Here is a 270244-nt window from a genome sequence, read left to right as displayed (position 1 = left end):
TGGCAATTCTCCATTGACCTCTCTCATCAACAAAGCATTTCCTCCCGCAGAATCGCCACTCACTGGATGTTTTTGGCACCATTCTGAGTCAACTCTAGAGACTGTTGTGCGTGAAAATCCCTGGAGATCAGCAGTTACAGAAATACTCAAGCCAGCCCATCTTACACAAACAAAAATGCCACGGTCGAAATCACTGAGATCACATTTTATCCACATTCTGATGCTTAATGTAAACATTAACTGACGCTCCTGACCTGTATCTGCATGGTTTTATGCTTTGCACTGCTGCCACATGACTGGCTGATTAGATAATCACATTGATAAGTAGGTATACAGGAGTGCCTAATAAAGTGGGCATGTACGTATGTATGTATGCATGCATGAAAGTATGTTTTAATTACCTACTTGGGACCACAGTCAAAAAAGAATGCAAAAATATGAAGTAAAAAAGGACAACATGGTAATATATAATACATTATGTGACTCTAGGCCCACATAGAATCTGTGCCCTCTCTCTGAAAAGCTCTGCAGAATTTGAATCTGTCAGTCGTTTCTATGGACCTATTCCATGCACCTTGTATGTTCATTGACTATGCTTGGCTAATTTGAAAAAGTGTGTACCTTTTTGGTATCATAAACCAAGGCGTCAATATTTGGCTGGTTAGCATGGCCCATTAGCCCCTGCTTGTAGATTTCATCTTTCAACATTCTACAAAAAAATATTCTTGTGGAATAAAAGAAAGCAACATATGAATTGCAAATATTTAATTATATTATAGATGTTTTGCCATTTTCAGTGAACACTTGAAAGCTTGAAATAGACTTACTGTATGTTTTGCCTGTCTGCTGCCTTTGATTAACAGCTAAGGATAGTCACTATTGAAGGGCTTGGGACTGTGTGCTAACTTTCTGGTGCCTTTAACCAATCAAAGTTGTTAGGATGTCAATTTCCGGTGGCTCCAGAGTGATTAGTATAAAAAAAATGACAAGTTAATCATGCCCCCGGACCACAATAAGGAATTTTCCAACTATCCGAGCATTTCAAGCTTGAAGAACCACCTACATGTTTTTACGACTCCCAGTCAGCAGGGGGCAGAAAGCGGAACTGCAATTGTACAACAATTGAACAAGCTCTAAAAAGGCAACAAAACACACTTACTGACAGATGAGTTCTTGCATTCAAACACAGCTGGAAGTAACACAATTCCGAATGCAGAGATTTCAAACAACATTTAAAACTGTGTTTATGATGTGACACAACCAAAGTAAGACACTCTAAATGCATCCTTAGAAAACCCTTATAAAAAGTTTACAGATTGACGAAGTAATTTGCCAAATGGATCGCTGTGGACTTTAGGTCAAAGATCAATTTATGTTAGGAAAATAAAAAAATGAATTGCCTTCTAAAGCCACTTTTAGCATTGCCTAATCATTGCTTTACTCGTCTGCCTAAAAATGCAAAGTATTATTTGAATATTTATTATATACATATTTAATATATATAATTATCCATCCATCCATCCATCGTCAACCGCTTATCCTGTGTACAGGGTCGCGGGGGGCTGGAGCCTATCCCAGCTAACATTGGGCGAAAGGCGGGGGACACCCTGGACAGGTCGCCAGTCCATCGCAGGGCCACACATAGACAGACATACACTCACACTCACCTCCACATCCACACCTAGGGCAAAATGTTTTTTTGGAGACACCAATTAACCTAGCCTGCATGTCTTTTGGATGGTGGGAGGAAGCTGTAGTACCCGGAGAGAACCCACGCAGACACAGGGAGAACATGCAAACTCCACGCAGAAAGGCCGGGGCAACCAGGGTTTGAACCCACGACCTTCTTGCTGTGAGGCGACAGTGCTAACCACTGCACCACCGAACTACATAATTTTGTTGTTCTTTAGATTCATGTGTCGACACGTACCCGGACCTTTACATATCAAGTGCTACGCTCTATCAATTGAGCTACTACAAAGCTTCTAAATGTAGTTTGTTTTGTAGGTCAAACGTTAAATTTAGGCATTGGCATTAAAATGGGGGGAGGGGGGTGCTTTGAAGGGGGTGAATTGTCCCACCTAATAATGAGTCTGACCTTGTTATATATTTTTAATCACATTGAAAATAATTGAGTATGAGGTACCGGCCAATAAGACAATGGCGTGACCATGAGTCTGTCATTTTCAGACAAAAGCTGAAGTCCCCCCTCCTTTGTACAAGTTTGTAACTCCCAACTAGTGTAGTGCAATCTCCTCCAAAAACATGCATCATTACTGCTTTTTCACTTACTGGGTAAGCAGAGTGACGACCAGATGAAGAGAAGCGCTGCACTCAAAAAGTTGCTCTGATTGATTCAATCGTGAACAGTGGTTCTACGTGTTTTAAATGTATTTTCTTAACTTAAAATAACTATATTATCTCAACACAAACACTTTGTGTAGAAAAAAACCTTGAATTGGGTAAACCGAACAAAATTAGACGTGTCAATGTAACTCAAATAAATCTATTATATGTCTTGCATATACTAGCTATTGAAAGTAAAAGTTAGCAAGCTAAATAAATGCTAGTTTGAAGCCCTTTAGAGTGCAGTTTAGTAACTTTTCTATGGTTAGCATAACACAAATTGAACAATCACTTTCACATCCTCATCGTTAGCTCAAGCTCCACTTCATAATGATAACCCCCAAAACTTCAACATAACAGAATTTCTTCTAAATCTTTATAAAACATTAAACATAAACAAATATCCCCTTTTGCACAAAAACACATAAAATGACACTTCATTTTAGTCTCCCTATCAAGTCCCATGCAAAGCATGCTGGGAAATGGCAATCTCCTGCCCAGTTTCATCAATGCTACATTAACGCCACAAAAAGCATTGATGTAGTCCCAACTCAAACGGATTAACTAAACTTAAATTTTTCAAATGTAAACGCATAGAACGCAATGAATTCTAATAACTAATAACACTCCAGCTATACTATAACTATTTAGCTACTGCAATGCAATTCAAGTTAGCAAACGTTTTACTAGCTCCTATTCTAATCAACAAGGTTGTTCACACTGGAAGGATCCTTTGCATCACATCACATCAAACCTTCAGTTGACGGACGCCCTGATTCTACTTCAGATATCCACTGTACTGTTGTTGATGTCTGGCATGTGGTTTCTGAACGTTCTGAGGTGTTGTGAAGCTTTCAATGTGAACATCCTCAGTCTATGCAATGTTGTATAGTATGCTTCCATTTCTTTTCCACTTTTACTGAAAGTGTACATCTTAAGCGAATATGCATTTGACGTGTTCTTTTTGTATCAGATATGAGGTGAATGAAGCCGCAGGTTAGACCAGACAGAAGAAGAGGAGGAACAGTTGATCAGGTAAAGATGCCATTCAAGAAATAATGTACTGAGGCAAACAAACACTATTGAAAATATCAGTGATCCAGTCGGTTCATTTTTATTTGTAGTGCCTTTGTAGTGCCTAGCAACTTTACAGAAAGTTATGCATAATGTCTTAAAGAGTTATAAAGCCCCCATGTACATATACCAATATAATTATGCTATATAGCATGTGTTATATAGCATAATTATATTGGTATATGTACATGTATATGTACGTTATTTTCTAGATTATGTTGATATAGGAGTGTGATGGACAGGGTGAGGACAGCAGCCAGGCAGGAATTTTAGATTAGCAGGTAAGAATTAAAATTTCCTGAAATGGAAGATTTTTTATATGTTTCACAGTAAACAACTATTTAAGATACTGCTATGAATATGAATTTCTGTTTATCTGGGCATTCATTTTTACTGTTATTCTGCACTGTGTAATGTATTTTAATGTGAATCTTTTGATCTTAAATGCTTCGGGACTCTTAATAAAGTACAAGGATGTGTTGATGGCTGACAGGCTATTGGCCTATAAATGTTAACCCTAATAGCACACGTACATCACCCAGACATCTATTTGATTTGTGTGTTTACATTTGTATGTTGTAATTGTACGTTGTTTGCTCATCTGCAATATGTCAATATGTCTCGGATGTCAATAAGACATTCAGCAGATGTCTTTGAGACATTTATGATTGACCCTTTTCACACTTCCGCAGAGTCGAAGAGACGTTTACTCATCATAGTTGAGTAAACGCAAATATGGCCGCTGCCAAGGTGTATGTGTTTTCACAGTCCTTCAAAGTTTTGATACGTTGACCGCGTCGTCGAATGGGCACATATTTATGTATTAAAGGAACGATCTACAAATCTGTTGCCATAAATTGCAAACAAAAGTTGGCTCAGTTAACAAATCTGTGAGTTGTACTTGATGAAACTAATACCTGATGGGGGACGACGCAGGATGTGAAAGAGTAGAGAGACCCACATCCTGCTCCATCTTACTTCTAAACCTGTCAAACACACACTCTCGTGTCGATTGTGATGTGTAATCCTTCCATTGGAACCATGACAGCACAGCTCAGATTTGACAGCGTTTCACAATTCAAAATATGAGCGACTGCTGTAAGTCCTCATCTTGAAAATCCTTAGAGAATAGACGAAAGTGCTTCCTTATTTAATAACAAAGTTATCTTATTCATGTTTAATTGCCTGAACCCGCAGGCTCGTACAAATTTCATCATCTTTTGGAAATTCATGGAAACACAAATCCAGATGATTTCTTTTAGAATTTTTGCAAATAGGAACACTATTGTGTTGCATTAGTTATTACTGTTCTTCCCAATTGCCACCATAGTTTACCCAACTATGACAACTTCTGCTTCACAAATGCAGAAGTGTGAAAAGGTCTATTTAAAATACTTGCAAATCTGATCTTTTTAAGATGTTTAGCAGATGTTAATTAAAGTGTCATGCTTTCCAGATTAAACGATTTATAACAGACATCTTGGACATGCACATGTGCTGTCCAGGAATAATGTGTTCGGACGGACGGACGGACGGACGGACAGACACACAGACAGACAGATAGATAGATAGATAGACAGGGAAGCAGAAGGAAATTAAGCAGTGACACTTCAGATGTTACAAAGTTATTAAAAAAAGAATCACATGGAAGCATGTTTTCCTTTAACTTAAAGTGCACTTTTCTCCCTATAATCATACATGCTCCGCTTCTTTTGCGAGAAAGCTTGTGTACTCTAAGACTGAATCTGTATAACATTGGTATTAATATGTGAATTATTTATATATATTTTTTTAGTTAATAAAATCTTTGGCTAAACTTAAAACTATCATCTAAGCTCAACTTAAATACTTACAGTAAAGTTGAGATAACCTAACTAGCTAGAAGTAGCTTGTACAGTGAATGCTAGCACACTGAATGCATGCTAATTGGAAATACTCTGCTCTGATTAACATAGCAATCACTCAATAAGTAAAGCAATTTACTGTAGAACAATCTTAACTTGTACCTGTCCTCAACCTAAGCTCAAGCAATATTCACCTAAATTGATCACATTTTTCCCTACTCAAAACAAATATTTTGAGCATTAGGGTCTACAGTGTAGCATCTCTAGTGTTAATTTCACCAGGAACTGCCGCAATACAAACAAAGAGCCCCATAAAAATCATTGATTTTATGAGACCAGGTTGGAACATTTGGTTACATTCTTGCAAAAACCCAATACCTAAGAAGTGCATATGATTGCTATTGAGTTAATAGCATGTATGTGTGTTTGTGTGTCTATTAAAATGGTAGGGTGTGTATCTCAGGGCTGAATATCTGCGTCTGAGTGTTGGAGAGAGTTTGTGGTGTGTGTAGAGTTAAGCGAGAGTGGGTGTGCACGTCTGGGTCTGGTTTGGTCTTTTCTGAAGCGATTTGTAATGATATGCTGCTCTGTCTGTACAACGTGTATTTGTGCCCCAGTGAGACATACAGAACATACTCTCATTAAGTTAAAAGGACGGCGTCCAACCACAACGACTTTAGGGCACACACACACAAATGCCTGTGCACTGGCCAGCACTTAGAAACACACATTCAAATGGGATTGCCGGCAGAGACACACAAACACACATATTGCCAGTGCCATAAAAAGCAGAGAATTTAGACAAATAACATTTCTACCATCATATTAGGTTTACTTAAAAGAGACTGTAGAACTCAAGAACCAAATGCCAAAAGGAAAGCAAGCCGAGGGTTCATTTCAGAAAGTCGCTTTTCAGATGATTGTTAAGACAGACAGACAGACAGACAGACAGACAGACAGACAGACAGACAGACAGACAGACAGACAGACAGACAGACAGACAGACAGACAGATAGATAGATAGATAGATAGATAGATAGATAGATAGATAGATAGATAGATAGACAGATATTTCTACAGTAATAAACAAATTCTTCAACATTTTGGTGAGATTTATTGTGAGATTTTATCCATATTTTAATGATTTGAATTCAATCCATTAATAAATAAAATGTATCTTAATGTACCATAGACCTTAACCATGTTTGAATCATATTTATTAAAATTAATATTTATTTATCTTTATGGATGTGGTGTTGTGGTGGCACTGTCTTTGTCAATTGCAGGTAATATTCATACTAATATTGATTGTTTTGATAATGTGTGTGTGCTTGTATGTGCATGTGAGATTTTTGCACGTCATATGGTGTGACATACGTCCTGCAGTCCACGGCTATCAGGAGATCAAATTGACCAATCAGAGGGACTCTGATATATAAACAGTGCAATCTGTCTGTCATCCCACTGCGGCAAAAGCAATAATGATGCTCCTCCCCCATAGCCGTGATGTTAAAGCGGTTAAATAATTGTGTGCCCACACAATCACACGCACACACAGACCTCCTTTCACACTTTCATATACAGGTTTTCTTTCCTTTACCAGAATGCATCTTATAACACTGGCATATGTTGCAACAATACATCCATCGTAATTTGCATAGGAATTGTTGTAGTTATAACAAAATCTGAATAAGAAGAGATGGCAAATAGATTTGAAGATTTGTATAGTTTGACCTGATATCTTCATACACAAATCCACTAGTAAAACCTGTACACCTACTTATTCATTTGATTATCTAATCAGCCAATAATGTGACAGCATTGCAATGCATAAAATCATGCACATATGGGTCAGGAGCTTCAGTTAATGTTCACATCAACCATCACAATGGGGGGAAAAATATATTTCAGTGATTTTCACCATGGCATTTCTGCAGACTGAAATGCATTGTTGATGATTGAGGTCAATGGAGAATGGCCAGACTAGTTTGAGCTGACAGAAAACCAACGGTAACTCAGATAAACACTGATATAGATGTAGTGAGCAGAATAGCATCTCAGAATGCACAACACGTCGAACGTTGAGCAACTACATCAGGCACTTTATTAGGACCATAGTGTTCCTAATAAAGTGCTCAATGAGTGTACGCATATGCAGAAGATAATGTGTAATTTGTCATGTTTACATTCTACATTTATGGCGCTAAAACTACTTTGCTATATGTGGCAATGATATGCACCGGTTACGATCTGTCAGTGTATTTTAATGGCCGTGACGAATTCGGCGGCAAACGCTTCATCCCCGCCAGTGAGACGCACCTATAGCTAACAGCTTGGGGACGGCGGCAAAACGAAGCCGTGCGGACATTTTTTGCTATCTGGGTTATGATCAATTTTGTTTAAAGAATCCAGGTGGAGCAGTGGGTCACACCCACCAATGACACGGATCAATGGCAGGAAGGTGTTTAAGTTTTTCTGAAAGTTCGGGCTGGCAAGCTGTTTGGAACCACTGCAATGAACTAAAAAACATCTTCTTTTTGTCCAGATATTTGTCTCCTCATTAGCGCAATCCTAGCCTTAGGCACCCTAGGCAATCGCCTAGTTTGACTATGCCAGAAACGGCCCTGGTGGGGTCTTTAAATTTCAGATGTAATAAAAATCGGCCCCATAGCATCTGTATGTATACACCTTTTTATAATATTGAATTAATAATGTGTATTACACTGTAATAACATATAGAATGTGTCACTGGAAAAGTGTGGTTGGGTTGAATGTCATGTGTCTCGTGAATGGGCAGCAATGCTGATGCAATTTCCCTCCACTGGTTGCATGCCTGTACAAAATTAATTGAGAAAGTATAGCACCCAAAGAGTTAACCTGTTTATACGACCCCCTTTTTGAGCACAAACTACAAAAATGACATACCTGAAATTAAATGGTTGTATTTACTGGACCCTTTGGAGTATGGACACAGTTGTAGTATCTTTTAGTATCCCAAGTTTCCCAGAATTAATATATGTTGTTATTTTATGTTATAAGGTAGAGAAGAAGAAATTTATAGTAATGGAATTATTTTGTGCTGAACATGTTTTTACAATCTAAAAAACAACAATAATAAAAGTGCCAAGGCAACCCATAAATACAATGTTCTCAAAGCCACAAGTCTAAAGAAGTTACGTTTCAAATATGAAGATAATCTAACAAAAAATTAGGTTCTTGCAAGCTTTTTTCTCTGTAAAATCACTGGAAGCATACGGAGTAAAATGTAGAAGACACAAAATCTGAATGCACTGCTTGGCTATTATGAATAAAACTATGCCTTATTTTTAAAAATAGACTTTGGAGTCAGGCTCATTTTGTTTATGAGACTCTAATATATAAGATAATATACAGTTTTACCACATGAATGCTGCTCAGATTGCATTGTTTGTTGAAGAACGATGACGAAAGTTAAATCTTTCAGGCTTTCAGATCTCATGTAAACAATGGAGAATATCAATATTTCTCAGAGTTATCTCTTTTATGGACAAAAAGTGCTATTGCATGTTTTTCAATAAACGCTTGCCATGGACAATTGACCCAAGTGTGGCGAACTGGATTCATCAAAACAAAGGTATGAAGTCCAGTTTTGATATTGCATGTTTTCATTTGTACTACTGGCACAAATAACTCAAATGCTGTTTCTGGAGCATTGCTATCATGAAACAGAGATCGGATATCAACGTTGAACACTTAGACCTTTGAAAAGATGTATAATTTGTTTACATTAATTACATATATAGACAGTAAATTATATATTAAACGTAAGCAGAGTGACGTCACCACCGCATGTGGGGAATTGCGTATCAACAGGTTAATGTAAAAAACATGTCCGTTATGAAAATGCATGCATACACATGAAACAAGCATATGCACTCTATGCCTTTTTACAAGACATTTGTGGAAGGAATTTACTCCACATTAACCGTTTGAAGCTGACATGTTGAAGTCATATCACAGCACAACCAGTGAATATCACAGACGTCAAACAAGAGATTAAACTCTCAAATGAGGATTTCCATCTACAATACTACTTTATAAGAGGATTTGCCTACAAACACACATCTGTAGGACCTGACGAATAAACATCTAATGTAATATGAGACCCCCCACTCAATCTACTGTATATGGTGTGTGTATGTTTGTTAGGTCATGAATGTTTGTGTGCTCTCTACATAATTTCCTGGACTGGGCGATGAAAGCTTTACAACTCACCCATGACTTTTGAACTCTGGACACATTCTCCCTCTGACCTCTTTCCCCATTTCTCTGACACACAAAAACACACACACGCACGCACGCACACATGCACACACGCACACACACACACACACAGGCCTAACCTTGACTTTTGCAAATGCTGACTCCAATATACTACAGATATCTGGCTACCAGACAGCAGAGCCGTCACATACTGCAGATGGCTGTTTAAAACAGCAAAATGTCACACAGACCGACTTTGTGTCATGGGACAAACTTTTATAGCATCTCAGATTACTGTCACTGTATCCAAATCCTTTAAACTGAGTGATGATATGATGATGATGATCAGCATTAGGTCCACATTATGTCATCTCACTTGCTAATTTTTGACATGTTGCATGCAACAAATGCAAATTTTAACCTAATTTTATTCACTTTTACACAACTTACCAGTGACGTGCGGTGATGTCTTAAAGAGGCTAGGCACTGAGTTATGAAAGCCAGATTACCTGATTTATTGTTTAAGCTAATAATATAACAGTGAACGTTACGCACAAGCGCGGCATATCAAGAAATGTAAAAATCAGGATGAATTATTTGTCAATAAAAAAAAATAAAAAAAATCAGGATGTATATCGTATACTCTCTCTCTCTCTATCACAGACACACACACACACACACACACACACACACACACACACACACACACACACACACACACACACACACACACACAGTGAATGTTATGCACAAGCGCGGCATATCAAGAAATGTATGTATTTTATATATGTGTTATAATATATACGATTTTGTTAATATATCTTCATTAGATATTATTATACAAAATTCAGTAGTCAAAACACAGAACATATAACAGAACATAAGTTGTTTATTTTTTACAACATTATGTGCTTATTTTTTATGTGCAATCTTCATCTTTATAACAGAAGATACAATACAACAGTCCTTTACCTTTTCATTGTGGTAGGTTATATACAGCTTCCTTTGCTCGTCAAGTGCAAGGTCGATCCGAGATTTTCCAAAGGTTTTCAGTGTAATTTGACACTGGATGTGAGCTGACGACTTTTCATGCTTGGTTAAAGCTGCGGGCAGGTTGTTCAAATCACAATATCCCGCTGAAGTCCAAACAGTCTGACTGGTTGAAAAAAGCAGGCAGGGATAGCAGTACAGCCGCTGATTGTTAGCACAGCCACATAGCCAATCTTTTCTTACATACCAATCAGTTTGAAATGATCGGATAATTTTTGTGCCCTTTTGCTGTACTAGTCAATCTAAGGCTGGCGTAGACCTCCCTCTTGCAATTAACTCATATTTGGAATTAAAATCGAGCTTGGAAAAAATTCTTAATTCCGTGATTACGGCCGGTGCTGTCATTTTGATTTTGAATTTGGCGGGATTAGGCATGTACGCTAGCTGTGGTGTAATGACGTTAGCTACGCAAATGTCCAGGAATATCTCGATTTTAATTGGTCCATGTCTGATACGTAACGGAGATGATTACGGGCATAACATATTTACGTCAAAAGGCACAGCAGATTTGTGCTTTTTGCCGTACATGTTAAAGAATACAGGATCGAAGTGCGCATGCGCAACATGGGTTTTCCGCGTGTCGTCTGCAATGAATGGACCGTAAAAGCACTGCTTATTCTACAATTTGTTTTTAGTTGATTATGCGTAACTGCTACATTTGTCATCATAACATCTAAACAATTGGAATAACACACATATTGCATATATAAATCACAAGAATATAAAGTACAAATACAAATACAAGTTTTATTATTTAATAAACATTTTATTTTTGAATTTTGGCAGGGTAGGCAGTGCCTAGTTTGCCTACCCAGACCGCACGTCAGTGCAACTTACTAATAAAAGTCCTGAAGCGCTTGCGAGTTAATACGTGAGCCGTAAGTGTCATAGAAGCACAATATGGTGGGATAGCTTCAGTAATTTATTTTTTTTATTTCACATTTGCTTTTATGACATTATCTGTTAGGCTGTGACAACAGTGAGGTAATTTGACAACAATGTTGCATACTACCATTTGAATACATACCACTCTTATTATTGCATAATGCTTTCTGTTTCAAATACTGTTTTTAAAACAGTTAATAGTATACAGTGTAAGTAGTGTGTATGTATTTGTGTTTGAGTAGGCCTACTTAGGCAAGGAAAAGCAACTTGTTTTTTGGCATCCTCATCATAACACACATGCACACACATCAGAAACAGTCAGGAGGAAGTGAGGCGATGAGCATGTCAGGAATCTAAATACTGTGCCAGTTATACACACACACAGAGCTCACACAGGCGCGCACACACACACACTGGTTTTAAGTTAGGCTTCTGAGAAATGTTGCTTAGGACTTCAGGGCCTACATTTCCCTCATAAACACATGGAAAATGTGACACCCAACTCAAATCAGGGGATGTGCAATCATTGTGCTAGAGATTTGAAAAAAAAAAAAATCAGTATTACACACAGTATTACATAAATAAATATATTTATTTTTTTATTATTTTTTTCTGTGTAATTTTTCAACTCCTGCTCAGTGATTAGAGCTGGACAGGCCAACCAGGGGCGTTTCTAGGACTTGAGGAGGTTTGGGACTAAGCCCGGCCCCATTAAAGTGGGTCTGGCTTTAGGTGACCCCCCCAGCCCCCCATCTATTTTAAATAAACACGCTGTACCTTTATTTAATTTTTTCTGCACTCTGGCACCTTACAATGAAATTACAGTGATTCCCATAGGATTTTGTGAGATTATGGGACGGACCTCCTATCCTCTAGGCGGGTTGGGGGGCATGCTCCCCCGAAAAAAAATGTTTTACATTTTAAAGTTAATACTTCCATTTGGTGCACTTTGAGAGCAAAATTAAGAGGCTAGTGTTGTGCTCTTGTAAACAACTCTGTGCTCTTAAAGCTGCAGTAGGCAACTTTGAAATAAATTGAATTGTGAGAAACAGCACCCCCAATTCTTTCCCATATACATGATGCTCTTCACCCCCAGCCAGGTTTTAATTAACAGAGCGGCAAAAGCGATTGGCTAAAATTAACTGGATTGACACTACCCGACCCACAATTCTCACTCAGAGCTAGAGTCTGTGGTGCTAACTAATCTCTTACAGGGCCTCATTTAACTTTGACATCATGTCTCTTCCTCATCTGGGGTTTGACATCTGACATCTATTTTTGTATGCTCATTCTGAAAAGCAGGGTAAAAAATAGGAATGCCAGTTTCAGCTTTTTATCTTTTAATGTTACCTCAGACTACTAACGATAGCTAGCTAGTGAAGCCATAAGTAGTTTAACATTATGCCAGTTAACCTAGTAACACTCATGATTGTAACTTAATAACGGCAATAATATTATCTGTTTGCTCTTGTACACTGATACATTGTGTGTGGAGTAGTGTATAAATGCAGTGGATACATTTAATTTTAGTTAACATTAATTACCTCAAAGATTACCTCCTCAACCAAATAACGTTAGATGGATCCAGGAATACTCCACTGCAGATATCAGCAGGTGAGGAGCGGGTGAGGAGCGGACTGGTGCTCGAGAGAGAGCGCAAAACACAACCTTTTTATTTTATGTTATTATGAGATTGAGAAGGGCAAAAATATTTTAGATGACAAGTGTAAAAATGTTTTTGGTTCATTATGAGACTGTGGCGGGGCAAATGAGACTGTGGTGGGCCGCCAGGGTCTAGTCAATTAATGGGAAACACTAAAGTACATTTGTTCATTGGTAATTTCAATGTGTACCTCAAAAATGGCTAATTTCCTGATTTATCATTGAACAGTAAAACAATTTATTTTGGTGTAACATTAGTTTACTCTAATATGAACAACAAGTCAGTCAGTCACTAGCTTAAGTGGACTGGCACACCCCATACAAACAGTGCTACTATGAATGCAAATTTTAATAAAGTGAAAAAGACACTCTATTAGCATAAAATAAATATATATGTCCAACATTCTTTTGAATGTCCATGTACTAAATTAAAATATTTGATGACATTTGTGTACCTTCATTTACTATTACTATTTTTTTGAATGGCCATGTAAAATGAAGCAATGTGATAACAATTTCACCTGGTCACAAAAAGTAGTCCGTTAATTTACCTGATGAAATTTCACCTTTTGTGCTGACCCTTTGTGCTTCGCAGAGCTAATGTGTGCTTCTAAATAACTAGCACATTTATAAGCAACTGACACATAAGTGCCAGCTTTACATGTCATACATTCTGCTTCCCATGGATCTCGACGTGGACGAAAGCATGGAAATGATTTGTACAAATCTTCTGTAAATTTGCACCTTCGTTTGGGCATTGTTTCCACTCTCAGCTGTCATTTGCTGCTACTGTCAGTGTCAAGCAACTGTTTGATACTGAACACAACAGCTCTTCGTGGAGAGATTGACAGGCAGGAATTTGGCCAATAATTGCTGCAAGCCTCTTATTATCGACCAATTGTTGTGCGAGAAGGCGGGACTTACAAAGAGAGGTTAAAGCTTGTCTAAAACACATTTGACAAAAAAGTATGTTTTTCCATTCAACAAATTCAAAATAGCATCTGCTTACATGCCTTTCAGCTGTCACAGAAATTATAAATGGTTTAATTGTAACCAAGCAATGTACTTAAAGTAACTAATTAATTGAAAGTCAGTAACTGTTATATTACACACCAACTCAGGAGCTGAGATGAGCCCAGATGCAGGAGTTTATTGCACTGAATGCAAGAAAGCAGAGAAGCAATGTGAAGTGAGTATTCAGGTAAGGTACAAAGTCTTTGAACACAGTCTTTGGTCATACAGTGAACGAAGGCAGTAGGCACAGATCCACCAATGGTTAATTCCAAACCAACATGTGCCCAAACAGGTAACTTAAACTTCAGACAGGGTCAAAAGGTGAGTCACATTCATAAACTGAGGAGCAGGTTTGTATAACAAGACAAAAGTACATTCAGAGTTCTCAAAGTCACATTTCCAGCACATTCAGAGAAGTTTGTTGTAGAACAGTGAGTTTCAAAAAAGTGAGTAGATATGCAGTAAACTCAGGTTTCACAAAGTCACTTATCTTCCATATCCAGAACAGATCGTTGACAATCAGGGAATTAATGAACAGAAAAACAGTATTCCACTGCGACAGAGTGAAAGGGAAGTCCAAAGCGCCTACAACAATGCCAGTGACTGACTGAGTGCGAGTGTGGGGTTTAAGTGCAGGTCCAAACGAGATGATAATGAGCTGCAGGTGTGCGTGATTAACACTCAGGTGAGTGAGAGTGGGTGACTGACAGTGAGTAAGAACCCATTGAGCTCGTGACAGAAACCCCTCTCCCCCTTTTAAAGGGTGACTCCTTGCACCCAAATATGGGGGAGGGCAGGAGGACAAACCAATGACTGGGGAGGATCCAGGAGGGATTGGCAGACATTCAGAGAATGTGGCAAGGGAGGTGTCTGTGGATGATCGGGAGACCAGGGAGGTGACCATTGGGCAGGGGCTTGTTCAGGAGGCCTGGGAGGCAGCCACAGAGCAGCGACAGGGTCAGGACGCCTGGGAGGCAGCCACAGAGCAGAGATGGGGTCAGGCAGAGACAGTGGAACTTCAGAAGGTGAGGGCGGAGCCATGGAAGGTGGAGCCATGAGAGGCTCGAGGGGCAAAGCCACTGAAGGCGGAGCTGTGAGAGGCTCAAGGGTGAGGCCATGGAAGGAGTTGTGGGAATTGGAGTCGTGGGAGTTGGAGCCAGGGAAGGTGGAGCCGGTGGCGGCTCAAGGGAGGCCCGGGCTAAGAGCGACTGGGGAATGACCTCTGTGGCCATGAGCACCGGTAGCAACAAGGAAATTGCCTTCATGGTCATGAGCATGGGCAGAGACTGGGGAACAGCCTCTGTGGTCGTGAACACGGACAGGGACTCCGGAATGACCTCAGTGGTTGTGAGCATTGGCAGAGACTGGGAAACAACCTATAAGGTTGTGAACACGGGCAGAGACTCTGGAATGACCTCAGTGGTCGTAAACATGGACAGAGACTTGGGAGTAGGAGACCTTCTCTTCTTCTGGAGGACTGGGAGCATTGTTACAGGAAAGGTTGAGGCTACTGGCACTGGGAACGTCGAGGCTACTGGCACTGGCAACCCTTGCAGGCTTGGGCTCTGGCTCGTTAATCGCGGCAGGCATAGGCACTGGCTCGTAAACCATGGCAGGCATGGGCACTGGCTCGTTAACTGTGGCAGGAATGGGCACCGGCTCGTTAACCGTGGCAGGCATGGGCACCAGCTCGGGATCAGGAAGCCTGGGAGGCAGCCACAGAGCAGGGTCAGGCCGTTAGGCTGCAGAAGTGGAACTTCAGAGGGTGAGGGCAGAGCCGTGGAAGGCAGAGTCATGAGAGGCTCGAGGAATGAAGCCATGGAAGGTGAAGCCGTAATAGGCTCAAGGGGCAAAGCCATGGAAGGCGGAGACGTGAGACGCTCGAGGGGCGAGGCCATGGAAGGCGGAGTCATGAGAAGCGGAGGCGTGGGAGGTGGAACCAGGGAAGGCAGATCCGGGGGAGGCTCGAGGGACAAGGCCGTAGGAGGCCCGGGGCTCGGGACGGAGGGACGGAGGTTGTTTCCCAGTTGCCGCCAGTGCTCACGACCATGGAGGTCATGGGCACTGGCTCGTTAACCGTGGCGGGTATGGGCACTGGCTCCTAATCTGCAGCAGGCATGGGCACTGAGCATTGGTGAGGAAGGGTCTTCATGTCCCTATGAAATATATGGAGAGGAGTTACCTTGGAGTCAGGGGCCGGGGAAGGCTTGGAGACAGGGGAAGGTTTGGAGACAGGGGCCGGGGAAGGCTTGGGTGCAGGTTTTGGCCTGGAATTATCTTCATATCCCACAGTGAACTGCAAAATTCTAGAGCCATCTCCTCATATTCACAGAGCATCCAGTGAAGACCAGCCAGAGACATTAGTTCCTTTAGTTCATGATTCAGACCAGCTCTGAAGAAACTCGGTCATCATAGTGCACTAAATTCGCCAGATGGAGAAACTCACGGACATGATCTTCAACTGGACAATCCCCTTGCTCCAGGAGGAGAATCCTGATGGACACTAGATCCATTCTTGTCGGACAGTTCTTCTGGAATGAGTTGGGTAGATGAGGTGAGAGTGCGGGATCAAAGTGCAACTGGTGCGAGAGGTGTGGCTTGCTGTGCGAGGTCGGGAGCACAGCTTTTCTTAGTTGTTGCACACCCTCTGGGAATGGATCATCATCCGTAAAGGTGCTAACTCCTGCTGGGGTCTTTTCCTTTTCAGCCTGGCCTTTCTATAATGACACCAACTCGGGAGCCAGATGTGAGAGTTTATTGCACTGAACACAGGTAAAGCAGATAAGCAATATTAGGTGAGAATTCAGGTAAGGTACAATGTCTTTGAACACAGTCTTTGGTCATACAGTGAACGAAGACAGTAGGCACAGATCCACCAATGGTTAATTCCAAAACAACATGTGCCCAAACAGGTAACTTTAAATTCAGATAGGGTCAAAAGTTGTCACTTTTATGAACTGAGGAGCAGGTTTGTATAGCAAAACATAAAAGTACATTCAGAGTTCTCAAAGTCACGATTCCAGCACATTCAGAGAAGTTTGTTGTATAACAGCATGTGCGAATGGGAAATCCAAGGTACCTGCAACAAGGCCAGGCACTGAGCGTAGGGTTTAAGTGCAGGTCCATACTAGAAGATAATGAGCTGCAGGTGTGCGTGATTAACACTCAGGCAAGTGAGAGCAGGTGATTGATGGTGAGGAAGAGCAGAGTTAGTTACAATATTTATAAAAAATAAAGTTACATTACTTTTTGACTGAAAGAGTAATTAAGAAATTGTGTACAATGAGAAATTGTGCAAAATTAATAAAATAGTCCGATAGCAGTATTGTCCATTGAATAAATGAGTTATATTAACAAATAATAATAATAATACTAATAATAAGAAGAAATTAAAATATGAAATAATGTAAAAGGGAAATGGGATATAGAGGTCAAAGAGTAGTGCAGATGGATATTATTAACAATTATTTAATAACATTTTATATTAAATAATACAAAATTAAATATTAATAGGGCAAAATGCTATGTTTTATATCAAAAACTTCATGTTCACAAACTTGGTATCAAATTAAAGCTTAAAAGCTCAACATTCATCTTCTGCAGTCTATATTGCAATTAAATTAATTACAGTGAAAACATATTTTAAAATGTTAGATGAGTGCATTTTTAAAACGTGACATGTGATTGACAGTACTTATGTTTCATGTTCTCTGCATATTATCTGATCCAAAGACTGAAGAAAAAACAGCATACCTTTCATTGTGAGGGTCAACTGATGAAAATGCAACAACCATATCAAATTGGTTAGGTAAAATTATTAGCTTCTAGTTGAAGTTCTGTTAATATTTTTGCATCTGTGATTTTTTGGCAGCTTTAATCACCTGAAATGTCTGCTAACATTATGCCAAATGATTTTAATGGAAGTGTATTATACAGGATAAGCTTTTATGTATGTTAATATGTTTGATGCTATTTGTTGAAATACATTTATTCATAATATAATATCAATGTGAATCTATCTATCTATCTATCTATCTATCTATCTATCTATCTATCTATCTATCTATCTATCTATCTATCTATCTATCTATCTATCTATCTATATTGTGGTGAGCAGGGCATGGCCGAGCAGCATCGGGCACAGCGAGGCTGGAGAGATAAATGGTAAACGAGTTCCACCTGTGTGCCACACTGCTCTCACGGTCCAGGGAGGAGTGGCAGGAATATTTAAGGTGTGAAGGCAGTGGCAGACAGGGAGAGAGAAAGGCAGATGTCTGCCACATTTGGTGCCGAAACCCGGGATGTGGAGGAGGAAGATGCTGTCATGGAGTCCCTGCCATTGGCTGAAGATCTCAATGCAAAGGATAATCCAAATCCGGTGGTGCTGGAGCAGTACGTCAGCTGGTGACCGAAAGAGATGGCTGAAGGTGGTCCACTGGCATCGCCCAGCATTGCTGACGGAGGCTTTGCAGCTGGCTGAGGACTGTTTGGCAGCGTGTTTAGGGGCCAGTGTGCCCATACCTCTGTCGTCTTTCTCCTCTATCTTTTTCCCTCTACTCCATCCCCCTCTCCTTCCCCTGTCCTGCACCTATTTCCAGAAACCATTCTGATTGGTGGTAGCTGAGGCACCGCACCAATTCTCCCTCTCATGAAATGTTGGGGGGTGGGGGGTGGGTAAGACACAGGTCCGGTGACTCCTTGGCCTGAGTTTGGGGATGGGGGTATGTGACGAGCAGGGTGTGTCATGATGGAATGGCACAATACCAAATTTACATTGTGGCTATGAATCCAGGAGTGTCCCTTTTCCGGTTGTTACAACGTGATCAGTTACATTGCCAAGATGAAAGTTTGGTCATCAAACTACAGTGCAGTTAGGTAATGTAAAAAAACATACAATAAATCTGTAAACTAAAAACACAAATGAGGATTCAATAATTAGGCCTGTTGCAATTATTACATTGTCTGATATTTAAACCTTTTATATGGCCATAAATGAACAAATATAATTAGTTCATATATTTAAGCATTTATGTACATTTGAAGTCAACACTAGGTTGAAGTCATTAAAACTTTAACATTAAGCACTCCACAGATTTAATGTTAGAAACTATAGTTTTGGCAAGTCGTTTATGACATCTACTTTGTGCATGACACAAGTAATTTTTCCAACAATTGTTTACAGACAGATTGTTTCACTTTTAATTGACTATATCACAACTCCAGTGGGTCAGAAGTTTACACTAAGTTAACTGGGCTTTTTAAAATTCCAGAAAATTATGTCAAGCCTTTAGACAATTAGCCAATTACCATCTGATAGGAGGTATTCTGAATTGGAGGTGTACATCTGGATGTATGTTAAGGCCTACCTTCAAACTCAGTGCCTCTTTGCTTGACACCATAGGAAAATCAAAAGAAATCAGCCATGACCTCAGAAAAAACTTGTGGACCTCCACAAGTCTGGTTTATCCTTGGGAGCAAATTTCCAAATGCCTGAAGGTACCACGTTCATCTATACAAACAATAGTATGCAAGAATAAACACCATGGCCATCATACCACTCAGGAAAGAGACACATTCTGTCTCCAAGAGATGAACGTAGTTTGGTGCGTAAAGTGCAAATCAATTCCAGAACAACAGGAGAGGACCTTGTGAAGATGCTGGAGGAAACAGGTAAATAATTATCTATATCCACAGTAAAACAAGTCCTATATCGATATAACCTGAAAGGCTGTTCAGCACGTAAGAAGCCACAAGAAAACCGGCATAAAAAAGCCTACAGTTTACAAGTGCACATGGGGACAAAAATCTTTTTGGAGAAATGTCCTCTGGTCCAATGAAACAAAAATGTAACTGTTTGACTATATTGACTACCGTTATGTTTGGAGGAAAAAGGGTGAGGCTTGAAAGCAGAAGAACATCATCCCAACTATGAAGCATGGGGTGGCAGCATCATGTTGTGGGGGTGCTTTGCTGCAGGAGGGACTGGTGCACTTCACAAAATAGATGGCATCATGAGGTAGGAAAATTATGTGGATATATTAAAGCAACATCTAAAGACATCAGCCAGGAAGATAAAACTCTGTTGCTAATGGGTCTTCCAAATGTACAATAACCCCAAGCATTCCTCCAAATTTGTGGCAAAATGGCTTAAGAACAACAAAATCAAGGTATTGGAGTTGCCATCATGAAGCTTTGGCCTCAGTTCAATAGAACAGTTTTTGGGCAGAACTGAAAAAGCACGCATGAGCAAGGAGGACTACAAGGAGTTGGTCTGTCTGGAGGAATGGGCCAAAATTCCAGCAACATATTGTGAGAAGCTTGTGGAAGGCTACCTATTGTTTGATGCAAGTTAAACCATTTAAAGGCAATGTTACCAAATACCAACAAAGGACATATAAACATCTGACCCACTGGGAATGTGATGAAAGAAATAAAAACTGAAACGAATTATTCTCTCTACTACTATTCTGACATTTCACATTCTTAAAATAAAGTAGTGATCCAAACTGACCTAAGACAGGGAATGATTTCTACTATTAAATGTCAGGAATTGTGAAAAACTGAGTTTAAATGTATTTGACTAAGGTGTATGCAAACTTCTGACTTCAACTGTACACATTTAAATTCCACAAATGTTTAAGAAAACATGTTAATTTTACTGATATAAAAAGTGACATTTTTTATATCAGTAAAAACATTTACTTTCAGCATACAAGTGTTCAGCATATATTGCCATTTTCAGATTCGTAGTCTACTGTATTACTAGCACTTCAAATTCTAATCACATTTGATTTCACAACCAATGGGGATTTTAAATGCATGTTAGGGATTCTTTGTATAAACACAGGTTTTTGTGTCTCATTCACAGCAAGCAGGGCGAAGATTAAATGCAAGCTGTAATGTAAGTGTGCTGTCTGCGGTCCTGTGAAAGTTTAGAAGGATTTTGATAGTGAACACACAACGTGGAGGATACGCTTACACTGTTACTATGGAAATTATACAATAACTGCTGTGCCTTTGGATATGTTGCGACTACTTCAGGCTTTTCAAGCATTTGTTTTTCCACTGTCAAACATGAAGGAAAGCGACCTCAGATTTGTGGGTTTTTTTTGAGGAACATTTTATAATTCACATGAATCCCCTAGGAGTAATATTAAAAAGTTTAGGACTGGCAATTTTAAAGAAAATGCACATTCAATTCAAAATGGCTGACTTCCTGCTGAGTGAAGCTAATAACTGTAATTTTGAAAGTTGTCCGGCTTGATGAGACCGTAGAATAAACTGACCTCACCACTTTTGTCAAAAGGTGGCATTACAGAGCTCCCTAGCCATGCCCATGTGTTAACTTTTGCCCAGACCCTGACAACTCTGATAGGTGCAAAATATCATGAAACTTCATGCCAAGTACCTCAAAAACATGTGTATTTACATAAAAAGGAATAATGACATTTAATGCATTGCCATGGAAACACTATTTAAGATATCAAGAATCACTTAAAAAAAATTTACCTTTGCACTGTCTTGACATTACACAATTTTTTAAGCAATTCTGGTAAACATAAGAGGGATGTTTCAAAGTCTGTTAAAAGTGCCACACTTCAGTTGGTGGCACTACGACCGTGACCCACAATAGCCACATCAATGTAATCAGCCTGCAGTGTAAATCACACAATGCACGCAGAAGATATGAGACACTTCCTTTTCCCAATTCTTTTTTTTTTATTTTTTTTTATTAACTTTAACAAATTTCAAAATTTTAACAAACACAAATTGCTTGACACACAACAATGGGGATACATAAACAAAAGTACATAAGAAGACAACAACATAGCATTGTACCGCAAATCGAAATGTACAGTTGGACCAACTTAAGCCAAGGAGAATACATATTCAATCTAGACACTTCTGGGACAGTATATCATACCATACCACAGAATATCACTAGCAACGGCATTTATGCTGTCAAGATATGGCGTACATATGTGGTTAAATGTGTCAGTTGTAGAATGAATAATGCATGTCAAGAGCTCCAAAGGAATAGTCTCTCTAACAATTGAATGCCAGCCTTTAATGGAGGGACGCTTATCACTGATCCATGACATCAGTAGATTCTTCCTGGCAGCAAAGGTCAATAAGCTAAAAAGCCATCTTTTACATTTGTTAGAAATGAGTTTACAGGGAAAACCCAGAAGGAGTGAAAGGATCCAGCCCCATAGCCAGACCAAATATGTTATTTAACTGAACCACAACCCAAAACCAATAAAACAGGATTACATGACAACACCATATACAATGAATATAATCTCCTATATCAGACTTGCATTTAGGGCAGAGTGGTGAAAGAGTTGAATTGGCCTGGGACCAAACCGTCTCCCACTCCTCTTCCAAGATACCCGCCGAGCTCTCGTTCCCAAGTCAATCTGAGGTGCGAGGTACTAACTGTACCATAGGAGCATAGAGCTTTATAAAAAAGGGAAATCAATTTGTGTGGAGGAGGGTTCAGAAGGATTTTCTCAATAACTGAGAATGAATATTTAGAAGTGAGTGTAGTATTTTTGAAGATATAGTCTAATTTGCAAAAATCTGAAGAAATGTTTCCTGTACATTATATATTGAGACTATGTAATCAAAGGACAGTAGACATCCCTCCTCAAACATGTCCCTCATCCTACAAATGCCAAGAGCATGCCATATGCTAAAACCAGGGTCTGTAGTACTTGGCAAGAACTCAGGATTATCGGTTGTTTCGATCCTGCCTTCCAGCCTTCGTATAACACACCAGGCCTTGAGAGTATTACGCACTAAGGGACTATTAAACAGAGCTCTGCTCAACTTTGAGTTATGAACATATAAAAGGTTTTGTAAAGGGCAGTTGGACTGTGAGGATTCAAGATCAAGCCAGACTGATTTAGGGTCTTCACAGAGCCATTCGACAACAAATCGAAGTTGGCAAGCCAATTGATGCAGTCTAATGTTTGGAAAATCCAAGCCTCCCTTTGTGCTAGTGAGTTGAAGTTTTAATAATTTCATGACCTTATTAGACAGTAAAACAGGAATCATTTGCATTGGATACAATAAGCGGGGCAGGACATACATTTTTATCAAAGTGACCCTCCGCAGCCAAGACAGACGGAAAGCCATTCACCTGTCTAAATCATCAAAAAAATAAAATAAAATAAAAATTCATCAAGTCATCCTTGGAGCATTTAAAAGGAAACGAGGAAGGTTGACTTGCGGGCTTTGTATTCCCTATAAATAGAGCAACCGATTTAGAAAAATAAATTTTGTACACAGAGAATTGCCCAAATTCCTGAATGAGGTTTACAAACCTTGGCACAGACACCTCGGGATATGAGAGAAAGAGCAGCATATCATCAGCATATAAGGAGAATTTGTGCGGTCTACCACCCAGAGACACCCCCGACAGCACCACATCCTCTCTTATCATCTGAGCAAGTGGCTCTATTGCTATTGTGAAAAGCAATGGAGAGAAAGGGCAGCCCTGTCTGGTACCCCGGAATAGAGGAAAATTGTCAGATCTGTGACCACTGGTAATGACTGCTGCAAGTATAGAGTATGCACACCCACTTAATGAAGCATTCTCCAAGGCCAAATTTTTCTAAGGTATAAAATATATGAGGCCATTCCTCAGAGTAAAAAGCTTTTTCCGCATCAAGGGACAGAATGAGAGAACTAGAACTAAGATTATGAGAGAGCTCAATAATATTTAAAAGTCGTCTAACATTGTGAGTAGAGCTTCTGCCTTTAATAAACCCTGTCTGGTCTTCATTAATAATAGATGGTAGAACCTTTTCCAATCTCAGTGCTAAGATTTTAGATAACAATTTTAAATCTGAGTTTAATAAGGCAATGGGCCTATAGGACCCACAATTTTCTGGGTCCTTACCTTTTTTAAGGATAAGATAAATATTTGCCTCGCAAAGCAAGGGGGGCAAACAATCGGTCAAGAATGAGTGGTTAAACATGGCTAAAAGAGGGTCTAGTAGTATATGCTCAAATTCTTTATAGAATTTGCATACAAGGTCATCTGCCCCAGGGGATTTGCCAGATTTTAAGCTATGGAGTGTGGTTGCAGCTTCCTCTCTTGAGATGGGAGCATTAAGAAATTCCCTCTGTTCTTCAGCGATAACAGGAATAGTCAGGCGATCAAAGAATGATACCATGTAATCATGTCTTTGAGAAGAATAAATGGATTGATATAATGCAGAGTAAAATTGTTTAAAAGTGTAATTTATAATATAAGAATCGAAAGATTTTACTCCCTTATCGTCAACTATAGAAGTGATAAATTGCGAGTCCAATTTTGTCTTCGTCAAGTGGGCTAGATATTTATTAGGTTTATTACCCCATTCGTATAACTTCTGCTTCGAGAATAGAATATTTGAATGAGATTGTTGAATTAGCAGCAAGTTTAAAGAGGCCTGCACAGTACCTAATTTTTCTAAAGACGTTGGAGAAGGGTCATTCAGGCAATATTTAACTCTGACTCTAGGCGTCTCTGTTTTTCTAATTGTTTCCTTTTTTTGTCGGTGAGATATGAAATAATGAAGCCTCTAATATATGCTTTACTGGTCTCCCATAGGAGTGAGGGATTGTCTGTGGATTCTGAATCAATAGATAAAAATATCTTAATCTCTGACTTAAAAGTATGAGAGAAATGTATCATATTTGAGCAATACAGTATTAAATCTCCATCATCTAGCTGGTCTAAGAAACCCCTTTACACAGACATCTAGTACAACAATAGCATGATCAGAAACCACAATATTTCCTATCTTACAGAGAGAGATTTTTGCATCAGTGTCTTAGGAGCAAAGAAGTAATTGATCCTAGAGTGACAATTATGAGGATGCAAGAAAAACGTGAATTTCTTCTGGTTTAAGAGTGCGCCAAACATCAATGTATCCTAATTCATCACACAGAGCAGAGAGAGTTTTAGATTGTTTGGTGAAGAGAGAGTTCCTGGGGGGGAATCTGTCCAGTAACAAATTTAGTAAACAGTTAAAGTCCCCTCCAATAATAGCCAATCCAGATGCATATTCTTTAAAATCGAAAAAGGCTTTTGTAAGAAATTCCGAAGAATAATTCGGGGGGCAATATATATTTAGAAGTGAAATCTCCTCTCCATTCAAAGTCCCCTTAATAATAATATATCTGCCATGTTTGTCCTTAACACTCTCTGTGATCATCAGAGGTATCCTTTTATTAATTAAGATACTCCTCTGCTACTTTTTGTGAATGATGAGAAGTAAATCTGACCAATCCATTTGGGTTTTAGATTCGAATGTTCGCTGTCATTCAAATGAGTTTCCTGCATCAAAGCTACATCTATATTCTCCTTACAGAGTCGCGTGAAAACTTTCCTTATTTTTATTCGTCCATGTAAGCCCCTTACATTCCATGTACAAAGTCTGGTAAAGTAAAGTTACTGATAGCTGTTACTTAAACCAAATAAAGAATGGATCAGGTGGTGCTCTCTCCCTGTCAAAAGTCTCCATGATCATTACCCCGTTGTTGCGTCCAGAAAACAAATGTGCGTGTCTCAAGCATATGAGCATATTACAACAAGCAATAAAACATATTGGAACAAGCCAATCTGGAAATAAAAAACCAGGGAAGAAATACAAAAATAAAAGGGGGGGCCTTTCCCCATATCTCTTAGGGGACAGAACGTCATCTCACTAAACCTCCAGAAACAAAGTCTCAGAAAAAACACACACCCATAAACCTCCTGCCAACCACCCACCCGAGATATAAACATACATTATAAGACCAGCCTTCATCACTCAGAAAGAAAAAATAAAATAAAAACTCAGAAAATAAAAAAATATGCAAGATTTCACTTGTATTGCTAAATACTTATAAGAGAATAGACCGAATATGAAAACAATTCAGTTCGCCACCCGCCTGTCACAGCAGCAGGGCGATCAGGTGTTGGACTTCATGCCGTTTTTGTCCAGGTACTGCGAAACTGCATCTGTCATCTCAAAAACTTTAGAAGTGCTTCCAATAATCACTCGTAGCTTGTCCGGATACAGCATCGCGTAGCGGGCACCCATCTCTCGAAGTCGCTGTTTGATTGTATTGAACTCTTTATGCCTCCATATCACTGAAGCAGAAAAATCCTGGTAAATGACACCTTGCTGTCCTCGTACCGCAAATCTCCATCCACCGACAACCTCCGGCAGGCATCTAGAACTCTCTGCTTATCTCCGTAGTTGTGGAACCAGACAATTAGCGGCCGTAAAAAAGATGGGCATGTTCGGGGGTGCTGCAAACCCCCCCGAACATGCCCATCTTCTAGGTGGCACTACAGAGCCCCCCACCCCCCCCGACAACAACAACAACAACAACAACCGCCATTCGCCGGCGGTGGTGACGTCACCCCGACGCATGTGCCAGGCTATGTGCACGTTAAGGCTATGTGAAATGTCGAACGCCCGCTGGCAGGAGGTCACGGGACAGATCCAACAGGTGACATGGGTCGAATGACTGAGATGACTGGCTGATGCACCACCTGTGACCCCTACTGTGCCAACTTGCTGTGCTTTAGCCACCCTGCGCTCTGCTCGTTGTTGTGAGCGTCGCTCCTTTGCCCTCCGTTGTTGTTGGAGGGCGACTGCCTCCAACTGGCCAGCAGCGTCCTTTACAAGCCTCCTCCAAAGAGGCTGATCTTGACACTGCTGGTACCAGTCATCGGCAAGTCCACTCAGCTCCACATCACTCCATCTCTTCTCCAGCCCGTGCCGTGCCCGCTTAGCCCCCTCTATCTGGCCGAACAGAACCTGTTTAGGCATGCGGTGGCCAGGCATGCGGGCTACATGACCCAGCCAACGCAACCTTGCCTGCCATAGGAGCTCACCGATGGGACTTTGTCCATATCTTTCAAAGATTTGTGAGCTCCTCACACAATCCAGCCTGGTTAAACCCAGGATGGATCTTAGGCAGGCCACCCTAAATGTTTCTAACCGGCGATGATGTTCCATTAGGGGGGTCCACGTTTCGCAAGCATAGAGAAGGGAGGGAATGACCCTGGCCGAGAATACCTGAAGCTTCATGCGGAGCGACAAACCGGGTAGCTTCCACACAGCATTACGCAACCGATGAAAAGATAATGCCGCTCGACTGATTCAGAGTGAGACCTCTGCTGTCAAACCGGAGCTGGTCATAAGCACACTTCCCAGGTATGGGAAACACTCCACTCTCTCCACAACTGCCCCATCACCAATTGGGAGCTGTGGGGGTGGAGTGTCTGATGGTACATAATACCCAGGAAAGTGCTTAGTTTTGGTTGGGCTGATGGTAAGGCCCCATCTGTTGGTGGCAAGCTCCATGTTCATCAGCAGTGCCCCCAACTCCTCCTCTGAGTGAGCAGCAATCACCAGATCATCAGCATACATAATGTGGTTGACCAATAGGGAGCCATCCCTTGACCACACCCGGGCATCGATCAACCTCCCATTATATCTGTACCAGATGGAAATTCCTCCAGTAAAGCCATCGAAGGCTTCACAAACCACGTGGTCAAAATAGATATTAAATAATGTGGGAGCCAGAAGACATCCCTGTCACACTCCAAAGTGAACAGGGAATGGCTCCGACTCCTGACCACGTAGTTTTACCCGGGCCAGCTCGCCATCATGAAGGTCCTTAATGATCGCGAGCAGTGGGTCTGGGACTCCGAAAGCATGAAGAACAACCCAGAGCCCAGGCCTACTGATGGTATCATAGGCTTTGACCAGGTCAATAAAGCAGAGATGTAGGTCTTGCTGGAATTCCCTACACCTCTGCTGTAGCCGAAGGACAGAGAATATGGCATCTGTGCAAGACCGCCCCTTCCTGAAACCACACTGGGGCTCCGCAAGTCTCTCCTCAGTGTGCCTGGCAAGGCGATGTTGAATAATCCTTGCCAGGACCTTTCCCGGCACACTGAGGAGTGAGATGCCCCTATAGTTATTACAATCTGAGCGGTCCCCCTTTTTAAAGAGAGGGACCACCAGGGCATCCTTCCAATCCTGCAGAACCCACCCAGTGGTCCAGACTGTTGTTATGATGTCATGTAGGGCAGTATGTGCACAAACACCACTCTCCCTCAGCATTTCACTGTGGAGATCATCTCTGCCCGGTGCCTTTCCTGGTCTCAGGCTCTGGATCGCCCTCAGTACTTCCTCCAAACATGGCAGCTCAGCCAGCCACCCACAGGGAGCGACTTCTTCCTCCAATATTTGTGGCACCGCAGCCCCAGAAGGGTCATCCCCACTTTGTCCCACAATGTTTTCCAGGCTCAGGGACTTCCCCTCCCCCAGGACCTCACAGAAATGCTCAGCAAATCTGCAAACCTGTTTCTGGGGGTCGGAGATTGGATCACCATTTTTTCCCCTAAGGATGGTAATAGGTGTGGCGTTGCAAGTAACTTTTTTGATGGAATTAAAGAGCGATTTGTGATCGTGGGCCACTGAGGCAGACTCCATCTCCTCAGCAACCCGCGACCACCAACCCTTCTTGCAGCGCCTCACGGCTCTCCGAACCTCCGAGCGAAGGCTGCGGTAAGCTGTAGATGATGAGAGTGGGCCTGTCGCTTTTTCTCAGCCAGCCTGAACACCTCCTCCGTCAGCCAGGGTTTCTGAGGAGGTCTGGACCTTGTGCCCAAAACTGCCATTGCAGTTAAATGAGCCACAGTCCTAAACCTCGCCCATTTCCCCTCAACATCCAGAGGAGTGGGGGATGATGCCAACCCCAGCTGCAAGCGATGCTGAAATTCTCACTTGCAACTTTCATCAGCTAGCCTAGACCAGGCCACTATGGGTTTGAAAGGGGTCCTGGGTTTACACCCACCACCGGAGTGGAAGAATGGCAGGACCATCTTGACAGGAGGTCATAGAAGGCATCTGACTCATCTGTCTTTCCCGCATCCCTCCACGGATGTTCGTCTTCGGTGGGGGCATAAATAACCACGACCACCACTTCTCGCCTCTGGTTGATGGGAAGGCGAACCCAAAGTAACCTGGGGCTTACAGCTTCCCACACATCACAGCCACACTACCACGCTGCCTTCATTCTTTTGTTCAGAAGAAGAGCCACTCCCTGTTGTTTGGCAGTCACCTGCCCCGAGTAGAGGACAGTCCACCCCTCATAGTGGCAAGAGCCAGAGCCGGTCCACCGGACCTCCTGAACACCACAAAGATCCAGGCTGTACCGGTCCAGCTCCTGACAGAGGAGTGGCAGCCTCTCCTCCGCTGTGAGTGTTCGAACATTCCACGTGGCCATCCATAGTGGCTTTTTGATGTTTCTGGAGGAGACCCAAGGGTGAGGATTCAGTCTCCTGGCTCTGCCTGATGGAGTTTGGCCAGGAGACGTCATAGACGCCTGTCCCCCCAGGGCCTCCGGCACTAGCTTAATCGCATATTATTCCGTGGTTTAGTGGTAATCAGTTGAAGGTAGAGGGGTTACCAGCCCCTCGCACCCGTCCAGAGCCCCCATTTGGCCACTGTAAAGCACCATGACAGAAAGGGGAGGGAACAGTCTATTAATAATCCTTAGAAGAACAATAGGGCCTCTGCACTTCCAGTGCTTGGGCCCTAAAAATAAATCTGGGGGAGAGGGGAATGAGAAATTGTTAAAAATACGTCAAATAAAATAAGAGTAGTGAGAATGGATATTATTAACAATTATTAAATAATATTTAATACAAAGACAAAATAAAATAATAAATCTTTCTCCCTCTCTTTCATAGTGAATGTGATGGTAATTTTTCTGCTTGCCCTTAATTTCCAGCACAGCTCCCCATGTCCACTTAACTGTTTTTCTCACCTCTCTCTCTCTCTCTCTCTCTCTCTCTCTCGCACTCCTTGGCAAATGATAAGGCATCAGCTGATTTCTGCAGAGGAAGGGATTTGGTGTTCCATGAAGTCTATTTAAAAGTGCCAATGCATTGCTCTCTCTCTCTCTCTCTCTCTCTCTCTCTCTCTCTCTCTCTCTCCCATCTCTCTACATTTCTACCCTATCATCTCTCTCTCTTTTCTGCTATATTTATAATATTGTGTATTTTTGCAGACTTTCTTACCGGGGCCATGTTTTTACAGTCCATTTAATCAGTTTTATCTCTTTGCCCTGCTGCATATGGAAAAAGACTTCACAAACTCCAACTCACCAGCTATTTGAATCCCAATGTGTGTTTCCCGTACAACTATGTAACTCACTGCTCACTTGGAGAAATTAACTAGCTTGTCACAACTGCTTTTCAAAACCATAGTAACTATGTCTCACATCCATCGTTTGAACCACGCAGGTTGAACAATAAATAGCTGTCATTACGTTACATGGGGAGTAGTAATAATTTCTGTGGATATTAAATTATAAATTATAATTATAAGCTCATTTACATTTACTTCAGAAAGCTGTTTAATGAGAGAAAGCTTCTGAAGACACAAAAGCAGTGTGCACAGTGTAATGCAACAGATGATTGCACTGCAATAGTGGGGTTCCCTTTACCTAAGACTTAGGGTTCCTCCAATGCACTTGAGCACTTACAAACACATAAGCTGTGCTCTCCAACAGAAACTGTCTGTATTATAAGCACTTTCTCTTAACAGCCTTTTATTTCTTAAATGGTGGTATTTGTGTTTACACTGCGATTCAGACTGCCACTTTCCGCAAAACCCTGAGGTAAGCAGCTTTTTAAGCGCATGTAAATGTTGTCAAGGTCTTAAAATAATTAATTATATATATGGAATAAAAGATATAGAAGCCTCAGTAAAGTAAAATACGTCCGGGAAACATCAAATCGTTGAGCTATGTTGGTAACGATGGAACTTCCAACCATAGTTGGCTAACGATACCTTTGGGAAATGCACCCCAGACCAGTCAATGTATTCTGTATTATTACAAAGCTCTCTGGAATACTCGATGCTGATTGGTCAGTTGTTGAATTCTACAGTCAGATATTTTTGTGTAATGACTTCTAAACTGTTTATTTTGACCAATGTCCAATATTGATCTAGTTTCAAGTTTGTTGTAGCACTCTGTGGTCTCTTTTTTTGTCACATAATAAAATAAATTATTTATGACTCAAACCAATATTTCATGTGCATTTCTTTACTTATTTGGTAAGCAGGACCACTCTAACGCACATGCTTCCCAGGGCTTAAGCCCCAGGACCCTTGGCTGCGGGGGGCTGACCCTTGGCTGAACTCCCACTGTAAATCATCTCTTACATATTTCTCTAAAGACTTACTTAATATGCAAGGAAAATAATTCATATTTGTAAAATTGTGCCATGTATCTCAGCAAGCCCATGCTAGAAACCTCAGTTATGATTCTGTAAATCTAAAAGACATACTTACAATACCAATCATGACATTAGATGTTGTACAACTTTACAAACACTGATGCATTAAGCAGGACTGATCTTCTGTCTAAAATGCTTTAAATCCAAACTGCAGATTTAATCACACTTTTTTGGCTTCTTTTTAATAATTTTCTTGGTTTCTAAACATTAGAACATCATAGGTTTACACTGTGGTTCAGTAAGGCTTTTCTTTTGACAAACCATGTGTGAGTGATGATTACAAAATAGTCAAAATACCATAGAGTGGATCCCTCTTCTAATTCTTTTCTCTGATGCTAAAAGGAAAATGTATATGAAAGTACAAACATAATTCACTGAAACATAAACCGACCTTCTCGCTGTTAGTAGGCTTTCTGATCAGCTCTGAAAACCAGGGATTGGATGCCACCAGCACAATTTCTCACATTTTCTTTTACACACAAGCCCCTCTGGAGATTGAGGTCACTTGTTGGTCTAGAACTATTTCCTCTTTCAGTGTCAACTTCATCCATAGGAGAGCTCCTCGCCGTGAGATAGAAAAGTAGGCCAGTGTTAAAGAGGATATCTGGCATGGCCATAAAAAGATGGACCGGCAGTGAGAGAGAGAGGAAAAGACAGATAGACAGAATGCCAGAGACTTCTAAATAGAGAAAGACAGAAAAAGACAGAGGAAAATAGTATATCTAAATTATAATTTGCAGATTTTCTTGTCATATATCATAAATTCCACATCATGGCATGAAATGAAATATTATCTGATGGTTTTTGCCAGTATGTGCATCTTAATTGTACCTGTGACACAGATTTGAAAATGTTGGCCAATGTTTGGACTCTTGGATAATCTAAAAGAACAGCACATAGTTTGATATAAGTGCCATTTGAATTAATATCTGTGAGTTTACAATAAGGCTGTCTACCATAACACAATAGTTAACATGGATTAACAACAATCAATATATTTGTAGAATTTATTAATATTAGTTAATGATCATATCTATATATACTGTTGTCTAATAAAATGTAACTTTGAAAGTTTTATATAAAAATTATTTAATTTTACATTTATTTTAATTACAACTTTACTAAAAGTAAAATATTTTTAAATTAACTGTAGGACGAAACGAGACATTGTGTCGAATGAAGTGACACAAGGGGGTCTTCCTTGGGAGCCTCGCATACCTCTGAACTTGAGAAAAGGCCAATGAGAAATTGGTAGACAGAATTTGCATGTCCCGCCCCCAGACATACGGGTTTAAAGGGAAGCGGGCGTGTGTCTGTCAGTCAGGTTTTTGCACTGAGGAGCCGAGAATAAGATATGGCCGTTTACACTGGTAGTTCTAGTGTAATGCAGAAGGGACACAACGTCTCATTCCCTCCCTCAGGGAATGGAGGTTACGACAGTAACCGTGCCGTTCCCCTTCAGTCACTCACTCGACATTATGTCGAATGAAGTGACATAAGGGGTCCGTTCAAAAGCGCCATGCACTAGACCGTGTTACATGAACTGCTGACACAGGTGCAAGCAGGCTGCTGCATGCTAGAAGCAACTGTTTCGGCCGCAAATTACCCTCCCCATGTGTCATATACAGACCTTAGGTTCCTGGCACCCCTAAGGGGGAACAGGCGCTACATGACCAGCATGGGAGCAAGCTAGCCGGCCGCGGCCTTTTCTCTCTCTATGTCTCTCGCATAGAGTGTAAAGCAACTGGGGCTTAACACTATGAAATGCATCGGGGAAGGCGGTCTTCCCCGATCCTATTCTTTCAGGGGGAAAAGACCCTGTGGAGACCACATCCCGCCCAGACTAAGGGGAGGTGATATGTGGCCAATACACCACATGGGTTGTCAAGCCACATGTGGGAGCGGCACAGTGGTTGGTCCTACCTGATGAGGGAGGAACTCTACAAACACAGTGACCGGGGGCAGTGGGACTGCACAAGAGAGTTGCCTGAAGAGGGAATTAAGCCTGTGGAGCCCTACCCCAGTACAGAGCACTTGCAGCTCGTAGTGGGTCTGGTCGCAAATTCCTCTGCTGAATTCGCAGGCCAGAAGGCTAGGGAGGAAGAACATCCAGGAAGCGAAAGCTTAGTGGCTAACCTGGGAGAGAAAGCACACTGGATCAACTTGGTGAAGGGCAATAGGTGCAAGCGGAAAACACCAGGTCGGCTGTTCCGTATTACCGAGTTCTATAGGCTCGGACCTGAAAAAACACGGGATGAGACCGACTCAACCAGGAGATTGTATAATCTCGCAAATGTGTAAGGTGTTGCCCAGCCCGCTGCTCTGCAGATGTCTGCTTAGGGAGGTGCCGTTGGCCAATGCCCACGAGGATGCCACACTTCTCGTCGAGTGTGCTCGAACCCGCAAGGGGGCGGGCACAGCCTGAGTCTGGAAGGCCAAGGAAATGGCATCGACAACCCAGTGGGCAGGCTCAGTTTGGAGACAGCGTTCCCTTTCCGCCGCCCACTGAACAGACAAAGAGCTGCTCAGAACATCTAAAGCTCTGCGTGCAGTCCAAATAGAAATGCAAAGTATGTACCGGACACAGCAACAAAGGCTGGTACTGTTGGGCACCTCTAAGGAACCTGATAATCAAGACCTGCTTACCCAAGGATTTGCCTTCCACTGCATCGTGGTGGGCCTTGATAGTGGCTACATACACCTTCAAGGTGGAGGGGGACAGCCTCCCCTCCAACCTCTCTTGCAGGAATGAAAGCACTGACCAAACTGCGCATCTCTGCGGGTCTTCAGACCAGGAAGAAACCCAATTTGCGAACAAGCGCCACTTTAGTGCGTAAAGATGCCTGGTAGAGGGAGCTCTGGCTTGGTTGATTGTGTCTACGACTGTAGGTGGAAGTTCACTCAGATCTTCCGCGTCCCGTCCAGGGGCCAGACATGGAGGTTCCAGAGGTATGGGCGCGGATGCCAGAGGGTGCCCCGTCCCTGGGAAAGAAGTTCCTTCCTCAGGGGAATTTTCCAGTGAGCTGCTGTCGCGAGGAGCGTGAGATCTGAGACCCAAGTCCGAGTGGGCCAGTAAGGAGCCACAAAGGAGACTTGTTCCTCATCCTCCCTGACCTTGCACAGCATCAGTGCAAGAAGGCTCACTTGGGGAAATGCGTACTATCGCAGCCCCCGGGGCAAGCTGTGTGCCAGCACATCTGTCCCAAGAGGGGTCTCTGTTAGGAATAGCAGTGCGGGCAGTGGGAATTGTTTTGAGAGGCAAAGAGATCTTCCTGTGCCATGCCGAACTGGCCTCAAATCACCTGGACCACCAGGTGGTGGAGCCTCCCCTCTCTGCTGAGTGAGACCTGTCACAACAGCACATCCTCTGTCGTGTTGAGGTTGCCCAGGATGTGAATAGCATGCAGCGACCTGAGTCATGATGGTGGGCAAGTTGTGACATATGACGAGAGCGCACGACGCCTTGGCGATTTATGTACGCTTCCATTGCGGTGCTGTGACTGTAGTCGAGGATTTCATATGCCCCAGGAGCCTCTAGAACTGTTTTAGAGGAACCACTGTGCCGGGCTCGAAGATAGCGAGGCACCTTAGCACCAACTGTGTGCTCTCATTTGTGAGGCACACTGTCATTGAGACTGAGTCTAACTCCATGCCGAAAAAAGAGATGCTCTGAACCAGGGAGAGCTTGCTCTTCTCCCAGTTGACATGAAGCCCTAGACAGCTGAGGTGCCTGAGCTCTTGGTCCCTGTGAGCGCATAGTATCTCTCGAGAATGAGCTAGAATGAGCCAGTCGTTGAGGTAATTGAGTATGCGGATGCCCACTTCCCATAGAGGGGCAAGTTCTGCCTCTGCGACCTTGGTGAAGATGCGAGGGGACAGGGACAGGCCGAAGGGGAGGACCTTGTACTGAAATAATGCCCCCTTGTACTGCTGGACGAAGTCTTCGATGGTGTTGCCGAAGAGGCCAAGCTGGGAGACGGGGCGTTGAGAAAGCGAGCCTTGTCGACGTTGCGCATCTCGAACATGTTCAGATGATGTTCCTGGACCACGAGGGTGGCCATGGCCATCGCCAGCACTGTGACCTTCGTGATTCTGAGAGCGTGGTCGGTGGCTGAGCGCAGTTCCTGCGGCACATCGGGGTCAGGACTACCAAACTGCAGATCTTTAAGTGCCTTGGCTTGGTGGACTTGCAGGAAAGCCATGGCATGCAGGGCGGAGCGGCCTGTCCAGTAGCGCTGTAGTCTTTCGAAGTCAGTGACGACGGCGAGTTCAAATCGTTCCTGTGTAAGTAAAAAAAACATCTTGAGATTTGCATGCGGACAAATTAATGAAGGACTCTGCTTTTACGCAGAAAGCACCCTCCTGATGAGGACTTTGAATTTGAATGACTGTAACAGGTAAAAGGTGCATGGTGGTGCAAGATGTTTAGATGCTTGTATAACTGTGCAGAGAACTGATTGTCACCCTAAATTAAGAATATTAGTGGTGGTCAGTAAGACTGTATATAATGTAAGATATATAACCTATATAGAATATATTCGGGAAATTTCACAAATTAACTTGTGGCATGATTTTAATACATACATTTATACAGTTTTTAAAGCTGCAGAGAGCATAAAATACTAGGCACACTTCTGTGTGTGTGTTCCTATTAGATCGCCCTCCAGCTTGTTTTCGATTTCTCATATTGCGTGACGGTCAAATATGTACTCCTGCAGTAGTTTTTCTATCACAGAAAAAATTGCCTTGACCTATTGTACTCTTAAATTTGTTCTATAAACTAAGCCACCTTTAACTCTTAACGTACACTTAAGGTGAAGTTTTCCAACCTTAAAGTTTACTTAAAAAAATTGCACTTAAGGGCCTTTATGCAACACTTAACATGTTTTAAGGGCATTCTTTATGAAAACAATTAAGTACTTATGGGAAACCGAAAGGGATTATGACATTTTACTTATAAAAAAAAAACCCTTAAAGGCCACATAACGGTTATTTTCTGCAACTCCCTTAAATTTAAGGGAAACTTTACATTTATATATATATATATATATATATATATATACACATATACATAGGGTTGTGGAGTAACGGAATACATTTAACGGGAATACATATTTAAAATACAAAATATAAGTAACTGTATTCCACTATAGTTACAATTTATATAGTTGGTAATCAGAAACAACAAGTTTTTTGTAACTCAAAAGTTAAAATTACAAAGCCTTCGTCACCATTAACATTCACTGTATGAAAAAAGGATGCAATGAAAATGCATGGTGTCTGAGACGATTTATTGATTTGGACTAACATAAAGTTGAGTAAATGAGTAAAAACTTATTTTTGGTTGACTATTTCTTTAAATAATAACATAAAAAAAACTTATTGTGATGTGTTACCCAGCCATAGCAGTTTATTGCCAATAGTGTATTTAAGAGTGCTTCTACATGTGTGTGAGTGTGTGTGTATTTGTGATGAGGTAATGGCAAGTTCTTATCAGCTGGAGAGAGGGGTGACCAGGTGCATTTTCTCCTGGATTCTGATGCCACAAAAGCTTCTTTGTCCAAGCTTGTTCCCTGACTTTGCACTAAAGCGGTGATTCAGCTGGGCTTCTTCCCCTCTCCAACCCGGTCCTTCTTTTCTCTCTTGCTGCTCCAGAGAGACCAATTAGAGACAATGTAAGTAGGTTAGACTGCCCATTAACTGAGGGTATTGTTAAGCACAATGCCAAAAGGATTGTACGCTAACAATAAAACCCATAAGCCGGTACTAGAGTGTCACTGACATTGTTGGGCTAAACCAAGAGTGCCATTTTGTTGCTATGTAGTGTGTGAGTGCATGTGTGCTGGATCACAGTCTGCATAGACAAGTTTCTTGTCACTTAAATAGAATCTCTGTGTTCCACTTTTCTATCCTATCTCTTTATCCCTTTCTGTTCCTGGACATCTCCATCTCTCACCCACTGACCTACACACATACAAACACACAGAGTCAGTCCTGATAATGATGGGAAAAGGATGATGTAACGCCCCCAGCCGAGGGATTTAGAGTGAGATGAGGTCACTTTTAAAAGGCAAACTCTTGTGGGCCCATCTGGGAGTCTTGACCTGTGACCTTGGGGGGGTCATTGGGTTCGCGCACTATTGCGGGAAATCAATTTTGATAACCACTTGCTTTTGCTTTTACAGCACATTTACACAATTATGCAAACATACAGTCCACTGAATAACATTTTAGTTCTTTTTTTAATGCATTTTGTGTTTTACATAGTTGTCTGTTTTGTAAATGGGAAATTATTTTTACTGGGTTTGCCATGGTGTTTTAATTACTGACAGTATAAAATGTGCCTAAAATGGGTAATTTTTACTGGCAACATCACAGATTTTCAGATATGTTCATTAATGATAATGTATAATGATAAAAAAAGCATACTACACTAAAAAGTGTAGCATGTACCAAGATTAAAAAGTCCATCAGAAATGTAAATAAGAATGTTAACTTGGAATCCAACATCTCACTTATCTTATTTCTGTTTATAATGCAGGTCATGTTTTATTTCACATGTCTATTTTGTACATACCACATTATTTGTAATAATGCCGTTTACAACAGCACTTTACAATAAAGTTCCATTTGTTAACATTACTTAACTTCATTTGTTAAAAAGAATGTACAAGGAAAAATATTGTAACAACATTTATCAATCTAGTTAATGTTAATTTCAACATATACTAATACATTATTAAAATTAAAAGTTGTATAAGTAAGGAATAATCGACGATGGACTGTTGAATTATTGAAAAATAATGCACACCCGCAGTGAGGTTTTCAATCATTTAACGGGCCGGAGTCAATTATTCCACTTATACCACGGTTACCACACCTTAAGACAGCGTTCAGGGTTATATCTCAAGACATTTTGTTGTTCTCAACCCTAAAACGCTCTTGTGAGTGAAACTTTTTTCTTCCAATGCAGATTCAACATTTCGTTTTGATGCAGACCAAGCCTTCGGTGCTAGTTCGTAAATGTCACTTTGGAACTAGCAACAGAGGCTTGCACTGCTTGTGAGTGTGTGTGTGTGTGTGTGTGTGTGTGTGTGTGTGTGTGTGTGTGTGTGTGTGTGTGTGCGTGCATGCCTGCGTGTCGTGCGTATGTGTCTAAGTGTTGGTGAGGTGAGAGCGAGAAAGAGGCAGCACAAGAGCGTTTTTTAATACATTAATACATTTAAGATATTATAGACATTGAGCACGTTTACATGCACACCAATATGCTGATTACTCCCAAAATCAGCAGATTTTAAAAAATCTGACAAATCAAGAAAACGAATCGGTTACCTTACGTAACCTCGGTTCTCTCTTGAAGAGGGAACGAGTATTGCGTAAGCTAGCTTACGCTACGGGAAAGATTCATCTTTTCTGAGATATTGAAGCCAAAAATTATCCTTAATTTTGTATCCATTGTCAACGCAGTGCAGCAACTGCATACCTTGAGCGGGCTAGCTAGCGAGCTCATAGGTTGCTCTGCGGCAACTGCTGCAGCCTATAGACGAACTTGAGTGAACTTGCGTCCAATGACAGGCGCCCGTGCCGTCACTGCATCAAAGCCCGCCAAAATGGGCGTGGCTAGAGTGCATATAAGCGTAAGTTCGTAGGCTGGAACCCTGGTTTTCATTGAATGAAGCGAAAATCGCTCGTGGCGCGAGCACGGCCGGCTACGCAATACTCGTTCCCTCTTCTAGAGAGAACCGAGGTTACGTAAGGTAACCGATTCGTTCTCTTACGAGAGGTTCTCTCGTATTGCGTAAGCTAGCTTACGCTCACGGAACCCATTGTCAACGCCGTGCGCGCCAAGCATCCACTGCATGAGCCCCGGGGGTGGGGGGACCCGGGGGAGCCCTTGTGAGTGGGGGAATAATATTTGGCCGGCAAGAGTGCGGGCCAGTGTGTGTGTAATACATAAGCACATAGTCGGAAGGAAAAGACAGAGCGGCGGTGTGGAATGTGTCCCATCAGTGCAGCTCACCAGGGGAGCTGTAGCGTATTAAACCACTAGTAGTTTCGCCTGCAGGGCGGGCACTTCCAGATTGTAAAATCGGACAAAGGTGGAGGGGGAAGCCCAGCCCGCTGCCACACATATGTCGTGAATGGAAATCTCGCTGGACCATGCCCACGAGGAGGCCATGCCTCTAGTGGAGTGAGCCCTAATGCCTAACGGGCATGGTAGGTCTTTTGACGCGTACACGGCAGCAATAGCGTCCACTATCCATCTAGACAGTGTCTGTTTCGAGGCGGCGAAACCCTTGGTGCGCCCTCCGAACGAGGTTAGTTCTTCCTCGACTCCGGCGCGGGTCCTGCTGGATTCCTGGGCCGAGGAGGAGGCTTGGGAGCCTGACCACTCCTCGCTGTCCGAAGCCATGATGGAACAGCAACCCTTATCCTCCGCCTCGTCATCCGAGATGGCAACAGTGCGGCCGCTCGGCGGCAACTGTGCGTCCCGGGAGGGCGGGGAGGGTGAAAGCGAGGCTCGAGGGAGAGGCTCCGGCGAGGTAGTCGCTTTTAACACCTTTGGGAGCGGCGCTTCTTTCTGCGCGGCGAAACGAAAGGCGGCGTGGCGGCTTCGGTTTTGAGTGCTTCGAGTCGAGCCCGCAGGGTCGACATCGGAAGCTCCTCGCAGAGGTCGCATCCGCCGTCAGCGAGGGCGAGCTCTGCATGTTCCAATCCCAGGCAGAGAGCGCAGATGAGGTGGCGGTCTCCGGCGCTGAGAGGGGCGCGGAATGAGGCGCAGGTGGTGCGAGGCATCTTAAAAAAGACGCTCGTTGCTCTTTTTGTGAAGTTCGCTGAGGAACTTGCTTGCTCTAAAAAGGATACGTCGCCGGATGGCATAGCTCGCAGGATGGCTGAAGGTGGCGAAGACGGCCGGCTTCTTCGAGCGCTGTCCAAGCTTGCTAGATGCCCCTCGAACGGCGACGCGGCTTCTGCAGTTCAGAGATGCGAAGAGCTTCGCTGAATAGATGAAAATCAGGGTTCCAGCCTACGAACTTACGCTTATATGCACTCTAGCCACGCCCATTTTGGCGGGCTTTGATGCAGTGACGGTGCGGGCGCCTGCAGTTGCCGCACTGCGTTGACAATGGATACAAAATTAAGGATAATTTTTTGACTTCAATATCTCAGAAAAGATTCATCTTTCCCGTAGTGTAAGCTAGCTTACGCAATACGAGAGAACATCTCGTTTAGAGAACTGTGTTTATATGAGATTGGAAATAATCCCTTTATTCTTTGCTTTTGACATCAAACTGTGAAGAGACATGCGCTCGACACGTGCGCACATTGTATAAACCAGTGAGAACACAGGTAAAGGTGTTTACATGCCACGCAAAATCGGCGTAATGGGCAAAAATCTACCAGTGTCCATCAGTTTATTCTTACGCCGTTTATGACCTACACCGATAAAGGAACTTAATAAGCATAATCAGTGTAAGAACATGCATGTAAAAGTTTGTCATTCTTGTCCAATTACTTAGTCAATGTCCTTATTTTAATTGGTTATCTTGCTGTGGTAGCCTGTACGGCTCTTTGAAATAACTGAAATATTTTGGTGAAGTAATATGAAACTGTTATGCGGTCAAGACCTGGAACTACTCCATAGTTGTGCGTTTTCTGAAACATAGTTGCACACCTCTGAATGTCTGTAAACCAACCAGAATCAAGCATTCAACAGACCTGTGGTATGTGTTCATTCTTTTTAATACATAATGAACTAACAATGAACAATTGTATTAACATTAACCAAGATTAATAAATGCTGTTAAAATATATTATTTATTGTTAGTATGATGCCTAACAATAAATAAGATTCTATGTTTACAAATAGAATCTTATTATAAAGTGTAGCTCTAATCGTATTCATGGAAACTTTAAGGCTATATTATATTTTCAACTATGTTGATTTATACAGTATGTACAATGTATATTGATACATAAAAAAACTGTCTTACACTAAAAAGTGCATCACCAATACCTGTATCACCTGTTTATAGGTTTATAAAGTACATCAGGAATTTAAAAAGAATGTTAACTTGAAATCCAATATATAACTTAATTCTTAATCCAAAGCTCTGTGACGGATTCTCCTGCTGACTGCTAAGAGTCTTCACTCTGTCCTCTGGACAGTTCTAACCCTACTTAAGTGTGTGGGAATGTGTGGTTGCCCTTGACGACAGTCCTTTCGGCCTGTGACAATGCTGTTATCCCAAACGAACTTAAGGCTATTTATAAACTCACCTCATCTGTCTCTCATGCACCTCCTCTTTCTCTCTCTGTCACTTGTGCTCTTCCTGTCTTTCTCTCAATCTCTATCTTCTCTCTTTCACCGGCTGATTAGCTAGTTTCTGTCTTTTCCTCCTAACATCCATTGGAATCTGGGTCAGAACTCACAGCTGCTCTGTATCGGCATTGGACCAGCGTTGGGACCAATATTCGATTTTAATCAACTATACAGTAAATCAGTAGTGACAAAACAATAATTGCAGTCATTAAGCCATAAATCCATTAACAAGATAACCACAAAGCAATCCAATAACGCAATTACAAATCTCCACTATAGACAGGCTAACCATAATGTAATGTAATGTAATGTAAATCAAACTTCCAGCTTATAGTTACTGAACAGCCATAATTGGTCAAATATGTTCATATCTCATGTCCATGTGAAAATGTTTGCTATTCTTTGCAAAGCTGCATTGGAACAATATCATTTTAGTTCCAAAATCTAGTGAGCTGCCTTTTTGCCTACATAGGCAGCATCCTAAGAGTCATGGATTCCCAAAAGTGACCAATTTATATGCTCTAAATGACCGGAACACTGTACATCACTCAAATAGTGCAAGGGAAACTCAATTCATTATGAATTTCAATAGAGTCTGGCGTTAACATTAGGGATGGGCACGAGTACACGGATGTGGCAGCAATGATCGATCATGAAAACAATGATTGGTGGTGATCATGCATGTTGTGACTTTTCACTTGATTCTAAATTCAGTTACATCTGACAACTAAACACAAAGTGTCAAAGAGGGAGCTTTTTTAATTTTTAGATTAATTACGTTGTGATTTTGAGGGGCACATTGATTATCAGAGACTTCTCATGACAAACAAACTGATACAATGCTGTAATGCTATAGTTACGATAATTGAGTGCGTAATTCACAGTGTTTTGAACACCTGTCTCTGCAAAACATTTGCTAAACATGTTTTATCATCATTTAATATAAGAACTTTCACTTTTATTAAATAATATCCATAAACAAGTCAATGTTTGTCAGTGACTGTAAACCTTCCTGTCCGGGGCGCCGACATGTTTGCGTGATGTCACACCTGCATCAATATAAACTGGTAGTTGAAGATTACCATTTCATAGTGAAATGGTAATCCGAGTTGAATGGAACTCATCACAGCAACAACAATTCAGAGCATTGCGACATTCCCCATAGGAGTGAACACTTGGGGATAGGGGTGGATCTACCAGGGTGGCAAATATCACCTAAAGAATAAGCAGTGCCACCCTGTCTGCCACCCCAGCATAAGTATCCAAATGTATTAAATATAAATGTAAGTATATTATGGTTGATTTTGACATTGTGTAGGGGTTTATTCATGTCAAATGGCCAAAACTCTCACTGAACACACAAATGACTAAAGACCCATTGATTGATTACAGCAGCAACCAATCACAGCATCGACCAAAAGCATTTAATTGTTATACATGTATTTCTGCTTAATTTATAGGTTTCAACTTGTTATTTTTTTTTGTTAAAATGTGTAGATGATATTAAATGAAACATTGGCAGCTAATATTAGACATACAAGTTGAACATTAAAGAAAATGACATTTGTACTTTTTAAAATGTATTTGTCACCCTACATTTTTAGAAGCTTAAATTTGATTAAAATGGTTGCAAACGGAGTATAACATAAAACATACACTTTCACATGTATAAAAATAGTGTCACCCCACCCTCCGTCCCGGTTAAATGCTCAAATCTGCTTCCCTTAACTACAACGCCATGGGTGAATGACATGAGAATATGGCCAGAGGTGTCGTACAGAGATATTTTTAATGACTTTGTGTTGTCTCTTGGATTTTCATGAGGAGAGAAGAATATCAGTATATCCACATTGTGACGGTGTAATTATGAATGAAGTACTCTTGTTTTAAAATCTCCCACTCTGTTTCCAGTTGTTATGACATCCCCTGAATACTTTAAAATACTCTTGATAGCTTTTGACAACTCCATAACCTGTTGTGGCAGGGCGGAGGGTGGGGCCGGGTCATGATCCTACACACCCGGTCCCGTATTAGGCTAATTATGCCTCCGCCCTGCCACACCTGTAAATCAACTTCGCTAGCTAATTACACTTTGACATCAACACCATAGATATCTATATAGAACCGCTAGAACAGAAGTTCCGAGATAAAATTTTTAATATGGCTGCACACTAGTTTCGTTGGCATATAAGGTGAATATTTGAAGCATAGGAACATTGCATTACATTACATACGCCAGCCTGCATACCACACCCTTGCCACCGCATAAAAAAATGTCCAGATCTGCCCCTGCTTGGGGAGATAAACACACCAGGCGATTGGCAATGGACTCAAAGTGCTGAAAAAGCGCATATACAGCAGACAAGTGTTTCAAACAGCTAGACAGAGCGCAGCTAAATGGAACAGAATGCAGTGTCTTCAAAACTGAACTTCAACTTAACATGCATAGTAAAAACGTGATGGATATGGCATCTCCTGTTAAGCCAACCGCGATTTGAAAATAGACGGTTCAGACAATCCCTAAAAAAGCTTTTGCGCACTTACTAAGATTATTACCGTAAACTGAAGGAAGAACACACAGACACACATTGTGCACATTCTTTCATTGAGTTGGGCAGCGAATATTCACATAATGACAAAATATGATGCATAATATATGCCTTATAAGTTAGCTGCCTATATAGACAGTATACCACTGAACCATTCATCTCATTTGACACAGGTCAACCACATACTGTGTATTCACACTTTGTATCTGAATTCTTCCTCACTGACCTGAAAATATTAGAATGAATGCTAAGAGTCTTCAAAATGAATGTTTGCCTGCTACATGTTAATAATAAACAAATACAAACAATACACTCCATGGCAGGGGTATTTATGTTTTGTTTTTGTTTTGTTTTTTTGTGGGTTAAAAGGGAAAAACTTGGCCAACTAATTAACAAAATCCATGTTTTTACCATTTTTAAAGCTAAGATGTATTAAACAAATGTGCCAGTGTAATACTTTTAATACTAAGTAATATACTACTCATGTAACGCATAAAAAACAAAACATCCACTACATCACCAAAATCCACTTCGCAGTGGATTAGATCCACTACATCATCGCGCTACAGTCAGCAGCATGGACCTTCACAATAATTCACTCTCTCAAACATACACACAGGGACTCCCTCATTAAGTTTAGAGTAGAATTGCTGATGTAATAAAAATGAACCTGCTAGCCTCTTTTTGGCACAGAAGTGAGTATGATTATCTTGTCCACCCCTACGTACAGGTTCATTATGTGAGTGCAAATGTGTGTATTTCAATTCACAGACAATACAGAGAGGGAACAAATCACGAAAGTGCTCTGGGCATGTGCTTTACAGCACGTAGGCTACAGCTGAAAGGGAACGTGAGAGTGAGAGACATTCCTGTTTCTGAGTGAGGACAGGAGAAATTGCTGAGTTTATTGTGATGATAGAGAGACAAGGTGCCGCAAAGGGAATGTTCTAAAAAATGAGGCATGTGCTTGTGCAGACTATTCGCTTTAAAGCTGCAGCCTTTGGGCATCTTAGCACACAAAGCCTCATTTCAACATGAGGGCCAAAGCCTCCTTAGACTCACTGAGAAGTAGAAGCTTTCTCAATTGAAGTGCACATATGTGTTTCCTCTGAAGAGCTCTTTAGAGCAGTTTTTTTTTCTTTTTTTAGTTATAATCTAATCCTCAGTGTCACAAGATCATTCTAAGTAAATAAAACCCTAATTTGCGAATGAGCACTGCTTCAGAGCATTGATGTCAAGTTTATGGCATTCTAAAGCTGCCTTTTGACTGCGTCCTACAATTGACAAACAATAAACTGAAAGTCAGTCATTTCCAAGAGTCGCACCGGAGTCTGCCAGTAGTGCCGACACTCTACGATTGCGGGATTTACGGATCCGATTTTATCTTTAGATGAGTGGAATTATGTCACCATGTGCAACTACACAGTACCCAACCATAAAGAAAGCGCATTGGCTGAACTTAATTTAATCGTGGACAGTGGTTTCATTTGTTTGAATTTTGTTTTCTTAACTCAAAATGACTATGTAATCTCAACACAAACAATTTGTGTTAAAAGAAACCTTACAAAATTAAACTGGTCAATGTTACACAAATAAATCTATTTTAATTATTTTTGCACTAACTATTGAAAGTAAACGTTAGCATGCTAAATGCAGGCTGTTTGGAAGTACTACAGAGAGTAGCTTAGTAACTATGCTATGGTTAGCACAGCAATTGCTCAACAAATCAAGCGTTCAATTTCATATATGATAACTTCCTGTCCTCATCGTTAGCTCAAACTCCACCCTTCACCATTAAGGTAACCCTCAAATTTCCAATATAACAGAGACTCTTCTATATCTCAACATAACAAAGTATTAAACACAAACAAGTATCCCCTTTATATTCATCTTGCACAAATCACATAAATTAACACTTAATTTTAACATCGGAGTGAACACTTTTACATATTGAGTCCTATGCAAAGCATGCTGGGAAATGGAAATCCCCTGCCTAGTTTCATCAATACTACTTTAACACCACAAAAAGCATTCATGTAGTCCCAACTCAAATGGATTAACTAAACTTCTATTTTAAGAATTTAAATAGTTTTAACGCAATGAAATTTCTTACAAAATGTTCTAGAATTGTGCTGCATTAATTAATTTGAATTAAGTAAATTTAACAAGTAGTAAAAATATTTTTCAGTGTACACGGGATGTAATGTATTCCAATCAAAACTTTAAGAAGGTGGCTAATGTTATTAACTAACATTTTAGATTAATAGATTAATAAATGCTGTAAAAATAACATTTTTGTTCATGATATAGGTATCATGAACAAAAATGTTATTTTTACAGCATTTATTAACAAAAAATGGAACCTCATTCCTTGGTCCATTTTTTTTTTTCTCAATTTTGATAATATTACAGAGATTTCTGTAACTTTATCAAGAAGTGTGAAATGTTTTTGACGGCGAAAAATCTGCATAATAGTTTGGGTGTTAACTGGCATGTAATATATTGTATTAAGATGCCTATGTGCTTAGAGGTGACTCACAATCACACAATCTCACATTTTTACCCACTGAGCAGCAGATTGGCCCAGTAAACAATCTAGCGGTTTACTAGCATGTTGTGCTTTGGAAGTTGGTCTACATGGGATGCTGGTGTGCAGGTTTGCCTCCACCAGGCTGCTTAACTATCTTAACCAGCAAAGACTTGGTCAACCAGCATCAACATAGACTAAGCTGGTCAAAAAGCAAGATCAGCTTGAAACAAGCACTAACACGTACATTTTGTTAATAAATGTGGCATACTTAAAATACAAATACTCAACCATGTAGGCCTACTCCGTATACGCCTTCACACCTTGTCTGTCACACCTCATTCTCATAAAAGATTTTTGGTGACCCCTTTGGACCCACTTTATAGCAGGTGTCTTTAACTACTATGTACATAAGCACTTAATACCAAGTACTTATTATTTACATGTATGTTGTTGCATTGTACTTACATTTAAATACCTGCATTTAATTACATCCATAGTTACACTGTGAACCTTAGCCCTAACCCTAACCCAACCCCAACTATTACCCTAAACCTGATCCCCAACACTAACCCTACTCCTAAACCTACCCATACAGTACCTCTGCCTCAGTAGCAGCAATTGTGAATCTTGTGAGCATGTTGCAGTACAACATTACACAATAAATACATTTTGTATGTATTTTAGCGTTAGTACATAGTAGTTAAACACACCTAATATAAAGTTGGCCTACCCCTTCTACCCCCTGTCATCTTTGCTCATAAGCCCACAGTTCTGCACACAGTTTTTAAGCCAGTAAACTCAGTCATAAATACTATGTGTCTAATTACTCTGAAGCCGAAGGAAAATGACAATGCTGGTTGGCTGATGGCACCACAATAATTCACACACCAAGCCCTATAGCAACTATGCTAGCAGTGCATGAGCTATGACATCAAAAGCAGCAGACAGGGAAAATATACATTCATGTATTAAAATAAAATCTAAACAATTAATATTGGGCTCTGTTAAAACATATACTATAATATTTGCAATATTAATATTTTCAATATTAATATTTGTGATTTATCTGTTGCTTGCTGAAGATTATATTGACAGAATACACATTTACTTTTGAATGGCCTCTACCAGCAGGGCCTAATTGCTACCCAAGCTAACAAGCCAAACCCTGACACCTTTGGACTGGACCAGCATGGAAATTCATGTAGCACAACAGATGCCAAATGCTAAAAGCTTCATTCAAAAATACTGCGGCATTTCAGGCACCGGACATTCTTTTTAGGATGCAAAGAAGGAACCTAAACAGACTTCACCTTTTGTACCAGTACACCACTATGTTGGACTGTGTTAGAAACATCAGAATCCCTCATCCAAAGTGCCATAGAGCATTTTCATATTTCATATGGTAACATTCACACACTTTTATGGTGTTTCTGCAATCTGCGGCCCATCTGAGAGTAGGTCTAAGAATGTGGCTCATATTGCATGAGAGGTTCATGTTGTGTAAAAACATAAAACCGATTTCCAGGAAAGAAGACATTAAGCCTTCATTTAGCACTCTGCTATCCATACACAAACACTTGACAATGTAATAGCAAAATATTGTTAGGCCTATGTTCTGTCACAGAAGAATAACTTGTACATTTGGACTCTATGTAATTACCCCCCCTGCATGAATTGTCGCTGCTTATTTTAAGACAGAGTGCCTTAGGGACATCGCTGTGTTCTACAATGTCAAGAGTGTTTAAGGAAGACATGTGTCATTTAAAAAGCTGACAGTCATTAAGCAAATATTTGTTTGTGTGATAAACTGATGACCCCCCTCCCCCTAAACGGCTGTTAACATCTTGGCAACAAGACAGGACACAATGGCACTTCAGCATCTTGCCCAGAACTCCTCTTTAATGGAACAAATTTAATGCAAGTAACATCCACTATTTATTCACTGCTAAATATTTGGGCCGAGATGTCTTTTTAGAGTGGCTGTATATTGAGATTAGGCCAGTTTTTTATCCAGTGTGTGTTAAATTTCTTCTCTTTCTCTTTCTCTTTCAGTTCACCTTTTGACAGCAGGCTTTGTGTACAGACTGTGGGAAAGTTTCCTTTCCTGATGAGGTCATCTCTTCAACCCCCCAGATCTGTTTCACTTACACACAAACACACAGGAAGGAGGTATACAACAAGGTCTTGGCTTTTCGTTTGTTTGTGTATGCAGCGTGCACAAATGTAATTGTGATTAACTTTATTGTTGTGTAGGAAATTTAATTTAGTATTAAAATGCAGCATCAATCTGACAGCTACATTGAGTATCTTTGTCTTGAGTTCCGGTCAATGTATATTAAAGTCCTTAAAACAAGATAAATGCACTCAATAAGCAAAATTGCATAAGATTAAGGATGGTTTTCAGATAATAAATCTTGAATAATCTTGGCACTGGTCGATTTTTATCTTTTTTATTTTTTATTTCCCTAAGATTATTCAAAATGTATTTATTTATTTTAAAAACCACTTATATTTAATCTATATTTAAAAACCAAAATAATAATAATAATCATCTAAATATTGCAATATTAAGTTTTATTTCAGAGAATGTATCTTAAATATAAAAACAATATTGTTGTTTTTTTTTTTTGTTTTTTGCAGTATGTATGCAATTTTGCTAACAATGTATGTTTCTTAAAGTTGATTATTAGGAATGAGGTTGTTTTTGCAATGTAAAACTCTTTTATGGTTCAGTTCAGTTTATGGTTCTCAAAAAAAGAAAAAAATGGATGTATAAAATGTAACAGAGTATAAAAATGCAGCCTCAGTCTGACGCCTGCAATAAGTATCTTTTCTTCTTCTTTTTTTTTTTTTTTTACCAAATACAAGACACATTTTAATCCTTAAAACAAGAAAGTTTCACCTGATATGCAAAACTGCAAATGATTCAAGCTTGTTATAATATATCTTGAATAATCTTTTATTTATTTTTTGGGGTGTTGAAATTTTAAAACTCTTTTATGGTTCAGTTCAGTTCAGAAAAAACTTTTACACATGCATTTTGTCAATAAATTTGGCATACTCAAATACAAATACTCAACCACGTACTCCACGTACGCCATCACACACTGTCTATCAAACTTCATTCAAATACAAATTTTAGGTGACCCCCCTCCACCCCTAACACACGAATAATTAAGCTCGGGGTCAAAGTGTTTATACATACAGGCAAGCAAAAACGTGCAAAACTAACACACACATACACAAACAGAGACAAAGGGCTTCACAGAGCTTATACACAAAGCTGATAGTTCATCATTACCATGACTCTGACAAAGAGGAATGCCTGACAGACAGCTCTCCAGACACGCACTCACACACACACACACACAAATATCTCTTGTAAAACAAAGAGCTGTGTGTGTAATACACTCACAAACACTTAATCAAACTCTCCCAATGATGACTCTTTCCCAATGTGTGTTTAATCAAACATGTGGAGACCTGTGGGGTGTTGAGATGAAGTGCGTCTGGAGAGTTGCATGACTGGCATTCTTCTCAATAAGAACGAAGCCTTCAATGAGAAGGTTAAAGGTGCACTCAGTAAAATTTCTGTTTATGTTTGCAGACACCTAGCAGTTTAGATGCAGCATCTTGTAAAAGTCTAATCACACTGTGAATTCGGCCAACTCACTTACCGATCCTCGAAGCATTGCCCCCAGTGGCCGGAGCAGGAAGTGTTGCTGAACGGATGGGCACATGCAAGCTCCAGTTTCCATGTGAAATGCACATAGAAGGGCCCCAAAAGATGTAATACAGTTAAGAGGTATGTGCATATTTTATTAACTCTACATTCAAACCCTAAACTTAACCATCAGTGGAGTAAAATAATAATAATTTTAGAGGGAAAATTGAGCCTCTGAATTATAGTCGTTACTGATTAAGCAAAGGTGATTACTTCCTTGTTTCAGTACTGGACCCCTGTCCAGTGGTGAGACTGGGTCCCTACCCAGTCTCACCACAGGAAAAGGTACACAATACTTGACCTGATACAAAAATGTCTGATGGGAGATGGCGCTTGTCAGTAACTAGGCAAAATAGAACATTCGGTAGCAACATTCAAAGAAATCTAGTGTCTAGTTTATGTCAAACTTCCTGCAAACTTGCTGCAAATTTGCCACTCATTATTTTCATATGCAAATGAGCTTGTAATTCACTGCAAACGTTTGCCAGAAGTTTGCAGCTCTTCACCAGTAGTGGTGAACCTGCAAAAAACCTTTGGCAATAATGTACAATTTTCCGTAAGTTTGGCGCAAAGCTTATTTGCATTTGAAAATAATCTGAGGCGAATTTGCATCAAGTTTTCAGCAAACTTGACATGAACTCTCAATTTTTTAAGGGGTCATCTTCCTGTGTGATCATGTGGCGAAAACAGACATCCTCAGTTACGAATGTCGTTATGTAAAAAAATTGCTATTCACAGTCAGCCATGATTTATTAAAAATGCCCAATCACTGCCAATTATTCAGATAAAGCAAACAATATTTGGCTGGTCATGTAATCTCAACATGGTGATGCTCATGAATGTGTGCTCAGCATCATATGTAGAATAAAGCAGCTTTTACTTTTAGAGTGAAATGACTAGAGTGGCCATCTCTTTTGAGTGTAACTTCATTTTAAACTTAGGCTGTTCATTTTATGTGTTCATTTAGTGTGATTAATTATATATAAAAAATGAATTGTACATAATACAACATATATAAAGCATGTAATTCAGAACGAACACTTTAATGTTTGCACTAAATATCTCTGAAAATGTCTGTTTTCATTTTCATTCATCTGATCTGTTCTCCACTGAAGTTAGGGGAAAACTGTTTGATATAGATAAACACAACTTGCAAGAAACAGAAAAAAAAATCCAGACTTTAAAAAAATAAAATGATTACATGTGTTGGACGTTTGCTTTTTAGGGATGTACTCAGCAACCTAAAAACACTGTTTATGATGCAACAGAACCAAAGTAAGATGCTCTTAAACCATCTGTCTATTGCATGTGTAAATTGATGCATACTTAAAAAGCCCTTAAAATAAATCTAACCCAAACAGACTGACGATGAGAGAGTGTATTAGCAAAGATATTAAAGGCATAGATAGCCTTAAAAGGAAAACTCTCTCATCATTATTAATAATGATGAGAGAGTTTTCCTTTTAAGGCTATCTATGCCTTTAATATCTTTGCTAAGGGTGTATTTGTGAGGGTTTGCCAAAAGGGGGAGCTCTAATGGAGGAATGCAGCATGTAGCTGACTCAAGTTTCTTTTTGTCTCATTCTTTCTTGTTTGATTTCCACCTCCACCTTGCTCCCCCTTGCCCCAAGTCCATATAAATGGGTAACTTTGTATAATCAGTAATCACATCAGAACAAGTGAGACACTATCTCTCTATCCAACAAACCTCTGAATAAGCAAACCATTATACTCTATTCTCTCTCTCACCAGAAAATATGGTAAGCTCATGCAGCAGGCTACCACATTATGTTGAATGAATGTCTTTGGGATTTCTCTGAGGGTTGCATTAACTGCAAACTGTTTTTTATTTTTTTTGGAATGCTATATGGAAAATGTACTTAGATACTTGTCCCTATGACATCTCCAAGGAGGTCTATAATATCTGGAGAGGGTGATCCATTAGCATTCCCATTCATCTCAAAGGCATTTGCTCGACTGGGGCATAAACCCTGGTAAAACATTCACTATAATAATATAATGCTGGTTGATGTTATAATTGTCTCAGCCTCAGACTGCCCACTGTTTGTGTTATGTATTGGATCCTCTGTGTTGGTGCATTATGTCCCTTGTGATGTTCCATCTTTGTTTCCCTTCAGTAGCACGCATGCGCTATAAGTTTACAGTTCTACAATACATGGAAAATAGTAAAGCAAGCAACAGCTAAAGTGTAGCTCTGTGTCTGTGTCATCTTTTATACAGTTTGTGGTCACCATGGCAATATAACAAAGCTGGCGATGAGGGTAAACGTTTCTGTGTTCTTAACTGGTACTTTAGAAGCAAGCGTAATACAGTTTAAATTGCGTGGTACAAGTTTCTAGTGACCATATATGGTTGGCTAACGTTAGCACCATTAAGCTATCTAGCAGGTGCACATGTGGAGCTCGTCACACTCATAGGAGTCTCAGTGAAACGAAGAAACAAGATGGCCTACACATCATGTCATAAGGAATTTGGCTAGTTAACTTGTAAATGGCACACAGTCAGTACTAAATGGCAGGTCTCGTAAGACAAATTGGACCATATGATGAAAATGATGAACATTGGATTTCAAATACGGAGCAGTTTGATTATTTCGTCAAGGTCAATGGGATAAAGGATGAGGTTTTATGAGTGTAATGGGCAGCAAGACATATAATCTACTGCATAGCCTGGTCCAGCTGTCGCTGTACTGAAACAGCTGCCTGAACTTTGTGAGTTTGGAACAATGCTGAATGACACTATAAGAGATAGACTTGTGTGTGAATTGTGCAGCGAGACCATTCAAAAGGGTCTTCTGTGTAAAAGTAACCTGATATTAGAGAGAGCAATCAAAGTCAGTGTATCCATGGAAATGGCTGCAAAAGAGGCAGAAGAATTAAGATTGTCCAGTCAAGTTCACAAAATATACAGCAAAAAACAGAAACATGAGAATAGGAAATCATGTTACTGCTGTGGAAAAAGTGGTCATCAGACACAGGAATGCTAGTTCAAGGACATGGAGTGTAGAACCTGTAAGCTGATGGTGAATGAGAAGGTAAATGTTAACAAATCTGCCAAACCAAACGAAAGCCACTTCAGAAAACCGAAAAAGAAACATATAAATCAAGTGGAGAATACAGAAGAACATGATGATGAATCTGATGAAAATGAATACTTACATGTGATGTCAGTAGCTCTGATGGCTATTGGGTAACACCACTGTTCGAGGGAGAAGCCATTCCCTTGCAAGTGGACACAGGTGCAGCTGTATCGCTAGTGGCAGAGACGACTTGCAGAGAGAAGTTGCCTCACCTCATTCCAAGGGTTGCTAAGTTGACCCTAAAAGCGGGCACGTGTGAGGCTGTGCCTGTAAAAGGAGTTGTGGATGTTACAGTGGAGCTCAACAAACAGAAGGTAAAGATACCCCTATATATTGTGAATGGTAGTCACCACTGGGTCAGTCATGGCTAGAAAAATGTAAGTTAAACTGGAAGGAAGTACATCTGGTCACAAAAGAGACAACAAGTCTACTAAACATTCTAAAAAAGCATGCAGAGATATTTGAAGAGAAACTTGGCAGCGTAAATGGCATTACCATGAAGCTCGCCATTAAGCCAGACAATAAACCAAAATGCCTAAAATCTCGCCCTGTTCCATATGCTATTAAACCAAAAGTGGAAGCTGAACTTAACCGTCTGGTAGAAACACAGTGCTGAAACAGGTGAGTGCTAGCAAATGGGCCACACCAGTTTTTCCAGTAATGAAGACAGAAAGACCAATTAGAATCTGTGGCCATTTTAAGGTTACTGCCAACCCTGTTTTATCTGTGGAACAATATCCTCTGTCTTTAATTGATGATCTAGTCGCAGGATTAGCAGGTAGACAAAAATAGACTTTTGTCAGGCTTACTTGCAGATGCATGCCGACCCTGGATCACAAAAAAATGTGTCTCTATCGGAAAGGGGGGAGAGATGGCAAAATAATTAAAGCCTTATCTTATATGAAGAAATTAGCTGACTGTAAAGTCGGATTGCCGGTTGTTGAAAGAATTCCATTCGGGCCACTGTGGAGTGGTGAGGACGAAGGAGATTGCATGAAGCTATTTCTGTTAGCCTGGCTTAGAAATTGGGGAGAAAGCCAAGGCTTTCCTTGATTGCCAGAACCAGAGGAACATGCCACATGCAGCTCCCTTACATCCATGGGATTTTCCAGAGGAGCCATGGCAGAGAATACATATTGACTTTGTAACTCCATTGAAGAAACACATGTTCCTAGTAATCGTTGATGCTCATAGCAAATGGCTCAAGGTTGCAGTCATGAAGAACACTTCCTCTGAGAACACCATTTAGGAGCTCAGGTCTGTCTTCATCTGCTTTGGACTGCTGGAACAGCTTGTAAGTAATAACGGTCCCCAACTGAAGAGTTCCAATCTTTCTTGAGTACAAATGGAATTTAGCACATCAGATTGGCTCCTTTCACCCATCAACTAATGGTCTTGTGGAAAGATTTTTGCAGACTTTGAAGCAAGCTCTGAAGGCATCTCAGGGTAAGGGCTGTCCTAGCCGACGGTTGAACATTTTCCTATTGACAAATAGAAATGCACATCATGCCATAAAAAAGTTTCACTAGTCACAGCATTGTTGAAATGACAGCTTTGCACTAGACCAGACCTCTCGAGACCCCCAAGAACTAAGCAAGTGGTGCAGTCACAACAGCAAACTCAGTTGGAGAGGAGGTGCAAGATCAAATACAGGAATTTAATAAAAGGTGAGAACATTCTGGCTCGCAACTACTGCAAAGGGGCAAAATGGGTCATACACAGTTCAAATGCAATACAGCATGATATGGAGGAGAAATGTATACCAGCTATTGTCTTCAACGACCATCAGTGATGATCCACGTGATCTGGAGGCACATGGCTAAACATCTCACCCCAACACCAGCCAGGAATAATTTCCTGAAACTCTGCCCATAATACCTTCAAGAGAAGTTTTGGTAAGCTCCCCTTCTTCAGCTCATCACCTGCCCTGGACATCTCTACAGACACTCTAGTAAATACACAAACAGTGCTACACCATAATCGCTATCCGTCTAGAGTGAGACAACCACCACAATGATTCGACCTTTAGACTAGTGGCTAACCCAGAACATTTGGGGCAGAATGGGTCTGGGTAGCTCAGCTCGGTGAATATTGACGCTGACTACCATCCCTGGAGTTGCGAGTTCGAATCCAGGGCATGCTGAGTGACTCCAGCCAGGTATTCTAAGCAACCAAATTGACCTGGTTGCTAGAGAGGGCAGTGTCACATGGGGTAACATCTTCGATGTCACTATAATGTGTGGTTCTCACCCTCAGTGGGGCGAATGGAGAGTTGTGCGTGGATGCTGCAGAGAATAGCGTGGGCCTCCACATTTGCTACATCTCCGCAGTAACATGCTCAATAAGCCATGTGATAAGATACACGGATTGACAGTCTCAGACATGGAGGCAACTGAGAGTCGTCCTCTGCCACCCAGATTGAGGCGAGTACCTACACCACCACAAGGATTTTGAGCGAATTGGGCATTCCAAATTGGGGAGAAAAGAGGCGAAATAAATAATAATAAATAAATAAAACCTGGGAACTGGTGCAGTCTACCCTCTTTCCCTACTGTTAAGGAAATGATATATATATATATATATACACACACACACATACATTTATGCATTTGGCAGATGCTTTTATCCAAAGCGACTTACAGAGCCCTTATTACAGGGACAATCCCACCGGAGCAACCTGGAGTTAAGTGCCTTGCTCAAGGACACAATGGTGGTGGCTGTGGGGATTGAACCAGCAACCTTCTGATTACCAGTTTACCAGTTATGTGGTTTAGACCACTACACCACCATCACTCCACTATATATATAACCTTACTTTCATGCTGCTGGTTATTGCTGCTGGATGTTAATGAAAGAAGAAATTAGACATTACAAGCATAATACCGTGTTTAAATTCAAAGGTGCTATATAAGTTGTTAGTGGACACTGAAAGTAAAAGGGGAGGAATATGTTATGTATTGGATCTTCTGTTTTGGTGCTTTATGTACCTTGTGATGTTCCATCTTTGTTTGCCTTCGGTGGCACTATTAAGTGTACTGTTCTGCCATATATGGAAAATAGTAAAGCAAGCAAGAGCTAAAGCATAGCTCTGTAACTGTGTCATCTTTTATGCAGTGCACGGTCACCATGGTGATATAACATCCGTGCTCTTCGTCTGATGCACATTGCACACAAAACTGGAAAATGCTTTCTTAATCAACTCGGTGAAACTTCCGCGGTCTGTATGGAAGCCGAGTTGTGTTCGCAAAGTTCCACATTGATAGAATGAGAGCATTTGAGGATGAAATAATTACAGAATTTGCCTAAGTTTGCCAGGTTAGTGATATAAAATCTTTTAAATATAATAAGAGTTTCATCTGAGGCACATAGCAGAAAGTGAAGCAGATATCCAAGAGTAAAGCTGCATTTTCTGCTTTGTTTACTTTGCCATGTCTGTGAAATCCTCTATAATGAGGTCTTCTGTGCTGTATTTAGATTCTCAACACATTTTCTGCTATTTTTCTGTGTGTTTTCTGTGCAATCGCTTGCAGAGACTCAGATGCCAATATATAAATTATAAATTTTTTCATGTTGGTCTTTTATTATATGATACATCTCCTATAACCCTGCCCCTAAACTCCTCATAATGACAAAACCAACTGTGATTGGTTGCTTAACTTGTCAGTTAGATGGCTTTTCCTGTCTAAATGGGCAGTTCTAGGCCAATTGAAGCTGCTATGGAGCCCAGACCTATGCCCTCTTAGGTCTGGCTACGTGAGACAAATGTCATAACTACACCATCTAGGCCAAAAATGCATCTTTCTCCATTGATGGCCATTCAAAAGCTTTGTATTCAGACTAAATACACTGCAAGCAAAATATGCATTGCAAATATAACTTAATATTTTAGTAGTTGGCAGTAGACTTTTTTTTCTTTTTTTTTTTTAGAGGGCTCTTAAAAATGCAAAATGCACATCTCTCTGCAGTACTTGTGTGATGTTTCCATCAGCCAGTTAGCATTGTCAGGATTTTCCTGTAGCTCCAGTGATTGTGAGTTGCATGCTCAGCGTTGCCACAAGGGGCACTATAGTGGGCATTAGCTTAACCTTCTTTGGCTGTTTGGTCATTTTTGACTGATTTCAGATTTATAATTTTTTTCAATGGTTTCCTCAGTCTGAGTGGTACAAGACTTTGTGACATTTCCTAGACTTTACATCTGAACATACAAAAAAACAATTTAGACTTGATTAGGTGAGTCGAAGTGGTCTTCGACCCAAGTGGTGAAAAAAAGAGGGAAAAAAGAGAACACTTTTGCTGTTCGCGATCAAATTTGACCAACCATAGTAAATTACTGGGAAAGACCCTTACACAGACCAAGTTTTTTTTTAGATTTGTTGATTAAAATAATAATGATAAAAAAAAAGTGCCACAATGCCGAACACAAACAGAGAAACGAAGAGCTGGGGCTATTAACATCCACAGTGCAAAACACACACACACACACACACACACACACACACACACACACACACTGAACTTGTGGGACTAACACACCCAAAAGACACACACGTGTATGTGCACACAGACACACACACAGAGAGATCGAAGTACAAAGTCTGAGTCTGACCCCAATGATATCCTTAGGTGTGGAAGCCACACCTTCCAGATTAAACGCTGAATTTTTTTGTTATGGAAATAGTAAACTAATTTACATTGAGTTATTTAATTTTTTATATTTACTGTAAAATAAATTATTGGGAACAAAGCCTTTTCTGTTGCTTCACTTTGTATTTCCTTGGTCAGGTGTGACAGTAAACATACCGTAATGTAACATTATTGCAAAAACAGGTATTTCAAAAGAATTTTTAAAAAATGCTCAAATTTGACAAATAATTGTACATTTTTTTATATATATATGTATCCAAATGCATAAATTGTGATAATAAAATCTAATCTAAAATTAGAAAATAAAAAAATTATTTAAAACCACAGTCTCTGCAGCCATCTACTGGTTATTATTGTCATGACATGATTTTCAAGTCATTTAATTGTTATTTTTTTCATCAGATGTCAGCAATCTGCCCCTAATACATGACATATTTCAACATATAGATATAAATATATATAACAGTTAACATAAACACTTATTTGCATATGCAAATGAATTGTGTAATTCATTAATTTACCGGTAAATAAGATCTAAATAGCATAAAATCCCAAAAGAAGTACATAATTTTATTGTTATTACACCAGGTGGAAGACATTTTATAATTTCTTATAAAAAAAAGATACAACTGTACTGTTTCCAGTAAAAAATGACTGCAAACAGCTAAGGTGTCAACCTTTATGGAACTGCAAACTGTTTTCTTGAAAAGAAACTTGCTGAGCAAGATATTTAAAGTTTGTTAAACTGTCAACATTTCTTTAGCTAGTCACCAGAATAACACATCTGGTTTAATGGTGCAGACATTTGAGAGTTACTCTATTGCCTCCTTGAGGACTGAGGTTTGATAACACCCAAGTTTTGCAATACAACACATTAAAGAGGCCATGTCTTGAGGATATCATCATAAATATAATTTCCTTGATATTTTGATTAGAGGTCATTCTACTTCTTACGTCACTTGAGGTACTCATTCATTCAAGATGGCCTCTACAGCAACCACATCAGCACTTATTTTAAAATCATTTCACCCATGGCACAGCCCACTGGTGCTCATTGGCTCATAAACAGAGACAGAGAGAAGGACAAAAGGCCTGCTGTCTGTGGCCTAACTACTCCTGAACAGGACAGGGCAACCATCTGGAATATTTTTTATATTTTTTTCATACAAACATGTACTTCACAGATATCTTTGACTGCTGTCATCTCTCTGGCATGTTTTTAAAAGATGGATGCAGTGTCTCTGAAGAGAAGATGCATTTCATCAGCTGCTGTGGTTCCTGTTGTTTTGTTGTTTAAACTGCTCAACAAACTGTTCTTTCACCTATTTTTAATTGTTGGTGTATGTAAACATGCACTAGATGGATGTCTTTGACCGTTGCTTGGGCTAGTTCTCTTCTCTATATACACAACTTCACTGGGACCCATCATTCAGTCACATGGTTCCTCTTACCACTGCTACACTGATGGCACGCAACTCTACTTGTCTTTCCAGCCCAACAACACCACAGTGACTGCTCAAATCGCTGCCTGCCTGGCAGACATCTGGGCCTGGATGAAGGAACACCAGCTGCAACTTTACCCAGCCAAGCCCGAGCTCCTTGTCTTTCCAGCCAACCCTGCTGTTGAACACAACATCACCGTGCAGCTGGGTCCAACTACAGTACGGTCAGAAATCTAGGGGTAACCATCGATAACAAGCTGAATTTCATAGGCCACATCTCAAAAACTGCAAGATCATGTAGATTTACACTCTACAATATCAGGCAGATAAGACCCTTCCTCTCTGTACATGCCACACAAATTCTTGTTCAGTCACTTGTCATAACTAGACTGGATTGCTGTAACTCTCTCATTGCAGGCCTTCCTGCATGTGCAGTTAGACCTCTGCAAATGATCCAGAATGCAGCAGCACGTCTGGTCTTTAATGAACCAAAGAGAGCACATGTTACACCACTCCTTGACTCTCTTCACTGGCTGCCGGTTGATGCATGCATTAAATTCAAGGCTCTGATGCTGGCATATAAAACAATCACTGGGTCTGCTCCAGTGTACCTCAAATCATTTCTGCAGAACTACACTCCCACCAGAAGTCTGCGGTCGGCTATGGAACGTCACCTTGTCGTACCAACACAAAGAGGCACCAAAACACTTTCCCGGACTTTCGGCTTCATCATATCACATTAGTGGAATGAACTTCCCAACTCCATCCGTGAAGCTGACTCACTCTCTGTCTTCAAAAAACTACTTAAAACACATCTTTTCCATGAGCACTTAACCAGTCACTAAAAAAAATATATATAATAATAAATAAATACATATTTTTGCACTTTAATCTGTTTTGAATACTATTCTGATGCTAGTGAAACTTTGCAGTATGGCACTTTTCGTACCACTGTCTCCTTAAGATGATTCGCTTGTGTTTTCCTCTTTTGTTAGTCGCTTTGGATAAAAGCATCTGCCAAATGAATAAATGTAAAAATGTCAATGTTTCTTTGTGTTGTTGGCAGTAGTAGCACCAGAGCAAAATGGAACAGGACACCGGATTGTTTACTGTTGGAGTGACGCGCCGCAACGGATGCTTCCATGGTATAGAGCATCATTGAGTATAGCGTCCGGTGTAGACAGGGTATGTGTGTTAACAGTTGTGCTTGAGATGAATGGTGTAATATATTCAAATGCAATGTGTTTGATGTGCATTTGTGTAAATTATGATATGTACATTACTAATGTTTTGGTGCTTGTTCATTCTCTTCTTGAGTTTCAAAAATGGCTGAATTTTAGGGGCTGCACGCTGTTAGCCAATCACTACAGTGGGCGTTAACATTGAAGTTAAAATGAGGAGCTGAGGCAAAAATCTAACTTTTCAGAAAGATTGTCAGAGACAGGGTGGAAAATTATCATATATTACAAAATTATGACTGTTTTGGTGAAAAAAAAGAAGAAAAAAAAACTTTACGAACATTACCAGTGGACCTCAGGGATGATAATGAAACCATATATAAAAAAAGAGCATTTTATGACCCCTTTAAGAATGTACAACTTGTACTGGCTGTGCTCTCGCATCTGCATTTGTATACTTACATAGAATATGCTTTTGGCCTCAAAATACTGGCATGTCAATGGCAGCTCATAATAGACATCATATCATGACATACATTTAGTACCATACAATTTCTTTATTGTATTCTGTGCATGTAGGTTACAGTACAGGGGTGGTCTGGCTATAGGAAGAACCAGGACTTTTCCCAGTGGGCCAGCCAAATGGGGCAGAACAAGCCGCGATAAGCTGAAACGGGTTGCCGTGTTATGCTGAAAGGGCCACGATAGGCTGAAGAGGGCCGCAAAACGGCGCCACGATATGCCGTAGGGGGCCGCGATATGCAGAAAATGACAGTGATACCCCTCACACACCCCTCCCCCACTCAACAACTTTTGGCCCAGTTTCTATGTAAAATCCACAGCCAGTTTATTTTCTCAGTCTGCCCCTGTTACTGTAAATTAAACATTAATTAAAAAAAATATACCAAAATATTTTGGCTGGACAAGAAAAGTGATAGAAAACAAACTCCACCACAGAACAGCCTTTCCAGAATGTGGTCCTTGTTACTTAAATAAGACAGGTGCGGTTTACATATTTATGTCTGCTTCAGATGAATCCCATGTGAAACATTTTACGATTACCATTTGAAAAGCATTTATACACTTATTCAGTAAAATAATTTTCAAGTTGTGTTAGGGAATTTATAGGTCTTGCCCATATGATGCCATGTTGCACATCTCACACAAGGCGATTTATCAAATACCAAGAGTGTTATCCATTACAATCTGACAACTGGCATAACTGAACACTCATGCCAATGAGTAAAAGATGAGCAGGCTATACACAGAATATGAGTTATATGATAAATATTTCCAAATATATATAAACAAGGTCAAAGTCAATATGATTTTTTTAAGGTAACCACATATCATTGACTTAAAATATTAGCTCACCCCTCATAAACAAAGAAATACACAGATAAACAAAAAATTTACTAAATATTTTGAACTATAAAATGTTAATAGGGATATCTGATAATGTACACATTTATGTATAAAATCGAAGACATTTAAGTTTTGTTAATTAATATGAAAATGTGAGCAGTTTGCACGACTTCGTGTGGATAGGTGCTGAGACAGAGCAAAGAATCTGATCTTCAGTTACACCTCCATGATTTTTGGACACATCCTCAGTGATTTCTGTGCCACTAGCAATATGAAATAGAATTGGAAAAATAATTGTAAGAGTGGTAGTTAACCAAAGAAATGTGTCTCCCCCTGCTGGACATTCTATGTAATGCATGGGCAAGAATCACAAAAACTCCCTTTGGAATGTATCTTGTCCTTAAATAGGGAGAAAAAGTCACAAAATAAAGTTTCATCCATGACCATACTGATGTTTACTGTCTGATCACAATCAAACGCCATCAGCAAGTAACGCCGCTAACAGAACAGGAATGAAACTGTAACTATGTGCTTTGGGCCTACACATTTGAAGGTAAGAACACGGCAGTCTCCAATGTTTGTTTGCTTGTGCTTTAACGCAATGCCAGCTTCCATGGTTTTTTTATGGCAACAGCAGTCCCCAATGCAGTTCAGCAGGAATCTCTGTGTGTAATATTGTCTATTTCTTCTGATAGCCTATCATCACCTTGGAGACAAAGTTGACAATGGCACTGGCGGGCTGTTCAGGGTCGTGTTCAGCAAACAGGTGACACACATTCTCTGTGCTGCTTCCACTTTTCCTCGCGATGAAGCCAAAAATCCTATTACACACACACATACACAACAATAAATAAATGTCCACACAAATGCCACTAAGTGCCATTTCAAGCATGCCCCCTCGTTTTTGAGCCAAGTAGACACTGAGTGCAACTTACAAGATTTCTATCTTTGATAAGATACACCAAACATATTGGTGATCACTTTGGAGCAATTTTGCTAGATTTATAAAAGAAAATAAACTATATGGAGAGTGAGAATGTGATGTTGGAGACTCACTTTGCTGCTGAGCAGCCGTCTCGCGTCCACCTGGAAAACAGAGTAGTGGAGAGGTCAGAACATCACACAGAAACACAAATATCACAGCACACCACTTATAAAACCTGTCAAACATTTAGACCAGAGGTAAGGTACATCTTAAATTCAGTAGCTACGCGACAAAGCCCGCTCTCACACTAAATATAACAAGCGCTCAACGCGCTGCTGACAGCTGCAAGAGGAGAGAGAGCGGATTTACCCGTGCAGCATCTGTAATTATAGTTTGGTACAAAAACAAGTTTATTGATTTGATTTGTTCATCTGCATCTCTTGGTTTACTAATTTAAGCTGCACTGTAAAGTGAATATAAGTGTGTGGGATTTTCCGCATTATGAACGTGGAATTTGCAGGAATGATTAAAATTGTGTGCAATACCGGCAATCCCGCACCGAATTTCAGGCTCTGCAAACTGTATTATATTAAAATATGAAAGTTTTATTGGTTCCCCTCATTATGATTTCATAATACAAAAAAATTTAAATAAAATGACAGCAATCTGCTAAATTAATTCAATGAAAAGCGGCGTCAGTAGCACTATTCATTCTGAGTCAACTCTAGAAACTGTTGCGTGTGAAAATCCCAGTAGATCAGGTCCAAATCACTGAGATTTTTTCCCCATTCTGATGGTTGATGTGAACATTAACTGAAGCTCCTGACCCATATCTGCATGATTATATTCATTGAATTGCAGATTAGATAAATTGCACGAATTAAGTAGTTGAACAGGTCTTCCTAATAAAGTACTCAGTGGGTGTGTGTATATATATATATATTATTATTTTTATTTTTATAAAATTTGCCCCAAATAGTAAAGGAAAAGCAGCAAGCAACAAGTGTACCAAGTGCAGAGCTGCAATCAAGGCAATGACAACTTTGAAGAAGATATAATATGTTGTAAGATAGTTTTGATTAGTACATAATATGTGTGTTTGTGTAACATACTTCCTGTCCTGAGGATCGAGGGCACAGAATATCACTGTGCTGACGGCATAGTGTCTCCTAAAGAACAACCTGGAAACACATGATAAAACAACATTACAAAATAAGGACAACGTTTTATGTTTACTTACATGTAAAGTTGTTAGTTAGAACTTTATGTACAAAAATATATAAGTATTAGGCAACAAGCAATTAAGTAATTTGCGATGCTTTATGAGAGAGAACTAACCCTAAACTGACTTTACTGAACCTCACTGTTGTATGTTAGAAAGAGAAAAACACTCACTTCCTCTGGTTGTCTGTGAGTGTAATTCCCTGTGAAGACACTTTAAAGTGAACTACAGTGGATATGGGTGGCGGATCCATATTAAAGGTCACAGTCGTGGACTTTTGAATGCCCTGAACTCCAGTCAACGACTCCAGGTCCACACTGCCCAGGAACCACACGTTACACGCTGAACAGTACACAAACATAGATACACATGAACATATGGATTAGAGCCAAAATAATAAGCATTATCAATGTTATATAGGTTATATTAATTTAACAGTTACCTGCTCCCTGTTTTAGTAGCTCTGCTGCGGAGTTTGTTGATGACTGTGTTTGAGATTCATTTATCTCCTCTAGAGGTTCTAAATAAAAAGCGTTCAGATTAAATAAAAAAAAAAATTGAAACAAGAAACTCACACAGACACACACACAAATATTGGTGAGTACCTCTGCTCGGGATGATGAGTCTGCAGGGTAACGCCAAGGGTGTGATTGAATGTTGGCACACTAAAGCTGTGAGACTTCCTGTACATTCAAGGATATAGAAAACATAAATGTATATATTTTTTTAATTAGTTTAATTCCTAAGAACTATAATTAGAAGAAATTGCTGAAGTATATTATGACACAAAAAATATGTGGATTACTGCCACTAGAGGGAGATCGTGACAGTGAAATTAGCATTTCTACATGGTGAGACTTTGAACACTTTAAAGGGATAGTTCAACCAAAAAATACAATTCTCTTATCATTTACTCACCCTCATGCCACCCCATGTGTATAATTTTCTTTCTTTCTCTTCAGTAGTTATATGATAGCTGACATTTTGGTACCAATTCACTTGCATTGTATGGACCTACAGAGCTGAGAAACTCTTCTAAAAATGTACATTTGTGTTCAGCAGAAGGAAAGACATACACATCTGGGATGGCATGAGGGTGAGTAAATGATGAGATAATTTAGATTTTTTGGGGGTGAACTATCCCTTTAACATACATGCAGACATTAACAGATACTTACCAAAATATGGTTCATTAGGGCACCCTTTTAACCGTACACCTTTCGGTGTGCACTCAATCAGGAAGTGTCGCACAAGCTCATTGGACAGGTCCCCCACTGAGACAGGAAATTACATCACAGATAAAACAATCGTTAATTATGAATGGAATAATTACATATATGCATCAATAATTGAGGAATATTGAAAGACCCAGTATACTCTGAAAGATCTACTCTAAAATAAAGTAGAAATCAACTACATACACAAATAAATAAAAATTCCTGCACTTTTTATTTTTCTAAATGTTGAGAAAGTAAGAACTGATTATGCTGTATTTTCTTCTAACCCAAAACCCCACTTATGGAGAACTGTGAAGCAGGTTGTGAGGGACTTTGTGTGTGTGTGTCTCCCTTCCTTCCTCTGATTGAGATGCACACACTGTTTACAGAGGGCCTCTGGATATGAACACTCCAGCTATGCTCACACTCATTCAGCTGTTCATCACACAATAGTGTTGGTCTGCAAAGTCTTAAACTCCACCAAATATTTCACTGAGAAACGATCTCTTAACAATAATTTGTTATAAAATTTAAAAAAAAAACACTGGAGTGAAGCATCAGCAATTTCCCTGCGTCGTGTTCAAGACAATTTGGACGAAGTATCATTACTTTAATCATTACATTAATGAAAGTGCCAACTCAAAGCAAAACAAGTTATTCTCTGCAAGCACTTTTTATGTAGAGTTCAAAGCGGCAAATCATGTAAATGCGGATTCACAATTGCTGTAGCAAAGTGGATAGCAACTATTAATTTTGTGGAGGATGAGGGTTTAAAGGAATAGTTCACGCAAAAATGAAAATTCTCTCTTCATTAACTCATTCTCATGCCATCTCAGATGTGTATGACTTTCTTATGCTGAACACAAACAAGGATTTTAAAGAGGATTTTTAGCTCTATAGATCCATAAAATGCAAGTGAATGGTGGACAGAACTTTGAAGGTCCAAAATTAAGATTAAGATTAATATTCAACTTTATTGTCATTGTGCAGAGTACAGGTACAGAGCCAATGAAATGCAGTTGTTTTCGCATATCCCAACTAAGCTGGGGTCAGAGCGCAGGGTCAGCCATGAAACAGCGCCCCTGGAGCAGATAGGGCTCAAGTCCCAACAGTGGTATCTTGGTGGTGCTGGGGCTTGAACCCCCTAACCTTTCAGTCAGTAACCCAGAGCCTTAACCGCTGAGCCACCACTGGCCACTCAATCACACTCAAATCACATAAAGGCAGCATAAATGTAATCCATACGACTCCAGTAGTTGAATCTATTTCTTCAGAAGTGATATGATAGGTGTGGGTGAGAAACAGATCAATATTTAAGTCCTTTTATACTATAAATTATCCTCCCTGCCCAGTAGGTGGCGATATGCACAAAGAATACGAATCGCCAAAAACAAAAGAAGAATGTGAAAGTGGAGATTTATAGTAAAAAATAAATAAATTCTGGCCACCATTCACTTGCATTGTATGAACCTACACATCATATACATATATATATGCATATATATATATATATATATATATATATATATATATATATATATATATATATATCTATCTTTTCAGAAGTCATGCAAATATGGGATGGCAAGAGGGTGAGTAAATGATGAGATAATAATTTTTTGGTGAACTATCCCTTTAAGAGATTTAATGCCCACTGTGATGAAAAAAGCAAACTACAAGGACAATATACTATATTTTTAATTAGTTAATCTCTAAATGTGAATTTTGGGAAACATTTACATTTACGTTACATAGATTGAAGATATTTTAGTGCATTTCTATCTTTATACTGTATAATGCTGTTAATAAAACATTATATTGTTACATAGTGTTCTTCTCTTTTCTTCAAAATGTCTAGTTTTGAAAGGAAGTGTATATGGAGTGAAATTTCAGCACATTCAAAATCTGCGATTAACTATGAATAATCATGCGATTAATCACAATTAAATATTTTCATTGACTGACAGCAAAAATATGTACAAAGGTGTACAAAAAGAATACAATATGTAGATAATGATAAACAGAGAGTTGTCATGACTGTGCCATTTCCTTACTTTTTCTGCTTTGCTGTAGAATAGAGGGTGGGGGTGTTGCCACCTTCATAGCCAATCCATAAGCTCCTCTGAATGAGTGACTGTCTCTGATGATGAAGGAGCCCGGCTCTTTGTCCTTGAGAATGGCAATTGCTACAGCATTAAAGTGGGAGTAGAAAACAGACACATTCTGCTGTTAGCTTAATCAAAGAATCATTAATGCTCAAAGACCTTAGCCAGACTAAACTATTTAATTTAATGTGACTGAAAGCAAAGCCATGTAAAACAGAAGTACAGTCGTTCCTGTTTGTCATACTGTTGTAAACCTGAATGTTGATCATTCAGCCAATAAAACATTAAGTCTTTAAACAAATGACCAGTAGTAACAGAATATTTGTTGTTTAGAAGATTTTGAAAGAAACAATGGCTTCCTAAGGACCTTTTCATACCAGGCATGAAAATTAGTCCCGTGACAGACTGAAGTTTTTTATAGGAAGAACAGTCTGTTTTTTTTCTTCAAGAGACAAAGAAAATAGACCGCCCAATTAGATACAGTATAACCTTTTGGTCACATTTCTTGAGCCACCGCTGCTGCTCAATCCAGCGAATAAATCTTTTCCCGTGTCAAATGAAACAATCTGCTGACTAAAGCCACATCCACACTAATCAGTTTTCATTTAAAAACACATTTACTGTGCTGTGTTTACGCCTCTAATCCACACTGGAATGGTATTTTCCTCCTCCAAAAAGGAAGACTTTCGAAAAACACTGTCCATAGCTGCATCCTTTTGAAAAAAAGATGAAGTTAGGAAACTGAAACCTGAGGTTACAAACTAAAATAGATTAGTGTGGACGTGGCCTAAGATCTATAGCTAAATCAATATCCTTACTTTGCTCCCTAGAGATGTCCGGCTTGTACCAGAACTTTGTCGTATCCTGAACAAACTTCACATTTTCAGTTTTACTGGCGAGGAAATCTGCAAATAAGAAAAATCATATTAAATGTGAGGTTGCAAAAGTGAATTTGTGTGTGTGCATGCATGCTTACAGATAGACACACCCCTAACCTGGACTCGGAGTAGATCTAGTAGGTGAGGCGTTATGACCGGCAAAAGATGCACTGATTCCACTCCTGTTGAAAGAGCAACTGAGCATCGTCTCTGGCCCGTCTGTTCCTCTCCTCTTCAGGGGCAGAAGGGGCGGTTGAGCCACATCTAGACCCAGGGCCTCCAGACCCTCTACTGCCTCCAGCAGGCTGCTCTCCAATCCCCCGACATCCAGAGAGGAGGACAGGCTCCGGGGAGCCCCACGCGGAGAGCTGTGGGAGTTGGGGGCAGACAGGGTGAGGGGCGGGGAGGGCTGGGGGGTGTAGTGACTCAGGGGGGTGCTGGAGCCACCCTCTAACCAGGAATGAGCTGGAGTGGGGCTACACATATAGAAGGAAACAGTGGAGGGTTATCTGACATATCCTGTCCATAGACGAACACACCCCACTGGTTGTTTATACACTGTTACGTATAGCCAACATTTAGACAATACCAGATGACACATAAAGCCTATTGCTACTGGAATGCTAAACTTCAATAAATTGTATTCTAAATCAGCTTTTTTTGTCTTGTGTTCCAGTAGAGTTATCTAAACATCCTTAAACTGTGTAAGCTCATTGATTGGTTGCTGTTTTTAATTGACACTACCTGTCTGTATTGAACAATGGGCTGCTGGGTGTCGAGATAGAATGCATGGATCCAAACATCCTCTGACAGGAGGCAGGACTTCCTGTGATTTCTGAGTGGAAGATCTCACCATCTGATGACATGGGCGTGTTTGTAATGCTGTCTACGTATCCTCGTGACTCTGAAAGGAGACAAACAACAGAAACTTTGAATCAACAAAACTGCCAGAAGTTGTTTAGACTAACATGTTGTAACAGGTAAAGGTCGGGCAGGGAGGAGGCGGGAACTAGCTGAACAGTAAATATAAAGTTTAATGGACAATATAAACTTAAACCAACATAAAACACAAGGACACACACACACACACACAATGCGGCCACGTGCATCTCTCTCTCTCGAAACGGTGCCTCTGCACCTTATCTCACTCTCCTGCTTATCAGCTGATTCAGTGCTGGCCTTGCTCCAACAAGGCCCGGCCACGCCCTTCTCGTCATCACACATTTGATCCTTAAAATTATGTATAACATTATACATAGTATGACATTCTTTTAAACTTGACACGGCATCTAAAAAACTGGTATCCATCTAGTGCATTTTTACATAGAAAAACTATTGAAAAACAATGCAAACTGATGCAAAAACATGTTTGGTGTAAACAAAGCCTTACTGTGGTATCTTTATAGGAACACAAAGTAACTTTAGACCTGAACACAAACCTTTTTTTCTGTAAGATTCCATTCTGCAATTTATTATTACATCCCCCAAAAATATTTGAATACCTGCTCAAAGTTGCCAAATCAAGGTCATAAATCAAAAAGTATTAACATATAGACCACTGTTGTGGTTGTAAGTTTGGCAGACGCCCATACACTTTCACATACATTCTTCAGATTGTGCACATAACAAACCACAGGGGAGGGACCCTAGAGCAATTTTTCTTTATTTGTCTCCTACTCCCTCCTTTAATGACTGTCTGACAACTAACTATAAACAATGTTGTGGGATATTTAACATGAATTTAGCATACCAAAACCTCTTGAAAATTTGGAAGAACATTCAAACAAAATAATATAAGGGTCTGAATCTCTAAAAAGTCTGAATTTATTGCATTTTTATCAAATAAAATGCATAGACATAGCTTGTGATGCTTCTTCTTCAGCACTGACTGCACCCCTAACCAAACCACATCTTAAGATAGATTTTCAAGGAGATGCTGTCTTTGAAAATGCTACAAAGAATATATAAACATAAACAAGTACACACACAACATCTGGAAGCTGAAAAGTGTCAGAGTTTTAGATTAAACTGATTACCATACAGTATATATAGCACTTGTGACTAGTGACCCACCCAGAAAATCCTGAAAATCATTCTCAAGATGCTGGAATCCCAACTGTTTCTTCCCTGACATTCATCTGGTCTGCCTTTGGGATTCGACTAGGGGGGATGGGGGAGTGTACACAAGTGTTTGGTGTTGTTTTGGTGTTTTTAAAGTGTATTTATGGGTTAGAATGAACCAGATAAAGGTCCCGAGACTCCGCCTTCAGAGCAGGCGATAAGGCAGCCCTAAGAACAGCTAGGGCCAAACTGTCACGGGCAATCAGAGAGGCAAAGCGCGCACACGCCCAGAGAATCCACAGTCACTTCCAGGACAGCGGTGACACGCGGCGCATGTGGCAGGGCATCCAGGCCATCACCAACTACAGGACAACATCAGTTGCCTGTGACAAAGATGCCTCCCTTCCAGATGCGCTGAACGACTTCTACGCTCGGTTTGAAGTGCAGAACGACGTGATGGCAAGGAAGTCCACCCCTCCTCCCAACGACCAGGTGCTCTGTCTTACCACGGCAGATGTGAGGAAAACTCTACGTAGAGTCAACCCACGGAAGGCTGCTGGACCAGACAACATTCCTGGCAGAGTGCTCAGAGGATGTGCAGACCAGCTAGCAGATGTTTTAACCGACATCTTCAACATCTCTCTGAGCAGCGCCGTTGTTCCAACGTGCTTCAAGGCCACCACCATCATCCCCATGCCAAAGAAGTCTTCAGTGTCCTGCCTCAACGACTACCGTCCCGTCGCGACTTACACCCATCATCATGAAGTGCTTCGAGAGGCTCGTCATGAGGCAGATTAAGACCCAGCTGCCCCCTCACTAGACCCACTGCAGTTTGCGTGATCGTTCAAACCGCTCAACGGACGATGCCATCACCACAACCCTCCATCTGGCCCTCACCCACCTAGACAATAAGGACTCATACGTTCGAATGCTGTTCATAGATTTCAGCTCAGCATTCAACACAATCATTCCCCAGCACCTGATTGGAAAGCTGAACCTGCTGGGCCTGGACACCTCCCTCTGCAACTGGATCCTGGACTTCCTGACTGGGAGACCTCAGTCAGTCCGGATCGGGAACAGCATCTCCACCACCACCACACTGAGCACTGGGGCCCCCAGGGCTGTGTGCTCAGTCCACTGCTGTTCACTCTGCTGACTCACGACTGTGCAGCAATGCACAGCTCGAATCACATCATCAAGTTCGCCGATGACACGACCGTGGTGGGTCTCATCAGCAAGAACAACGAGTCAGCATACAGAGAGGAGGTGCAGCGGCTGACGAACTGGTGTAGAGCCAACAACCTGTCCCTGAATGTCGACAAAACAAAAGAGATGGTTGTTGACTTTAGGAGAGCACAAGGTGAACACACTCCGCTGAACATCGACGGCTCCTCTGTGGAGATTGTCAAGAGCACCAAATTTCTTGGTGTTCACCTGGCGGAGAACCTCACCTGGTCCCTCAACACCAGCTCTATCACCAAGAAAGCCCAGCAGCGTCTCTACTTTCTTCGAAGGCTGAGGAAAGCACATCTCCCAACCCCCATCCTCACTACATTCTATAGAGGGACTATTGAGAGCATCCTGAGCAGCTGCATCACTGCCTGGTTTGGGACTTGCACCGTTTCGGACCGCAAAGCCCTGCAGAGGATAGTGAGGACAGCTGAGAAGATCATTGGGGTCTCTCTTCCCTCCATCAAAGACATTTACAAAAAACACTGTATCCATAAAGCAACCAGCATTGTGGACGACCCCACACACCCCTCACACAAACTCTTTACCCTCCTCCCGTCTGGCAAGAGGTACCGAAGCATTCGGGCCCTCACGGCCAGACTGTGTAACAGCTTCTTCCCCAAGCCATCAGACTCCTCAATACTCAGAGACTGGTTTGACACACACGTGTCCTGAGTTGCACTTTAATTACTGTCACTTTATAACTGTCTGCTACCTCAATAACTGCTATGTGCATAGAACATTATCACATAGTATGTTATGTTTACATTTTTAGAAACTGTCATCTTTTTGCACTACTGAGTACTGGTCGGCGCTGCACTGTCTATTGTCCTGTTCATTGTCAGTAATTTGTTGTACTGTCCCGTACTTTTTGCACATGTTTGCACGTGCACTTTATATAGGTAGTTTATATAGGTATTTTATTTCGTTGTGTAGTCTCATGTGGTCCTATGTTGGTCCTTTGTTGTTTTTATGTAGCACCATGGTCCTGGAGGAACGTTGTCTCATTTTGCTGTGTACTGTACTAACTGTATATGGTTGAAACGACAATAAAAACCACTTGACTTGACTTGACTTGAAAAGTAGAAATCTTCCAACCACCCCAACATGATCCTCCCAAAACCAACAGCATCAATATGTATCACATCTGAGGGGTCAGTGATCTGTTGAACTAAAGCAGCTCTTCAAAGAGAAGGAAAAAGCTGGATGACCCCTGGAGCAGATGTGTTCTCCAGACAGAAAAGAGAGGTCAGAGGGCCAAACATCCCTCTGAGTAGGCCAAAAATAAAGCAGCACTGCATTAGTTAAAATGTACTCAAAGTGACAGTTCATCAGTTCATTTACCCAACCGCAAGTGATTCCAAATAAATATGACTTTATTTTTATCAGTGGAACATAGAAGTCACTGTTCACTTTGGAAAAAATATGCAATAAAAGTTCATTGAGACTGGGGCAAACATTCTACTTAACACATTTGAACTTTTTGTGTTCCACAGAATAATGAATGTCAAATGGTTTTGGAACATGAGAGTGAGTAAAGGTTAACAGAATTTTAATTTTGGGTGAACTATCCCTATAAAGACTGTTTAAATGAATTAAATGCAGTCACAAACCAAATGTGCAAGCCTTGCCAATATTGGCATGCAATATATTTATCTTACACAATTTGGAATTTGTATGGCAAATGAGAGAGAAGGATGATAAAAGTGTATGAAAGCGTGTTTGTATGTGTGTCTGCTCAAACTAGGTCTTTCAGGATTAAATCGCCTGCATGCCAGAAGAGACAAAGGATGACTTCAGTTTTACGGACTTAACAATCTCGCCATTCAGAGGAGGAATGCTCACACAAACACACACACACACACATACACACACACGTAGTGAGCCAAGTTGAAAAATGTCCAGCTGTTGTGATTAAAGCTGCAAGGCTGAACTGGAATAATAGTGGTCAGAGAGAAAAAAAGTTAAAGATAGGAGGATTACATACTTTCATTCAAAGCATTACTTCAATAAGAGAAGATATTGTGTACAATTAGTCTGCAATAACTCTTTAATAAGCTTTAGCTCAGTGATCTCTTTGATTCAGATTTATATCTGACACAATGGTTTCCTCTTATACTTCATTTGCAATGGCGGCATCACCCCCGCATTGTAAATACTATAAATAATTTCAAATGAATATCTATTAATACTATAGTACAAGGCAATCTGGCTACAAACATGTTAGCTTTCCTGTATCAGACGACGTCATCGGAAATGATGTAGAATTATAAACCAATCAGATTGTGTTCAGATGGGTACAAAAATATATCCATATTTGCGCAGAGAGACATGTAATTGGTGACTGTTACTACATGAGACCACCAGGAGATGGCGCCAAGTACATGACAGACTCAATGATGACTCAGATGGCACAGAATGAAACTTGTGCTGTGAAATCTCATTACTATAATCATGTCTGCATGCTATGCAAACCTTTAGTCATTGTTGTGTTAGCATGTGTAATTAGAACTTATGTACAATCATTATGTAGTGTTTGTTTGGAGAGGCTAAGTTACTGCTAACTCAAAATGTACAAAATTGCAACAGTGTGGAATACCCATAAGCCCTTGAGCTACAATAAATACTGTATATTTGGTCAAAACAAGAGAACTTATGTAGAAAAATAATAATTGTTATTATATATATATATATATATATATATATATATATATATATATATATATATATATATATATATATATATATATATATATATATTAGTTTATATAGTAAACTGTATAACTGTATAATATGTATATAGTTTTAATTCTTATGACTTTTGTTGTTGTTTTGTTGTGATTTGTGTGAAGTCACCATGAGAGTGGTTAGTGTTACCTCTGATGAACTTGAAGCCTGATAAATTTAAGCCATTCTTCTTTACTCAATTGTACTTTACAAAAGTACAGATTTATGTACTGTTAAGTACAGAGGAAAATACAATGTGCCAAATGGGTAACCGAGAATCCAGTCAGAATTTCCCTTATACTGTATAATACGTGTTATAACTTCGTTAAAATAATTAAATACAAACAATGATACTTTAATCACAGATGAGTTAAGTTTACTTTTAGCTAGTCAATGTTACTTAAAAAAAATTCAGTTCAGTTTACTTGAGCCAAATAAGGTCAACTAATTCGATTTTACAGTGTTGCTATAAGACCTGCCAGCTAGAAGCTACCCATTTGTCAACCAAACATACAGACCAAAAATAACACTTGGCATTGCGTAGGTAATTAGCACACTAAAATGGCTATGGAATATTTAGAATCCGTTTGTTGTCTTTATATGGCAATAGACATATCGAAGAGTTCATCAACACTACATATTCAAACTGCTGGATAAAGCCATTCATGTGTGACTCATGTACATTAATGTATTTGGCAGACACTTTTACTCAAAGCAACTTATAGTACATGGAAGGTACACACTGTATTTGTTCTCTGAAAATCTAACCCATGACCTTGACATGTGTTCTGATCTGTTGAACTAGTCATATGATGTAAATATTAAGTGTACGAGATTATAATAAAATGATATGCATATGAACATATGACAAATAGTATGGACATGGGCCTTTCTTGATCAACATCTAGGTTTTAGATGAACATTTATATGAATCTATAAAGGAAAGTGTGTATTTAGGTGATGTAAAATGCTTTTTTGCAGATAACTTGATTTGTTATGCAATGTGGCTACTAGTATTTTAAAAGTACAAATATATATATATATTTTATATATATATATATATATATATATATATATATATATATATATATATATATATATATACAGTTTATATACAAGACGTCTTTTTTGATGTGAGGTCAACCCTGGTTAAAAAGCGGTAATACACAAACAAACCAAATTGCTTGTTTTTGGATGGCTTTGCTGAGGGCTGTTATCTAATGCAAATCAAATTGTGTTTCAGTTCAAACTGCCCCATGATCCATTCTAGGATTATATAAGTCATTCTTTCCCTCCCCACATTCATGTGGAATCAGATTCACACAAAACTATCTCTTGTCTAGAGACACTGGACATACAGAGAGAATGCTCCCCACTGTCTCCAGGATTCCACCTCCATCAGCCCCTCCACCATCAAAGACCTCACTACTCCACACATAAACACACACTGACACTCACAGCATCACCACGTCCATTTCTTTCTGTTTTAGGACCTACTATGTCTGCTTAATAAATCTGCCTGACCAGAAAAGAAGCCTACAGTCTTAAATAACAAAAGTGAGGTGAATTATGGAACAAGTCAAGTGTAAGAGAGTCATAGAAAAGAGTGAGATATAGAGAAAGAGAGAGGAATCAAGAACATCTATATCCTTTGGTTAAAAAGTGGACTGTTAAGTATGTTTCTGTGCGTATTTGAGTAAAATGTACACAATGAATGCCAAACCATTTAAAGGTGTCATGACACGAGGAATACAATTGTCCTTGATCTTTTAATATATAAGAGGTCATTGTACAATAAAAACCTACTGTAAGTGTCAGAACTGAAAACGTCCTCCTTAATAGAAAACAAAGATCATTTATTTCAACCAAGCTGCAATAACGGCTCATTTGGAATTTGTGGAACTTGTGACATCACAAGGACCAAATACATCTGCATATGCAATGCCTATTTTGGACCTCAGGGAAGATAATAAAACAATAAAAAAAAGAGCATTTCATGACCCCTTTAAAACACTGACAGAACCAGCAAAAGCATAGAAAATATATGTGGGCTAAAACCCAAACATTCAGCAGGACATTCTGAACATCCTCTGTTCAATTAGAAATGGAATTCTTGTTATTATCTTAATTTAATTGTCTGTTTTTGTGTAATATTTACCTATGTCTGTTTGTGCTTAAACGTGTAAGCATAATGTTTGTCTGTCATCTATTTATGTCAGTGCCAAAGGAAAATTGCCATTTTATAGAAAATATAATGGATAATAAAGTTTAAACTAAACTAAAGCCAAAACTGAATTCACATCTTCAAACACACTGTCCACAAGTTTTAGGGGCAGCTAAAACAGGAAACATTCACATATAAACGACTAAAATAGCACTCTAAAACACAAATATACCATGTACAGACATACACAAATGTCCTCAACCCTCTGCAACTTAAAAGAAAACTCTTGACTCTGGCCTTTTATATTGGCATCCCAGATATTTGGTGTGCAAAAATTAGGCAGTGTGAACGGTGATTACATATTACACAGCAAAAATAAAAAAAAAATATCTAAACATCCTTTAAACAAGATAAATTTACCTGATAAGCAAAATTGCAGACATTGCAAAGACATTAAGACATGATCAATTTGCAGATTTTGTCTCAATTGTTTTAAGCCTCAACCTTATACTATTCTATTTTTTATATGCTTAAAAAAAAATTGCACTAATCTGCCAATGGAACAATTCCCAAAACACCTCATTTCAGGATACTCTGTAAAAAATCGGAAAAAAAATTATATGGGGTTTATGCCTTGCCAATGGGGTAAGAAAAATAAACCTGTTTCCCTTTAAATCAAGAGTCTTGTTTTCTAATAAAAATATCATTCTTAAGGGATAGTTCACCCAAAAATGAAAATTCCCTAAATATTTACTCACCCTAATACCATCCCAGATGTGTATGACTTTATATCTTCTGCAGAACACAAAGAATTTAAGAAGAATATTTAAACTCTGTATGTCCATACAATGCAAGTGAATGGTGACCAGACATTTGAAGTTACAAAAATGGGCAGCATAAAAGTAATCCATGTCTTCTGTAATATATGTCTTCTGAAGTGGTGCAATCACTTTGGGTGAGAAACATCAATATTTAAGCCTGTTTTTCCCATAAATTCTCCTCCCTGCCAGTAGGTGGCATATGCACAAAGAATGCGAATCACCAAAAACAAAAGAAGAAGAATGTGAAATTTAAAGTGTAGATATATTGTAAAAAAAAAGGACTTATATACACTGCTATATCTGTTTCTTATCCACAGCTGTCATATCACTTCAGAAGATATAACCACTGGAGGTGTATGGATTACTTTTATGCCGCCTTTATGCCTTTTTGGAGCTTCACAGTTTTGATACCCATTTACTTGCATTGTATGGACCTACAGAACTGAAATATTCTTAAAATCTTAGTTTGTGTTCAGTAGTAGAAATAAAGTCATACACATCTGGGATGGTATTAGGGTGAGTAAATTATTTTTGGGTGAACTATCCCTTTAAGAATGAGATTTTTACTGGAAAACAAGACTTGAAAATATTTTTGCAGTGCAATTCTTATTAAATTTGCATATTGAATAAAGATAAAGATGTTCAGACAATTATTACTCAAAACAAGGCCAAAATACTGCGTCTACAGTAAATATGATTTAAATGAACTAATGATGCAAATGTCCACATACAAGCGAGAAGAGAACAGAAGAGAAGAGAAGAGAAGAGAAGAGAAGAGAAGAGAAGAGAAGAGAAGAGAAGAGAAGAGAAGAGAAGAGAAGAGAGACTATGCTGCATGGTGAGGGGGGGAATTTACATAAACTTCCTGCAGACAAGGAGACAATTCAAATCTGAAGGAGATGGCTGAAGGAGATGGCCAAAGCAAATGGCTGATGTATTAGCATACAAACACAGACAAATGCTCTGTATCACACACAAACACAAGCACAATACGGTCAAAAGTTGGATCAAAATGAGACAAAATACCTTCTTACATACCTAGAGAAGCAGTCATTCTGAAGAATTCCTCATGAAAGACTCATCAACAGAGCCAAGTATGAATTACCACCCACTGCTGAGTCAAAATGCACCAGCACACTCAATTTGTTTTTAAGTGAAACTGAAACTCTTCCTTCTTTTCAAGTGCTCATTCACAGTCTCACTATCTAACGTCCACTTTGTCTCTTACTCCATATCTCCCACTTTCTCTCTCTTCTTGAGTGCTCCCAGCACAAACACTGACCACGGGCGGCAGGTCATACAGTTGCTGTCTGTTTTGTCTAACTCTCCCCCTACCCCTCTCTCTACTCTCTACTCATTTGTGCCCAGCCTGAATGAAGTCATTGAGCTTTTGGAATTCTGTTGGACCCCAGATGGAAAACTATTTCGCTCCATTCTCCCAGCAGGACAGTGCCACTGGTTGACTGACTCCAGCTTTGGAGAGGGAGGAAGGGGGACAGACGGGGGGAGGGCTGAAGGAAAGGAAGAGGGAGGGAGGAACAACTTTCCCCAACTGGTATGAGGGAGAAAGACAGTGCAAGACCCCCATTGCTTAATTAACATGTGAATTCATGAGCACTCTTCTGCCTTTTGATAAACGGTGTTTATCAAATTTGAATTCACCTATCATGTTTCACCAACTGCTGCACCAGGGGTCAGAGGTGAGAATGTCCTTTTATGGGCACACTTATGCAACGCATCATGTGCTGCTGTTCAGAACGGCTACACATGTAAAACACACTCACAACAATATACTGTACATGCCACAGGACCATATCAAAAAGAGGCTAGAAAGCAACCAACCAGAACAGCAACTGTCAAAGCAATGTCCTGCCAATGTATTTCTGACTTTTGCATAGTCAACAGTTATGTTTATTAACTTTTAATGGACATTTTTTTAGTTATAGTCATTTATAAAATAGTTGATCCTGTATGTGACCCTGTAGCATATACAGTGTCAAGAAAAATTATGTGAACCTTTTGGAATTAGCTGGTTTTCTGCATTAATCTTTAAAATAAAATGTGATCTCTTCTTTATCAAAGTCACAAGTATAGACAAACACAATGCCTTAAGCTAACTACACATAAACAATTATAATCTTTCATGTCTTTATCGAACATATCCCATTAAACATTTACACTGCTGTGGAAAAAAGTAAGTGAACCCTTGGATTTAAAAACTTGTCAATTCTCCTTTGGCAGCAATAACCTCAACCAAGCATTTCCAATGGATGTGTGGATTAGACCTGCACAACAATCAGAACGAGTTTTGGACCATTCTTCCTTACAGAACTGCTTCAGCTCAGGAATATTCTTATGATGTCTGGTGTGAACACCTCTCTTAAGGTCATTCCATGGTGTCTCTATTGGGTTAAGGTCTGTGCTCTAACTGGGGCACTTCAAGAGGTGGAGTTTCTTTTTTTGAAGCCATTCTGTAGTGGATTTACTTTGATGTTTAGGGTCACTGTCCCGCTGCATCACCCAACTTCTACTGAACTTCAGTTGAGGCACTGCCAACCTGACATTATCCTGTAGGATATCTTGATAAACTTAGACAAAAAACTTTGCCTCAATGATGAAAAGCGTTCCAGGCCTCAAAGCAGCAGCATCACCGTTGGAATGGTGTTTTCGTGTTGGTATGCATCTGCCTTTACATACCAAACGTAGTGCTGCATGTTCTTCCCAAACAATTCAACCCTAGATTCATCAGTCCACATTTTCAGTCAAAACATTTTCATTGTATCGTTGTGGAGTGTCAACGTGGTCATTGGCAAATTTCAGGCACGCCACCTCTAGAAACAGTAGCCACAGAACTAGTCTCCTTTTATCAACAATTTCTCTAACTGTGAACAGATGAATATCTAAGCCAGTGTTTCCCAACCACACTAAATGCATGAAAAACTGTTTTATAATTTCAGGGATCCAAACTCCTCACCTTTCGGAGAAATTCGCAGTTTTAAAACCATAATCGGTCACTTGTGATTGTGAAGAGCAATGATTATTGTGCAAAAGTGAGTGATATTTATATGTGTTAAGGGTCTTTCACATGACTCGTGTCAGCGCTGCAGAATACATTGAAGTCTATGAAGTGACATCACACCAAAGTGTTTTTCACACACATGTTTTTGCTTCAACAATAATGTCTTTGAGAGTTCTAAGCAACAAGAAATATTTAAAAACTGTCCAAATGCTTGAAGAGACATTGAATGTCTCATTTCTTTTAATTAAATATGACTTTATCATTTACAAATATCAGAGACCCCAGATATTGAACTAATTTAAATTCACCAAGAAAACGCTTAGACCTAAACATAAAGAGTCCTTTTATTACTATCTGCCATCAAAGCAACGGCACGCTGTTTTTCTCTCTTCCAAATACGTTTCAATGTTTATTATGCACACCTCCCACTTTTTTATGTGTAAAAATTTTAAAATCGCCCATCTGTGACGCTTTCTGCAACTCTTGTCATGTGGAGGGCAATGCAGCGCTTGACGCTGGGTTCAGCCTCCAGAACCAAATTGAAACTGTCATGAGTCTGTCTGTCCGAGGCAAAGACACAAAATCTAATGACAATTGCCTCGGCTCCCTTGAAGCGTTAGATTGCGCACAGGCGAGCACCCAGTTTAAGTCGATGCAGACCAGGAGGAAGGTTTGAGTTTATCAATTGAGTTCTGTTCAGTACATTTTTTGTAATACTGCGTTGTTCATATGTCATGTTTTAGTGGCCTCAACTGTCACTGTGGGGAAAAAACAATCTTGTGCTTCGTTTGGTGTCTCTGTTGTTCATCTGTTCTCTTCATAAATAAATAAATGCATAATCTGCTATATGCTTGTCCTGTAAATTGATGATTAAAAATGAAAATAAAAGCTATTAAATGTCTTATTATCACTAAAATATGAAAATTTTAATGATGGGTAATAATAGATAATGACAGAATTTTTACGACCCTGTCAGTCAATATGATGGACAATGAGAAAGTCTAACGCAAGCACTGTATGTGACTTTTTTTTTTATTATTATGTATTTTATTGTATTTGTTTTTCGCGTACCCGAATTTCAAACATTACAAGTAAACATGCTACTAAGATGGACAGAAAACAAGTTATTGAGGATGGTTTGCCTATGTGGGATGGTGTGCTGTAGAATGTTTTAGTCGTAAAAAGTGTGCCGTGGCAGAAAAAAGGTTGGGAAACACTGATCTAAGCTCTTCTAGATAACTTTGTAACCCATTCCAGCTTTATACAAAGCAACAGCTGATAGTAGGTCTCCTAACATCTTTTTTTTTATGAGGCATGGTCGACATCAGCAGATAATTTTGTGAGTAGCAAAATCAAAATATATGAGTGCTTTTTATAAGTCAAATTAGCTCTAACCCACACCTCCAATCTTGTTTCATTAATTGGATGCCAGGTTTGCCAACTCCTGACTCTAATAAGCTTTCGTTGACATCATTCACAATCTTTTTACAACCTAAGCTGTGAATGTTTGAATAACATATTCAATATGTACAAGGACAATACAATAATGTGCATGTTATTAGTTAAAACAGATTGTGTTTGTTCATTATTGTAACTTAGGAGGAAAATCAAACCAGATTATAAGACAAATTTATACAAAAATGCTGTTAATTCCAAAGGTTTCACATACTTTTTCTTTCCACTGTACATCCATTTTTAGGGAATGTTCTTTCCCTTCATTCCCCCTTTTGTGTAAATATTTAGATTTGTCTATCAGTGAGAGTTTGGCTGTAAGAGCTTCTATTTCTCCTGTTTACTTGGGAATTAAAACATAAGTGGAGTGAAATTATGTAACTAGCAAATCTTCCCACATCAGGAAATTAAAATATACAACATATCCTCTAAACATAACCTTCATCCCCTTGACCATCTTTCTGGAGGCTAATTGTGAGAGAAATTGTAAACTGTATATGTTTTTTTTTTCATTATAACATTGTTATTATTATGCAATTAGGCGGAAATGTTTTTTAAGCTAGAAAGTGGTCTACCGGACAGCTAATTTCATTAGTATTTCATTATATTTTTCTGTCTCCCAGTACACTGTTCATGAACAGGATTTATTTTTCTTTTGTTTTCTTCCTCATTTGTAAGTTTCATTTGATAAAATAATCTGTAAGAACGTTTAACGCTACACTATTTTTATTTTATTTCTTAATCAGTATTTTGGCTATTACTTAACAATGTTTTGTTACAAATTGTACCACATATGCATTTGTTATGCATATAACACACTAAAGTCAACTTAAGTCAAGAAATATTATATCTGAATATTATATCTTGACTTATGTCTAGTCTTATTATATTACCAAATTTTGCATCTCAAGCAAATGTATCTTGTCTTAAGAAGGTTTAGATATTTTTACTTGAAAATAAGACCAACAGAAAAAAAAAACTGCAATGCAGCTCCCTCTACAGGACAGGTGATGTTACAAATCCCAGTGTGGCAACTTAGAGATCTGCGAATGCAGAATTTGACCATATGTAGTTTGCACTGACTTTCAGTTTAAATAGATTGTGTGTGTGTGTGTGTGTGTGTGTGTGTGTGTGTGTGTGTGTGTGTGTGTGTGTGTGTGTGTGTGTGTGTGTGTGTGTGAGCGTGTATTTATCACTTTGTGGGGACCAAATGTCCCCATAAGGATAGTAAAACCCGAAATTTTTGACCTTGTGGGGACATTTTGTCAGTCCCCATGAGGAAAACAGCTTATAAATCATACTAAATTATGTTTTTTGAAAATCTAAAAATGCAGAAAGTTTTCTGTGATGGTTAGGTTTAGGGATAGGGTTAGGGTCATGGGATAGAATATAAATTTTGTACAGTATAAAAACCATTATGTCTATGGAAAGTCCCCATAAAACATGGAAACACAACATGTGTGTGTGTGTGTGTGTGTGTGTGTGTGTGTGTGTGTGTGTGTGTGTGTGTGTGTGTGTGTGTGTGTGTGTGTGTGTGTGTGTGTGATATATTATTGGGTTTTTTTATTTTATTTTTTTATTACATGCTAAAATTTTCACTTAAATTAAATTTATTGTATCTTTTAGTCCAAAATAAAACAAGAATCAACTCAAACTAAATAAACTCATCATAGACAATGCTATTGTTTTATATTGCAAAAGAGCAACTAAATTCCCCAGTGGTACCAAGAATTGGCTAAAAGTAAAACATTTTAACCTAAAATTTCAATCGTTAAGGATCAGAAAAATCCATCTTTTGCTATTCAAGTATATCTTTATCCTTCCCCGTTTTCCTGTGTCTCCTTATAAAGATGTAATCAGGCAATAGTATTTCCCTAATTACTAGTAACATAGCTGACAGAATGGCAGAGAAAAAATGCTGTATATGCAATACTTCTACATTTTGTGATTATGTAGGAATGTTTATGAATGTAAAGATAATTTTTTGTATTGTTTTTAAGTATGAATTGACGATTGACTAGTAAAGTCAATAAATGGTCAACAGAGAGCTATAGTACTCTAATGTAAAGTTTTGATGCTAAGTTCCAGTTCCCAAAGTACTGAATGGCCAGGTTACAGGAAGTATGCATCCTGACCCAGAGTGCCACATCCTGTAGCAGAGTTATTTTGAGTAGCACAGATTTTTACAACAGCAAGGGAGACTTTGCTACAGGGGACAATTTTTAAAGGTCATAATCGTGTGAGATAGAGTTAAATGCTTTCCTTGCCTGTATCAACCAAAGACTATCTATCTGCATGCAGAAGATTTTTTTAGGTGAAGTGTTTGCATTTTTCATATGTAAAATACTCCTATCCAAGATTAATATGTTGGCAACTATTAGTTATACTAATATTACTAATAGTAGGTTGTATTTCCTCAAAGAGTGTAACATTGTGGCTCTTTGGTGCATCCAGACATAGCAATATTTGCTCAACCAATGGTGTGAGTACGGGGTGGGACTATCTGTTTTTAGACCAATGGCAGACAGAGGGAGTGAATGGTGTGAGTTTAGGGTGGGACTATCTGTTTTTAGACCACTGGCAGACAGAGGGATTGAATGGTGTGAGTTCAGGGTGAAACTATCTGTTTTTTTAGACTAATGGTAGACAGAGGGAGCGAATCATTATTTTTGCAATTTCATTTGGTGGCACTAGTAGCACAAAAATTGCATATTCAATTATACTTCATCTTTAAGCTGGGACTTTTTTCTGGAACATCCTCTCTAAAGTAGTTGCTACAGTAGATGTACAAGGAACTAGCACAATGATGTTGCAATCAATATTAATCACTAGAATATCATAGCAACTGATTACCTTGCCATGTTGAAAATGTCATGTTGTGTCTATTGGTTTGAGAGCCAGTATTTGAAGGGATGAAGTCATGAACACTCTTCACTGTGAGAAAGATAAACAACATAAATCACAATTCTTTACATCATCTGCTAACCATTAATGAAAAATATTGAGACGATGCAGTGATCACATGGCAATACAAAGGTACTTTGACATATACCATTGTTCTAAATAAGAATCATATTCAACTTAATATGTCAAAGAATAATGTGGTTTAACCATCATGATGACAGAGTCAAAAAACTGAATAACCAAGGTATAACCATGTTATTATGTGCAAATAAAATGGATGTATCAGAGTCATTTTTTAAGTGAACTAAATTTGAATAATTCTGTTAGTAAATCGCTGCTAAAACAATAGACAGCACATGCCAATAAACAATGCTATCAGCAGGTGCCATTCATTCTTGGTTAAGGTGACTGTTAAATGCAAATGTCTACGTCTCACACACTCACAATACAAACACAAACAAAGAATCACTCTTACCATATGGAGTGGGGGGTGACACAGGAAATGCTGGTGTGGGTGGAACTTGGTTAAGGCCCTCCCACAGTGGACCGTCAACCTCTGAAGTGAGGTCACCAAACTCAACTCTGTCAGTGTGAAATGGACTTTGCTGAAACAGACAGAAAACAAATGTGAGGCATTGTTGTTGGAATGTTCCAGGTTCAATGCAAGTTAAGCTTGATCAAGTTAAAATATAACATTGCACAGACTTTAAACTGTATATATACAGTATCTCACAAAAGGGAGTACACCCCTCACATTTTTGTAAATATTTGATTATATCTTTTCATGTGACAACACTGAAGAAATGATACTTTGCTACAATGTAAAGTAGTGAGTGTACAGCTTGTATAACAGGGTAAGTGAAAATGTCCAAATTTTGCCCAATTAGCCATTTTCCCTCCCCGGTATAATGTGACTCGTTAGTGTTACAAGGTCTCAGGTGTGAATGGGGAGCAGGTGTGTTAAATTTGGTGTCATTGCTCCCACACTCCCTCAAACTGATCACTGGAAGTTCAACATGGCCATGGCAAAGAACTCTCTGAGGATCTGAATAAAAGAATTGTTGCTCTACATAAAGATGGCCTAGGCTATAAGAAGATTGCCAAGACCCTGACACTGAGCTGCAGCACGGTGGCGAAGACCATACAGTGGTTTAACAGGACAGGTTCCACTCAGAACAGGTCTCACCATGGTCAACCAATGAAGTTGAGTGCACGTGCTCAGCGTCATATCCAGAGGTTGTCTTTGGGAAATAGACGTATGAGTGCTGCCAGCATTGCTGCAGAGGTTGAAGGGGTGGGGGGGTCAGCCTGTCAGTGCTCAGACCATAAGCTGCACACTGTATCAAATTGGTCTGCATGGCTGTCATCCCAGAAGGAAGCCTCTTCTTAAGATGATGCACAAGAAAGCCTGTAAAAAGTTTGCTGAAGACAAGCAGACTAAGGACATGGATTACTGGAACCATGTCCTGTGGTCTGATGAGACCAAGATAAACTTATTTGGTTCAGATGGTGTCAAGCGTGTGGGGCGGCAACCAGGTGAGGAGTACAGAGTCAAGTGTGTCTTGCCTACACTGCCCTGCAAAAGCAAAATACCTTAACTCACTAGAGTGTGAAACTGAGAAAAATGACTTTAAAGTTTCTGTTTTGTCCAGACAAAAGTATTATAGGTAGGACTCCCAAAATTTCACAACTAGTTGCTATCCTGAAGAAATGTTTGTATGCAAAAAATCTTGAGCTTAAAATTGACCTTTGACCCTTGTTTGGCAGTTACTGTACTCTGCCTTTGTATCATGTGCCAAAAATCAGGAGTCATGCAAAGGCAAAAGGCCGTAACTGACATATAATCAATATTTTCTTGCTGTTCACCATACTTACATCCATTATAAGAACACCTAACCAAGGTCTAGTCATCATGGTATTTGTTTTAAATTATATAGAAGACCTTTGTTTGTTCCTATTTAGTGCTACAATGATCAGGATAGTGCGGCAACACTAACACGGTTAAACAGTATAACAGATAAGTTACTTTGCAGTACAGTATGTACAGTATGAATAAATACAATAAATATTTTCACAATAAAGATAATTTAATTATAATTGAATACAAAGGTATATGTATTTAAATGCAAGATATAGAGTAATAATTAATTAAACATTGGACCAATACATTAGAGATTAGAGACTGCTCATTCCAAGTATTTTACTGCACCCAAATAAAATCTTACTGAAAGCTCATTTTTTGAGATATCAACCTAAAATTTGGAACACAACTTGTCCATAGGTATATATGACAAAGCATTATTGAAATACAACCATTTAAGTTTGGATAGTGATTTGGATAGTAGTCATGTCTATGCGAAAAAATGGGGAGTGGTGACAGTTAAAGGGTTAAGGGCCACCAAACTGCTCAAGATGCTCAGTCAACGAACTCGACTTGGATTACTACTTTTTAATTCTTAGATAATATAGACAGAGTATACCGAAAAAAAAGTTGGAATTACTTTTACTATTTAGGTTAGCCTACTTTGTACGGACGTTAGCGATAACCAGCTGTAAAATCTGACGTGAACACCTGCAAGAAGGAAATATGGCTCAAACACGTATGGATTGTTGTGGATACAGCAGATGACGTGCATTGCTATGGATTATATCTTCAATGGATTATATCGGATTGCATGGAAAGGTAGGATGCCTCTGTATTTAATATTTGGTTTTCAGCATCTGATGTGAGGCGAGTGTCAGCGTCAACGTTAGTGCTAATTTACGTGTTGCAGATTAAATTTAGCAAGCTCCAGGCTGTCACTGACATTGACAGATCTGAACCATCGTCCTATCACATCGCTATCACAGAGTAATAATACAAACAAGCAGTCGGCAGTCTACGCTTTATTTCAAAGATGTGTCGTGTGTATGTTACGCGGTTTGGTGACAATGAAAGAGCGGTAATCTTTGACAGTATGACAAAGCCAGAGTACAGTAACATCACAGCGGCACCGTAACATCTCTCTTGATGCCAGGCGAAACAAAGTCAGAACACCTTAAACTCAACTTCAGCATGCCGGAACAAAGGCTAAGAGCCGTAACAACTGTTACGGCGTTCTGCTGTGGTTTCTCGTATGGTTTTGGATGTTACGGTTGTCATAGCCCTTTAATTTCTCGTTAAAACAATCAAACTGACTCATGATATTTATTCACATGATAAAGGAGGTCTTGAATACCCCAAAAATGACATTAACTCATTTTTGACCAAACATGATGTTACGGCGTTTTGCCTTTGTAGGGCAGTACAGTCAAGCGTGTTGGTCGGAGTGTCATGGTCTGGGGCTGCATGAGTGCTGCCGGCACTGGGGAGCTACAGTTCATTGAGGGAACCATGAATGCCAACATGTACTGTGACATACTGAAGCAGAGCATGATCCCTCCCTTCGGAGACTGGGCCGCAGGGCAGTATTCCAGCATGATAACGACCCCAAACACACCTCCAAGACGACCACTGCCTTGCTAAAGAAGCTGAGGGTGAAGGTGATGGACTGGCCAAGCATGTCTCCAAACCTAAACCCTATTGAGCATCTGTGGGGCATCCTCAAACGGAAGGTGGAGGAGCACAAGGTCTCTAACAGCCACTAGCTCTGTGTATTGAAACTTTGGGCCCAATTTGGACATTTTCACTTGCAAAAAGTAGGTGTACTCACTTTTGTTGCCAGCGGTTTAGACATTAATTTGTGTGTTGAGATATTTTGAGGGGACAGCAAATTTACACGGTTATACAAGCTGTACACTCACTTCTTTACACTGTAGCTAAGTGTCATTTCTTCAGTGTTGTCACATGAAAAGATATAATCAAATATTTACAAAAATGTGAGGGGTGTACTCACTTTTGTGAGATACTGTATATGTACTGTGAACATACACTCACTGACCGCTTTATTAGGTACAATTTACTCCTACTTATTCATGTAATTATCTAATCAGCCAATTGTGTGGCAGCAGTGCAATGCATAAACTCATGCATATACGGGTCAAGAGCTTCAGTTAAAGATCACATAAACCACCAGAATGGGGAAAAATTTGATCTCAGTGATTTCAACCATGGCACAATTTTTGGTGCCAGACAGGCTGGTTTGAGCAGGATTTTCATGCACAACAGTCTCTTGAGTTTACTCAGAATGGTGCCAAAAACAAACAACATCCAGAGAGCAGCAGATCTGCAGACATAAACACTTTATGAGAGAGGTCAGTGGAGAATGGCCAGAGTGGATCAAGCTGACAAAAAGGCTAATGTAAGTCGCTCTGTACAATTGTAGAGCAGAATAGTAATCTCAGAATGCAATCTCAGCTTTCTGTTCTTGGCTGACAAAAGTTGGAACCTGATGTCATGTTCTGCTTTTTTAGCCCATCCGCCTCAAGGTTTAACATAATTTGCATTCTGAGATGCTATTCTGCTCACTATAATTGTACAGAGAGGTTACATGAGTTATCGTAGCCTTTCTGTCAGCTCGAACCAGTCTGGCCCTTCTCCGTTTACCTCTCTCATCAAAAAGGCATTTTTGTCCACAGAACTGCCGCTCAAAGGATGATTTATTTTTTTTGTTTCTGCATAATATATATATATATACACATACAGTTTCAATCAAAATTATTCAACCCCCCTGACCAGCAATACAATTCTGGTGATGTGATTTAAAACACATCAGCTGAACCACAGTAAACAGTCAAAGTAAGTTTTTATTACACATTTGTTTGATTTTGGGAACAAAGAGTTCAGTTTACCCAAATTTTAAAATACAAAATAAATAATTCTCTCTTCAAATGTCATGTAAAATGCATGCAAAGTAAATCATATGTGGAGCATCCTTTATCCTTAATTACAGCAAATAAATATTTCAGGTAAGTGTTCTCAGGCTTTGGACACCTCTCTATTAGAATTATTACACATTGACATTCTTTGCTTGTCATCTTACTCCAGACATACTGCTGACCCATAGGTCTAAAACTCATTTTCAGTTTAGTGCCATACATCTATAAAACCTTCTTCCAGGACTCCTCGGGTCTTTCCTAATTACTTCTTGAATATTCAGTCAACTGGAGTCAACATTTCCCTTGGTGAAGTTTCGCTTTCTTCCACACCCCAAGAAGGTTGCTGTTGTACCATATTTAAAAACATTTATGAATGGTGCTGCCAAATTTGTCTATTGGAAATTGAAGTGCCTTGGAAATGCACTTTTAGCCATAAATAATGTCCTCTATTAGCTTTTGAGACAGCTTATTTTTAATAGCATTTTTGCATAGAAATACATTTTTGCTTACAACGTTAAACTTACATTTTAAAACTTAAATAAGTGTCATTGCAGATTGATGACTTAATTTTGTTTTTAAAAAAATTACTTGTGTAGTCTTACATATTTAAGAAACAGCTACATGCAATAGGGGTTGAATAATTATGACATGGCTGTGAAAAATCCTTCTATTTAGAAATATTAGGTTATATATTCACACAATGACTTTGATTATGTCACTCAAATGATATAGATGTAATCTTTAAAAATTCTGGGTCATCAGAAAAGCTTACCTTTGAAGATCCTTACTCTCTAAAATTATAATTTTGATTGCAACTGTATATATAAAGTTTTGCATTCTTCAAAATATGTTCATCAGTATGTGTGTATGTGCATCTGCATACCTGAGATGGCTTGCTGTTGGCAAAGGTCTGGATGTTCTGGGTTAGATCACTACCTGCACTCTGTAGTACAGAGTATTCAGAGACATCACTGAGTTGTTTTTGCCTCCAACCTTTAAAGAGAATGAAAGGGACACAGGAAGAAGAAAAAAACTGGTGAGTTATTTAATGGACAGTCACAGAATGACTGCTCACATTCCAGTGTCCAGTCATTCAGAATATCCGTTCAGCAATGGGACACTGTCTGTGTGGACATACCATACAAAAACATTATAATTACAGTAAAGGAAAAAATTGAAATATACGACTCTTAGCCATGCTTTTCTAACACTAAAATGACAAGAAGCAAAGTGAAACATAGTTATAAACAGAGAACTAAAATAACATGTTCTCAAACAATGCTTGTTTGGATAAGATCCCTGAGAAGAGGCATATGACTTTACATAAGCAATCATCTGTTCTATCGTACTGTTCAATGCACCCTGCAAAATATCATTTTCTAAAACCAAAAGACCTTTGGCATTTATATAAGAAATACTTTCAGTGATTCATAATGAAAATGAAAACATGGTAAGAATGAACAAACAGTACTGGCTTTGTAAACTAACATTCTACAGACAAACAAAATTCTTTATACAGACACAGCGATGGGGAACGGCATCATGTTATCTGTCAGTAGTGGCTCACTTCAAAGGCATTCCTCAGCTCTTACACTATGTATTCAACACACACACATACACACAGACACACACACTTGCACCATAGGACATATATCAGGTGACACACTACAGTAATAATAACACTCTGCATTCATCTCTGTTCATCAGGATCCACTAACTCTTATAATCAAGACTACTCCATACCAGATGTCTTAGTGCCAGAGCTCATTGACTTGGGGCTTGCAGCTATAGTCTGTTCCAAATAATCTAGGATCATGTGATGTTATTAGTGATTGGACAGGGGACTTATGCAATGCAGGATAAACGTCTAAAGCACACATAGACGGAGGCTTGGACAGACTAGTCGATTAGTTTTGCCACTATTTAGTCTTGTGCTTCGACTAGTCATGGATCACATGACACAAAGGTTTAATTCAAGCAAAAATTCTGCCATCATTTACTCACACTCATCTATAATGTATTGATGCATCAACTTTTTTCCAAACAACAGAATTAAATGGTAACTGAAGCTGTCAGTCTCTAAAATTCTGATAAATATCAAATTTTTGCTTCCAAGACGAAAGAAAGTAAAACAGGTTTGGAACATGAGGTTAAGTAAATTATGGCAGAATTTGTATTTTTGCATGAAGTATCCCTTTAAGTTGCACTTGTTCTATACATGATATATTAGTTTGGTATAATAACCTGTGATGGTTAAATAGATTTGGAATTACATAAAAGTGAAAATAAAATGGCCTGGAGCACTTTGCGTTTACAAAGGACATCAGACATGACCTGATTGTATTTCACCAAAAGTCAAAATTCTTGCAAAGTGCTTTGATACAAATCAAGATGCCCAGAGGCCTACAGAGAATATAAGCAACTAAAGCGAGGCAATCATGACTGTTGCTTGCGCCGTTAATGGCAATGCGAGCTGCATGAATCTGCAGTGGAGATATGCAAGCTTTCGTTTCTCACCCTCATCTTCTCAGCTGTGTAGACATTACAGTATATCCACTCACACATTCTCTGTTGGACTTTTAGTCAGACTGCTAATGCTGCACGGTGTATGTTAACTCATTTACACAAGGTAAACAGTGAGCTGCTAGCTAGAATATAGCAACTAAAATGAGATCTCATGCAAGGCCAAAAATAAACTTCTAAACATCAAAAGAAACAAGAACAATGTGCAGTGGTCATAGGATCCACAGTATTGAGTTTGTGAAGACTGTATGGTTTAAACAGATGTGTTTAGTAAAGACAAACTGACAAAATAACATAATTAGGGTGTCACTAAATAGTTGCCATACTTGTCAAGGGCTGTGTTTTTCCTAACACAGTTAAGAATACGATTGTGTCAATTTTTGAACAAAGAGGCAGTTCAGAGGTTGCATTTACACTATCCACGCATTACATACCAGAACAGGATGTTTACATGCTCAAGCAAAGACACACACTTGTGCATGCGCACACGCGCACACACACACACACACACACACACACACACACACAGCGATCTGAATTATGAGGACACTAGAAATGCCCTCATAAACCATATTTATAGAATAATAACCTTTTAATTACAATTTTGTAATCTAAAAATGGTCCTTGTAAAACACCCAACCCCCCCCCCCCACCCACACACACACATTCACAGAAATGAAAATATGAAATGAAGGCCGGGCTTTATTTTCTTTAGCTATACCTGTCAGGAGCTGCACACAGAGGACTACTGTATATTGTATATGTCTACTTTTGTGCATTCATTACCTTAAATTAAGTCCCTGCCAATATAAATATCAAACATCACATTTAAAAGAGACTGGATTATACAGGTAGCCATGTTGGGCAAGTACAAAACTTGTAGACAAAGTATATAGAGTTTGTGACCCCTTACAAACAGCACAGTAAACAGGGTATGAACAATGGCTGGTGAATGCAAAATTTAACCAGCCACTTTTATTTTTCATATACTGTATAGATTATATGTTTTATGTACTATATACTACATACAGTGCATCCGGAAAGTATTCACAGCGCTTCACGTTTCCACATTGTGTTATGTTACAGCCTTATTCCAAAATGTATTCAATTAATTATTGTCCTCAAAATTTACAAACAATACCCCATAATGACAATGTGAAAGGAGTTTGTTTGAAATCTTAAAAATCTTATTAAAAATAAAAAACGAAAAAAATCACATGTACATAAGTATTCACAGCCTTTGCCATGACACTCAAAATTGAGCTAAGGTGCATCCTGTTTCCAATGATCATCATTGAGATTTTTCTACACATTGATTGGAGTCCACCTGTGGTAAATTCAGTTGACTTGGACATGATTTGGAAAGGCACACACCTGTCTATATAAGGTCCCACAGTTAACAGTGCATGTCAGAGCACAAACCAAACCATGAAGTCCAAGGAATTGTCTGTAGACCGCCGAGACAGGATTGTATCGATCTGGGGAAGGGTACATTAAATGCAGCATTAAAGGTCCCAATGAGCACATTGACCTCCATCATCCATAAATGGAAGAAGTTTGGAACCACCAGGACTCTTCCTAGAGCTGGCCGCCTGGCCAAACTGAGCGATCGATGGAGAAGGGCCTTAGTCAGGGAGGTGACCAAGAACCCAATGATCACTGTGACAGAGCTCCAGCGTTTCTCTGTGGAGAGAGAGAGAGGAGAACCTTCCAGATGAACAACCGTCTTTGCAGCACTCCACCAATCAGGCCTGTATGGTAGAGTGGCCAGACGGAAGCCACTCCTCAGTAAATGGCACATGAAGGAATTGGTGCCAAATGTGCTTCAACGAAGTATTGAGCAAAGGCTGTGAATACTTATGTGTTATTAAAAATTAAAAACAAAAAGAAATCACATGTACATAACAAAATGTGGAAAAAGTTAAGTGCTGTGAATAATTTACGGATGCACTGTATAGTAGAAATGAACACATATAAACCATACTGTATACAGTAGAGCATATATGACACATAATATCATAATATTATTATTATCATAAATGGTAAATTTGCAACATACACAGAGGCTAAAATGTAGACAAGTACAGAAGATAATCTTTTAGTTCAAGCACCATTTCTAAAGCTGTAATGAAATATTATGACTACACATGACAAATCACCTGAAGTTTCGCTGCATGCCCTTTGCTTTGTACGGTAATTAGGGATGTCATAAAATATAGATATATTGATAACTGATCAGCACTATTTTATTCCTACATATCGGAGGCATAAATATATTTACATAAGCCAACATTTGAATTAGAAGCCTAATATGTTTGCTTTCAAGACACTGTTAGTTGCCTTCCATTCAATGTAATCTGACGTAATAGCTTTAGGAGACCACAAGGGGGCATTTATTGAATTACATTTACTGAAGTCGGTCACGGTATGGACAAGATATTACACACACATTACACACATTATGAGCTGATGGCAGTCCAAAGTTACAAACGTTTTTGTACTTCTTTGTGTATGAAACTGGTGTAACTGCAAACTTAACGATTAGAAATGGCAATGTTTATTATGAAATTTTCCTGCATGTACTGTAGCATTGTAAAAGGTCTTTCATTCAAGCTGTCAAACCATAAAAAGACATACTTGTATCAACCAGTATTGACTAGCATAAATAATCAGCACTTTGACAATTATTTGGGTCAAATGTAATGGAAAACTATGCAAGTTGAGCTCCGTGGCACTGGAGAATTTTTAACAGCCTCCGGAGATGGTGAGCTTGTGTTGTGGGCGAACATACCTTCATGGAAAATAATTTGTTGAATTTTAAAACCCACTTTGATTAAATCTGCCGCTCATACGTTACAAAAGTTGTGTTAAGAAATATTAAAGACAAAGACTATTGTGCAATGAGCAGCCCTATTTATATCTGAAAATCCCAGATATATGTCGATAATCATCTGAAAAATCTTCCGTTTATCGATATGTGAAAATGTCATCAATCCCAAGCCTATTGGTAATATATACAGCATCAAATATCTGGATTTATAATGCCAAAATGAAGTAAACCTGCATAGTTGCATGTATCATAAAGCACGAACTGCTCCATTAAAATAAAGCTAAACTCAGAGCAGCTCATGAGGTAGTAGGAGATAATTTGCAGCGTTCACATATATTGACTATACATACACTATTCTTGTGAATTGCTTCCACACGACTGTCAGAGAAGAAAGAGTGAAAACTCTCCACATGCTAGTGTTCCGTGAGAAGCTCTCACGTGTGTGCATGAGCTGGAGAGCGCCACTTAAACTCTGAAAACACAGCAATTCAGGCACGACAGCTTTTTTTCCATCTGTTCATCAAAATATAATCAGGTGTGTTTGTTCAAGCATTAGTCTGTGTGTCTAAAGGCATTTATTTTCATATTTCACTCTGAGATGTCAAAATAACTCGCCACTGCACAAAAAGTACCAGCATTTGTTATGTGGCAGGTGCTAATATCATACCCTGGCAGTAACAAGGGTAGAATGATTGTCTCAGATAGTGATACCATGGGGCTTTGATATATATCATGGTACTGAATGATTACCATATTCAAGTATCACAGTATTTACATGGTACACCAGAGTACTTCAAGGAATCCGCTAGATGGTACTACCATGGTACAAGTCCAAGAAAAAGCCATAAAACTGTAGTACTATGTTTTGTTTTGTTTTTTGGCTACTGTAAAGCGATTAATGGAAAGGAGGCGGCAAGAACCGGCTTGAGAATATAAATAATGTTTAATTATGAACTTAACAAAAAGACACCAACACACACATATGTCGGACAGCTGCCTGTAAACGCTTTCTCTCTCTCTCTCTCTCTCGCACCACCATCCGCAGTCGGCCTTTATCCCTCTCAGAGGCTTGATTAGCCTGATAAGGCCCTGCCCTCCGCCCTTTCACAGCTACTTTGTGAAGTTTGGGGAATGGTTGTCATCATAAAGAGGGTCTATAATACCTCAAAATGGCTATCCATTAGCATTCTCATTCATTGCTTGCAGAAATTGTTTCATCAGAATACTTGGCTACTACTGAATGTCCGTAAATAGAGAAAGAAGCTTTTGCCATTATAATGGTATAGTAACATTTCTACCAGCAGGGGCTAACTGTGAAGCTAACTAGCCAAACACTGACTCCTTGGTTGTGGTCAACAAAGCTGTTTATTCAAGTCTGGTGAATGTGTCAGGATTAGCTCTTACCTGACTGCTTGACTTTGGCCCTTCCACCAGAGTGCATCTTTCCATTGGTGTGCAGGGAGGCTGAACGGGTCATGTGACCCCTTGCCTGTGTGGGGACTGGCTCAAACTCAGGGTCTAGGTCCAGGATAAGCTGATTAAGCTGTTCAATTGATTGATCTATATCCAAAGCAAGTGTCGCAAACTCAGCATTCTTGTCTGCCTCTGACTGCGCCTCTGGAAAGCCATTGCCAGGTAATGAGGGTTTGCTTGCACCCTTGCGGAGCTCCATCTCCTCTCTTCCTTCCAGTCTGTCTAATGGAGTGTGCGTGTAAGAACTGGTTGGTACTGACTGCTGCTGTTTCACCCATATATGTGTCTGATATCCAGTAGATACTGATGTGTGTGTAAGAGTGTTTGAGCAATTCACCCCTCGACCAACATCTGATTGGACAGAGTTCTGACATCTTTGTTCACCTCTAAGCGAAGACAAACCAGACTTTTCCCTTGAAGAAAGTGTCTCTTTAGAGTCTGAAACAGCAGCAATGGCATCATTAGGGGTGGGGATATTGTCATCATCATCTATAATGTCGGTTTCACGCTCTTTAAACAAAGCTTCACCATTTAAGTGTCTAGAGCTATCAAATGCTGCATCTCTACAACTGATAGCTTTAGGGTCAGGCCTTGTGATGCCTGGAGAAGGTCGTTCCTCCTCCATTCTGAGTCCAGGGATAGCTCTCTGGAGTTGGGTCTGCTCCTCAGAGCTGTAGCTGACTTGGAGCCCAGAGACTAGTCCTCCAGTCCACTGGGAGGAGCTAGAGAGTCCAGAGTCACTGCTCAAAGAGTTGGTGCATTCATTTGGCTGGGCTGTGGTATAAACAAGGAAAGAGTCAGTACAAAAGGACCATCAATAAGGCTGAGAAACTAAATTCAAATTTTTCATAAACATTTTACCAAAATTCGAATTATATTTACATTTTAAAGACACTATTTCAGTTAGAGGGAAAATTCTAGAAAACATCAGTGGTCACCATTAAGCCAATTTACATCACTATACACTGATTCCTCCCAAAATTGTGCTTATTTAAAAATCTGACAAAGCAAGTTTACATGAGATTTGAAATAATCGCATTATTCTCTGCTTTTAATGTTAAACCGTGAAGAGACTTGCGCTCAACAAGTGTGCACATTGGATAAACCAGTGATCGACAGCTTTATTCTTACACCATTTATGTCCTTACACTGATAAAGGAACACTGTTTATTGCATTTACATGGCTACAGGCATTATTGGCTTATGAAGCATAATTGGTAATAAATTATATAATTAAGAGATTTAGCCAGTTCATGCTTTCAAATCTTAAGTAAAGAAAAGAATAATTTTCAATAGACCGTTCAATGTATAACAGAGCAACAAAACTACTGCAGTACACAAATTTAAAAATATTCCCAGAGAGTAGTGGTATTCAGTTGAACTTGGTTGTGAAGCAGTATTTGCAGCTCAGACTCAGAAGAATCAGAATGCTACACAGAGCACAATGGAAAGGAACAGAAAGCAGGATCTCGAAAAACATTCCCAAACGGAATTCTTTTCAACTTGATAGCATTTTAAAACAAATGGCTTTGGGGGCCATTCAGACCAAATGCGTTCTTGAACTAAAACAGATAGACGCAGTTCAATGCTTATAACTGAACATAGGTGTCTCATGGAAAAGTAGCCATTTTTTTACCTTACACAGCATCTACAAACACAGCGCTCCTGCACGAGATGCTGAGAAAACAGCTGGACATAGCGCTATGATCAAAGACATCCATATAGCGTATGTTTACATAGAAAAACATCACCATACAATGGAAAAAGAGCGCAAAAACAGCTCTGCATGAATGCGTGTGCTGCAATACTCTAATAAAAGACCAGTGCTTGACATACATCTAAAATGTAATGCACAGTTTTTTTTTCATTTGAAAGTGCATTTTTATTTTAAATTCAACTTTATTTTGACAGCCTTACAGAACAATTGGTTTAAGGCACAATATGTAATTTTTTGTTTATGTTTTACTAGCCTATATTACTTTATATTGACCCATATAGGTGTGGGTGAAGCATTACTCAAAAGCTGATGCTATTGTAGAAATGCCATTGTAGAAAAACCCTATTTCCAGAGATATTTTTTAGACATTATTAATGTATTACACAATGGAAAGTGAACGATAGAAGCAGGGCTTTAAACAAATACATTTCCTGTAAATAAAAAAAAATGATCTATTTTGTCAACATTTCAGCTGTACCACTTCTACTCTTGCTTCTGTGTTACTCTGGTTTACTTAGTAACTCTTTATTAGCGGTACTGCTAATATTGTTGGCTCCAGTATGATACATTTCTTGTGATGTTCCACATATGTAAGCCACTTTGAATAAATTAGTCTTCCAGATTCTGAATTCTCTAATGTAGCATAAAATAGCTGTTTATAGGTCACTGATAAGACTGCAGCATTCATCTCATGTGAATGTACATCACTTAACACATTTGTCAAAAATATTATGCATTTCTTGAGGCGGAAAAAAAATTACTCAGTGTGTCTTTACATTTACCGTGGTGATACAAAGGTGTTGAAAACAAAGTCACACCTATGTCCTCTATCTTCACTAACATCCACCCCCTCCATTAAGAATTAATGTATGTGTCAGAGTCTATGGTCCAGATACAATGTTAACACCCCTCCAATGAGTTGTAGACACCTTTGTCATCATATGCTTACACAATTACACTAGACAGGCACCATAATATGACTTTGTGTGGCCGGTGTGTGTGTTTTCTATGCAAGTCAGTCAGTCGGTGGTAGCTGAACACAGATCACAGAAGATAGCATCATGCCTCATGACACACTCACACACACTCAAGAGTCTTTCAACACTAATCCCCACTGATAAAGGTTTCCCCAATTCAGAATAAAAAATAAATGCAGCATCACACATACAGGCTATTAAAAACACTACTTGAATTTTGCAAATAGATTTTCCTTTGCGCATTTACCTACCATATGCAATGCTGAATTATCCTGTATTTTCCCTATTAATCTCACCAAATCTCGCCGTTACAACTGAGGCCACTGTGGATATGTGTCGGCGATTGTGGTGTGATTTTGATTAATCTCAGTGACTCGATTATTTTTGAATCAGCTCACTAAAACGATTTGTTCAGATGTGTTCATCAACTCATTTATTGACCATTTCAGCAAATTACAACTTTGCAAATGTAGATGGCATCAATGACCATCTTTGACATTTTGAACGAATATTTAAATGTAACTAAAAGCACAGTCATTCATGTAAAAAAATTTTTGTGTGAAGTGTTTAAACGTTAAATGCACTTCTCCACAAACGACAACAAAGTATATCAATAATATTGTGAACTGCTAATTGCAGTACAACCATCTTATGTAACTACACAAAAAAACACAACATTATAAACTTATGATTCATAATTATGATTTTCAATAGAAGAAAACAATAGTTTGTTGAAGTTAGCTTTATTTTAAACCATTCTATGTAACAAAATGTACATTTCAAATACGTATAATACTTGATATTTTTAAATGACATATTAATTTACAAATAATCGATTACTATTTTTTTGTGGGTAAGAGTACTCAACTTCAAAATTGCTCGAAAATGCCCATCAATAGTACAAATGCATCCAACCAGACAGACACTGACAATTAACATCATTCCACACTCCAGAGCCAGCAGAGCTTAAACGAGGCATCCACTCTACACATACTGTAGCCTCCAAGTTATACAGTGGCCCCAAAAAGTAGTTTGACACTTACTTAATGTATGAATATCTTTGCATTAAAAGCAAAATATCAAACGAAGTGGCATTTATTTTAAACAAATATAGCACAAACACCATTTAAGCAAAACATTTCACAAAAAGATATATTTTACATTCACAATAGATATTGTTCTAATCGAGACAAAAAGTATTTGGACAATTCAAACTTTGAAGAACGTTTTCATAGTTAATGATGAAACTGTAGTTACTCTGCTAGGGCAACTGTGTGAACTTAAAGGGACCTGACTTCATTCATTCACAAAAAGAAAAATCACCTTGACACCAACTGGTTAAATGTCATAACAAATATGGCTAAGGCAAGTGAAATTAGTTATCAGAAAAGTTCTAGCATCATGTCTTTGCAGACACCAATTGGTTTGATAAGTTGTATCTAATGCAGGGACTTTCAGACATTGAATTGTGTTTTGTATACCAGATCACACAATGACAAAACTGGTGAAAACATGCAGACTCTCTTAACTAAACCAGTAAAGCTTCCTTAAGTCTCGGGAGGCTGAAATCCAAATACCAGGCATGCATGATAAAATGCCACAGCTGGCAACTTTCACATGCATGCATACACATACATACAAACACCCAACAACTGTGATTTCATTGTCAGTATTTTCAATCTATCCGTGTTTGATCAACAAAATATCAAAACTAAATAGTATAATGCATTCACCAATTAGAACAATAATTGCCATAAACTTGACTTTGACTTTCAATTTGACTTTAACACAATATTATTCTTCCCAAAAGTCCATTATCAGAGCACTATATATTTCATTAGACTGCATTAAACCACCAATGCAAAACTTGTTGCTGTGACCCCTTTTCTTTAAGAATAACTATAAAATGTACTTATGCAACAGCTTTATTTAATAAAAAGAGCACATTATTTTACCATTGGAGCTTTCAACAACATACAAAACAAATCAAATACTCTCAACACATGTTCTTGTTGAAAGTATCCCATAGCGCTTCATAAACACACAAAACATCACATACTTAATGCTTTCCAGAAACATCCTCTCGAGTCAGACCCCAAAGGTATCCGAGAGGACAACAGATGACTTTGAACATGAAAGGTTTGACAAAGATCATGAGAAACACACATTTGACAGATTGAAAACTGAAAAGAGAGTTTGTACAATATAGTAAAAAAAAAAAAACTATATAAAAACAATGAAACTTTAAGTAGCTCTGACCGTGTTATCTTGCAGGCGAATCTACAGATTGTGCTCATTTTCTCCTTCTCTCACTCTCCTTCTGTGTCTTTCTCTCTTCATGCAGTTTTAAACAGACAGGCTGCTTGCATTCTTTCCCATAAGGTGATAACAGCTCCCCCAGGTCTCCTTTTCTTTCCTCTCCTTTTTTCTTTCTCTCACTCAAAGTTTTTCCTTGCTTTCCCCTGTTTTCCCTCCTCCCTTTTCTCTTACACTGCTGCATGCGCTCCCTCCCTCTTTCTCCCTCCCTCTCTTTCTCTCTCTACCTCCACACACAGGTAACCCCTTTTAGGTGCCCCTCCTGGGTGTACGGGAAAATCCTGGCTTGGGAAGCAGTATTCCGCTCAAGCCAGCAAATGCTCCTCAGAATACAGCTGTATTCACCACACACACACACACACATGCTTGTTGTAGAGCACACACGCTCAGAGGACCTTGAGCCCTCCAAAAATGGAGTGGGGAATGTAAACAGAGGGGTGGAGTTATGTGTGGGTGGAGATATGGAGTGCAGAAATTAGACAGAGGGAAAAGAGAAAGATAAGGGAGTATTGATGTAGTAAATAAAAAGAATAAGAACGAAAGAAAGAAAGCAAAAGGGAAGTATTGATATTGTAAATAATAAGAGTAGGATAGATAGAAATAAAAAAAGAAAAAGAAACAAAGAAAGAAAGAAAAATAGAAAGACTTCATGAAAAACTGAATGAATGAAAGATGACAAATTTGTGATGTGCACAAGTAATCGATCTGCTGGGTAGCTCAGCGAATAAAGACAATGACTACCACCCCTGGAGTTCACGAGTTCGAATCCCAGGGCATGCTGAGTGACTCCAGTCAGGTCTCCTAAGCAACCCAATTGGCCCGGTTGCTAGGGAGGGTAAAGTCACATGGGGTAACCTCCTCGTGATGGCTATAATGTGGCGAGATGTGTGTGGATGCCACGGTGGATGGCGTGAACCCTCCATAGGCACTATGTATCTGGCTCAACAAGCCACATGATGAAGTGCAGCCAGCAAAGCTGAGAGTCCCCAACTACATCTGATTGGCAGGCTAAATAGGAAAAAACTGAAGCCAAAGAGCAGGGGCTCGTAACACCACAATTCATAAAACTTCTCTGTAGCATGCTTAGTTTCTGCCACCGGTCTGCATTGCTACTTTGTTTTCCGTAGCAATGCTTCATTTCTGCTATTGTCTAGCATTGCTACTTTTGTTGTTTGTAGCATGCTTCTGTTTCTGGCTTTGGCATGCATTGCTACTTTGTTTCGTAAGATGCTTTGGTTCTGCTGCTGACTTGCATTACTACTTTATAAATTCCCATAGCATGCTTAATTTCTACTATATTTTGATTTTGGACATGTGGCACTTTTGAGTGGTGGCTCTTCGCAACCACCATTTTGCTATCGTTTTGAATTTGCTTTTGTTTGGATTTTGTTTTTGTTTGGCTCATTCACACCACCTCTGTGTCTTGCCTTTTTATTCCTTTGGACCTGTCTGAATTGTGCTTCACTTTTGTTATAGACAGTAGGTATATGGCAGGTATTGTTAGATTTATCTGTGCTTCATTTAATAATTTTTGACTATTTAATATTTTATGGGTGGGGTTGTTATGACCCCTGCTTTTTGGCTTCTGTTTTTTCCTGTGTTAGGAAAATGTAGGTGGAGACTCTAACCTGCTACATCTGGAGTCCTGCTTATATCAAGGGGTGCTGGCAGAACTTCATGACTGCTGCAGCCCCAGGAAACCTACTCAAGTGTTTGAAAGAAAGTAAGAAAGACAGACAGAACTAATGAAAAACTGAATGACACAAAGAAAGAAAAATGAAACACTGAAAGAAAAAACGTGATAGAAAATGATTTCATTTTTTTATTTTGCCAACGTAAATAAGAAATATTGTAGATTAAGCGTAAAAAAGAAAGAAAGAATGAAAGCTGAATGAAAGAAAAAGAAACAATAAAAATAAAGAAAAACTGAAAGACAGAAAGAAAGAAAGAAAATAATTAATGAAAAACTGAATGAAAGAAAACAAATTAAGAATTAATGAAAAACTGAAAGAAAGAAGGAAGAATGATAACTGAATGAAAGAAAGAACGAACATTTAATGAAAAACTGAAAGAAAGAAAGAAAGAAAGAACGAATGAACAATTAATGAAAAACTGAAAGAAAGAAAGAAAGAAAGAAAGAACGAAAGAAAGAACGAACAATTAATGAAAAACTGAAAGAAAGAAAGAACGAACGAACAATTAATGAAAAACTGAAAGAAAAACTGAAAGAAAGAAAAATGAAGAATTAATGAAAAACTGAAAGAGAGAAAGAAAGAATGAAAAACTGAAAGAAAGAACGAACAATTAATTAAAAACTGAAAGAAAGAAAGAAGAATTAATGAAAAACTGAAAGAAATAAAGAAAGAAAGAAAGAAAGAACAATTAATGAAAAACTGAAAGAAAAACTGAAAGATAGAAAAATTAAGAATTAATGAAAAACTGAAAGAGAGAAAAGAATGAAAAACTGAAAGAAAGAAAGAAAGAACAATTAATGAACAATTGAATGAAAAACTGAAAGATAGAAAAATAAGATTAATGAAAACTGAAAGAAAGAAAGAAAGAAAGAAAGAAAGAAAGAAAGAAAGAAAGAAAGAAAAGAAAAGAAATGAATGAATAACTGAATTAAAGAAAGAAGCAAACAGGAGGCATTGATATTGTAGAGAAAGAAAGAAAGAAAGAAAGAAAGAAAGAAAGAAAGAAAGAAAGAAAGAAAGAAAGAAAGAAAGAAAGAAAGAAAGAAAAATAAATAATGAATAACTGAAAGTAGCAGTATTCCTTTAGACTGTTTGTCGCTGCAACTGACAATAATTACAGACATGCAAGTGTGTTTGTGAGTGTGTGCAATGCTATATTTGAGCTTATGTATTGTAAATTGTAAAGGCTGTTTGTGCTCCAACCATGAGGTATCATTAAATTACACGGCTGCTCAGAACTGAATCACACAACCAGATGTGCATCAACCCTCAGTACCGTACGACACATTCACATGCACATTTAGCTGTTTGGATTGATTTTTGTAAAGAGTCACAGACAGAAATTGCCATCCTTTAAATATTCACCCTTGGAATTTCCCATTCTTGAGTACAGTCCCAAACTTTACTATACAAAACACTTTACTCTGTGCAACCAAAAGCAATGGAAAGGTCACCCTAAAAAGTGCACACTAACATTATAGTTGCTATCTGATCACTGAACTTTATCTGGACGAGGAGAACAAAGTTCATTTTGATGAAGTTAAACACTCACCAAATTCAAATCCATTAAGCAAATGTACTTATAACTAAATAATAGCAGAGAGTGGGGTAAAATGTGCCACTGGTAAGTGTTTTGGTATGTGGTCATATGCATAAGAGCCCATCCTTTTCTATCCATCTGTGATTAAGAAGAGCACATGGGAAATGATTTTTACAGGCTAAACCCTGTTTTTGCAAGTCAAAGAAAATGTTCTACATGCTCGGTAAAATGACCGATGATCAATGATTTACATCGAACCAAATTTATGCACATCAAAGAATATGTATTATATCCGTTGGTAACTTGCCAAAAAATCGAAAAGTTTTTCACTGAATTACTAAATGATCCAAGGTACCTTTTTTCCCAAAATGGACATATTAGTTTTACCTCTGTCTCATTTCTCCTTGTTTAGAAGTCAAATCTTAGCACTGAATGTTACCCCACTTCCCTCATGGTGGCACTTGATGATTCATTTTGTCTGTTATGACTCTTCTGTGTTCCCATGGACAAAACACTGAACTCAGTTCTTTGAGCATGCCCTCTCTTACCACAGTATGGTAACTGGCAGGTCTGGTTGGGAGCTCATTATGGTCTGGAGACCTCAACCAAGATTAGATGAGGGTGGAATACAAGAATTGTACTATTATTGAAGGAGATTCAGCTTTTCTGCCCACCCTGAGCAGTCCCGCAAGCCTGAGAAGTCTCATATGTTCCAATTTACCCCAGCTAACAGTGCCCAGATTTAATAAGGGTTCTAAAGGTAAAGCATGTTTCCTGTAGCCTGACAATTACTAGACCATTACCGAGACATTGTGTCTCTGAAAACTGTTCTTTACGTCCCGAAATAAAAATGTTCCTCCATGTGCATTCATGCTTTGTTTTCTCTCTTAAAATAAAGAGCCACAGTGCCATGGTTTTACCACTAAAGTCACACGAGGGGCCTTATGAGGTCCTGCAAGTATTATGAAGACATGTCAGATTTCTGCATTTCTAGTGTGTTAGTAAAGAGGTTGTAAATATATATAGACCAATCTGTTTGAACAAACAAATGAACAAAACTCCAGTAAAGGAAAAATAGTTATAATGTGTTACAAATGTTTTTGGGCTTTTTGAGACTACCTGCATTTAGAGATAACAATGACATAATGGCTGATTATGTTTTTTTCCTGAATTTACTGTTTGAGTGAAACATACAATATTTTTGGTAAATACTGTGTAAAGTTTGATGTCACAATATTATATATAGGGTTGATTGAGGTTATTTGTCACAAGGGCTTTATTTCAGTAACTAAAGGTCTTGAGTTTAAGAAATATATCGGGTTCAATACAAGTTAAGCTCAATCGACAGCATCTGTGGCATAATGTTGATTACCACAAAAAATCATTTCGACTCATCCCTCCTTTTCTTTGTTAGAGACTTACAGTAAATCTTCTGTTAAAACTCATGTGTTATTTGAGCTGTAAAGTTGTTTCAATTGTAATTTTTACAGTCATTTTGGGGTTTTAGGGTTTGTTGACATTACATCATCATTTAACATTGCTGTAAAATTAGCAATAACTTTACACAAAAAAAGGTTAGTAAGTGATTTTATCACACTAAAATCAAATTAACACACTTATTGTTTATGTCTTGTGGCGATACCTTTCAAACAGTGAGTATTTTAATGTTTGGCCCCATTCACTTCCATTGAAAGTGCCTCACTGTAACTTTGATTTTTGCCTTTTTTTTAAAGAAAAGGAGGGACGAGTCGAAATGTATTTTGTGATAATTAATATTATGCCACAAATGCTGTCGATTGAGCTTAACTTGTATTAAACACAGAATGTTCCTTTAAAAGTCAAATTGCATAAATGCTTTTCTTTAGCAGTTGTTTTGTTTATTGTTTCCATGTCTAACTTACATTTAAACTAGATTTTAACCAAAAGGTTCTAAGCTGTCACATGTGCTTTAATACAAATTCTGTTTCCTTTTGCATTATTTTTAATTATATAGTGTATCATAATTGTTGTACTTTTTAAATTTTCCAGAAAAGCCATTAAATAGCCTCAAATACATTTTTAAAAACTAATTTTTTTGAAAAAGATCTGGGTAGCGGAGCACAAATCTCAGTTGCCTCCACATCTGAGACAGTCAAGCTACACATCTTATCACATGGCTTTTTGAGCGCGTTACCGCGGAGACCTAGCATCTATTCTACACGGCATCCATGCACAACTCACCACGCGTCCCACCGAGAGCGAAAACCACATTATAGTGGCCACGAGGAGGTTGCCATGTGACTCTACCATCCCAAGCATCCGAGCCAATTTGGTTGCTTAGAAGACCTGGCTGGAGTCACTCAGCACTCCCTGGATTCAAACTCGTGACTCCAGGGGTGGCAGTCAGCGTCTTTACACAGATTTTAAAAGAATATTCTCTAAAAAGAGCATTTTCTCAAATCAGTGTCAATAAACAGCAGGTTCCCATAATGACAAAATACCACATATTTAAATCGGACATTGTTGAACCTGCTCCATTTATACAGTATTTAATCAGCCATTAAAAACCCCACATTGTTCGACCACTAATCTTGACATTATGAAGAACTTTGTGATCACTCATTTAGGTGTCAGTGGATGTGTTACCTCCTGCTGGAACATTTTCACATGAGTCCCACTGAGCCAGTGAATCTAGATGGTCATTTTCAACACAACCACAACCTTGAAATTGATAAAATAAAAAGAAAAGAAATGTTTTACTTCAAACATTTCTGTACCTCTTTCAGCAGTTGTTCTAACAGTATTTCAAGAACAATCAAACAGAAATGTGAGCATACCTGAAGCAAGGGATGGATCTCCTTCAACGTTATTTGAAAACAGCACCTCCACCACACCGTTCTCTGGAAATCTTGGATCTTGAATGGAGACAAGAACAAATGATGTAGACTTTAGGTAATAGAAAAACTGTACCGCACAGCAATGCGGGAACATCAACACACATGACAGACGTGTTTCATGACAGCTGATGAATCAGTTACTTATAAACACTCTCCACAGCCATGTGACCTTTCTATGCTTCTGTCGATCCAAATGACAGTTATGTTGATTGTGTAAGGTTTCCCATTGCGCAAGGATGGCAGAAGTGGAGTATGTAGCTATAGTTTGGGGGACAAAACTGTTCTTAAAAAGTAAACTGAATCTTGCAGACTTCCTCCCTTTGGGAACATCCAGTGATGCACTACATTGATAAATAATTCATAAATAAATTGGTAACACTTTACAATGAGGCTGCATTCATTAACGTTTGTTAACTACACTACAATATAATTAACATGACCTAACAATAAAAAATACTTTTACAGCATTCATTATTCTTGGTTTATGTTGTTTACTACATATACTGATACATATTTTGCATTAAAAGTTGTATATGTTAACATCAGTTAATGCAACATGTACTAACCTGAACAAACAATGATAAATTAACATTAACCAAGATTAATAAATGCTCCGAAAAATCAATGTTTATTTGTTAGTTCATGATACCTAATCAGTGATGTAATTGGATTACAAAGTAGTTAGTTCAATTAATTTTAGGCACAAAAAGTAGGGTAACGCATTACATTTTAAATTCTTGTAATTCGATTACAGTTACTGACTTTCAATTAAAGTAATAACTTTTAAGTACATTACTTGTGTTACAAATATTTGACAAAGATTCTGTGACAGCTAAAGGGTGTGCGACATTGAACAAGAAAATAGACATTATTTTGAAATACAAAAAACTAGTGCCAAGTGTTTTAGAAGGTAACTTAAAGTACAGTAATTAGTAATGCAATTACTTTTTCAATTAAGTAATTAGTAAAGTCATCTGAAAGAATTCAGTCATTTGCAGTGGATTAATTCATTTTAGTTACTTATCCAACACTGTATCTAATACATTAACTAATGTTAACATATAGAACTTATTGTTAAGCATTACCTATATATATATATATATATATATATATATATATATATATATATATATATATATATATATAATTTGTTTATTATGTTTTTAATCATTAAAATGCAAAAAGTTTAAGGTTATAGATAATAGTCATTATATTAACTTTATATTAAAAACAATAAAAGTTTATAGTATTTTCTTATTTCGATAGTCTTATTTCGAAGTAAAACGTGTGTGTGTGTGTGTGTGTGTGTGTGTGTGTGTGTGTGTGTGTGTGTGTGTGTGTGTGTGTGTGTGTGTGTGCGTGTATGTGTGTGTCTGCGAGTAAAGAGTTAATTTGTAAGTCTAGTTCTCAGATCCGCCTGTGTCTTGTCTGTCATTATTTATGAAAAAACACTGCACATTCACATGCTCAGTCACACATCCAAGCCAACACACGCACGCGCACACACATACACTTCTATTCAGGATCTGAAAAAGAAACACCAACCTCCTAAAAATAACTTGTAGTACAAATATATTTGGGATTAAATCCTATTAGTGTAACGTTACCAAAAGCAGTTTTGGGTCGCACATGTACCTTTGTTTGCATGATCAAGGTCTTCTTTCTTCAGGGAATGCATTTGTCCACACAGAAAGCCTGTATGGAACTGCACACTAAACACTGTCTCATGGGTCCTCATGGAAACATTTTTATGATAACATGCAATCTGCAGGGAAGAAGAATGTCAAATAAACACAATAAGGTTTGCAACATTCATAAGGTCACTGCTTTCTGTTTGTGTATTTGCAAGAGAAAGAGAGGGACATATAGACATCTCACCATGATATCACCTTTGAGCATCTGTGGGGGTTCCAGAACAAAACACATTCTGTCCGTTTGATCTACAGCAAGCTGACTGAGAGTCATACAAAAACACTTTTCATGCATGAATACACATAATACAGCCACCATTTTCACAATAAAACAGAGATAAAATGTAATTGCAGAAATACTTTTGTTGCATTTATATATATATAATATATACTGTGACTCACTGTACTCCTGTTGTGTATACAGTCTGCAGGCCTTGATACACTTTGATAAACATCTGACACACTAAAAAGAAGCAGACCCAGAGAAAACTTTTATTGCTCAGATGTTTCATAGTTCAAAAGACTTGGTTATGTGTCATTAAAGTTTCTGCTTTTTCAAATGTTTCTACAAAATTCAATTCAGAAAAACTACAAATAGATGCAAATAAGACACTTGTTGAGATACAATAAAAGCAGAGAGCTACAAAATCAATGTAGATTGCAGAGACCACATCATTTGATAATAAGACATTTTAACATTGAAATCTTTGACTGTTGATAGCGGGTATCTTTGCAAATCTGAGCACAGTTTGTGACATTGTTGATAGTCAGCCTCAGACGGCACACCCATCGACCGCCCACAGTCTGCTCTCTGATGTACATGACACACAAAACTGGAAAACATTGACTCGATTAACTCAGCGCAAATCTGATTGGCTGGTTCGATGAAATTTCCAGGAGTATACACACACACACACACAGGTGATTTTATCAGTCTGCCTGGAAGGAGAGATGTGTTCACAAGTTTCCACGTTGATGGAATGAGCAATTTTGAGGATGAAATAATCACAGAATTTGCCCAAGTTTGCCAGGTTGCAGCTGTACAGCAGTGCTCACTGTACACCATGAGCACTCAAACTGAACTGAGAAATATTTACTCTCAGAATATTTCACCAATCATGAAATGTGTCCCGTATTTCTGCTGGCTGTTTAAAAATAACTAGCAATAACAATTAGCAAATTAATTATTTTGAGTCGGTTCTTTTAAGTGAATTGGCCAAATGTGTTTGCAAAACGGTCTGAATCGATTCGTGATTCAGTGCAATTCGTTCAGAGTGCTCTCTCACTGAATCATTTAGAGCGGTTTCTAAAACAGTATCAGGAGATTTACGAACACAGAACAAACAGCGCTGGATACAGTGAAAATGTACCAACAATCAACTGAAACAAAAGTCTGTCTTTTTGAGAGGTAACTTAGTGTCATGTGAACAAGTGGACTGTTGAAATTGAACGTCTATTTGCGTCCGCTCGCGCTGTTTTTCAATCGTTTTCCATTTAAACATTAGCTAGATGAATGACTTTTGAGAACTGCGTCACGTTTCATTGTGTTTTTAGCATCTTTCACAGGATCTCAGCATTTTTTGATGCTGTGTCACGTTAAAAGACTTCTTCAACTGATAAAACACGTGTCGAGGCGCCTGCGTTCTGCTCTATTTGTTGTGCGCGTTTTGCTTGGTTAGCGCGATAACGCGTCTGTCTGAACGGTTACTGGAAGAAATGCTGTGCTCAACCCCCATGTTGGTCTTTCCGATAACCCCACCCCTAAACATACCGTAATGAAACAAACAACTGTGATTGGTCACTTAACATGGCAGTTATGTTCATGGTAGAGCCATATAGAGATATCTCTATATTCATGGGCAATTAAAGCTGCTATAGAGCCCAGCTGATATCAGCGTGACGCGATCTTCTGTGTTCCGCAACTGCTTTCGGGTCCTTGAATAAAGTATAACGTGCGAGTAAGGGCAGCCGGTGGACTTTCTGGTGCCCTCCTAGGGTAAGTTGGTGCTCTACGCAGACTGTGTAATATGCGTGTAGGGAGCGGTGGTAGGACTACTGATAATTGAATATTGCACCATATAAAAAAAAACAATTTGCAATACTGCAGCATCCCACAAATTGAAAAAAAAAAAATAAATTAAAAGAAGGATGCTATTTCACATGTGCATTTAAAGTATAATTTTTTAATGTATATAAACAAAGTGCATATTATTGTAACAATTCAAAGCTAATACAATCTGATCAACGTGATAAGTTGGCTCCGCCCTCCCTCATGCATCTTTGGTTCATTGGTTCACACCAAGTGTCTGATTGACAGGAACAACAGGTGAGGCTGTTAGTCTGAGCAGACAGTCGAATGTGTGCGCTTGAGCATTTAGGCTTATATAATTTTATTTCTTTTTTCATTCTTTGAATTAGTTAATTCTATTCATTTACATCTTTTGATTATTCATATCTTCATTTTTATTTTATTTTCATTAATAGATTCGGCTCTTCTGGTTTTGCGAGCCGACTCCCAACGTTCACCTACAAGAGCCGGCTCTTAGAGCCAACTCGTTGGACCCATCACTACTGGCTACACGAGACTACATTGTTAAGATCTCTTCAAAATTCTAGAGGAGACGCACATTAAATTACTATTCAGGGTCTTTTCTCAGGCAAAAAATTGAGAAGCAAGAGACCTACGCACAAACTTATTACCTACATTTTTGTAAAATGCCAAATTTCTCGTTATGTGTATTGCATCAACCACTAGAGGCGCTACAACAATGAATTTTATTCACTTTCACACGAGTAAAACGGCAGATTAACAGTTCATAAAAAAAAAAAAGATTCTCTCTGTTCCTCACACAATGCTATCTTATGACATCAAAATAAATTTACAATGGCACATGTCTGTCCTGAAAAATATATGAGTCGACACGTGAGCCAAAAGTGTCATAGAAGCACCACAAAATGTCATGGTTGCTTCAGCAATTGCATTTTCATTTCACAATTGCGTTTTTATATCACTGTCAGTTAGGTTTAGGTTTAATGTAAGTCGGTCAATTTTGTTGATTTTAAACTAGAAGGTTAATTAACCTTTTTAATCACTTTTAGCGCCACACAGTGGACATTTCATCTGGGAACAGCCACGATGCGTAATAAGCCACGTAAGTCTAGTTTAAATCCACTCTTTTAGAGTATAATTTTATAACTTTGGCAATTTTAGTTGTTACTAAAATTATTTGCATAAATGTTTTTTTAATTCTCTGTGTATTTTTGTATTGTATATTTAATTTATCTCAATAATTTTTACTATTTTGTATTACATTTTTTATCATGTATAATTTTCTGTGTATGCCTTATGTATAATTTTTTGTTAACAGAAAAAAAAAAACAAATGAATAAAAAAAAAATCAAAAGTCTCCATTTGTTCTCCATTACTGTCTATGTCTGGCAGAGTTAATTTGTGCATTTTCTTTTTACGGGATGACATTATCAAAAATTATTTGGAATCTACTTTCACAGTGTCCTTAAAACTCAAATGCATTGATGTGTGTGTGTTTTTTCCTCACCTGTAGGGTGAAAATCAGGAATGGGATGGATATTGATATGATGGATGAATAGAGGGGAAGATTTCATTTGGATCTGACGGGTTAGCAGCTTGCCAAACACGTGCACATACCTGAACCATCCACAAACACCTCTGTCATTCACACTGACATCTCTATATACCAGTCAACAATAAATCCACCCTCACAATACCAGCACAGCTTCAAATGAAGTCAACAGATGAGTATATGTATGTGAAACTATGTTTCACAATAATAAAACAGCTAAAAATGCAGTTATCATAATTTAAAAGGAATGCAATTTGAGGAGAACGTTTGAGTTTCAAATAACTTAAAGGTGTTATTGATTATGAAACCTGACACTTTTAGACATTTCTCCTTGATTTACAATACAGGGTGTGCCGATCTCAAATAGAACAAATAGTTTCTGTACAGTGTTGCCAAAAACAGCTTCTTTGTGTGATTCCAGCAACTGATCAGGGTCGAATATTTATGTTGATATTCTCTGGGCAACCATGGGTTTTACAATCATTCACCTTACTGCTAAAAACTGCTTCAAAACATGGGAGAATATAAGGGGGGAAATTATGATGCACTAAACAGTAAGTAGAAGATTTTCAAGTCAATCTCATCCTCAATTTACATGTTCGTATTGTATGCATGAGGAGAGATGGTGGCGTTAAGGATAGTGCTAATAAGAGGCATAAACTGTAAACAGATGTGTTTCATAGAAAAAGGAAGTGGGAATAATGTCAGGACATCCAAACTGCAAAAAGGGATGTCCTCTTGTCATGTGACCCTGAATCACTGTTCACAGCTTAACCTTCACTCATTTACAAACTGCTGATTGACAAAAAGTCACAACAGCCCCAACTACACTGAACGTTTCAAGGAGAAAAGCAGTATACATTACCAGTCAAAAGTTTGGAAACACTTTGTCTGAAACGGTTTCTCATAACAATATAGACCTTTGGATCTAAAGGCTTATGCTTATTGCTTACATGCTTGAAATTAGTTTTGTAGACAAAAAAAAAAAAAAAGATAATTTCTTTACAATTTTTTATAATTTGTTTTAAACAGGGGTTGGATTGAATAGTCAGGGGGAAAGCAGTCAATAAGTGCCTAGCATAGGAACTCCTTATATAATGTTTAAAAGCATCGCAGGTGTCTACAGCTCATGAATTTGTTTGAGACAATGCCCAGAGATTGAAGAGCTGTAATCTAGGCAAAGGGTGGCTACTTTGAAGAAGATGGTTTGATTTTTATTTGATTTTATAATTTATTTTTTATCACTACATAAATCCCATATTTTTTTGTGTTATTTCAAGGTTTTGATTAATTATTTTAAAATGTGAAAACAATAATAAAGAATGAGAAAATGTGTCCAAACTTTTGGCTGGCAGTGTATTTGAAATGTTTTCAAATGTTTGAATGAAAAGTACTGGAAGGCAAAAAGGGCAAAAAGAAGTTGCAAAATAATAGCATAATCCTTGCCTTTTCTGTGATGGAGTCATGAGGTGTGCCATTTTATCACTACAGAACTTCTTCATGGAGTACAGATCCAATGCTTGCTCCTCACTAGACACAGAGAGCGGGATGAAGAACATGAAACATAGTGGACAAATTAATGTGCAAACCTTTCAAATCTACACTGTAAAAACATTTAAATATTAATTCATATTTACTTTTTTCCAGTAAACATATCTAAACATTATATATATTTATACATATATTTTTTATATATATATATATGATGTATAATGATTAGATATATTTTATATAGATTAGATATATAATGACTGCATTTTTATCTTTGAGTAAAAACGTCATTAACACTAGATACAGTAGGCCTACATGAACTTGAAAATCACAATTAAATTAAAACATGTTTTCAATTTAAGAAATCTGAACAATTCAGTAAGATTAATGCTTTAAAAACAGTTTGTAAAAAGTCCTCTTAAGAAACAGATCAATATTTAAGGCAAAAATTATTTGAATCACCAAAAAACAAAAGAAGATGATTGTGGAAGTTAAAGTGGAGATTTATAGTAAAAAAAGATCTTGAATATTGATCTGTTTCTCATCCACACTCATCATATTGCTTCAGAAGACATGGGTTTAACCACTGTAGTCATATGGATTCATTTTATGATGCCTTTATGTGATTTCTGGAGAACCAAAGTTCTGCCCAACATTCACTTGCATTGCATGGACATCTGGGATGGCATGAGGGTGAGTAAATGGTGAGAAAATGTTCTTTTTGGGGTAAACTATCCCTTTAAACATAAATCTCAATAAAATGTGATAGATGTCTGTAAAAAACTAAATAATTAAAATCTTTTGTCATTTTGCTTCACTAGTAAATACATCTTGTTTGAAGGATGTTTGGACATTTGTATAAAAAAAACAAGACAAAAATACTTCATGTTTTGCAGTGTTGTTGGTTACTTGTGAGTATTGAACAGTCCAATCGTCAAATGTGGCCATTTAATATTTGAAAACAGAAAATCTGCATTATCAATTGACAAGCCATTTGATAGATTTTGGAACTCACACCAGAGAGAGCAAACACATCTAATAATCAGCAATTCCGTAATCTCAAATGATCAATATAATGGCTCATCACTTCAAACATTAACCTTATTGCTTGTTACTGGTAGTGTGGACATGGCAACAAATCCCTTACAATCACAAAACAAAACAATGCTTTAGTACAAAGTCCAATTGTCTCTCTAGCGTAGCCTCTACACTTAATTTAGAACCAAATACCATTTGTTTCCTTCAGAGTGCTTATAAGACCCTGTTTGAATCGCTCTGGAAAATAAACCTCTGGTTGAGCAACTCTAGGGATTGAACAAATAAGTTAAAAACAAACAACCAGATGTTTTGAGACTGAAAACAGAAGCATGTAAAGACCCTTTCAGCAAGACAACATGTATGGAAAATGAGAATGGTCTCAAAAAACTCACTGGAGAAAGTATTTGTTTTTTTTAATGATAGTTTACAATAGATAAGAATTTCTAAGTTTTACCTGGTTGAAACATAAGATAGCTGGATGTAAGATGATATTACCACACCCACCCTGTCTTTGCCACCCTATGAGAGATACAGGAAGAAATTAACTAACTGTGTCATTCCCAAAAGGAAGGTTCAAGAGTTGCAAAGACTTCCTAACAACAATCAGAGGTTTACATTTTTCTGAAGATAAAGTGAGTGGTGCTTGCTCATGCAGGAGGTTGAAATACATTTTTGCTTGTATGCTAGACAGGAGGTTGAATGTTTTGTCTGCTAAAATCAGTCTATGCTTTCCAAATTTCCGGCCTACCCCAGTGGCCGAAGCTGGAACTACTGTCGTGAGCATGCTGCGCAATTCAAGTGCAACTTACTTATTTCAACAAATGTGACGTAAAAATCAGAGGCCATCAGTTTTTCACAAAAACGTAAGCAGTAATTACATTATATTAAGTACATTAATACATTTATACTAACCCTAAATCTAACCCTAACAGTACTGAGACCAAAACAGAGTTCTTTCATTTCTTTGCAAATGTATTATCACTGTAGTTGGAGATCAAAAGAGATGTGATATCAAAGGCACAGAGCAGGTTATTTTCAAGTTTGAATTTGGGTGGGAAATCAGTCTAAACTACTGTAACTTGCCACATTCCCTTGAATATTTCCATGATTTCCCATGTTTCCATAATATTTTGGTGATAAGGTCATGAGGGGTTCAGAGTCACATTTAAATAAACATTCAACTAATGGAAGTCTAATGCTTTTTTTTTTTTTTTTTTTGCTTGCTTGCTTTTTCATCCACCAGGCAACATTGTAAAGCAAATCAGTTAGAAAAGTAACAACACTCCTCTCTTCAACAAGCCTCAAAATTGAGGCATCATTCATGTCCATAGTATAAATGGTGCAAGATGAGTTACACATTGAAGTTTAATACTTAGGATTAGGTGGTTTTAGTTTTTATTTTTCAAATCAATTGTTATAGTGATAAGCAAGCACCACTAATGGAAACATAATGAACTATGGCCTGAGAATATAATTAATGATAACGAGTGTAGATGTCTTACTTTGCAGTGTAGCAGCAGCACATGTTCAGGGTGTGCACTGAGCCAGTTGTCTATGCTTTTACATACTGAACAAAGCAGATGAAGGGATGGAGCCTGCTGCTCTGGCCAGTCCAAGTCCAGAACCTAACAATCAGAGATTTAGTGTAAGTGTTATACTTTAGACCATTATAGTGTAGTCCAAAAGTATTCAATCCACAATTCAAAATGCTTCAGTTTTGCAGTTTTCGATTGAATAAATATTTGTAATAAAAAAATTATGGTGAGTGCGCAAAGCGCAGCGCTACACGCTACAACAGTGCACTACATCTTATCCAATCTAGGTGTTAGTGCTAATAAAAAAATTATAATTCCTGCTAGTACAAAGCGCAAGTGGGCGTGGGTGGGAGTGTTTGTGCCATTTTTGGGTTCATGTGCACAAAACTGTGGGTGTATTATATAGTAAGGAAGTGATGTAAAGCAAAGGTCTTGACCAGGACCCCCTGGAAGAAGAGATTGTATTACCTCAATTGGACTTTCCTGGTTAAATAAGGATATAATAATAATAATAATAATAATACAAATTGGCTAATTTGTACACTTTGCACGTGCAATTTCCCCAAACCCACTTGCGCCTAGACTTAGCTCATTCTGGCACTAAAACACCAAAACGTCCTGGCCATGCACATTAACTTTACACTTATAATTATAGTCGGAGTCAAAAGTAGAATACAAAAATGACTGAAACAGGAATTTCAGAATGTCTAAGCATTTGGCATGTACTTTGTTTTAATGGCAGTATGCACTTCAACTGGCACAGACTCGACAAGTTTGTGCAAAACCTGATGATCCATGTTATCTCACCCTGATTTGTGAGAGATCATAGAGCATTTTGTTATGTTACTGAATGGTTGTCATTGATGTCCCTTTACTCAAAATAAAACAAATTTGGACTCAAGACTTCTTGTACCCACTGTTATAATAGATGTACCATACTGTAGATAGATTATGATAGATTTATATATGTTATAGATTAATCACACAACATCTGTAACAGTCACATGGGAATAGTCATATGACAAATGGCTTAACTTTACCCTGGGATTCATCCTGTTGAGGTCATCCCTGGGTTCAGATAAGTTGATGACCTGTTTGTGGCAAAATATGGGTTTTGATAAACGTGACCAAAACAGACCCCAAACTAGTATTACACTCAAAAATAGAAATAGCATATTTACACTAAAGTCAGTCAATACACAAAGACTTGTGATTAATAGCTCAAGTAAGTTCAGGTACACACTGATGTGTGGTTGTTGTTGTTTCTGGCTGCTCACCATGTATTGATCAGCATGTTTGGACTGCAGCATGTGTGTGATACTGCGCAGGTTGTGCTGGTAGGTCTGCTCGGTGCACGACTGGTGGAAGCTTAAGGCAATGATGCGCTCTGTAATGTAGTTCAGGTCAAATTCATATCCCTCTGCCATTACAACTCTGTTCACTCATGTGAGGAGATCTATAGAGAGGGATGGACTTGCTTCAGTTCAATAATGTACAGAACTCTTTGAAATTCGTTTTGGTAGCAATGACGCAAGTATGAGCAAATCTGTAAAGATCCATGAAAGTCTGCACTGGTTGAAACAATAGTCAAGAGGCAGTAACAGCTGGTCATAAAAATCATAAATCAAAGCTTGCTATTCACTTACAGTTAACCATCTAAAAGAAATTATGTAAAAAGTTCTGAAAAATCCTAAATGTTTTCATTTTAAATCACAATTTAAATATGTTATTTATGCATGAATTGCAGTGGTAATCTTACTACACAGCTCTGAGGTCATATCTTTCAGCTCAGACTGCTAAAAAAAAAATACTGGTCACACTTTATATTAGGTGGCCTTAACTACTATGTACTAACATTAAATACATACAAGACTATGTATTTACTGTGTAACTACATGTTGTTCTGAAAAATTCCCACATTTAGCTGAAAAGATTAAAGGGATAGTTCACCCAAAAATGAATATTCTCTTATAATCTACTCTACTTCATGACTTTCCTTCTTCTGCCGAACACAAACAAACATTTTCAGAAGAATAGTTCAGCTCTGTAGGTCCATAAATTACAGTGCAAGTGAATGGTGATCAGACCTTTGAAGCTCCAAAATGGGAGATAAAGTCAGCATATAAAAGTAATCCATACAACTTCAGTGGTTTAATCCATGTTTTCTGAAGTGATCCAGTTGGTTTTGGGGGAAAGTGGTCCAAAATGTAACTCCTTTTTCACTGTACATCTTGCCATTGCAGTCTCTAGACTCAATCATGAGTTCAAGCTCAATTACACACCTTAGTGCTTAATTTATACGCAGAGCGCTAGATAGTGCATTAGGAAGTGTAATCGAGCTTGAATCATTATCTGGATCACTTCAGAAGACATGGATTAAACCACTGGAATCTGGTGGATTATGTTTATGCTGACTTTATCTGCTTTATGGAGCTTCGAAGTCCTGATCACCATTCACTTTCATTGTATGGATCTACAGAGCTGAGATATTCTTCTAAAATTCTTCGATTGGTGAGTAAACAATGAGAGAATTATCATTTTTGAGTGAAGGATACTTTCAACACTGGATACATTAGTTTAATGGTGAACTTGAAAATATTAAGTAAATTCTACATTTGTACTTAATTCAATCATGTTAACATTAACGTAATAGCTTACAAGTAAATATTATTTATGATTGTATTAATCTTAAAGTAGAAACCCTTGTCATATTTATATAGTTCCATTTACAGTTCCCTTGTCATATTTATATAGTTCCATTTACAGTTCCCTTGTCATATTTATATAGTTCCATTTACAGTTCCCTTGTCATATTTATATAGTTCCATTTACAGTTCCCTTGTCATATTTATATAGTTCCATTTACAGTTCCCTTGTCATATTTATATAGTTCCATTTACAGTTCCCTTGTCAAGGACCCAAGTCATGAGACATAAATATCCCTACTTTTGTTCTGAAACATTCTCTCTTTTTTCTCTCTCACACACAAAGGCTACTTCCTCTATTGTTTTCAGTCAGTACCTCTCTTCCTCGAGACAGTATAAAGAATTTTTTTTCTCATATTCCTAGGGTATTTCAGGTTTTGTGTAATGACAGCAGCATAAAGCACATGTGTGCAACATCTCACACAGTCCAATACACAAACATGAAAACACATGAATCTCTTAGCCGACATTTGTCTGACCTTGGTCATGTGACTGAGGAGGGGCAAAAACATCCATTGAACTCAACACAGGTATTAGCCAGTCAGGCAGCCTCTTTTATTAGTTGACCTGATACAAAGTGGACACACCTATTGACAGCACAAGACTAAAAATAGAAAAAGACGAAGAGAGGTGACTATACAATGTTTTCGGTTCTCTTTTCTATTTAGAAAAGTCATTAATGCTCAGTATATCACTGATCCTGCTCACCCACCTGCTTCTAAATATAGCTACCAGTTCTCAACTAAAAGTTGTGCTTTTTTTTAAGTAATACTACTCTGTATATAAAGGTGTGATCTCCATGTTCTCTTTTCACAATGTATTTCTTAAAGGAATCCTTCCCTCAAAACTTAACATTTTTACCATTCACATTCATTGCATCTTTTTTTCCATACAATGAAAGTGAATGGTGACTGAAGCTAACATTCTGTCTAATGTCTCCTTTTCTGTTCCACAGAAAATACAAACAGGCCATTCAGGTTTGGAACAACATGAGGGTGAGTGAATGATGCCAGTATTTTAGTTTTTGGGTAAAGGGTTCCTTAAAGGTTTACCCACCACATAACGTCACGTAGTGCAGTGCACACTTACTCCATGTGGTCTTTGACCGTGGCTGTATGTCTGCTGATATCTGCAGTGTACATGTATCGTCACTTATTAATATTTAATCCATAACCTGTTTCTACTGCATTTAAGAGGGAGGAAAAAACACAAAACTGCTCACTGGAGTGCTGTCTTCTCAGACCCTGCAATTTAAGTAAACAAGTGGTGGATACACACTTTACAGTATATAGAGCACAACTGAAAGGACTTACCCTACTGTAGATGACAAACCCTGAAGTCCAGCTGAAACTGTCACCTTATTGTCCACTCTTCTCAGTGACAGACATTCAGAACACAGAAAATAATAGAACGGGATCGAAAGAGACTTTGTCTGTACTGCAATGGACAAAGTGCATGTGAGCTCCGTCGCAGTGTATCTGCGCACGTTCAACAGTTGTCAGCACTTGTTATGTGGTAAGCATGAGTAAAGAAACATTACCAGGGGAACACACCTCCCTATTACAATGAAAAACCCTTGAGTCACACAATGGACATCTGATGTGGTATTGCTGAATACTTTATTTCTTGTTTTACAGGCCAGAGTTGATATCAAACAGATGATAATATAAAATATGCATACAGTATATATATATAATTGTAAATAAGTACTTCCTAATTAATTCACAAAGCTATGTGAGCTCACGTAGATTCTTTCCAGGTGTAAACTATAACTGGGTCATATTGGTTAAATATTACCAGCCATTTCATTCTACATCCTTGCTGTATCTAGACCAGTATGACCATAGCTGTCATGCAAACAGAAAAAACTGTTCTGGGAGGCTTGTTGAACAGTGTCAGCTAAGGTTTTTTTTTTCTTCCTCAACAAATTGAAACATGAAATCAAATTTGTTTACGTTGTTGCCAAAAAATGTGAGGTCCATTGAGTTGTTGCTATATATATATATATATAGCCGTGTCCAAAAGACTGACACAACAGTGGCAATTCTACTAATCTGCATACAATAAAAAGCATCAGCATATTTGAGTGAAAAGCTGAATTTCAGAATGTCCTAGTATTTGGTATGCCCCCCTATAACTTTAATTGCATGCACTTGGCCATGGACTACACACGTTTGTACAAAACCTGATGATCCATGTTATCCTAGCATGAAGATGGGAGCAAAGAAATCTTATTTTATCTCATAACATTTCTTTTAAAAATTTAGTTTTTTTAATAAGTTTTCAAAATCATAAAACTTTCTACTTACCTCCAAGTTTAAATTTGCAATGTGGTCTCAAACTTTTGGACCCCACTCTACAGTATGTGTCATGATTCACTGTTGTGTTGCCTTGTGTTTATCCTCTGTCTTCTGTTTTCCCTGGTCTACACTTCCCAAAATGCACTGCCCTCATCTCTGTCAGCTGTTCCCAATTGTTCTCACCTGTATTCCATTTCCTCTTTACTCCTTGTGTATATAATGCTCTGATTTCTGTTCAGTCTATGTCAGTTGTGTTTTCTACATTTCATACCTGTTCCTATAGTGGATGTAAATATATATATTTTTTTATTTTCTAGTTTTGCCTTGTTCCAGTGTTTACCATAGTTTTGTACTTTGATTTATTTATCATTATACATCACGCTGCACCTAGATCCTGCTTTCATACTAACTTCAAATGTTACAGAACAACTGACCAAATGAATATAGCTGCTATGTTCTTCAAGTTGAGCTGGGAGGATTTACCCATAAGGGAATACTCCCATCGTTTCAGAGCCATTGCCAGCTTCACTGGATTTGGTGATTCCCACCTTAAGTCAATTTACCTGATCGGACTAACAGCTCACCAGTGGAGGAAATTGCCGGAGACAGGAGACTACACGTGGGAGGAATATGTGAAATTGACACTAGAATCTCTGGCATCAGAGGATCCTCCTCTCCCTACCCTGATCCCGGCTTCCAAGCCTTCCACGCCTGAGTGAAGTCACAGCCGAGTCTAAGTCTGCTCCACGTTATGTCACAGTCAAGCCTCCTGCGGTCCCTATCTCCAAGTTGAATGATTCCCCACAAAGGTCTGTGTGTAGGGCCATGATGACCCTTCCGTACAAATTATCAGTTCCCAGGGCTGCCACGGCCAGTGAGCCAAAGCCCACGGCCAACAAGCTTTAAGCCTCATCCATCCGAGTCAGCGTTGCCGGCCTCGTCCCTCCCAGTCAGTGTTCACGGCCACCCATAAGCGGAGGAGGAAAAGAAGGACTTCTGCTATCAAGTCTCTGCCAGTGTTGACGACCACAGTGGTCGTTCCAGAGTCTCTGCCAGTATTCGCGACCACCGAGGTCGTTTCCCAGTCATCCACCTGGTGGTCTCCTGGCCAGCCACCAGATCTGCTCTGGTCTCCTGGGTCCCCTGGCCATCCACCTGGTCTGCTCTGGCCTCATTGGTCTCCGGCTCCATCTTGGCCCGGCCTCCCTTACCAGCCTTTTTGGGCGTCAGTAGCTGCCCATTGTGTTGCCTTGTGTTTATCTTCTGTTTTCCCTGGACTACACTTCCAAAAATGCACTGCCCTCATCTCTGTCAGCTTTTCCCAATTGTTCTCACCTGTGTTCCATTCCCTCGTTAGTATATAATGCCATGATTTCTGTTCAGTCTGTTTCTGTTCTGTTGAGTTTTGTTCTGTTTCATGTACCGGTTCCTATCATGGATGTAACGTTTGTTTTATTTCCTAGTTTTGCCTCATTCCAGTGTTTAACATGGTTTTGTACTTTGATTTATCACGCTGCACCTAGATCCTGCTTTCATACATCCTTCAAACATTACAATATGTACTACACTATATTTATTCCACATGTTGTAATTTAACAAACAACTCTGTATCCATTATGAATGTGATCTTCAAAATGATTTTTATAGACTTATAGAAAGAGATCACATTTTCTAAGCAGATCAAAAGATGTAAACACCAGTAAGGCTAGTTAAGGTCATACTGTACAATTTAGTCATTTTGAGGTCACAATATATATCTGATGCCCCCTAGTGGGAAATCAGTCAAAGAGAATTAAGAAACCTTTTAAACAAAAATTGTCATCATTCAATCGACACTCAACATGTTCCAAACCTGTATGACTGTCTTTCTTTTGTCGAGCACAAAAGGACATGTTAGGCAGAATGTTAGCCTCAGTCACTATTCACTTTCATTGCATCTTTTTGCCATACAATAAAGTGAACGGTGTGTGAGGCCAACATTGTGCCAAACCTTTCCTTTTGTGTTCCAGCAAAAAAGAAAGGCAAGTAAAGTCAATTGCAATCATTTCTAAGATTAAATACAGATGCTTTTCATTTTTTATATATTTTTATTCTTGAGGCAAAATTCCACAGCTTATCACATATGCAGGTTTTATATGGCCTATTTATTGAAAAATCACTTTATTATGAACACATTTACATTAATGCGATTATCTGATCAGCCAATTGTTTGGCAGCAATGCATAAAATCAACAGGTACAGGTCAGAAGCTTCAGTTAATGATCAACCATCAGAATGTGGAAAATATTTGATTTGGTGATTTCGACCATGAGTTTTGGTGCCAGACAGGCTGGTTTGAGTATTTCTGTAACTGCTGATCCACTGGGATTTTCACACACAACAGTCTCTAGTGTTTATTCAGAATGGTGCCTAAAACAAAACATCCAGTGAGTGGCAGTTCTGTAGACATCAACGCCTTGTTTTTGAGAGAGGTCAATGGAGAATAGCCAGACTGGTTCTAGCTGACAAAGGCTACGGTAACTCAGATAACCACAGAGCAGAATAGCATCTCAGAATGCACAACATGTCGAACCTTGAGGCAGATGGGTTACAACAGCAGAAGACCATGTCAGGCACTTTATTAACACCATAATGTTCCTAATAATATGCTCAGTGAGTGTATATATTAACAGTAAATCTATTTTGAGTGCATAAATATGCATAAATAAATTATAAAAAAATGTTTCTCAGTCAAAACATTTTAAAAAAGGGTAAAAAAAAAAAAAGGAAGAACAGTTTATGTACATCCAGTCTCAAGTCTATATTTTCACTGTAAACCTCAGACATAAGTATCAGGAAGAGCATGTTTGGGTTGTTCTCTTCTTTTGGTTTCATAGCGGTCACGCTCCTTATAGTAGCGACGGACATCTTGAAGTGTTTGGCCAGTAAGAAAGGCCCCAACAGCATACAAAATTGTGGTTATGATTCCAAACATTGCAACAGCTGCATCCCCCCCACTTACACTACAATTCATCCAGGTATATCCGTTGCGTGCATAAAGTCGTTCCCGTCGAATGCATAAGTCGGTTGAGTTCACGGAGATCACCAAATGCAGGTACAAACCCACTGCAATCACGTAAGCCACTGCGCCAATTATTTGGAACACAATCTGCCCAATCAGGAGCTTGCTTGGAAGCAGGTAGGCGGGTTTACTGCTGGACACTACAAACAGGAGTGAAAGTGCACAAAAAGTGAGACAGAAGGCCACGCCTCCATAGACTCCAGGTGCTCTCATCTGTCCATACTGCATGTCAAGATCACGCACCTGCTGAAGCTCCGTTCCCTCAAAGGAAATCATGGTATCAGCAAAGCTTGTTCCGCCCATGCCCATCGCAGACATGCCCAACTGAGCCATGTGAGCAGATACCACGCAGATAAGCACCAATGCATTGGTCAAGACAGCGCATATCAAGACAATACCTGAAACACACACACACACAAAATCATACAATTACTCAAGAAGAAAATCACTTGATCTGCAAGTACACATTCTAATATTATTGGATAAGAATAAACATGTCTGTATGAGTGAGCATGTAGCTATGTGGAAGCAACAACTGAGAGTGTGCGCACTGTATGTGACTTTTTTTGTGTGAATACAGGTCACCTGCTAACATAACAGCAAGTGAACAATAAATAACAATTGTCAAAGAACATGTGCTCACACAAATATTGATTCATTTGCTATGCTTGATGTACACTTATTGAGAACTTGATTGTGAACACCTGTACATCTACTTATTCATGTGATTATCTAATCAGCCAATCGTATGGCAGCAGTGCAATGCATAAAATCATTCAGATACGGGTCAGGAGCTTCAGTAAATATTCACATTAATCATCAGAATGGGGAAAAAATGTGATCCCAGTGATTTCGACCATGGCCTGATTTTTGGTGCCAGACGGGCTGGATAGAGTATTTCTGTAACTGCTGATCTCCTGGGATTTTAGAATTTATTCAGAATGGTGCCAAAAACAAAAGTTCTGCGGACGGAAACACCTTGTTGATGAGAGAGATCAACGGAGAATGGCCCGACTGGTTCAAGCTGACAGAAAGGCTACAATAACTCAGATAACCCCTCTGTACAATTGTAATGCGCAAAATAGAATCTCAGAATGCACAACACGTCAAACATTGAGGCGGATGGGCTACAACAGGCAGTAGACCATAGTGTTCCTAATAAAGTGCTCAGTGAGTGTGTGTTCATTTAAAAAAAAAAAAATAACAGTGGTAACAATGTCCAGAGTTCTCCATATCTTTGCTAGATCGAAAAGAGTAATGTATGGTTCTTTATGACAGATTGGTATCAACAGGCCTAAATAAGATAACCGGTTAGACAAGAAGGAAGGGGGAAACTAGATAGTGTTATGTCAAAGGGCATGGTTTGAACTAGAGAGAAAGCAGGCCAATGTGTGTACGCATGTTTAGAAAGACATGAACCAAGAATTGACACCCACATTCAGAGAATTCCCACAAACAGGTTTCAGACATTTTGACCTAGTTGTTAAAAAATACAATTCCAAAAACTTATTTCAGGATTAGAGGGAACCAACTGTAATAATGTAAGAATCAACCATAGAAAACCTCAAATCAGTCCAGCAGTTATTTTAATATTGTGCGCGGGACATGCCTCCATCAATTTCTATGGTGGTAACAGCCCTGTAAACTTCCAACATGCATAATGCAAAGATATTTATATTGCAAAAATTATCCCATTCACAGTTGCTTAAATCCCTAATGTCAGGGAGTGAATGCCTACCTCTCCTGGAACAGACGTTAGAGCATTTGGACTCCCTGTGTTCCTCCTGAGGAGCACTCCTCGCTTTTCTCTGAGAATCTCTCGGGTAGTATGGAGGCTGGCCGGATGACCTGGGTCAGATACAAAACAATTGCTGCTGAGGTTCCTGAAAGCCATACATCTACTAACTAAATGATGACATACTGCATGAAAGTAAATATTACTTCCATCTCTTTTTTTTTCTCTTCTTTTCCTGGAAAATTTAGTTTTACCTGTAAATATTTTTTTTTTTTTTTTTTTTAAAGCGTCAAGTTACCCACCTGTCACTACCTGATCGTCGGTCATTAGGACTGTCCCGTCGGCTGCGGGGCTCTCTCTCTCTCTTCTCACTGTAGTCTCCTCCATTTCTCTCTCTCTGCGTACGTTCGTTTCTGGGTGGCTGGCTCATTGCTTCATAAGCTTAAGGAAGGGAGAGATGCATGTTATGCATTTACACAGCTGACCAAAAGTTTGGAATAATGTACAGATTTTGCTCTTACGGAAAGAAATTAGTACTTCAACCGATGGCATTCAACTGATCACAATGTATATTCAAGACATTAATAACATGAAAAATTACTATTACCATTTGAAACAAATGATCAGAACTTCTTAAACTACTTCAAAGAGTTTAAAAATCCTCCACGTGCAGCAGTGACAGATTTTCAGATCTTTGGCATTCCAGCTGTCAGTTTGTCCAGATACTCGGGTGACATTTCACCCCACACTTCCTGTAGCACTTGCCGTAGATGTGGCTGTCTTGTCAGGCACATCTCACGCACCTTACAGTCTAGCTGAATGCACATAAGCTCAATGGGGTTAAGATCCATAACACTCTTTTCCATTTACCTGTTCTGCACTCCTGAGTCTTCTCTTTACTGTTGTACATTAAACTGGTGTTAAGCGGGTAGAATTCAATGAAGCTGTCAGCTGAGGACATGTGAGGCGTCTAGTTCTCAAACTTGAGACTCTGATGTACTTATCCTCTTGTTTAGTTGTACATCTGGCCTTCCACATCTCTTTCTGTCCTTGTTAGAGCCAGTTGTCCTTTGTCTATGAAGACTGTAGTGTACACATTTGTATGAAATCTTCAGTTTTTTGGCAATTTCAAGCATCGTATAGCCTTCATTTTTCAAAAAATTATTGACTGATGAATTTCTAGAGAAAGCAGTTTCTTTTTTGCCATTTTGACCGAATATTGACCTTAAGACATGCCAGTCTATTGCATACTGTGGTAACTCAAAAACAAACACAAAGACAATGTTAAGCTTCATTTAGCGAAACAAATAGCTGTCAACTGTGTTTGGTATAATGGCAAGTGATTTTCTAGTACCAAATTAGCAATTTATCATGATCACTCAAGGATAAGGTGTTGGAGTGATGGCTGGTGGAAATGGGGCCTGACTAGATTTGATCAAAATTAACTTTTTTCAAATAGTGATGTGCGTTTTTTTTTTGTTGTTTTTTTTTACATCAATAATGAATGTCCTGACTATACTTAGTGATCAGTTGAATGGCACTTTAGTTAATTAAAATACCAACTTCCTTCTAAACAGCTGTACATTATTCTAACCTTTTGACCGCCAGTATATTACGGTTTTCAATGCCCCAGGAATGTAATCCCCCACCCATAGCCAACCCAAGGATCCCCAACATACAAATGTAATAAATAACTTTCACTAATAACAATAAAAGACTAGAAAAACAGTATTACTGTCCACATCAATAATATACAAAACTTAAAAATATTTAGAATAAAGAAAATTCGGTAACACCTTACAATCTGGTTCCGTTCGTTAACAATAGTAAATGCATTAGGAATCATGAACTAACAATGAATGAAATCGCTTTTACAGCATTATTATTATTAATCTTTATTAATCCCAGTTAGCCTAATAAAAATACAATTGTTATATCATGTTAGTTCATAGTACATTAACTAAATGTTGAAATTATCATTAACCAAGATACTGTAAAAGTATTGTTTATTGTTAGTTCATGTTAACTCATGTTGTTAACTTATGTTAACAATTAGAACCTTTTTGTAAAGTATTACCGCACTTATTAATTTTGGTTACTGGCAAGTTTTTACATTAAAAGTTGTATGCGTTTATTTATCAGTTAATCAATATGAATTTAAATGAACAATATTTTGATAAAATACCATTAACAAAGATTAATAAATGCATATAAACAATAAATGGACAAATAAACTGAAACCCCCTGAATGATATAGTGCAATCTCAATACAATAGTGCTATATTATAGAAATGCAAGCTTCTGCTTTAGCTAGGATCAGCACAAATAGTTATTTTTATGTTTATTGTTAAATTAACTATGTTTTTATCCTTTAGCCCCATTTTAGCACAAACCAGCTTCCAAAAACAGAGCCAACCTCACTGAAAGTAGGCTATATCGGTTCATAAGATTGCTCGTGTCTAGTTTAACTTGACACCTCACAATATGAAACCTACGATCTATATTCGCAGATTCACAACACGTACAACTCACTCGTATATAAACAAACCGTACAAAGACGACTTACTTGCTTGAGTGACGTCGGTCCCATTTGTTTTTGTTTTCCAAATCAAAACTCCACTTTTTGACCGTATCAAGTCAGTCAACTCTCGCGATGAACGCTACTCCAGCTCTGCACCTGTAGAACGGGTGGGGCACAGGCTCAGTGAGGTAAGGAGAACATGATAGACGGGCAACCCTAAAACAGAGTGTCAAGCCTGGTTTATCCACTGGCTCAATATAAGCGCTTCTGTATTGAATCAGAAAAAGTGCATGAATACATTGTAACTTGAGAAGAAAAGAGCAGTGGGTCGTTGCGGTTGCCCGACCCGAGGATCCTGGAATGTCGCACTAAAGGAAAATTAGCTCATTTATATGCGGGTTATGCAGCTCTTTGTCAGAGTGTCAACTGTAAAGATCTCAGCATGAAACACAACCCCCCTATTAGATCATAAAATAGGTCGTTGACAGTAAGACACTGTGATGTCTTTATGTATGGGTTTCTATTATGATATCAAGTAAATCTCTCTAGAATATTGGCTTTATCAAATATAAAGGAATAATTTAATAATGTGGGTTGCAATGAAAAAGACTGCACCACACTTGGCATTTCACAAGGGCCACACAGTCATGGTGAAAAGCTTAATTACTTCTTTTGTCTGTTAGTGTTCAAACAAACGTAAGAGAAAAGCTTTACTTGTAATTCTCAGGATCCAATGACTTGTTGGCCAGAAGTTATCTTTCTAATTATGAAGCTTTATAACTCTTGTCTTATGACTCTTGTCTTTATAATGTTGGCCACAAAGAAGTTGAGCAAACCTTGCAATGTCAGTTGTTTGATGGATACGCAGTAAAAGACAATGTGAAAAGATTTTATCCTATGTGTCTTTGATTTTTCATGTTGAACCTCATAAAATTTGATCTTTTTAATACACAGGTGTAGGACCTTGAGCTAAGAGAGTCCCAGAGAGAGTACCTGGACTTGCTGGATGATGATGTGAATTCTGATTTGTTCTGATCGTTCTGTCTTTGAGCTGTGGAGGGTCTCTTGTTTTGATTACGTTTAAAGGAATATTTCACCCAAAAATGAAACACCTCATCATTTACTCACCCTCGTGCCATCCCAGATGTGTATGACTTTTGTTCTTCTGCTGAACACAAAGATGTTTAGAAGAATATTGCAGCTCTGTTGGTCCATTCAATGCAAGTGAATGGTGGACAGAACTTTGAAGCTCCAAAAAGCATATTAAGGCAATGTTAAAGTATACTCCAGTGGTTTAATCTACATCTTCAGGAGCGATGATAGATATGGTTGAGAAACAGATCAATATTTAAGTCAATTTTTACTACAAATTATCTTCTCTGCCCGGTAGGTGGCGATATGCACCTATAATGCAAATCGCCAAAAACAAAAGGAGAATGTGGACTTCCACAAGTGGAGATTTAAAGGACTTAAATATATACAAACTACGTCTATCAAGTTGTCCCCATTACTTGACACTGCTCTGATGAATGCTCTTTTCATGGACCAAATTTTGGGAGCAAACATGTATCTCCATGTACTCTTAAGTGCATTTTCTGCGAAACCTTGTGTGTGTGGAAGGCATTGTGACCAAATGTAATTTGAACATTGCGACTACGTTATTACACATTTTAATACTCACTTTAAGTACTTTTGAGAATTACAGCGTGAAATTTGACATAGACACTATTGGAGTTTCTATACAGCGTGACTTGCTATAGACCACATGCCAGTAGTCCTCTGACTAACTTGGGATTAATTATGTAACTCAAAGATAGATTCACTATGAAATCACATTTGTTTCGCCAACACTTTACAACAACTTTGAGACCAGTTCTGCAACTGTTCAAAATCCAAGGTCCTAAATGCTAGGTCAGAGATATGGATATATACAGTCTTAGCTTACACCTAAAATATGCATATTCCACTTTCATCATCATCGTTGTATGCATAAAATGTTTGGGGGGGAAATGTATATTGAGACCACAAGTCCAATTACTAATTTGATGTGACTGTATGTTCCTTGAAAAGATTATGCGTAGTGTCCACTATTGTTCAGCTACCAAGAAAATCCTGGAGTACAAGTGCACTGATCTTACCTCTTTGGATACTTCCAGTACCATACCCAAACAAAGCGAGTTCTGTTTGTTTGTTTGTTTGTTTGTTTGTTGTTTGTTTGTTTGTTGGAAACCACTTAATGGTGGTTATATCAAGACTTCATAAGGTAACCATGACTTTACCAAGGAAGACCAACAGTATTTGTTGGTTCTGGATCAACATTCCTATCAAAGCAACAAAGTCCAAAAGCTAACAATGAACTACCCTTAAAAGTTGATGATAATGCTGTTCAAGCCCCTAACCCTATCATTCACCCTATCCCTAAATTGTTCCAGAACCAACAGATATGTTGATCCAGGAGCATGTCTTACTTTGTTGAATCAAGGCTCCCCAACCATACAATGTTGATTACAGATTCCCTTGTTTTAGGTACATAATTGTACCCTTAAGACCTACTGTATTTTGTTCTTCCAAGAACAACAATGTACCTTTTTTCTTTTATAATTATGTAGCCAAAACGAAGCGTTAACTCTAACTAAATGTACAAAAAAGGTCTCTTTGAGGGATACCATCCCAGTGATGGCCTTTAATACCTAAAAAGGTACCATTTATCACTTTATTTTGTGATCTATGACAAAAAGGATGTTGCTGCTGTAAGGATTACCAAACATTGACCATTCAGGAGATGCCAGAGAAAGCCCCTGCTGGACAACTGCCACACTCTTTCGACATCATTGCAAATGATGACCTTGTTGACAAGGTGAAGCCAGGTGACCGTGTGCAGATTGTAGGAGTCTACCTTTACTTACCTGCTAAACAGGATGGCTTCACTTCGGGGACCTTCAGGTGTGCTTATTTCTTCCATTTCATGTAATCTGGATTGGAAATTTGTGTCCTCAGGCAAACTTCTGATTCTCTACAGAACAATACCGTTGGCCAACAATGTGAAACTTATGAGTAAAGAGATCGTGCCAACATTTTCTGCAGATGATATTGCCAAGATCAAGAAGTTTCGCAAAACTCATTCCAAAGTTAGAGGAGGAGATAGACAAATGTGTCCCTGGATTGTTTTATTTATGTCAGTTGAGTTTAGATTCGAAATAAATTTATATTAAGCTGATCAATTTCATTTGTGCTATGCAAGTGAAGAATGTTTATATGTTTCAGGATGTCTTTGAGCAACTTAGTCATTCCTTGGCTTCGAGTATCCATAGCCATGAATACATCTGGAAAATGGGACATGCATCAGAGGAGACACTAATATTCTTCTCATAGGTTTGTAATGCATGAATATCTGATTTAGCTCCTCAAATACTTAAACTGGCCGGAAGGGGCATATTTAAGGGCTCATCACTTTTTTATTAAATAACCAGTAGCCTTTAGTTTGTCTCAGCCATGTACAAGATGCTACTTGTTATTGCTAGTTATAAGTAGGTATAAGAGGAAGAGACATTCTTGTTCTACAAAGTGAGTGCAGTCCAAGTCGTCATTTTTTGGACTGTATTTCTGTAAGACCGACTATAGCAGAAATACACATTTAAAATTACACTAGCATATACAGTCAAAAGTTAGAATACATTTTTTAATAAAAAAAATCTTTGATGTCATTTTCATGCGAAACTTCTGTTGTGAAATCTCAGTTGTTGTGATACATTTTGTTTACAGCACCCAGGGTGATTCCCAGCACTGTAAGAGGTTCATCTGGCGGGTCTGACAGCTGCTGTCACCACTGATCAGGAGACAGGTAAAACTTTTTTCATTCTAAAGGAATAGTTCACCTGAAAATTACTATTCTGTCATTAACTCAACCTCATGTCTTTCCAAACCTGTATGACTATCTTCCATTGAATACAAAGATATGTTGGGCAGAATGTTGGCTTTCAATTTCATGAGATCTCTTTTCCATACAATGAAAATGAATGGTGTCTGAGGCTGTTATTCTGCCTGACAGGTGTGAAATGACATGAGTGTAATTGTGAGTAAATTATGACAATTTAAATCTTTGGTTGAAGCATATAAGTTACTCTGTGGCCATCTTGGCAATGTCCCTGAGCAGCTATGTTAATGCATTTAAGTACAGCACAGCAGCTATCTACTTGAATGGGAAAGACCAAAATCTCAACCATCGCAAGATTTCTATTCATAACGTGTCAAGTCAGCAATAAAATCTGATAATAATAATTGTATCTTAAATGTTGATGCTTTAGCTCAAATCACACAAAAAAAAGCTTTCAGGCTAGTCCAGCAAATGTGCAAGTGTATTTTATAGTTAATTAAGGGTCTGTTAGTCAATGTTCAAACATTATGCTAGTTAGAAAATGTTATAATCTCATTTGTTTAGCTTTGTTTCATCATGAATTAGGGTGGCCACCTGTCCTGTAAAATATGGGATTGTCCTGTAATTAAAGATAAAATGATGCATCCAGTATTGAATCAATACAGGATAAGATTTGTCCTGTTTTTAAGGTGGTCTTATGGAGTCACAATGACATTGTTCAAAATTGTTCAATTTAACCTTGATATTAGTTGAAATTTTTACCTACCTTCGATAATCGACCATCTGAAAATTCCACACATTGAGCTAAAACTGTAGAAGGTGTGGACCAGTATAAGACCCCAATGGAAAACATCGGGCACCAGGATTCCCTGCTGCCCCGATTTGATCTGCTTTTTATTGTTCTGGTTCAGATGGGTCCAGATTGCAACAGGGGAGCCAGAAGGACATCAGCAAAAAGGCCACACTGGAGATGCATGGAGATTAGTGGTTCTCAACACAAAGTAAAACAAAAATTGTGGACCCCAATATCTGTGATAAACCACCAACTACCTCATATAAAACCATTACCAACCTAACCACCCCAGTTACCCACAGCTAAGTAGTGAGCAAAAACTCCTTAGTTTATACTCGATAGCGTGACATTTTTTTTTGTGCAAATAACAACTTTTAGCTAATTATCCGAAATGAGTCAACTGTTCACTAGCTAAGTAGTTGAGACCCCGAACTGTTACGTACAATGACATGCAGTATAACTGTCAGTTACACTCTTGAAATGAGACTATCACAAATGAATGTTAAAACAATCTGTTAACTGTTTGTTATTAGTTGATATAAAGGTGCACTAAATTTTTTCCTAAAAGTTGTACTCCCAAATAAATTTAGTAATTTTGAAACGCATGTATAAAATCCTGAGCACTCACATGAGATAAAGAATCAAATCAGTAACCTTATAAAAGCTGTTTCATTTTACATGGAGTGGGTCCCCTTATGGGGGCTGCCATGTTGGAATCACATGAAGAGACAAATCTAATCTCCGTAATGATCCTGTTATTCAACGCTTTCACTCATGGATTAAATTAATCATGGCTGACTGTGAATAGTGCATTTATACAATGGTATCAGTAACTTAATTTATTTTTGCATTTGATTCGGCATCCATGACCTTATGTGTCCATGTAAGTCCAAGGTAGAGGTCAATCGAATAACTAAGTGGTGGGAAAGGCTAATGACCGATTGATGAATGAAGTTTCCCTAAAAAAATCGATTCATATGTCAAAAATGTCTTCTTTTTCTTAAGCACTGAAAAAGAGTCCAAAATGAATAAAATCCCAGATGTGGTTTACTGTTCAGCCAAAATCCAAATAATAACTAGAAAACATTTGGTGCATATAAACCAAGTATAAACCAACCCGAAACACAGCTGGGACTCTTATTTTGAAAATACAAAATTATGAAAACTATCAACATCTATCAGCACCAATTAATCAGTAAAACCAATATATCGATCTACCTATATTCAAAGATGACAAAAAACTGAGTGCACCTTTAATCATTGGACCTAATTATTTAGATCTTATTTTGAGCTTCAAAAGCTTTAATCAACTTGTGCTTTCATTCTGTCATGTCTATATCAACAGCAATGTCACTGGGGAGTACAGTGGATGTTTGCCACAGAGGATCCAAACATCAACACTATATGCACTAGCATATAAATGGCTTCAAAACGAATAATCGTGGACTGAAACTCATAATGGGGTCTTTAAATTTAGACACAACAAAACACTTTTTATGTCATATTACTTGGTTTTGTATAGACGGACTCTATCCATGCCTACAGACAATGACTGTGATAGCTCGAGCTCTGGCGACCATGATCCGATTGGCTACAGCCCATGTCAAGGCCCGTATAAGTAAAACCATTGCCCTGAGCGATGCAGAGACAGCACTGGAACTCATGCAGTTTGCTTATTTCAAAAAGCTAATTATTGCAACCATATGCGTTTAGAGCTGGTCCTTGATCACGGAAAGTACCATTCAGTAGAATGTACCATTTTGTAGATTCTAGAGAAGGATAAGAAGAGGCAAGTTCCTGAGGACTTGGAGATGGACATCTCTCAGAGACAGAAAGTCAGAGGAATGTTAGGTCGGTAAATTTACTGAAAACTGAGTAAATTGGAAGTGAAAGGGAGGTTGGAATGGTGACTGAGAGGATTTTAATCAAAAGAAGAACTGATTGAAGTAGTGGGTGTGAGCTTGTTTGTCTACAGGAAGCGTTCTCGCATCTCTAAAGATGATTATGTGGAAATGACCCAAGATAAAGGGAATGCAGACACATATGACTTCATAGAAGATGAGAACGCAGATGGGAGTTTTACTTACACAAATGTTCTGAGGACAGAATGAAATATGATTGGTTCACAAAGATAACAAATCAAAACGTAGAGGCGGAGGGTCCAAGGTAAGATTTTTTAAAATGATAATTTGGTAATCTGGGTTTAACTTTTTCAGCTAGCTTGAGTCAAAGAGCACATAATTATTAGGCAAATAGCCAGTTAGCAGTAGCTTATGTATCATTATAACAGCTCTACTCGCCACAGAACATGTTGAACTCCAACTAACTGAAGCACGTTATGTTGTTTGGATTATAATAACTCAAATCTGAGGGACTGAAGTTGAGCGACTAGTGTTGGAGTGACAAAAAGCCAAAATATATTCTATTCTGTGGTGTGTTCAGCAATTAGCCATCGCTGAGGTTTTCTTCATGGAAAACTGTGCTGTGAGCATTATTAATCCCAGTGGTTACTACTGGTGTAGGAGAATGCCGCTGCTCTTTGGATCAGTTAGAAGAATTTGAGATGTTAGTACACTTTCTCCAAAGGTACAATTTTTTTTAAACGTTTTGGTAATCTGGTGAAAACCGTAGGTAGCCAGCCAGGCTAGAGTCGATTCTTTCAGAGTGTTTCACTGTTTCAGTTGGTACATGCTAAATCATTGTGTGTTAAATATTAAATTATGTTCAGGAATCTGCAATTATTTAAATATCTATCCTACAACCCAAATGCATAGGCTACTTTGATCTCAGTCACTAGAATGATGATGATATGGTCAGTCTAGTCAGAAGAGCAGATCAGCATCTCAGAAGAGCAGTCAAACGAAGAAGGCAGACATCAGTCAGGATCAGCACATAATTCTTTTCACTCTCTGTCAGATCCTGGCCTGTGCCAATTCCTTGCAACTACCGACTACCCAGGAGGGCACCAGGGCACAGTGGCGCCTGTGGCTGTACGGTCGTACGCACTGTGCACCATGAGCACTCAAACTGACCTGAGAAATATTTACTCTCAGAATATTGCACCAATCATGAAATGTGTGCCTTATTTCTGTTGGCTGTTTAAAAGAACTAGCAATGCCCAATTTGCGAAATGAATAATTCTTTAGAGTCGGTTCTTTTCCGTGAATTGGCCAAACGGGCTTGCAAAATGGTCTAAACAGATTCGTGATTCAGTGCAATTCATTCAGAGTGCTCTCTCACTGAATCATTTAGAGCGGTTTCTAACACAGTAAAACAGTATCAGGAGATTTACGAACACAGAACAAAAGGAGCTGGATAAGGTCAAAAAGACAGACTTTTGTTTCAGTTGATTGTTGGTACATTTTCAAAGGTAACTTTGAGAAACTTGAGCTTGTGCTGTGTCATGTGAACAAGGAACTGTTCAAACGGACGTGTTTTTGCGTCCGCTCGTGCTGTTTTTCAATCGTTTTCCATATAAACATTCGCCAGATGGATGTCTTTTGAGAACTGCGTCACGTTTCACTGTGTTTTTAGCATCTCTCACAGGAGCTCAGCATTTTTAGACACTGTCAAGTTAAAATAACTTCTTCAACTGATAAAAACACGTCTCGAGACACCTGCGTTCTGCTCTATTCGTTGTGCTGCGTTTTGCTTTTTTTCTGTCTGATCTGTTACTGGAAGAAATGCTTTAGCCCAGGGGCGTTGCTAGGATCTTGATACATTGGGGGCTTGTAAAAACCGTATGTAAAAGTGTGCAAAATTGAGTTTAGCTATTGCATTTGAGTGAGAAAGAATTCATGATTTTTTTTTAAATATGTGGTCATAGAATGCATTCTGTATCAAAGCATTGACAAGATTATCCACAGTTCAGTACACAGACACTGATGTTTTGTGATAGTATACATAGTTTTGAAAATGTACTCTCACTAAGCATTATTAGAAACATCTGTACACCTATTTATTCATGTGATAATCTAATCAGCCAATCATGTGGCAGCAGTGCAATACATAAAATCATGCAGAAACGGGTGTGGAGCTTCAATTAAAGATCACATCAACCATCAGAATGGGGTAAAATGTGATCTTAGTGATTTCGACTGTGGCATGATTGTTGAAGCACATGGGCTGGTTTGAGTATTTGTGGAACTGCTGATCTACTGTGATTTTCACACACAACAGTCTCTAGAGTTTACACAAAAATGGTGCCAAAAACAAAACAACATCCAGCGAGTGGCAGTGCTGCGGACAGAAACATCTTGTGGATGAGAGAGTTCAACGGAGAATGGCCAGACTGGTTTGAGCTGCCAGAAAGACTATGGTAACTTGGGTAACAACTCTGTACAATTGTAGTGAGCAGAATAGCATCTCCGAATGCACAACATGTCAAACCTTGAGGCACATGGGCTACAACGGCAGAAGAACATGTTGGGCACTTTATTAGGACCATAGTGTTAATACTAAAGTGCTCAGTATGTGTATACTAGGTATTGAGAAAAGCATATAACCAATGGAAAAAACAAACAAACAAACAAAAAACTGAAAATGCAAGCACTGATGAATTTACCTCATCCCACTCTTTGATGGCATAATCTATCGCCTCTGGACTGCTCATGCCAGAAACAATTACATAAGAGGAAAAGAATGAGGAAAAGAGAGACAAGTTGAGCGAGTGATGGGTAGAGAATAAAAAGTTAGAATGGGAATGTCAGGTACAGGTTCAATTAGAATTCAATTGAATTTAAACAATTAATCAATAGTTTCATTTACCAAGGCTGTTGTCTCAGATGCACAGCACATTTGTATGCCAGAGATACAGTTCACCCAGAATGCCGTTTTTGCTTTGTGCCTGTTAACCACAAAAATTGTTTTACAATGAACAAAACATCTTAAGAGTATTTTTTTTAAGTGTGTGTGTGTGTGTGTTTTAATTAGGGTCTTTATTAGGGGTAGACTTTGTCTACCACCATGTCCCCTTCCATCAGGTCAAGCCATGCCTCTGTTAAACAAAACATTAGTTACTACAGTAGTCACTAGTAATAAAATAGTAATAGTGTCTTAAATGTTGCTATATATTCAACGCAACATATTGTTGTTTCCACAAACATTCATTTATATCAAATTTATCCTGGTCTTTTCCATTATCTACATCAGTATCTGTCCTGCCTATATAAAGTCAAATTAAAAACTAAAAGAAGATTGGCCCAGGGCCCTTGCTAGTCATAATCCACCCCTGATGATAATAAAGTCATGCTAAAGTCCTAGCTGATACAACTTTGTTAAGGTGTATAGGAACTGTTTTAAAAATACAGTCATGCACACATAAAATTATTAAAACCTTTATTGCACAAATTATAGTGGCACATTTGTTATATATACTTTTTATACAGGGACTATTTTGAAATACAGTTTTCAAAAAGATCAAAATATAGCATTAAAACCTTTATTGCACAAGGGGAACAAGTGTGTGAGTTTAAAAAAGCATACCACCTCCATCAGAAAAACAGCAACACATTCAAACATAGACAAATATGGCAGTGTTGATTCAAAAAAACAGCTTAAATGGATATACACTCAAAAAATATTTTAGCCTATTTATAAGATTTACGCATTTCAATTCCATAACCAAAGTCCATCAAAATGAATTGTGTAATTTTTTAACAAAATGTAATTATTAATTAAACCTCAAATTTTAAGAAAACATTAACAGAGCCTGTATCTGCATAGAAAGTACATGAGCTAAATTGTGCAAAATGAATCAGAATGAAATGATTACATAAGTTTCTTGATCATAAGTCAGATCATTAAAAGCAATAGCGAATCCTGAGATGTGTCAGTTAGCATGTGTTTGAAAAGACCCGTTTCAGACATCCAGTTAATCAGACAAGCACTTGCTGTTAATATGAAAGTACAGTGCATCCGGAAAATATATACTTCTGTACATGTGATATTTTTCTTTCTTTATTTTTAATAAATTAAATTAAATAAATTTGCAAAGATTTCAAACAAACGTCTTTCACGTTGTCATTATGGGGTATTGTTTGTAGAATTTTGAGGAAAATAATTAATTTAAAACATTTTGGAATAAGGCTGTAATATAACAAAATGTGGAAAAATTGAAGCGCTGTGAATCATTTCCGGATGCACTGTATTTCAATCAGACATCTCCAGCAACATAATGTTTAAAAAAAATTATTCCATTGGTGATATTGGTAAATATGACATATTTCTGACTGCTTTAAATACACACTTGTGGATAAGGCCAGGGTCATGCCATAATCTTGACTGTTCAGCAGATAAACCTGTGTATTGTGCTGTCAGACATCTGGAACTGAGGTCTAAGTGTTTCTTTCATATGATGCCAGAAGGGCACACTGAATGTTCATCTCATCACTCTGATAAATGTTCTGTCAAGAAGAGAATTAAATATTACTGTTAAGTGTGTGTGTGTGTGTGTGTGTGTGTGTGTGTGTGTGTGTGTGTGTGTGTGTGTGTGTGTGTGTGTGTGTGTGTGTTTATTTGATATTTGAATGTATATATATTACTCACAGTCACATCCTCAGAGTAGTAGCAGTGGCGCAGATTGAGGTGGCCAATGAAGTTGCGGCTGTAATACTGTGGATCACCATGGGACATCACAACACACACAGGACACACCTAGAGGGCGCCAGAAGGCACACAAACATCTTTGAGCATGCATATTTCTCTGTCTTTCACCCAAAGCAACAGCAGTCAACACTACACTGATATTCTTTAATACTCCACTACTTAGTCATATTAAAGAGAATTAGAAGAAATGGATGTATCTTACACCTGTAACCATTATTACATCAATGTTATGACACATATACTGTATACTTTCAAATTTCAAAGTAATATGTTGCATAATCATTTCAACACATTTGATAGTAGAACCACCCCATATGATCAGGGGTCAAAAGTGGGTCAACACTAAGGATGGCCTGATGGCCCAGGGCTATTTTTAGAGTTTCGCTGTTCAATGACAGAACAGTCACTTGCGATTTTTGGCCAGTGCTATGTTTGCACTACATCTTAAAGGGATAGTTCAAACTAAAATTCACTTATCATTTACTCACTGTTATGCCATCCCAGATGTGTATGATTTTCTTTCTTCTGCAGAACACAAACAAAGATTTTTAGAAGAATATTTCAGCTCTGTTGGTCCATACAAAGCAAATTAATGGTGACCAGACTTTTGAAGCTCCAAAAATCACATAAAGGCAACATAAAATTAATCCATATCTCCAGTGATTAAATCCATATCTTCAGAAGTGATATAGTATGTGTGAGTGAGACACAGCTCAATATCTATTCCTGTGTGAAAAGTGAAATTGAAAGTGGAGATTTATGGTAAAATATTGATCTGTTTCTCACCCACACTTATCATATCGCTTCTGAAGACATGGATTTAACCACTGGATTCTTATGGATTACTTTTATGCTTCCTTTATGTGATTTTTGAACCTTCAAATTTATGGTCACAATTCACTTGCATTGTTTGGACCTATAGAGCTGAGATATTCTTCTAAAAATCTGTGTTTGTGTTGTGCAGAAGAAAGTAAGTCATACACATCTGGGATAACATGAGGGTGAGTAAATGATAAGAGAATTTTCATTTTTAGGTGAACTATCACTTTAAATTAATTGATCATATACATGTATTTTTGACTTGCAAACTCAAACATTTTGTTTTCTGTGATAAATTCAGTGTTGCTGCTGCTAATTGTGCTGATTTAAATGTCATCAAGCTAACATTTTTATCTGGTTGTTACCAAACATGAGGTTTTGTTAAAATTGCAAGAATGACTAGGGATAGTCTTGGAAGCATCACTTACAATTGGTCGAAAATTATGAATAATCAAGTAATGTGTCACACTCAATGCCATCGTGTTTTTATGAATTCATAACTATTAAAATGACAGTTTTGTAACTAATGTTACTTAACTTTTAAAGAAAATGTTATGTATTTTTACACATATAAAATGTGTTGCTAAAAATACCTATTAATTATATTTGTGGAAGGGCCTGTGAAATATTGGCAGGGCCAACTAATTCTTTTTTTTTTTATTGTTGAGCCCTAAAATCTGTACTCATGAATCCTGACTGACCACACGTTTGCTGTCATTGGCATGTTGGGCATTGCAGTGATCTCGTAGATCTAGTTCATCCAGTCCATCTTCCTGACAGTAGGGACATGCAAATGTCCTCACATTGTCACTGTGAAAAACAATGAGGAAAATGAAAGGTGATGGCTGAGGAAAGTGGTAATGCAGAAAATACCTCTGGAAAATGTACTACTATCTTGTATTGCAGTAGACAGATCTCAAAATACATCATTTTAGAAAACAAAAAAAAAAAACTAAAAAAGAATCAAAGAATATATTCTTGTTTAAGTAAATAGAAACTGATTGTAAGTCTCTATAATTCAAGTTATCTACAATTGGAATAGCCTGTGATTTTTGGTAGAGACAGGCATAACATAAGAATTATGCATATGTTGGTACATGTGTGCATGAGGTGTCTAGGAATGTAATTGTGTGTATATATGTCTTGGTGTGCTTTGAGGGGATAGTTACTCCTGAGATTGCTGCTGCTGCCTCACTTCCATTAGAGTGATCTCAGTTTGCCATGACCTGTGAATGAAACATTTCTTGGTAAATCCAGTATTTATCAATACTTGCAAACAAATAGTTATAGTTTTGCTGGGACTTGCCATTCATTAAGCTCAGCTTCCAAATTATCTTGTAATGGGGAAGGTGCTGATGCTGGGGCAGCCTGAATTGGACCACTCGGGGCAAAGTGAATGGTTGCCGGATGGGTGGCAGTACTGGCAGGTTGAGTCTGTGGCAATTGCAAAGGAACAGGTCGTGCAGAAGCAAATGTGAAGGAACTTAAAATGGGAGGGGCTTGACTTTGTGAAGCAGGAGCCGGGGCAGCCTGATTGGGCAGACTGCCTGGAGGGGCGGTGCCTGACTGTGCATCCCCAAGCAGATCTAGTACACTGTCAAAGGTATGTAGATTCTTTAGAATTTCACATTTTGAAAAAAATAAAATAAAATAGAAAAAACAATGTTCGTTGGAATACTCTATTTAATTCCATTAAATAAGTATTCCAGGTTCAGAACCAGTTAAGCTCAATCAACAGCATTTGTGGCATAGTGTTAATAATGATCATTTCGACTTGTCTGTCCTTTTCTTCAATTATTTTGTTTTTTAAATCAAGGTTAAAATGAAGCACTTACAATGGAAGTGAATAGGGACATTTTTTGGAGGGTTTAAAGTGCAGAAATATGAAGCTTATAATTTTATAAAAGCACTTACATTAATTCTTCTGTTAAAACTCATGTATTATTTGAGCTGTAAAGTTGTTTAAATTCAAATTTTTACAATAATTGTAGGGTTTGTTGACATTACATTGTTATTGCAACAAAGTTGTAAAATTGACTTTAACTTTACACAGGAAAGTTTGGTGAGCATTTTTATCACATTAAAATCAAGTTAGCATGCATGTTTATGTCTTGTTGCTATAGAAACAGTGAGTATTTTAACATTTACAGATTTGCCCCATTCACTTCCATTGTAAGTGCCTCACTGTAACCCAGATGTTTGCTCGAGTCGAGTCAAAATGAATTTTGTGGTACTCAATTTTACGCCACAAATGCTTTACATTGAGCTTAACTTGTGTTGAACCCGGACACAAGTTAAAGTTGCCTGAAACTTGCCTTCGTTGGTTTGCACCAACACGTCTTCCTGAATTGAATGTTTCAGAATCTCTTGGCAGGATCTGGTGCCGAGCCCTCCACCCATCAAGAGGAATCTGATTCTGAAATAAAAAATAAATCCAGGAGAGGACACTGTTCATTAGCACACAGTGTCTGATCACCTCAGCATACCGATGCAACATTTGGACTAGAATTGTACTATACTACTCTACTCGCCATACAGTGACTACATACTGCAGAAGTAGTATGAGTAGTATGGTACTATACTATTCCAAACTTATCCAAACTTATTTATTGTACATTTGAGGAGGCGGATCCCTTACCAATGGATTAAAAGTGAAACCAGGACTGTTTAATTGGCTTCTGCAGTGTGGACAATGAGCTCTATGTCGAATAGATTGACTAAGGCATCTCTGGCAAAATCTAGAGAGAGAGAGAGAGAGAGAGAGAGAGAGAGAGAGAGAGAGAGAGAGAGAGAGAGAGACTATCTCTTCAGATATACTTTCAATTTTGACTGCCAGGAACTAATCAAGTTGTTAACCAAAAGCAATATGCTTATCGAAAGTAAAATGCTGAATATTGAGGAGGGGAATTTTCACAGGTTATAAAACGCTATACATGAAAACTAGGTTCCAAAAACAAATGAAACCAAACAAGCTAATATATTCCATTAAAAGTTGAAAGCTCGTCAGATATTTTGTAGCAATTTCTCAATAAAAAACACTTCTAAAAAAACTTTTTTGGAGGATTTATTTATTAAATGAGTTCATCTTGCAGCCTTTGTCAACAAAGCTCTATCAGTTATGATCTGTTTTTAGACAACTACATTTCATTGTTATAATATTCATATTATATAAATGAGCATATTCTCACTATTACTGACAAAGCTTGTATTATGTAATCTATGAGTTTGTCCATTTACAAAGTGACCAAATAAGACAAAGATTTAACATGAAAATCACACACTTACACTTTTCCACAGCAGGCAGAAGGCTGGGAAGGATTCCATATTTTGTCCATACAAACAGGACACTTGTCTTCTGAAGTAGACATGTCTAAATCCTGTGCTCTATGACCAGCCTACACTACTGTCAATCTAGCCTCTACTGATAGTTCAACCCTTTTATGCCCATAAACAGGGAGTGTATACTATAAAGTTTATATACTTTCCTTTCATGATGTTAAAGTAATAGATCTGGCTTAACCTGAGAGTCGACAGCCATTTTATGAACAAATCATATTCATATCTGAGTTTCACATGCAGAGTTCCAAACCTTTTCTATGCTTTCAATTTGAATTACAATAGTTTAATGAGGGCTCATTTAAAGTGACTGACAGGATCAAGTCTGTCTTATAATTCAGGCTTTCTTATACAACATAAAACTTGTCAAGACTAGTTAACGGACAGTCCCAGTAGTTAATGAACTAGACTCAAATGCGTAATTTAGGGGTGAGATGAGTGGGAAATGTTCATACTAATTTTTGCCTTTGCCAATTTTGTCCCCACCATTTTTTTAAATAGCTATTGTCATTTAAGGGTCTAATTCAGAAGAAACATCTCCGGTTCTTGAGCAGGAGTTTCCATTTTGTTTGTGTGTGTTAATAAGTGGTGATCCAGCACTGGAGTTTGTTATTTTTAATGTCATAATGAGTGCTCGACACAGCTCTTATCAGTGGTGTTGAGTAACAGAGGGCAGCGGTGTCAACGCATGGTCTGCTCACTCTGCAGTTCCACAGCTCTCTTGTCCAGTTCAAAAAATTCAAAACGGATGTGTCCCCGCTCATGATATACTGTACATCATCTGTCCGTCCGTCCAGCCATCCACCCATCCATCCATCCATCCATCCATCCATCCATCCATCCATCCATCCATCGTCAGTTCGTCCGTCCATCCGCCCTTCCATCTATCCTTCCATCCATCAATCCATCATCCACCTGTCCATCCTTCCATCTATCCATCCATTCATCCGTCCGCCCATCCAACCATCCACCACCCATCCATCCATCATCCATCCAGTCGTCAATCTATCCATCCATCCATCCATTCATCATCCATCCATCCAGCCATCCATCCAGTTGTCAATCTATCCATCCATCCATCCACCATCCATCCATCCACCCATCATCCATCCATCCATTCATCATCCATCCATCCATCCATCCATCCATCCATCCATCCATCCAGTCATAAATCTATCCATCCATCAATCCTCCATCTACTATGCTGAGTAGATTACTTCAGAATTGCAATCCGGTTACAAATTACATGACTAAAATTGCAATCAGTAACATAATCTCTTGGATTATATATTTTTTAGGAAATCTAATTTCCTAAATCTATTTTAGGATTACTTTTGGATTACCTCAGACGTAACTCTTGTTTAATTGATTTCACATGCATTTAGTATAATTTATACTTTCTGACACAATGTTGTTTAAATGCATTTAAGAAAACTTATTTGATGAATCAAAATATGAAGTTATATGATTTTTCTGTTTGTTTTACTTTCTATTTTTGGCAAGGATGGCAGAGAAAGATGGTGTGTGAATCATTCTTATTTAGAAGATAATTTTTTTTTTAACTATTTTCTTTCAGGTTTTAAATATGTTTTTGTTCAGATTACAGAATCAATGATCTATCTATCTATCTGTCTGTCTGTCCGTCCGTCCGTCCGTCCCTCTCTCTCGCTCTCTCTCTCTCTCTCTCTGTCTGTCTGTCTGTCTGTCTGTCCGTCCGTCCGTCCGTCCGTCCGTCCGTCCTCTCTCTCTCTGTCTGTCTGTCCGTCCGTCCGTCCCTCCCTCCCTCCGTCCCTCCCTCCGTCCGTCCGTCCATCCATCCATCCATCCATCCATCCATCCATCCATCCATCCATCCATCTATCTATCTATCTATCTATCTATCTATCTATCTATCTATCTATCTATCTATCTATCTATCTATCTATCCAAATCGAGCGCGTGCGAGGGCTTTTATTATGAAAAACAATCACAGGGATTTATAAATTCGCGGAAGTCAAATCACGTGATCACCGCAAAGCTGTTTGGGAGGAACCGAACAGCAGGCAGAAGTAGAATTCAACATGTCTGCCGTTGGCTGTCAGTGAAGGAGTTGTTTGTGTTCAATCGGTAACAGATCTGTGCGCACGGTGACAAACACGCGACAGCAGACCCGTCGAGGAGCGCGCGCTCATGGCTCAGTGCGTGCAATCCGTGCAAGAGTTCATCCAGGACTCGTTCGTGCCGATGGTGGCCGTCCTGTGCAGCGAGGATGCGGAGAGAGTGACCCGCAAAAACAACCTGAGCTTCCCCGAGCTGCTGCGGCCTTTCTGCCGTCTTACGTCCGAGGGTAAGAGCCCTCATGATCAGACATCAAAGTAGAATATATTATGACTGACCACTTATGTTACACGATGTTAGCGAGCAAAACAGTTCCCTTCCACATATACACTGGCTGTTTTTAAATCCTAGTGAGAGCTGCCTGTCTAGACTCGAAACTGCGGTCTACTTTCGAATCGAACATTTGACCGATCAAAACTGTTGTCTAGGTAGGCAACTCACGAGGTTTAGAAACACAGTCAAATGACAGAAACCGTAACAACCCATGTTCATACGAATATGACCGTCAGTGAAACGTGACCTGATGTCTGCTCACCTGACCATTTAGTGACCATTGTCACAGACAGACCGCACAGATCGGATGTTTTGCATTAATGAGGTTTTAATTGCTACTGAAATAATGGCCCCATCCACAAGAGAACCAACTGGCTGCAGGCCATGTTGGGCCTGTGCAGTTAATCACCAGCCTATATGTAGTAAGATATACAGGCTAATCCTAGGGAAACAGACAATCAGATCAATTGGATCACCTTATCAATACCCAACTTGTTTACAACTGTATGCTAGATTGAGCAACTGATGATCAGGGAAGGGTCTGCAAGAACTTGTGCTGTGTCAGATTAGCAAAAAAGCAAAAAAAAATTAGCAAAAAAATACTTTAGGTCAGGGGTCTTTCATGTTACTACAAACATGGCTTGACAGAGTAGTAATTATTATCATTTACGTGTATACATTTTCCATAATGTTAGACTAATATAATGTCAGCTAGATGTTTTTAAAATGTGTGTTTTATTGCAATAAAGGTGTGTTTAGAACCTGTATGTCTCTCACACCCACAATAATCTGTGAATAGCTCAGCACCCTTAAAATCTGTGTATATACACTCATCTAAAGGATTATTAGGAACACCATACTAATACTGTGTATGACCCCCTTTCGCCTTCAGAACTGCCTTAATTCTACGTGGCATTGATTCAACAAGGTGCTGAAAGCATTCTTTAGAAATGTTGGCCCATATTGATAGGATAACATCTTGCAGTTGATGGAGATTTGTGGGATGCACATCCAGGGCACGAAGCTCCCGTTCCACCACATCCCAAAGATGCTCTATTGGGTTGAGATCTGGTGACTGTGGGGGCCATTTTAGTACAGTGAACTCATTGTCATGTTCAAGAAACCAATTTGAAATGATTCGAGCTTTGTGACATGGTGCATTATCCTGCTGGACGTAGCCATCAGAGAATGGGTACATGGTGGCCATAAAGGGATGGACATGGTCAGAAACAATGCTCAGGTAGGCCGTGGCATTTAAACGATGCCCAATTGGCACTAAGGGGCCTAAAGTGTGCCAAGAAAACATCCCCCACACCATTACACCACCACCACCAGCCTGCACAGTGGTAACAAGGCATGATGGATCCATGTTCTCATTCTGTTTACGCCAAATTCTGACTCTACCATCTGAATGTCTCAACAGAAATCGAGACTCATCGGACCAGGCAACATTTTTCCAGTCTTCAACTGTCCAATTTTGGTGAGCTCTTGCAAATTGTAGCCTCTTTTTCCTATTTGTAGTGGAGATGAGTGGTACCCGGTGGGGTCTTCTGCTGTTGTAGCCCACCCACCTCAAGGTTGTGCATGTTGTGGCTTCACAAATGCTTTGCTGCATACCTCGGTTGTAACGAGTGGTTATTTCAGGCAAAGTTGCTCTTCTATCAGCTTGAATCAGTCGGCCCATTCTCCTCTGACCTTTAGCATCAACAAGGCATTTTCGCCCACAGGACTGCCGCATACTGGATGTTTTTCCCTTTTCACACCATTCTTTGTAAACCCTAGAAATGGTTGTGCGTGAAAATCCTAGTAACTGAGCAGATTGTGAAATACTCAGACCGGCCCGTCTGGCACCAACAACCATGCCACGCTCAAAATTGCTTAAATCACCTTTCTTTCTCATTCTGACATTCAGTTTGGAGTTCAGGAGATTGTCTTGACCAGGACCACACCCCTAAATGCATTGAAGCAACTGCCATGTGATTGGTTGGTTAGATAATTGCATTAATGAGTAATTGAACAGGTGTTCCTAATAATCCTTTAGGTGAGTGTGTGTATATATATATATATATATATATATATATATATATTCATGTTTACTGAAAACAGTGACTGTTTCATTCAAAATCCTTAATAAACTTCAAGTTTTGTGTTGCTATACTGCCCTTTAGTAAGTGGTAGACGCAGGCATATGCTATATTTTCCAGTGAAAGAACAAAATATTTGTGCAACCTAATACGCTACTGTAACTGATGTGCATATACTGACAAACAGATACAATTTTAATTGGTTTGCTAAAAAATTTGTCAAAGTGTTATGAGTTAAAATCTTGCTTAACCCTCAGAGCCCGACGGCATCGTCCACGACATCACACGGCACCTCCGATAAATATTTATATAATTTGATGAAAGTTTTATCGATTTTCTTACCGCTTTTTCCAGCAGAAAGCTAACGAGCTAGCCATCACGGGGTGTCTTTGGTGTCTTTGTAGCCTTTACAGAAGGTTTTCTATCCAGCCCGAACTTGTGCCTCTTTTCGGAGTTTTTCAGCAATAAATCCAAACACTTACATCCAAGATTTATCCACTTGATGTCCATAATTTATCAATTCTCCATCATTTTTGCCGCTAGCTCGATGATAGCTGCCATTTTGGATATCACATGATGCTTTGCGTGAGGTTGTTGACCAATGACAGGCTGATCCGTCTTCCACGTTGGTGTGCGTCATTACGCATGAACCAAGCTCTGATATTGTGGAGAGAGAAACGCACGGCAAAGTAGTTTTGAGGAGAGAGAGAGAGAGAGAGACGCGTAGTCCTCTCTCTCTCTCTCTCTCCTCAAAGTAGTTTTGAGGAGAGAGAGAGAGAGATGCGCGGCATAATAGTTTTGAGGAGAGAGAGAGAGAGACGCGCGGTCCTCTCTCTCTCTCTCTCTCTCCTCAAAACTACTTTGAGGAGAGAGAGAGAGATGCGCGGCAAAATAGTTTTGAGGAGAGGTAATAGTTTTGAGGAGAGAGAGAGAGATGCGCGGCAAAATAGTTTTGAGGAGAGGTAATAGTTTTGAGGTAATAGTTTTGAGGAGAGGTAATAGTTTTGAGGTAATAGTTTTGAGGTAATAGTTTTGAGGAGAGGTAATAGTTTTGAGGTAATAGTTTTGAGGTAATAGTTTTGAGGAGAGGTAATAGTTTTGAGGTAATAGTTTTGAGGTAATAGTTTTGAGGTAATAGTTTTGAGGTAATAATTTTGAGGTAATAGTTTTGAAATGCAAAGCCTGTGATGTGGCCCTCTGTGTGATTGCTGATAGGAACTGTTTTGAGGCTTGGCACCAGTGAATGAGGCAAAAAACGCCTGGACTTTTTTTGGAAAAATGTAAATAGTTTTGGTTCTGTAGAAGTTACAATGTTTATTCCTGTGCTCCAGGACTCCAAAGACATGAACAAACTGTTTTCCAGAGGAAATTTGCTTAGCTTTTATTTATTTGTGTGTGATTTCAATAAATATTTGAGTGATTCAATTTCCGTTTTATTTTTTCATTTGTCTTTATGGTCCCATAACTTATTTTACATTCAGGTGACATCAATGCAACACAAATATGCTGAAAGTCCAATTTGTCTTGAAAAAAAAGAGGTGTGTCAATTGTCTGTGCACAACAGGGTTGATGTTTTACAAGCTTTTTTAGTAAATAAAACCAGACGGAAAATGAATTGTAAAAATGCCCTTAGGTCTTAAAGGGTTAAAGCAAAAATTATATTCAAATACGTTTATTTATTTTTTTAAATAGAGCCATAAAATTTCAGGTTCAGAGAAAGGGCTGAAATCCTAGAATCACAAATAATTATAGCTACCATCTACAATATGGGCCATTAAGGAATCATGCTATTGTGAGAAAATATTTTTGCATATATTTTTTTTTTCTCACAGCACAAGAGATACAATGCTTGTACTGTAGTCGAGCGGTGGTTGACTAATCGACTAGTTGTCTAACAACTGACTGATTGATTAGTGAGGTCATTTATTTTTAGTGGTGGTGCTTTTAATGGGAGACGCAGTTATCGATTTAATAGATGCCACTACTTGGAGAGCGTTTTTATGTGATGATAGCTTGCTGTGCTTAACATTGTATAACAGTCAGCACAGTAAAACCCTCTGCTAGAGTCTCTTTAAAGCTTTAGGTTTAAGGCTCAGGTATACGTTCCGGATTGACTCGCACCTGGTCGACCGTGTTGCCTTTGTGAGTATACTCTTCTGACCGTGATAGAATACGAAGGCGTTTGACGCATGCCCACTACAACTTCTTTGATATGCTCTTTTAGTACAGTCAATAGCAGGTGCATGTGTCAGCGACACGCACATGTGCTGATGACTAGGGCTAAAATGATTAGTCGACTTTTTCGACAACATCAACAATACAATTTTGTTGTTGAATAGTCGTTTCATCTCATTTAACGTAACATGAGATCACATTAAACTTTAATGATGATGCGCGAGAGCAGCACTGCAGCTCATGACTGATTATTGAGAGGAAGAAAACAGCTCACAGTCCAGATGCACTCTAAACTTTCACAGCTTTAGGTGATGTAGATCGCAAAGTATGAGGGAATTATGATGCAAAAATACAAAAGTAAATACAGAAGCACTCTTATTGTGGAGCTGGAGCTGCCGCTCCGCTTGAAGCAAAACTTGTGTATTGAGTGTCTGTAGAGGAAACACCCCGGGCGTTACATCTTAAATGGAGCTTTATTAAAGTTCAAATAATATGGAAGTAGATCATGTAAATGACTACAAACTCCGAAACTGGCATTTCTCTTCTATGAGTTGCACGAATGACCCAATCTAAGGGGGGAAATATTGAAACTGCATCCGGCTGAGGCACTCTCTGTCTTGGGGACACTCATCCCTTGAGCGTGAATGCTTAATGCAGCTAGATTATAACGTGATGGCTCGCGACTTATTGAATCATAATACAGTATGTGTGTCACTGTGCATTTCTTATTGTGAAGAAAATTGCCAGTACGCAGCTTTATTAATAAGAGAGAGTTTATTTTTTTTGTTTAGTTAAAGATGGATTGAAGTGAACAGAAAGGTGAGAGAGGAAGTCTTCGCCCCCATGATACGACGCAAAAAAATTACATTTTTATTTGTTTTTGTTTTTGGCTTGTTTTTCCAATATAAATATCTAAAACTGCTTTAAAACAACGTACATTATCTTTAGCAGCTTTACTGCAGAATAAATAAATGTTATCTGAGAATGTTGAATATAATGTTAAAAATACAAATATTTTAAAATATCTAAAGTTCTTTAAATAAAGATGCATTCACCTGAGAAGCAGCATAAAATATATTTATACTTCTTTTAGATCATGACTATATGTAGATTTTTTCTTTACTGCACTCTCTCCTCTACTGTTAGCCCTTTTCCACCAACATGGTTCAGTGGTGGGTTCCTGGGCTGTTGTGAATTCTCTGTTCCGCACGTTTCCACCGCTGTTAAGGAACTGATTATGGTGGAGGGTGGGATAATGTTTTCGTCACCAAAGTTTTCCTAACAACATCAGTTTTTCTAGCTACCAAATGTAGCAAGGAGTACTTTCTCACTCTCCCTCCTTCTCTTGCTCCTTTTCCTCTTTTGGTGTTACCATACTGCAGGTCACCTGCGTGACCCCAATAACCAGGTGGTAGTGGTGAAAGGTCTACGGATCAGTGTGACGGGGATCAACACGAGGCCTCCCAAGACAACCGACCTGCACAAACTTCTCAGTCAGGTGGTCTCTGTCTGCCAGCCTCCTGAAGGGTCGCCCGCTAATGTCATCACCGCAGGAGACTACGACCTCAACATAAGCGGTAATTGCCTGCTGAATAAGAATGTTTTTTAATTTCTAAGTTGGCTGAAGAAGAGAAAAAGAAAATCTTAAACAGTCACAATGTTTTAAAGAGTTTATCAATTGAGTGCAGATGGATATGAATGTTAAAAGATGATCTATTGAAAAAGATGATAAGCAACTTCATACAGTCTTAGGCTGCGTTTCCACTGACGTGGAAGAAATACGCTCAAAGTTGTGCTCGGCTACCATAGGAAGGAATTTAAAGCGCTTGCTAAACTTTGCTTACCACGTGCCAGTGGAAACGTACATTAAGAAAGCCACATGCACCTGATCGTCTACATCAAGATATAGAACACAGGATAAATATCGTAAATTACTCATTAGGCTTATCATCGATATCGTGGAGTTTTTTTATCGCGATTTAAATATTGAGACCGTTTTATTGCCCAGCCATAAATGCAATTGAAAAAGATATTAAGCAAACCGAGAAAGGGGGCCTCTTCATAAACACTGGTGGCCAAAAATGTGGAATATTGTACAGATTTTGCTGTTTCGGAAGGAAATTGGTACTTTATTTCACCAAAGTGACATTCAACGGATCACAAAGTGTAGTGAGTTTAGTCAGCATCTCAGAATAACATTCAGAGATGATATTCTTCTCACCACAATTGTACAGAGGAGTTATCTGAGTTACTGTAGACTTTGTCAGTTAGAACCAGTCTGGCCATTCTCCGTTGACCTCTCATCAACAAGGCATTTCCGTCAGCTTCAAAGTTAGTTAATTTTAGTGTTTGTTGCAGTAAAGCAACATGCTTTATTTTCTCTGAATCTGAACATAGTTGAGCCAAACTCGTCTATCGCAGGACTGATAATACATAGTCTAAGAGACCCTATTTTAGGCAGAACTCAATTTTGACAATGTCTAATTACCACTTTTGCATTTGCAAGTAAGTGCAGTAACTTAGAAATAGAGCCGAAACTTAAATATTATTCATTTATTTTACACCATTCCTTTGTTTATTTCCAGATCTATATAGTATTTTAGATAAGCCTTTCTCAAACTTTTTTCAGTCAGGGCACCTTTCAAAAGTGCATAAAATCTCAAGGCACCCCAGTGTAAAATATAATTTAAAAACACTGCATAACCCAAATGTAAATGCAAATGTCCTGTTTATTTAGACAGAACAGTAATGAACAGAGCATAATACGAACTGTAAATAACAATAACAATAATAATAACAACTTTATAGCACCTTTAAAAACACAGGTTTGCAAAGTAATTCACAAAATAATTAATCAGAGACACAAATGCCATAAAACCGTAAGAGGTGGACCGCCCAATACAAGAACCCAACAACAAATCCAGACCAGGAGAACTAAAATGAAGTGCAGGATGCAGTTAAAATAAAATAAAAAGGGGCAGACATGAAAAAATATATATACATTACGATAAGAAAAAGATGCATGTTAAAAAATGCACCAGAGATACTAAAAGTGGCCTAAATTCACGTTTATTTTTACGTTTCTGTCAGTCTGAGGTGTTGTTGCTATAACGCGTTGCTATGGGTTGCGTCACTTGCGTCAAGTTGTGTGTGTGTCTTGCTTCGGTCTTGTGAGACGGATTTTTATGGTTAATTTTATATATATATATATATATATATCTAAAATGAATTTACAATTTTATTAATACGTTCATATATTTAAAAAGAAGAATGTATTTATGTAAATTCAATTAGATTTATATATGAAATGTCAGATTTTTTTTTATTTATTTTTTTAGCCTACGTAATTTTTTGGCGGCACCCCTGACACAGTCAGGGGGCACCCCAGTGTGCCGCGGCACCCACTTTGAGAAAGGCTGTTTTAGATCCTTCATCTTTGTTGTATGCAATATTAATTTCTTGTCTCAGCATTTTTAATAATATCTGTTCTGAATATCTATATTTTGAGTATTTATTCAGAGTAGTTTCTCATCTCTCCACCTGATGAAGGCAGCAAAACTATTAAGTTGTGAGGGTGAAAATCAAATAATTTAATTGTCACTGCCATTAAAATTAAAGGGTTTGTTTTGCATTGCACATTTATGTTCTATAATTTCTAATCTTGTTTTCATTTTTCAAAATTCCCCCCACTTCTCCTGATGAACTCTTGGTAAGGGCTCTGACACGCATACACGCACATTTCCCTGGTGTGTGTGTATGCCAGGTCACAAACGTTTGTGCTGTGCTGTTAACCCTTTGAAGAATGTGTGTAATGTGTTTGGCTCCCTTTCAGATCTAGGCTAGCAGTAGAGCCTGTCCCTAGGTCACAGAGCCCTTTCCCCTCTGCTACACCCTTCACCCCTGTGGCTAGACACTAACATACAAATCCACACCAGCCAGATTCTCCTGTGTTCTGACAAAGGAGCCATACTCCTGAGTCCTGACTTGCACCCAAATATGAGAACAGAGTCGGGGTGCAATGTATAGAGACAGTGTGCTTGCATATGTAAATTCCATAGATGGTTGGTTTGGATACAAAGCTAAAGTGCATTGAAAACTTGATGTATTATACCTCTCATGCCAAGCTCCTTTATCAGGAAACATGCCCAGATCTTGCTGCTATGAATCTCATTTGACAATCCCCAATCCCTTTGATCATAGACACTGTAGCTCCTCAGGTAATGTTGGTGTCAAATTCAGGGCACTGCTGTGAAAACAGATAGCTGTGATGACTCAAGCTACCACTGCGATCAAAACTGCTCCGCTAACACCGCTAAATTGACTCTTAAATACCAATGTATTTGTACAGCATTAAAATAAATATTCTTTAAGTTAAAGGGATAGCTTACCGAAAAGTGAACTTTCTGTTATCATGTACTCACCCTCATAGCGTTCCAAACCCGTAGGACTTTCATTCTTTTGTGGAATATGGATGTTTTAAAGAGCTGCATTTTTCAATACAGGGAAGTGCATTTGGACATTTTATAACATATTATTTTTAAATATTTTGGATTTAATTTTCAGCATTAATGACTTGAGAATACTGTAATGTACAGTCAGCATGTCATCATCGCAAAAATAAACAACAGGACTATCCATTGCTAAGCAAAATAAATAAATGGAGATTTACATTTACATTTATGCATTTGGCAGACGCTTTTATCCAAAGCGACTTACAGTGCACTTATTACAGGGACAATCCCCCCCGGAGCAACCTGGAGTTAAGTGTCTTGCTCAAGGACACAATGGTGGTGGCTGTGGGGATCGATCCAGCGACCTTCTGATTAACAGTTATGTGCTTTAGTCCACTACACCACCACCTCTCCAGATGGAGATGAATGTTATGATGATTTACAAAATAATTTATAATCATATAAATTAAATCATATTATTTATAATAAAATAAATAATATTTTCTTTTAATGTTATTTTAAATGTTTTTTAATTATGTTAGAAGAAACAGACCACGGAAAGCTACAGGAGACATGAAACTAGCATGGTGTATGAGATTGTTTGCAAGGGACAATGGAGAAATATAGTTTAGAGGTCATTATACAAGAATATCTGAACACTGATTGCTGCAAATGATCATTCAGAATCGAGTGTTCCAGTGAGCTATGTTATACATTGTGAGATATACTTGGAAAAAATTACTAGTAAGATTTACTTACATTTTTACACATGATTTTTTTCCAAGTACATTTTAATGGTATAAAATTAAGAAAATGTACTTAATTTAACAACATAATATTGATAGAAGTGAGTAAATTTACCTTACACACTTCAGTTAATAGAGTAACTTTTACTTACAAATCTGATGTTCATGGTACTTAAACTTAGTAAAATGAAAATTATTTTGAATGTTTACATTTTTAACTTGTAAACACGTTTAATCATGTACCACATGACATATGGAAGCCTTCCACGCAGACCTTAACACTCGGTGCACAAAACAGGATGACGTAAAAATCAACTATTACTAAAAAAAAAATATTTCAGACTTCAGAACATAACAAAAATCAGCAATAAAAACAGTAAATAAACTGGCAAATAGTGAAACCATGCACGCTCATTAATTATTCAATCCCGGTGCATACTGGGAACACCAGTTTCAAAAAGATATGTCAAATTTACTCATTCTAGTTTCCATTTAAATTTACAAAAATTAGTGAATAAATATGACACGGTTTTTTACTTTACGATTAAAGCATGATGACTCAAAACAACAAACAATCATAAATAATATTTACTTATAAGCTAAAGCATTCATTTTCACATGCTTGAATTGAGTACAAATGTAGAATTTACTTAATATTTTCAAGTTCACACTTAAACTAACCTATTCAATGTAGAAAGTACTTAATCGTTTGGCTGTATTTACTTCAGCACAAATCATTTTCAGTGTACACCGTTAGCCTGATATAACATTACTCATACTGTGATAAAATATTTTGATCATAATGCCCACTCCAGTACCAATAGTTTGTGTTTTATATGCGTCTCAAAGGCAAATGAATGTATGGCTTGTTCAATCTTTGTAATGTGCTTTATTATCTCCTATGATTCATTTAATAAATTGCCTTTTCTCTCAACAGGAGATGGCAGCAAAACATATCAGTGTGTAAAACTAATCAGGGTTTTAACTCAAGTTTAACACTTTGTTCAGAAGACAATCTTTGTTGACAGACAGAAAACAGTTGGTCTTGACATATTGTCTGTGACTAGCTTCTGCAGGTGCTGGGTTTGGGGTGGGGTGGGTTGGTTTGGCTTCGTAATGCTTATATATGGTCCCTGTAAGTGGGTTTTAACCAGTCTGGCTCTACTTTGCCTCTCTCTTCCTCTCTCAGACCGCTTGGTCAAAGCGAGCGTTCCCTGGTACTCTGACTGGAAAGAAACACTCACCCAGCTGAGCTCATCCAAGCACTACACAGGTATTCCCTTCCTGCCTGTGCTGGGAGTGTGTGCGAGGGGTTTCCTCGTTCACCTTCTCCTCGCCATTTCCTGGTCCAGCTTGCTCCGTAGCAGAACTGTTGCTAAATCTCCTTTCCTTTGTCCAATCCAGCTTCCTCAACCTTCAACTTTCTTATGGTGTTGGTGGTGGTCTTTAGTGTGTGTGTGTGTGTGTGTGTGAGAGAGAGAGAGAGTGTGAGAGAAATGGGAAATTACTCATTGTGCTGAAGCTCCCACAGGTTTATACAGTATAATTTTATCTCTGCCTCCATTCATATGTCAAAATATAGTGTCATTTAGAATCTTAATCTCTTCATTTAAGCCCAGTGTGTTCCCCAATGGGGTCTGATGATGGTTGGCAATAGCTTTGATCAATACTCGAGGGTTATTTGTTACTTCAAAGAACTTTGAGTTCAGTTTTTTGAGGTTTTCAGTTCAATGAGTCATTTTACCTGATTAGTCACAAACATTTCTTTCTTTGTAGTTTAGGGTTTCCTTCTAGATTCACCAGTCTAGTCAGTGTGAAGTAGAGATTGACTTTACACACACACACAAATATCTGAAATCCAAACAGATTAAATCATGACTCATTTAATCAGTTTGATTTACCGTATAGGTTTCTTTCTTGCCATATTAATGTAATATGCTCTGTTGGGTGGAAAAACGGTTTGTTGTGTCTAATGTTAAACTTAAACTGTTCCCTGATAGCACACATACATCAACCCAGATGTGTGTGCTTTTTATATGGTTAACTCATCTGCAATACTTTTATCAAATGTTTTCCTCTCGCATGTCAATAAATCTGATCTTTTTAAGATGTTTAGCAGGTATTATTTAGACTTTGGTGATTTCCAGATGAAAAGATCTAAGAAAGATCTATCGAATTTCATTATCGAGTAGTTGGAGAACGGAGAAGCCCCGTCAGTGATGTCACTTCACAGCCAAGTGAAAAATGTGTCGCATTATGAAAATTGTTTGAAAAAGATGAGTTTAAGCGGAAAAAAACACGACCCAAGTTGTACAGCGCACAAGAGCACTTTATAAACCGTTCAAAGAAGATTATAATAAGCATACACTGGATAAACATTCACAGTTTTTGAAAAGAATTGTATAGAAACATGTAATCAATGAAAATACTATTGTAAAAGCTATTATAGTAAAATATTTAAATGCATGTAATCAGTGACAGTGTACAAGCATATGTATCTAACATAATTATGTATTTTTCAGTTGGGCATTATTAATAATATTTCTGTTATTGTGTCACTATTTACCTCTACTGGGCTGATTTATTTATTTTTGTCCCACTCCAAATGCCCTATGGATCATTTTACTCTTTAACTCTTGTTACGTTTTTCAAGTAAAGAAACTGTTTTGCATATGTCCTGAAAGTAATAATAATAAATCCAAACTTAACTTTTGATGATTCAGGCTTTGTTCAAAGTGTAGTGAGAGTATAGAATCATGAATTCAGTAATGTAAATCAAACCAAATCCTTACGGCCTTTATCATTTCTTTTTTTTAATCATTTTAAAATACAGGAAATAAAATTTTATTTTTATCGGATTAATCGATTAATAGTCGAAATAATCTAAGATTAATCGGCTATCAAAATAATCGTTAGTTGCAGCCCTACATTAATCTATACTTATTCATTTTTATTTATTTTTCTTTGAGCGTGGACAAAATATTTTCAATGTTTGGTTTTTAAGTAAAAAGAAAAAAACGGGACCTCTGGTTGAGTTGAAACGGAATGACCCTATAGTAGGTCCTTAAGATTTTGGAATTTGGCCATACTGAAAACTGAGGTGGTGGAAAACTGAATTGGCAGATAGAACTGACTTATTGAATGTGTTCTCATTCAAAGACTATTTTATTAACTTATTTTATTAAGTTTTTCCTTTACGATAAAGGGCATAGACATAGAGGCTACAAGAGTACAAATGAAATGAAATCCCAGATGCAAAATAGAATACAAAGAATAACAAAAAAAAAAAAAAAAATGCAGAGTTTGTGCTGAAAGCGGGACATTCCAGCAAATATTAGTTGGTTGTCAACCCAAGCAGTTTTACTCCAGAGCCCTTCAATGCTGCCTATGTGAAAGAGAAAATGTGGTAATTTTAGCCAATAACAGATAGTTCCAAAAGTAACTATTGGCAGTTTGCAGGAAATATATTGTAATTATGAGACAAATACATAAAACTACATTAATCTAAATATATTAAATAAAAAATAAATGCTAAGGAGAAAAATTTAAATAAATAGTCTATTTGTCCTCACTAAATGATGCAAACTACTCCCCTTTTGGCTAAAGTCACCTTTTTTAAGCTACTTTGCCCAATATTTGCTGCTAAATATCTGGTAAATATTTGTTTACATTTGTACATATTAAAATCATTTGAAAGGTTCACTTTATGCTTAAACAACAGCTTTAAATACAAACAAAGTCCAATGAAAATATACATATGGAACACCTGCTTTGAATTTCTCACCCTTTTCACCTTTCATGAGTTTGCATCATTAACTACTGTTGAAATAGTTTTCCATCCTGTCCCATCCCTAGTATTATTTGTGTCCATTTGTAGCACATTGTAGTTGTGTGATTTGACAACTAGAATGCTGCAATTGTAATCAACAGAGCTACTCTGCAAGCACGTGATGTGTTGTTGATTATGATGGGAGCAATATAGAATTATCACATCACTTACAGTGCTGACATCTGTTCAAATTCTACCACACTTCCTTCGTTCTTTATGAAGATTCAGATAAAGAATTGTTAGGCTGCTGGAGTAAAGTGTATCATGCCATGTCTATTTTCATGAATAATTCTTAGAGGCCCATTGTTTGAGATGAAATGTCAAGAAGCTCAACTAATAAAGCTTTAGGGTAAAAATCAGTCCATAAGTTTGTCTTATTTTATGAAGTTATAAAAGGGTGACATTTATTGTGATTGTTGATTTCTGTCAAAACCTGCTTTGAACATTCTACCTGTCTTGAATAGATCATCAAGGTATTTCAGAGCGATGTGATGCTCTTCTATGGTTTACTCTGTCTTTATGTGATCTGACTGTTATACCTTCTAGTGTATATCAGATATGTGGTAGTTTGAATGTTTTTCTGTCCTCCTTGCCTTTCATAATTTGCTTCTCTTGTTTTCCACCCTGAGGGCTGGTCATGCGGCCTCTAATAATCTTGTCTCTGAAACAAGACAATATTTCTTTGTGTGTGTTAATCTTGTAGCAACAACGCCATGGTTTGAGACATACAGGGAGAACTTTCTGCAGTCCATGCCAGCGTCAGAGCACGAGTTCCTCAATCACTACTTGGCCTGTATCCTTCAAAACAGAAAAAAAATGCTTTTATTTTGTGCCCTCTCCCTATCAACTTCCTCTACCTCTCTCCTTTCCCTTTCTCATAATGCCCACTTTATTTTTGTTTACCACTAGGGATGTCAAACACTTCGGCCATTTAAAAATGTTCAGCTGAAAATGCTTATTAGTGTATTTTAGTAAGTATAAATTATTTCATAAAATGTGAAATATAATTATACCAATTAATATCAAGGCCAGTATTGCAGATATTGCTAACGGTTCAGATACTTCTCATTTAGAACAGAACTGAAAATGTGTTCAACATATTTAAAAGGCATGAGACCTCAACATCAACAAAAAACAACCTATTATAATAAATGCTGCATTTAGAGTCAGTGTTACTTGTTCAGTGTATCAATTCTCATGATACAACATAAAAAACAGAAGTATAGATATTTCAAGAGCTATCTACCCATTCCTGTTTTAAATTAATGTAAACAAATGTAAATCTAAAATTAGAAAAAGAAATGGCCCCAGTCTAGATTTATGTTCTTTTTGGTTAAGAATATTCATTTTGTTTCATTTATAACCCTCCTGTCTCCTGTTCTCTCAACACTTTCTCTCTCAGACTCACTCTGTTTTGTTTTCCCCCGTATCTTGAGTGAGATCTCCTGAACTTGGTTGCAGGTATGTTAGTGGTGTCATCTCGTGAGGCGGTGCCAACAGAGCAGTTTCTCAAGCTTTCACAAGAACAGCACAGAATCCAGCACAGTGGAGAATACACCCACCCCAAATGGTTCATTCCCAACACGCTCAAATATTACGTCCTGCTCCACGACATCAGTGATGGAGATGAGCAGAGGTATGTGTGTCTCCAGACATAATACTGAAATAAATAAAAATAAAGCTGCAAGCAGCAACTAACAGGGTTCAAGAGTTTAAAATGTTTTAAGTACATGTTACAAATATTAAGTATTATTAAGACAGTCTGTTTGCACCTAAAATAGAGCTAAATTGCCATCATTTTCAGAACCATCAGGTTTAGGTCCACAGATATATGGCCTTTTTAACATTACTTACCATCATAGCGCCACCTATTGTCCGATCTTCACCATATTTTGCATGCTGCTTCAGAATCACATGCTGCACATATGTCTTATATTTGATGAAAATCTGATGTATCATTTAGGAGTTATAGGCTTTTGTGTAAACTAGGCCACGCCCATATTTTTAGATTACGCTGTTATAGCCATGCCAAAAAAAAGTAAACCATTTTTTTTATGATTATTGATCTATGCTGTCCACAGATTATTTCTGTACAGGGTTTGTTGAAAGTGCAGAAAATATATATTTTGTTTTTATAATCACAAATATTTTATTAACAATTTGAATGACACCAATGGTTCTTGAGGCAAAGTTGTTCAGAAAGAGGTCTGTCATATTATATGAATAACACATGTCTGTGTGAAGTAACGCATAATACACAATGATTTGCACAGTATTTTTATTTTTTTCAAATTCTGTACAGACCTGTTGCGCCAAGAGACAAATTGGCCCACCACGTTTCTTTTTGATTGAAAGTTGAGTGGTCAATAGCGGCCATATTTTTCAAGATATGTGACTGTCCTCATAGAACTTGACACTGCATGTACATTTTCATGTCGATCAGACCAATGGTTCCATAATTGGAGCTAATTTTATGTTTGTCATTGGTATAGTGCAACCAAGTGGTCGGGGGATGCAATTTATTTTCATGTGTCCTCCGATTGACCCCATACATGTCCCAAATTTGTTGCAAATATCTCATTCCGTTCAAGAGTTATAACCATTTAAGTAAAACTTTTTTACATTTTGGCGTTTTGACGATAAATCGAAAGTTCAGACTTTTTTTAAAAATAATTATTGATGCTGGGAATCCAAAGAATCTTTCTGAACTAAGCACATTGTTTGAGAGTAGAAATGTATATCTGGACTGTTTATTTAATAGACTAAGTAAAATCGCCTGTATTTAATTAAAAAACTAAAACCAGTGGATATTAGGAGCTATGCCACATTTCTTTTTGTGATTTGATTAACTTGACCTGTACGGTGCAGCACAGCTCTTACATAAGATTCATCCTTTCCTTTTGACAAAATTTGAACTTTTAGCAGATGAAGATACTTTTTCCATGTCCAGACATATAGAGTGCTAAAATTGATTGATATTGCTAAATGTAATTTTGTACTTTTGTATGTATTATAATTATTGCTTGTGCATATATTAAATTATTCTTTTTATAGCTCTATTAATTACTTAGCTAACCAGCTAACTAACCCATAAGTACTGTTAATTTACTTCCTTTACCCTCGTTCCTGAGTCATCTGAGTTTACATGCTCTGTTACTCACTTTTTTATATTGTTTTCCGGTCAAAACAGGCCGATTATGATTTTTTTTTTCCTGAAAACTGTAGTTTATTTCATCCAGTTGGAATCAAATTCCATGACTTTGTTCACATAGGGCTTCTGAACACTTTAAAAAAAATATTTTTAGATAATTTTAAGAATTTTATTAGATTTTCTTTAACAGTTTGTTACACGTGTGGTGTTCCTGGTCTAAAGTGACCAAAATGAATGGATTAGACAACAAAATAAGTGTTTAGTAGCATCCCAATCCTTTAGATGAGCACATATGTGTATGTGTGTTTGCACATACACAAAGTCCTTGGACATGTACACACGTGTGTTGAGCGTCCTTTTGTGCACCATCTTTCAATGTATGCTCTTTGAGAAATATTTTATCATCTTATCATAATATGTTGTGTTTGGGCTCGTTTGAATCAGGATAGTCTGCTGTAAGTTATGATTGCTATTGTCTATGTTATATGTATGTTTCAGGAGGTAATAAGGAAGAACTTAACAAAAATAAACTTTATTATATCTGTGTAAGTGGGAATTTCATACACTAATACTCTGCAGTTTGGCCTCTTAGTAAAACATATATTCCCATTGCATTTGACTAATTGATACCTTTCCAACAATATATTGCACATGGCTATCTCATAATATGTTTTTGCAAATTATGAGAAGAAAAAGCTCTAATTTGTCTTAAAATTAAAAAGCATGATTATTAAGAATTGGTAAGATCAACTATATGCATTAAGGCCAGATTCTAAGCTTTAATATGATACCTATTTTGTTTAGATCAAGCAAGTTGTTATTAATTTATTATATAATTATTATTATTTTTTATTTTTTTCTGCAGGTAGTGCCCCCCAATAGCCCAGTATAAGCTCAGTTCAATGAATCCTTCTATCAATATAATATATATTTTAAATGTGTTAAAAAAATAAGTCATAATTGCTAAAAAAGAATTTAACTAAAATATCTAATGCAGTACCTTGGGATAATATATGCAATATAAGAAATGTATTGACAATCTTAGAGGGCTGGTCATTTTTGGCTGGGAACACAAAAGGTGTTGGCACAAATGAACAATACAAGGGTATGGACCCGTCATCGGTAGAGATCTACATGGGCCTTAAAATGAAACCTGCCCCGTACCAGAGACCGTGTGGCCTTACCCGGCCCAAGCAATATGTGAACTGCCCCTAACTCATCCTTTTGCGCGTCTGTAAGTGAGAGGCGCATGCGTGCGTGAAACAAGTTCGGTAAGCCTCTTTATTTTTTCATTAATTACAAACCCGACCTGAACCCGAATTCCGACTTGAAAAACGTACCCGAAACCGCCCTGAAACCCATCGGGTTCTCAGGTCCATCTGGCCCATTCTGGGTTGCATTTCTCTAGCTGGCAGGTCCGAACGGGGTGCTATATCGCGAAAAAGTTTACGCTTAAAACGTGTCTGTATACATTAGGCAGGCATATGAGCGTATAATGTGAATGCTTAGAATGTGATTTGTTACTTAAAAAACCAAAATAAGACCTCAAAACATTCACATTGAAAATTAGCACCCGCTAGATCTAATGGGGTAGAACTATTTAAATTAAAATAAAAGTCTTTCACATAGCACCTAAATGGACAATTCATATATCAAATGAAAGCTCTCATTCTCAGGAATGTGACTGTAATACCACAGTTCAAAAGACTTTAAAAAGAATCTTAGTTAAATAGGATTTTTGTAAGTCATCTAATACAGATGTCTCATTTATGCTCCAATAAATGCTGCTGTAAGCCCCAAATAGCCTAAAACTTTATATCTGCTTTTACCTTAGGGAGCCATTTTTACTTGTCTGTGAGCTTGCTTGGCTGAATAATCCAGTGTTATATCATTGGCCCCGTTTCCACCTGGTATGAAGATACGTTTCGGGTGATCCTATTTAAATGCGACTCCTGTGACTACTTGTGTTCGGATTCTGTTACATCAATCATAATGTCATTGTGTTACTGCATGATATTAAAGCACAACAAAGTAAGAATAGACAAAGAAAGCATGAAAAAATGGCCTGTTGTTTTTTTTTTTGGACTTCTTTTTATGTCACGGTTATGCAAAAAGCTTCCGCGTGGCACAAAATGTGCGTTCCAGTCAGAGGTTGCACTGCAAATAAAATTCGTCACTCATATGGATATGGGATATAAAATGTTCGTCATGGTTATTTTTATCTGTCATTAGCTGCTTTTGCATTATTTCTGTATTGAAAAGTTCCTGTTCTCATGGACACAGCTCTCTCTCTCTCCAGTGCACACACAAAAACACACATGAGAAAGTGTGAAACTACATGGAGTGAAGATGTTTTACATCTGTCATAAAGTTGCTAACGTCGTCCTAGCTGTGTTTGTTTTGCTGCCATCCCAAAGATAGAAGCGATTGTACTATTTACCTCAGGAATTATAAAGTAACTGCTATTTTAAACATGCAATAAAGTCGCCAAAAGGCTCTATCCACGATTATGCAATGTGCTGACCTACATATTCTCGGCAGATCCATCAGGTGTGTACATGGTTTTTATAGGGATATTTTTTAGTGTGTTGGGTCAGTTTGCATTCTCCCCACAAGCGCTCCAGAGTTTGTTTGCAATATGTTCGAGACCACCTTGTTCAGGAGGTCTCGGATCGATTGTTTTGATGTGGATCCCAGTGCAACTGCCATGTTCAAATATGCCTAAATGAACCGAACCCAGGGAGAAAATGCCAAAAAAATTTCAAACTAAAGTGATGTCAAGAGAAAAGTCTTCTTTTTTTTACATTTTGTTTTAATTAGACAAAGCATTATTATGTGTAGAATAGAATCTTGACAACATGAGGGGCATACACAATGCATGTGACATCTGTATTGTGAGTAAAATAACATTCAGCTGAAAATAAAATAGGCTGGGATTTCATGAATTAAATTATTCAGGGCAGTACAAAAGGGGTAATCTAATAAAATGCCCAAGCTGTTTTTCTTCCATACAATGAAAGTGAAGGGTGACCATGGCTGTTCCTGGTTCAAGAGCAACTTGTCTTATGCAATGAAAGTTATTTGGTTTTGGAATGATGAAAGGTGTACTATTCCTTTAAACACATGATATATGGGTTTGATTTATTCAAACCTTACATCTCTAGTGGACTGCATTCACACAGCAGAAAACTAATTTAAGATACCATTCATCTAAGTGACTCAAACACGGTGGCTTTTGCTTTCTGCTCTGACTTTTTTTGGTCAGACTTGCCTGCTTTCCTCTTCCTTCTCTGAGAATACTGCATGTAAATAAGTTTACAATCACTCTAATCGTGTGCTGTCTAAAGCCTCCAAGTCTGATGAATAGGAGATTGCATTACTAGGGAGACAGATTAGGCTGTCATCATATATATTAATGTTGGTATAGAACAAATATTGATGTCTGTCTCTCTCTCAGTGTGGAATCTGTGTATGAGGATGTAAAACAGCGATATGGTACTCAGGGCTGCTATCTACTAAAGATAAACTCCAGGAGTGAAGCCACCAGTGCGAATGAACAGATGCCCGATCCCTGGAGTCAATACTTGAATAAGACCAGCATACACAACCCAGTAAGTGCCACAGCCTCACTGCAGACATTCGACATGCAACTAGTCTGAGACTTTTGACTATCAGCATCAAGTCTGGTCCTTATTGCACCTTATTCTGGCCAAGAACCATCCAATAAGATGAGTCCACTAAACTGTCATGTTAAGCCTTCAACTGTGATTTGTTAAAGGAATAGGTCACCTAAAACTGAACTCACCCTCACGCTGTACTGAACTTGTATTTTTCTAGCTCTTCTCTGCTTTAAAAAAATTATTAACATGATTTTGGTCTTGTGTCGAGTAAGATTTGCTTACAAGCCATAGTGATATCTGATTTATCTGGGAGTTTTTTTCAATAAATTAGGCAAAACCGTTCACAAATCTAATTACAGGATTAAATAGCAAATCAGACTGAATCAAAATAAATTTTGATCGAAAAATCTCAATCCCGTAATCACAAATGCCTGGAAAATTCATGGAAATTCACTGTCCAATAAGTATTGGATCACTGAAAAGAGTAGAAAATTAAATATATCTATTTATTGTCATAACTTTTCTTAGTTTCAAATTGTTTAAATTTCAAAGCTTATTGCTTATTTACAATGTTCGATGTACGGAGTCATGTGACAAAACAACATGGCGCCGATCACAGCGGAGTTTGTCTTCTGGAGAAACACCAGCATAACTACTCCAGTAAGAAACCTAATTACATTTTTCAAAAGATTAGAGTCTCTATTTTCATCCGACATGCCATTTATTAAACGTTTAGTGGTTTATCGCAAAATGCCTTGCTGTTAAACACAATGTACACTAAAGTGTACTTCAGTGCATTTTTTCCATATAAAAATCAATGGGTTTCTCAAAAAGCTGACAAAAAAAGCTGCTTTCAGAGGCTTTATATGGAGTTAGGATGAAAATAAGTTGCATTTTGAATTGTTCAGAAACCAGTGCAGACAGACATCTTACTGGATGTTGAGTCATGCACTAAATAGGGAGCAGGGGATTATCCCATCGCTCTCAATGAGGCTTAGTGCATTCACTCTTAAAATTCGACCAAAAGTTACATTTTAGGCTGTAGATGATGTTTAGGCAGACATGGGACAGTTAATCAGCACATAGATTCAGATTTTAATGTATAATTATATTTTAACATGGTTGGCAGTGATTGGATGATACTGGCCATTACTTTAAATTAGCTTAACTAATTCTGATTCAAAGTAATCTCTGTAACATCTCAAAAACATGAATAACCAACACTCCTGGAAACGTAAACAATTTGATTAAAAAACCCTGACTTTCTATAGCTTGGTATTATTTACAATTTACAACTAATGCTGCGTTCACGTCGTGTCGGAATTACTGTAATTACGAGATGGCAACTTTGAGGTTGTACGTTCACACCCTGATATATTTATCAATATATCAATTCATTAATTTACCTTGATTTGTTGTTGGAAAATGTTTAAAAACAAAGAAAACGCTTCTGGTAACGTTTGCATAAACAGAAATATGTGTTCAATATATTTAACAGTTTGGGACGCTTCCATATTGGTTCTTTTCACTTGACGTCACGAGTGTGATGTCAGAGCTTTTATACAATTCCAAATGTATAACTTGTAATTACGAGCTCTATGAAGACGTGAATGCTTTTTACAAGTCGGAATCTCGTAATTCCGACATGACGTGAATGCACCATTGGTTCCGCTGTCCATATTTGTTGCCATACATTTTTGAGAAAACTATTTGCTCTAAAAAATACAAATGTTTTTGCATGTTTAGTAGGTGATACTAGTTACAAATCAAAAAAGGGAAATTGGAAATGCAGACAGCAGTCACGTTCAGGTCTCAGGAGGTTAAAACGTCCGTTCTGTTACAGGAACTGGATGAAGAGTCCGCAGTGAATAATGCTGTTGAAAACATTGGCGCAGAGGAAGATGGTTTTGATCCAGCTGCCAGAGGTCAGTCCACCCCTGACTTATCCTCATTATCAGCAATTTAAGTTATAAACCTCATATTGATGTGAAATGTTTATCTAATGTTAATTGGATATTCCTCTCATGTTTGCAGATGGTTTCTCAGAGACTCATCCTCTGCAGCTGGACCAGTCCACTGATGCTGGTTACCCTGGCAACAAGCCTAGTCAGTCTGTAATCAGCACGGAAATGACGGGACCTCAAAAACAGGCCAGCGTGACCCCTCACACCACTGCGACCCCTCGTGGAACCTGCCTGACCCTAAACGACCACGACCGCATCCGGCAGTTTATCCAGGAGTTCACCTTCAGAGGATTACTGCCGCACATCGAGAAAAACATACGGCAACTAAATGACCAGGTACACAAACAATTACATCAAATTAATCTCAAATCTGTGCGTTGATTGGAATTCTTTTGTCTTCTGACTACTTTAAAACTTTTATTTGGATAAAAACTATTTATTTGTTTCTCAAGATTTATTGAGGATTGACTGACTCATACAGAGAAAAAACATGCATTGAACTATTTTACTTATATTGGCTTCCATACAGTATCGCATAATATTTCTCTGGTCAGCTTATTGCATTAGAAATGATTCATTCTGGGCTGCTGTTTGATAATGGTTCATATTCATCATATAATAGCTCATTTTCATTTGCTGTTTTCCAATTTTCAACATTGTGTATCTTATCTGCTGTCGAAAATATTGAAGTAGTGTACAAACTTTCAAAATCTAACTTGCCTATTATACTTAAATTAACCAGCAGTGCAAGTCAAGAGTTCACTAATATTTATTTTCTTGACAATTTTTTTCCTCTCTTACCCATGAGTTTCTCTTTTCTTTCCTTTTCATCTCTTGTTTTCTCTCATTCTAGCTCGTGTCGAGAAAGGGTCTGAGCCGATCTCTGTTCTCCGCCACTAAGAAGCTGTTTGGTGGAGGGAAGGTTCCAGAAAAGACTATTGCTGAACTAAAGAACACTGCAGGGCTGCTGTAAGTGAATTTGAAGGAACAGTTCACTCAAATATGGAGATTCTGTCATCTTTTAACTCACCCTTATGTTGTTCAACATAAGGTGTTGGAACAACATAAGGGGCTGGATTCATGAAATGTCCCTCTTCTTTACTACCATTTTCTTCTTAATTTCTAACTTAAGAAAAAGTTACGAATATTTTGTAAGTAATTTTTTCTTAAGATTCAAATTCTCTAAAAAAAAATTTTGTAAATAACATCTTAAAGTTAGGATAACCTCACAGTTGTCTTAAATCCTAAAAGGTAAAATGTTTAATGAATTTACTGGATTTTTCATGGTGAGTCTCAAGTCGCAATAGGCTGTTTATGTAGAAATGTGATTTTAGACCAAAAACTTTTTTGACTGTTTTGTGTTTAATGATATTTTTACATGTCAATTTTATCACCAAATTCAAACAATAAATGTTGTTTTGAAGATTCTTAATGTGGTGACCAATCATGCTAATTCAAAAGGATGCACAGCAGAGACAGCCGCCTCCACCCTTTCCCATTTACCCGCCTCGTACTTTCCGAAGTGACATAAATTATAATTTATCTTAAGAACTTTTTCATTTCTTTTTTTTTCCCCCTTTTTCACCCAATTTTGAATACCCAATTCCCAAGTCCTTATGGTGGTGTAGTGACTCGCCTCAATCTGGGTGGTGCAGGACTAATCACAGCTGCCTCCACGTCTGAGACATCAACCCGCGCACCTTATCACTTACTTGTTGAGAGCGTTACCGTGGAGATATTGTGCTTGTGGAGGCTTCACGTCATCCACCGCGGCATCCGCGTACAACTCTCCACGTGTCCCACTGAGAGCGAACCATATTATAGTGGTATAGGAGGTTACCCCATGTGACTCTACACTCCCGAGCAACCGGGCCAATTTGGAGTCACTCGGCGGAGTCATGCCCTGGGATTCGAAATAGCATACTCCAGGGGTGGTAGCCTGCGTCTTTACCACTGAGCTACCCAACTTCCTTTTTGATAGCTTTAAAGCTCCATTCCCATTCAATGTAATCAAAAGGAAAAGTAATATAATGTAAAAATTCCCCAATGCAACACGATTTTCATTTGAACGATGTGGCTACCAATTCTTAAATCCCAAGATTGATCTTTTACTCTATGTGCAAACCCTCCACTACAATGAGAGGAAATCACTCACATTTGCAACCACATTTCATGCTATGCAACTAAAATGTATATATTTGGCAACTGGCTGGTAAATGTTTAGATTTCACTCACCAATAATTGTGTAGTATAGTGGTGGAGTATTCTGGGTAAGAGTAGTTCTATGTGTGTGTGTCCAAAAATGAGATCCACGTGATCGATTTGTCATTAAATAATGTCTCTTTTAATACCCTTTCTGTTCTCTACACAGTCAGTTGTTTATCAAAAACAAAAAAATGTAACATTTAATTCTAATCATGCATAGCACAGATGAGATAAAGCCATTCGAGTCTCTCTCATGCGTTCATCTACAAAAGCTCTTTTCAGAAATGCCTGATTTCTTAAAGAACCATTTAAAGTACCATTTTTTTAATGCACAAATCAATGTAAATACCTGTCAATAGGTCAAATTATGCAATTAAAAAAAAAAAAAATACAATTAAATTGAACAACAAAAATAATAAATGCAAAATGTCAAATTTGTTTATTTAATTCATGGATTTGTTCATTTTTAAAAAGCTAAAATGTGACCAGATTGATAAATATTTTAGTAATTTACCTAGTTAGAAGGTCCCCTTTATAATTAACAACATTAGCTGGGATATAATTTATTTCCAATGTATGCAAAAGGGACATTAAATCTGAAATATACCCATTTGAATCAAAATCTAATCGGATTTTAATCGAGAGCTTGTGAATCATAATCTGATCGGGACATTTTTTTTAATACCCAACCATAGAAAAGAGCGACCAGTACGTTCTTCATAATTTCTACTTTTTGTGTTTTACAGTGGAAAAAAAAGTCATGGGTTTGGAACACATGAAGATGTGTAAATTATGACAGAATTTTCCTTAAAATGTAAATTAATATATTTTTTATATTTGTTGTTTTATACAATTCATCTGATTATGGACCTCTTTAATATCAGTTATCCCTCAGAGGCCCCAGAACTTCAGATAAGGAAGATGGCTGACCTCTGCTTTCTGGTTCAGCACTATGAACTGGCCTACAACTGCTACCACACTGCCAAGAAGGACTTTCTCTCTGACCAAGCCATGCTTTATGCTGCAGGAGCACTGGTGAGACACATCTAGCTGCAACGTGGCTTCTGTTTGAAATAAGCTGCAAAGAGAGGAACACTAACTCTGTGGGTTATCAGAATAATACACATAAGCTAGCTCTAGAGTAGCTGATTTTCAGGAGTTAGCCTGAGATTATTAACGTAATCATCGGCCAGGTCAGAGGGAGACAGAGTGTCCATTAACACCTCTCAGCAGGAGGTGATAATCTCTTGACCATCTGGACTCCCTGCTGAGTTAATCGCTTCAAACACTGAAAAAACAGATATGTTTTGTTTGAAAAAATAATTCTGTAACTGAGAAGAACTGACAAGATGACAAGCTAATCTTCAGTCATACTCGGCTGCATATATCACAATTAAGCGCCCCAGATCACACTATTGTAATTGCAGTTTTACTCTTGTTATTTTTTCAGAGAGAGAGAGTTGCAGTGAGTCATTCTATGTGTCACCCCTGCACCATTTTTAATCCCTCCACCAAGTGTGTCATACCTCTGACCGAAGAGAGCGAGATCTCCGCAAAATAGTCTGCATGTGCTAGTGTAGAGCCAGCTTAACTTAAACTGGCTGCCTTGTATCTCTGTCTGCACAGGAAATGGCTGCTGTATCTGCCTTTCTGCAGAGCGGGGCTCCAAGGCCGTACCCAGCACACTACATGGACACAGCCATACAGACCTACAGAGACGTGTGCAAGTAAGAGCATACACATGGTTTCATTTGTAACATGTTTGTGTGGCTAAAAGTAGAGCAATTCACCCAAAAATGTAATTTTGTCTTCCTTTATTCACCCTAATGTCATTCCAAACTTGTTTAACTGACATCTGCATAAAACAAAAGGAGAAATTTTGAAGAATACTGATGTTTTTTTCTCTCTCAATGCAATTGCAAAGAATGAGGATTAAAGATTTCAAGCTTTAAAAGAGTTGACTTATTTTGAAGTACTTCAGTGAGGGATTATGTACACAACCATTTATAAGTTTGCACCCTCTTCTCAGGAGCTTAAAGAGCTTTTGATCTGAAAGCTTATGCTTGAAGGCTTGAAATTTGTTTTGTACACAAACATAAAATGATCCTACATATGCATTTCCTATACAAATCTTTTTAATGGATGAGTTGGACAAAATAGTGAAGGAAAAGGAGCCAACAAGTGCCAAGCTCACATGGGAACTTGTTCAGTGCTGTTTAAAATCATCCCAGGTGGTGAAGTGTCCAGAGTGTGCAGTGCTGAAATCAAGATAAAGGGTGGATATTTGAAAGATCAAACATAAGATGGATAGCACTTTCTGATCACAATACAATTCCCATGCTAGTGTTAATTCATAGTCTTGATGATTTTACTGTTATTCTAAAATGTGGAGAATATTCATAATAATGAATAATTTGGTGTGTCCTGTTAATGTAATTTTTTTGTAAATCTGTCTTTTGCATTAATATAATAGATAATTTGTGTGTGTGTTTAGAAACATGCTCTTGGCTGAGCGATGTTGTCTTTTAAGTGCTGAGATACTGAAGAGTCAGGCCAAATACTCAGATGCTGCCACGCTCCTCATCAAGATGACTAGTGAGGTGAGCAAAAGTCACTGCTGCATCTGTGTGCACCGGATTTTGTAAAGTGCCGTGTTTAAACGTCTGCTCCACTATAGTCATCAAACAAAATGAAGTATATGTCTCTGTAGAATAAAAATGGGGGTTTCCCAATCAGTTGTCCTTTTAAAACCGGAATAGGTGTTTTTCAACTTTCTAAGTAGGGAATTTCAACACTGTTAGATCAGACTTCATTGAGGTGAGAAAGGTATACCGACCATTCAATTTTAGACAATCAAGTAAAACAGTTGAAAAATGCCCATCATGGTTTGAAAACACCCACTGATTAGACAAACTTTGATTGTGGATTGACAAAGCCTTGTCTGGACCGTTTAAACTAGTTTCAGAAAGTTTGATTATACAGACATTACAGTTAGACCTGATAGCTTGATAGATAGATAGAGAGAGAGAGAGAGAGAGACTGTCACATAGATAAACAAATAAACCATCCTAAAAGAGTGTGAGAGTGCAACTTAAAGCAGATTAAAGGCCTTGTGTGGGGTTGTTTACATTTGAATTATTGACAGTTTGAGTTTAAAACGAGCATTCCGTTGGCCCATTTGAACATTCTGTCAATGTAAGTCTGAGATTTTATTGATTTTCATCGTCTGCTGTGCAAAAAAGCTTAAGTCGGATCAGATAGAAAAGACAAAGCACACTTCCAAAACTGTCTTTTGTAAGCAATTTGAGCCATTCTGCAATTTCCACAAGCTGTGCCATTGGATTAGCCATGCCCCCTCTTTCCAAAACCCTGCTCTCCAAAGATATCTAATAAGCTTTATTGAGACCAACACTGAGCAGAAGTCTTAGTCAAAAACAATGGCAGAAAAATAGCACCCTCAACTGACAACACGGCATAAAAATCGGATTCAGCCTCAATTTGCTGCAACTACAACAACATGAGAACGCGCAAAATGATTGACCGGCAGAAAGCTCCTGAAAACGCGGCCCACACACACACTTTTGTTTGTTGCTTACAGAGTCTAGTGCTGTCACAGAGACAAGTGTATCTCACGACACTTATTCCACTAATATTTTCAGGGAGTAGAAGCATATTTGCATACTTTTTCATGAAAAAAAGTCACTCAAGGCTGATTTATAATTCTGCGTTGAACCTGCGGTGTACGATCCACGTTGTAGCCAATGCGTTGGTTTGCATTTATAGTTTTGCGTTGGCGTGTCTGAATCGTTTTGTGAGTACACAGCCAAAATGCTGTTTTATTGAGACAAAAATGTCTTAATTACTGAAATAACTATTCTGAAAGCAATGCACTGGCATTCATTTATTCAAAAGTATTTATTAATTTGAAACATAGTTGATACATAAGTTGCAACATTATAAACGAGTTCATCTGTATGATTGCTTTTGACTCGCTTGAATAATAATACTAAATAAAAAATGTGGCATACTTTGATGCACCGTGCTAAATAAAATGAATCAGATTAATAAAAAACTGCTTGCTTGACAAACACACAATGGGTTCAGTTTTAAAGCTAACAATTTTACCATGCATTTAGGCAAAATAACCAACTCTTAACACGTGCTTTTTTTATTTAGCTGATAAACTAGAAGTGTTCCGTTTTCATAACTTATGAAATATGATTATTTACTGTACACCATACTGTCAAGCATATGGTCAAAACATCATACAGATCGGAAAGTTCTTGAGTAGAATATGACAAATATTGTTTCACTCCTATAGCCGACCTGATATTTGAGGGTAAAAAGATCAGATAAAATGGTAAATGGTCTATTTATATAGCGCCTTTTTAACCTTAGCGGTATTCAAAGCACTTGACACTGCGTCTCATTCACCCATTCACACACTATTGACTGCAGTGCTGCCATGCAAGGCGCTAGCCTTCCATTGGGAGCAACTTGGGGTTCAGTGTCTTGCCCAAGGACACTTCAACATGTGGGCCGGGAATCGAACCGTCATCCCTGCGATTAGTGGACAACCCGTTCTACCAACTGATGTGTCTTTTGTCACGTTTTCACTTGTTTAAAAAAAATAAAAAATAAAAAATAATAATTGCGTTTTCGGTTGTTAGTGTAGGTGGCACAGAAATTACACTCTGTGCCTTTAAATCAAATGTAAGAATGTTGTGTATAAATGTGAATATATATATTGTTCCCTGTCTGCTAGGACTCTGATCTACGGAGTGCACTCTTATTGGAGCAGGCTGCTCACTGCTTTATTAACATGCACAGCCCCATGGTGAGGAAGTTTGCCTTCCACATGATACTGGCTGGTCATCGTTTCAGCAAAGCTGGACAGGTAGAACCATACACACAAAAACACGTATTTCTAAAATGGAAATATCAGTCCTTGTTTCCATGGTTACCTTAAATATATAAAGTGTTAAGATAAACTAGAATTGTAGTAAATAAAAATTTAGTACAAAGTAATTTAAATTAAAATCTAAATGAGACCTGCTATTTATAAGAATAATTAATACATTTTTAAGATCAACATTGTGTCAATGTCATGTGGATCTGATGTAGATATATTTGAGCATTCTTCAGCAGTCTCTCTATATTATTCACAAGAAAATCCCATGGAAATTGCATGTTTTCTACCCACAAAGCTGATTTAGGGCAGACTTTTATTGAGCATTTAGTGATCAGATTATATTAAGCAATTAAATAAGTGGAATAACAGTCTCAAAATGTACCGCATACAGTGCATCCAGAAAGTATTCACAGCGCTTCACTTTGGTATGTTACAGCCTTATTTCAAAATGGATTAAATTCATTATTTTCCTCAAAATTCTACAAACAATACCCCATAATGACAATGTGAAAGAAGTTTGTTTGAAATCTTTGCAAAGTTATTAAAAATAAAAAATGAAAAAGATCACATGTACATAAGTATTCACAGCCTTTGCCATGACACTCAAAATTGAGCTCAGATGCATCCTGTTTCCACTGATCATCCTTGAGATGTTTCTACAACTTGATTGGAGTCCACCTGTGGTAAATTCAGTTGATTGGACATGATTTGGAAAGGCACACACCTGTCTATATAAGGTCCCACAGTTAATAGTGCATGTCAGAGCACAAACCAAACCATGAAGTCCAAGGAATTGTCTGTAGACCTCCGAGACAGGATTGTATCGAGGCACTGATCTGGGGAAGGGTACAGAAACATTTCTGCAGCATTGAAGGTCCCAATGAGCACAGTGACCTCCATCATCTGTAAATGGAAGAAGTTTGGAACCACTGGGACTCTTCCTAGAGCTGGTCACCCGGCCAAACTGAGCGATTGGTGGAGAAGGTCCTTAGTCAGGGAGGTGACCAAGAACCCGATGGTCACTCTGACAGAGCTCCAGCATTTCTCTGTGGAGAGAGGAGAACCTTCCAGAAGAACAACCATCTCTGCAGCACTCCACCAATCAGGCCTGTATGGTAGAGTGGCCAGAAGGAAGCCACTCCTCAGTAAAAGGCACATGACAAGCCACCTGGAGTTTGCCAAAAGGCACCTGAAGGACTCTCAGACCACGAGAAACAAAATTCTCTGGTCTGATGAAACAAAGATTGAACTCTTTGGCCTGAATGGCAAGCATCATGTCTGGAGGAAACCAGGGACCACTAATCACCTGGCCAATACCATCCCTACAGTGAAGCATGGTGGTGGCAGCATCATGCTGTGGGGATGTTTTTCAGCGGCAGGTTTGGGAGACTAGTCAGCATCGAGGGAAAGATGACTGCAGCAATGTACAGAGACATCCTTGATGAAAACCTGCTCTAGACCACAGACTGGGGTGAAGGTTCATCTTCCAACAGGACAACGACCCCAAGCACGCTGCCAAGATAACAAAGGAGTGGCTACGGGACAACTCTGTGAATGTCGTTGAGTGGCCCAGCCAGAGCCCAGACTTGAACCCGATTGAACATCTCTGGAGAAATCTGAAAATGACTATGCACTGACGCTCCCCATTCAACCTGATGGAGTTTGAGAGGTCCTGCAAAGAAGAATGGGTGAAACTGCCCAAAAATAGGTGTGCCAAGCTTGCAGCATCATACACAAAAAAACTTGAGGCTGTAATTGGTGCCAAAGGTGCTTCAACAAAGTATTGAGCAAAACTGTGAATACTTATGTACATGTGATTTTCTTCGTTTTTTATTTTTAATAAATTTGCAAAGATTTCAAACAAACTTCTTTCATGTTGTCATTATGGGGTATTGTTTGTAGAATTTTGAGGTAAATAATGAATTTAATAAATTTTGGAATAAGGCTGTAACATTACAAAATGTGGATAAAGTGAAGCGCTGTGAATACTTTGCGGATGCACTGTATTTCAAAATGCATACACGTACTGTATATTGTCAATCCAGTGCAAAATCAAATGTAATTTTGTCTATTTTTTTTTAATTTTAATTACAGATAAAAATGACCAATTTGTGTTTGAGGATTGCATTTTGAGCTTACAAAACCGTATAAGATGTTGCGAATTTTGTTGCATGCAGTTGTGAATTGCTGCACACAGGGGAGAATTTTAATACTAATAAATCCGTTATAGGGTCTTGATCACAAACAGCTGCTATTCTCTCCTTTTCTATGCAGCTTTTCACACTATTTAAAATTGTTCAAATTAGAACTGACCCATGCTATAAAGGGGGCTTTCATGACTAATTTCTATTGAGTTTATGCCAAAGGAAGTTCTTCTTCTGAGTGGATGCATGTTTTCTCTGAGTGTCAAACCGTAATATCCTGGAGAATGAGAGAGTAATTGACTCAGATATGTTTGCTGCTTATTGCCATGAATAAAACAAGTTAACTGGGGTCACATGAGGTTGGTCCTGCAATTTTCATCTGGAAGTCAATGCTATTTTAACAACTGTGTTTTCTATTGAGCATCACAATAACCAGGAGAAGGGCTTTCACAGATGCAAGTTCAATGTGACAATTCACACTCTGTCTTTTTATCTTTGTTTCTATAGAAGAGGCATGCATTGAGGTGTTATTGCCAAGCCTTGCAGGTGTATAAAGGTAAAGGTTGGTCGCTGGCTGAAGATCACATCAACTTTACTATCGGCCGTCAGTCCTTCACTCTTCGGCAGCCAGAGAACGCGGTGGCTGCCTTCCGGCACATTTTTATCAATGACAGCACACAGTCCGCAGTACAGCAGGCTGCTTTCCTCAGGGAATACCTTTATGTGTACAAGGTCAGCAACTGATATTATATTTACTCATTTAAACAAATGTAATAAACCAACCTCACACAATTTGTGCAGATCCACCATCTTGTGGAATGATAATTTATTTACTTCTAAAACATGCATTTTATCAGCCGTCCTCATTAGTTCCTTGTAACTTTTCTTTGTTTTTTCTAATGATAAATTGCTAATATCAATAACACTTCTATTAAATACCATTTGCAAATATGCAGATATCTCATTTAAACAGATGTAATTCACAAATCTCACACAAATCCAGCGTTTTCTTCCCGTCGAGATCTAATATCTTCCTCTGAAGTGCGTCAGCCAAAATCAAAACTTCAGGATCAATAGTTCCTCTTATACACACATCATGATGCTCACTCCGTGACAATCCAAGCAGGCAATTCAGGCCATTTAAACTGTCAGGAGATTGCTGCTCTTGCTGGATTCGCACTAGCATGTAAGTGCAACTTCAAAGTAAAAAGAGTAAAAATTATATTCACTATGCACTGTATGTACAATTGATTTGATTCTGTATTTTTTGAGCAAATGAAATTGGTATTGTGCGCATGCCATCCATGGTTGCTGGACTACAGTGTGTAATGTTATTTCCTCCTTCCTAACATATTAACAATTTCTTTGTGCAAATAAATTACTAAAATTTGATGATTAAACAGAAATCGGAAGAAACTTCTATCTAACATTTTAAATACAATAACATTTTTTAGATTATTTTCTACAAAGTTAAGTAGAGTGAAATTCTACTTTCAGAGTGAAATTGAATAAAGTGCTAAATAACCCTTATTAATTTTATTTTTTGCAATTTTATGTTTGTTATTAAATATATGTAATTGTGTGCTATATTGCCATTGCATCGGCCTATCGGTCACCCTGCTCTCTGGATATCGGCATTGGCCATTAAAAAAAAAAACACATCGGTCAACCACTAAAGATCCAACGGTTTCATAAAAATAGAGAGCTTCTTTCATATTGCTCATGAATGGATGTCAAGATTTTGAATATTACCATTTAACTTGGTGTGTGCGTGCGTGCGTGTGTGTGCCAGAGTGCAGCCAGCTGCTGATGATATGTCACACTCAAACCGCTGCCCCAGTTTTTTCCGCTACAATCAGACCTTAGCCCTGATTTGACTCTGTGTGAGAGCTCTTTCATCCTCATTTGGTTGAATCTGGTTCATCACGCTCTGTTCCCAAGGTTGTTCTGGTCCATAAAACTCCATCACCTATGAGCCAAACATAATAAGTAAAAGTGACCTCATTCTGACATGCTTTGTTTCGTAATGGGAGTTTTATGGTACCCATCTACCAACTCCAAGAACAGTTGTGTGACTTATACTTAACCGATATAAAAGGGATAGTTCAATCAAAAATTAAAAACCAAGCTCTCGTGACTTTGTTTTCTTTTGTGGACCACAAAAGATTATGTTGTTTAAAAAAACAATGCAATGAAATTAATCCACTCCATCCCTATTCTATTCCTATATCCATCCTTCTGTCTGTCAGTCCATCAGTCCATTAGTCCATTATTTTTTTTTTTGTGTACTCAAAACTGGACATTTTTGAAGAATCTTTAATTAGCTCTTTGCATAAAATTACATACGCAAGTTCATAGTGACCATCTGTTAAGCTCCAAAAAGGATAAAAAGATGAACAGATTTTCCTTTAACTCTTTCCCCGCCAGCGTTTTTAAAAAAAGTTGCCAGCCACCGCCAGGGTTTTTGACGATTTTCGCTAAACTTTAATGGCCCGCAGAATATTTTCTTCCATGAATATATGAAGATGCTATATATCAAAATAAAGATCTATCTTCATTTGTTCTTTTTTTATTGCCACTTGAACAGAGGTAGGTTTTGTCAAAAACAACATTTCGGACAAAAAGCTGAGAAAAAGGCATTTTTATCAAACAAGTGCTTTAGTATTAGTATGGTGTTCCACTTCACGTTTGAGACGATCGCAGTCTGTTTCTTTGATCAAAGAGTTGCGTACTCTTTCAAAACATGCGCGCGGGTCTTCCTTACCATATACCACCTAAAACACGGATACCCGGAAAATTCCGTGTTTGGCGGGGAAGCGTTTTTTCATAAAACCCGGAAAATTCCGTGTTTGGCGGGGAAAGAGTTAAGGCTAGTTCACATAAAGTCTAATGCGAATAAACAACATAAAAAGGCATCTGAGCCTTTTAAAAAAATCTGCATAGCCTTTGCATAAAGACGTGGATCATGGCACTAAAATATTTTGGACTCCTGGAAATCCATTGTTTTGTATAAAATTCTAGTCATGTGTATTTTTCGTGCTGAAAATTCTTACAGTGAATGGGCCTTTTAGTTTTTATTTAGCAGATGCTTTTTACCTCATAGTGGAAATTCTACCTTGAGCAATCAGGGTTTAATTATCTCGCTCAAGGGCAGAGGAATTAAGTGTCATTGTGATCTCGTAAACACTCTGATCATGAGGTCACCCTTACTTGGAATTGACTCGGCAGCCTTTCTGTTAGCAGCATAGATACTTGACCGTTCGTTTCACTCTGAGGCAGCAGAGAATATATTACAATCGGAGAGAATTGGTTAGCTGTGAAATGTCTGTGCACTGTTGAGTCAAACTGCTCTATTAGTACTGACATTTTTAAAAGCTGTACTGATCTGCCTACTTTAAAGTTTAAATAATAAAAAATAAAAAAACACCAATGCTATAATGGACAGCATATATAGCTTTGATTAAAAACCCCTTTATAAAGAAGATGCTGTCTAAGACGTTATATCTATCGATCGATCGATCGATCGGTATGGAGATGGTCAAGTAATATTTTACCTTTTGTCCTCCAGAGCATGACCCAGTTGTCTGGCGAGAGTCCCCTCCCTCAGCTGCCTCTGCCATGCCTGCACAGCTCACAGACACGCGTGTTCTTCGGCCATGAACGCAGACTCGCAGAGGGTAAGATCACACATTATCTTTCTCCCTCTGTCTATCTGTCTGTCTCTCTCTCTCTCTCTCTCACACACACACACACACACACACACACACACACTGGTATTAAATGGATAGTTCTCCCAAAAATCTGAATTGTCTTTCACTTTTACTCAGCTTTGTGTATTCATTAACATTAAGATTTGTTTCCCCAAAGGAGTTATCTAGTGTAGAGTTTCTGGTGGGTTGTGACCCACAATTGAGTAGCAGGTGTGTTCTGATAGTCACAGACTGTAGGGGAAATAACTATGCTAAATCCAAATAATAGAATTCAACTAACTATAGATAGCAAAATAAACAGGCTAATCAACATTTTAAAAAAAAAAGTGGAGAAAGCGCTTTCCACTTTGTTGTTATTCTTGAAGGCTGTACGTCTCATCAAACTCAGTGGTATTTGGTGCAATTCATCTGTCATCTTAACCCAGCTAGCAAATTTAGGTAAATGCCAACATTCCTTGAAATCCATGAGCAAAACTAACAATGGTTATAGAAAATATGACTCTGGCTACATTTAAAGGGATAGTTCACCCAAAAATTATAATTCACACATCATTTACTCACCCAAGTTATGGCACCATAGACTTGATAACTTTCTCTTTTCTGCGGAATAAGAACATTTTGGTGTTTTTGTCCATTCAATGTAAGGCAATCAGGTCTATAACTTTCGTGCTCCAAAAAGGACACAAAGGCAGCATAAAAGTAAACCATACACCTCCAGTGTTTTAATGCATGACTTTGAAAGCGATATAAATGCAAATAAATCCAATTTAAAATGTATGTCCTGAAGAAAAACCAACCGAGAACCACCGATCTAGTGCACTGTCTGTTTAAGTGAATAGGGGGCTGTAATTGTCAAGCTCCTATTTAGTACATACGACTCATGCGCTATATTCCAAGTCTTCTAAAGCCATAAAAAAACACACAAAAAAAAAAATCATTATTTACACATTGTATGGCAATAGAAGACTTTGATTATAGCACACACAATTCTGCTCCCATGCTGAGGCCCATCCACAGTCTGCTTAAAGGCATTTTCAGGCCAAATGATATGACCTTTCATCCATCATGTCCACACTGAAATGAAGATGAGCACAGCACCTTTTATGTACTTGGAGAAAAAAGTAATTTCCAGCAAAAACGTCAGATGAGACTCAAAAGAGATGAGCAGTGCTGATGGGCTGCTCTTTAAATGAATAAATGACTGTGGCAGTGGGGGCGTGGTCAAGCGCCCGTCCGGGAGAGAAAAGCGGTAAGGGCGCTCACACCTGAGCTAAATTGTGTCTAACACCTGTCTCTAATTGCAGTAGCTTGAGGAGAGCAGCATAAAAAGCAGCAGCAACAGAGCCCAGGGGAGAGCCCGACACGAAGGCCAAGAAGCTATTGTGTTATATTAGTGTGTGAATTAGTGTGTGATAATTAAAAACAACCCTACCTGAACCCTGTTGTTGTTTCCGTCCCTTCCTCACTGGAAACTTGTTACACTGGTGCCGAAACCCGGGAATTTGCAGGAACAGTGGTCCAAAGCTATGGAACAGAGTCAGCCCCATAGAGTCCTCCCAGCTGGCGGAAGTCATCCAGTCCTCGCTCACGGCTCCATCAGGGCCACCAACAGTCTCTGCTTGAGCTCCGACAGGACCAGGATCGTCGGTTCTTTGAGATCATCGCGGGCTCAAGCAGAGGACCGGCTTGCCATCCGGAGCCTCCTCAGCCAGGAGGCTGCTCCAGACGCAGCCGCGACCACGGACACCAGCGCCACACTGCCCCCACCACGCTACAGAAGATGGGGCCGGCAGATGATCCAGAGGCGTTCCTGGACCTCTTTGAGCGCACGGCGGAAATTTGGGGTTGGCCACGTGACCAGTGGGCAGCCCGCCTCGTCCCTCTCTTGTCCGGGGAAGCACAACTCGCGGCACAACAACTTCCGGCAACAAGCCTCCTGGCTTATACCGACCTGAGGAGAGCCATCCTGCAACGGGTTGGTCGGACCCCGGAAGAAAGTCGCCAGCTCTTCCGGGCCATGAAACTGGATAAATCCGACTGCCCGTTTGCGTTTGCCCAGCGGCTCCGTGATGCCTGTCGGAGGTGGCTGCTTGCTGGGGACCGCAACGTCGAGGAGCTCGTCGATCAAGTGGTACTGGAGCAGTTTGTCCAGCGCTTGCCCGGAAAATGGCGAGTGGGTCCAGTGCCACCGCCGGCGTCGCTGGAGGAAGCCTTACGACTTCGCGGAGGACCACATGGCGGCGATTCCAAGGGCGGATGAGCCCTCTCTCTCTCTCTCCCTTCCCCTGTGTCTTCCCTGTTTTTCTCCCCTCCCCTCTGCCCTCTCGCTCTGCTCTCTCCCCAGGGTCCGTTCCTGCCCCCGCGAGGCTCGGAGGATTCACGAGACCAACTTCCCGGCCGTGGGAGAACCCGCCTACCCCTTCCCGTCCTTCAGCCGCTCTCCTCCTCAGGTGGGGAGCCCGCCAGCTACGGGTGCGGCCGTGGCGCCTGGGCGGTCTGCTGGAGGTGCGGAGACCCGGACCACTTCTGGGATCAGTGTCCGCTGATGGAAATAGGGGCGGTGGTGCGGGTCTCCGACTTCCCGCAGGCTGTCCCGATCGGGCTGGAGCGTACCGTATTCGGTAAGGATCAGGGGTACATACCAAGCATTGTTGGATACCGGCTGTAACCAGACCACCATCCACCAGCGCTTGGTTCAACCCGAGGCTTTGGGATTAGCTAAACTGGTGAGGGTGAGGTGTGTGCATGGGGATGTTCACAAGTATCCCATGGTGACTTTGGCGATTAAATTCAGGGAAAAAACCATAGTGTGGAGGCAGCGGTTAGTTCCGCCTCACCCATCCGCTAATCTTGGGTACTGATTGGCGAATTTCAAAGATATTTTAGAGGGTATTTGTGCGGATGGGTCCTGCATAAAGAGGTGTGCGGTGTCGCGATGCTTTGGCAGGGAGGCGGAGCGGGGCCGATCCTCGGCTGCTCGGAATGACGAGGGAAGGGCGAGGTGGCCGCCCCTCCTCTCAGGGAATTCCCTGAGGGGACTTCCCTCTAGAGCAGTCGCGGGACTGAAACCCTTAAACATGCTCTTGGCCAAGTGAGAGTAATTGATGGTCAACAGCTCCGGCCGGGCGTCGCCATTGCATACCCATATTTTTCAGCTTATTAAAGATCGGTTGTACAGAGTGGCGCGGGGCGGCTCAAACAAAGGAGGAAGTGACACAATTATTGATTCCGCGGAGCTGCCGGAAATGGTTTTCCAGGCGGCTCACTATAATCCTATGGCGGTCACCTCGGGAAAGAAAGACACTTCTCTGTCTAATAGCCCGTTTCTATTGGCGGGCATTGGCGGTGGCGTCCGCAGGTGGTGTCGCGGCGTGCCGTGAATGTCAGTTGGTAAACCCACCGGCCACCCCAAAAGGCACCTTTGCGCCCCTTCCATTGATCGAGGTCCCCTTGAAAGAATTGGAATGGACCTCGTCGGGCCATTAGAGCGGACAGCACGCGGACATCAGCTTTGTGTTAGTCCTAGTGGATTACGCAACGCGATATCCGGAAGCAGTGCCCCTGAGCAACATCTCCGCGCGTAGTGTTGCAGGGGCACTCTTCAAAATAATCTCCGGTGGGGATTCGAAAGAAATCCTCACCGATCAGGGCACTAGCGTTTATGTCACGTACACTCGCGAGCTTTACGAACTATTGGGCATTAAGTCGATTCGCACTAGCATTTACCATCCGCAGACTGATGGCCTAGTGGAGCGATTTAATAAAACACTAAAAAATATGATTCGTAAGTTAGGTACACGAAGGCGCTAGGAATTGGGATAGGTGGCTCGACCCCTGTTATTCGCAGTACGGGAGGTCCCACAAGCCTCCACGGGGTTCTCACCGTTCGAGCTGCTGTGCAGGCGACGCCACGCTGAGGTCCTCGGCGTCATCCATGAAGCTTGGGAGGAGGGACCTTCTAATAGTAAAAATGAAATTCAATACGTTCTTGATCTTAGAGCAAAACTCCACACACTGGGGAAATTAACACAGGAGAATTTGCTCCAGGCTCAAGAACATAGCGCCGGCTGTATGACAGGGGTGCTCAGCTACTGAGAATTCACACGGGAGATAAAGTGCTTGTATTACTCCCAACATCGAGCTCGAAATTACTGCGCCAAGTGGCAAGGACCCTTTGAGGTCACCACGACGAGTAGGGGATCTCGATTATGAGGTTAAGCGTGCCGATAGAGGCGGCGTCAAATATATCACCTCAACCTCCTGAAATTGTGGAGAGAAGCGGCCTCTGTGATGTTGGCAGCGGTAGTTCGGAGAGGGCGGAGCTCGGACGGAGGTAAACAAAGGCCGCAATCTCAACACCCGGTTCCTTGTGGAGACCACCTCTCACCGTGCCAACTTCGCAGAGGTTTCGAATTACAAAAGGAGTTTGCAGGCGTGTTTTCTCCTCTACCGGGCCGCACAAACATCATACATCACCATATCGAGACCGAGCGGGCGTGGTGGTACGTTGCCGCCCTATCAGCTTGCCCGAACATAAAAAGAAAGTAGTTCGAGAAGAATTGGGCCGATGCTTGAGATGGGAGTAATAGAAGAATCCCACAGTGATTGGTCCAGCCGGTCGTCCTTGTTCCCAAGAGCGATGGGTCTGTATGTTTCTGTGTGGATTATAGGAAAGTCAACGCGGTTGTCTAAATTTGTGGCGTACCCAATGTCCCGTGTTGATGAACTGCTTTCGATCGGTTAGGTGCGGCTCGATTTTATTCGACCTTGGATCTAACGAAGGGTTATTGGCAGATCCCTTGACACCAATTTCCCGTGAAAAGCGGCCTTCACCACGCCGTTCGGATTACACCAATTCGTGATGCTTCCTTTCGGTTTGTTCAGGGCACCAGCCACGTTTCAGCGCCTCATGGATAGGATCCTCAGACCGCACACTGCTTACGCCGCTGCCTATCTAGGCGATATCATCATTTATAGTAATGATTGGCAGCGGCACATGCAACATCTGAGGGCCGTCCTGAGATCGCTGCGGCAGGCGGAGCTCACGGCAAACCCGAAAAAGTCTTGCGGTTGAGCGTGTGGAGATGCGGTATCTGGGGTTCCACTTGGGTCATGGCCAGGTGCGTCCCCAAATTGACAAGACAGCGGCGATTGCGACTTGCCCTAGACCCAAGACCAAAAAGGGGGTGAGGCAGTTCCTGGGGCTGGCTGGCTATTACAGAAGATTTGTGCCTAATTATTCGGATGTCACCAGCCCGCTGACTGACCTCACTAAAAGGGGACTCCAGATCCGGTCCAATGGTCGGAGCAGTGCCAACAGGCGTTTACACAGATTAAAGCTGCACTTTGTGGGGGCAGCTTTTGCATGCACCTGACTTCTCTCTCCCTTTTGTTTTGCAGGCGGACGCTTCAGACAGAGGGCTGGGGGCGTACTCTGCAGGTGGTGGAGGGAGAGGAGCCCGGTGCTGTACATTAGCCGGAAGCTCTCCTTGAGGGAGACTAAGTACAGCACCGTAGAGAAGGAGTGTCTGGCCATCAAGTGGGCGGTCCTCACCCTCCGATACTACCTGCTGGGGCGGGCCTTCACCCTCTGCTCGGATCACGCCCCACTGCAGTGGCTCCACCGCATGAAAGATACTAACGCCCGGATCACCCGTTGGTATCTGGCCCTCCAGCCTTTTAAGTTCAAGGTGGTCCACAGACTGGGGGTGCAGATGGCTGCCGCTGACTTCCTCTCCAGAAATGGGGGGGGAGTGTTAGGCAGGCCGGATGACGCCCTGGCCTGAGTCGGGCGGTGGGGGTATGTGGCAGCGGGGGCGTGGTCAAGCGCCCGTCCGGGAGAGAAAAGCGGTAAGGTTGCTCACACCTGAGCTAAATTATGTCTAACACCTGTCTCTAATTGCAGTAGCTTGAGGAGAGCGGCATAAAAAGCAGCAGCAACAGAGCCCAGGGGAGAGCCCGACACGAAGGCCAAGAAGCTATTGTGTTATATTAGTGTGTGAATTAGTGTGTGAGAATTAAAAACAACCTTACCTGAACCCTGTTGCTGTTTCCGTCCCTTCCTCACTGGAAACTTGTTACAATGACATTTAATATAAGCAAAAGGAAATGGAACTCCACGTTTTGATATCTGAAAAAAGCACTGCATCGGTTAAAGAGACGCAAAAAATAGGAGCCAAGTTCAGGAATATCAAGGATCTCAGATGTGTTTTAAAAATGCCAGTAAATGATGGATTGAAGAGAACAGGCCCTAGGAGCTGTGAAAAAACGTTTTAATTCAAGCATTCGCCTTGATCTCACACGGAAACCAGAATGTGACAGCGTCATGTGTTGAATTGTAACCAAACCTGTTGTCCATTTCAATACTCCTCTTGCCTTAGAGTCTGAATCCCAAATGTCCTTTGAGATTAGATGCAAGGCACCTTTTGTTTGAGTTGTAATGAGCATATAAACATTTGTTTCCGACTTCCTGAATATTTCCATTCCTTTGATTTATCAAGCTTTTTCTGTAATGTTTCTTTTTTTTGTGATGAGAGAAGGAGTGCATGTATCCCTGAGGGAAGTTATCTTGGAGATTCTTCCAAGGAGAGTGGAAGGGTTTATACATTTTCATAGCAGTTCTCCTAGAGAAAAATTGATTCAATGCGGCTTGAAAGAGCGGTATGTTCTAATCATACCTCAAATCAAAATTACCTCAAAGTGATCAAAAGTAATCAAATAGGGGGCCTGGGTAGCTCAGCAAGTAAAGGCGCTGACTACCACACCTGGAGTCGCAAGTTCAAATCCAGGGTGTGTTGAGTGACTCTAGCCAGGCTTCCAATTGGCCCAGTTGATAGGGAGGGTAGAGTCACGTTGGGTTAACCTCCTCGTGGTCGCTATAATGTGGTTCTCACTCTCGCCGGAGCACGTGGTGAGTTAAGCGTGTATGCTGCGGAGAATAGCTTGATCCTCCACACGCGCTATATCTCCACGGTAACACGCTCAACAAGCCACGTAATAAAATGCGCAGATTGACTGTCTCAGATGCAGAGGCAACTGAGATTCGTCCTCCGCCACCTGGATTGAGGCAAGTAGCTACGCCACCATGAGTACGAGGATGAGCGTATTGGGAATTGGCCATTCCAAATTGGGGGAAAAAAGTCAGAAAATAAAGTCGGAGCCGTATCGTCTCAGTTGGTGCACATACTAAGAGTCCAGCTCATCTCCTCATCCTGCAACCTCTTTTGTTTGTTTTTAAAGTATTTTTCATTTCTTAAGGAGTTCAAATTTTTACTTTACATTGGAATCTTTAAATCAGTTGCATCTTTAAACACCGGAGGGTTCAGTTTCTTCTATAATTATTATGAATGCAGCTTTTATGACCTCATTTTGATTGAGAGGCTACTTGGAATACTTGTTAAAAAATGTATTTGTCACTCCTCCAGACGATTTAAATGAATTAGTGAAGGCTAGCGGTGATTCAAAACAGTGAATAACTTAAAAGAAATGGTGGCTATTGAGGGCCCTTAAAATATAAACTTTAATTTGTACACTATATTCATATAAAATATAAGTTCTTGATTTTCATGCCCATTTTATTTATCAAATACCCATTCGTAAGTGGTTGGGCTGACTGCCATGTGTCGGTTGCATAATTTGTAATGACTGACGTGATTATCGTCTCTTATGGATTCTAGGCGAGAAGCAAGCGGCCACTCATGTCTCTCTGGACCAAGAGTTTGACCGTGACCTTTCCCATCTATGGAGGGAGTTGGAAGAGCGGTTGGTTGCTCTGGCGAACAGAGGGGCAGTACCTATAACCTTCCAGCCTTCCCAGTGCTGCCTGAACAGCCAGACGGACAACCTCAGAAACCCCCTTGCTGTCATGGAGGGTAAGCTTTCTGATTTCTCTTTTTCTTTCATTGTCCATCCTGAATACACCTTCTATTTCAACCTTTTTATTTGTTCTATATCTCCACCTTCCTGTCTTCCAAATCAAATTTTGGAAGACATCTCATCTCTTTCCCATCGACTATTATGTTAACATAGACTCTTGTTTTCTGTTCAGGTTTTGGGGTATTAAAGAGGCTTCATCATTGCGTTTGATGTCTTGCAAGGCAATGTTTTTGGGTTATTAGTGTATTTTTTTAATTGGACCAAACTGAATTATTCACCATTTGCTTTCCTCTTTATTTGTGAAATCTGTAAAAACGGTCTGTTCCAAAGAAATAACCAATTAGGTAGAGCAGTCCTTACCTGGCTTTGACCCTGTGTATGTCCGCATGTGTGGTTGATTTGTCTCATTGGCTGCTCGCTTATTAAGTGGTGCAAGCGAGACTATATTGATTGTCGAAATTGATGTTTTTATAATGGCTGAACATTCACCCTGTGGCGAGAATGGAAGAGAAAGAAGGAAAAACAGGAAGAACCTGCAAACGCCCTTTGGCTATGTTACCATGTTTGTCCTTATTTATTTATTCCCTCTGTAAATAATTTAGCAGCAGTACACATCACATAATGCAAATGCTTTATTTCTAAACAGTTCTGGTCCACCAAATAGGATATCGGAGTCTCATTCATTGTAGAAAGTAATTTTTAAAAAGCCCCATGATAAACTTGTTTGGACATTAAAGGGATAGCTCACCCAAATATTTAAATTCTGTCACCCTTAACTCACCCTTATGTTATTCCTTACTCCTTGGTTACACTTGTGCTTGAAGTAAAAAAAAAAAGACGTTCATTGTTCAGGATGCAGTGTTAATTTAGTCATAGTTTTAGTTTTTGATGAAAATGTCCTTAAAAATTAGTAAATATTTCAGCATGTCATTTTAATCAGTTTTACTCTGACTAAAATGGCATATAATTTTAGTCAACAAAAATAATATCTTTTAGTTTATAATAATGTGCAAAATTACAAAAACTTGTCAAAATGTAGCAGACCAAACTTTAATTAAATATACAAACATTTAGAAAAAAGAAAAATTAACATTTTCTTAATTTAAAGATGTAGAAAATATATAAAAGGCTACATACAAAATATTGTACAACTGTCCTTGTTGTGAAAACCTGAGCTCCTGAAACAATAGCCCCATGTCCACATGCGTGGACGTTGTCTAGTTTAGTTTCATATGCTGCTTTAAAAAATTTATACATTTTTGTGTGTCAGTGTGCTGATAAACATGATGTCCACATATGTGGAATTTAGGTCATTATTCCATCAAAAGTTTATTTTATTTTAAAAAAGAAAATAATCAACATTTAAATCAGTGGGTCATTTTGCTTTGTTTGGTTCTATTCATTAACAGAAGTGAATGCATTACTATACATTTACTGTGCATTTTCACATTGAGAATCAATGGGTTCATCCAGAAGCTGATAAATATTGCTGTCAATGGCTTTATGCAGTTAAGATGAAAAGCAGGTGCATTTTGAACTGTTCTTAGACCAGTGCAGACAGACAGCATACTGGAGTTTACGTCATTCACTAAATAGTGAGCAAGGGAGCATCTTTTATTTTCTATGCAGCAGTGCATTCACTCCTAAAATCTGACCAAAAGTTCAGTTTCAGGTTGCAGATGATGTTTGGACCACTCAACATGTTTGGCAGATGTGGGACAATGTGAGAAATCAGATCAAAAGAAATCATCCAAGATATTGTGTCTGGTTCATTATTGGGTGCTATTTCCAAATGCCTGTAGGTACCAAATTCAGCTGTACAAACAATAGTTCTCAAGTATAAATACCATGGGACCACATAGCCATCATACTGCTCAGGAAGGAGATATATTCTGTCTCCTAGAACATCGTTTGGTGCAAAAAGTGCAAAACAATCCCAAAACAACAGCAAAAGACCTTGTGGAAAGATGGAGGAAACTGGTAGACAAGTATCTATATCCACAGTATAACGAATCCTATATCAACATAACCTGAAAGGCTTTTTGGAGAAATGTCCTCTGATCTTTTGAAAAATTTTACTGTTTTGCCATAATTACAATTTTTATGGTAAAAGGGTGAGGCTTGCAAGCCGAAAAACACCATCCCAACCGTGAAGCATGGGGGTAGCAGCATCATGTTGTGGGGGTGCTTTGCTGTAGGAGGGACTGGTGCACTTCACAAAATAGATGGCATCATGAGGAAGGAAATGTATGTGGATATATTAAAGCAAAATCTCAAGAGATCAGCCAAGAAATTAAAGCTTGGTCACAAATGGGTCTTCCAAATGGACAATGACCTCAAGCATACCTCCAAATTTGTGGCAAAATGGCTTTAGGAAAACAAAGTCATGGGATTGGAGAGGCCATCACAAAGCCCTGACCTCAATACGATAGAAAATTTGTGGGCAGAACTGAAACAGAACTGTGCCAGCAAGGAGGCCTACAAACCTGACATGGTTACACCAGTTCTGTCTGGAGGAATGGGACAAAATTCCAGAAACTTATTGTGAGAAGCTTGTGGAAGTCTACCCAAAACGTTTGACCCAAGTTAAACAATTTAAAGTCAATGCTACCAAATACTAACAAAGTGTATGTGAACTTCTGACCCACTGAGAATGTGATGAAAGTGCATATAATAATAAGCTGAAATAAATCATTCCCTCTACTATTATTCTGACATTTCACAATTGTAAAATAAATCAGTCAGCCCAACTGACCTAATATGGGGAGAATGTGTTCTATGCTTCAATATCAGGAATTGTGAAAAATAAGAGTTTTAATGTATTTGGCTAAGTTGTATGTAAACTTCTGACTTCAAAACAAAATAAGTGTTTATTAATTTTTAGCAAGTTTATGTTATTTACTTTATTAAATCGTGTAATATATCTTCATTATATCAGCCTATTGGCCACCCTGCTTTCTGGATATCGGCATCAGTCATTAAAAAAAACAAAAAACCTTTATTGGTTGATCAATAGTGATTTAATTGATGAGATTAACTAAGCGTCTGAATGTAGCCCTAGTATTAAAACAAGAATAAAAAATACCATGGGTGAAAGTGTACATCTTAGTCTGTCAGAGTGAGGGATAAATGTTTTTATTTTTTTGCGCAACCTCTGCTCTCAACTATGCGTAAGTTCAAATAATAATTTTGTTGTTCCATAAAAGTGGCCCTTGTCTCATGTTGAGGAGTTCACAATTGAACTCCAGACAAATTAAGCTATGGTGCTTATGTGGGTTTGAATCCTGTGTCATTGAAAATGTGCTCCCCTTTGTCTTTATTAATTGACATCACAGAACCCATCATCGTGGAGGTGGTGTTCCGTAACCCTTTGAAAGTTCCTTTGGCACTGTCGGCTCTGTCTCTGCTGTGGAAGTTTACTCTCAAAGACTTTTCAGGCCCTCATGGTGGTACAATCCTAGAAACCATCACCAATGAGAAAGAGGCTGCATCATCGAAAGAAGTAAGACCCCCAACCGTCTCCTGTTCATGATGCCTGGTGTGTCTTTGTTTTAGTTATTCATCTGTTTTGATTGACTTCTCTGCCTTTTGAATATGTTTCAGACCACAGCCCCTAATGACATCATTGATACGCAAGTCATTCCAGAGTTCAACATGAGTCCAGAGGAGACCAAAGTAGTAAGAGCTTCTCTCACTTTATTTTTCTCCTCTTGTTTTGTCTTACAAAAATGTATTCTTTCTCCCTTTCAAGTCTAGGGATGGGTTGTATAACAGCTGACCTCTCTCTCTCTCTCTCTCTCTCTACCTGCTTTTAAGATTAAACTTTATTGTCATTGTGCAGAGTACAGGTACAGAGCCAATTAAATGCAGTTGTTTTCACATATCTTGAGTCAGCCATGAAACAGTGCCCCCTGGAGCAGATAGGGTCAAGGGCCTTGCTCAAGGGCCCAACAGTGGTATCTTGATGGTGCTGGGGCTTGAACCCCCGACCTTTTGGTCAATAACCCAGAGCCTTAACCGCTGGCGCTGGTGTTCCTTTACTGCTCCAAGGTCCAGTTCCGATGCTCTTTTGCCCATTGTAGGTGCTTTTGACAGTGGACAGGGGCCATCATGGGCACTCTGAGTGGTCTGCGGCTACGCAGCGTCATATGCAAAAGGGTGTGATGCAGTGTGTGTTGTGACTCATTCCTCCCATAACCATAGTTACAATTTTCTGTGACTTGTGCCATAGTAGACCTTCTGTCAGTTTGGACCAGACAGGATTTTCTTTGTTGCCATCACATATCAATGAGCCTTGGGCACCCAACACCCTGTCGCCGGTTTGTGGTTTGTCCCTCCTTGGACCACTGTCGGTAGGTACTTGCCACTATTGACCAGGGGCACCCCACAAGCCTTTCAGGTTTCAGAAAGGCTCTGACCCAGTCATCTGGCCATAACAATTTGGCCCTTGTCAAAGTCGCTCAGGTACTCCTGCCCATTTCTTCTGCATTCAACACGTTGACTACGAGAACTGATTGTTGGCTTACCATCTACCCAGAACTTGACATGAGGCCTTGTTAGAAGATGATTAATTTTATTCTCTTCACCTGTGAGTGGTCATAATTTTTTGGCTCATCGGTGTGTATCTAGTGTATTTGTATTTGATTTGATGAGCTGAATTGGAATGTCTTACATTTATATAGATGAAGGTAAGGAAGTTGTCATGGAAGCCCAGGGAGTCCTTTTAAGATACCCCAAGTATTACTAATGTTTTATGTATGAGCTAAGAGAAACTTAAACAGAAGTCCTAAACAAAAATGAATTGCTTATTCTCAAGAGGGTAATCTCCTTTAAAGTCTTATGTTATATATCAAATATGATTGTGGTGATGTGGGCGGGGCAGAGTGACGTCTGTGGAGAGTGAGGCCAGGAGGAGGGGAACGGTAAGGATTGACACCTGTGGGAAGTTATCGCTAACAGCAGTTCTGTGTTTCAGTGAGAGCTGAAGGAGGATAAAAATGGTGTCCAGACTGCCATTCATTTTATGTTGTGCTGAAAGCAGTTTGTTTAGTTGACGCTGAAAAGTGTAAAAATCAAACTTGCGTTGGGTTGTTCACCCGGCTTCCGCTTCCTCCTCCAGAGAGAACTCAAAGTCAGAGACTTTATCACAATGATATTTTAGTATTTTGTATACAGGTAAAAAAAAAAAACAGCTCCATTTAAAAAGAAATAGAATTATAATTTTCTGACAATTCAAATGTCCGGCATTATAGGGATCATTAGTATGCTGACAGAAAAATGGTGTCTTTAAAGGCACACAACAGCACGCTCTACACACTACCTCAACAGCCATGCACATTGAAACAAATATCTTTGATGAATGGGGCACATCTTGCACTGTTTTTTGAACATCCCTCCATGATCTTTGGGTTTTTATTGTGGCATATCATGTTAAACTTCCAACTTTACAAACGTGTCTCAAGACCCCTGTGTTCTGTTCCATTATGTCGCACTGTTTTTAGCTAGCTGTATTTGAATGCAAGAATGTGTCTTGTGTAAACACCACCGAAGAAACGCGTCTGATCCGGGTCAGCTGAATCCGGAACCATTCTAATTATTTAGCGTTTCCTTTAGACAGATTAGATGACTAGTCATTCAGTCAACTCACCTACAATTGAATTTTGGAAATTTTTGGTTTATCTCTTTCTAGCCAAACTCTCTCTATTTTGCAGTTTCTTTATCTTGCTTTTATTGTGTTCATGCCTAGAAATACTGTAACTTGATTGCTTGTTATGTCTTGTTTTCTCTTTGTCTGTTACTTTCGCTTTCCCAGGCCCGTTTGAAGTTGCTTCCTCATAAGACAGGAGAGTTACATGTTCTTGGTGTAGTGTACAACCTGGGCACTGGAGATGTGGGCAACAGTGAAGGTGTGACATAAACAAACTTTACTCTGTCACACCTTTAAACAATTAAACCAACAGTTCATGTGATAGGATTAATGTGATTACTAGTTATACATGTGTTTAATCTGTGCTGCAGGCTCACTGGCGAGTGATCTGATGTGTGTGCATGGACAACAGAATCTGGAGATCCAGGGGCCCAGACTCAACATGACCAAAGAAGAAAAGACCTCCATCAGATATGGACCAGATCACCGCCTGGACCCCATTGTCACACCTCCTATGCCCTTACTTGAGGTGTGTTTGTGCAAATCAAACCTTGAATTTTAGGTTTTAGAATGGTTATACATAAACTCAGACAGCAAGCCAGACCACCCACAAAACATTAATGAACCATCTAATGCATACTCTACTCTCAAATGGCAAGAGTTAGATAATTCAACGAGCATAGGTTTTATCAGTCCTTTTTTTTTAATTTTTTTTTTTATTTTTTATGTCTGAACAGTTGAAATTGTTTGAAAACAGTCCTAATTATTTTTTGGAATTTTGTTAGGTAATGCTAGTGTCGCAGAAATGACACTTTACAGTACCTTTAATGTTGTGTTTATAAGATACCAGGCAGTTAACACTTGAGGTGAGTTTGGCAAAAATTGCAAAGCATTGAATCACTGAAAGATTTTCAAGTAAACAAGATGGACAAAATGCTTTGTGAATTAGTAATGTCCATTAAATAATCAAAAGTAATTAATAACACCACGTCTATCTAATGACAGACAAGTCACACCAGTGACCTGAAAGCCCTGTCTTCCTGATACAAGTTGCTGGCACCTGCCTTTACATCCTTCTTAGCATATATCTTCCCCATGCTTCTGCAAGGAGGAAAGTTTGGTGAGATACCTCACTCCTGTTATCAAAGAACCAGAGTTACATACGTAACCTAACATTCTCTTTTTAACATCCATTTGGTATCACACTATGGGATGTGGAAAACTACCGTATTTCAAATATGCTGTCCAAAGCAGACCGCTGGCTCAGGGTTATATTATGACAATAGCTTCAAACTGTATCACCACCAGGTAATTGTTATGGAATGAAATCTATTAAACTTGATCAAGCCTCTAAGTTTGTGCTTATACAGTACATCATTATCAGACCTATTTAGGCTAAGGACCTTGTTGGCCAGTGAAGATTTGGTTTACATCCAGTGTGTAACATTTCACAAACATGTGAGACTATGCCCAGCCTGACGCAGAGCAAATGTCCTGGGCTGCAATGTCCTTAAACAATACCCTTGTGTTGGCCATGCCTTTAGTAGAATGAGCTCTCAAGACCTATGGAGGCTGCAGACCATCACTATTATAACTTAATGTAGTACCTTCCACCACCTATTAAGTAAAAACACTGGCGTGATACAGGTTTATCCTTTTAAGAGTCAGCCCAAGATAAATAGAGCTGATTAATTGTTCTCAGTGCCTGTGTCCTGTCCATGTACACACGCAAGGCATGCACAAGGACAAACAATGAAGCCTTTCTTCCTCTAATGAGGAAAAAGGTGGCATGTGAAAAGTCAATTGATTGAACATTGAACACTGACTCTCTCAAATTCGGCACAGATGTTGCGTTTGTCTTGAGGATCACTCTTGAAAACCCAAAGTGAAACACATAGAAGATTGATGAACCGACAGAGCATTTAGTCCTCTCTGCTTTGCAGCTAAGAGAGCTGAAAATAATGCAGTCTTTAGAGAGGAGTGTATGGATTCGTATTAAAGCTCTCTCTAGATTCAAACGGGGACTGAAAAGCATATTCAGGACCACAGACAGATCCTATGGCAGAATCAGTGGTTTTGAAACTGGATGTAACCTCTAACCACCCTTCAAAACTTCTTGAACTTGCTCTGCCTTTATTTAAAAGGTCTTGCAGAAAGCACAGCATGTCCGAGCATAAGAAGGGGATCATATGTGTCTGTGCACAACACTGTTGAAACACACCCCTCTTTTAATCATATTGTGAGCGCCTTGAGGCGGTTCCCATGCTCGATCACCCTCTGAGGCAACCCAGTGGCATTTAAATTCATCCTTTCCCGTCCAAGCCCAAAGAGCAACCCTGTCTGGGTGAGGGTGAAAAATCTCCATGTGTGCATGTGAGAGGAGATCCCTGCACAGGGGAAGAGGACAGGGCTTGGGCGGATTTTGGCCATGGGTTTGTCAGCGCAGCCTTAAAGGAAATGTACAAAGTGTTTGAATGCTAGAAAAACAGTCAGTAAATCCAGAAAGTTTACGTGCAAGCCTTGTAGTGACGCAGGCCAAACCCGTTTCACTATTCTGTCTTTGCGCACTGCGCCCCTGCCTGTTAGTGACTTGTCTGTCATCACAACTTTTGCTCCGAGAGATCGCCCAAAAAGAGGTTCCCCCGTGAAAGCGGGTATTCTGCAAATGACGTAGAGATTGAATCCCCTCTGATTCTCATTCTGCAGTTGAGGATCTCCTGGGGAAACAAACGCTGTGCTGCTATTCGGTGCTTTATTTCCCTCATTTACAGTAGTCCCAAGGGAATCACCAAACTTTTCGAGACCGTTAACCCCAGTATCCACAGACACATTGTTGAGGTTCTGCAAATCAAGAATATAGTGTGGAGACCTACCCTTTTTCGGGGATGACGAGGTACTGGGTAGTGATGCCGTGTTGTCAGACCCCGCCCACATCCTGGACCATTCATTTGGACACTCCCTATCCTGCACTGAGCCCCATTTCACCACGAGGATGCCAGATTTCCCTTTATTTTGGACACTTTGTCCATTAAGACTTTAATCCCCCTTTTGGACATATTATTTCAAAATAATAATTATTTAAAATAAATATCTCTCCGAGGCTTGATGCCACACATACTGTGTCTGTCTCTTGCTCACCCAACCACAGTTATCTACTATAACACTGGGTTTTATATATATATATATATATATATATATATATATAGTATGTGTGGCATCAAGCCTCGGAGAGATATTTAATTTAAATAATTATTATTTTGAAATAATATGTCCAAAAGGGGGGATTAAATTCTTAATGGACAAAGTGTCCAAAATAAAGGGGAATCTGGCATCCTCGTGGTGAAATGGGGCTCAGTGCAGGATAGGGAGTGTCCAAATGAATGGTCCAGGATATGGGCGGGGTCTGCCGGCCACAACGCGCTTCCCTCCATGGTCTGTGCCGTGAGGGGCGGCAGCTTTCCTAGGGCTAGAATCCCTGGTGCCGCATCTAATTTGTCCACTCCATTATCCACTACCGAAATAAGTCTTATTAAATGACACCTCTCCTGTGTCCTTTCATTGTGAGCCTGGCTGAAGGACGGCCCTTAGAATCGGGGTGATGATGATGAAGAAAGGGAGGGGCGGGTGGTTCACTCCTTCACAATACCCAGGGATGAACTGTGTATGCACACCAGCTCTTCGCTCTGCTGTGCTCTCAGCTCGTACACTGGATCCACAGAAGGATTTTTTTCAACATGCATATGCGTTTACAGCTTTTCTCTCCCCTCAGCTTTGACCCTGTCGGTGGAGGGGAGAAGATTAAGGGTACCTTGATGCACAGGGGGTGCGAGTCCTGTGAGTTTCATGATTCACTATTCCTCTTATTGCAAAGTGAATTAAAATATAAACTTGTGCACCTTAAGTATCACAGACTATGGTGGGCCAAGATATATATCTGGCTCAAAATATATGCTTTAATGCGCTGGTATTACCTCAACAAAAGTATCATTCCTGGACCTTATGGTGAGGTATTGTAACTTGCCTTTTACAGCGAGATAAAAATATATGAGCTGCTGAGGACTGCTTCCACAAACCTTTATGAGAGAGCGAGAATGATGTAAAGGCAGGTGACAGTGACTTGTATCAGGAAGGTAGGGCATCTTGGTCATTGCTGTGACTTGTCTGTCATTGAAAAGATATGGTGTTAATTGCTTCCATGATCGGTCATGCCCGAGGCATTTCCCATAGTGAGGTGCTGAACGGGTGTTAGAAAGCATAGTATGTTTTGTCACTTTACATATCAGATGGCCTCTTCTTAATTGGATGGTCTTGGACAGAACAAGCTGGAATTCTGAGAGATTAACCATCTTTTTCCTTCCACCCAGGTGTTTTTTATTAACTTCCCCACTGGTTTGCTGTGTGGTGAGATTCGAAAGGCGTGGGTAGAATTTGTGAATGTGAGCGCAGTCCCTCTCGCTGGCCTGCGTGTGGCATCCACGCACCCGGAGTTCTTCACATTTGGCAGTGCCACATCTGACCTCACCCCAGTGACCCCCACAGCAGCAGAGCACTGCTCCGCCTACAAGACTGTGGCCACACCCCCTTCTGTGGCAGCAGTGACACTTGTGTCACCCGCAGCATTTGGGGTCACCAGTGGCTACAGAGCGGCGGTGGCAGACATTCCCTTAACTGGTGGCGTGTTGGGACCAGGGGAGGCGTTACAGGTTCCTCTGTGGCTCAGGGGGCCCGACCAAGAGGGCGTCCATGAGATCAACTTCCTGTTCTACTATGAAAGCACGGAGAAGAGGACCAACATCAGGTACATGCCATTTGTTTGGACCTTGGAATAATGGAAAACTTCAATGGAAAATAGAATTACTAAGTTATGCTTGAAAAGGTTTCTTTGGGTAAGGGTAGTGTCCTTGAGTGCATTGAGTTAATTATAAATTTAGAAAATCTTGCGTAGCTTTATTCATTTTTTGAGGACCTTTGTTAAATTGGAGGGATGAATTAAAGAAGGTTTTTTCTTTTTTAATTTCGCATTTTAGTGGATGAATAGTAGTGGACACAACTAAAGACTACACTTGTATATGTGGTGGTACCAGTCCTAATTTTTGTTGCTTCAATACAATTACACAAATATGAGTGAAGGTCGGTTGAGCAGAAATCACACACTAGTTTCCCAAAATACTTTGTGTGGCAGACTAATAATTTGAGACACTTTTACCTTGAATAAGGGTACCATGTACCATGTTTTCATCTGCAGAGTGAAATTGACTATTGCAGCTGATCTGATGATTTGCTTAGGAACAAAATGAATGAACAACTATGACATTTTTTTACACATATTTGGTCAATGTTAATTTTTAAATATATTTTATATTTGAGTAATATATTTGTATAAATTAAGTTTAATATTTAAACATTAATGCATTCTAAACTAACATGAACAAATAATAAGCAATTGTTTCTGATAAATTAACCATTAGTAAATACTGTAAAAAAATTAAAAATAAAATATATATATATTAGGGCTGTCAATCAATTAATCGATTGACATTTTTAATTGAATTAATTACATGGTGTCTTGATTAATTAATCGCATATACAAATATTTGCTGAGAAAGCCCCTCATATAACAATAATTCAATATATAATGATTATACATATTCATATCAATATATAATTATACATAGTTATCTTTAAATATTGAAAAATGTTATATATATATATATATATATATATATATATATATATATATATATATATATATATATATATATATATATATATATATATAATAAAAATATTCTGATAATTAAAATGCTTTACATTCTTGTAGCAGAAGAGTTAATCATTGATAAGACACAAAAAGAGGCTTTAGAATTCAGTGTATTGTTTACTACCATATTATTGATCATAAGTCAATCATTGGCACACAGTTCACAGCAATCCATTTCACAAGTGAATTTGTCAATCAGTTCGAGATTTATTATGAGGGCTTGTTTAAGAGCCCGTCAATGCACACCTGCGTCTCAGGTGTGTCGTATCATAAACATACCATTTTTAGTTCACTGTTTCAAGTTAAATATAGTTTAATACTAAATCTTTAAACACATCTTGAGATCCCTTAGTTCGCATTTGCGCTCCAAGTGTTTTGAACGCAAGTATGTAACGTATGTTTGCGTTGTTCTTCCTACTGAAGTGTTTTCTTCACTTTATAAACTGTGTGTTGCTAATACAGCTGAAATTTCACTTACTGCCCTCTGGAGTAAACAGGTGGTACTACAAGCTTGCATTTCTGAGGAATCTTCCTTATTATGGTGCGATTTTAATTTTTTTAACGCGTTGTTTTTTGTCAAATTAAACACACTGAATTAACGCGTTAAATCGACAGCCCTATATATATACATACATACATGGTGGTGTTTTAGTGTTGTGTTTAAAAAATCCTCTTCACCACAATGAAAAACTGTGAAATTGTGACCTTGAAACACAAGGACACAACTGCCTCGCATGTAGCCCCTGTGAAGAATTATTTGAAAGAACTACTGCATTGTCTGCATAAATATGATATATGTATAAAAGAGTGTTTTAGTCATTGTTTTTAATTATATTTTTCTTATTTTCATTCTCTTTCAGAGACTGTGATTTTAAGAAGTAGTTTTGCGCTTTGTGGCTGATTATCAAAGATAATCGTATGTGCTTTCATGCGCTGTTTGGCATTTAAAGAGGGCTAATTGGCTATTAGCATTATTAGGAGTTTAAAAATGACTACATGACTTCAAGTGACTCATCTTTGTTCTCTCTGAAACATTAAGTCACAGGGTCCTTCGTCACACGGTTTTCATCTGCGCAAGCCGCTCTCTCAGTGTCAGAGCCACGGCCTGCCGGAGTAACACGCTACATAGTAGAGAGAGGGAGGAGAAGAATGGCAACATGTTGGTCTTTGTAGATGTGGAGAACATTCACACGGTGAGCTCTTTCCCATTCATACAGGAAAAAAAGCTGCTTGAAAGCCACTTTCTGTAATTTTGTTCAGTGTTAAAATGATTTCTTCTATCCCATTTTAGTGCAGATACAACTATAAGTAAGCCATTCATAGGTTGTTTCTTTCAAAAGTGTAAACACTGTAGTACCATGACCAGTTTGACATAGAGAAATTGCCTCAACAAATGGCGAATTTGGGGACTATTATATTGACCAATGGCAGACTGGAGCGGGGTGGAAGATTTTTGTAATTCTGTTTGGTGCTACTAGTTTAAATTACACAGATTTAAGCATACATACACACATTCTGGATTTTCTCATTAACATTCATGAGTTCAACCGTTCAACATGGATTTATTGGTCTTGACATGCTTTTAATCTTGTCAACAAAATGACTGATGAAAATTGTCATTGATGAAAGGGTTTTTTTATATCGCCAATGGTAACAAATAAAAACGATATGTTTTAATAAAACCATTTTGTTGAAGGTAGGGCTGTGACGATATAATCACATATCAATACATCATAGTACTTCTAACAATATTCTATTGATACTTTTGATCCATTTATCGTCATTTGTATTAATCTGTAATCAGATTACACCAAACCTGAACAGGAATACACAAAGTATTATTTCATGTAATCTAATTACATTTAAAATAAAAAAAGTAGTGTAACACATCATTTTAATTATTGTAATCAGATTAGTTACTGTCTTTCAGTCTTGTTAAAGTACATTTCTTGAGTTACACATGTTTCAAAAATAATACTATTTATGCATATAGAGAAAAGGCTCAAGTGGACTAACTTATTACCTAGTACATTCTTAGTTTGATGTAAAAAAAAGAATAATAATAATTAAATACTTTTCCGCATCAAAACAGCCAGTTCAAATGGCAACGACTTTAAACTTTTGTTCCAATATTTCTGTGATTATTTGAATGTTGATAACATATAAATAAAGATATTGTAACATTGAAAAGACATTTTATTATTACAAACACTTCCGCCCCTTTGTCCTGGTAAACAGCAGCACAAATGCAGATTACACATACACCAGTTTGATCACACAGGGACGTGATCAAATCGATCCAATAATAAGTGCGAAGTTACTGCCACCATGCATTTGTAATTGGAAAAAATTAAATGAGTGCAACGTTAGATTTTTAGAAGCGCAAGTCGAGGAACACATTTCAATTCGGCACAGAATTTCTGTTGGAAACCGCTATGAAAACCTCAATGTCTCAAGAGTAAACTAGACTAAACACCTCGACATTCTAAACAGCATTGATGAGATGAACAGGTCAAAATACTGAAATGGATGCATAGATTAATTAGTACTTTTCAATCAACACATCACTATTCTTGCAAAATATTATCATAATAGCAACACTAACTGTATTAACTAGTATTTTAGGCAGAAATATTTTCACATTTAATATTTTCATATTATTGATATAGTTCTATTAATTATACTAGATTTGCGGCGTGAGAGAATAAAACTTATTTTTGTTGCAACTATGATTTTTTCTTAATTTTTATATTTTGTATTTTATTTATATTTAAATGTGTTTGATACTCTTTTTCATTACAAAAATACCATAATTTGTTTTATAGAAATCATATTACTAACCATTGCTGTAAAGATCTATGCTTTGTTTTATCCGTGGTTACCATAGTGTCATTAGAAAGAAAAAGTGTGGAAAAAAGAACTGAATCTAATAATCCAATCATGGTCTGTTTCTCTTTTACAGATTTTAATTATTTCGCCTATTATTGTCATTAAAATGTTATTTTCCTCTACTGTAAAATTTGATTGTGCACACAAACACAGATACCTCAATCGTTTGATAGAGAAACGCCACTCACGGCTCAAAGAGTGTAGCTTATGTCTTTCCACCGTCTGATGTGATCTGGCTGATTTGATTTCTCTGCAGAGATCCCTTTAATCATATCTCTTCTGAAATTTACGTACATATGGATTGTCACTTCTGTACCCGAGCTTCTCTGGAATTAACCAGGGTCATATACTGTATGCTTATTGTCACTGTCAATCTACCGGTATCAGATTCCTCGCTGATTCTAGCGATTGAAATAATCCTCTCTCTTTCTCTGTCTTTGTGTCACTCATTTCAGAGTGAAGCAGGAGTTCGTGAGTTTCACATAGTTCAGGTGTCCAGCAGCAGTAGGCATTGGAGGCTGCACAAGTGCATCAACCCTGCCGGAGATAAAGGTATGAATGTTTTGGTAACATGCTTATTTGCTTAGCAGACACTTGTAGCCAAAGCAACTTGCATTACACTTATTACATGGTCAATCCCCCTGAACAAACAGAGGTTAAGTGTCTTACACAAGGACACATTGGTTGATAAATCATGGATCTCCACTTGTAGAGTTTCAATCTGTACTGTTTTGATACCAGCCCAGATCTTAAAGGAGTAGTTCGGCAAAAAAATATGATTCGCCTTTTTAAACTACAGCTTTCCAGATTTCCGAACAAATGAATCTTATGAGCCGGTTCTTTTGAATCTACACCAGCCATGAGAATATTGACAGAGTAGATTGAGCAGACGCCAGCAGGTCACACAGAGTATTACATTTATCTGGTAACAGCCACACGCATATATCCACCCAGACACAATGATACGCTCTGCAGCTGGAAGGCACTTGGGGTGATCTTTTGAATTTGGGTTAAATTGCATTTGTGTGGAGTCATCTATCTGGGTCCTTTAATATGCTGAAACTTTCAGAGAGAGCAACGCATACTCTTTCACATCTCAAACAGAATGATGCTCAGATGAAATTAGGTCATTTTAAAATTGTGCTGAGTGTTTGAAACATGCAGGCACATGAGTTTAGTGGATTTCTAAAATGAAATGTGAATCATGTGCCTGCATAGAATCTCAAACTGACCAAGTCATCTTTAGATGGATTTAATAAATGTAATGGTTTGAAATTATATTGATAAGACAACATTTTCACTGGTCCCACCAATATATACAGTGCATCCGGAAAGTATTCACAGCGCTTCACTTTTTCCAAATTTTGTTATGTTGCAGCCTTATTCCAAAATGGATTAAATTCATTATTTTCCTCAACATTTCTACAAACAATACCCCATAATGACAATGTGAAAATAGTTTGTTTAAAATCTTTGCAAATGTATTAAAAAAAAGAAGAAAATCACATGTACATAAGGATTCACAGCCTTTGCTCAATACTTTGTTGAAGCACCTTTGGCACCAATTACAGCCTCAAGTCTTTTTTGTGTATGATGCTACAAGCTTGGCACACCTATTTTTGGGCAGTTTCTCCAATTCTTTGCAGGACCTCTCAAGCTCCATCAGGTTGAATGGGGAGCGTCAGTGTATAGCCATTTTCAGATCTCTCCAGGGATGTTCAATCGGGTTCAATCTGGGCTCTGGCTGGGCATCTCAAGGACATTCATAGAGTTGTCCCATAGCCACTCCTTTGTTATCTTGGCTGTGTGCTTAGGGTCGTTGTGCTGTTGGAAAATGAACCTTCGCCCCAGTCTGAGATCCAGAGCGCTCTGGAGCAGGTTTTCATCAAGGATGTCTCTGTACATTGCTGCAGTCATCTTTCCCTCGATCCTGACTAGTCTCCCAAATCCTGCCACTGAAAAACATCCCCACAGCATGATGCTGCCACCACCATGCTTCACTGTAGGGATGGTATTGGCCAGGTGATGAGCGGTGCCTGGTTTCCTCCAGACATGATGCTTGCCATTCAGTCCAAAGAGTTCAATCTTTTGTTTCTCATGGTCTGAGAGTCCTTCAGGTGCCTTTTGTCAAACTCCAGGTGGGTTGTCATGTGCCTTTTACTAAGTAGTGGCTTCCGTCTGGCCGCTCTACCATACAGGCCTGATTGGTGGAGTGCTGCAGAGATGGTTGTTCTTCTGGAAGGTTCTCCTCTCTCCACAGAGAAATGCTGGAGCTCTGTCAGAGTGATCATTGGGTTCTTGGTCACCTCTCTGACTAAGACCCTTCTCCCCCGTTTGATCATTTTTGCCAGGCGGCCAGCTCTAGGAATAGGTCCTGGTGGTTCCAAGAGTCCTGGTGCTGCAGAAATTGTTCTGTACCCTTCCCTAGATCTGTGCCTCAATACAATCAATACAAGTCTACAGACAATTCCTTGGACTTCATGGCTTGATTTGTGCTCTGACATGCACTGTTAACTGTGGGACCTTACATAGACAGGTGTGTGCCTTTCCAAATTATGTCCAATCAACTGAATTTACCACAGGTGGACTCCAATCAAGTTGTAGAAACATCTCAAGGATGATCAGTGGAAACAGGATGAACCTGAACTAAATTGAGTGTCATGGCAAAGGATGTGAATACTTATGTACATGTGATTTTTATTTATTTTATTTTTTATATATAAATTTGCAAAGATTTCAAAAACTTCTTTCACGTTGTCTTTGTTTTTTGTTTTTTTTTGTAGAATGTTTTGAAAAATAATGAATTTTAATACATTTTGGAATAAGGCTGTAACATAGCAAAATGTGGAAAAGGTGAAGCGCTGTGAATAATTTCCGGATGCACTGTATATATGTTAAAAATGCAATAATCAAATATTAATAGAATAATATGAATACTTTTAGTTAATTAAAATCCTAGTCATTTTTGTAAAGAAAAATGTTCATATATATATATATATATATATATATATATATATATATATATAGCTGTGTCCGGGTCCTCGACACGAAGTCGAGTTCATTCCATGTGGGGGTTGGTCTCCGGCAAGGCTGCGCTTTGTCACCAATCCTGTTTGTGATATTCATGGACAGGATATCGAGGCGTAGTCGGGGTGGGGAAGGTGTGCGGTTCGGTGGGCTGGGGATCTCATCGCTGCTTTTTGCAGATGATGTTGTCTTCATGTCATCATCGGTCCGTGACCTTCAGCTCTCACTGGATCGCTTGGCAGTCGAGTGTGAAGCAGCTGGGATGAGGATTAGCACCTCTAAATCTGAGGCTATGGTTTTCAGCAGGAAACCGATGGAGTGCGTACTACAGGTAGGGAATGAGGTTTTGCCCCAAGTGAAGGAGTTAAAGTACCTCGGGGTCTTGTTCACGAGTGAGGGGACAATGGATCGGGAGGTTGGCCGGAGAATCGGGGCAGCGGGGGCGGTATTGCACTCGCTCTATCGCACCGTTGTCACGAAAAGAGAGCTGAGCCGAAGGGCAAAGCTCTTGATCTACCGGTCAATTTTTGGTCCTACCCTCACCTATGGTCATGAAGGTTGGGTCATGACCGAAAGAATTAGGTCGCGAGTACAAGCGGCCGAAATGGGCTTCCTCAGAAGGGTGGCAGGCTTCTCCCTTAGAGATAGGGTGAGGAGCTCAGTCATCCGTGAGGAGCTCGGAGTAGAGCCGCTGCTCCTTTGCGTCGAAAGGAGCCAGTTGAGGTGGTTTGGGCATCTGGTAAGGATGCCCCCTGGCCGCCTCCCTGGGGAGGTGTTTCAGGCATGTCCAGCTGGGAGGAGGCCTCGGGAAAGACCCAGGACTAGGAGGAGAGATTACATCTCCACACTGGCCTGGGAACGCCTCGGGGTCCCCCAGTCAGAGCTGGTTAATGTGGTTCGGGATGGGGAAGTTTGGGGCCCCCTGCTGGAGCAGCTGCCCCCGCGACCCGACTTCGGATAAGTGGTTGAAGATGGATGGATGGATGGATATTCATTCATATCTAGCTATCTAAATCGAGAACTTCTGTGATTTGGTGACTAAAAACAGCCATTTGTCTCCTTAATGTTTCAGTTTAAGAGCCAATGGCTCCCAAGTCATTTATTTAGTCTGCAGCCCCGTTTCACCAGATAAGGTTTTGTGTGAGTTAGAGACACAATGTATGTGCTGACGGTGCGCGTTTTCATACAGTCATATTTTTGCTTGTATGCCCTTCCTTTAATTTAGGACACTTGATTATCTAATCAAAATAGCAAAATATTAATTGAAGTGGGGATAAAAATATAGATTAATATTGTCAATGATAAAAGTTTTAGATGCTGCATTTACGTCTCAGCATTTTTTTGTTTTTTTAAATTTCACCTCTATAGGCCACTGTTACACTGCAGAATCAAGACATTTTAACTAGAATCCTCTGGAGGAGAAACACAATGGAATAAAAAGAACTAGCTGCATAGATTTTTGCAGATGACCAATAGTTCCAAAAAGCAACTATCGGCACCAATCGGTAAAACTGATGTATCGGTCTACCACTAGAAAGTAATCCATGTGACTTGTGTGCTATATTCCAAGTCTAGAATATTTACACTGAAATCGTACCTTCTGCTGCAACTCTCAGATCTCATTCACACGTCCACATATTAAAAACTGGTGCATCACGATAGGCTACAATACATGTTAGGACTAAGGTCAATGACCAGTGGTTCACATGATATGTTAAACATTTTATGAATATGTTTTTCAAGAAGTGAGCCTGATTCGATGTATTACTGCCCAATTAAAACTTGTCCTTTGCTCTATATTTCAGAATCTGTTTTCCATGTTGTTGTTGTTGTATTTTTGCTTCAAAGATAGTAAAATGCTATCTGACGGTTTACTTTTGATGCAATGCAGTTCTGACCTTGCATTGAATATTTTGTTATCAAAATCATTTGCCTTGACATCCACACTGTGTGCACACGCACACAATCATGTCTCTCTTGTCTTTGAAATAGTAAGAAGGCTTCTTTAAAAGACCATAACTTTACATCTTAAAGAAAGCTTTTTCTGAAAATAAATCAGAGAACACTCACTATGTTTACATGGACACCAGAAGGCGACTTGTTGCGAGAAAGTGGTGTTCCCTTTTACATGCACTGTATAAGCAGCGTACTTCTTACTCCCGTATACAAGCTGTTCAGTAAGCAGCTTTCGCCACAGCAACGTAATTTTCCCGCAACGCTTGTGTAAATAACAAATTTGGCATCCGAGGAAGACTTGGCTATTTTGTTCTCCATTGCTTTGCTTTGTTTCCAGATATTCCAGAGTTGTTGCTGTGTTTGTTTCTTTAACATTCTATCATGACCTGCAGCGGAATTGCACTGCAATAGTGGGGTTTGCCTCCTACATAAATGTCTGTGATTCCATCAATGTTCGAGCGCATATACGCGAACCCGAGGGACAGTCAATATTTTACGTTGATGGGTATAGTTTAGAGTGCATGTGATTTTTCCACTGTACTCCTTGAAATGTTGACACTGTGTTGACATGTTTTTGGGCTTTATCATATGATGTGTGTTATCCGGTCTGTTTACACACATGTGCACTTCATAAACCTGTAAGAATGCTGCGTATGTGTTTGCATGGCCACATAAGAGTTATCCGGAAGAAACCCAGGTGTGTTAAGGCTTTCTCTTAATCCTTTAAACGGTGTAAGGAAATTGGCATTCTCCTTTACGTGACGTTTAAGAACGCCACTTTCTGCAAAAACCCTGGAATATACCGTTGTCTTAAGTGCTTGTAAACTTGGTCCCACATCTTCTCATTTCAACTCATGTTTGCAGACTCTAAGCTGGCTAGCAGGGAGAGGGGGAAGTTGTGCTTCAGAGTCATCCGATGCAGAAAGGATGAAGGTGGGGCTTCCAACACACATTTTCACAAACCCTTTATCAAATATTATCTCAGTTAGGTGTCTTTATCACTGCTGTATTTCACATACATAGCTTCATGTTATAGCCAGCTGTGGTAGTTTTTTTCTCTCTCAATGCTTTAGCTTCCTCTGGTGAAGCAGAAAAATACACATTCTCCGATCTCAACCTTGGCAACGAACAAGTAAGAAAGCCTTTGTTTCGTCACTATCAAGAATGGGTTCATTTGCAGTTCTAGAAAACAAGCGTTACCAGTGTATGTGGTCTTTGTTTGATTCTGATCCATTCTCAACATATTTCTCTCTCATATTTTTCTTTCTTTAGATCGTCAGCTCTACCACGCCATGTGCTGACTTTTTCTTTCGGAGAAGTCTGCCTTCTGAGCCCAGGAGAGGAGTTGTGGCCTCGGGCAGTGCTAGTCAGATGCGGAGAACGGGCCTCACACCACAAAGTGTGACTGATGATGCTGTGATGAATATAGTCAGAAAATGCAGTGAAGTAGATCTTGACATCATCGTCCTCTGGAAGGTAGCCTAATGTTTGACATGTTTCTGGGTGTTAGCGTAAGTAGAGATTATCAATAGCTGGGTTTCTATTGAAATGTTTTGCACATTTCTAAAAATTTGACTTAAGAAAATACGAATCGTTGCATTTTTTTCATCCAAAACATCAGCACATTATCTTGAGGGAACCCGCCTTGTCATGATGGAGCAGCTGAATGACATCCATGCTTTGTGGATTGCCCATACTCTGCCAGTCTCCGCATACCTGGGAGCGCCTGTGCTCAAAACCGTTCTTGCGGATTGTGAGGACCCACTTTTAAGACCAGTTGTGGGTTAAACACATTTCTGAATTTTATGGGTTTTGTTTGAAGGATTGTTTGCTAAGTTAGTAATCTTTCGTTGGGCCAGTTGCATCAAGTGATCACACACTCATAACGCATGAATGAATGATCAAAACTAGAGCTGTCAGAATTAACACGTTAATGCAGGGGTGACCACACTTTTTTGTGTGATGATCTACTTTTAAATGACCAACTAAAAAAAAAAAAGTTTCATTTAAAATAAGAAAATGCTTGTTGGGACTACTGCATGTATCCCTACATGGAATTCATCTTCTAATTAATAAAAAAATATATAATAATGTTCAATGTTGATATCATTCAGTCTTAAAACTAAACCCAAAACACCTACAGCACAATAGATTACAATAGCCAGGGCATTTACCTTATTCTGATGACTTGCACTGAATGGCATCAGACAGTTTTGCCTAATCCGGGCAGTAGCATCGCAATTTCGCGCTCTGTTCTCAGAAGTCCTTGGAAGGCACGTATGAGCAAACCTAGTTGTCATGGCAACTGAATAAACAAAACCTCGACTGGTCAATATTTACTCGTCAAGTGCAAGTCAGACAGAAACTAAAAGAAGGAAAGACATTATATTTATTTTTATTAAAATTTAACTAAAGTACATTTACATTTTGTGCAATCTACCAGCATTGCCTTTGCGATCGACGTATTGGGCACCCCTGCATTAATGCATGCAAATCGCGATTAATGCATTTACCGTTAATACAGCATAATCACTGTGAAGGGTGAACACTTTGTAATGTGTCTGCCCGGAGTCATTACACTGACGCACACTTCACAAACAGACAGCGCTAGAGCCCTTCTACCAATTGTTGCCTACAAGCTTGGCACAAAATAGCATAACAAAGCACACCCATTGACATTCTATGGTCAGTACTGTCGTAATACTCTCATATCTCCATTTCTAAATTGCCATTTTTATCAAAAATCCTGGAGAAAATTGTTTTTTCTCAGCTCTCTTCATTCCTATCTGAAAACAACATTTTAGATACATTTCAGTCTGGTTTTAGAGCTCGTCACAGCACAGTAGTCTGCACTACTCAAGGTGACCTGATTTACTGCCCACTTTGGATACTGGTAGACTTGCAATTATAATGTTGCTTGATCTTAGTGCTGCTTTCAATACAGTTGATCATACTATCATCCTAGACCTTCTTAGGTGTGAAGTTGGTATTAATGGCACAGCCTTAGATTGGTTTACATCTTACATTTCTGAGTGTTAGGAGTGAGAATTATTCCTCTACCTCTGCACTTTTCACTTGTGGGGTACCTCAAGGTTCCATATTGGGCCCAATTAAATTTTCTTTATACATGCTTCCCCATGGTTACATTTTTAGGAAATAAAAGATGTCATATCATTGTTATGCCGATTGTTATGTCCCACTTAGTTCTGATGATTCATATTCTGACATGCTTTGAGGTTATTAAATTCTGGACAGCAAGATACTTTCTCCAGCTAAATTTTTAAATCACGTCTGAGAAGTATCTAGTGTATCTCATAAAAGTGAGTACACCCCTCACGTTTTTGTAAATATTTGATTATATCTTTTCATGTGACAACACTGAAGAAATGACACTTTGCTACACTGTAAAGTAGTGAGTGTACAGCTTGTATAACAGTGTAAATTTGCTGTCCCCTCAAAATAACTCAACACAGCCATTAATGTCTAAACCGCTGGCAATAAAAGTGAGTACACCCCTAAGTGAAATATTTTGTGTGGCCACCATTATTTTCCAGCATTGCTTAAACCCTCTTGGGCATGGAGTTCACCAGAGCTTCACAGGTTGCCACTGGAGTCCTCTTCCACTCCTCCATGACGACATCATGGAGCTGGTGGCTGTTAGAGACCTTGTGCTCCTCCACCTTCCATTTGAGGATGCCCCACAGATGCTGAATAGGGTTTAGGTCTGGAGACATGCTTGGCCAGTCCATCACCTTCACCCTCAGCTTCTTTAGCAAGGCAGTGGTTGTCTTGGACGTGTGTTTGGGGTCGTTATCATGCTGGAATACTGCCCTGCAGCACAGTCTCCGAAAGGGAGGGGATCATGCTCTCCTTCAGTATGTCACAGTACATGTTGGCATTCATGGTTCCCTCAATGAACTGTTGCTCCCCAGTGCCGGCAGCAATCGTACAGCCCCAGACCATGATACTCCCACCACCATGCTTGACTGTAGGCAAGACACACTTGTCTTTGTACTCCTCACCTGGTTTCTGCCACATACGCTTGACACCATCTGAACCAAATAAGTTTATCTTGGTCTCATCAGACCACAGGACATTGTTCCAGTAATCCATGTCCTTAGTCTGCTTGTCTTCAGCAAACTGTTTGCGGGCTTTCTTGTGCATCATCTTTAGAAGAGGCTTCCTTCTGGGATGACAGCCATGCAGACCAATTTGATGCAGTGTGCGGCATATGGTCTGAGCACTGACAGGCTGACCCCCACCCCTTCAACCTCTGCAGCAATGCTGGCAGCACTCATACGTCTATTTCCCAAAGACAACCTCTGGATATGATGCTGAGCACATGCACTCAACTTCTTTGGTCGACCATGGCGAGGCCTGTTCTGAGTGGAACCTTAAACCGCTGTATGGTCTTGGCCACCGTGCTGCAGCTCAGTGTCAGGTTCTTGGCAATCTTCTCACAGCCTAGGCCATCTTTATGTAGAGTAACAATTCTTTTTTTTTCAGATCCTCTGTTTTTATATGCGCTCTATAAATAAATTGACCTTGACCCATGATCGAGCCATGGAGGATGTTACCTCAGTTAATAAAATAATCTGTGACAGAGCTTCCGTGTCAATGATAAAATTATGGAGAAAGTGAGATCTTGGCATTATTTGATGTACAAAACAAGCCTAGATGTGATGTGTAAGGCGCATTTTAATTACCAAGTCTTAACTATCACCAAAACGCAGAAGTTTTTGTCTGGAAGACCTTTTCATGGTGAGTTCAAAGCTTGATGCTGACATTGATGCTTTGTCACGAATCATGAACGCAGCTTCACGATTGCTACAACAAAGTGTATAGCAACAGTCTACCGGCAGATTAATATTGCGGAGAATGAGAGTTATAGAGATTTAATGCCATTTCAATGAAAAGCAACCTTTGGTGGAAACGAGTTCTTTCAAATAGTCAAAGTCCCACTTGGACTTTGGGGAACGCTTAATGTTACTCTAATTGTTGCTATTTTAGACTTGGATCATGCAATTGTTGACAGGCTTCATCCAGCATGTTAATCGGACCGCAGTTTGCACCAACATTCGAAAGAGAGAGGTGACTCACAATGAGTCTTACAGGCACTTTTTCAGCTAATGTCCTTCGTTCTGTCCTTAGCATTTTTTTTTTTCAAGTATATTGGACAGACAGATGACCACTCGTCTACGCTTTAACTTGTTGTTGCTCGATTATAACTGCGCATGGAAATGCACTGATTGTCATATTCCCTTTAGTCTCTTGGTGAAACAATACTTGTCACAAAAAAATGGTTGTGATTTTATTCTGCATATTGTTTCCTTTTGTACACCATTTCAGTAGTAAGGGTCACTAGTAGTTACTAAAAAGGTTACCAGCCAACTAGCCTGTAAATGTTTTGTATTTCAATAAAGAATGTGCACATTTATCTCATTAGAATGTTTTTTAATTAATGCCATCAAGCCTTAAACTATGAAGTATTTTAGATTGATGAACATTTTGATTGTTGTTTTGTTATTTGAGGTAAATGCTGCCTCTTTTTAATCACATGATGTGTTGTTTTAGGCATATGTTGTCGAGGATAACAAGCAGCTCATTTTAGAGGGACAACTCCACGTTGCACTGCAAACCATTAGCAAAGAGGCCTGTTCACTCTCACAGAAAGAGGTACTACACATGCACAATGTTTCACAATTATTTCATCCCATCTACCTCTTTCAGGTTAGTGCTTGGTAAATGTATGAAATATATTTATTTAGTCACTTCCTCTAGTGCAAACTTCTCAGGAGAATACTGTGCCTTTTCAATGGTACTTGAAGAATGTACAGTGCATCCGGAAAGTATTCACAGTGCTTCAATTTTTCAAAATGTTTTGATGTTACAGCTTATTCCAAAATTGATTAAATGAATTTCCTCACATTCTACATATAATACCCCATAATGACAACGTGAAAAGTTTGTATGAAATCTTTGCACATTTATTTAAAATAAAAAACGATGATGTACATAAGTATTCACAGCCTTTGCTCAATACTTTGTTGAAGCACCTTTGGCACCAATTACAGCCTCAAGTCTTTTTGTGTATGATGCTACAAGCTTGGCACACCTATTTTTGGGCAGTTTCTCCAATTCTTCTTTGCAGGACCTCTCCATCAGGTTGGATGGGGAGCGTCAGTGTATAGCCATTTTCAGATCTCTCCAGAGATGTTCAATCGGTTTTAGGTCTGGGCTCTGGCTGCGCCACTCAAGGACATTCACAGAGTTGTCCTGTAGCCACTCCTTTTTATCTTGGCTGTGTGCTTATATTTTACTGTGTATTGTACAGATAACTTTACTGCTGAGCAAGTAATGAAAATCCAGTCCTAGAATGGACATTTATGGGAAATTCTGATTTATTTTTGTTCATTCAGACAGTTTATGAAACAATTCACTGACATTTTAGTAAAATTCTGCCATGTCATTTTGAGTATTTCTAGGTATTTTAGGTATTTATTATGCATTTATCTATTCAAGTTCAGTGCTGTCACAATAATTGTAATCCTAATTATTTTTGTGCCAGATAAGTAGTGTGAAATAATAGCAACAAAAAAAAATATTCAACATATTTAAAAAGATATTAGCGCCAAAAACATCTTGTTAATAGCTTGTACACTAGCGTACTACTTTAAGAAAGGGGTGGCTTGACAATAGTTTAACCATTTAGGCTTGTATGTGTCCGTGGGTGTGCCCCAACCAGTGGTGATATTCCTCCATATTTGGGCTGAGAGTCATGTGATCAATCATTCTAATTGCATATGGCCACCAGCAGATGTTGCCAAGTACATGACACAGACTCAATAATAACTCAAATGGCACAGAATGCAACTCATTCTGTGAAATCTTATTACTAAAAGCATGTCTGCATTACTATGCAGACCTTTAGAGATTGTTGTGTTTGCATGTGCTATTAGTTCTGTACAGTTGTTGTGCAATGATTCTACAATGTACAGTTATTATATTTTATTTATTTGTTTGAGGCTTTTGGAGACTTTTCTGGACACTAGGACAATTATGTTTTGTAATGCTATAACTTTTGATTGCTTTGTTGTATCAACAAAATGTTAATCAGTTACTGGTGACATGATTGGGAACAAAACAAAATACGAAAAACAAAAAAACATATATTGCGGAGCTTCCTTATGTAAACCCTGAGATATATGGTCAAATAAAAAAACAAAGCATTTTTGCTCCAATTTTTGGCACTGAACATTAAATTGTGAGTAGTAAGGATAGGTATGATTACCTGAGTGGTCAAAAGCGACATAAGTGATCAATCATGATCCCCACACACACATTTAATTTAATTGACAACTAAAACAACTATTCATTATTAACTAACATCAAAATGGAACCTTATTGTTTATTTGTGGTTTATTTATTATTGGTTGCAGCATTGCTTTTTACTATTGCCTTGCTCTCCGATTCATCTGACTGCTGTTCGTGGCAAAATGTCAATCCATAATGAGAATCTCATAGCTTGAGAAGTTACAGCTTTAAAGTAACATCCCCATACACAGGCTCTGGCAGACGGTTAACTTAACAGTTAACTGAGCACTGAATTAAAGTACCAGCAGCCAATCAGCACTAATGCACTAGAAAAATAACTCTCCACCCACTGAAGGCATGCTTTTTTCAAGCATCCCTTACCAACTTGGTCCATCCAAGATCTGACCAGCACATGGTAAAGAGGTCAAATAGTGAAGAATAAAGTGGATAAAGTCTGGTCTATGTTCAACTCTCATTGTAGCTCAGGTAGTGGACATCAGAATTGTTGAGGCATTTGTTTACACCCTAATTGCAAGTTGTTTTTACGTGCTTTATAATAGGTAGTGTGTCAGAGCCTTAATGCTTTTGTAGGGCATTAACAGTTATAAACACGTTTTGAAGAATGTGAGAAAATAAATATTTTATATCTTTTGAGGGGACCAGTGCTATGAGGGGAACAGTGCTCAACACATGTTTTCAATAAGGAAGGTGAAGGTTTGAGAGAAGAATCTATGGTACTCTCTGTTCAAGACAGGATAAAAAGGAGGTGGACCTTGAAACTCATTGTGTGACTTTATATCTGGATATTTTTTGCAGAGGCCAAAAAATTAGTGAACTGTGTTTTTTGTATGAAACAGTTGAGGATGTCATTTTTTCCGTTATCTGCCTATCAAAAGTGAACACTTAACAAATATAACTCTTCTCTCTTGTCTCACACACACACACGCACTATTATAAATTAGTCTGTTGTCTAAAGTGTATCATTTCTGTGCCACTAGCGTCAGAGCAGCCTATTTTAATGTCTTCAGCGTTAACCAGCACTAATTCTTTAAACATGTTTGTCTATTTAATCCCAAGCATCCTCTTCACTGACACTTGTTGACTTAGTAAACTAGTACACTAACTTTTAAAAAACGTTTAACTTTTTAGGGGCAAATTGATTGGCGTGGTGGAAATGATAATGTTATTTTTTAAATATTGATAGAAACATTTTCCCACAATAAATATTGAAATACTTTATTTCACTTTGTATTGTTGTAGTTTTAAAAATTGAATAATGTGTATTTTTAAATTGGATTTTCATAGTTTAATATTGAAAGTCTAGGTCTGGGATAAGGCTTAAAATAAATCTATACATAAAAGGCCATTGTGACCAAAATACAATTATGTTTCAAGTTAGTTTTCATATGATCTTCATGTATACATATAAAAAGTTTAAAACCGTTATAATTCTCCCAAAAAGTAAATTGTGTAATCATTTGCTCACCTTATGCCGTATCAATCTCGTATGACTTCCTTCAGCGTAACAGGAATACATATATTTTAAAGGATATATTGCAAAATGTCATGTTAGCATCAATTGTAAGGAAGTGTTTGGAGCTTCTCCCATAAACGCAGCAAGGTTTTTTTATTTAAGATTGAAAAAATATTGCACCTTTTAGGATTTTGTTTTTCTCTGTCTCTGTTTTTATCTTTCTCTCTCACAGCAGGACAGTGTGTCTTGTGTTGTCTCTGGCACAAGTTTACTTCTCTGTGTGTACAGCACATTAGGTTGAATGACGCCCCTCAACGTTTTACATAAATATACCCTAAACCCCTTCAATATGATAAGAAAACTGTGTTTACATCCCCTGAATACAAACTAAAGACAATCGAAACACAGATGTTATCCCTGCACTGGCTCTAGCCCAAGTTTTCCTTTATGAATTTGGCGTTCTATTTTCACAATCTAAGACAGTGGAAAGGCAAAGTGACTTTGAGAGCATTATAAGTGAGTCCTATCCTTTATGAAGATGGATGCATCCAAAGTGCTTAAACGGTCACAGAGCCAGACAGCACATATATTGACATACCTTGGAGTGTATCTGGGTTTTTTTTTCTGGCTCCATTCCAGACTAGGTTCTTTCTGAATCTTCTGCACATTTACATACATGCATGTAATATATATTTACTTGTGATTCGTTTACTGTGCAGAATTCTAAATATTGAAAATAAGCAGCAACAAAGCAGGACTGCGTGGGAGTTTGTGTTTCACAAAGATTTAATGTGATATTAGCAAGGTGAAGGAAGCAGAGGATTCTGTGTGGGTGTTTTGTACAAAGTGACAGCTTGCTGATGGTTTGGCAGCTGTACATTTAGAAGTGTGTGTTTGTTGTGAGTGAATGTTTTTTCGATGGTAAGCATAATATTGTGCATTAAATGGTTATTTTGCCCCAAAATATAATTTGACATTCCATTTTGTGATAGTTGACAGCTGTGTGTGTGGAAAGCACAGAAATGCAAGTCATTTTTACAGTTAAAATGTCAGTATAAACCAGTGTTTTTCAACTGGTGGGCTGCAGATCTGTTCGGATAGGGTCGCTGACAGCAGGCATATTTTCGGTGGCAGCTGAAGTGATATTTCATGCAGCTGGGACAAATTTAATGATATTCTCACATTCTGAGTTTTATACACACTAAATGTTTCTCATCTGAAATGCGATATTTTCGCGGTGTGATCAAAGCCTGGTTTTCATGTGTTAGTGGTGCAGCTGCTCTGCTCTAACCTACACTGTATCTTTGGAGTGAATACGCATCAACCGGGCTTCCCTCTATCGCGATGCAGACCACAAAACTAATGCGACCCATCTGGATTTGAGTGAAAATGTTCTAGCTTAAAGCACTCTAGAGAAAGTCAAACCTCTCAAACAGTATACAGCCCAGACATAATACACAGCACTGAGGAGGAAAAGAGCAACAGTGTGTTTTGTGGCAAAGGTTTTTCAAAAGCACATCATCACCCTTATTAAAATGTATCACGATTTCACGATAGTAACAGTAACTGTGATATTTTTGGGTATTTTTTTCCCCTTTTTCTCCCAATATGGAATGCCCAATTCCCAATGTGCTCCAAGTCCTCATGGTGGTGTAGTGACTCGCCTCAATCCGGGTGGTGAAGAATTAATCTCAGTTGCCACCATGTCTGAGACAGTCAACCCGCACATCTTATCATATGGCTTGTTAAGCGAGTTACCGCGGAGATATAGCTTCACTCCATCCACCACGGCATCCATGCACAACTTCCCATGCACCCCACCGAGAGCGAACCACATAGCGATCATGAGGAGGTTACCCTATGTGACTCTACCCCATGGTACCCGCGGGTCTTAAAAACCTTGAAAAAGTCTTAAATTTGATAATCTCAAATCAAGGCCTTAATAGCCTTGAATTTGGTATACAAAGTCTTAGATTTCGTTACAAAGGTCTTATATATTTTTTGCCTTTCCTAGGATTGTTCATACCGTAACAAAATCAACTGTTAATGTAGGCTAATTAAAAAATCATGCAGCGTAACGTTGAGTGCACGTCGCGCTCCACGCCATAGCAGAAAGCGCGAAAGCGTGCGCACCCGTGACTATGGTTACTAGGCAAGTGAGGTACAGACCGTACAGACCAAGATAGTAGCTAGCCTAGTTTGTCTGTTAAAATGGGAAAGTGTCGGTTTAATGACTCAATGATTCATTTATTAAGACAGTCACTTGCCGCCACCTATTGGTTTATTGTTTAAAGGCATCATTGATTTTTTTTTTTTATATTATTTGTTTAAACATCAATCTCATAAAATTATTTATTACAATTGATTGATAACAGCCCTTATTATTAAAACTGAATTTGATCAAATGTAAGAATTTGACAGGAAAGAGAGTGCATATATATAGTAAGGTTTAAAAATTGTCCTTATAAAAGTAAATAACGCCCTGGTGTAAAAATCACAATTATGCAGATTTAAATAGGCTATGTAAAAGCTGATGAGAATATTGCTTCAAAATAAATTTATTTATTTATTTGACAGACATTATTTAAAAAGTAGAAACATAATTATGTCATTAAAAATGTATTAGTCTATAACATTATTATAAAAACTCCCTTATGTGTGATTTAAATGGAAGTAGCTTACAAATAAATAATTTTTAACCTTTAATATTAGAATGATGTACCATCTGGGGTTCCTTATGGTTTACTTTACAGCCTTAGTTGAGAGATTTTTTTCTTGTTATACTGTAGGCCCCAACTTAATTAATATGATATCAAATTGTTTCAATTACTTTTTTTATTTTTTACTTGAAGCAAATGTCTTGAACAAACGCTTTGAGAAGAAGTCACAAGCAGAAGTTGACAGAACATGAGAGCCTGGGTGAAAAAATTGCAACCAAGGCAGCAGAGCTGCGAAGGCTGTAGTGTTCAACACCAAGTTCAAATCTATTTGTTTATTACAAATCAAATCTGTGTTACGCTGTTGCGTATGTATTAAATACAACTGATAATTTAAATAAAATATTTAATTTAATTCAAGTAGCCTACTTGTACATAATTATTTTCTAGGGTTCAAAATTTATACAGATTTGACATTTTCCCCTCATACTTCTGTCGGAATGGGTACGAAGTTGGCATTAAATTTCATTTGAAATGGTATTAAAAAGGTCTTTAAAAGCCTTGAATTTCATTTGGAGGATCCTGGGGGTACCCTGCTCTACCCTCCCTAGCAACGGGGACAATTTGGTTGCTTAGGAGACCCGGCTGGAGTTCAAACTAGCGAACTCCAGGGGTGGTTGCCGACGTCTTTACCACTGAGCTACCCAGACCCCAACTTCCTGTATCTACAAAAATAATGTTACTTATAACATGCACTTATACTTGAAAACCATGAACAAAACTGCACAGAAAAAAGAAAATGTCACCCATGCTACATTAAAAGATTACATTTTATACTATGGTGGGTCACCACTTGAGCACCTATGTAAAATCTGGGCCTTAAAGCAAAACCAGTTGAGAACCACTGGTATAAACGATATCCCAAGAATAATGTTTATTAAAGCATGAATACCAATTTAAGCTTCAACAACCTTACCAGAAAACATATCTAAACCTTATAGCAAGTAAACAACTTTGCCTGACTCTTTCTCCCTCTGTTGGGCCCCGATTCCATCCGGTGTGCACGCCGTTGCATAGCAACACTCATTCACGACAAGTCGTTCACGTGAGGGAATAGTGTCACACATGTGGATGTCAAAGTCTTTTTATAGAAACACGTGAGCTTGTGTTTTTCTTCCCTTTGCGCTTATTCTGTCTCATCCACTCTGTTCCTCTCTCTCGGTGGCACACTTAGATACACTTCATAATGCTGCACACCTCTCTAAATACAGCAAGTGAAAAGCTTTCCTTAAATAAAGCAATTTCCTCTGCTAAAGCTGAGATGTTACCCTGAGGCTTTCGCATTGAATGAAACTGATGCTTTTTGTCAATTAGGAAACCCAGGAGATGGTGCTTCTGAAGTTTAAGCCTGACGTTCCACCCCCTGTAAGCAAGCCATCTCTGGAACAGCTTTCCCACCTCATAAAGACCTGTCTCCACTACCCTGAGTCATATGATCATCCCTTCCCACAAAAGAGGTAAAGAACGCACAAACTAACTCTTGTAAACCTCAAAGAGACCTGACTTTGTAAGCCAAAATCCACCAACTGTGTTTCCAAGGTGATAAAACTCACACAGACATGCACTAATGTTCTCATGCACTGTCACGCCCACAGGAACGCTTGTCTGGCCTAGTTCTGCAATGGTGCAAGGGACGTAGACGTGTCTGTGTGAAAGTGTGAAAGATTGACAAACGAGATTTGGTCTAGGTGATGCGGACACAAAGTACTCCATCATTCATAACCTGTTTTTTTTTTTTCAACCAGCCTTTTGTTAGAGGCGAGCAAACCAACCAAAATGCATGGAAATGAATTGCTGTTCAAAGGCACACACTCCACATGAACTCTCGTAAACATTGACGTAAGAAAGCAACACTTTCTGAGAAAAGAAAAGCCTAAAAGCCAACTCAACCAATACGGAGGCAGTTCAGGATGGTGGTTGCTTTTAAACCAAAACTTCAAAACACCAAGGTCTAATTAATTGACCTTAACACTGTGTCCTTACCAGGCGCTGTGCTGTAAAAGCTATCGTTTTCATTTTCTTCTGAGGCTTTGATCTAACAGACCTCAATGAATGATGAAGATATTTTTGCTGCGTCCAAATTTGCATACCCTCAATGTATGTACTACATTTGATAAAGAATGACATTTTTGGCCGTTAAAAAGCACGTTCTTTAGGTATGCTGGTGAGTAGTATCAGAGACTGTTTAACAGAGATGGGCCACTTCTATTTAAATGAATGGGAGAAATTGAAACCCCCAATAGGCATTGGGTTTAGAAAGGAACTCCTAACAGGTAAAAGATAAAAGAGCAAATCACCTTTTAGACACAGACATCACCTGTCAATAAACTCAATGCGCATTAGCTATACAAGCCAGGAATTTTTTTTACATTTATGAAACCAGTGTTGCCAGATTTTACTGCTGATTTGAAATTTTTTTTTTGATCATAATCTTGACCAATTGTTTTTGATATTTCACTCTTTCCCCATTTACTGTAAATCCCCATAAGAGCTATACTTTCATGACTGGAAATAGTCTCCCTGGAGCATTCCAAAGATGACCTACAGTGGACTGACTTGCTAGAAAGACTTTGGTAGTTTCGAATACGAACTGATGTTTTATACTGCTTCTTTCAACTGAAGAATAAGGTGTTTGATTTTGAGAGGTTTACCTCTGTGGAGGGCGCAAAAAGCACTTCCAAATATTTCAAGATTTAGGGGTCATTCACACCAAATGTGTTTTTCTTCTGTCTGCACTGTTTTTTTTTTTTAAAGCAATAGTCGGACGTTTTTGACCAATGTTAAGATCTTGCTGTTTCTCAAGTAGGATTACTGCATTTTTTAGGCCCTATTTACACCTGGTATTAAGATGCATTTTGGGAGATCAGTTAGAAACGGGAAGATGCTAAAGACAGGTATAAACAGTTTCCAAAACATTTTAAGATTTGCCCATGCCTTTTCGACCACTTTCAACCACCTCCGAAAGTGGTTGAAAATGCGTGTAAATACATTGAGCTAGTTGTTTAAATACTGCAGTAAAGTGCTGCCTATTCATCTGTCAATCAACCGCTGTGCTTAAAGCAACTTAAATGGTTACGTGCGGCTTTAAAAGGAAGAAAAACTTAACAAAACGTCTTTTAGTGTGCCTGATATCAACTTGCAGTGATACAGATGAGAACCATGCACATCTGAAGCTCAGTTAATTCAGGTAATCCACTAAAATAACAGCGAAACGATGCACCTTTTTAGCGGTCTCATTTTTAACTTTTGCACTTTATGATGCAGTAACACTCACATGTTGTCATGAAATCAGTGACCCTACCCTCGAATTCTAAATACAAGTGGTCAAAAGAGACACGTTATGACCAAGTGTGAGTGATAATATGTCTAGCTTGTCCACTTGTGAAAAGATCAACCTGTCTAAAAACAGTTCAGTTCTATTTGTTATGCTGCATATAGGTTTTTGCACAAGAACGTGTTCGGTCTTAAGGGCCTCTCAGGCCTTTATCCGAACCCTATCTTCAATAGCCAAGACTTTCTGTATTTAACACATTTTTTTGCTCTCTTCTCAAGTTTATGTATGGTACCAGTCACCCTGATGCTGTCCAACTGTTCCATGGCTCAGGTAGATGTCATCATTGATCTGCGACATAAAACAACCAGGTAAATCTCAGTTTTCCTTTGCACAATGATGCCCAAATTAAAAAATTGTGAAACAATTTTTTTTTTAATACTTATAAGAAGTATATGCATTTGTGTTCATGTTGGATCTGTTCACTCTTCTCTTATTTCTTAGCCCAGAGTCACTGGAAGTGCATGGTTCTTTTACTTGGCTGGGGCAGACCCAGTATAAGTTGCAACTTCAGGCACAAGAGGTGTACAGGCTTTCCTTGAAAGCATGCTTCTTCCAGGCTGGAGTTTATAACTTGGGCACACCTCGTGTTTTTGCCAAGTTGGCACAGACCAGCGCTATGTGTGAGACGAGCCAGCAGAGCGCCATGCCTGCCCTCATTATCATCAACAGCATTTGAGTAATTCTGCAATGTTACCCCAACTTTAATCCAACTTTTTTTCAACGTTCTCTAAAGTCTTCTCTTGGCCCACCTAAATTTTTGAAATACAGGACAGACTCCAAGATTTTTCTATTTCTTGCAAAAACAAAAACTAATTGAGCGAGAAAAGTTATTAAAAAGACATGAAGACAAATATTTCAATCTAATACTGCATCTGATGTGCTTGTAAGGGTCTGCATTGGTGAGGTTTAACACAAACAGACTCTCAAATTTATGTCTTAAATGCAAAGAATCGTCCACTTGATGTGTGACTGGATCTTTTTTTTCTTCATGTTTATCTCTCGTGTCCGACATGTATAATTGAATGTTTTCTTTTTTGTTTTATGAGAAAGGAATTTTGTTTTTAAAACTAAAATTGTTCAAGATATTGATCGATTTACTCACACATCTCAAACATGTTGTAATGTATATCTAATTACCTATGCATCCACCTCAAACTGCCCTGCTGGCAGTCTCATGGTTGTCCACTGTGCTCTGTTGCCACAGTAACAAAAAATATCTCTTCTATGCTATCTTAAAACCAGAAAATTAAAGACTAAGCTGATAACCTGCAGTTGACGTCATTTCAATTGCTGAAAGGACAATTTATTCTGCCTCAGTCAGCTAGGATGCAAAGAGTTATGTGGAATTGAACCTTAAGAGTTGAAGCCCGTGGAATTAGTGTAATCCAATGAGGAGCCATCTTAATGCTTGTAACCCTACGAGGAAATAGCAGAATCCATGTTTGCCTAATCAAACAGCAGAGAACTGTGACACCAAGAGTGGAAAATCTGTATGAGGGTGTACTTTTGTTTGTGCGTTTTTGTGTGGGTGGGCTGTGCAGTTTTCACTGGAAGTTTTAAATTTTCTACAAACCAATCATCCTCTCCCGCCACCTCACCTCTCACTCTGTCATGTCTCCACCCCATGATGAAACTGTTATTTAAATGTATCTACATGACTGCTTTTCTGAAAGAAAAAAAATTATGTATTATATTTATAACAAATTAATGTACATAGAATAAAATGTAACCAATAACCAAGAACCTGACTGCTTGTTGCCTTCTTATGCATCAACATTTGGTTTCGAAATGCAGTTAACTGTATTGATTTATTTGAAAAGTATCATATACCAGGTTATTCTGTGACATTCCTGGAAGCAGGAAACTGAACATGCTTTATTAAATGATAAATGTTAGTATCTTGATTTGTTTTTAATAGAATATTTTTTTCTCAGTTATTTGCATTTTTTTTTTTAATATCACAAGTTTTACACTTAAAATGTTGCATCCCTTTATACACAAGGAAGGCATATAATTTGAAAGCTTTTTTGTTACATAAGATAACAAAATAAGGCCTGAGAACTTTCAAATCACAAATTAGTGCCACTTAGAGGTCATGCGGTAGAAAAATGTATGCAGTATGAATAAAGTCTTTCACACAGCACCTAAATGGACTAGTCATAGATCAAATGAAAGCTCTCATTCACATGAATGTGACTATATAGTTTGTTGTTTTGTTGCCCTAACACCACATTTTGAAAGATTTTCAAAAGAATCACAAAGTGAAATATGATTTCTGTAAGTCATCTAATACAAATATCGTATCGGTTACCTAACGTAACCTCGGTTCTCTCTAGATGAGGGAACGAGTATTGCGTAAGCTAGCTTACGCTACGGGAAAGATTCATCTTTTCTGAGATATTGAAGCCAAAAAATTATCCTTAATTTTTGTATCCATTGTCAACGCAGTGCGGCAGCTGCAGACCTTGAGCGGGCTAGCTAGCGAGCTCATAGGTTGCTCTGCGGCAACTGCTGCAGCCTATAGACGAGCTTGGGCGAACTCGCATCCAATGAGAGGCGTCCGCGCGCTCACTGCATCAAAGCCCGCCAAAATGGGCATGACTTGAGTGCATATAAGCGTAGTTCGTAGGCTGGAACCCTGGTTTTCATTGACTGAAGCGAAAAGTCGCTTGTGGCGCGAGCACGGCCGGCTACGCAATACTCGTTCCCTCATCTAGAGAGAACCGAGGTTACGTTAGGTAACCGATACGTTCTGTTACGAGAGGTTCTCTCATATTGTGTAAGCTAGCTTACGCTACGGGAACCCATTGTCAACGCCGTGCCTCCAAGCATCCACTGTATGAGCCCCAGGGAATTAAGGGGGGACCCGGGGGAGCCCATATGAGTGGGGAAATAATATTTGGCCGGCAAGAATGCGGGTCATTGATTGTGTAATACATAAGCACATAGTGGGAAGGGAACGACAGAGCGGCGGTGCCGGTCTGTGTGGAATGTGTCCCATCAGTGCAGCTCACCAGGGGAGCTGTAGCGTATTAAACCGCTAGTAGTTTTGCCTGCAGAGCGGGCACTTCCATATTGTAAAATCTGACAAAGGTGGAGGGGGAAGTCCATCCCACTGCCACACATATGTCGTGAATGGAAATCCCGCTGGACCATGCCCACGAGGATGCCATGCCTCTAGTGGAGTGAGCCCTAATGCCCAACGGGCATGGCAGGTCTTTTGACGCGTATGCAGCAGCAATAGCGTCCACTATCCATCTAGATAGTGTCTGTATCGAGGCGGCGAGACCTTTGGTGCGCCCTCCGAACGAAACGAAAAGCTGCTCAGAGCGTCTGAAAGCGGCGGAGCGCGCAGTATACAATCTCAGTGCTCTGACCGGGCAAAGGAGATTGGCGTTGCGTTCACTATCGGGTGCTGGCAGCGCCGATAGGGAAATGACCTGTGCTCTGAAAGGAGTACCGATCACCTTGGGAACATAGCCGTGTCTAGGCTTTAAAATGACCTTGGAGTCACTTGGTCCAAACTCAAGACACGCAGCGCTGACAGACAGCGCGTGAAGGTCTCCCACACATTTGACTGTTGACAGGGCAGTCAGAAAAATGGTTTTGAGTGAAAGGTATTTCAAATCCACGTATTGAAGTGGTTCGAAAGGGGGGGCTTTCATAGTTTCGAGAACTATAGAAAGATCCCAGATAGGAACCGATGGGGGGCGCGGGGGGTTCGTCCTTCTAGCTCCCCTGAGGAAGCGGATGACCAGCTCGTTTTTACCCCATGACTGGCCATGCAGGGGTTCAGCGAACGCCGCAACGGCCGCCACATACACTTTGAGCGTGGATGGGGATCTGCCCTTATCCAGCAGCTCTTGTAGAATACGAGCAGCGACGACACCCCACATGTCCGCGGGTCCAGGTCTCTGTCGGTGCACCATTTTGAGAATACAGACCATTTTGACGCATAGAGTCGTCTCGTGGAAGGGGCTCTAGCGTGTATGATGGTGTTTATTACTCCTTCTGGCAGAGCGACGGGTAGTCGTTGATCACCCACGCATTCAGTGCCCAGCGCTCTGGGTGGGGATGCCAGATTGTGCCGCGAGCTTGAGAGAGGAGATCTGCTCTCACTGGGATGGGCCACGGCGCTGTCAGTGACAGCTGCGTAAGCTCCGGGAACCATGTCTGATTCTCCCAACGCGGGGCTATGAGGAGCACCGAGTGACTCGTTTCCCTGATCCTCTGCATTACCTGTGGCAATAGCGAGACGGGACGGAAGGCGTAAAGCGGGCGTCTGGGCCAGTCCTGGGCCAGCGCGTCCTCGCTTTTCGAGAAAAATATTGGGCAGTGAGAGTTCTCTTTGGACGCAAAGAGGTCTATCTCTGCTCTGCCGAATAGGTGCCATAACGTCTGGACTGTTTGAGCGTGCAGGGACCATTCCCCTGGGGGAATATTGTCTCTGGACAGTCTGTCCGGGCCGTCGTTCAGGTGGCCTGGCACGTGCATCGCCCTCAGCGAGCGCAGGTGGCACTGGGACCAACTCAGTATGCGTTTCGTCAGATGGAATAGGTTCCTGGATCTGACACCGCCCTGACGGTTTAGGTAGGATACCACAGATCTGTTGTCCGAACGGACCAGGACGTGGTGACCCTGAATGACCGGGAGAAAGCGCAAGAGTGCGTACTCGACCGCTATCATTTCCAGACAATTTATGTGAAGGAGCTTTTCCTGAACTGACCATAGGCCGAAAACCGGAGAGCCCTCGCAGACCGCTGTAAGGTATGGCGGAGGATCAGTGGCTTAGCAGATTCACGAACAAACAAGAACTTACTGTTAAAAACTCCCCTAATTACTGAAATAGCGCCAACCAGTCTCCACAAGCACAATAAATGAATTGACAAAGAGACAATGAACTATTGACAGAGAACCGCATGTGACATCCGCATGCTCACCACGTGCTTATCGTGTGGACAGGAAGGGGTAAACTTTGAACGTAAAAATGTGTGTGTGTGTGTGTGTGTGTGTTTCAGTTAAACACAGAACTGCATATTGCTAATGAAATACGTGTAATCCCTGTATGTTGTGTATTTCTGAGGTATATCAAACTCGTTAGAACTGTTTCGTTGTGTGTTTTAAACTCTGAGGCCTCATATTTAATAGCCTCAGAGTGTATATTCCCTTTTTAAGTGTACTAAACACACGTTTCTTGGTATCAAATTAAACCTTACGATTTGTCTGAGCTGAATTCGAATATAAGATCTCTGTAGAATGATATTACGCAATGTTTTACTATCTTTTGAGTCATTCAGCCCAAAATCTCTTACTGTCATAAACATGCAAATGAGCCTTGACAAAGGAACTCTCTCATGCCCAGAGTAAGGGAGACTTTTACGACCTCCAAAGGAATGTTCAGAGAAGTGCTGACCCTCACTTCATTCTCTTACTGAGAAAGAGAAATGAACCCTGTTAATCCTATATATCCATGTGATAAAGTCATTGACATGTATCTAATGTTCCATCTCATAATTTTCCTAAATGTTGTTTGATCTGTGTTTTCTTTCAAACTCTAATGGGTTAATGTTTCAGACTTTGCATACTATGGTTAACCGAAATCAAATGTGTGGCATATTTGGTCTCTATAACTTGGTATTTTGAAGATCGAAATGACTGTGTACATGATATGTCGATAACAACAACATATTAGTATTACAAGTATATTTCCTAGTTTCTTTCTTGCTCATGCAATGAGAAATGTGAGAACAAAGAGCAATAAACCAAATTCCCGCCTGGAACCCAAACCCTTCTCATTGGTCGAGCCAATGAGAGGTGGGACATGTTTTCTAAGGTTATAAATGCTCTTAGCTCTCGTCTCTTCGCTCTCTCTTAGCTGTCTCGCTCTTGCTTCCTGCCTCTCCTGTTTTCTGGTCCTCTGAGCCTTGTGCTCTCTCACTCTCTTGCTGAATGATGCTGAACTAGAAGGCCCCAAGGACTCCCAAGCGTGCGCCAGGCTACGGCCTTGTCTCTGACTCCCACTGGTTCTCTCTCTCATCAAGACAACATCATCAAAGATCAACTCAAGCCATCAACAAATTGCATCAGGACAGTTTAATTCAAATGGGACATGCAAGTATCAAACTTAGTCTCATTATTTGATACATTAAGTATCCTTAACCCCTTTCTAAAAAGGGCGTGTCAGAACTAATATGATGGTTTGCTCAGGCTGTTGATCTGCTGAACTTCAAACAATGCTATAACTTCTTGCCTTCCTGTATTCTGCTTCAGCCCTCTTTCCCTTGGTAAACTGTATGAATGTATGTATATGTATGTTAGAGTAGTTTAAATGTTTAGTCTAGTTAATAAAGTCTTGTTCATGTCACATGTAAAGTTGTCTGTGTCTCAAGCTCATATCTAAAGTCACTAATCATAGATTTTGACTACTTGCTCTTAATACTTAGTAAGAAAGACATTTCCCATGCACCGGAAATGTACCTTTCTATTAATTAATTAATTAATAACCAATATTGAGTGTTCACGGGATGAACCGAGTATTTGGTTGTAATGTTAATGTAGCTACATCAAGTTAACCCGATTAACTGATCCAAATATTCATAATCGATTATAACAAGTTATGATTGATTATTAATATTTCATAGAGCTGATTCGCTACACCACGCCCCAACCCGTGTTGGACGCGTCTGTCGAGATGACTTTTCGGCGAGATACAGCTCCCATTGTCACTCCCCGCTGATACCATTCGGCCACTGTCCAGGGCTGCAGAGCTGAAATACAGGTCTGAGTCACCTTGATGGGCTGGCGGCCTGTGGCCCAAGCCCGGCGAGACGCGCGGGTGTTTAGCCAATGCTGAAGCGGGCGCATGTGCAGTAAACCCAGCTGAAGTACTGCTGCGGCTGAGGCCATGTAACCTAGCACTCTCTGGAATTTCTTCAGAGGCATGAGGCTGTTCATCTGAAAAGATGCGGCTAGTCGCTCAACACTGCACGCGCGCTGTGTAGATAAGCGAGCCGTCATTGCCACGGAGTCTAGTTCTATTCCAAGGAAGGAAATTGTCTGACTGGGCTGTAGTGAGCTCTTGGTCCAATTGACTGCAAGACCCAAACGGGGTGCTAAGGACAGGCCGAACGGAAGGACGGTGTATTGATAAACCTGGCCGTCGAAGGCGAATCTCAAGAATGGCCTGTGACGGGGATTTATCTGAATCTGAAAGTATGCATCTTTCAGATCGAGAGAAATAAACAAGTCCCCCTGGCGCACATGCGCGAGGAGTTTCCTGATTGTAAGCATTTTGAACGGTCTTTTTGCAAGCACCTTGTTCAAAACCCTGAGATCTAATATGGGTCTGAGGCCGCCGTCTTTCTTGGGAACAAGAAAATAACGGCTGTAAAGCCTCGACTTCGCTCAGAGAGGGTGGCACTTTCTCTATGGCCCTTTTGCACAGAAGGCTTGCTATTTCTGAACGAAGCATGCACGCTGCTTCCGTGTTCACAGTGGTTTCGAGCCAGCTCTGAAGCGAGGAGGGCGGCGATCGAACTGTAGCAAATAGCCCTGTTGTATTGTGCTTAACACCCACTTGGATATCCCTGGAATAGCTTCCCACGCTTTGAAGCGTAACGCTAGAGGGTGAATGGCCAATTCGCTCTGATTGCCGCACACAGAGCTGAACAAAATGTGTGAGCGCATTTAGTGTGTTTATGCATGATTGCTCGCAGACAGCATGAACAGGCTGTTTTGTGAGTGACTTCCCGATTGGAATGAATGGGGAAAGAGTCACATCTGTTACGTGATGCGCAAGCATAGTCATGGGCACGGGACTTACACACAGAGGAATGTTTGCTGGCCGTGTAACAGAGCGGGCAGAGAATGGGCGCGCGCACGTATTCGTGGGCGCATTTATTGACTCTAGCGCTCGAGCGGTTCGTAACCGCTTTATGTGAGCATGCTCTGGTGGGGACACGAGACATGCAGTGCTTGTGTGTAGAGGTGAACACTGGATTGTGGGCACATTTTGTACACATAAGGCTGGTCGTGTGACAGAGCGGCCAGAGAATGGGTGCGCGCACGCATTTGTGGGCGACTTCATTGACTCTGACGCTCGAGCGGTTCGTAACCGCTTTATGAGAGCGTGCTCTGATAGGGGCACAGGATGTGTTATGCTTGTGTGTAGGGGTGAACACTGGGTTGTGGGCACATTTCCTACACATAAGACATGTTTGCTCTTTACAAGATTTATTTGGGTCGTCGTGAAAACGGCGTTTGAGTGCAGGCAAGCGGGCAGTGTCACCGGCTTGTTGGCTGCTAAATTCACCACTGCAGTAGCCTGAGAGAAGGGGACTGACAGGGGGCGAAGCTTTGACGGTGGTCCGGCCGCGGCGGGACTGAGCCGTCGTTTGTTCAACACAGTTAGGAAGACTTCGGCTGCTCAGGTTTCAGCGTTACCTTAGATCGAGGCCCGCGGGGGGGCGGCGGTCTGCGGCGGCTGTCTGAGCGCGATCGAGTGCGGCCGCCCTGTCGACGCTGAGAAGTCTGAGTTTGTTGAACTGGGCGCTGTGAAGAGGCTCGTGCAGGAGGCTGATCACGTGAGCGGCCTGCAGAGGAGCTAGCGCGATGTGGCAGGAAGAGGTTCATGGCTTGGGTGGCTTTCTGGACTTCTGAGAAGCGGTCAACAATGCCACTCACCGCGGAGCCGAAGAGACCGGTCGGAGAGAGCGGTGCGTTGCAGAACGTGGAGCGCTCTGCTTCTCCCATGTCGGCTAGTGTTAGCCACAAGTGTCTCTCAGTCACAGTCAGCGAGGCCATGCACTTCCCTAGAGCTTGGGCTGCAGCTTTGGTAGCGCGAAGGGCGAGGTCTGTCGCGCTTCGTAGATCAGTAACAGCTTCTGGGTGCCTGCCTTTCTCATCCCGACGAAGGTCTGCTTGTAGGATCTGTAAAACGGCCATTGAGTGCAGAGCAGATGCGGCTTGGCCGACGGCGGAATAGGCGTGGCCAACATAGGCGGAAGTCGCTCTGCAGGCCTTAGACGGGAGCACAGGCTTGGAACGCCATCTCGCGGAGGGCGGACAAAGGTGTGCTGCTACCGAGTCCTCGACCGGGGGGATGGAGGAGTAGCCTCTCTCAGTGGTGCCGTCCACCGACGCGAGAGAGGTGGAGACATGGGAACGGGACCTGGCTGAAAAAGGAGCGTTCCACGACTTTGCAAGCTCCGTGTGTAATTCCGGCAGGAAGGGAGTGGCCCGGGCCGCGGGTGTAGAGCGGCGATGGCTTTGAAGAAAGCAGCCGTCGAGTCTGTTGGGTGCCTGCTCAGGGGGCGGTGACCACTCGAGCCCGAGGCGGTCGACGGCCTGTGTGAGGAGGCGTGTTAACTCCCTTCGACTCGGCGCGGGTCCTGCTGGATTCCTGGGCCGAGGAGGAGGCTTGGGAGCCTGACCACTCCTCGCTGTCCGAAGCCATGATGGAACAGCGGCCCTTATCCTCCGCCTCGTCATCCGAGATGGCAGCAGTGCGGCCGCTCGGCGGCAACTGCACGTCCCGGGGGGGCGGGGAGGGTGAAAGCGATGCTCGAGGGAGAGGCTTCGGCGAGGCAGTCGCTTCAACCACAGTTTCCGGCAGCCTTTGCACGGCGCTTCTTCCTGCGCGGTTTTTGCTTTGAGCGCTTCGAGTCGAGCCCGCAGGGTCGACATCGGTAGCTCCTCGCAGAAATCGCATCCGCCCTCATTGAGGGCGAGCTCTGCGTGCTCCAGTCCCAGGCAGAGAGCGCAGATGATGTGGCGGTCTCCTGTGCTGAGAAGGGCGCGACATGAGGCGCAAGTGGAGCGAGGCATCTTGAAAAAGACGCTAGTACTCTTTTGTGAATAGTTCTTGAGAACTAGCTTGCTGAATAAAAGGATACGTCGTCGGATGGTGTAGCTCGCAGGATGGCTGAAGGTGGCTGAGACGGCCGGCTTCTTCTAGCGCTGTCCACGCTTGCTTGATGCCCCTCGAACGGCGACACTGCTTCCAGGTCAGCGATGCGAAGAGCTTTGCTGAAGAGATGAAAATCAGGGTTCCAGCCTATGAACTACGCTTATATGCACTCAAGTCACGCCCATTTTGGCGGGCTTTGATGCAGTGAGCGCGCGCGGACGCCTCTCATTGGATGCGAGTTCGCCCAAGCTCGTCTATCGGCTGCAGCAGATGCTGCAGAGCAACCTATGAGCTCGCTAGCTAGCCCGCTCAAGGTCTGCAGCTGCCGCACTGCGTTGACAATGGATACAAAAATTAAGGATAATTTTTTTGGCTTCAATATCTCAGAAAAGATGAATCTTTCCCGTAGCGTAAGCTAGCTTACGCAATACGAGAGAACCTCTCGTAAGAGAACTCTCTTTTATGCACGATCACTGCTGCTATGAGCCCCAAGTAGCCAACAACTTTACATCTGCCTTTATTTAAAGAAAACTTACTAAGGTAAAGTTAGCAATCGTTTACTTGTCTGTGTGCTTGCTTGGCTGAATAGTCCAGTGTTATATCTAAGAAATATACCATCCAGCATGTAAAGCATGCTAAAAAAAAGTCATCAGAATTTTTTTTTTTTGACTATTGATGATAAAGGGATATATATATATATATATATATATATATAATATACATATGTATCTCGTCAAAGTGGAGGATCACAGCTTTCTAATGACACCTAGATTGAGCTTCTAGTCCACTCAGAGGCCGAGATATCAGGTCCATGAACTGAAAATTACACTTGAATGTATGGACGAGGACATTTGCAAGGGCAAATAACAAAAACCTATTTCAGCATGTTGTGATTTAATCTGATGGAGAGAAGAAAAAAAATATTGTGCTTGCTAGGGGTGTAACATCCATCGATCTAGATGACCAACGATCCAATGTTATCGATATATAATTTTTTTTTAAGATGTAGGCTACCTTTATTTTAATAATCTCACATCAGCCATGTCCATACGCATTTTCATCAATCAATGAAGCAAACTTATTTAATCACATTACATTAATTTGACTTGATAAGGGCTTTTTCATGTGTGATATGGATATGCGCGGGGTCTTTGAAGCCAAATTGTGCTCTGCTATTCGTGCGGCGTGCGCACGCTTCAAGGGCTTCCCGCGAAATGTGAGCTGCTTTGACAGGATCTGTATGAGCGCATCAACTGGGCATTCCTTAAAATGTGAGCTCTCATGACAAACGCAGAGCGCCTCAATTAATTCGGGCTTCCATTGATATCGTTGTGCATGCGACCCATTTGACTTTTAAATGAGAATTTGCTATTTTAAAGTACCATGGAGCAGTTCAACCATGTGAAACATCGTGACAACTCAGACAATCTGAACAGCACTAATGAGGGAAAGAGAAACACCTGCTCAGCTCCAGCATCAGTTATATGATTTTACACATCAACACCCGTACTAACATTTATCCCAGTTAACTGTAACAGAATTTGTCATTACAACTGTGGAAGTTGTAGCCAAGAAAACTACAGATAGCACGATAGTTTGAAAGTAATGGGCATGTATGTATTTTGAATTGGACTGAACTGAAAAATGAGCTGTCATCAAACGAGTGATGATCACTTGTGTGTGACTTTAATTTTTATATTATTAGTGGTGCTTGCCAAAGGCAAGGCATCACTATTGTTATTCGCCATACTTATTATTATTATTATAATAATAATTATTCTTCCACACAAAAGTTTGGCGTGTAACTTGTCCCGCAGCTTTTGTCACACACCCCTGAGTGAGGCGATCGGGGGTATGGTATTTGCCCCAGGGGCAAAAAAGCGGCCGAAAAAATCCCATAGACTTAACATTGTGACGAACTTTGACGAGTCACAGCTCCGAGCGAGAATTTCGCAGAAACGTGTCATTTGCCACATTTGAAGAGGCTCGCAGGCTCTGTAAGAGCATACCTCAATATGGGGTAAAAGTTGCACCCCTGGGGGGCAGGAGCTGCCCAAAGTTGCAGGAGCTGCCCCCATTGACTTACTATAGTGAAGGACGTACTATGGTGTAGGACGGCCCATGAAATGAAATTGCATAGGGATTTTGTATTGAACATAGCTCTGGATCACAGTGTCATAGAGACAAGGGGGCGGGCTCATTTTACTCAGATGACCAATCAGTCTCTCAGGATCATTGTGAAGCTATCAAGCCACGCCCTAGCAACCATTTAGAGCACCTTAGCAACAAGTCCCATAGACTTCTAATGAAAGAGTTCAAAGGGATATCTCCCGATAGAAGTGTCATAGAAACACAAGGGTGGTCTTGTTTGACTCTGGGCAGGAAACAGCCAATCATGAATCACCTCAACACTTCCTAGCCCCTCCCTAGCAACCATTGTCGAGCACCTTAGCAACCAAAATCCATAGAGGGATATCTTCCATTCTGAATGTCACAGAGGCATGGGAGTTGGTTTATATCATTCATACTGACAAGCAGCCTTTGGAGATTCATGATTGGCAGCTACCAAGCCACTCCCTAGCAACTAAACAGAGTACCCTTGCAACCGTTTAGCAATAACTATATCTCTGCACCAGAAAATCGAAGAGACTTCTGGGTTGATTTATTTTAATCAGGATGGAAATGTGACTTGATAAGTATAGCTATGGTAACTGCCTAGCAACCAGATGGGGGTACCCTAGCAACCGAGTAACAAATCACATATCTCTGCATCAGAAAAACGTAGAGACTTCTGGGTTGGTTTATTTCAATCAGGATGGCAAAGACACTTGATTACAATCACTATGGTAACTGCCTAGCAACAAGATGGGGGTACCCTAGCAACCGAGTAAAAAAACACATCTCAGCAGTTATAAAATGCTATTTGACGAGTTTTGCCACGGCAAGCACCACTCACATTTTCTTCAGGAAATGTACATTCTAGTTTATCTGTATAATTGTTTTACTACAGCTGAAGTACCTTATGTTGTTGTGGATGTACCAATGTCAGAATAACATAATCAAATTATATTTTGGTTGCTTTTGAGGGCAAAAAAATACATAATAATAATTGTGTAAATGTGCACATGATATCGGAATATCGACCGCAGGCCGCTGAATCGAATCGTATCGCGGCAGACTTTGAAGTATCAAAGGCCAAGAGAATGGATTCAAGGTCGTATGGTGAAGAAACATCAGATGAACACCCCTAGAGCTTGCTGCTATCTACTGGAATGAAAATAGACTTTTCAAAGTGAGGTTGAAGGAAAATAACCAAAATTACCTGTTTACAAAGTTAGGACAACAAAAATATTTTTTTATGTAATATTATACATACACCATTTTTTTAATTAATATTATTGGGGGGGGGGGGGGGTGTTAAGGAATTAACAATGTAATTTTTTCCTGCTCCATTCAGTGCTTTGCTTTAACGCAAATGAACCTTTCTCTGATCAATTTTAATATATCAAATTCTTTCTTTTTTTTATCTCTCTCTTCTCATGTCAATTATCTACTGAGGGTTAGTATAGGCCTACTCAGTGATTATTAGTTCCTGGCTTCTTTCCAGTAAATAATTACACACTTTGAAAATTATACAACAATTGCTTGATCTTCAACTATGATAATGTGTAATTTCCTTATTCATTATTTTCCTTGATAGGCCTAGTCTTTCCATTTGACTGTAGTAAATTACATGAACTGTATACATCTAGATAATTACATCTAATTATAACAACATCGTGTTTTCTGTCTGAATTTTCAGTTCAACTGAATTTACAGTTCAACTCTTACATAATTTCAAAAACAGTAGGCCTATACGACCCATTGAAGAGACAGTAAATGTATCCCTCACAGTCTCATTTTTATTACCGTTAAAAATTAAAAGGTCTTCAGTTTTAAATAAACAGACATAGGCCTCCTGCTTATTTTTCTGGTGTAAATACACTTTTCTCGCACATACCTAAATGCATTTTCTTAGGACTGTGGTGGAATAACCTCTTTTATCATTTGTAGGTTGTGGAAAAGCCCTTTAAAGGGAGTGTTGAAGGATTATTTTTGTAACGGTTGCTCTGTGTAAACGAATTCCCGCCACTGGATTATTCCACGCGCTCAGTTATTCCGCGCGATTCAGATTGAATCAGAGATCACAGTTTGAGGCTCGTGCGCAGAGCAGTTGGTCATTACATTGGGAATACAAGAGTGATTCTCACAGGTCTTTTTTTGGCCTCCTTTTTTGAGTAACGAAAATAAATTTATGTAAGATTTAATTTGTTCTTTCAACATCCTAGTTAATAGCATTTACATACTTGAGCAAATAGGAACCACAATTATATCACATTTATTCATTTTAGATTTTCAATAGTTTTCTGGGTTTTCATGTCAATTGTCTTTTTGTATCCCCCCCAGTTTAACCTACATTGAGGTGATATTTCATCCAGGAATTAGTCAAACGTAACAGAAATTTCTCTCAGTTGTGATTGGAGGAGAGAAATTGAAAACGCTTGTTAGCATGACTGTTGTTATGAATAATTAAAGTTGGCTATCATGAAGGCTTAAATACTGTATTAATTAGCTGTATGCCAAAAATCCTCCTCTCTTTAGATTTTACTCACATAAGAAAAACCTCATCGAGTCAAATCAATTTACTCTTTCACAATTCGTCCAAGAAGAATCTACAGCTAATGCAATGTGTGTGTGCAAATGAGTCTGCAGTGAAATAACTGCGCTCGCTCGCTGTCGTCAAAGGTCCATGGGTTTTACTGAACTCACGTGAGACGCATCAGGCATTCAGTACAACTGCTCCATTATAGAAAGAGGAGTACAGGGTCATTCACAACTCGCTGTCTACCCATACGTTTGCGCACACTCTTGGGTAAAAATTCACTGCGCGCGGACTGATCACCGGAAGGTCTGATCTCGCTTTTGGTCTCTCACGCGCATCCATTCGGTTGCGCGTGCCGCCGCGATGTGGGTTCGAACTGCGGAGCGTTGACAAATGAACCGAGGAAACATCACGGATCAAGCGGTGTCCCTTCGGCTTCCCGAGGAGTGGCGAGGCTGACGGCTTCATTAATGGTAGGAGAGTGGGGCTGGTTTTTGGAGAAGTTAAGTAGGAGATATCAAACAAGGCTGTTGGAACCCAATTTGCATTAATGGAATTTTCCTAGTAATTAAAATGAATGTGTCCTAAAGAGCATGTGGATAAATAACGCGCAGTGGGGCAGGTGTAGAGGCGAGAGTTTGGTGCCGTGACACAGAAGCAAAGCCAATGGATAAAATGCACGCCATAAACCAGAGGGTCTTTCGTGGTTCTTGCGCTTTTCTTATCTGTTGTGGTGCCCCACGTTGGCATTCTCCATGCATACACTGAGCGATAAGCCACAACATTAAAACCATCTGCCTAATATTGTGTAGGTCCCCCTCGTGCCGCCAAAACAGCGCCAACCCGCATCTCAGAATAACATTCAGAGAGCATATTTTTCTCACCACAATTGTACAGAGGGGTTATCTGAGTTACTGTAGACTTTGTCAGTTTGAACCAGTCTGGCCATTCTCTGTTGACTCTCATCAACAAGGCATTTTCATTCACAGAACTGCCGCTCACTGGAGGTTTTTTGTTTTTGGCACCATTCTACGTACTTTTTAGAGACTGTTGTGAGTGTAAATCCCAGGAGATCAGCAGTTACAGAAATACTCAAACCAGCCCATCTGACTCCATCAATCATCCATGTGATTATCTAATCAGTAAATTGTGTGGCAGCAGTGCATACATTCATGCAGATATGGGTCAGGAGCTTCAGTTAATGTTCACATCAACCATCAGAATGGGGAAAAATGGAATCTCAGTGATTTGGAGTGTGGCCTAATTGTCGGAGCCAGATGGGCTGGTTTGAGTATTTCTGTAACTGCTGATCTCCTGGGATTTTCACGCACAACAGTCTCTAGAATTTACTAGAATGGTACCAAAAACATCCAGTGAGGAGCAGTTCTGCGGACGGACACATCTTCTTCTAACTCAGATAACTGCTCTGTACAATTATGGTGAGAAGTTAATTATCTTAGAATGCTATTGTGAGATGCGGATTAGTGCTGTTTTGGTGGCTCAAGGGAGACCTACACAATATTAGATAGGTGGTTTTAATGTTGTGGCTGATTGGTGTATACCCTTTAAACTTGTTGAGGGGTTGTTATCTAGCCCCACAACTTATGTGATATAATTTTCCCATGGTTTTGGTCATATTAGTGAATGAAAGAAATCGAAGGCTTGTGCACTTAGTGAAGCAGTGTTGCACCTCTCTTTGCATACTGCTCTAATGAAACTTGTTCCTAAAGCAATTAACAGTTTAAAATACGAAAGAAAAAGATTTTTGCTTACCAAATCTGGAGTTTTTTTATTATTATTATTTTTTGTATTATTTAAACACTTTAATCTTTTCTTCGAGTCCTTATCTGTCATTCTGTCTTTCTGTCCATTTTTTGCCTGACTTAAATAGCTTGGTTAAACCAATTTTGTTATTACTTTGCATATTTTAAGATTGCGGATTGGCACAATCAGGCACCCCAGTCGGCTGCCCATGTCGCCCATGCCTAAATCCACCCCTGCTGTGCTGGGAATCTCAGACTCAGCACCCAGTGATGGAGAGGTCTGGCAAGGATGCTTACTGTAAATGCATTTTTTTTCTCTATCCGTCCCTTGACTGCAACCCCTCCTTCAATAATCTAGTAATTTGAGATAGATTCCTATAGAGCTCTTACAGTGTAACCCAGCATTTCAAGATTATATTTCATTGATGCTTATACGAATATGTCTGAAAATGGGGTATGCCAAAATTGACAAGTAGATGATTATAATCAGACTTGTTTATGGCATCATGTCTAGGCTGTTTCTTTGGGACCATATGTAATATTGTAAAAATCAACTATGGAAAACCCCATATTGATAGACTATTTATCTAAATATTGCATTGAGAACTGATACGAGTTCCACAAAACCTTGTTAAAAATCCCATGAAATTGCATGATGAGCATTAACCTTTCTGTGTTGACAAATTTCCTATTGAAACTGTTGTAGGCAGGACATATCGAAGGGCTCGTCCCTTTTTATATACAGCCAAAAGGCTTTACATTTAATTGCAGCCATGATTTGTTCCTTGTTAGTCGGTTGCAGGTGGTATTTGGGGGAGGGGCTTTCTCATTCTATAGATCATTTGATTGGACAAGAATCTGTAGTGCGAGATAAGTCATCAATACTTTTGGTCTGTTTTCCAAGAAGAAAAATATAATATGTGTAGTTTGTCTTTTGGTCCATTTATATTAGCTTTGAAGTCATCTATTTACTAGTGTACTCCTAAAGTTGAGAATATAAACCTTAAAGGAATAGTTCACCCACAAATGAAAATTCTTTAATCATTTAGTCACCCACATGCCATCCCAGATGTAGGCCTATATGACTTTCTTCTGCTTAACACAAACAAAGATTTTTAGAAGAAAATTTCAGCTCTGTAGGTACATACAATGCAAGTGAATGGGTACCAAGATTTTTAAGTTCCAAAAGGATATAAAGGCAGCATAAAATAATCCATATTGCTCCAGTTTCATTTGAACCAGTCTATGTCTTCAGAAGCAAAATGATAGGTGTGGGTGAGAAACATTTTTACTACAATCTCCACTTTCACTTTCTTTTTTGTTTTTGATGATTTGCATTATTCGTGCATATTCCCACCTACTGGGCAGGGAGGAGAATGACATTTTAAAAATACTTAAATATTGATCTGTTTCTCACCAAAGTTATTGCATTGATTCAGAAGACAAATATTAAACAACTGGAGTCATATGGATTACTTTTATGCTGCCTTTATGTGCATTTTGGAGCTCCAAAATTGTGGTACTCATTCATGCATTGTATGGCCCTACAGAGCTGAGATATTTCTAATAATCTACATTTATGTTCAGCTGAAGAAAGAAAATCATACACATCTGGGAGTAAATAATGAGAGAATTTTTAGGTTTCGGTGAACTATCCCTTTAACCAGATTAAACTTCAAAGCTAATTAACATGGACTAAATACCACAAACTGAGAGCTGAGTGTGCAGAATATCCTCAGTTTATACACAACAGTCTCCTATCATCTCATTTTAAATTCAGGAAGATGTGAGGTGGAGTTTTCTCATCATATTAGTAAAATGGAATGAGCACTGTATGTGGCAGTCTGTACATGACAGTACAACACAAAAGAGAAAAGCACACTTGCTTTTTGGAACTGACCTCAATGCAGATGGATTTAGATTCAGTGGGGCTTACTGATATGAAAGCATGTCCTGTAGAGAGTGGGTTGGTATACATAAAGATGTGGAGTTATGAACGCACAGTGGAGACGTGAAGACTTTGCTCAGACTAATCTGAATGAGAGAGCATTGATAGCTAGGCTAAGACCCCAGACCTTTCCCCTGTGAATGGCTGTACATGTATGTGTGGGGAGGGTTGGTGGGCATGTTTGCATGAAGAACTGCATTCCTATGTATATTTATGTGTCCGTTTTGTTGGCTAATCCTCATCTCTCTGCTGAGATTTTCACGGCGGAAGGCCGTGATGGAATGGCAGGTGAATAAGAGGCAGAACTAGATGTTGCTAGTAAAACAAGCAACTTGGTCTTAAAATTAGTGACTTGCCACACCAGAATAATCTTCAAGGTACACTACGGAGAATTTCTAGAATTTAAATCTGCCACTCTGTTCGGCCCCGTCGACGTTCACGGGAGAATGTGAATGTAAACACGTTCAGCGGGAGGCGGTGATATAAGCACCATCAGATTCATCCGTGAAGAAGCAGTGCTGAAGCATAATGACAAAAAAAGTGTTCCTCTGCAAGTAAATTTCAATGTTATATTTCAACCACAGATGTCGACAGAGAGCCCAGAATTCCATAGTTACCTTTAAATACAGTCTGATGTTTTGAAAGTTATTTGACTGTGGCAACATTTTTGCTCAATTATATTATGTGTTTCATGACACGTATCACAGCAGTTTTTAGGTAAAATGTCCTCTGTGTGGTAGAGAAAAGCAAGCTAATTATTCTCCCAAATGGATGAGGTTTTTAGGGTTAATGCTCTATCAAATTTTAAATCAACAAAACATACTTCTCTTCCCTAAACCTTAAACCTAAACTTAAACAATAGTGTCAGAAAAGCAACTGTGAGATGGAACAAAATAGCTGAAGCAACCATGTCATTCTGTAATGCTTCTATGACAATTTCAGCTCACATGTCGACTCGAGTACATTAGAACTCGTACCCCAGTCCTTTGCATCATAAATGCACTGTATAATTTGTGCTGCTGCGCAATTTTACCGCACTGGAACAATCTGTATTGCAAACGTTAAAATGTATATGTGCAAGATAGCATTGTGTGAGTAACAGAGTGAAAAAATTTTTATGAACTGACATTCTGCTGTTTTGTTATTTGTGTGAAAATAAATAAAAGTCATTGTTGTTTTGGGGCCTTTAGTGTTTATTTCACCAGGAAATTGCTGCTATACATACAAGACACAATTAAATGGCAAAAATGTAGGTATAGTAATGTGATTCTACCAGGTAATTTAAATAAGAGGGGAGGGGTGACTAGAGGCTTTGGGGCACAAAAACCCATTGCCTTTATCTATAACCGACTTTATGAAAAAATTATAAGCAGACGTGACAACACTGTTTAGAGGTGCTCTCTGATTTATCCCTGTGTATTGATGTTTGTATGTGTTTGGATGAGCGAGTACCCTCTTATTGAGTTATACAAAGAGCCCTGTCGCATGTATAGACAAAAAATGTAAAGACAAATTTAAAAAAGACAAAAAAAAGATTCATAACAATATTATAAATGTTTAAAATCTTATGATGAACAGAAAGCATTTGTTGTTGTCCTAACTTTGTAAGCATGAAATTCTGGTTCTGTTATATCTTTTTCCCTGCAAACGTCTTTCATTTAATTAAATTTCTCTAGATGGCAGAAAGTACTTGAAACAAATTGTTTCTATCACATTCCATCACAGTAAACAGATCTAAAATGTAGGTGGTGCTGTAACGCATCTCAGCTCTCACAGATGTGCTCGTCCATAGACATTCAGTCTAATTTTCAGTTCATGAACCACCCCTATTGTTTTATTGAGTATCTCAGCCTCTGAGTGGACTAGAAGCTCAATCTAGGTGTCATTAGAAAACTGAGATCATCCCCTTTGGAATTATGTGATTTCATCAATAGTCAAAAACTAATTTTTTACACGCATATTTCTTTCTAGACGTCTAAGAGATAAGATTTAGATTATTTACCCAAGCAAGCTCACAGATGCTCATAAATGGCTAATTTTGAAGAAAACTGCCTAAGGTAAGAGCAGATATAAAGTGTGTGGCTACTTGGGACTACAGCAGCAATGATCGGCACATAAAAGAGATGTTTGTGTTTGATGTCACATTGATATCATACTTAAATTTGTGATTCTTTTGAGGATCTTTAAGACTGTTATTAAAGCAATACAACTGTACATTCGTCTTTCCTGAGAATGTGCGCTTTTATTCGATGTATGATTTGTCTATTTAAGTGCTATGTGAAATATTTTTATTCTCATAAAATAACACATGACCTCAGGGTGGCGCTTATTTGCGACAGATGTTTTCAGGCCTTATTTTATTATTTTATGTAACATAAATGCAAAAAGGATGGTGTTCTATGAAAATTTCAAATTCTAATCTTTCAAATACCCCATATGCCAGATTTATGTATCCGGGGACTTAAAATTTTTAAGTATAAAGTTACTTTGCGATATATCGCCAGCGGGTCCATAGAGTATAACAGAATTTTCAAGCATAATCTTGTCCCGGGATAGTAAGGGAGGACCCGAATGCTGAGAGGGCTTTTATTAACCTTAACAAAATACAAAATCAAAAACAAAGCACTCACAAGGGAGATGAAATAACATCTGAAAACAAAACTAGAGTGACCAAAAACACTAAGGACAGGAAACGGAGAACAGACTATCAAGCTAATAAAGTAGTAACAGAGCAAAGCAATCCAACAAAGACAGAACAAAGGAAAGATAGGAGCTGGCAACTGGAGGCAGGTGCCGCTGCTGGCGAGCTGGGTGGAGAAACAATCAGTCATTATGGCAATAGAGCTGACGTTCTCCACGTGGCACCTGCTAAACACAAGAGGGAGAAACACAGACAAACACACCAACACATCAAGACTTAGTGGCGGCCGCAAGCAAAGGGTCAGGTTGGGCGGCGGCTGCTGGCGAAGGGTCAGGCTGATCCTGGACTACTGCTGGAGAGGGGTCTGTCTGACCATAGACAGCTTTTGAACAGGGGTCTGTCTGGCCATGGATGGCCTCTGGACTAGGTTCGAACTGATGGGTGACCGCTGCGGCGGCCTCGACCAACTGGTAGCCGGACGCTGAGAAATGTAGGACATCAGGCAGGGCGGCAGCCACTGGGAACTGGACAGGCTCGTCGACAGCCTCAAGGAACTGGACAGGCTCATCGATGGCCACAGGGAACAGGACAGGTTAGTCGACAGCCTCAGGAAACTGGACAGACTTGGTACTTGCTCAGTCAATCCCCATTTTAACTGGTTATTCACATTCTTCATGCATGCGCCCCCTACTGGTCAGGGAGAATAATTTCTAGCAACTAGACTAAAAAATATTAAATATTGATCTGTTTCTCACCCACACCTATCAAATCGCTTCTGAAGCCATTGAGTTAACAACTTTAGTCATATGGATTACTTTTATGCTGACCTATGTGATTTCAGGAGCTTAACATTTTTGGCACCCATTCACTTGCATTGTAAGGACCAAAAGAGCTTAGAAATTCTTCTAAAAATCTTTATTTGTGCTTTGCTGAAGAAAGTCACACATCTGGAACGGTACAAGGGTGAGTAAATGATGAGTGAATTTTGGATCACATAGGCCTTGTTTTATTCTTTTATTAGAGTAATGAATAAGAGGCATCAATAATCGCAAAACCATTGGCTTCATTTCATTATGAAGTATTTTATGTTCTGCTTGAGTGAATATTTCATCCACATGAAACTTGGAGTGGTCAACCATTTGCATTATTTGTAATACTAAAAGCTATGACCATCTTCACAACATCTCAAATTATTATTATTTTTATTCGTAGTGCAAAGAAAATATATGTAAATCTAAAGCTGCGTTCACACTGCCAGCCACTTTGTCGCTGCAGGTTGCCAGTGGCTGGCGGTTAGATTGCTAGTGGCGTTCCCACTACTGGTTGCCTAGTAATTTTTATAAATGACATTCACGGATGCCATTCCATTGCTGTTGACAGCGAATCAGTTTTCTTGCTGCTAAAAACAAACATTTTGGAAGGAAAAGACTAAATATAAATGGAATCAGAACATAAAATGCTTTATATCAAAGATGAATGAGAAACAAGGCGTGCTCTTTGCCATAGCGGCTGTTTATCTGCGGCGAAAACGCAAACTCCGGTCTGTCTGGGTCCACAAAACCATTCAATCTCGGAGTCAGCATGGAGAGTACCACCGGCTGGTGCAAGAGCTGCGGCTGGATGAACTCCGGTTCCAGCAGTACTTCAGGCTTGACAGGACCCAGTTTGATGAGCTGCTGCAGAGGGTGGGCCCCTGATCTTTCCATTACTGCAGGAGAGAGAAAGAAGGATCACGTGAGCTCTACCATCTTCTCTCATATTGGCTGTCGCTCCAGTAACTCGCTCTTCATTTGAATAAAGTTAAACTCGTCTCAACTTTGTCGCATCACTGGACACGCCCACATCTGGTCGCCAGCTCTCATTGTAAATTAATGGGTTGGTGTCGCTGGCAGTGTCTACACAGCTTAACTACTGTGATTTTTGCTGTGATTGGCCAATATCAGTGTAAACAATTAAGTGATAATGACTGTTGCTAATCTTTACAAATTATGTATGTTCTTATACATGTAAAAACTATTTTAGTACATAAGCAGTAAAAGCATGATATTTCAGTTTCAATTAAATCAAAAGATGCAAAATAATAAGATTAGAAGAGTTTTAGAAAATGGTTGATTTTCCATTTTTTAGGAATAGTCAAATCTAATATACTGTACATACAGAATGTGTTTGTTACTCTACCTATAAAATAATATGTTCTTCATTTCAGTTTGTTCTGAGCAGTAACAGTATTTTTAGTTCTGGTTTCAGTGTTTCCTCAGCCACCTTTGCTTATATTAACTGGTTAGTACTACATAAAAGAATGGTTAATATGTTTCTTTTTAAATGACAGAAATCTATTCTAAGGGTGGATGATATACCAGTTTCAGTGTTGCCTGATCTCGCAAGAGAAACAAGCGACCTGGTCTGGATAAACAAGTTCATCATAAGGGACTCAAACAAACAAGTGAAAGTAAGCAATTACATTTTTCCCATGAGGGGGAGCTATCATCATAGAAATTTTAACAAGCATAGTATACGGTGTCCTATCTAAAATAATGTCTTTTCAATAAATGTATTCTTAATATTAAATATATTACCCAAGATATTACAAATATACATCTTGCCATCTACAATCAATTAATAGCCTAAATCTCTCTCTCCTGCATCCCCGCACACACTGCATTTGTACTAAATGTCACCTTCTACAGGCTGAATTATTTTTTAAACCTTGGGATACCCACAGAAGCACATAGACCATTTTTTTCTGGATCTTATAAAGTCTTTATACTAAACTTTATACTGCCTTAATAATCAACATTGGGGTAAAACAGAAGGGAGCACACACTCATTGCTCTTGGCTCCATAGCTGTAATAAGTCATATGAAATCCAATATTATCACAAAGTAAGGCCAAAATGAAAAAATAAACTGTATGGATATTTTAATTCTAATTACAGATCTGCCTTCCAGTCAAAACCCAGCAGCATCAAATCTGAATTAATGCATCATATCTAACAACAGTTTTCTGAAGACTTCTAAACACAGAGACATTTACCTTTTACATACACACACACACACACACACACACACACACACACACACACACACACACAAACACACACACAGACTGTTGACAGACTGATTCAAAATCAAAAGAAATCAGCCAAGACCTCATAAAAAAATTGTGGACCTCCAAAATTCTGGTTCATTTTTGGGAGCAATTTCCAAATGCCTAAAGGTACCACGTTCATCTGTACAAACAATAGTATGCAAGTATAAACACCATGGGACAATGTAGCCATCATACCGCTCAGGAAGGAGACGCATTCTGTCTGGATGAACGTAGTTTGGTGCGAAAAGTGCAAATGAATCCCAGAACAACAGGAAAGGACGTTGTGAAGATGCTGGAGGAAACAGGTATTGAGTATCTATATCCACATTAATTCGAGTCCTATATCATCATAACCTGAAAGGCTGCTCAGCGAGGAAGAAGCCACTGCTCCAAAACTGCCATAAAAAAGCCAGACTATTGTTTGCGAGTGCACATGGGGACAAAGATCATACTTTTTGGAGAAATGTCCTCTGGTCTGATGGAACAAAAATGTAACTGTTTAGTTATAATGACCATCGTTATGTGTGGAGGCTTGCAAGCCGAAGAACACCGTCCCAACTGTGAAGCATGGGGGTGGCAGCATCATGTTGTGGGGGTGCTTTGCTGTTTGGAGGGACTGGTGTACAAGGAAAATTATGTGGATATATTGAAGCAACATCTCAAGACATCAGCCAGGAAGTTAAAGCTTGGTCACAAATGGGTCTTCCAAATGGATTATGACCCCAATCATACCTCCAAAGTTGTGGCAAAATGGCTTAAGGGCAACAAAGTCAAGGGATTGGAATGGCCATCACAAAGCCCTGACCTCAATCTGAAAATGTGTGGGCAGAACTGAAAAAGCGTGTGCGAGCAAGAAAGCCTACAATCCTGACTCAGCTATTCCAGTTCTGTCTGGAGGAATGGGCAAAAATCTCATCAACTTATTCTGAGAAGCTACCCAAAACGTTTGAAAAATGTAAAGGCAATGCTAGTGATCCTGATTTTGAGTTTACACTACATGATTGTAGCCCTGATTTTCCGCCGAGAGTTAATGGAGATAGCAGATAAAAGCCTATGTGTGAATTTTCAAAGATGTGCCGATGCATCACAGATGCCCGAGAGATATTTAGCAGCTTAAATATCTAGACTTGTCTGCGACTCCAAATCCTGCAGTGTGAAATGTGTTTTGATGTGTCATCCGCAGCAGCTCCATGAACCCAGTCTTATCATGCATCTGTTTGTGTTGTGAGCACAATAATATAGTTTCTATCAGAATAAATTGGCTTACATAGAGTTTCTATTAGAATAAATTAGCATACACATAAGCTTTTCAATTATTTGAAACAAGAAAACATAGCAAAAACTTGTCCTTGTCGAACCACAACACTAGCAGGCAGCTACCTGCATTCATTGCAAAATTATTTATTTACCTCTCTGCAGAACAGACAAACCTTCAAAAATGTTCTCTTCCATATTCTTTTCTTTTTTGGTTTTTCACTGCAAATCAGCACAAAAACAACTTGGATTGCAACACCACCATGTTTAGTGGGAAGAACTCCAGTCTCACGCGAGAACGCCTGTCTCATGCGTGATCTTACGTCATGTCCTGTTTCACTTATCATGCGCGTTTTGTCGTGAAACGTAGATTGGAAACCAGACAGAGTTGATTGGGATTCTTCCTAATGAAATGTTTTGTAATGTGTGACCTCCTGTCGCCGATTCCTCGTATAATGTTCCAAAGACAGCAGCTTCAAGATACCCCATTATAGACAGACAGTTGTGTAGTGTGAAAGAAACAGCAATAGTGTGTGGGCGGCGTTACTGACCTAAGACAGGGAATGTTTTCCACTATTAAATGTCAGCAATTGTGAAAGACTGAGTTTAAATTAATTTGGCTAAGTTGTATGTACATTTTTGACTTCAACTCTCTCTCTCTCTCTCTCTCTCTCTCTCTCTCTCTCTCTCTCTCTCTCTCTCTATATATATATATATATATCCACAAGGGTATGGAAGCAGGTTTTGTTTATTTAAAACTTGATAGAGCATTAACCTCTTCTGTTTGGGAGAACATTTGTCTCACTCGTAGTGCCACTCTTTAATTTAGGCTCCAATTGTCAAAATTAGTCTGGCACTACTCTAAGATCTGTGTGTGTGTGTGTGTGTGTGTGTGTGTGTGTGTGTGTGTGTGTGTGTGTGTGTGTATTTATCACTTTGTGGGACCAAATATCCCCATAAGGATAGTAATACCTGAAAATGTTTGACCTTGTGAGGACATTTTGTCGGTCCCCATGAGGAAAACAGCTTATAAATCATACAAAATTATGTTTTTTGTAAAAATGCAGAAAGTTTTCTGTGAGGGTTAGGTTTAGGGGATAGAATATAAAGTTTGTACAGTATAAAAACCATTATATTTATGGAAAGTCCCCATAAAACATGTAAACAAAACGTGTGTGTGTGTGTGTGTGTGTGTGTGTGTGTGTGTGTGTGTGTGTGTGTGTGTGTGTGTGTGTGTACAGATGCGAGGACTGGACAACAGCACCTTCCAGTCCAGTCTCCCAGTGGCTGCTGACATCACAGTGAGCGTGTTTTACTCCCTGTTTGGTAAGAGATTAAATTAATTTATTTATTCATCTGGTGTTTTGTGAGTTCTCATCATGCTTGTTTTATGAGCCATAACAGAATTAAAGGTCTTCCTTTTCAGTGCAGAGCTTCCATTTAATCCAAATACACGTTTATACAAATACAAATCTTTGGGAGCAAGAGTTAGATCGCAGAGGCAATTATATGCATATTGTGGTACAGTTGAGAGCATTAACATCCTGGGTGCTCCGAAGTAAACATGAGTGAGTTTAACAGCACACAAGTGTACAGAGTATTTTTAATTTTTCATGGTTTTGTGTCAGTATGAATGCGATTGTTTGCACATGTATGTAAGACAGATTGGTTTTGTGGTCAGAGCCTGCCAATAATAACTGTTTTTACATCTCTCTGATTGCGTAATTTTTATTTCCATGTGCTGTCTGCGTTGTTTTAACACCCGATTCACTCAAGGAATGCAAATCAGGTAATATCCCAAACAAGCCTTCAAATTTGAAATTGTTTGTCCATCTGATTGCAATTTACGATAAAAAAAATATATATAAATGGACACAATGCTATGTATACATCGACATGCACATGTGTGTACTGTACATGTGGGGAAGATTGTTATGGGTTGGTAAAAAAATTAAAATCTCCATTGGGCTCAAGTGGGTCACTCATTTCAGAAAATGAACAGACAATATCCTCAAAGATTTCTGATAAATATTGCATATAAAATTATCAAACTTCTTCATAAACTGTTGTTTTTTTTATGTTCCCTCTGAGCAAAAAATTATTTCATTCATCTGTGTATATTTATTCATTTTATTTGTATTTTTTATTATGCTTTAATAACCTCATTTAATTAATTAGTATATTTGGCATCTTATGTTTACTTTTTTAAACATGTGAATATCAAACAAAATACACAATTGAACTGGCCACAGTTTTTAGTGTCATAATCACCAGAAAATGTACTCAGATTTCCCTCTAAAATAAACTTTAATTTACCACTGGAACCCAGTTAAAAGAATATTCCGGGTTCAATATAAATTAAGCTCAATCGACAGCATTTGTGGCATTGTGTTGATTACCACATCCCTCCTTTTCTTTAAAAAAAGGAAAAACCTGGGTTGCAGTGAGGCACTTACAATTGAAGTGAATGTGGCCCATTTTTGGAGCGTTTAAAGGCAACAATTTGAAAAGAACTTGGATTAATTCTTCTGTTACAATTTGTGTTTTATTTGAGCTGTAAAGTTGTTAAAATTGTCAGTCAAGAGAGAAGGGGTAGGTCAAAATGATTTTTGGTGGTAATAATCATTATGCCACAAATGCTGTCGATTGAGCTTAACTTGTTTTGAACCCCAGATCATTCCTTTAATTGAGTCTGTCAAATAGTGCTGATGTTTGTGAACCCGGCACATTCTATAATGAGCTGCATTTACATAGAATAGGAGGTGTGTTTGTACTGAAAATAATATTTAATTTAAATATGCATGGCACATTGGGGCACTTTGTGCCTCATATACTGGATTGTGGGTGGTATTTGAATAAAATACAGGGTTTTTAGTAGGGATGGGCATTTGTGTACTTTAGTACTCGGGCACATAGACATGTAGAAATACAGTATGCACTTTTATGTCATACGTCTTTCGCTGCTGCTTTGTGTCTCGTTGTTCCAACGTCTATTCATTAACATAGGCTGTTATAATGTAGTTGATACAATAAGTAAAAAACAGGGCATAATCAAAATATAATGCATAATATGCTCAGAACGTGCATCTCTGTTCTTCATTTAGGTCACCGTAATAAGCTTAGTAAGTGCGCACCAGTGTTTCTGAACTGTGTATCTGCAAACCACGGTTTCTGTGACGCCATAATCATCGCCTTTTTAAAATGCAGTGTTATGTTAAAAATAGTTTTGAAGACACTGCGTTCTGTTACATTCAGCTGTGCTCCATCTAGATCAGGGGTGACCAACCCTGCTCCTGGAGAGCAACCTTCCTGCAGAGTTGAGCTCCAACACACTTGCCTGTCATTTTCAAGTAATCCTAAAGACCTTGATAAGCTGGTTCAGGTGTGTTTGATCCAGGAGCAGGTTGGTTAGATGTTTGAAAGAAAGATTTCGCCTTGTGTGTGTGTGTGTGTGTGTGTGTGTGTGTGTGTGTGTGTGTGCGTGTGCTTCTCCAGAATGTAGAGGGTTGTCTCTGCCCCGGACAGAAAGTCGCGCTGCACTCTGTTGGAGTTTGTTGCTGTGATGATTCATGCTTCCTCCTATTTAACTTGGAATTTTAAACTTCATACTGGGAAAACTGTAATGGAACACCACTTTATGTTGGACTTACAACTTCAACTCAAATCTTCAACTCTGATTTCACTCAGATGCAGGTGTGTCTCGCAAACATGTCGGCACTGATGTAGATTTACAGTCAATGATAAACCTTCACTTTTATTAAATAATATGCATTAATGAGTCAAAGTTTCTACATGATATGACAATAAAACCTGTTTAGAAAACATATGCAGAAACAAATGTTCAAAACACGGTGGATTAAACTTTCTTTTGATTATCGTAACTCTGCAGAATAAACGTTAGCATTGCAACATTGTTTATCAGTTTGGCTGCTATGAGACCACTGAAAATCACAACGTAATCAATCTCAAAATAAAAAATAAGGCCCCTCTTTGATATGTAGTGTATAGTTGTCAGTTAGTTGCCACTTAATTTAGAATTCAGTGAAAAGTCGCATCAAGCATCTGTATGGAACAGTAATAAAAAAAGTTTATGAATGAACTGCATTCCCATTGCAAAATGTTGATTTATCACTGCATGTTTTTGCTGTTATATGAGGCTATTTTGTGAATCAAAACAGTTCAAGAAGTCAATACAAATGGTTTGACATGAGTGTAAAAACATTTTCAGTTCAGGCCAGGAGGAGGATGTCCACCACCATTAATCTTCTCTGGTTCAGTTCGCAGCACATCGCCAGCATCATTTGAGAAACAACTCTGGTAAATCATGATGGTAACTGTGATATACTTGCAACTGGAAGAATCGTCAGAGAAATTTATAAAATTCCTGAAGAAGATCTTTGACCGAAACGCTGTAAGACACTAAAGATTTGCAAGCTATAACAGCGTGCAGACTTTCCCTATTTTTCCTGTTGTTTTACATTTATGCATTTGGCAGACGCTTTTATCCAAAGCGACTTACAGAGCCCTTGATACAGGGACAATCCCCCCGGAGCAACCTGGAGTTAAGTGCCTTGCTCAAGGACACAATGGTGGTGGCTGTGGGGCTCAAACCAGCATCCTTCTGATTACCAGATTACCAGTTATGTGCTTTAGACCTTATCAGCCGAACGTGATTTACTGATACCTATACTAGTTATTATGATACCTAAATTATAAAGCTCATAAAATAAAAGAATATCTAAAAACTGTCCAACCAATCATGTGAGAGGGTATAATTTTTTATTTTTTTAGAGAAAATTAAATACAAACTGCGTCTTTCCATGTCAACTGCGCCTTTTTCATTCTATGTCAAGCACTTCTGCTTAAAAAAATTATAGTTTGGAAAAAAAGATAATATATATTATTCTTTGAAAATATTATTATTATTTAAAAAAAAAGTAAGGTTAATTTCACTCATTTATTTTTAAGTAATCAATGTATTACTTATTTAATTCCATCAAATATTATAGCCTTTACTTTAAAATGCAGTGTGGATCTCTTCAGAGTTCATTGATTATTTATGTGAAACATATTGTCTGTGGAGCACTACAGAACATCTTACAACCCTCCTGGGTCTAATTTATTTATTCACTTACAGTACATGAATGCTACTTCCATTGCTCGTTGCTGCTTGATTAAAATAATTCTGCATTGGTTGATGTAGAATCACTATTACTGATGCGCTCCATGTAGAAACAATGGAGGTGGATTGAGTTCCAGCACAGTAACGTGCCAAATGTTAATTAGCTTTTTCATTTCAGCATACAGAGTATTGAGTTTCTCCATAATTCCCTGTCTCTCTTACCTATGTATCTCTTATATTTACCATTGCTCTCTATGTTCTTTCCCATTTTCCATTTGTCTCTTTCTGTATTGTGAATTCGACAATATGTCAGCCACATTATGTAACAGGATAATACCATTTTGGCTAGCAGATTACTGAACAGAAGGAAATGGATATTTCAACAAAGCTCAATTTTCAGTCAAATGTTCTCATAAAGTGGTTAAAATTGAACGGATGTTATTCTTACGTGGGCAGTGTAGTGTGACATTGCTAAACATTTTTAAAGACATTTTTCTTTAAAAAAACAAAACAAATGAAATGATGTGAATCTGAGGCAAACACTTATCACAGTCAATAAAAAAAGAAAAGTCACATTTGGCAGCGATTATAACTATTACTTAAGTATAAGTCAGGGGTTTACAAAGTCTTAAACAGTAAGTCCATTAAGCTATTAAGTTTAATTGATCTTGACACTACATTTTTATTATATTTATGTATCTTTTGATTTTACTTGGAGAATTTATTATCAATCTCCGCACCTCCCCTGACAAGCTTTGGCGCTCCTCTGGGGATGCGCCCCTCCCAGTTTGAAAACCGTGGGTATAAGTCAACAGAATTGTTTTAACCACAATATGTAATATGATCAGACCTTTCTTTATATGTGAGATTAACACCTCAAAGAAACTTTGCCAGTGGAAACTTTAGTTATGATGGAACTCTTGCCAATGTTACATGTATTAAACTTAACTTATTTTATCACTTTAGAGAGGTAAACCGAGGACACAAGCTTAATTTGTGTGCAGTCTGTGCACTGTGCCTTCCTTTAAAGTAGGGATCAGACAGCATTTTGAGGTTTAGGCACTATGGGTGTAAGTTTGATGCGGTATCCTGGCAATATACAAGGTTTGTGTTCTAGATGGGGATCCAGGTTAAATTTCTGTCAGATTGCTTAAAAGACCTAAAATGCATTTATGATAGTCCTTTATGATGTAGCCTCACAAGTTGAGGCAGATGAGTTGTTGTACCATAATCATATAATCTGACAGGAAAGGAATGTCCTCCAAATCATTGTTTCCTAAGTGAAAGTCACAACTCTGGAGGCTTGAATCAAGTGTAAATTATGGACATCTGTGACGCTGATAAAACAATGCTAGTAAATGTATAATATATTTTACACACAAAAAACAGTCTGAACTTTAATATTAAGCTATTTATAATTGCTTGTTTCTGGGCATTTTGTAATTACATGTTTGTAGCAAAGTTGAACATAACATCATTATTAAGAATTGTTATGTACAATTATCCATTATTCCTCAGGACACAGTTATTGGTTTACCCACATGTGTTTTTACAATGAATGTCTTTGTATTACTGTATGTGATTTTAACTGCAGAATTATTTCTAGCAAAACATCTTGAACATGTTCTGTGATTATGCTACCAAACTGGTTCAGACATACAGTGGCAAGAAAAAGTATGTGAACCCTTTGGAATTAGCTGGTTTTCCACATCATTTTTGTCATAAATTGGGATCTCATCTTCATCAAAGTCACAAGTATAGACAAACACAATGTGCTCTAGCTAAAAACACACAATGTCTTTATTGAACACATCCCATTAAACTTACTGTGGAAAAAGTAAGCGAACCATTGGATTTAAAAACTGGTTGATCCTTTTTTGGCAGCAATAACCTCAACCAAGAGTTTCAGATTGATGCTGCAGATTACACCAGCACAACGTTCAGAAGGAGTTTTGAACCAATCTTCCTTACAGAACTGCTTCAGCTCAGTCATACTGATGTCTGGTGTGAATGGCTCTCTTGAGGTCATTCCACAGCATCTGTATTGGGTTAAGGTCTGTGCTCTAACTGGGACACTCCAAAAGGTCGATTTTCTTTTTTTGAAGCCATTCTGTAGTGGATTTACTTTGATGTTTAGGGTCATTGTCCTGGTGCATCACCCAACTTCTACTGAACTTCAGCTGGTGCACATCCACCCTTACATTATCCTGTAGGATATCTTGATAAAATGTTACTTAATTTTTCCCTCGATGATGGCAAGTGGTCCAGACCCTGAAGCAGCAAAGCAGCCCCAAATCATGATGCTCCCTCTACCGTACTTCACCGTTGGGATGATGTTTTCACGTTGGTATGTGGTGCCCTTTTTACGCCATGCGTAGTTCTGCGCATTTTCCCCAAACAATTCAACCTTAGTTTCTTCAGTCTACAAAATATTTTCCCAGAAGCATTGTGGAGTGTCAGTGAAAACTTCAGGTGCGCTACAATTGCTTTTTTTTTGGAAAACACCAATGGACACCATGCTGGTTTTATGTTTTCTCATTGTCGAATTTCCCCCATTAGCCTAGGGGTTCACAAACTTCTTCCCATCTACACTGTGAATGTTTGAATTATGTATTCAAAATGTTCATGAACATTACAAAACTTTTTCTGTTATTAGTAAAAACAGATTGTGTTTGTTCATTATTGTAACAGATCAAGATTACACCAGATTTTAAGACAAATTTATACATAAATGCAGGTCATTCCAAAGGGTTCACATATTTTTTCTCACCACTGTAATTATTTTACTTGTTGGGATATAGCATGCACACACTGTATGCAATAGATGGATGATAAGTTGTTAATTTCATTAATGACTTATAACATTTCTCCACACTCTGGATGCTTTCTTAACCATGATGCATGTTATCCCAGCTTGTTTGAGAATGTTCCTGAATGTTGTGTTTCAGTAAAACCAAGGAAATCTGACCTGTATTACATTGAGTTAACATGGCCAATGTCACAAACTTGCGTTTGATTAGTGACCGAGAAAATATGCAGAATCTTTTATGTCAAAAGGTTTCTTTGTTTTAAAATGTCCATAATTCTTAAACTTTGTGTTCAATTCCAGGTTTAAATGGGGAAAAAAGCTATTTATTTATAGTGGTCTCAGATTGTTTGACTGGACTATATTCATACCACAATTTCTGTGTTATAGGTGTTTGTTCGCTCTGTGGCAACAGTATGCTGCTGTATGTGTCCTACAAGAGGAAACACCTCTTAAAACCAGCAGAGTTCTTCATTATTAACCTGGCCATCAGTGACCTGGGCATGACCCTCAGCCTTTACCCCCTTGCTGTCACCTCTAGCCTCGCCCACAGGTGAGAAATAAAAATAAGGTATTAAAAAGGTGTGTTGTGTAAATACATTCCCAGACAAACTAAACAAATTACTTTGGTGTTGTTAAACAAGTACAACTTAAAGGCGTAGTTCACCCCAAAATTTTAATTCTCTCAACATTTACTCACGCTCATGCCACCCTCATGTATGAATTTCTTGCTTCAGCAGAACACAAACAAAGATTTTCAAAAGAATATTTCTGCTCTGTAGGTCCATACAATGCAAGTGAATGGGAACCAAACTTCGAAGCTCCAAAAAGCTCATAAAGGCAGCATAAAAGTAATCCATAAGACTAATATGGTTCAACCTTTAAATGCATGGTTCCAAAACACTCTTATATATTTGGGTTTTTAGAGACCCAGCACTTATATCTATCATAAATGGATGTACAAAATGTCCAGACAGTGTCAAATTTTCAAAATATTTTCAAGACAAGTAGAAAACAATAAAATGTATTTTGATAAATGTTTATGTTTTATTTTCCATAAATAAAGAGATTATGCAACACATTAGAACAAATCAAAAACAGGATTCATTATTTTCACACTGAAATTTCATGTGATGCAACTGGCTGTCAAACACATATTGAGCTACATACACAACACATAATCTACACAAGTCTAATGTATTTGTAACTTATGTGTATCTTATGTATTATATTATGTGTATTTTCTCAGGCACTTGTTGAGTCTAAATTGATACAACTTACATTATTTCAGAAGTATACCCAAATGACAAAAGTAATATCATACTTTTCAAGTGTCAATGTTGTTTCTTAGTCAAATAACAATGTCAACTGTAAATCAATTCAATCACTGGAATCAGTGCCACCTTGAGTAAGAAATAACATGTAAATTGTGTATGTGCTTACGCATATAAAATACTAATAATTCACCACTGCGCAGAATGTCAACATGATATAGTATTTATTTGTATGACTATAATACTCATTTATCTTGTGATACACAAAGAAATAGACATCCTGTGATAGTAAACTTAAAAAGATATGAAATAATTATAAAACAAAAACAACATTCTTACATACCTCGGGTCTTTAGAGACCCTATACATTTTTGGTACTTAAACTTTTTTTTGGTGCAATTTTGGCATTTTTTGTATCATGCTATTTTAAAGAGATATTGAGCAATACTAAAGAGGTGTGGGCACAACTCCCCAAAAACATTTATGAGGTACAGGTGGTTGAATAAGGTCCTGGGGCTCTAAAGCCCCGAAGTATGCGTTTAAAAGATAATCAAAGTTTTCTGAAGCGATCCAGTTGGTTTTGGGTGAGAACAGACCAAAATAAGGAAGTGTAATTAAGCTTGAAATCATGATCGCAAAGGAGAATGCTGATTTTACGATTTATAGTGAAAATTCAGTTTAGTTTAGAAAATGTAGTTACATTTTGGTCTGTTCTCACCCAGAACAGATTGGATCGCTTCAGAAGACTTGGATTAAACCACTGGAGTTTTATGGATTACTTTTATGCTGCATAAAATAATTTATGTGCTTTTGTGCTTTTTGGAGCTTCAACATTTTGGTCCCCATTCACTTGCATTGTAAGGAACTACAGAGCTGAAATACTCTTCTAAATATCTTCATTTGTGTTCTGCAGAAAAGAGAAAGTCATACACATCTGGTATGGCATGAGGGTGAGTAAATGATGAGAGAATTTTCATTTTAGGGTGAACTATTACTTTGGCTATGAGAAGCCACTTTCTTGGTACCTACATTTGAGGGTTTTACAGCTGAGCTGCATACAAACAAAGAGTGAACAAAAGTGTACAAAATATAAGATCTCTCTCGCTCTCTCTCTCTCTCTCTCTCTCTCTCTCTCTCTCTCTCTCTTATTCACATACAATTTGCTGTCACTTTATTATTCTTATAGTCCAAAGCAAAGAGGCGCAAACACACACACACATGCTTAACATAATTATTAATATATATTCATACTTTATTGCTCCATCAAGGGAAAGCCGGCCAGTAAACTGAAAGGTAATGATGATGTGTGCAGACATGGAAAGAATGTTTGTGTGACTTCACACTAGTGCTGCAACTACGATTTGTTTTTTGATAATTGATTAATCTAACGATTAATTAATTCAGTAAAAATATTCACTGCAAAAAATCCTGTTGTTATCAAGTGTTTTTGTCTTGTTTTCCATTTAAAAATGTCCAAACATTCTTAAAACAAGAAACATTTACATGAGAACCAACTTATAAACTATATTTAGACGTATCTTAAATATACAGTAAGTGTATTTTGTATATAAATGTATTTTATCACTTGGTAATACTTCTGTGAATGCAGTAAAGGCTAAATATACTTATATTCAAGATCTATTCTCTAAAAGAAGTCTAAATATATTTTATGCTGCTTCTCAGGTGAATGCATCTTTATTTAAAGAACTTTAGATATTTTAAAATATTAATTTTTTTAAATTATATTCAACATTCTCAGATAACATTTATTTATTCTGCAGTAAAGCTGCTAAATATAATGTACGTTGTTTTAAAGCAGTTTTAGATATTTATATTGGAAAAACAAGCCAAAAACAAAAACAAATCAAAAACATATTTTTTTGCGTTGTATCATGGGAGCGAAGACTTCCTCTCTCACCTTTCTGTTCACTTCAATGCATCTTTAACTAAACAAAAAGAACCTTTCTCTTATTAATAAAGCTGCGTATTGTTAGTTTTCTTCACGATAAGAAATGCACAGAAATGCACAATCATATACTGTAATATGATTCAATAAGTTTATTTATTTATTTTACAAAAGAATATTGTATCATATGTGTGAACAGGGCTGGATTATGGTCCTGCAATGGACATATCTTTGAAGGCCTCCATACCCCCAAAATGGGCCAGGGAACCTTACTGATAAGCTTGTGTTGCATGCGTTGTAGGTTGCTTCCTGTGTACACACTGTGTAAGATACTGCAAAGAACCAGTTACACTTATTTTGAACAGTACTATTTGTGTTTGCAGGTGGCTTTATGGGAGGACAATGTGTATAATCTATGCTTTCTGTGGTGTTTTATTTGGGATCTGCTCTCTGACCACGCTTACTATACTCAGCATTGTTTGCTGTCTAAAAGTCTGCTATCCACTTCACGGTATGCACACACACACACACACACACACATACACATACACATTGGGTCTCATTCATTATCCACGCATACCCATATATATGCATAAAATCTGTGAGCAAATGTTTTCACATAGAATCTGATGGGATGCAGCATGAGCTCAACATCACTGAGCTCATCTAGGACTACATGAAAAGACAGAAGCAATTGATACACTCTAAATACATAGTACTGTTCTCCAACAGTTCTCAGATGCTTGGAACAAACTATCTGCCAACAACCTTGACAAACTGTGTGCAAGTGTACCTAGAATTGGTGCTGTTTTAAAGCCATCGGGTGGTCATTTAGATAGATTTAGTTTAATATTTTTTTTATGTTACCGCACTTTATATTAAATTAATTATTCGTGGCTTTAAAACAAAAAACAACAACAACATCAACAACAACCAAAACATCTTCACTATGCAAATAAACTGCCTTAAACATTTGCACAGTACTGAATATATGCATGATCATGGCATCAACAAATCTAATTATAAATACAGTATATATGTAGTACTGTACAAAATTCTTAGGCACATAAGATGTTTCACTAAAACATTTGTTTTAAGATGGTTATTTATATCTTCAGCTTTAGTGTGTCAAGAGGACAAATACATTTTAGACTCCCAAACATTACTTTTACAAATAGAAAATAATATAATAGAAGGACAGGGAGCCCTGCAACAGATGGCATAGCCTCCACAGAGACCCTCACTGAACTGTCTGGGGTTACATGACAGACAGTAGCCACTGAGACAGCCTAAATAGATAGAGAACTGTGGTGAATTCTCCAAGAATCTTGGAACATCATATCTTACATCAACTACGAAAAAATGTATCCAGGTGTACCTAGGAGAATTGGTGCTATTTTGAAGGCAAAGGTGGTTACACAAAATATTGGTTTCTCTTTTTTTTTGGGTGTCTGGTTTTGTCTACCTGAAACTACTCTAAAACATTAAGTTTGTTCAACTAGTGTCATGTGGTAACATCCAAATTAAATAATTAATCTTTAAAATTGTATTTAACGTAACTATAACTGTTTACATTAGGTTAGACCAACAAAACTCCTTTTTAAGGGTTACTGTAGATCAAGTTGAAATGGGTCTTTAAGGTAACAATTTCAGGTTAGCACTTTTAACAGTGTGGTTTTGGCATGTATTATGCTAATTACTAACGATGTCATGTAAAAATAAAGCTGCAAGCAACAATTACAGGGCCAAGCATCAGCATGGCAACCAGTGCACAACTCTAAGATCTTACAGAGCAAGCACATACCCCATCGCCCCCATATGGATTTTAACCCACGACTTTCCTTTCCACAGTTCAGTGTGCTGCACCACACAGCCACAACATTGCCAGTCAACAAAGGGACATACCAAGCTTAGAGGAAACACAGCTGAGCACAGCTTTTACCATGATCAACTTTATATTCATGTAACTTTTCAACGAAGATGAAAATCAACATTTGATTGGGGAAAAGCCAAGCCTCCATTCAGTATGCAAAGTACAAAATCTCCAGAACTAAACATATTTCTTATGCATGAATTGCTGAGATGGGAATTGAACCATGAACCTTCAATTTGACATTTTATGACTCTAACTGCTTTAACACACTGAGCCACTCAGTTGACATGCCTATTGAGTGGCAAAGAGAGTTCCTGAGGTTAAAGTTAGCCCACAAGTGTAGGTTACCTTTTAAACTACAAGTGGCACTATCTCCAAACTGATTAAGTATCATCAGGACATGATGTGGATGATGCTTACCAATTTTCTTTTAAATCTGACAATGTATTTTAAAAGATATATAATTTTTTAATAAAATGTCAATATGGTGTTGAAGCAGTATGGTCGATATGGGAAGACCTGATATAGTTGAAATCTGCATACCAATTTTCACATCTTTTGACCCATAAGTTGCACTGTCGCAAAACTCTGCAGGTGCCCTCAGACCATGGTCCTCATGAAGCATCGATTTTCGATTCAAGTTTCGATTCAATAGGAGAAATGGTTGCCGAGATACAGCCTTAAATCCATTTTCACGGCCACCTCATTAAATATGTGCTTGCAAAGTTCAATATAATTAATTATGTGCGGCTTAGTCTGAAGAATTATTTAGCCATTTTTTTAGGTAAATCGGACAAAGTTTAAAGAAACAGTAGGGAAAAAAACATAAACATCATAATCCAAGATGGCAGCCACTGTAATGTAAGGGGTCCGTTTGATAACTTTTTTGTCAGGAATGTTTATAGATAATGTATACAAAGTTTTGTGTGAATTGGGAAACCAGCTTAGGACAAGTTCAAAATCTAAATGGTAGAAAAGTTTTTTGCGGAAATGGAAATTCAAGTGACCACATGATTTGGACGCACTGATGGATTCACAGAAATAAGTTTTTTTATTTAAAAAAATTGCACTTACAAGATACAGGCTAATTAGTCATTTAGGCCATACCCCAAAACATCTTCTTTATCTTATTTTAATAATTTTTGGCAGACAATGGGGTCTGTAAATTATGTTTATCAAGTTTCGTTAGAATCGGGCAAACTGCCTAGGATGAGGTGCTGAAATTTGATTGGCCATTGGTGGCCATTTTTGTTAATTTGTCAAATCGATTTTTTAAGAACCTAAAAGGGTCTAAGAGGAGTTCGAAAAGTAAACTGCCAAGTTTGGTGTCTCCATGACTTATGGTCTCTGACACCCAGACACTTTTAGAGCAGAAAAAAAAAGAATAAGAAGAAAATCAGTACAAATACAATAGGGTTCTAGCAGATTCTATGCTTGGCCCCCTAAGAATCCTAAAAAAAAACAATAGGGTTTCTAGTCCTTAAAGGGTTTCTAGTCCTAATAGGGTTTCTAAGCCTAAAATAATAGGTGCCATAGCACCTTCGGTGCTTGGCCCCTAATAATCCAGATTCCTAGAAATTAGAACGAATGCATGAGAACCTTTTTGGCACATATAAATAAAAACACTTGTACTCAGTTATTAGTTAGTGATACCTATTATATTTGCACCAATTAACTTGTTTATGTATGTGTTTTTAGGTAATAGGTTCAGTTATGAACATGGTTGTGTGCTAATAGCATGCGCGTGGGCCTATGCACTCGTGTTTGCTTGCTCCCCCCTTGCTCACTGGGGGCAGTACGGTCCTGAACCCTATGGCACGGCCTGCTGTATCGACTGGGCCTGGTCGAATCACGACTCCATCGCCCGCTCCTTCATCACTGTGCTCTTCATCGCCTGCTACCTGCTGCCCTGCGGCATCATCATTGTCTCCTACACACGCATACTGCTCACAGTCCGAGAGTCTCGCAGAGCGGTAGAGCAACACATCTCAGCACAGACACGCATGGCCAACATCCAGACCATCATAGTGAAGGTGAGAAATTTTCATAAATGTACTACCAGTCATGACCTTAAAAAAGCTTTTGATGTTAAGGTTTTGCTGAAATAACCCATAGAGCAAACATTTTAGTTTTGCGGATTTAGTCAATGTCTATAAGCTGTGAGGTGCATATCTTTATGCTTATGTACTCCTGCATGTTAACAAAATTCACTTTCAGCAGATAGACACATGCATTTTAAATTATCAGTCTTTCTCTTCTGAGAAAACAGAAAATATTGATGACTCATCTTGTACGAATGAATTGGTTTTGTCCAATAAATAACTCTCTAGAATGAGAATGTCTCTCCCCCTATTTTTACCTTTAACCCTCTAGCAGATAGCAAATCATGGTTCATTGTTGTGACGTTACTGACAATGGGCTATTTCAAAAAGACAGATGCTATTTATACATTTGTCCCAGTAATGGTAGATGCTACAGTATTTGCACAACAAGTTAAATACTAACATGTAGCATAGGGGCTTCACTGCACCATGTTTATTGTGTTTAATTAGAGTCCCACAGAAACCCTACACCAACCCCTACCTATAACTAACCTTAACCCTACCCCTAATCCTAAACCCAACCTGGAGTGCGTTTCCCATACAACTACGTAACTTACTGCATAACCACTATAGTATGATGCATCGTTGGAGACTAGCTAGTCATGAATGAACTAGCTAGTCATGAATGTTTCCCCAAACCAAAGTAACTATGTCGCACATCTATCGTTCTAAACACGTTGATTCAACAATATAGAGCTTTCATTAATGATGCTATGCAGGGAGTGGAGTAATAACTTCTGCGGATATCAAATTATAATTGCTTATTTACACGTACTCCAGAAAGCCGTTTAATTTGAGAAAGCTACTGAAGACACAAAAGCTGTGTAGACTATTTAAATGTGACAGATGATTGTGCTGCAATAGTGCATCAGACTTTGGGATTCTGCCAACACACTTGAGCACATACGCACTCTTCAAAAACACTTCTCTTATGCGTTAACATGGACACATAAGCCGTGTCCTCAGAAGCCAAGTGTGCAAAAGCACTTTCTCTTAACAGCCTTTAAGCCCTTAAACATCTGCATTCGTGTCTACGTGACGTTTCAGTATGCCACTTTCTACTAAAAAATTGTACTGGCATTGTACTGTACATACACATAAAGTTTCTAGAATTAGTGCTGCTCTCGTTCTCACAATTCTTTCTTGAATTCTCTTTCTATCTCTTCCACCAGTTGAGTGTTGCAGTGTGTATAGGCTTCTTCTCTGCATGGAGTCCGTATGCACTGGTGTCTATGTGGGCGGCATTTGGCCATTTCGATGACATCCCACCCCTAGCCTTCGCTGTACCAGCCATGTTTGCCAAATCCTCCACCCTTTATAACCCGCTCATCTACCTCTTGCTAAAACCCAATTTCCGCCACCTCCTCTGCAAGGACGTGCGTTCCCTGCATGGGTTTTGTGTGCACCACTGCCTGTGCAAATGTTTTTCACACTGCAGTATGCGACCCCTGCGACGACGAGCCCAATCCATCTCCGAATCAATGGGTGGGCCAATTGGCCCATGTCACTGCCCTTGTGAGAGGTGCAACGACCCATTTGAGCAATTTAAACACTACCCACGCCCCTGTCCGGTCAAGATTAACACTGTACAGTTGTCACTGCAGGACAGATCCAAGCCAGAATTGGAGCCCGTGCTAGAACAAGGATGCAGAATGGTGAAAGAACGGAGAACAAAGAGCCAATTAATGGAGGTGAAGAAATCTGTGCGAGTGATCGTGAGGGGTCAGAAATGCTCAGAGATTGACAGTCTGGAGATCACCTTGGAAATGGTGCCTGCTCACAGCAAAGCTGCCAAAAACGGCAAATCTTAAGACTTGGGCCTATGCATGGGTATATATCTCAGAAGGGAGTAAACAGACTTTCACATATGCCTCCACTATGAGAAAATATTGTTTGTGTGTTGATGTGTCTGTAAAAGATTCCAATGACTGTTTTTTAATGTTATGTTTTTGTAAAACAGAGGTTTCATACAGAAAACTGAAAGACTATTTTGGGTTATTTTTGTTTTTTTAGCAAATAATTTTTAAACAAAAATTGAAAATATCTTCCTTCCTACTGATGGAATTTATACAAACACAATATATGCATTTTTCAGCCTGATCTCTGGAAAATTACATGACTGTGCCAGCATTTTTGCAAAATTACATTACGTGGTTCATGACACGTATGGTATCAGTTCTGAGGTGAAATGCCCACTGTGTGGTGCCATTCATGAGTTAAATGGTCTCCCAATGGATGAGGATTTTAAAATGAATGCTATATCAAGTTTTAAATCAACAAAACCTACCTCCCGTCCCTAAACCTTAAACCTAAACCTAACCGATAGTGTCATAAAAAGCAAATGTGAGATGAAAAAAAATAAATAGCTAAAGCAACCACATAATTTTGTGGTGCATCTATAGCCCTAGTCGGACCGGATTAGTTTTATATGGGGACATGGAGTAATGTAATAATTACCAGAGCTTCTCAGTCATTTTAATCCCATGCGAATCGGCCATGTCAGTCATTTTTCCGGACTTTTTCCGGACTGCGTGTACCTGTGCCGGTAAAAATTACAGCATGTTTGACCTACTATAAAATGGCCTGTAAAAATAAACCCTGGTAATATTAATCCAGTGCGAAATTATGTAAAAAAAAAAAAAAGCCAGTAAATCTGCACTTTCCAGCACTTGAGCCCTTTAAATATCACTGTTTCTTAAATTCTCAGAGTGTCTGAACTGGATTTTGTTTTAGAAAAGATGCCAGAACATTTAAGATGTGCTTCACAACTTCAGATAATGGTTGCTGTTGCATTTGAACTGATGCATGTTTTTCCTCAAGCTTTTTATGCTTTTGAATGTTTCTTACCCATGTAAAGAGAAACAAGCAGTTTTTGATTGTGATTTGAGCAGAGTGAGTGCAGGAACTTATGTTGAGCCCCGCATTTCGGAACATAAAATTACATAATGTGTACTGATTGTTCATATTTATAATTCAAGAGTGTAATATAAGATTTCAGGCTTGTTAATGTCACCAGTTATGTTGTGTTATCCCAATATTCCCATCAATTTCTTCTAATAATTACAGATAAAATATATGCTCATGTTTAATATTCCTGCATAATTAATCAGCACAGTATACATTTTTTAATAGGTCAGTTACGTGTGACAGCAGTGTGTAAATACAGAGACACACCCAACTCTGTGATTTTTACAGACAGTTTATCACTTAAAAGTAAGTGTATATGAACTGTTAATCTCATTATATTGTTTATTTCACCAGGAAATGGTCGCGATACGTACAATGTGCAAAAGTCATTTTGCATAAATGTAGGTATAGTAATGTGTTTCTATGACACCAGGTTGGCATTTTTTTGAAAGTCACTTTGGTTATTGTGAAGGTGTATCTCTGTTGGATAAGCCTCCTTTCATATCTCTTCAAGTGACAAAACGTTGTGATTCAAATTTGTATTCCATTGCAATTTTATATGAACAAAACTTTCAGAATATTTTAGTGCCAATTAATGGATGGATGTATTGTGGTATTCAATATACTGGGTTAGTCTCAAGCATCTGTTACCTGCTACCAAACCAGAGCTACTAAACTCACTATAAAGTGAACAGGAATCTAGTCTATTCAGACCAATGCCCATGTTCGTATATGTGTACACCATGTTGTGTCACTATGCAAAGTTATATATCTGGTCTACTTCTTCATTCAAAAGACCTTCAAAGTATAAATTGCTTGAGAATTCTTGTATAGTGTGTATTGTGTGATTGTTTCAAAATTGGGGAAATGGACTCAATATCCCAAATTCTTTCAAATGTGAATTATATTTTATGTGTTTTACTCTTTTCTCAAGTTTTGCATAAAGAATAAGCCTATGTTTTTTTCATTCATATTTGTACTGATGTATAGACTTTCCATTACATTCTTTTTGTACACATTATTTTGCACTGTCAACGTCAGTCATTCGGTGGCCAAAGAACAGATCACATCTCTTTTTGAAAGTAATCTGTGTCATTTGCTTTTTATTTATCAAAGGCATTGTCATTATTCCTATCAAAAGTATTCTGGTAGCTATTTTTTGATCAAACTTGGTGGCTATTTATTGACAAACTTTATATAATTTTACATTTATTTATTTATTTCACTGTTTGGATGAATCATTTAGTCCAAGCTGTATGTTAACATTTGTAAAAAAAAAAAAAAAAGAAAAAAAAAAAGCAATCCTAGTCTTAAAGATAATTAATGTTATTATTTCATTAAGTTCAACCCTTTAACTGTGGCTAATGCCTCATTGTGGCTAATGCCTCACTAAATAGTTTTTAAGCGAATGTGAAGTTTATTGCATGACTGGAAAAAGGGAGTTTGTCATTGCATTCATTTTTAACCAACCACATTTTTGTGGTGCTCCTCGTGAAAAGATGAACATTTGAAAAAACAAAAAAACAAATCCTCACTACAACTACAGTTACAAAAATGAAGACTCTGATTGTTTTTTAAGCTAAAAATCAAATGTTATAAAATAAAATATGTACTATATAATGTTTTAAATGCATCAGTCTGTTTTCTGTTTTCTCTCTGAGCCCTGCTTATTGATATGACCCCATTAAACAAAAATTTGAAGTTTTAAAAACGTTTGTGGCTTTTAGTCCATGTCTGCTGGCATTGAGGCTATATATATGCGAGGGCAAACTTTAGGCAAATAAGCATTTCAAATCCATAATCTTTTATTTTCGAGAAAATGGATAAAAGATATTGATGACTCATCTTTTCAGATTTCTGTCAAATAAAATACTTTCTAGAATGTGAATGTTCCTCCCCTAATACCACCTCCATATGACGTGCAAATGATGATTCACAGCTATAACGTAAACTAAACGCAATGTTGGGGCCCATCACAACTTCCTTTTTCAATAAGAAATACACCAACAGAGGAAGGAAAACTGCACATGTCAAGCCAGTTCCTGGGGTCTTTAGAAAAAATCTCACTGAAGTAAATGTGACCTGATTACGAGAATTTTAAATGTAATCCATTACACAATTTTTTTTTTGCCTAAAAAGTCATGATTACTGTAACTAATTACTTTGTAATTGGATTACACCCAACACTGTCAATAACTGTCTTTTAGTACTAGCATTCACTATGCTAGCTACTGTAATTCGCTAGTACTAGCCAGGTTTCCTTTACATGAAGCATTTTTTAAATAATTGAAATTACTTGTTAATTTTAAGTTCAGCCAAAGAGTTAAATTTAAAGTTAAGTGCCATCAGAATGCTTGTGTTAGCTTACTCAATATTTTAGGTTAAAAGCAATTACCTATTAACTTTAACCAAATAGTTTATTAACTAAAGATTTTTTTTTTAGTTCTGCTATCTTCTTAGGGTTTACAGTGAACAATAAAGTTACTGAATAATTATTGACAGCAGATCCTCTATTGTACATGGATTTCTTGGTTTTAAATGTGGATTGTGCTCTTTACTAGAAACTAAGAGAAACACATATTTTTGTTTTTACTTATTTCCTCTGCCATTTTTGTTGCAATGAGACAACATTTCTGTGAAAGCAGATAGAAGTACTTTAGTAAGTGAATTTCAGTTATGTCAGGGAAGTTATGTGGCCATTTGTGCTTTATTGAGCAATTCATATTTTGAATTGTAAAATGCTTTCAAAGACACTCACAATCCTGTAGATTCTGTAAATATTAGCCTATTACTTACCT

The 270244-nt window shown here is 38.9% G+C and overlaps 4 protein-coding genes, 1 long non-coding RNA gene and 1 pseudogene across 8 annotated transcripts; 4 read left to right on the top strand and 2 right to left on the bottom strand.

The window, feature by feature from the left end:
- Positions 1-61453: 61453 nt before the first annotated feature.
- LOC127622185 (tensin-3-like) lies at positions 61454-121809 on the bottom strand. Of its 2 annotated transcripts, XM_052096185.1 has the most exons (28): positions 121125-121809; positions 118384-118562; positions 118147-118197; positions 117074-117196; positions 116026-116090; positions 114489-114572; positions 112998-113107; positions 109843-109903; positions 109628-109703; positions 109385-109514; positions 107690-107767; positions 107499-107573; positions 97158-97403; positions 96561-97067; positions 90687-90796; positions 85482-85611; positions 84956-85036; positions 69373-69532; positions 68746-69104; positions 68569-68655; positions 67700-67831; positions 65607-65702; positions 65034-65111; positions 64871-64948; positions 64602-64770; positions 64319-64387; positions 63338-63367; positions 61454-63102 (listed from the first exon to the last, which is right to left on the bottom strand). In XM_052096185.1, exons 2-28 carry the CDS (start codon positions 118531-118533, stop codon positions 62961-62963), a joined length of 3477 nt encoding a protein of 1158 aa, XP_051952145.1. In that variant the 5' UTR covers positions 118534-118562; positions 121125-121809; the 3' UTR covers positions 61454-62960. The 2 variants fall into 2 exon arrangements, with proteins under 2 accessions (XP_051952145.1, XP_051952144.1); XM_052096184.1 differs by having other exon boundaries at positions 96561-97403.
- LOC127622187 (uncharacterized) lies at positions 120346-121144 on the top strand. Its single transcript, XR_007967954.1, has 3 exons — positions 120346-120441; positions 120767-120806; positions 121006-121144. It is a non-coding gene; the product is annotated as an uncharacterized LOC127622187 (long non-coding RNA).
- Positions 121810-124214: 2405 nt separating the features above from the next.
- Positions 124215-129621, bottom strand: LOC127622366 (MARVEL domain-containing protein 3-like). Its single transcript, XM_052096449.1, has 4 exons — positions 129474-129621; positions 127210-127348; positions 126911-127020; positions 124215-125570 (listed from the first exon to the last, which is right to left on the bottom strand). Exons 2-4 carry the CDS (start codon positions 127335-127337, stop codon positions 124930-124932), a joined length of 879 nt encoding a protein of 292 aa, XP_051952409.1. The 5' UTR covers positions 127338-127348; positions 129474-129621; the 3' UTR covers positions 124215-124929.
- A 1358-nt stretch (positions 129622-130979) lies between these two features.
- Positions 130980-134287, top strand: LOC127621705 (maternal DNA replication licensing factor mcm3-like; annotated as a pseudogene).
- Positions 134288-146887: 12600 nt separating this feature from the next.
- Positions 146888-224981, top strand: LOC127622113 (trafficking protein particle complex subunit 8-like). Of its 3 annotated transcripts, none has more exons than XM_052096049.1 (30): positions 146888-147182; positions 152868-153062; positions 157887-157955; positions 161215-161304; positions 161973-162147; positions 167120-167273; positions 169126-169207; positions 169317-169582; positions 170100-170215; positions 172336-172486; positions 173078-173178; positions 173946-174051; positions 176217-176348; positions 179015-179239; positions 182076-182184; positions 189894-190088; positions 193428-193594; positions 193696-193770; positions 195905-195998; positions 196111-196268; positions 200104-200537; positions 202540-202693; positions 204845-204941; positions 210237-210305; positions 210446-210504; positions 210645-210848; positions 214947-215048; positions 222192-222334; positions 224430-224519; positions 224653-224981. In XM_052096049.1, exons 1-30 carry the CDS (start codon positions 147026-147028, stop codon positions 224885-224887), a joined length of 4404 nt encoding a protein of 1467 aa, XP_051952009.1. In that variant the 5' UTR covers positions 146888-147025; the 3' UTR covers positions 224888-224981. The 3 variants fall into 3 exon arrangements, with proteins under 3 accessions (XP_051952009.1, XP_051952008.1, XP_051952010.1); XM_052096048.1 differs by having other exon boundaries at positions 157872-157955; XM_052096050.1 differs by lacking the exon at positions 157887-157955.
- A 14061-nt stretch (positions 224982-239042) lies between these two features.
- Positions 239043-266350, top strand: LOC127621703 (opsin-5-like). The gene is made up of 6 exons (XM_052095425.1): positions 239043-239233; positions 250698-250782; positions 257775-257937; positions 260948-261075; positions 264136-264470; positions 265712-266350. The coding sequence occupies exons 1-6, from the start codon at positions 239231-239233 to the stop codon at positions 266348-266350; spliced, it is 1353 nt and encodes a 450-aa protein (XP_051951385.1). The 5' UTR covers positions 239043-239230.
- Positions 266351-270244: the final 3894 nt, after the last annotated feature.

Source organism: Xyrauchen texanus, chromosome 28 (assembly GCF_025860055.1).
Source record: "Xyrauchen texanus isolate HMW12.3.18 chromosome 28, RBS_HiC_50CHRs, whole genome shotgun sequence".
NCBI lineage: Eukaryota > Metazoa > Chordata > Actinopteri > Cypriniformes > Catostomidae > Xyrauchen > Xyrauchen texanus.
This window is presented reverse-complemented; position numbering and strand designations above follow the sequence as displayed.

Excerpts from the sequence above, each read along its gene's own strand:
- LOC127622185 (XM_052096184.1), bottom strand. The coding sequence starts at position 118,533 with ATGGCAGAGGGATATGAATTTGACCTGAACTACATTACAGAGCGCATC. Across the intron at positions 107,574-107,689 it reads AGATCCATCCCTTGCTTCAG|GTTGTGGTTGTGTTGAAAAT; the intron begins GTATGCTCACAT and ends ATCAATTTCAAG. Across the intron at positions 65,112-65,606 it reads CCCTAATGAACCATATTTTG|GAAGTCTCACAGCTTTAGTG; the intron begins GTAAGTATCTGT and ends TTGAATGTACAG.
- LOC127622366 (XM_052096449.1), bottom strand. The coding sequence starts at position 127,337 with ATGAGCCAGCCACCCAGAAACGAACGTACGCAGAGAGAGAGAAATGGA. Across the intron at positions 127,021-127,209 it reads CGACGATCAGGTAGTGACAG|GTCATCCGGCCAGCCTCCAT; the intron begins GTGGGTAACTTG and ends TATCTGACCCAG. Across the intron at positions 125,571-126,910 it reads TAACGTCTGTTCCAGGAGAG|GTATTGTCTTGATATGCGCT; the intron begins GTAGGCATTCAC and ends TGTGTGTTTCAG.
- LOC127622113 (XM_052096048.1), top strand. The coding sequence starts at position 147,026 with ATGGCTCAGTGCGTGCAATCCGTGCAAGAGTTCATCCAGGACTCGTTC. Across the intron at positions 190,089-193,427 it reads CCCCCTTGCTGTCATGGAGG|AACCCATCATCGTGGAGGTG; the intron begins GTAAGCTTTCTG and ends TTGACATCACAG. Across the intron at positions 195,999-196,110 it reads AGATGTGGGCAACAGTGAAG|GCTCACTGGCGAGTGATCTG; the intron begins GTGTGACATAAA and ends TCTGTGCTGCAG.
- LOC127621703 (XM_052095425.1), top strand. Across the intron at positions 250,783-257,774 it reads CGTGTTTTACTCCCTGTTTG|GTGTTTGTTCGCTCTGTGGC; the intron begins GTAAGAGATTAA and ends TCTGTGTTATAG. Across the intron at positions 257,938-260,947 it reads ACCTCTAGCCTCGCCCACAG|GTGGCTTTATGGGAGGACAA; the intron begins GTGAGAAATAAA and ends TTGTGTTTGCAG.